Consider the following 242,704-nt stretch of genomic DNA (forward strand, 5'->3'; position numbering starts at 1 on the left):
CTGACATACAAGCCGACCCCCTACTGTGTTTTTCAATATTACCTATCCATTGAAGAGGGTAGATTAGTCATCAGAAGTCACACCATATTTTTTTGATATGTTTGTTTCTCTGGTTAGATGACCCGTGAAGAACTTGAGCATGACACTATGAGAGTATAAATCTTTAATCAAAGACCAGGACTGAGCTTATTCAAAGCTTGAGCGACAGCATAATTAGCCTGTTGCTAATTAGACTGGCCAATTATAGCTTTGTTTCAGCTCGCTGTGAGCAAACATTTGGCTCTGCTCCATTGACTCTCATGCAATCATTTTGAGTTTGTCTGGTTAAATGTTGTGTATTAGTGATACTAGTTACCGAGAGAGGTTGGAAGGAGATGTACATTTCTGAAATATTATGTGTTTATGTAAAAACCTGTGAAGCTAACATTAGCAGAGTATATTAGCACATGATTAACTAGTGTTAGCACTTTAATGTTACGCACGCAACGTAGGGTATACAGAATGTATACACATGCTGCTTTTGCTTTTTGATGATTGGGGTTAAGTGTCAAGGACACATCGACGTGGACTAGCGAAGCTGGGGTTCAAACCACCAATCCTCTGATTGAAAGAGGGACATGCTAACCAAAATAATAATAAATAATTACATTCAAACTTCACAGGTACAATATGTCCTCATAAATTGGAATTACATGACTCCCAAACAAACAGCCAAAAGTATTCTTCAATGGTGCCTACAAAATCCCCCCCAAACAAATCACAGGTTTTTTCAAGATGTGATTGTCTGTATAGACTTTCCCAAGCGAGATATGTGATGAGGAAATACAAAATGAAGACATCTCTCTTCCTGCCCTATGACCATTCAGACTTTGAATGTTGCCTCAGAGGATGTCTGGGCCACTCATTTTCTGAAAGACCTTGAGGTTGCCAGAACTCTGTGGAGAGACAAACAATAGACTCCATTCTCTCTGATACATGCTGTCGAGTTACTCGGATGCTATACGTATTATGCTTAGACTAAATATTTAGATTACAATCACATCATCCATCAATCATATAAACCTGCTGTCTTATTTTCATATATGCTTGAATAACAGTTAAGTGAAGTAAAATATCTTTAGTTATTTTTTTTTACAGAAGTTTAGGCGAATCTCCAAAATGGAGCATCTATGATTAGTGTGTGATATTGCCATTTTCTCATATAACACGCTATTTATTTCACTTTATATCACTAATGGTGTTCAATATATCTACATCAGCAGTAATATACACTAAAAGGGCTAACATTCCTCATCTTGTCTGATATGGGATATGTGCCCTCAAATCAAAAGTGGTTTAACTTCATTTTTCTATTTCAAACAGTATTCTCTAGTTCAGATCAAACACAACAAATACAACAAATGAGTCACTGTACTAATATGTTTCAAATATACTGTACATCTCGCCTAATATGTACCTCTCAACTTTGATAATGTCTCTCAAAAAATACTAAGGGGAGTTATCAGTTGGTATCAGCCGTTGCTCAAAGTCTAGTATCCCTGTGGAGTACAGAGTAATTCAGTTCATTTACTTTGAAGCACAGCAACGCTTAGCTTAGTCAAAAGCCCGAGCAAAGGCCCACACAGCATAGAAAGACAGCTATCGATCAGAGTGAGGCTTTCAGGTGTTTGAGGGAGAGGTTCCCTGGAAAGCACCCTTAACAAGCTCTGCTTTCGTCCATCTGCAGCTTTTGATTCATTGGCGTCGGGGACGTAGGGGAAGACGTAAGAGTATATACTACGGTATATGTGCGATTTAGAGTCACAATCAATAAAACAGCAGCAGTACTTCTTTCTTAGAGGCCAACACACACACACACCCCTTCCCCAAGCTAAATCACTTTTGGAGTGGAAGCAATAGAGAGGCCAGGGTATTGAGATCTAATCAAATATCCCAACACTGAGCCTGTGTATTGACCAGAATTTCAAGGCAGAATTAACCAGTGTTCCTCTCTTGTTAGTGCAATGCCTTAGAAGAAAATAGATATTTCGGATGAAGAGGGGTGGCGAGAGAAAGAGAGGAAAGGGAGATGGAGAAAGAAAAAATGCTAAACATGCACTCCACTCACACAGCCAAATTATTGTAAAGCAAGGCAAAACACATTCAACTTCACAATTATTAAATACAGCCTTTATCTTATAAGATATAGAAAGGCATACAGCATCAAACGCAATGAATCAACCTTGTTGTACCATGATTTGATTTAAAAAAAGAAAAAGTCCTCCGAAATAAAGTGTTTATTATGACCCAAATCCTACACGCGTTTCTTTCTTTTTCCAAAGGTTAAAAACACTTTACTGAAGTGAAGTCTTCTTGATATTAAGGTATATTTACTTTTCTCATGTCAACCAAAATGAAAAGAAAAATAGAACATTTTGAAGACTTTTTTTCTTTAATATCTTTAAGGAATAGTACGATACAGTGTGATGATTGTCTTCACTTTTAAAAATATAAAGAAAAAAACAGCTGCCAACCTGTCAACCAGTGTACTGCTCTATTGTTGTTTTCCCCTTTTTGGAACTCTTGATTGTCCTTCCCTTGCCACCACACCAAAGTCTAACCGAATAGGATTTCAGTTTTGGAAGAGTCTTATTTGACAGTATAATGGACAAAAGATTTGTATAAAGATTTTAAAGAACATTTGCTTTTCTTCTCATCTATGCCTAACAATGTAATCATTTTCACTAAGAAATGTAGCTATGCTTTACATTAATATTTCACAAGCCTGAGTTTATTTATGTAACATCAGTGAGCAAAATTGAAGTATTGTTCACAGTATTTTCGGTACTATCGTCATCACCTAATTGAGCTGCGTCTCCGGATACTTACTTGATTGGTTTGTAGACATTGATCTCCCGTCGTCGCGTATCCTCTCTCGCTTTCATTCTTTTGGAAAATAATAGAAATGTTAGTACATTTTTTCAAACTGACTTTATATATATGTTGTATTATTTTATAAATTGTTTTCCTTAAACATTCATGATTCAGCTTCCAGACGGTTGGGAAGAACAGGGTCGAAGTTGATGCTCACTTTACTTTACCCAGCAATTGGGAATCAGATCACAGGAATTTTACTTTGGGTGGAGCTGCTGCATTTATTCATGGACAAATTGATATCTCAACTGTACATTTACTACCACTTGACAACACCTGTCTGCTTTGAACTCAGCCACGCTCACTCTCTCATTTGCGCTTACTGAGTGACCACTTTCACATTTAAAATACTCCTTGTTGATATAAAAATAATAATTAGTGAAGCCTTAACGAAATCAACCATAGATAGCTCAGCTGTTGCACCAAACTATTGTATAAGCCTGCCATTAGCCATTATACCCCTAAATGTTAAATAAGTTAGCATTTAGTCAGCATTGATATTTCTAACTTTATTGATGTATACGTTAAACGGCATCTTACCTTTTCCACCATTTGTATTTGAAACCTCCTTCAATCCACTTATAAACTCTGCCACGTTGCAAGCTGAGTTACACTAATGAGTGGTTCAATGTGGTGCTCCAGAGGGGATGTGGATGTGTCAGGGAGGAGGACAGACCTCTAATTAGTTGCTTTCTATCTCTTGGGAAAGGAGGGGTTCTAAGATGCTGTCCCTGCTTCCTAATGAGCGCACTGGAGACCACCGAGATAAACCCTCTCCGGCTAGACCGGCGGTACACGTTTCTGCCCGTATACACTTCCTGAACCTAAAACTGTTCATCCCTAAAGGTCTTGCCTCTTTTTCCACCTGTGCCATTCTCTCTTTCCCTTCTGGTATTGTATTCTCTCACTCTAGCGGCTTGGTCCCCCACGCAACAACAAGTCACTCTTTGAGAGTTGGAGGCCTCTTTTTTCCCCTGGGTACTTTAACACACACACAAGCACACACAATCGCTGCCCAGGTTTTGGAGATAGCACCACTATAAAATGCCGCATTATTGCTCCAATGTGCCAAGCAAAGCATCAATACACAGTTCCTTAAGCTTCTATGGAGGAGGTTTTAATCTGAAGCAATAAGACCACTGAAGATAATAAGTTACTCAAATGTTTGATCCTACTTTTGCAGGCGATTATCTTCTCAGTTTGAAGGAGACCAGCAGGATCATCTGTTGATTTGTGCAGGGGAAGAAATCTGAAGAGAAAAATCATTCACCCCCTCCTGTACATGAGATAGCTTGGTGGGCTGTGTTATGTTGGGGTTTGATTAAAGAATGCCTCTCATTAAAATGTTCCCTCCAGTTACTAATCAAAGCAGTGTCGATATCTGGGAATTGGCTCGCCAAACACTCTTGCCCTGCTGTTTTTCAGTTTCCCTATAACTTATGCTTACCGTCTCCCTTTTTCTCCCTCATTCTTTCTTCCATTTGCTTCTCTCTCTCCTTCTGCCTGACTTTCACTCTGTACTTTCACTTATCCATTCTTTCAATCTGAGTCACCATGAAGAGATGGAGAAACAGGATTCGGGTTTGAGCGAACTATGAGGATCCGTTTATTGCTCGTTCAAGAATAGAATCTTCATACAATAACTTCAAACAATTCCAAAGAATCATAGTCCCTAAATTAGAATTACATATCTCCCTTCACGGTACTTTCCACCAATCAGATTCTAGCACGTCGTCCCGAAAACATCTGGACTTGTTTACTCGCGTATCGTGTACTTTCCCACATCCTTCTAAATATTTGTTCAGGTCAAGTTGACTTCCTGGCTGGTCATTGAATGTCTTTGGCAAGTCACATCATGATTGTACAATAGATCTGGATGACCTTCGGACAGGCCCTGTCTCCAGTTCCCTGAGAACTGTTTCAAATGACAGTTCCAATGTTTGGTTCTTAATGACTTATTATTGCACTGGCTGTACAAATTTCCTAAGGTCACATAACGCTTTTTCTTCAACATAATTTGCTGGCAAATTAACAGAGAGAAAGAAGTCCCATCGGTACAAGGCTGAGCTCAACTTATGCAACAGTCAGTCAGCTACACAGCCATCCTCAGAGACGAGAGGCCAACTGGTCATGGAGCTACAATTTCATTGGGGTTTTGTCTGTTTTATCTTGAAGTTATTAACCTTATATTGGGCTTGGTCAACTGGGGTGGCAGTGGTTAGTTGAATGTAATTCTAGCAGTGGCAGCTTACAGTATGAGCCATTTTTTTAAAGAAATGTCAGCCAGATTACAATATAAGCAAAGCCCTTTAGCTCCAATTAGGGGCCGCTTAATAATGTGACTAAAACAGTGTGCTTCTAACTTTGTGCCAACGGTTTGTTGAAGGCCCTTAACTGTTTCAATGTGACAATGCATGTATACACAAAGTGAGCTTCATTAAATGCTTTTCTGAAATGTGGAAGAACTTGACTGCCTTTACAGAACACTTCTAACATCCAACACTTTTGGGGTGAATTGGAGTGAGCCCAACAACATCACTGATGTTTTTGTTGCAGAATGGGAGGAAAATCCCAGAAGAAAGGAGGCTGCTAATGTAGCATCACCTAAAATGACCCTGTCAGAGGGCCGATGCCATTGAGGTTCAAGTAAAGCCTGCATCCTCTCTTGTTGTTAGAAACCACAGACATGCAGTCTATATGATGGCCTCCAAGTAGCTTGTACAGGTGAATTAAGTAATTAACATGAACATGTGCACGTCATTTGTAGCAAAACAATTTCATCAGCATCTCTGCATTATCTATTATATGACAAATCATAGTGTTTCATGTTTATATTGAAAATCTGCCAACAGGCTAAATAGATAGTTCAAATAAAAGATAATGCCACTGCTATGAACTTGAAGAGATATGCGTTCTAGTTTTACTGATATAAACACCATACCTTCTGTATCATATAATTAGAGGAGCATTGTAATTAGTTACCACCTTTAAGGATGATTTAATACTGTCTCATACAGACCCTCTGTCAAAATGAACAAAACCCAACATTTTATAAAAACTGAATTTAAACAGCACTCTTGTGGCTGCTCTCTTTATGTTTTATCTGTATCAATCCGTCTGTCGCTGCCTGACCTTTCTTGTGTATTCAATAGAACATTTTTAAAGGTTTCTACCTAAATCCATGCACTCTTCTTTGTGTGATCATGCACTCCACTAACCGCAGACAACAGGGCACCTTTGCTCCCATTAGAGCATGCCTTGTCCCTCCCGTCTCTTACCCAGTTTATATGAGTGTTAGATTCACTCTCAGTTTGTGACAGACACACAGGGGCTGGAGTGGCATCAACAAAGAGACTCGGCTCCTGTCGACTGATCTCTGCGTCCTTTTGTGTTGACACTGTTTTCACGCGCTGTGTAAAAAGCTACAAAGGTTTTCTGCATCACACTCTGTTGGCTAATTGCATCAAAGCATTTGGAGACTGTTGTCTCATCCCCTGTGTTTGTACAAGCATCAAAAGGAGAGCGCTCCAGCACATGGAACCTGTGCCAGATATCATCTCTCCAGCATGGAGGGCCGCAAGAATGTGGAACCGATGAGAGTGTGACGATGGCATTTGTTTGTCTCCTCCGTATAACAAACGCAACCTGACAGGAAATTTATGAATTCAACGTCACTCTTCTCTCTTTCTAAATAATTAAATAAATCTTGTGAAGCAGTTTGCCTATGATGGAAAGAGATGGAAGCTATGTGAAATGAGGACAGACAGAAGGAACGATATGGAGAGAATTAGACAGGGACGTAGAGCAGAGAGACTCTCTCTGACTTTGTTTTAGGTCAGACAGCCTCTGAGCATATCAAAGGGAAGACCTTCACACTGAGACTTTGACACATGGTTGTGTGTCCATGTGTGTATGTGTTAGTATGATCATGTACATACATACATCGTAATTGGTATGTCTGCACGAGTGTAAAATTAAACTGTGTTCTCAATTAAGATTCTCCCAGATTACATTCGCAGTTTTAAACGTGATTAACATTGAAAAACAAAAAGACAACAAAATTATTTTGTGAGCAAAACATCATGGTTTTGCTTTAAAACAAATTGCCTTCTTTTGTTACGTTATTGAAGTTATGGCTGTCAATAAAAATTAGTTGTTTAACTTTAGGTTCCGGGATACAATACGGACTAGGTTTTTTTTCTTTTTCTGACAAATAATGTGTATGCAGATACTGAATACTTCGCTCTGTATACTATACTACTAGGTGTGTATGTGTGAAAGCAGGGTGGGCCACACGGAGCAGGGCTTTGTTGGAGCTCAAATGCAGACAGTGTCTGTTCGTTCAGCCATGTGACATGATTTATGTGTGAGACACAGAGTGTAAATGTCCTGCCTGTGACCAGCAGACCAAACAACAGACCAACACATGAAGACCAACAAAACTGATTATACAGTGTTCTCCAACCATGCACCACTCTCCCCCATAGTTTTTTCCATCCTTTCCTCAACTCTCCTGTCTATTTATTTCTCTCTGTTTTGTCTTTTCTCTCCCTTCCTCCATGTTTTACTCTGGTTTTCCTCTTTCTGCACATTCTTTGATTTTGTTCACCTCGGCACCAAGAGTCTATGATAGATGTATTGACCTCCAGCCGCAGTCATCCACTGAACTGTTTTCAGCATCTAAAATACATCTTTGAGCTCTAACAAATGTATCAGAAGCATTTGCTAAACTGATTTTTTAAATAGGCTACCCATCCACAACCCCAACTTCCCAACCTTTCCACCACACTAAATCAAAGGAACACTACTTCCTGCATTGAAAAGTGCATTTTAAGTTGCCATAGTAAATGGACTACAATGGTTCTAAACACTCATCATCTAACATATTAAACCATTCACACGCACATGTCCACACACAAGCAAGCTACCATGCACTGCACTGGCTTAACCACCGCGTGCAACTTTGGTTTGAGGTCTCTTCAACATTCTGCCAAACGTGCGATTTAAGTGGAAAACCTGCGACAAGCTGAGCCACAGCTCAACTATCCTTGCGGTAAAGATAGATCAAGTGTGCTCTTTGTCAGCCTGTGCTCACAGACTGACAGTAAATGAACAATAATGTAACAACTAAATCATCTCTGTTACATCTGAGCATACCTCCCTCCATATGCTGAGAAAGGCCATGAAATGTGGTGAAAGCACCAGATACAACCAGTCGGTTGGACCTTGTATTGGCGTTTTTTTTTGTTCAACTGCTTTTGCCAAGGCCAATAACCTTGACACTTTGCACTGAAGCAAAGAATGCTATGGCGTGCCGTCAAGGCAGATATTGCGCCGCGCCCAGCTGTAAGCTGATCCACTGAATCGCGCAGGAAGAAAATCCACGGCCCGCCACTGCGTTTTAGGGACACAGTTAGATGGGATGCACGGTGTGAGGGTAGTAGAAGTGACAGGAGATGCAAGAAGTAGAAAGAAGATAAGAGTGGAGCCGTGGAGGAAGAGGAGAGAGATAAAGGACATGAAAGCAGATTAGGACAGAGAGGAATGTCAACGTCCATGTGTCCAAGCGTAGAAATGATGGGGAGTGGCAGATTGTGTGTGCAAATTACTGGTTGGCATACTGAATATTTATGAAGCAGACAGAGGCAAAGGGTGAATTCAAAGTCTAGGTGCAAAAGGGAGAGATGGACGCAGAGAGGAAATTGGAAGGGACAGAGTGTCTCCTCTGATGGATAATGACAGCCCCAAGTCACAGATTAAAGCTTGTACAACTGCTTCAATAATGTTAAAACCACCATGGGGCTTTTGTCAATAAAAGCAACAGAGGGAGAGAGAGAGAGGGCGGGAAACGGACTGAAAAAGAGGTAGAGAGATGAGATAAAGTAGAATATAATGAACATACGATAGCTGCAAGGTCCATAATATACAGTAGTCCTGACCCGGAATGTAATTGCAGTGTTACTGAGTTCTGCTTTTGTTGAAAGCAAAACTGAATTTTGTAGAAAAAAACCCTCACGTATGGTATCAGTGCTGTTATCAAAGAATTTTGAATAATACCCAGCACTAGTAATCAGATGAGATGTATTACATGTATTACATATTTCAGTTTCATTGGAATGCTGTACATCATAAAAAAGGACCTTTCCAAATAGATGCATTTTTTTTTATGTACATCTTCAATGTACAGAGTACTCAAACACATGATGATGGCACATATAGCGATGTAAAATTAGAGCAGCGAGTTCCCTCTGGCAGAAACCTCCTGGTTGGGAGAGAAGCATCTGGACAATACTGTCCCAGAGGCCTGAGTACTGGCAACTAACTGAGGAGTCCCCACTGTGTCTGAAGACAGAATACGGAGCACAGCAGAGCTCTCTGTCCAGAATAACACATCAGTCAGACAACTGGGGCCAACTCTCATGTCCAACGAAGCGACATAGATAGACTAGGATAGAATTAGGAGAGGAAGGCAAAACTTCATCAATTAAACTCTTTTGTGTTGACAAAGTTTACACAAATGCCCCGAACAAGGTTACTTATTTGCATCAGTTTGTGTAGTTTGGGTCAACATAGTCATATATTATATTTCTTCAGTAACTTATTACTATTATTATTATAAATGATGTTGCATTACCTACATACACAATGCTGGCATGTACCCATAATGAAGTACCTTTGTTAAGACTGCTCCTGCTGTATTCTTGCTTGCTTTTTCAGAGATGCACGGAAGAGACAGGGTAGACATCCAGTAGATAGAAACAAAGTCACATAAAGACAGATAGATAGAATGAGGACAGATTGGTCCGGACCAAGAGGAGAGCAGCAGCACCAGCTGTTCCTGTTTCCTGTTCTCTCTGAGCCTAGATACCAACTCAGCGTGGCAGCACACCCTGGGGACAAACCAGGAAAAGGCTCTTAAAACAAAACCCAATCACCACGCTGTATCACTAATAGGCTTTTCTCAGGTGTGTACTCTATTAAGTCTGCCATCTGTACTCTTGTCTAAAGCCCTGCACATTGTGTGTTTGAATCAGGATTCCACACACGAGAGAGTTATTTTTAATTTATTTTTAGGTTCATCTGTGGTGCTGTGTTTAAGCCAATTTACCACTGTTCATGTCATATCAAGTTTAATTTTCTCTATTTACTAATGAATGATGTACTCGTTGTTGTTGAAATTGTTTGCTTTACAAAAAAAACATTTTAAGGTTGTAAACTTTGTCCTGTGGGAGATTGACAGTGAGCAGAGGCTGACATAATGCATGCACAGATATGAAAACTCTCAACTCAGACACAATGAAACACAATAGAATAGACATTCTGACAAAACTAAATACTCATGAAATATCTACGGTAGCTGAGGCTTATCTTTATTCTCAATGTGCCATTTGTTTCAGTACTGTGCAAGAATGAAAATCTCTCTTTGTGGAAAACCACAACTTGAAGAAAAAATCAAGACCAAGACCTTTTAAACCATCTTTTACATAAATGGAGGAACCTACCTGGTGTTTTATTTCTTTCATTCTTCCCTAAATTTGCCAATTTACCTCTGAACTCTTTTGCAGTCTGTTCAGCTGTTTTGCTCCTCTCTGTACATTTATGAAGTATGGTAGTTTCATAAAGGCACCCAGTTGAAACATTTTCAATGTTTGCATCTTTTCTCACGATTCTCTCCATTTGTTTTGAATACAACTGTGCAACCTATAAAATGTGCCTCCATTTCTGTCTGAACACACCTTCATCCTCTCTCAAAAAAGGATAGATTTTTTGCATTCCAAGGAAAAATATTCAAAATACATTTGCCTTAACTGATTTCATTTACTCATGATCTGGCCACCTGGCAAATATATACGTCCAATATTCCCTCTTTTATCTCTGTACTTGGCCTCCCCTAACTCATAAAGTAAATATCTGGCTCTTTAGCTGCTAAATGCTCCACATTGTTCATAAGCTAACCACCAACTCTGTGTGCTGTTTGTTGATGAGCAGGTTGTGTAATTATTTTCTTCAGTTTTCTGAAAACAGTCAAAACTGTTGCTATGAGTGTGTTAACAGTAAAGTTTCTGGCCATAAAAAAATTAAAATGATGCATTGAAAGTTGCTATAAAGCTCCATAGAGCTGCAGAACTGCTGTGGCCGGCAATAATTGTCTGTGGGTTTATCACAGCGAGTGCTTATTTTCACATGCAAGTAGTCATGTGATCCATTGTTTGTATAAAACATTGGTCGTAGTCACTTTAATGTCTCATGTTTCACAATGAGTGAAGGAAGACAAGCCCGCATAACAAAACTGTCACTGTCAAATGTGCACTTAAGTATTCAGATTGTATGAATAATTTATCTAATTTATAATCCAGTTGTGGTTCATGTATTTAAATATTAAATATAGATAGCTGTTGCTGACAGCAGAGTGGTAAATAAATCAACTTTGTAACTATGGAACACCCTGTCGACAGTATATCCTTGTTATCAAGAGGAGCCATGTCAGCCTGTCAGTGTGCTTGGAGTGTCTTTCTATCTGTTGAAATGTGTTAAGTAGATGTTGATCCAATGCCCCCCTTTACAGCTCTTCACAGTTCCATAACATGCTTGCTTGGCAACCTAATAAACCAGTTTCACAATATAAAGCATGTTTCAACCAACATTGTATTATTTAGTTTCCAAAAATAACATGTAAGGCATTGTACAATGTATATTTATCATGGTTTTTGGTCATTCACTAGTCTATATATGTCGGCTGTGGTGGGTGATTCAGGCTGTCTCACTTTTACCTTGGCAGGTCTCAAGTTTGTTTTCAAACTGTGTTTTTCTTAGTCTAAAACTGCCTGAGCTGCAAAATATTTTAAATTGACAATGAAAATGCTGTCCATCAGCCACGTTGACAGAAAAAGTTTTATGCGCTGGTCTTTATATAACTAAGTTATTAACTACAGGTATTGCCGCCTTGATGCAGTCAGTGGGGCTGCCATAATGTGAAAAGCTATACAGCAAAATATGTTGCATCATATTTTACTTTAAAACAGAATTCCCTGTTAACAATTACTATAAAACAAGAACCTATACTAAACTCATGTGCACCCATGATGATACATATTTGGAGTATCTGTCAGCTTGTGAAACCTTTATTCCCAGAATGTATTGTTATGCAGCTAAACAGAGAGTCGGCTACTCGTGTTCAGCAACATTTGGCAAACTTTTCGTGTTGGTCTCAATTACTGTTAAGAGGTCGGGCCATGAACGACAAGAATAAGCCACTTACCATCTGGTTGAGAGATCCTTTACTATTCCAGTGGTTGCCCGTGCAGTGGATCTACAATATTATCCTTTCATATCACACTCAGTATGGTGGGACGATTTCCACAAGAAAAAAACATTTTCATCACAACTGTATGAAATATAAATGATAAGGAGCAGTGAGAGGCACGCACGAATAGTGAGATTTAACTTTATAATGTGCCATTTTTCTTCAATAATATGAAAACAAATTACTGAACCATTTCAAATTTAAACATTTCGGTTCAACTGGGTAAATGCCATTTCCACCTCCAGTAGTTAGTATGACTGGAGAGTTATCTAATAATCATTTGACAAGTTATTACCTCAACAGTGCGTTGGAGGTAGGTACCTCAAGTGTTTTACTTCAGGACTCAATAAAGCAGTTAAATTGCTATAAAACTGGATTACCCTTTGATACATAGTCAGTTACAGAGAAAACCATGAAAGACATTTTCTGCAATATCTACTAACACGTTTATAGATACCGATTGAGGACTCACTTGGTTGCATGTGCAGCTCTCTAATCTTTAGTTTGTCTCTCTGTGGGTGTGCTTCTTGTTTTATGATTTCCATCAATTCATTTGTAATCAAGTCAACTGTGGACCCGCAAACAACTGATGGGAGTTAATGATAACAGGAAGTTTAGTTGAGTTTTTAAGGCTGTCACATGGCATATGATGTTGTGATCTACTTTTCCTTTAATTGTCTGCAGAAAGCCAGTGTGTGCTGTGGTGTTTATTGTTATAGTGGATGATTAATTATCTTATAGTTTTCCCCCAAGTAATGACAATGGGTGTGTGATGCCAGAGTTTGTTGAAGAGACTTCTTTTTCTGTGCATTTCCGCTATCAGCTGTTGGCACTTTGTTAATTTCTTTTTTTGCATGCCATGAAAGCTAAAACACCACGAAAATACTTCTCTGAAATGGCTCTGTTCCGTTTCGCGATTAAGCTCCACCAATCTCTCAAAGGACTTACTGTACGAAGGCTGGTTCTTGTGATTATTGTCAGTGCTCATCAAACACTGTTACAAAGAAAAGGTTGAAAATGTAGTAAAATGTGTGCAGACGGGTGGGTTCTATTCTTTGAGGCTTTTCTGTTTCCCCTCTGATTTCATTAGAACAAGCTCGTCCCCTAGGGCCCTGGGTTGTTGACTGATTACAGATTCTGTCTGTCGACAAGCTTAGCATCAGTTTGAACTGTGTGCATGGTTGCATAAATACCCATTTCATTATACTCTGACAGGGACTCCGACACAATATTTGCCTCCATCAGAGAGAGACTTTTCAGCCTTCCTGGGTGGCAGTGTTGTCAGTAAGAATTAATAGTAAAGTCCTTTACAATGTTTGTATGATGCTTCTGCTACTCAACAAACAACACACACTGAATCAAGAAGTGTTTTAATGTTTTATTTCACACATTTTAGTTTGTTTTGTTGTCTGTCTACAAACTGTTTATTTAGCGCTAATATTCTCAAGGATTCGTTCTGTCAATTGTTTGTGGTATTGATCTGAAGTCTCTCTTGCATTTCATGCCTTTCGGTATAACTATCTTTGTGAACAGAATCAAAAGTTATTTATTTATTATTTGTTTGGCCCTATGGTTTAACCTGAACCCAAGCATTAGACTTATCACAAGAGTGAGAATGAACAGTTCCCTGCTCTAAGTCACAATGTTTTAACTCTTTTCAGAAATGGTCTAAATTGGTAGGCTATGTAAACAAACAGGCTAGATATGAAAGAAAGGTGAATATATTAACTTTGCCCATCAAAGAGAACAGTGGTCTAAACCAGCAGTCCCCAACCACCGGCCCGCGGCCCTGCACTGGTCCGTCGGTCCCTTGGTACCGGACCGCACAGAAAGAATGAATGAAAAAAATGTTGATTGATTATCAAGGTCGGAAAGATGTTTTATTTTGAAAAATGGCCAGATACATCCGTCTGTGCGTCTGAGCCTCTTGACACATCTCTCAAAAAAATGAAAACTTAAATTTAAAAGTACGTTTCAACTCTGCCGGTGTTCCGGATTAAAATCAAGGCAGAATATCTCGCTAAAAAAACACTGAAAACCCTGCTTCCATTTCCAACATCCTGTCTATGTGAAGCGGGTTTTCTGCAGTGACAGCGACCAAAACTAAGTTACGTAGTAGACTGGACATAAAGAACACACTTTGGGTGTCATTGTCTCCCATCCCCCCGAGATGGGACCGGCTCGTTGCAGAAAAACAAGCTCAGGGCTCATTAATTCGGCGTAATGGTGATTTGTATTTTTAGATTTGTTTTTATGCCGGTCGTATAATTTTATTACATCATATTTATTGCCCACACCCAGAAAGCCGGTCCGTGAAAATATTTTCTTACACAAAACCGTTCACGGCACAAAAAAGGTTGGGGACCGCTGGTCTAAACCACGTGTCACGATATTGGTTTTAGTTTATTTCCTGTTTTATTTTGAATTTCCCTGCCTCCTCTTTCCCGTGTTCACTTCCTGCCTTTATGTGTCTTTCTGCTTTTGTGATTGTTTCCTGCTTTGTTCCCTGTTATTCTCCCTGATTTGTTCCCTGATATGCTCTCTGCTTTGTTCCCTGCTCCATCCCTTGTGTTTTTTGTTCTGATTTCCCTGGAACATATGTATTATTGCCTGTTTATGGTTTTGGGATTTTTTTTGTTTTGTTTGTGTTAGAAATTTATTTTAAATTAACATTGCCAGTACATTATCCCTCTGTCCCCCCGTGTCTATCTGTGTTTGGTCCATCCCCTGTTGTCCTTTTGCTCCAGTCGTGACACGTAGCTATCTACATCATGTTACACTCACCGGTTGGAGACTATTATTGTTTCGCATCCCCAGCATGAAATACAACATACTTGACTCACGAAAAAGAGTTATTTAAATGTCTTAGATGTAGTGTACAGTGTCTTCTTTTTTGGATTTGATGATATCTTGTTCTTATATAAAAAAATCCACAAAGAAAACACATGATATACACATATAAATTATAGGGCCTCTCTTTCCCTGCTTCCTTTGAACATCAGTACCCCCAGAGTCTCCTAATATTAATGCCAGCATCCAGCTGTGTGAACCTAAGCTGTTTCAGTTGGAATTCAATAGCCTATATGAACCCATTGCTTTCCTGTTGCATCACATCCTGTGCTATCAAAGTTATGAAGTTATGGGGCTGAGAATTTGTTGGATGTTTTCTATGTCATGCGCATTCTGTTCTGCAAGTTAAAAAGGCACATCGCAACCGGGGTTTAACAGCCATTCATTGTATTGCAAAATATTCACATTGCCAATAATGTTGGAAAATGTTCACTGGAAACTAAAGTATTTTTGATGATGTAAACATTAATGTAAGATAGCGTTTGACTGCCGCACGGGGAGAGTGCTGCATGTTGCCAGATTTAGAGCTACAATATGTGGTTCAAGTGGATGATTTTAGAACAAACAGGCTTCCATCTAAAAATCCAACATCCCAAAACAGGCTTCCATTATTATTATGTTAAAGGAGTGAATTTCTTGAGCACTGCAATTTTTCAGGAACTCTCAGAAAAGTAAATGATTTACTCAGATCAAGAGTTTAAAGGGAAACATGCTCTTTCAACAAAAATTCCCTTTGAATTATAAGAACCAAGAATGTGTGTCCTACAGTGCACTGTGGGGTTGATGTGTGTGTGTGTGTGTGTGTGTGTGTGTGTGTGTGTGTGTGTGTGTGTGTGTGTGTGTGTGCGCACGTGCCTGCGTATGCTGTAAGGTTACAATTATAAGTAAGGTTACAATTATTTGGAAGCTCTTTCGATCCTATCCCTTCACACTGAGGCTTAGCCCTGTGGTATTTGCTAGATCTCTGGGATCCTATAGTGTCCCCTCCTTATTATGAAGTGGCCTAAATGATTTAAACCCTTCCTCCCTCTAATCAAATAATTGGTTGGTAGAGATAACCAGGCTTACTGATTGAGACTAGAGTAGAAGAACACCAGAGGGGCAAGAAATGAAGAAATTTGCCCTTGTCCTGACTTCTCAAAATCCTCTTTGTTCCAAATATTTTTCCTGATGATGTCTGGTCTGGAGCTAAATGGAAAGACGGCAAGTGCTAATACTCTAATCTGTTTGGTTTTGTTTGATTTAGTTCAAAGGGACAGGCGTTTTGACAACCCAGCAAGGGGGTTAATGAAGACCGACTGAAAGTCACTTGCTGCTTTGTTCTCTGCATCTGTATAGGGAGCTCACTCATAAACACTCTAACACACACACACACACACACACACACACACACACACACACACATGCTTGTGCCTAAGCATACTGTTAACACAAACATCTAGTGTTACTGCCAACCTCATTCATACACGTATGACTCTACAAAGCACACACATCTTCTCAAATGTTCTCTCCCAATTACTCTTTCCTTCTTTATCTTCTACTGCAAACACACACTAGTCTGTAATTAGAATGTTGCCACTTGGGGGACTTTGGACAGAGACAGTTGCGGTCGAGGAAACGTGTTTGTCCGAATTGTTGTCCGAATTCCATTTTTATTCTCAACAATACAGTAAATAAGCAACTCTTGTTAATCTCCACAGAACATCAAGTTCAGCTCTCATAGATTCTAAGTTTGACTTTTTCAGAGCTGCCACTCAAATTCGGATGTAAATCCTCTATAACCAGAGCACATTTGGAAGACATCAGGGCATAGTTGTCGTAAGTGTGACAAGCCCATAGCCCCCAAATCACGGTGTTAAAATTTTAGAGATTCAAAATTTCCACGATACAGCCATGTCATCAATCTTTCTAAAGAAACAATTTCAAGGGTTACAGTCCAGTGACAGATGTTGATGTTGATACACTTTAATTATGTAAAAGCATGTGTTTTAAAGTGTAGACAGGAAGGAAATTCCAATTGTATTTTATCTTATTCTGTAAACTCTTTCCTTCTCTATACTTTCCTCATTCCTCTCCGTCATTTCGCCCAAGAAAAAAATGCGGGAAGCGGGTGTCCCAGTGTCAAAAACTGCCACGCTCGTTGGCGAAACGGCTGACGGTGGCACGGTGTGTAATGAGGGACTGTCGCCGGAGCACTGAGGAGAGACGACGGTGACACACCAGCGTGGGAAACTCATCTAAATCACATTACCAAACCCTGCCCTGAAGGCTCGCATGGCTGGCAGATTAGCCTGCATGGGCTGTCGCTGTTGCCGCTGCTGCTTTCGCTGTATTCTCTGCTTTGTGTAGGCTGACGGGTAATAAACATTGTAATCAGGCCCCCAATGGTGAATGGTTTAACTAGGAACATGACACCAAAGGCAGAAGGTTCGGTATGAAAGAATACAACAGAATACAACAGCATAAAGATGATATGCATTAGGTTTGTGGGAAAAAGCTAAGGGATTACACTATATTTCGTGCAACGGAGTAAACCATATAACCACATTTATTACAATGAGTGAATGAGGCTGCCTGACATGAGACAGTTGTGGGTTAATGCTGACAGTAAATTGTATTTACCTCATCATCGCGATATGAACATGCTCGGTAAACAAATCACAAAAGACTGCTTGAAATGCGATGAATAAAAAAGATCATTTAATTTACATGCGCCACGCTTTCACAATCATTTGGCCAATCAGGTGAAGCCCGAGCTAGCCGTTAGCTACCCCTCAGATTACGTATCAATGTGGTGGCAACTGCGCAGTGGCTAAGGAAACTGAAGGAGGGGAATATGGTTGATGACAAATACCTCGTGGTGAAAAAGAACAGTTCTTCTGCTACTTGGAAATATTTTAGATTTAGACGAGACGTCTTACAAAGACAAGTACTGTGTAAAACGTCCAGAGGTAATACAACAAACCTCCATCATCACCTAAGGTGGTGGAATTGGAACAGGGTCAATTTGAACATTACGTCTGCACCGCGGATCTTTGGTCCAGTCGAACAACAGAGCCCTACATCAGCCCTACTCTGCACTAACTGGATCAAGACCCTTTGAACTGAAAACACAAAGTCGACAGACTGCCTGCTTCCAAGGATAACACACATGTGAAAACAATGCCTGTGGAACTGTGTCAGGCTTTGGCCAGCTGGCAATTGCGATGAAGAGAAGCTAGTTTGCATCACCACCAACGATTATTTTTTTTGCAAAGGATGAGTCAAACATTTTAAACCATAACAGAAGCTAAAGATGCTCTAACTTCTGTTTCACTGGGACTTTACATTGTTATGTAGTTTCTTTTCTTTGGTTTTGTGTATTTGCTACCTCACTACTTATATTTGTCTCATTTGTTGTGTGGCCCGAACTACATTGTTATTTGTACTCATTGTTACTAGCTTCTAAATAAGCACATCTCATGGTCATTTTATACATCCTCAGCATCCTTTCCATCACTACATAATGATAGTTATATAATATTATTGATACATTATAGTTTATCTTTTTAAAAGATAATAACATTTGACAACATATCTAACAAATGTAACAGTGTTGTCGTATTCAGCCACATCATGCCAATACCTTACTCAGGTTTATATGCATTTCAAACAATTTCCTTGTTTTTCTTTGGGTTGAAAAACATTTAAATTTGGGATTGTATTCCAGCCTCGTCTTCACTATTTCCTCTTCATCAAAAACCTCATAAATGAATAGCTATTGTAACAATTGTTCGAGTGCCCAAAGCGAATAGCTTTGAGCTCCAGTTCAGTGTGGCATTATTGTGTAATTTAGTCAGTGGGCTCTGACGCGGTGCGCAGTGAGTCAGAGTGGCAATTACAGCACTAGCGGGAGTCTGGAGTGGCATTTATATGACATTAGTGAGGCATATTTAGCTTTCATTGTCAAACTGAAGACACTCAGGCCAGAGACACACACTCAGCTCCTGAGGCCAACCCGTCATTATTCAAAAGCAGACCTGGAAATTCAAAGTACAGTATAAAAATGCCACCACACATGGATTTGATTGATTGAAAGAATAACTAAAGATGGCCCCACTGTTCTATTCTATATGGATATTTGTGTTCATGCAAGTTTATCAAACAAGTTTCATGCTGGCTCTTTTGCAACATCACAGAGACCCCACTGCACCCAACCAAGAAATGGAACTTAACTTCACAAAAACCACAACTTGTGAAGATATACCATGTGTTGAGCTTTAGAGGGTCTGGAAGGCATATAATGTGTGAGCAGCACATGTGCGTCGCAAAACCTTTTTTTATTTACGTTTTTTATTTCAGTGTTATTATTTGAAGGTTAAAGCAACCACGTGGGCACAGCCTGTGTGAGCAACGCGCCTGCCGCATCTAAGCAAAGCGGCTTAGATGCAGCTTGGCTGCGTATCTGCTGCGACTCGGCTGCATGTCTTTGAGAGATTCAAGGTCTCGCCTATATTTTCCGCATGCGGCGTGTTTCACAGTGATAATAAACAGTTAAAGTCACAGTGATGGAATTTTTTTTACAATCTTAAAGACACGTTAGTTAACATCTATTCAATGTGTTTTGTGGATAACCTAAAAAAGTCTACTTTATTAAGCTACAGGAGGAGCTGGACGCAGGTATTTTGAAACTGATCCAAACCCAAGTCAACCCTTAGGGACACTAGACCAACTCAAGTAACAAGTTCCCGCTCTGCAATATCATTCATCTAGTTATATATGCAGGTAAGGTTTGCTGACCACGCTCGCCCCTTTCCTGCAACCACCTGCTTCACATTCATTGGATCAGTTACACACATTCACACATGGGAGATAACCACAGCAACCACATAATATCTTGCTGTTTCTCTTACACTTGACAGCTCCACTGAAGCAGTTGGGGGTTAAGCACATTGCTCAACAGCACCTTGACAGAAATCACTACGGGAGGATCTGGGGTCATTTAGTTTACCCACCCAGACTCTGTGAGCTGCTGTGGAGCTTCTGGTGCTGTCTGTTAAATGCAATGCACAGTAGTAATGTTATGCAGGTATTAAAATATTTTGCAGAGTCTTCTTACATTCCACAACGTCACCTCCTAAGAGCATAATGGACAACTAATAACAAACATAATATAAATATTTCCTGATTTTTACCAACTTTTTAAACTGTAAAATGTAAACCATGCAAAAGTATGTGAAAATGAAGGCAGTTCTTGGATTTGAGTGATCCAATCCCATCCAAACACTGTCATATTAAGAACATTGCTCATCACCACAATATGTAAATGAGAGATATTCAGAATCGTCTTAGTTGGCCATGATGTTGACCTCTTCCTCAACCTCTTTTCACATAATTCCAATGATGGCCATGAAAGCCACTCAGGCTGAGTTAAATGTGATTTCCATTCAATATTGAGCCCCACACTTGGGAGCAACCTACCCCCTGACATTTAAGCTAGGCTTATGTACGCCGAGACATATATACCTAGTGACTGGTGTTAAGTGGAGTGAAGCCCACAGGATCTAGGCAGGTTTTGGCCCTTTGAAGCTGACAGGCCGGCTCCCTCCTGGCATGCTGTGACTCCACTTTCTGCTTTATAGGTAATTTATTCAGTTGAATAATTAAGGGCCAGTCTCCAGCAGAAAGCATGAATAGCAATAAGTGCAAAGAAATAGTTGATTTTCTGTCACTTTTAAAGTCATGCTGCCCAGCTAACCTGTGCCCAAAATAATACTACGTTAAATGGATTCTACTGTTTTCTTAGGCCTGGTTGATCCTGAATGGAGCAATAGAGCAACCAATATTTTTAGGTTGAATATGAACGTTGTACATTGCCTACATTAAAGCACTCTAAAGATGCTGAAAGTAATCAATACATTTTCAGCCAGATTATACCTGTTGTTAGTCAGTGTATTCTGTCAACAGTGTTTACTTCAGTAACATCAGTTTTCTGTCCCTCAATGTCACTTTGACCCTCCAATGCCCAAGAAGTAGGTGCTGCTACTGTAGCCAGTAAGAGGATTAAGCAGCAGCCGTCTTTGGTCTTTTTATAATTTCTAGCCAACATTTTTCAGATCTTCCCCACTGATTAGAGATACAAGTTTCCAAAAAATTAGGTTATTTAAGTTTTCAGTATCCCATGTGCAGTATGTTTTATTATTACTTAATGTACAATAAAGGATATACCTATTCTTATTCTTACAGTTTTTCTTTTATCACATCAACTTTTTATTGTATAGTATTGTTTGGGTAGAGGTTCAACACTTTGAATGTCTTCAATTGCCTTTTTTAAATTGTATTTATTGTATATCATAGTGTTTTAATTGTGTGAATTACTGCATAAATAATGTCCTCTTGTTTGATAAAGACCTGAACTGAGGTAACTATCCAAACATTGGCGACTGACACTGTACAGGTTGGAATATCGTGCGAACAACTGTTCATTTAATAAAGATAAGAAGAGAGCACTTCACACAAATCTGCACATCACAAAATGCATCAAACCGAGGAAAATGCAAATAGAAATGTACTTGCTGCTATATACAGGAAAAGTCAGAGAATCACTTAAGTGAGTAGAATTTGTCATGGCAATCCATCATATGGCCTTTTGAGATGTTTTAGATCATTTTAAAGGAAGTCTATGAACACAAATCTGATAATCCAAATCATTTCAAATTACTGCCATTACTGTCTGGCAGTAATTTGTCACTCAAGTCTGACAAACACGGACAGATACACACACATGCTCTCATGCTTCTGGCTCTGTTCTTTGTAATTGAGGCCAGGGTCAGCAAAATAATGGATCACTGAGTCCATTAAAACATGAGCACAATTAGGTGGGAGGCAAATACTGACGATGTCTTCTGACCCCACTTCATTATTGTGCAAATGGAATGATTGTACTCTTTCACACGGTCTCCAATACACAGCCACTTGTTCTGTCTGTTGTGCACCAATTGCACATAGCAGATAACCCACTCAGAGTAGCTGCTGAGCCAATAATGATTCAAATTGCTCTTACACAATAAACATACTCAGACATATAGTAACACGAACCGATTGCAATACCAGGTAACTACTTGTACAGAACAAGGACAAACTGACTCAGGCATTCTCTTATTAGCTGCTTTCACAGAACAACTGAGATTTACACTGATCGTCAAAAGGCCATTTAAATCCACACAATTGACAAATTGAAAGGATCACAGCTATCCAGCATAAATAATTACAGCCCAATAGCTTTGTTCCTTAATGGCTTAGTACAAGACACTTGTGGACTCTCTGTTTCTCTTCTCAGGCACCTTCACATCCTTAAAAGTTCTTAATTAGTTGTGTCTTCCCCTATTTGTTCTTTCACACAAGCATGCACACAGAAACACTTAAAACAGCTAGGAGATGTGAAACCTGTGATTTTGAAGGAGATCTCCTGCATGCGTAACGAGGCAGCTGTCCGTCTTCTCCTCTGGCCAGCCGCTGATTGAGTTGTCAGCTCAAGTGGGCCTTTGTGTGCAGTTGCATGTGTGTATACATGTTAGTCCTTGGAGTCTAACCTGTTGTCAATACAGAGACTGCCCGAGACTCATAGAGTAAACAACTCTATGCTTATTGAAAATGTAATACCATTTTAATATTTGGTGAAGTTTAAGTATGTAACTGGAATCCCACACAATTTAGAAGTAGCTAAGAGAAGCAATATATTTAGTCTTATATTGGATATCGGTCCGCAATATTGATTTTAAAATAGTACAAAAGATCACTTTGATTTCAACGGTCACATAATCTTGGCTGTTCTTTCGTCACATCTGTGATTTGAACACTCCCTGCGGTACTCCGGGTCATGACTCAAATCACAGGGTATCGTATTGGCATGCGAGGTTACAGGAATACAGTTCAGCTGTAGTGTCATTCTTCAATATAGGAGTTCACAAATAATTCACAGTTGTAGCACCCACACACACCCACCCACACCCACACGCACACACGCACACACACACACACACACACACACACATACACACACACACACACACACACACACACACACACACACACACACACATTAGAATAAAACAATTAAATAATACAGAACAAAGTATACAAAATCAAATTCTATTAACAAGGAAGCTATACAGTTAATTACACACACAAATATATATATATACATATATATATACATATATGTCTATATGTATATATGTGTATATATATATATATATACACATATATATATAGACATATATATATATATATATATATATATATGTCTATATATATATATATATATATATATATATATATATATATATATATATATTATATATGTATATATATTTGTGTGTGTAATTTACTGTATAGCTTATATATATATCCTTAAGGAACATTGAGAATGAGGTAGTTCAACGGTAGTGGTATGGTAATTTACAAAAGAAGACCAGTGTAACAGAATAGTTTAATATAAAACAGAAACATGTTTAACATGTATGCATGCATGTTGAAGCTGAGGTTTATGAGAAGAGTAAATTTGTTAAGGCGGTGAGCAGAAGATGTCATGGAGTTTGAGGAGGGAAGCTGCTTTGTAGCTCGGTGGTACAGAAGTGGATACTCCTGTATTGCTTGCCAGATGGCAGCAGGGTGAACAGGTTGTGGCAGGGGTGGGTGTTGTCTGAATACATAGTTTTCTATTCTGAAACCTTTTTTTATAGATTCTTTGGATCTGAATTTGTGAATTTTGGAAAATAAAATATTCAAATTTAGCTTTAGAAACTGCAAATAAAGACATTTAATAATTTAGTTAGGGGTGTTCAGTGACTGTTAAATTTAAAATACTCATATCTTGTATTGGCTTTATAAAATAGATGTAGTCTCTGAAGGAACTTGACTGCCACAGTTGTAGTAGTTGACATTTATCAATCAAGCAAACATGGCCAATCAACATACTTATTAAGACATATTATAAAATCTTCAATTAGGTTCTGTGCAAAAACAATTGCCTTTCTACTATAACAGGCAAAGATGTTGAAGGTTCTTTGTGCCAATAGGCAAGAAGAGCCACAGCTGTGATTACAGACAAACCAATACTTTTTCCACCCAGTGGAAAGATTCAAAGACAGGAGACGATAAAATGATTTGGTTCTCAGGTCTCATACACTACGACATGTTGGCATTTGAGACCAATGAGTTTCAGGGTAATTTACAGAATCTGAAATATATATTGAATTTACCCAGGACAGTAACATTCTTGTGATGGAATTTTCATTTGGCATGGATCTCTCTTCTCTGGTTTGTTCCTCAGTTTGAGTAATAACATTGTCTCTATGAATGATGTGTTATATCCTGTTTCTCATGCAAGATGACTACTTGGCTAATTGTACATTTTTAATTCATCTGTCTCTTTGTTCTGTTTTTCTCTCTGATTATCTCATTGACTGTCTTATTATTCCTTTTTACTGGCCTTCCTGTGTATCTGAATGAATGTCTATGTATGTTCCCATATATTAAATTGTATGCGTCCCCATGTGGCTCTAATAGTGAGTATTTTGTAATAAGTACATACATCTGATATACTTCCTTCACACTTAAAAAAAAGTATGTTGTTTGATCAACTAAACATAAGTCACTGACCTGTCAGGTGGATCTCTTCCGCCTCATAGAATGATGACAGCTATGATAATGACTTATTGTGCTGTTTCACACTTTCATTTGCTGAATACAATAGAAATGTTATCTTCCATGAAACACGGCAGAATTAAATGAAAAATCAATATGAAACAATGCAAATTGATCTGTGTCACTGATATTTATAACTATACTAATTAACCAAAAAGAACACATTGTGTATTTGACATTACAGTTATCAATTAGAGTAGAAACTAAATGTACTTGTACTAGTATATAATAGGTTATACACATAGCAAAGCCTGTCTGTATCATTTTTTCAATTAATATTAATATGTTAATTGCACCACCAAGATTCATACGATGTATTCATTACATTATCTGCAAAATAAATAGAGGTAATCATTTCCCATTACACTTCAATTTAGCATGGACATTTCTTTTTTTAATTTACACAATAGACCGATAACCCTTTTTTGGTATACAGAATCTTGACTCACATCTTCCAAGTATGTCATTGTGCATGTGGATGTGTAAATAAGGAACTAATTTGTGGCATATACAGATCTTCTTGCTTTGTTTGACTGATGGGAACACATTTATCTGAACATCCAAAGGCATCCGGTAGTGCTTTAAACCAATGTGGATCAATGCATTATTCTAGTCAAATATCGTGGAGACTTGCAGAGTTCCTGCAATCTTTATCATGCCCAATTTTCTATATAATATACAGCATTGATTTGATACAGGATAGCAACACATTCGATAATAGAGTTAGGGCTCTATCGGTGTCTAAACAATAGTCCCGGTGGTGCAAACAATTAGACTGTAGCGATAACAAAGCTCTGTTTTATAGTTACCATAACACATTTTGCCAGGCTGGGAATCAATCATGTAATATATCTGACTTCCTGCAGTCAAATGGTAATGCAGTTAGAATAATGTCTGCACTCTTATAGGCTTCACACTGCTGTGGATGATACGTATAATAGGTTTACATGAATAAACAAGCAGGAAGCAGTATAACCCACCTCATGGGTATACTATACATAAGTGGAATTAATGTTGTTGAAAGCTCGGGTGGTCTGATGGAAATGCTTCAGTACCATATGCACAGTCACTGTGGCATTTTAAAGATGCTCTGTGATGATACCATTAAGGCTGGGTGGGCTAAAGGTCAGACAAGCCAATGAAAATGAAAACTGCTGCTGCAAACTCCTCAATCCAGCTGGGATAATAGTAATTATAATATTCATATAATATCTGAAAATATATCATAAAAGGCTAAGAAATGCCGAGTACTGACACTTTGGTTTCAGGATTGCCATTAGAGATTTTATGAGCCAGCCAGAGGGCTCAGTCACAGCACTTCTTTGACACCTCCCTTTGCTTGTCTTCTATTTCCTTTCCCTCTTTGTAGTTTCGAACCAGAGGCCCTTAACAATCACAAAAGCAATATGAGGAAAACTAGGTGCTAATATGTAAAATGTGTGACTCAAAAATCAATGGGACAATGTGTACTTGCAGACAAATAAGGAAGGCTTTGCTCTATTCTGGCTCAATACAAGTCTAAATAAGTTGTCAATTTAGTGTTTGTAAAGTGGCTCTTTACTTTATCCAGCAAATAGAGCGGGTTGTTTAGAACAATGTGACCGTGTATTCGAGTGTTTGCAGTTAACCGCCCTATACTAAGATGGCGACACAAGACATAAAGAGTGAGACTTCAAAGCAACACAATAGGATAACCTCCGCTCTCCTCAGTTTGACACAGACCACAGAAGGTCTCATGATGGAATATTATCATTTAAGATAAGATGCTATTCACCCACAAGCTATCCAGCAGTCTACAAAGTAATTCAAAGCCACATCGGTACCAGATGCAGCTGCATTATAGTGATGTATATATTAATACATCAATAATTATAGTCCAATAATTATTATATTTTGATGCGCAACTTTTTGAAGATAAATTAACCAAATTAACCAAAAAAATCAGTAAGTTACGAGGAGATCTTGGTTTAAAACATCAAACTGACTTGAAGCATAAAAAGGACAAAACAAGATATTTCCTAAAACCGAACACAAACTTCACACTGTTGTGTTTGTAGCCTGCGAGAGGCAGAATGCAAACCCTGTTCCTGGTGTCAACACCCTGCTCTTCATGTGTTTCCTTACTAACAAAATCATTGCACATTGTCATAGTATATGAACATCTTTTTCAGGAGACATGGTTGATTTGAATGATAATCAATACAATCAGAAGACAGTAAAGCCAATACTATATATGTTTTCAGTATTTGGTCATAAGAACCAGTATAAGATGAATCACAGACATTTAATACATACATTTCAGCCTTTTAAAGTGTGTGAGTATGTCTCACTGCTCTCCCCTCCCTTTGAAGATTCTGTGATGCAGAGACATAATTCAAACATGCTGCCGTGAGGAATCACAGATGATAAAACACGTAGGGCCATGCGTTTAGTTTGATCCTCCAGCAGCAGGGTTATTGAGCCACTGTCGCTGCTCACACAGAGATCAGTGACTAACATGGCTTTGTGTCGGTGAGTTGTAACTGATATTGAATTTGTGCTTGCTTGTGTGTGTTTAGGTGTGTGTGCTAAAAAGTGAATGATGTACATTTTTTAGCTACATCCAAGACTGCATTGATTTTTAAATATGTCCTCGCGGGCACAGTTCTACTATGCCTCATAGCATGCATATTTTAGAAGGTCACTTTTTAGGTTTGCCAGTGGACCCACTGAGGGGGTTGATGTGTTGCCAGGTGACTTCATGTGAAGTCCATGCACCGTATTGATTTCACCAATAACAGGGATTCACTAGGGAGTGGATTTAATTACATGTAGTTCACCGCTCCCCAACACTGCATACAGCAGAGTATCTTCAGCAGAGCAATGGAAATTAATTCTATGACTGAATATTTTGTCCAACAGGTGAAATATATAGAGAGAAAAAGGTCAAGAACAGGTTGGAATGTTTCTGCAATGGTTCTCTCATATTAATGACAGTAATGTGAATGTTAACGTCATGAATGAAGCTTCAAACTATTAGGTACGGCCCTGCAGATTTCCCGGTTTGTTCCGTATTATTTTAGCTAGATCAGAAATTAGAGGTGGTTCACTCAATTCCTCTCGGCAAAAATAATAATCTTGATACACAGGCCAGTGCAAAAAAAACAATTCTGCTTTGTGATGAATTGCACTCTATGGGATGGTGTTCCTCTTTTCTGCTTTGCACACAACAATGGTGAAACCAAGTGAAAAAAAGAAGTCACTAACGTAGGCCACAACACTGACCCTCTATCTGTCCTGCGGCTCGCAGGTGTGTGGTGTCCACAGAGACAGCTGTGCTGCTGCAGTGTGAGATCTGGGTTCCCAAGTGTTGTAATGTGTGCGCACCTGCATAGTATATTGTTCCTTATAGTAAATGTGTTTTCAAATTGTAATCCGGCAAGTAATCCCCAATTTGTACCAAATGTATCGGTAATATAATTACGTCTTCTTTTTCTGGAACTGTAATGAAACACAGTTTCTTTTTTACCATTATCCTTATTGCATAATGCACCCATGTAAACTATAACTCTCAAAGCCTAAAGGTGGGAAGCTAGATTTGAAGCTAAACTAACAAGGCAGCAACAAAGGCTACCCACTAAATCTGTTTCGGTAAATAAAAAGTAGCACATCTAACATGATTTGGATTTAACACAGACAGAGTAGGAGAGTAGATTAGTAGAAGAGGGAGGGTTGAGGAGAGTGAAGAGATAAAAAAAAACTAAAAAAGGGGGTTGTTGTATTGTACGTACATGTTTCTCCTTCCCACGCATCCAGGGTGTTTCTTTCTCACTGTATTAAGCAGCCCAGTGGCTTCATTAATTAGTCGTGTCTACTCAGGTGCAATATTGCCTGTGTGAACAGAATCAATATGTTCTTTACCGTGTAAAGAACCTCCTGTAGTGGCCAATAACTTTGTCACAGAGTTACAAAAAGTAACACACACTTCCTCATAATTCACGCACAAGCACACATGCAACGACCACACACTGTGACGGTGTATCAACTATCAAGTTAAGTTCTTTATTATCAAATGTAAAAGAATTAACAGAGAAGCAGCCATTGGTAATACAAATCTTGGATATCAGGCTGCCTCTAACAATACTACTAAATATGTATAAAAAAGAAAGTAAAAGGACAATCTAAGACATAAGATAGTGCAAGTAAAAATATTAAATAAACAGTATTGCAAATGAATGAACTGAATGTAGTAAATGTAGATGCATAATGAGGCAATACATATATTTAAACAGAGGTGAAAACTATTTGTAAAACAGTAAGTAAAGTTTATAAAGGAAAGTGTCAGTACAATGAAAAACAGTATGATGTATAATGGTGGAGTGACAGACTAGTAAAGTGATGAGTGTGTACTGGTGTGGGTCTCAGTCCTTTACAATTCTGCCCCCTCTTGAGCTGAGTGCACATTGCGAGACAACCACAGCTATCTCTCTCTCTCTGGAGGACCCTTCACTGTGCAGTTCCATGTTTACTGTGTGTGTAGCTCAACACCATCGTTTTGTTACAATGGCAATAATATAATTAAATAAAAACACCTATTTTGATCTTCCTATGACATGCAGATTTACAGTTCCAGGGGGTGTGGACAGGATTGTGTAAACTGATATTTCCTGAAATGAATTGCAAAACTGAAAATTTCAAAAACTAAACCATGGTTTAAAATGATTATTACTAATTAAAGGTTGGCTACTATACAGATTACATGTATGTATTGGTATATATTGCCAATGTGTGAGCAGATTGTAGCATAACTTAAAACGTCCCTGACGGGTTGCCGAACAGCCTGTGGACTGATTTTTATGTCAAGGACTCGAAGCGGTTTTGCAGTGAAAAATCCAAAGGCTGTGACGTTTATACGTGCACCCGAGTGCCCTGCCTCTCTTCAACTCCCCTACAGCGCCAATCATTGTAGCTAACGTTGCAAAACACTGTCTTGAGTGGATGTCAGCTAAAACTCATGGTTGGGATCGTTTTCCGGTTCCGAGTCACGGATCAGCAGGAAAGAAAAGAGACCAAATATAACTTTTAAAGATGGTCGATTACAGATAGTCGATCGTCGCCATATCAGCTGGTATTGATTGTTTTTGTTGTTGATTGTTTTGATATAGCAGCTAGTATACAGGGCTCCAGACACAATCCCATGATGGTTCACATGTGTGCCGAACCATGTGGGGGGTCCCATACTGATCATGGATCAACTACTGTACATTATAATTCCTCCAGACTCCCGGGCTGATCTGGCTGGTTTGCAAATGATTTGATGAGCTAACAATATGAAGCAACCAGCACCAGATCCCTGCAGTGTTGCTAAATGACAGCTAGCTTGCTAATCTGCTGCAAATGTGCGTACAGATTTTCTAATATCATTATTATTCAGAGGGTTTTATGTTCCTTCAGATATTATGCATTATCAGTATTGTATTTCATGTTATTGTTTGTATCTTGTGTGTCAAGTGTGTTTAATTTTCCATCTAATTTTCTTTGCTTTTATGGTCATTCTGTTTCTATTTTCTCTCATTGTAAAGCACTTCTTTATTTATTGTATGGAAGGTGCTATACGGTGAAGGTTATTATTATTATTATTACAAGATCAGAAGTGGAGAAAGAGAGAGAAAGAAAACAAAGAATAAGAGAGCAGGATGTGCAGGATCTGCAAGAATCAATGTTGATTGGCTATTTACCAAGGCCCAATTCGACAGGAGGAGACCGGACCACACTAATGACCTGACATTTACACGGAACCCCCGATTTGATGTAATTAAAGTGTGTGTGTGCGTGTGAGAGGATCATGCATGTCGGAATCAAAGACAGAAAAGAGAAAATAGAGGGAAGCATAAAAGAGAGTGTGGGTACATCGTGTGTCCTCTGGGTTTGTGGACTGATCTCAGAAGTGTTGCATGTCAGTGTTGAAAGCAGTGGAGTAAAATGTCCTCTTGTGGAGCCTTTCAATTGGTAAAAAAGGCTGTTTTTCCATTAAAAACACTACGCCATTGAAATATATAATATCCCCTAAAATACAAAACAACAAAACAAGAAAAACACAGTCACTGCAGTATAAATCTAAAACAAGAGAGCTATATCAAGTTGAAGCTAACTGTATTCCTAGTCAGCCAAAGCCAACTTTACTAATTTGCTGAAAATATTCTATTTCATAAACCAGCAGCTTGGTATATATTTCTTATCCAACATTAATACATTAGATTGTCTAGTGTCTACATTGAGTCATTTAGCGTACCTTTAAGGTGTTTTTTTGGTTAAATAATAATACATTACATTGTAGATTAATTCATAATTCTATTCTGAATACTAATAGTAAATGATCACTTAATCCCTATAATTTAATAATAACCTTTGTTGTATTATGTGTGCATCAAGCAAATTGCCGACCAGACTGACAACTTTAAAACCTTCTCAACTTCCCTGTTTCAGTAATTACTGCTAGGCTGTGTAGGGCAGTGCTAGTAATAACCTGAATTATCATATTAACCCAAGCAGAGCCAGGAAAAACTCTTGCATTAAGAAAGTTAAATCTAGAAACTGCATCTTAAAGTACATACATGCTTGTGGTCTTCTGTATAATCATAATGAAAAATGTAGTCGCTCAATCATCAAGAATATCACTATTTCTTCTTTTAAATTGGACTTTTATCAATAGCATAGGTCATAAAAAGACCCAACCTGCCACCGCCTCGCCCCTATACCTCGAAAAATATGCCTCCATCTCCCATATCTCAGAATGCCTCGGCCGACCGCGTCCCAATCCATATCCTCAGGCCTGCACCTAGAGTAATCTCTCTCCCCTTCTTTTACCTCACTCCCTATCCTCATAGCCTCTGCCCATTTTCCAAGCCCTGTCCTCATTTCTCTACCAAGCTAGTGAACCATTGTTCTTGCCCCGCTCATTGACGGTGCTCCTAAATCACGTTGGATTCTTCCTCGCACAGAGCATTAGCTTCCCCAGCTCCGTTATTGCATGCTTTGGCCCACCGGCGTCTGGTTCCTGCATGGTTCTGTTTATGACTGTCCTCCTGCCACCACACACACACACAGACACACACCCATTCACAAGCACACACACACACATACACACACACACACACACACACACACACACACACACACACACACACACACACACACACACACATCCCAGATTATTCTCAGCATGCTGCAGAGGAGATAAATGGCTCCTCTGTTGCCCGGCCACAGGTTGGCAGAGCCTGGAGGGGAAAAGATCTATTTGAGAGCCCTGTGACACGGGGCAGGGTTTGGGGGGATAACTGACAATGGTAGAGGCAACCTAAAAATTGAATCATGACGATTTCCAGTCTACATGCTTCAGGATGTTTAGGAGGCTGGCTAATAATATGTGGGAAGAAGAATGTAATACTTTTACACCCAAACAATATGTGTTTCTGGAATTCAAAATAAAAAAAATATTGAAAATAAGATATCAAAGGTTATTTTCTTGAAACTAATTGTTATTTTTCCAACAATAGTGATATGTAAATGTAGGGGTTTATTATTGTTTATAAATATCTGATTAGGGAGCTGAGAAGAGGAGGGAGACAGCAACAGTATGTCCTGGTGAGAACCATCTGCTTCACAACAGGAGGAGGATCTATCTGTCTGGGAATTACCTACTGATGGGCAACACCTTGAGGGCAATGCATGACTTAGTCTGAGAAGTTTGAAAAGACTTGTCATAAATGATTTACTTGTAAAAGAGGCACCTCTGAATGAACATTTACAAAATGAAATTACATTTACATGAATATTGTAAATTGTGGTCTAGATTATTTCTACCACCAAAGCAAGCCGCTTGGAAACGCTCTATTGTATCGCTCTCTTTGCCCTCTTATTAAATTAAAGTTAATGTTTAAAAGCCTATTATTATGTTATAGATATTGAGGGTTGCTGAGAGTTTTGAAAGATCATTTGTCAACTGAACAACAGCAGCAGCCCATCTGTTTGCCATGGATTTACTGACAATTGATACAATAACAGGCAAAGATAGCAGTCAATATCATAATCTGTCTCTCATGTCTGCGCCTCTCTGTTTAGCCCAGATTACAGTCTGATGTAATCTGATGATAACACTTAAGTATCTAGTTACAGTATTACATTCAAAATGGCAGAGTGGGTACATTAAAAGAGTTATTGATTAATTCAATTAATGAGTGTGGCTTTTATAAACATGATTAAAATTGATAATTAGGCAGTCACTTTTCACCAAGTATTATTATTCGAATCTTCTTTATTCTTAAAACATTTAAACAGTGCAACATAGAAGAGACAATAAAGGTGCATACATAATCTCCAAGCATGCAACACTTAAGTAACATCAGCAGGATTAAAACACTGACAAGTATCCATAAATAGAGCTTTGTGTTTAAGTGTCATACAATACTGTTTAGGGAGTTAATGCACTTTATTGGTATTATGTGCTCTGCCTAGCGTTCTAAAAAACTAAATACCGGTAATCATTAGTGCTTGTGTTGCGCACTTGGACACAGGCGATCCAGGCGTGCATGGTTTTTTTAAGAATGTCTTTACTCACAGGAGCAACAGTACACGAACACACTGAAAAGTACAGAAACACACTGATCAGCTCCACACTACATACTATTCTAGACCAATCTGAATACAGTTTATTATACCTATACACATATCAACTTATATTATCACTAACAACTTCATTCACACTGGCGACATTCTACACTTCACGCAACTGTCACTCACAGGCTACAGATGGTTACTACGGTTACTAGCTAGCTAAGCAAAGTGATTCATTATATTCCGGACACGTCATGACATTCAACTTCCAAACAGACATACATTCATATTTGCCTTCCAAACAGTTATGCCCATGTGTCGCTACTTTTATACTATTTAATCACTTTCACCCACCTGAAAAGTACAGAAACACACTGATCAGCTCCACACTACATACTATTCTAGACCAATTTGAATAGCGCGAGCGCAGCTTTTCCCCTCGCTTTTCCCCAAAGGACCCCTGAGCTGACCCATGTCTTTGCCTGAACTTAAATCCATGTAACCGACATTAACCTCACATCATTCAAACCCCCGATAAACAGATAAATAAACAGATGCCAGGTGAACAAACAAAATAATTAACAATCAATAAAAATAATAAACAAATGAGAATATGGGGGGGGGTCCATGTCCAGTTCTTATTACAGGTGCAATGTTAATGTGGGCCCCACACTTGAATAGAGAATATGAGAAGAACAGGGATAAAATTGCTGACATATGTCAGTAGCACTAAACATAAGTTTTAGACAAAAGCAAAATCAGATTTTTTTTAAAAGTTTTTAGAGAATTATCACAAGGTTTGTGAGTGTTTATAGCTATATTTACCAATAGACTACTACTGCATATTCACATTTAGTTTTTGCAGTTTTATTATTTCAAATTAATATTAATATCTTCTGTTCATATATTTTGTAAAAGACAACATTGGGGGAGGGAAACACAAAAAGCAATAAAGGGAAATTGTCTGAGAATGTATTAATACTACCATATCATGACATAAATAATGCATGCTGTATCACTGTTGCAAAGGTTATATTAAAATAGTAAATTGTATCTTTTGGGATCTTTTATTTTTAGAGATATAACAAAACCCCATTAAGTCCAAACAACCGTCTGTCTATTTCATCTTCTAAACAGAAATAATAATAAAAGAGAACATTTCTGTTTCAAAGAATTGCCAAAAGGCTAGCCTTTTCATAGACAACTTAAGTATGTTGCTTGTTTGTTTAGTGTTAAATGTATCATGTTGTTCTCTACTATATGAAACTGTGTACACTGCCAGGACTCTCTTCAATAAGATATGTTTAATCTCAATGGGAAATATTCCTGGTAAAAGAAAGGTGGACAAAATAAAGTCTCTAACACAGTAATATTAGTTAAAAAACAATTCCAAAATCCAAAAAAAGAGGTTTTATGAATCTGATCTGTGTGAAGCACAATGTTTGAATCTTACATTTACATCTAAACCTTTAATACCTATTTTTATATATTTATATATATATATATATATATATATATATATATATATATATATATATATATATATATATTTGAGCTATGTTGTCCGGGGCGTCAGCCCCTGGTAGGGTCTCCCAAGGCAAACAGGTCTTGGGGGAGAGCCCAGACTAAGAGCGGTTCAAAAAACCCTGATGAATAGCAGCCCACGGTCTGAAGTTACCTCGCCCGGACAAGGGAAACCGGGGCACCCTCCCGGAGCCAGACCCAGGAGGGGAGCTCATCGACGAGCGTCTGGTTGCCGGGCTTTCGCCCATGGGCCCCGGTCGGGCTCACGAGCCCCCGGCTGAGCGCCGCTATGTTGGAGTTTTCCCCGGAGAATGAGAGGGTCGCCTCCCTGCGCCTACGGGTTGCAGGGAGTAAAGCTCTGACTGTTGTTTGTGCTTATGCACCGAACAGCAGTTCAGAGTATCCGGCCTTCTTGGAGTCGGTGGGAGGGGTCCTGGAAAGGGCGCCGCCTGCCGACTCCATAGTTCTCCTGGGAGACTTCAACGCTCACGTGGGCAATGACAGAGAAACCTGGCGGGGCGTGATTGGGAGGAACAGCTTGCCCGATCTGAACCCGAATGGTGTTTTGTTGTTGGACTTCTGTGCTAGCCACAGTTTGTCCATAACGAACACCATGTTCGAGCAAAAGGTGGCTCATAAGTGTACCTGGTACCAGAACACCTTAGGCCGGAGATTAATGATCGACTTTGTATTCGTATCATCTGATCTGCGGCCGTATGTCTTGGACACTCGGGTGAAGAGAGGAGCAGAGCTGTCAACTGATCACCACCTGGTGGTGAGTTGGATCAGATGGCGGGGGAGTCGGCTAGAAAGACCTGGCAAGCCCAAACGTGTAGTGAGGGTGAACTGGGAACATCTGGTGGAGGATCCTGTCCGGGAGGTCTTCAACTCCCACCTCCGGAAGAACTTCTCACAAATCCCGAGGGAGGCTGGGGACATGGAACCCGAGTGGACCATGTTCAAAGCCTCTATTGTGGACGCGGCTGCTCGGAGCTGTGGCCAGAAGGTCATCGGTGCCTGTCGTGGCGGCAACCCGAGAACCCGGTGGTGGACACGGGGGGTGAGGGAAGCCGTCAAACTGAAGAAGGAGGCCTTTCGGGCCTGGCTGGTCCAGGGGTCTCCTGAAGCAGCTGACGGGTACCGGCAGGCCAGAAGGGCTGCAGCTGCGATGGTCGCGAATGCTAAAACTCGGGCATGGGAGGAGTTCGGGGAGGCCATGGAGAAGGACTTTCGGTTGGCCTCAAGGAAGTTCTGGCAAACCATCCGACGGCTCAGGAAGGGAAAGCAGGGGCTACCCCAGGCTGTTCTCAGCAGGGGGGGAACTGCTGACCCGGGCTGGGGACATCGTCGGGCGGTGGAAAGAGCACTTTGAGGAACTCCTAAACCCGGCCAACATGTCCCCCGGAGAGGGGGCAGCGCCGGAAGACTTTGGGGTGGTTTCTCCCATATCCCTGGCAGAGGTCGCTAAGGTAGTCAAAAAGCTTCTTGGTGGCAAGGCGCCAGGGATGGACGAGATCCGCCCTGAGATGCTGAAAGCGCTGGACATTGTTGGGCTGTCTTGGTTGACACACCTTTTCAGTGTCGCATGGGGGTCGGGAACAGTGCCCATGGACTGGCAGACCGGGGTGGTGATTCCCATCTTCAAGAAGAGTGACCGGAGAGTGTGCTCAAACTATCGTGGCATCACACTGCTCAGCCTCCCGGGAAAAGCTTATGCCAGGGTGCTGGAAAGGAGGCTCCGACCGCTTGTCGAACCTCAGATTCAAGACGAGCAGTACGGATTCCGTCCCGGTCGTGGAACAGGGGGCCAGCTCTTTACCCTTGCAAGACTACTGGAGGGGTCCTGGGAGTTTGCCCAACCAGTCTACATGTGCTTTGTGGACTTGGAGAAGGCTTTCGACCGGGTCCCTCGGGGGTTTTTGTGGGGGGTGCTGCGGGAGTATGGGGTGCCGGACCCGTTGGCACGGGCTATCCGGTCTCTGTACGCCTGCAGTAGGAGCTGTGTCCGTATCCTCGGTAGTAAGTCAGACACGTTCCCGGTGGGTGTTGGCCTCCGCCAGGGCTGCCCTTTATCACCGGTCCTGTTCGTGACCTTCATGGACAGGATATCTAGGCGCAGCCAGGGGGCGGAGAGGATCCGGTTCGGGAGTCTCGGGATCGCCTCTCTGCTGTTCGCGGATGATGTGGTCCTGTTTGCCTCCTCGGACTGTGACCTCCAGCATTCACTAGGGCGTTTTGCAGCCGAGTGTGAAGCGGCAGGGATGAGAGTTAGCACCTCCAAATCCGAGGCCATGGTGCTCTGCCGGAAACCGGTGGATTGCTCCCTCCAGGTGGGGACAAACTGCCTACCCCAAGCGAAGGAGTTCAAGTATCTCGGGGTCTTGTTAACGAGTGAGGGTAAGGTGGAGCGGGAGATCGGCAGACGGATCGGTGCGGCTGCAGCAGTAAAACAGGCGCTGTACCGGTCCGTCTTGGTGAAGAGGGAGCTGAGCCGGAAGGCGAAGCTCTCCATTTACTGGTCGGTCTATGTTCCAACCCTCACCTATGGTCACGAACTCTGGGTCGTGACCGAAAGAACGAGATCTCGGATACAAGCGGCCGAAATGAGCTTCCTCCGCAGGGTGGCCGGGCTCACCCTTAGAGATAGGGTAAGGAGCTCGGACATCAGGGGGGAGCTTGGAGTCGAGTCGCTGCTCCTTCGTGTCAAAAGGAGTCAGCTGAGGTGGTTCGGGCATCTAGTCAGGATGCCTCCTGGACGCCTCCCATTAGAGGTTTTCCAGGCACGCCCAACTGGTAGGAGACCCCGGGGAAGACCGAGGACACGCTGGAGGGATTATATCTCCCGGCTGGCCTTGGAACGCCTCGGGATCCCCCAGAATGAGCTGGAAAGTGTTGCGGGTGAGAGGGAAGCCTGGGTCGGCCTGCTGAACCTGCTGCCACCGCGACCCGACCCCGGGTTAAGCGGCTGATAATGGATGGATGGATGGATGGATATATATCTTTTGTATTATGTTGTAAGTATTTGGTGATGATGAAGTGAGTTTATGAGTTTATGTTTGTCCTGTATTATTGTTATTCTACATCCATAGAAAATTCCTCATAAAAAAATTAGGATTTGATACCCGACTCCCCTGCTTGACTAACTTGAGCCGATGACACTAAATGCACACAGCAATAACTGCTGAACAAATATTTCCGACTGATCGATCATATTTGAATGTGACCAGTCAGAGAGCGTTAAGATCAAACTAAGAAGCAGAGATGTACAGAAGTAACAAATCAAACAGACGCATCATGGGGATTTTTGCAAAATTGCAGTTCAATTTTGATTATTGTCATCAAACTATTTGACAGATCCTTGTTTACATTATTTACTTGCTATATTAAATGCCTTGTTTTTACTATACAAAAAAAGATTATGGCCTTGAAAAACTTGCTTTTTGGCTTTCATATCACGTCTCTAAGACTTAAGATCTGCCCTCAAAAGACTTGACTTGAACTTGTAAATAACCATACAAACCCTCTCCAACAAAACTAAATCTCCTCGACCCAAGCTGTTATCTGAACTACCTGAATAACCCTGCATGTTTCTATTTTTTCCAAAGGCACATTTTCCCTGGATGATCCTTTGTTTATGCCTAAAGGATCCGTATTTAATAACATGGATTTGAGAAGCACATTCAGATCTTTAAGCGGCTGTATGTAGGCTGGCTGAGTTCATAATAAAGACAACATAATCTACAATAAAATTGTTTGTTTTAAAATACATTTTGAATCGTATAATGATTCAGTTTACAACAGTTTACAACAGTTTCCCCCCCTTATGAATGTCATCCAAAGAAGTTATTTTTAAACAAGTGAGTCAAGAAAGTGCTATTAAATGGTGACTTCAAATAAACCAAGTATGTCTAATTTGTTCTTGTTTTCCAAATCTCCAGACATCATTTAAATCCAAAGCAGACATTAATTATTTTCTAAACATAATACCAAGATTCTATTTATTTGAGTAAAGGGTGGAATTGAAATCCCCAGTCACATACTCATTATATTTACGTATAACTAAATAAAGCAGAATAATAATTTATTTTAATGAGTCTTATTGTACTGCAGATTATTACTTGAAATCTCAAAACATAGGTGTAATTTTATCAATCTGCACTTTTGCAACAGAGAATCACCATAAACAAAGCTGCAGTTGCAGATGGTAGGATATGGCTGAAATGTTAGTCGTTATTAATATTCTGCTGGAGTGTTTCTGCGTCTGCTCGAAGGCCAAACTCTCTCTCCCGCTCACCAACTGTCTGTTCTCTTAATTGGAGCTGGGAGTCTCGGGCCATTTCTCTGCCCACCGCACACACACCTGGTAGGCATGTAGGTGCAGCAGCCAACACAACAAAGTGTGTGTGTGTGTGTGTGTGTGTGTGTGTGTGTGTGTGTGTGTGTGTGTGTGTGTGTGTGTGTGTGTGTGTGCGTGTGTGTGTGTGTGTGTGTGTGTGTGCGTATGGTGTAGAATGGTAAAAAAAAAGAAGCTATAGAGAAACCAGACAAATAAAAGGCATTTTACATTACTGTCGTAGAAAATGCAGGTAATTGTTTTATTGTTCCCAGTTGTTTCCAGTCAAATACCGCACCTTTACAACTTTTAAAAATCCACCGTAACAAAATGGCGCCAGTCGCGGAGGGAATGGGCAAGTAAACACTGGCTTTCAGTGCTAGTCCTTTGGGAACTCTGGAGCGAAGCTCACGCCAGATTTTGTCTATCTTGATGACACCAAACCAAATTATCATCATGGGAGGATCATTTGCAGGCAGTCCTTAATGAATTGAGAGAGTCAAACTCACTGTGAACATGAAAAAGTTAAAACATTTTCAGAATTTCCTCAACTTCTGGAACACATGGTTTCGGCAACTAGAATGTAGGTTGACCCGAGAAAACCAAAGCCAGTGCCCGGTGTTAATCCACCTCAAAATCTTCCAGAAATTATTGGGCATTACTGGTTAGTCAAGTTTAGATAGACGTCTGAGTGCCAAGCTGCTTTTGAGCTGCGTTCTCCAAACGTCTTTGGACATCCATGCTTTGGTCTTTGCTTTGTGATATATGAATGCCGGTCATGCTGGGCCACCTGTCCAGGTTGAGTCTATTAGGGAATTAATTAATAATCTCTAATGAAATATATGGAAGGCCCAACAGGAGGTGTCAGAAATCCAGGAGCTGTGTTAGAAAGTAGTAGAGCATGGAGAGGTTACAATGAATGAGAACATCAAATCAGAATCAGAATCAGAAATCAGAAATCAGAAATCAGAAACCATTTAATTGCCAAGTATGTTTGCACATATAAGTCCTGGCGGAAGGTGCATGGCATTTAACATTTAACAATAAATATTTAACTATAAACATAAAACAGAGTGCAATAAAAGGGAGCATGAATATTTACAATTGGGTCTACTGAGTATTTACAAGAATTTACTAGAACTACGGAATATACAAATTAAAGTTAAAATTAAATAAGAATAAAGTGCACGGTATGAAGTGATTATGTGAAAGTGACAAGTGTAAAGTAAAGTGGCAAGTGTATTAAAATGAGGTTTGGAGGAATGTGCAGGGGAGTGAACGGTAGGAAATTGTCCGGGGGAGACAGAGTCAGTCAGTGGGGGACCCGGGCTCTGTTGATGAGCCCGACTGCTGATGGGAAAAAACTGTGTGTGTGACGGGAGGTCTTGGTCCTGATGGACCTAAGCCTCCTGCCAGAGGGGAGGGACTCAAACAAGTTATGTCCAGAATGAGAGGGGTCAGCTACAATCTGTCTAGCCTGCTTCAGAGTCCTTGAAGTTGTCTTTATCCTCCAAGCTTTATCCTCCAAGTTCACCATCTTGGAGGATAAAGCGTACAGAATAGTGCAACTGCCTCACAAAACCAACTACCTTGTCTGCATATCTGTCTCTACGGCATTAGCTATTGCAGTTATCACATAACAATCCCTTGGCTGGTCTCTTTGGTAGGTTTACAAACTGTAAGAGACTACAAGTTTTAGTTTTTAGTTTTAATCCTCTCTGACCAAGGGTCACAGTTTTGTCTCCAGGAACAGGAAACCTCTGGAATCTGAAACAGGATTACCACGGCATACCATCTCACCGAGAAAATCAACAGGTCACTAAAAACCATGATCACTCCATATGTTGGGGAAAATCATAAACACTGGGACAAACATCTACCAGAGTTTTGCTTTGCTCTCAATTCAACAGTCAGAGTCCACTGGAGTTACCCCGGCAGAACTGAATCTGGTTGGTCTGCTGCTACCGAGGTAATCCCCATCACACACAATTGCCTCCGCTAAAGATGCTTGAGTTGTCTTAAGAGAGTCTGAATTAAGTCAGGATTAGACCAAAACAAAATTGTGATAGCTATAGAGACATAAAGTTACAGGAAAATGCCAGAGTATAACTGTGCTCTCATCCTCTCTCCACAGCAGAAATGTTTTTTGTTGCCAAACTTTGTTTCCAAACATAATTAATTATTATTATTATTATTATTATTATTATTATTAATTATGTTGTGCTGCATGACACAGGAGAAAACAGGAAACGTATTCATTTTAAAGCCCTGCTACCCCACCGAAGACGAGGTCGTAGTATGGGATGTCATTTGCTGGAAATATTTGATGAAGTAAGTGATAAGAAGTTTATTTCTATCCTCCACACAAAATCTGACAAACAACACCAGTGTCCAACAAAAGTCCAAAAAAGCCCAAATGCAGTGATTTCAGGGGATTTCTATTCTTACATTTCACAATAAGCTTGTCTACTTTATTATGTTACCTTTATTGATGATTTTGACATCTACAATTGTCCTTGATGACTTACTGTAAAAAAGAGCAAGATTTGAATTTACAAGCAAGCCCTCTTGGAGACAGAGGAAAATTCACTGATATGTGCAATGGGAAAAAAAACTCTAAAAAAGATGCTAATATAAACAAGCTTCAAATTAATGATCTGAATGTTGTGTTAGATGTGAATAAATGAACTCAGTTTATACTTTGTGCGCTGTGTGGTTGCATGTGAATCAATCACTCGCTCACTATGAGGAGATCTACTGATTCTCTGTCTGTCAGTCAGCCTTTTCCTCAAGGAATTGCTTGTGTTTTGTCTCCGTCTTCCATTCTAACATCTCTCATCTCATCTGCAAATACACACTGCAGTTTTCCCTTTGCCAATGCGGGGTACCAAGGACAAAGGAAGTTGTAAACCCTCAATATTAGAGTCAATATTGGGCAAAACAAATAAATTGAACTGAAATTTGTGAATCGCATTTGTGGATATCAAGTCTACAGATAATTTACACACACAGAGTTCTGAAACAAAACTTCTGCCATATTTTTTTTAAATAATCAGCAAAAAGTAACCTGCTTTAATTGTATTATGTTAATGTCACACAGTGAGTAGACATTAGTGTAGGTTTATTTTGTATACGTATGGTTTCTAGCACACACTTGCAGGTCCCTATATCAGCAGTGAGCTTGCATTGTCACTTCATTGGGAGTAAAGTCAATTAACATAGCCCAAATTGGCCTCAGAGAGCTTTCCAATCTGTACAGTATACGAAATACTCAATTGAACGGAACAGGGATTTTAAATTGTAATTTATCAGTGCAAATATTCACTTTATATTTCATACAGCAGGATACGTTTGAATGTGTGCAACATGGTTCAACTTGAAATAAATGCAACTCAAAATTCTGATGAGTCTTCAGGTTTGTCCAAATCCAGCGTATCTTTGTCATTTGATGGATGAACATTATTCAATTCTTCACTCTCGAGTAGTAATGGTAAGCAGCAAACTAACCACAGGGAGGCTCATCAGAGGGTGCTTGACGACTTGGAGTGAGGAAACGCCGGTAAAGCAAAATATTGTCTTGGTACTTTGATAAATGTTTCAGTAAGAATAATATGCTTTACAATTTAATTTATTTCATAACAAATCTCATGAAAAATGTCATAGTAAGTATGCCGTAAAAGAGACATCAAAATATCAATAAAATATCCTTGTATAGTTAACTATGCACCAATAAAATTACTGATATTACATAACGGTCCGATACTGACTCAAATAGCTGGATTGAGTATATGTTAAAACTGTCCGATCTGGTATCGGATACTATTCATTAAAAATAAATGTCTGAGTATATAGTATGTCAGAAAATTGTCAATGTCATCAAAAAAGGAGTGCCATGAAAATGTCATAGTAAAGTATGCCATAAAATATCATAGATTAGACTTGCTGGGACAGTCGACGAATGAAAAACATTACACCTACCTCTTTAATTTGAGAAGGCCGCTTCAGCACTAACCAAGTTGGTGCTACCCCCAGCAATGCTACGGCCTCAAACCAGTTGGGACCTACAAACTGCTGACTCTTGCTTTTATGGTCCAGGATTAAGCACTGAGAGGAAACACACAGAGGTTACACAGGGTAGCACACGGTTACATTAGATCAGGGGTGCCCAATACGTCGATCGCGATCTACCAGTCGATCGCGATCTACCAGTCGATCGCGGAGGTAGTGCGGGTAGATCACATGCCATTTAAAAAATAGTAATAATTTAAAAAATTTTTAAAAACTTTAGCTACAAAACCCAGCTCCCAGTGTGCAAATTAATGTCAATCACTACGGAAGCTGCGCCCGCAATGGTTGGCCGCTTGAATGGATGTATTGCCAAGTACAGGGAGATGTTTTCCCCGACTTCCTTAATTACCACTGCATAATACACCAACAAGCATTATGCGCTACAACGCTAAACATGAAAGAGATCACGGATGTGGCAACAAAGATCGTCTAATCGAGCGAGAGCTCTTCAAAGACGGATGTTCTGTGCGCATCTGGAGAAGGACTGCAGCCACTCTGACTTCCTGCTGCACACTGATGTGAGATGGCTTATAGAGCTCTGTCCGGAGATACAGGAGTTTCTCCATGTTGTCAAACATGCAGAATACAACCAACTAAGAGTATGTCAATATGCTCACTTTTCTGAATTACAATTTAAAACGTGTGTCAATTGTGTGTTCCCCTGAAGGAGGGAGCAGCAAGACGTGGGACTGTAATGAGTCATTTTGATTTACTTTTAAACACTTGCGCTTTAATTATCGGGTAGGATGGACAATTTTTTTAAACTTTTGGACTTTGAATGGCACTTGCAGCCCAGTTATTCTTTAGTTATTTTGCACTTTCAGAGGCTTGATTGCTATGTTGAGTTACCTTTAAAGCTTTATTTGTACTTTTTCTTTACTTTTAAAGCATATTTGCACTTTAATTTGTATTACTATTTAATTTATTTGTTATGATGATGTTCTGATGTTCAGATCTTGTTACTCAAATACATTTGAAGTTCAAATTCCAACATGTTGAGTTACTATTCTTAATTTGCTATGGGAAATAGTCATTAGATTAGTAGATTAATCGAAAAAATAGTCGATAGATTAGTCGTTTATGAAAATAATCGTTAGTTGCAGCCCTAGAGTCAGCCTTTTCCCACATGAAAAAGATTAAGTCCAAACACCGTTCCACCATGACTGATGACCATTTGGTCTTCCTGACGCTGACTACCAGCAGCTACTGTCCGGACTATGCAACCCTGCTGGTTCCATGCAGTGAAGTCATCAGAGCAAAATGTAATGACCAAAAATGTACAAAATTGTATTGTGTCATAAGGGTTCATGCAGTTATGCAAGGTACGCCAATATTGTAAATATAAAGTATACTCTGTATATTTATACATTAATAATGCTTTATATAGATATAAGCATTATCAATGTAGGTAGATCTTTTTGACTTGGTCATTTTAAAAGTAGCTTGTGAGCCAAAAAAGTGTGGGCACCCCTGCATTAGATGATACTAATAGCTGAGGTGTGGGTTATAGTGATCAGCAGAAATCTTATTGGTGCTGTTGACAGCTCCAGTGTGCACAGTCTGGTCAGCGCATGTGACGCCTCACATTGTCTGCTTTTTTCCTCAATCAGTGTTGATTTAATTTGGTCATAGTCAAATTGGATAAAAAAATATGTATTTGTTTTAGAAAATGTTTGATCTTTTGATTTGTTAGTTTTAGTTATTATAAACCCTAAAACCATTTAGTCAAAATTTTCCTGCATTTTAAGATCAGTATTTTCATCTTGTAGGCATTTTGAGGCCACAGCTGTTGTCATCTTTTTTGCGTAAAGTAACCAATATTACAGGCGTTGTTTGTCTATCATGAAATAAATGAAAAAGGCACTACTTATATCGATAAATCTGTTAATTTGGGAATATTTTAGTCCATGTTTCTTCCAAGAACTGGTGCCATCCGATGATAACACTGATAGAGACACAGCATTACTGAATGCAAGATGCTTCCTATTAACAACAGTGCAACAGGTCAAGCGGCTGAATCAACATCTGAACATATTTTTGGGCCGTTGAGTAAATTGTTTTACTAATCAAGCCCAGCGGCAAGGCTGTACTGTATGATCCAGCAGAAGCCAGCAGGTCATTGAATATAACATTTGCATTAAAACAGTTAATTTTTCCCACATGCCTCTTTCACATTATCATTTAGGTTTTGCTCATGGACTTGAAATGTTGTTTTATATATATTGTCATAGTTCTCATTTCAGAGGTTATTTACGTTTTAGTCTTGTTTGTTGGGGGTTTTGATGAAAACCAGGTCGTATTCAGTGACAGTGTCCAGTCTCTTGTTTGGGCAAAATGTTGCTATATTATCAGACTCTTCTCAGCCTCTCAGCCCAAGGCTGCTTCATTGTTTGGCATCCACCCACACCACAAACTCCCCACATACTTACTCTTTTCAGCACAGGAGCATATGCCTTATTTCTTTATATCCATCCTTCTTACACACACACACACACACACACACACACACCCACACACACACACACACACACACACACACACACACACACACACACACACACACACGCACACCAGGGTGGGTGCCTGAAGCTTCTCAATGACAGAGGAAAAATAAGCCAAAGAGATCCACAGAAGGACAGATGAAGTACATTAGATGTTAAAGTCTTTAAAGTTCCATTTTGCATTATCAGATCTTTGACGCAGGAAATTATTACACTTGCCGAGTGAAGTGTTTTGTATTGTAGCAATCCTCAACTTCATATTTTCCTGTCTTATGCATAAATACTTATTTAACAACCTAACCCTATGTGCATGAGCAAGGTATTCTCATGTTATCTCAAGTTTACTTTAATAAAGTTTCTGTCTCAGACCACAAGTTTGACTTTGACATCTAAATGATCTTGCCTTCAGGAAGATACAGTGTATAATCTTGTTGTGCTGTTTTCTGTACAGTAAGACACACTGAAAAATGGTGCCCCTTGTATCCTCAGACCTTTGTTATGCAGGGTTGTTGGTGCAGGATTTGATAAACACACAAATACACACATTATCTTTCTCATTCTCTCAACTGAAAGTGAACACGTCTTCATTTAGTGCAGGAAGCTGGATGCAGCGCCGTCTCTGCTGTAATCTGCCTTCTCCTGACAACATTCAATTCAGATGTATCTGAGAGGCAACACCAATCTGTTCTGTCATACATCAATTTCACAATCTGTATCAACCAGCTCTCTCTCTCTCTCTCTCTCTCTCTCTCTCTCTCTCTCTCTCTCTCTCTCTCTCTCTCTCTCTCTCTCTCTCCACATGGTCATTATTGTAAACAGGATAACAAAGATCCCCTAACTTTAACAAAGTGCACATTTTTTACCCACATCATGATCTTTGTGCCGAATAAAACATTTACCATAGCATGTCTCGTGTCAAAAAACAGATTATTTTTCAACCGATGATGTCGTCCCACCAATAGAGGTGTCAGATCAGAAAACACTCTTGTCTGGACCAACAACACATTTTGAGGATGTGTTGATTAATCCACATCTTCCTGCTCAGGACTGAAACATGAATGAGTTACATGCCACAGTGGAGATGTCAGTGTGCAGAGTGTACTGTTACAAAGCAATACAAAAATATATGTGCTGCAAATCTTCTATGACAGCTTTTAAGAAAAACTCTTTTAAACAAATGCAACTATTACCATAAAATAAAAGAGAGGTTCACTTACATGGATTACTCTGCATGAGTGAGTTCAACTTGGTTAAAATGAATGGAACACCAATGATTGCCTGGAAGCTGTGGAAAAACATGACTGACTTTGAAAAGCGTTTGGCAGGAATGTAAAGAAAATCACGGGGCTTAACAACATTAAAAATAAACTGTTTGGTTTAAAAAAGAGAAAAGAAAACATTTGAAAATCCCTAACACACACACACACACACACGTGCAGAGAACAGTAACATTGCTCCCTGTGGTTTATGTTGGTTTATTCATAGCAGTAGTGCTCTGGTTCCAGCTTTTAATGGAATCCTGTACCTGAGGAATAAAACTTCTGACAGTACATGGGTGAGCAAAATTGAACGTGAGAGAGACAGAGACAAAAAGTGATTCTGCAAGAGAGAGTATGGCAGGGTGAGGTATGCAGAGGAGGAGATCAGAGATTCTTTAGTGTTTTCCACTCGTCCCATTAGCATCAGGCTGCGGATGCTTTTACTTTTTTTTCTTTTTTTTCAGTTTACACTAACCAAAGCTTTGGATAGCATTTCCTCTCTCTGGTTAGTGTGTGAGAGCTTAATGACAAGAAAAGGTGAGCAATGTATGAGAATAACAAAAAGACACGAAAGACAGAACCACCAGGCAGGGCAGCCCCTGTGATCTCTGCTAATGGCCTTAATGGGTTTATTGACTATGACTTAATATGCCCCTCCTTCAACTGGCTTCACGGTTCAGTTTGGCTGCTGAGCCGAAACACACGTGTATAGGATGATGAGGACGAGGTGAGTGGCTATTAGGTATTTTTATAAGGTTTCCTCTGGATTGATTAGCACTTGGTTGGATTTAGCAGCATTTACACTTCATCAATTTATAAAGTATGGAAAGTGTTTCTAAATGCCATAATTTCTAGTTTGTTTAATCCCTTTTACAAAATTATTTTTTTTGCGATGAAAGTCAATCCTCTTGAGCTGAGATGGAAGCCTCAAACAAAACATCTAAAACATGGATCAAATCTGTACACAGTATTGCTGTACAGTGATGTAAACTAGTTTATGGCCATATCATTTGTATACATGTGTCTGGTCTTTTCATGTCTGCAACATTACCCAACTAATTTACCAATTAATTTCCTGGTTTCCAAATCAGTAAGTTCTTAAAAGAAAATGTAATACACAGCAAGAAAACAAACTTAAAAATATTTTCTTCACGCAAAAACACAAATTAATTCCAAGAACTTGAGGGTATTATGTTGTAGTTTTACTGTGGTGATATATTCTCACATTTCCAAGAAAAGTCACAAAATGTTTAAAATGTACCAACCCTGAAAGCTTACTGTTGAGGGCCATAATATAAATATCAGAGGTCAAAATCTTCACTTGACCAGATCAGACACCAGCACTACAGTGTTACCTGTTCCTATTCATCCCACTCTTCCAGTTACTCAGGGCTTCCTTCAGGTCCTTATTATCTCATGTTCTGCCTGTCCTCTTTCAGGCCCTTACTACTGCACAGTAGTGTGTCTGTTCGTTGTGGCACTGGCTCTTAGTATTTGTAGTGGACTGCACTGCCTGGAGGAACTGCCACCTTATCCAAAAGAATTTCATCCCCTCCATGGTTCACTCAATTCGTTTTTTTCTTTTTATATAATCGCAAGTGAAAGGCTGGCTGGTCAGCTTTCCTCGGTCGTCACATCACGCTGTGGCATTATTCCCTGGAGGTATGTGACCTTTATCAGGGAGCAGAACCCAGTGTTGCTCCGGCTAACTGCTGACCCTCTGCCAGAGAGCTCATTAGCCAGACACACTCGCAACGGCCACTTTCTAGACTCTTGGGCAAATAGGGTCTTTCCAAATACCACCAATACCTGAGGACAGCCAGGGACAGACCAGGTTGGCATAACCTGTGTGTGTGTGTGTGTGTGTGTGTGTGTGTGTGTGTGTGTGTGTGTGTGTGTGTGTGTGTGTGTGTGTGTGTGTGTGTGTGTGTGTGTGTTGTGCTTGTCTCTCAATACATCTGTAACATTTCATAAATGGTCTAAAAAACATCAATGAATCTTCAACAATATGGATCCAGTTCTTGATAATCCCCTGGTGACAATTAACAACACTAGGCTGGACGCGAAACATTCGAGTGGTTGTGATCAGAGGTTTGAAAGAGAGATCACAGGATAGCACAGTGTCCTGTCTGCCTCTGACTGGCAGCCTTTTGGAGAAGTTGATGGCTCAGTGGACTGTGGCTCTTGATATGTGCTTCAATGTCTTTGAACTCAGCAGATAGTCATTGTGGAATGTCATACACCCGTTGTCTGAATTTCCATCGTTTGTCACTCACACTGGCCAAGACTGTCCAATTAATAAATATGTATATATATATATATATCTATATCTATATATATATATATATATATATATATATATATATATATATATATATATATATATATATATGTATATATATACATATATATATATATATATATATATATATATATATATATATATATATATATATATATATATATATATATGTTTAAAACTAATATTCTGCCAGTATGTTCTTTTGATCAAAGACTGCTGTTTAATTTGTGAACTTGAACATACTTTTACCAAAGCTAAAGAAATAACACAGACTCTAATTGATGGGGCATAAAAGAGGAAACAAACTAATGCTTTCAGAGAGCTGTCAAACTGTAAAAAGTTACACAATAAAAGCCAGCATTACTTCTCCTTTGCTGCCGGTTGACCAGTCAGACAAACTCTGCACCACTTCTTCAGTGCACACAAAGAGAGACGAGGGGTATAGCTCCTTAAAAACAACATTACACTCCAAGGTGAACTGAAAACCCAATCCAAGACTGGGGTGTCCCTCAAAGACAACCGCCCCAGTCTGTCAATGTTTACCGTTCAGATCCTCTTGGTGGTTTCATTAACAGCAGTGCTTTATGCATCTGATAATCCATCTGACACTTGCAGATATGCGCAGTGATGAAGAATACCTACTTATTCCTACACAATGAGCTTGGTTGATGGTTCACTCTTTGATTCCATTGCAGGTGGTGTTAGAGACTAATTATATCTACTCTGTTTAATGATCTAACAAAGCAACAAAGTTTTAATTGATTTTAAATCAACTTGGCTTTGGAGTGGAAGAAACAAACAGCACGTTTGTCTGTTATGAGACAGGAAGTATGAACAGAGTGGCAAAGAGTTTGAGCCTTTATATGTAAAAACACACATATATTTAGCCTTTTCAGCTCAGCTAGTGCTCCCAGTTTGATGTATGGGGGGCAAAAAAGAAAACAGCACTTCTAAGATCATCACCCCGCATTTGATAACAAGATTTTCTCGAAGACCTAGAATGTTTATGAATCCTGAGAGAAGGCTAATCAAGATGGCCATCTTTTAATCTGGGGCGCTCTGCTTCGGTCTACTTGCACAGACCATCATTTGATTGTAAAGGGGGGGAAAAGAGAAGAGATAAAGTGGACTGCCAATTCCCAAACTCCTCCGACCAGAGGAATGGGTGCTGCAATCTGGTGAGGGTCTCTCCTGCCCCCTGCTGGGAGAAAGGTGATTTTTACTTTAATGTTGTGGCACCCTGGGGTGAAAAAGCTTTCTGTGTAACTATACTTACACAATCCTCTACTTTAGGTGAGTGGAGGAAAAAAGAAGGGGGGGAAAAGTGTTTCGGCAGATTAAATGCGTAGATGTTCAGAGAAAGAGGCAACAGTGAAAGAAAAAAGAAAGCTGAGAAAGAGAGCTCACAATGATCATGAATACCACGCTCTTTAAACTCTTCTGTCCAGTTATTTGATCTGGCTCAAGCATTTTCTCCAAGTCCAACTTAGATCCTCACATACCTTTTGATTAGAAGACCGAGTTAGATAAGGAATATAAACAGCCTTTCTCTTTCTCTGTCTGTGTCACTGCTATGCTCTCTCTTTCGCTCTCTTCTCTCTCTCCCTCTGCTTCTTGCTTTGTCTTCATAGCCACGGGCGATGACTGAATAATTCTGTTTGAGATTTGTAAAATTGAGAGAGAGAAATCTTGAGAGGGATCTTGACGTGCTGAATGTGAAAACAGTGATCATTGAGAGGTTAGAAATATCTTGTCTGCCAGAGGTTGTGCAACAGATTCGCAGCTGAGAGTTGAGACATTATTTTGGAATAATTTGAATGACAGAAAAGAGCGTGAACTGTGACGTCTGTACTGAAGGATTTGTAGCCTACTGTTAAAAAAAACTGGGTCACCTAGTAATGAAGATGTTATGTGTGTGTCAATAAAATTAATAGTTGAGAAAAATTGCAGCATTTTACCCAATTAAAAATATCTGCATATATACTTCCAAGATTTTCTGATCACATTAAAACTTCAGCAAACTTCAGTTCTTTTCAGAAATTGTCGATAGGTAGATACCTACCAATTTCTGTTACACAAACATCAAAGGAGTAAAACCGAAACACATCAAGACATGAAGTGAACTGAGATATTTAAGTGCTGGAACACCACATCGCCCAACCGAGTTGCTTTCTACCTTCAAAGGCTGGTAAGAGTCAGGAAGCAGCCGTATATGAGGGGCATAATGCAGCGAAGAAGAGAAATTATATGTCATAACAATTCATAAATGAGGCCTCTGAGAAATGTTATTGGTGTATCACTTATTCCTGATTAACTGGTGTAGCTTAAAGTTATACCTTTACATTGCTATATACACTTAATATAGTCGTTGTCTTTATTAATGGCAGGTCAGATATTCAAAAGTGATTCGAAGGAACCAATGCAACTCCAACATTTCCTGTCCCTACCATAATAAAAGTGTTCATGTTGCAAAACACAGGGTGGCTTTCATTGTGAAGCAGTATGTATTCGTCACTGACGTAACCGTGAATGTGGTAATGTTCTGTGTTTGGCTGCTCTGTCAACAGATACAACAGTTGTTTTTCTATTCCGTTGTTATATTTTTGACAAAGTAGAAAGTTTTGTATAGATTCTGCCTCTTTCTCAACCCTTTCTCATCCCATTAGATATCTGTTAGCAGACTGGAAGCTACAGATGAAGACAGAAACACAGAAATGAGCAGGTGAGGAGGATTTGACTGGAATTGTGAAATAATTTAAGTTCCAGTGTTGGCTGTGTGGAGGGATGTGGTGGATCAGGGCACATCCTCATTATTCCTCCTCTCGCCTCTGATCCCTTGTTATCCCAAAACTCATCGCTCATCCGTCACCCTGGGGAATGACAGGAATATCTTTCACATTTCCTTAATTCCCCCAACGTGCCTCCCAGTGCACCTCAAGGCAATTCCTTTTTTTTAAACATGGTGCTGTGGTCCTCTGTAGCTCAGGGGAAAGACTGTGGCATGAATATTGCCAGGGTAGTTGGTTTCATACCGCCGGGGCCAACCATAATAATAAAAATGTCTGGTGTTCCTCAAGAGGCACTTTGAGTCTACTAAACACCATGTGTAAAGTACAGCATTGGAGCATGTCAAAGCTTTTGGGATTTTTCTATTTGTACATATTTTTGTGAAATAATTTGAAGTACTACGATCATAGATCTACATTTGTGTTCACTTGTTTTAAATAGAATCAATGTGACTCTTACACAAGAAAATTAAACAGTGTTAAAAAGGATGACAGTGTTTTTTTTATCTTTTACAGAACCATCAGATCAGAGACCAGCAGTGCCTGTGTTCCTATCTCTGTTATGCCGTTCATGGTGCTTGGCAATATTGACCACAGGAAATGTTGCACAGCAGGACCTGGGTCTGTAACCAAACCATCAACACAATGTTAAAACCAAATCCACAGCTGAGATACAACGTTTTCTTCTGCCAGCAACTGTATCATAATCACCAGTGTTGCTTCTCAAAACAGAAGCACTAAATGCTGCAATTACCGGGAACATCTGTTGGCGAAACCATTTGTGGTGCAACAGAGGCGTAAGAAGCTGCCAGAACTGTAAAAATGTTGTCAAACACAAGCTGAATGGTTTGTTTATGTAGCTTACATCTTTTTTTCTTCACTACTGATACTACCATCATCTAGGACATTCCATGTAAGAGTCATTACGATGTATGTCTTTATTGGCCACTTAAAACCCAACAGTTATCCAGTCATAGCTTAGCAACCATAACTGGGCATGATAGGCCTGCCAAGCTATGAATTTCCCCACAAAGTGGGGTACATGGGGCTGTAGCGCATACATGTGGATATGAGTTTGGAGGGTCTTGTCTTTAAGAGCAGGCACAGTCAAACATGGGAACAAACATTCATCAAATACACTGGTTAGTTCATCGTTAAAGGCCTTTACCATGTTAAACGTAAGACCAATGGTTTGAATATCAGAACAATAAAGCATAATCTAACAATAAGATGAGATAGGCTATGAGATAAAACAATGCTATTTCTGTAATGAATGTGTTCTACGTGCGTGTTTCAGAACGTTGTATCTCGCCATCAAGGTAATATTCAAAAAGACACCTTTTACTGAGTTCCCCTTTTAAAAATGAGTCGTTTGCACATTGGCGAACATACTGGCTTCCTCAATTTCATCCCAACTCTATCATGTTTATTTTCCTGATCCTATCGGCCTGGGTAGGGAGTAGACAGACGTGTACATAAGAGACTAGGTAGACCCTCATGTGTAGACTTAGAGACTCAGCTGACAAACATACTGACAGACAGGTAGGTGCAGGGACAGACATACAGGTGGAGAGGTGGAAATGAGCATACTTTTTTTTAATGCAAATGTATCCTGTCTATAAGGAATGTAAGATGTGATTATGCAACTCTTAACATTATGTGGAACATCTTCACTGCACTATATATTTCAGTGTCAGACCTTTTGAATGTTTTTTTAAGATGTAACTCTTCTAACACTGAAATAATGTTGTAAAGCTTGTATTGTGTCCCGACCGTAACATCTAATCTGTCCAGCAAACATAAGAAGGAAAACTGTCACGCCGGTCTTGTAATCTGATTGGTGGACTTAATCACCTTATTTCTGTCCCCAGCTTGCAAGCTGCTTCTCCGAGTTTGTGCTCACTTCACAAAATGTTATGAGTGTTGGAGCAGCAGACAAGACTGGTCTTGTTTTTGAAGCAGAGGCTTCAATGGTTCACTATGGTTCTTGTGCTGGATGCAGTTTCGTGTCACAGTCACAGTCAATACACACTGCTCTCCATCTCCATCATCACGGCTCCACAGGGACCCGGAAGGAAGAAGAGAGAGAGAGAGAGACATTGTTTGAGCCTGCATGTGTGAGCATCTATGAACGTCGCCACCTCAAAGACAGCTAGAATGAAAATGTGCCTATCTGTGCGTGCGTGCCTCCCAACCCTCTGTGGTATTCTCCTTCTCTCTAACCGTCATTCCTCTGTCTGCTATCTGTCCAAGCTTAAAGCACCAGTTGTTTTCTAAGGGCCTCTGGGAGAAAAAGAAACAACTGGGCGATTACACTTCTTCTTTTATCCTCACAAAGATGTTCTGCTCCTCCCCGTCTTGCTTTCCTTGCAGGAGGTCTTTGCTGTGAGACTTTTCCCTTTCTGCCTCTCTGAGATTTTATTTATCTATGTACTGCCTCTGTATTTCTCTCTCGTGCTCTCTGTCAACTAATGGTGTTGACTTTGCTTTCACTTTGCCTCTCAGTGAAGACACTCCCTCCATTTCCCTTTGTCTTTCTCTTTGTTCCTCATCTCCGTTTCTCTCTTTTTAATTTCTTTCGAGGCGATTAAAACCACACAAATATCTCTCCCGGTGTTTCTTGTCTGCGAGGCTGCCTAGACTTATTTGGCGCTCTGAAACCAGCTGGAGATTGAGGCAGGCTTTAAGGGGCCTTTAGAGCTACTAGCTGCAGGAATCCCCAACGTGCCCAGAAAAGGATATCTCACTGTTTGTCTAACTGTCTGGCTGGATATATATATATATATATATATATATATATATATATATATATATATATATATATATATATATATAAACTGAAACAGGCCATTTCAGTTTTCTGGAATCAGCAGTTTTGTTTCATCCATGTCTTCTTGTTTATCGTGTTGTCTCATGTATGCAGCCATCCGGCTCCACCACTGATACCATCACTACATAATTTAGCAAGAGTTTCCAACACCACATCATGCATATGTATTCCCAATCATATGTATTAATTCAATTGAGAGAGCATGCAAGCACAACCGAGTACCGACATCGTATATGCATGTATACTGATCATTGCTGCTCACCCTCATCAGTCAAGCTTACATTTCTACCCTGAGACAAGGCAAGTTTATTCATAAAGCACATTTCAGCATCAGCGCAAATCAAAGTGCTTTACATAAAACATCAAAAGCATTGAGACAAAGTGCAAAAAAAAAACACACCAGAGGCGACATTCAAATACAACTGAAACGGTCATTAACGAGCCATTGAGACCCTCACACACACACACACACACACACACACACACACACACACACACACACACACACACACACACAGACACCTTCATGTTCTCTTCCTGATTTACCCTGGTCATTACTACTTCTACTCAGATTTTACAACCGATGGCCTGCTGCGTTTTACATTTGGCTCTGATCATTCTGATTATGAATAAACAACACAGCCAATCACAACGCATTCATTTACACCAGAGTGTAATGCCTCACACATAAAGTCACCCTTCCTCTTGGACCGCACATGAATACTAACATGTTCACGTATTGTTGGACCGATTATGATTCAGTGTCATGACTGATTGGACCAAGTCTGTTACAGTCTGCTGAAGGAGTACAAAAACTAATATTAGCATCCAATCCTCAAGCTGAAATATATTAGCTTCACTTGTTTTTTGACCACAATAAATATAACAATACAGGAGTTCATTTTAGAGGTATCCGAGATCCTCCTCACCAGCAGTAAACAAACAGATCAATGAAAATAAATCGTCTCAGAGCAACATCAAGTTTTAAAGTTTGATTCTTCAATCCGGGCCAATAAACAAAGTTTCTGAAGAGCACAACTTGCTATATTGTTTGTCATTTCCTCGATTTGGGGAAATGAATAGATAAGCTATTATGGTACAGGTGCCCTCCTGCCACCTATTCAGCATAGAGGCCGTCAACTTTTCTGTTAGCATTAGTCTGAAAGCAGCATAAGCATGAAAAATCCAAATTAACTACACAGTCTTGGAGCTGAACTTAACCAAACAAACCAGCACTCACTTTCTCTCTAGTCTGGACTGTTGAGCGCAGAGGGTTGAAATTAGTGTCTGGTGTTAAAGGAATATAACCTCGAGGCCTGTCACTATTTTAAATATGTTTGCTCTCATTAACCCTCTCAGGATGGCAGGGAAAAGGAAAAATACAAATCTCTCTCCAGAGACAAACGTCCTTGTCACTTTTGCATGTTTTTGTTGTTTGCTATTTTTCACCTTGCATTGCAGAATAAATTAGCCATTATACTAAAAAGATGGATGTTTCTGTTTTATGTCACACATGCAAGTTGGCATTCTCACAGGAAATTGGAGGGTTACCTTGCAACTAATTTACCTGTTTTACTTCTTTAATGATGGTAGATTTTTCTCACTGCAAGGGCCTTTAAAGTTGTTATCAAGGGGTGCAGTTTCATGGCACATACTCTATCCACTTTTTCAAATGAATAGTTTAAACTACAGATGAGTGAAGTGTTTTGATGCGAAACTAAACCAAACAAGAATAGTGTGTCTGCAGCTTTGTTCTATGCCCAGCCAAGAGCAGACGTCAGACACAGCACCTGAAGTAGATCAGAGAAACAGCTCTGAACTTTAAAGCCAACAGTTTCACCAGGAAGCGAAACAACCAGCAGACCGTCTAATGGTGTGTGACTTGATTTATTTATATTGGCAACCCACTACAGAGAATATTGTAAAAACGTTCCAGTGAAGTGCCTTGTAGTATGCAAGTGAACTGGACTGATCCTCCATAAGCTCATCACACTAATTGATGAGCCGGACAAATAAAAGTAAGATTACAGAAGACAGTCACAGCTGCTGCAGGTGTAAGATGTAATTCACACTACCAAACGACCCACAAAAAAAATATACAAATAAAAAGAGATTTAGGATTAGTGACAGGTGTTTTTTCTTGCTGTCCAGGGATTTGGTGCTGGCGACAGACTGTTTGGGCAACATCATTGAGGTCGTATCACACTTGAGGAAAATCACCAAGTGCATGTCTGGGGAAATGAGTCGGAATGGAGGAAATCTTGTAAATAAATGAGGAAATAGCTGTATATACGGATGTCTTACAGTCTCACATATAGAAAACACGGCGGTTGCCATATGAGGATCAAAAGACACTCTTAGCCTCTCAGGTGTGATGCCGTCCCTCTTCCCGTCCCCTCTCTCTTCACATCTCTCTCAGCCCTTCTTTTTGTAAATGCAGTATTCTCACCTTGTATCAAGTGGAAGGTAGGGGAGATCCGGGTGTAAATTGCTCGGCTTGCTATGGCTGGACAAAAGCAGAAAGCAATTTCCACACCATTTCTTTGTAGGGTCCATCGCCACCATTGCCTAGCCCTGTAGGGACCTCAAACGAAAAAAGAAACCGCCACTTAACCGCCAGCCAGTCAGTAAGAAGGAGATTAGGAGAGAATAGAGCAGCAAGAGGGAAGGAGAGAGACGTTATCGCGACTCACACTTGACTAGCAGTCGGAGCCACCCAGATAACTGTTGCCACAGATTTAAACAGCTGCATCCACACTGTGACCTCTCTAAGGGTGGTTCCATGTCCTGGGGCAAATAATATGACTTGTATCCACCCAGTCCGATCAATGTGTCTGTGGCATTACAGGTGTTAGATACACACATGGTGTTTTCAATGAGAGATGTTGTGCACCCTAGCTCACATCAGATGAGAAGATTGATACAGATATGTTTAGTATCATGCCTAAGCATAATGTGGTCAGGAGATTAAAATGTAGATATCTTCTCAATTGATTTTTTAAAGAATATTTAGATGTCCGTAATGTTCAACAATAATCTTTACTATAATTCTGAAATGTGTTCTTGATCTAGTAAACCTATCTTAAGCAAGAACAACAATTTTGAACAATTGTGCAAAACCACACATTTTTAAGTTCTCATCTGCGCATGGCAACTAAAGTTTGGTTAAAGTGAGGGAAATGTCATAGTTAATAATAATGCAAATGTCCTGGTTGTCTAGGGTTTGAGGTGTAGAGCATAAACTACCACGCCATGGTTCACGTCAAGCTGGGGCCTTTTGTTATGTCATTGTATAAAAGGCATTAAATGCCCCCAAACATAATTCAAAAATGCATAATAATTTAAGTGCCCAATTTGTGTATGGACTTAATTCTTATAGATACAGGGCTGTGTCAAGAGGACTACAGATAGAGATTCATACTATTTATTTTGTATGGACCTATACTATTTCAGGTCTGGCCTCGGACATTTGTAGCATGGCATTTCCTTTTCTGTCTCTCCCAGTCTTAACTTATTTAATTTGATTTATTTTTTGTACTGTATCTTCTCCTGGCAAGTTGTTTTATGTTTAGGCAACTCAAAGACAGTGATTCAGGTTGGAGAAAGATTAAAATTTTGGCTAGATATACTGAGAATCAAAAGACAAATTGAGAGGTTTTGACAATGATACATCATGGGACGCAGAATACTAGAGTGAACGTAATCAATGAAGCAATTATATTCCCTCCAAAATCATATTTGGCAAAACAAAATAAACACATTTTGTAGGAAAACGGAGTTGCCCAGTATATACTGGATTCTGTTTCGGCTTGAAGCATTTGTCAGCTTTGTATAGAGGCTTTGTAGTTGCCTCACAAATCTTTTAGTAACCACAACTGTCAGCACTATGAAGCTCTATTGTAGGACAACAAGGCATTTACACTAGCAGTTCTCAGAGTAATTTGGGGTCCTGGTTTAACCTTCCTGTGGCCCACCTTTTCTTTTGATATAATCTTAGAGAAATACTGTTTTGACAGCAAAGAAACAGTTACACTATATCACACTGAAGGCTTTTAAATAAGGACAACCGGACTGAAAAAGACACAGTATTTTTTATTTATGATAGGAACTTTCTAGCAGAGCTGCTGGGTGGTTTAACAGACTAATAACTTCCCGTGGAGACTCAGCTAGTCCATTAGGCTCCTGCACCTATTTAAAAACATCCAGGCAGGCAGTCTATGGCTATAATTCAGTACCAGCCAAGCTGATCTATTAAGATGTATTACACCCACCAGAGACCTACGAAGAGATGGCGAGGTCAGAGAAAAGTGAAGGCCTCACCTCAAGCTGCTGCCTGCCATCCAAATCAGCATTTCAAAATCACTCAGCGAGATTAAAAAGGCAGGGAATGGAAAGGATGAGTGGGGTAGAGAGGTAGGCAGCCACGCTCTTTACAAGGAGAAGCAATCTAGGAGCTCCTTCTTGACTGTTGACTGTTGCCGTGATTAGATACATCTTGTTCCATCATGCATTTTCCATTGCATTTTCTCCAAGGAGATTTGAAACATTTCTAATAGCTTTTTAAACGGCTTGCTGTCTGGATCACTTACTGTAAGGGACTGAGACTGCAGTGCATGAAGAGGAATGCGTTGTCTGTCTCTTTCTCTTTGTCTTTTGATAGATTTTTTTTACCCCTCACCATCCTTTTTTTAACCTTTTTTCTCTCATTAATTAACATTCTCCCCATGTGGCTGCCTGTTTGTCAAGTTACCAAGGTGTGCCATTATTACAGTTTTTAAAAGAACATAGCCCTGAGTAATTGAAGAGGGAACGTATATATTCATGATTATGTGACCCCAGTTGCTCACAGTAAAGTGCAACTCTCTGTGCAACTCAACCCAACACATTATCGCATTATCTGTTCTTCCAAAGGCTTGGTGAGAAGTAGTATTGAAAGTGGCAAGATGTTGGAATCTAAAGAATGAAGTGCATGAGTAACATTTATTTAATTGGTTTTAATAATGAGCACTATATAGTATAAATATTAGGTATGTGACACACATACTCATTTGTTTGTACTTATAAAGTGGACTGTTTCTTATAGGCACTTTCCTGGAGGCGTCCTGACTAGATGCCTGAACCACCTCAGCTGACTCCTTTCCACACGAAGGAGCAGCGGCTCAACTCCAAGCTCCCTCCTGATGTCCGAGCTCCTTACCCTATCTCTGAGGCTGAGCCCGGCCACCCTGCGGAGGAAGCTCATTTCGGCCGCTTGTATCCAAGACCTCGTTCGGTCACGACCCAGAGTTTAACACTACATGACAGCATTCACCCATTCACATACTAATGAGAGGAGCGACCATGCAAGGTGCCACATCAGGATTATAAACCATTCATACACCGTAGGCGCATCAATGGAAGCAATTTAGGGTTAAGTTTCTTGCTCAAGGATACATCGACACTGGCTAGCAGAGCTAGGGATCGAGCCACCGATCCTCTGATTGAAGGACGACCCTGCTCACCACTAAGCCACAGTCGCCGGGGTAAAGAGCTGGTCCACTGTTCCACGACCGGGACGGAATCCACCATGCTCGTCTTGAATCTGAGGTTCGACAAGCGGCCGGGAGGCTGAACAGTGTGATACCACGATAGTTCGAGCACACTCTCCGGTCCCCTTTCTTGAAGATGGGAACCACCACCCCGGTCTGCCAGTCCATGGGCACTGTTCCCGACCCCCATGCGACACTGAAGAGGCGTGTCAGCCAAGACAGCCCAACAATGTCCAGCGCCCTCAGCATCTCTGGGTGGATCTTATCCACCCCCGGTGCCTTGGAGCTTTTTGACTACCTTAATGGCCTCTGCCAGGGATATGGGTGCAACCACCCCCAAGTCTTCAGGCGATGCACCCTCTCCAGGGGACATGTTGACCGGATTTAGGAGTTTGTCAAAGTGCTCTTTCCACCGCCGACGATATACCCCATATGTCAGCAGTTCTCCCCCCACCCCCACCCCCACCCACTGAGAACAGCTTGGGGTAGGCCCTGCTTTCCCTTCCTGAGCCGTCGGATGGTTTGCCAGAACCTCCTTGAGGCCAACCGAAAGTCCTTCTCCATGGCCTCCGGAAACCGATTTATGATACCCAATAGAGGCATAAAATATCTGGACAAAACAGCGATAACTGACCCTGACAAAACAGCGATAACTGACGATAACTGATGATACTGACAGTAACTGAGGCAGATGCGTCATATTTTTACCTTATAGTAGCACAGTCTCTACTCTGTAGAGGCCAGAGGTAATTGACAGTACATCTCTCACCCCTGAGAAGGGCACAGGATAGATGAACAAAAAGTAGCAGCATTGTTATACAAACCTCCAATTTCTTTAACAGATGAAGCCAAACCAGGAATGATGCACCAGTGTGAATACATAAATCCCCTAAAGAATGTTAACTAGAGTAAGGGTGCATTTTCTAGTGAGGGTGCAATTATGCATGTAAACATTTGCTTTGGTCAGACTGTGAATACATAGACATTGGCAAAATTGCTCAATACAATTCAACCGAAATATCTATTTTTGTTGTCATGCTTTTTGTATAGAAGGCTTGTGGTTTGTAAAGAAGTGTTGTGGTTTTCATGGTGAAAGATTGATGTGAAGAAACTCGAGTTTAACCAATATCTTTAGCCACACTAGCGGCGGTCCACCACTTTGGTCCAGACAGAAACAGAATTTGAATCTGTCCAATATTTTTGTTTATGGCCAAATACCTGCAAAACTAATGGCATTCTCATCAGGCTCCGCTCATTGTGTGTTTACTGCTAATTAGAAAATGTAAGAATGCTAACATGCTACATTTAGATTGCAAATGGCAAACCGTGTATCTGCTAAACATCAGCATGTTAGCATTGTCATCGTGATCATGTTAGCATGCTAAAGTTAGCATTTAGCTGAAAGCAGTGCTGTTCCTATTGCCATACAGAGTCGTTGGCGTGACTGCAAACTCGTATCTGGTTATATTAACAATGGCATACATGTATACTGCTAAAAGTGTCACCCACAGATAATCATTGCCGGACTGCAGTTCCCCTCAACTCTCTGGACCAGCTAAAGAAGATATATCTCTCAAGAGTTGAATGAGTTAAAAGATATTGATTTGGACTTCCATTCATCAGGTGGCCAGAGAAATGTCTTCAAAGAATGCTAATGTTGCTCAGTGCCAGCTGAATATGTAAATAGGACACTGTGTGCCTATACATTCACCATAACAACTTTATCAAAATGCTTTTATGGCTTCTTCCCTTGCCCATAAGTTGCTTTAAAAAAATGCAGGTTGAATGTAATTCTATCCTCTAAAATAGTTTTATACCATATGAATATGTGCTTTACAGTATGTGATGATAGTATCTGAAGATAGTAGCAGTGGACATGCAACCTTTCACCCTGAGTTATAAAGAACCTCCAGCCATCCATCAACCCTCCACTGCAATTATTTCCAGGAGGCAGTCTCAAGATGGGACACGCACAAGAATAGACACAATATATGAACTATTCATTTTTACATGTGCATATGCACATAAGGATATGCATGGACACACACAACTAATGTTTAAAAATGGTAAAATGCACTCACACACTTGTACAAATTCAAAAACGCAGCAATATGCTAGAGAGAAGCTGACATAACACAAGTCATGCCACGCAGTGATGGATGAGACCAGGCATCCCAAAGCGAGTCGAGACGTTCCACAACATTGACAGAGAGAGACAGAGATGGGCACTTTGTGTGTGCGAGAGGGGGAGTGTGACTGCAAGAGAAAGAGAAGAAGGATTTCTTGGCGTGTGTGCGAATAAGAGAGAAATAGCGTGCTCATACTGTGTGTGTGTGTGTGTGTGTGTGTGTGTGTGTGTGTGTGTGTGTGTGTGTGTGTGTGTGTGTGTTTGTGGTGTTGATGGCTGATGTCCAGCCAAGTAGAGCAGAGGGTGACAGTGATGGAGAGGTTCAAGGGAGGAGGGGAGCTGGAGATGAGTGGGGAGAGAAGAATGGTGAGGAGGACAACTTAGTGTATACGGTGGTTGATGACTTGAGGAAAAAAAGGGAGACATCATCAGGCAATAGGGAGAGAGAGTGAGAGAGGGGTCGTGACTGGCGAGAGAGGGAGAAAGATTGCATTACTAGAGAAAAGGAGTCGGTTGTCTTCTGCGTCCTCAAGGAACGCTTGAGAGAAGAAGTGGAGTCACAAGCTCAATGCCTGGAAAAGTTGAGCCTGACTAGAAATAAATTAGATTTCAAAAAGAGAATACAATCCAATGTGTGTGTGTGTGTGTGTGTGTGTGTGTGTGTGTGTGTGTGTGTGTGTGTGTGTGTGTGTGTGTGTGTGTGTGTGTGTGTGTGTGTGTGTGTGTATACAGGCATGGACAACATGTGGAGACAGGATAGAAAGGCTATTTTGATCAAATAGTGTCACTTTTGTCATTATGAACATCAACATCATTGTCCCAGCTCGCCTAAAAGAGAAATCAAATTTTAGATTTACACTTGCGAAAAGTTGACTGCGCGGAATTGGCTGGCTTGGTTAATAATCATGGAAGTAATCATGGAATAAGTAAGGAAGGAATGATGATCAAATAAGGTGAAAGTCCATGGTTTCACAAAATATTTTCAGAACATTGACATTGAAGAGTTTTGCAAAGCCGATAATATTTGTTTTGAACATTTCAGGCCAATGTTATTTTCGTTGTTGTTTAATCCTCCAACACTGTGCTGAACGCTTCACCCCATTAATTATGCTGAGAGTGTTTGCTGTTCTGACTGAAGGAGAATAGAATAGGTGGGGTTTGATATAAAGTGCTGTACAGTACAAAGAGCATTTTGTTTTACATCACTAACCTGTACCAGTTGGCAGAAAAGTAACAGAAAAATTTAAAGAATATACAATATTCCAAGCAAAGACTTGTGTAATTAATTTTGGAACCAAAGAAGACTCCGGAGACTGCTGCTGCTGCTTTGTGTGCTGCCTCTTTGTTCAAACTTTGTCTCCATTAAGTTGTTAACTCCAGGTATTTACTTATTATTTATTTATTTAAGAGTTACACAAAGATCACTCTTAGGAGTAGCACAAAGACTTGAAATTCTGTAACAATTTTGTTTTCTTCATATTATTACTTTCAGGTCATTGGCTCAGAATGCGCGAGGGGAATCTGTAAGCAGCGAAGCCGTTTCGACTTTCTTTTTCGCTCTGATTTTCAAAGAATAATTTTAATCACATCATGTTTTAGCAGCCTAAGAAGAGAGTAATGTTTCGTTACTGAGATTCCACTTGCCAGATCGAAACAAATGTCTGACCACATGAGACTTCAATGTGAACTCTGTCAGTATCTGGTCAGATCTATTTTTCTGACACAATATTCCAAATAATCCTTTGCTACGAATGAGGTCCGAGAGCCGTTGTAATCCTTATTATTTTCAGTTTGCCTGCAGCAGGCTTACATTAGAGAGCATAAACATGACCTTTATTTTGCTTTTGTCTTTTGGTTCTTCATCTAGAGATAAGTGCATCCAACAGTATGGATTTGTTATCTCTACAGCAGTGTGTCCCAGTTTTGCAGGAACCCAGAGACACTGAAACAGGAGACATTCAGCATCTCTGAAGTCCAAAGCTGACAGGATATTGATGTTTACATGACTAGTTATTGTCTAACAATATCCATATTGTGGACAATTTTAGATGCACACATTGTTTAGAGCAGACCTGCAGCTAAATTCACACCTCTAAGATTTCACCATGGCAGGTGGAATCAGTGTAAACAAACAAAAATCTCCATTTATATTCAATAGGGGCAGTTCAACATCAACGGCCTCAAAAACACCTCACTGACACCTTATTGCGGGGTCTATTGGATTGCAACAGACGATGTAGGTGTAACTGATAAACTAATAACTCCGTCTACATTTTATTACAGAACCAACTCCTGTCCCTGACAGTCCACAGAAGCTCTTTGTTATCAGCAGAAAAAGTATGTTCTCCCTTGATGTCAAAACTTCACTGTAATACAGAATGATGAACACTCAGCAGCATCCCTCAGCTTCCCTAAGTTGAGCAATTAACAATGCATTACATGTGTTAGGGTTTTATTTATGACTAACAAGCAGTTAACAAATCATGATTTCCTCCATGACTGAGTGTAATGTTGGGTCTCAGTGGAAATTCAGCTGAGTTACAGCAACTTGACAGCTGTATTTCATAACAACCCGGCCACGCAAGGCACAATAACACTGATTTAAGTCCCCACCTGAACCAGCCAACGCACACACTGCAGCGCTGTATCACTTTATCATACCCAGTATCCATCTCCCATAACAAAACAAGCTGCAGAATAAGCACAATATGAGTTAAGTGGTGCTAAAGTTAAAGAGATGTTGATTTGTTGCCTGTTTGGCAGTTTGTGTCGAGGGAAGTAATAACGAATGAAAACCATAGGAATGAGAAGTTTAGGGGGAAGATAGGGAGAGAACTAGATAGAGACAGGGTGTTAATAAAGTTTTTTTTAAAATACGGAGAGAGACAGGGAATTAATAAAGTTGTTGTTTTTTAAGTACAGAGAGAGACAGGTAATGAATAAAGCTTGAAGCACAAAGACAAAATAATAAAGAAAAATGTAAAAGAGCTAAAAGACAAGACGACAGAGATGGAAGTGGCAAGCAGAGAATGCAAATGAGAAGGGAAATGATTGCCGCTATTACAATTATCATTAGCATGTGTTGTTGGCAATAAATTGTCTCATTATGGTGGATCCTATCATCATGCTAATTGCGGAGGATGCCGTGTTTTAGCATGCGGGAGGCGCTCTGTTACGAGGAGAAGGGTTCACAAGAACACTTATGTTGAGCTTGGCTACATGGCTGACAGACACAAGCACTCTCCCGCACAAAGTTACAAATCATATGTTTCCCAGAATCTAAAGACCCCATCTGTAGGTCTCCTGCCAGTACTAATTATGGCATTAGAAGTGTACGTTTCATTGATTCATACACATTCAAACACTGCCTTAGTCTCTGTTATTTACTTCTCTTCACACCTAAAATGCAGCAGAGTTCATTAAGAGGACGGTATCTGGCGTGAAGCTGACATCTCATACACTTCCACATTTAGGCCGATTTGAAGGGTGCACGATTTACTTGCTGTCCTCTCGTCTAAAGCAAGCAAAAGCTTTTTGGAAACTTACTAATTTCAGCAATCTTGTTTGAGGACTGAAAGTTTAGAAAGTAATTTGCCTAGCACAATCTCCCCAAGGGAGTAACAGAGCGTACCTTAAATGTAGAATTTTCCAGTAGAAGATACAGTAAATGCTAAAGCAATGCTCACCAAGGGACCTCTGGATTTTACATCTTGATGAGTCTTAGCTCTTTAGCCTCTGGCTTTGGCTGAAAGTTCTTCATGTTCATTAATATTAATTGGACAAATAGACCAAAGAAATAACACATACACTTTCTTAAATGTGGTGGTATTGAACTTAAATTACTGCAGCTTAGTAGTAGAATGTTCATCCTGTACTTTTTCCTCTTTGCCAAAACAGCAAGAGCAAAGAAGAAGAAGAAAAAAGCACAGGATCAGCCAAGCTGAAGGCTTATTGTGATGGAATCTCGTCCGAATAGACGACCCGACTGTGAGGCTCATTCAACCTGACTGATCTTTTGTGTCAATTGTCTTTTGTTCAAGACCTCCACGTCTCTGTTCACTTGTGGTCCTAATCATATATTCTGATGGAAAATGTATTCTGCTGAGGATTTGATCAAACATTCACATTAATTAAGTTTAAGAAAAACACTTCAAATCGCAAATAAATTCAGAGCGAAAATTAGAGCTGTCAATAAATCAACAACTTGGCTTGCGTGAACATATTCAGTGCAGCAAGCTCCCATGCACATTTTGTTCAAATCTGACTCAGCAATGGCCTCAAAGTTCAAGGCACGCCTGAGAATTGTGAAGAGCTCTTCATCGAACAACAACACTGTCAGTCTGGGGAACAGCAACAGAGCCACGGAGCCTTTTCCTTCACCAGGCCTATCAATCTTCTCTGCCTAAAGTTTTGACTCCCCAACAGTCTGTCTGATGAGAACAATCAATCAAGCTAACGACGCCTTGAATCGTAGTTCAAGAAGGGATGTCAAAGTTCCAAAACCGGTCAGGAAGAATTGGAGATTTACAGTTACATTCCCATTATTCTGAAAAAGTACCATGTTGACATCTACAATTGCCATGCTACACGTAACCGACATCCTTTCCTGTTAGATACACTAAGAGCTTTTATCTGTTACTTTTTGACTCAAAGAATCAATCAAACATTTCAAACACAGAATCAATCAAACATTTCAAACATTTCTTGCGACTCCATGGAGAGATTTCCCATCGGGTTTTGTAAAACGGCTGGTTTAGGTAGTGGTGTTGAGTCATGTTATTTTAAGGTTTTTTAGCCAAACAATACACCAGTTGACTTCACTGATGCAGAGAAAAGAAAAGTATGCAGTAAAAGTCTCGGTTACTCAAATCTTCACACTCTTGACTTATTGAGGCCATCAAGACTAATTTTCCTTTCACAGTAAGATGTCTTTAGCAAAGACTGTTCCTGTGTACCACCTGTTTATATAATTCCATTTCTGTACAAGTCCACAGGTCCACAAGTGCTACAGTACAAAGATACGTGCCGTGTGCGCACACATGCTGAAGGCTACATTTAAACAGGCCCGTAGAGATTACCCCCGCAACCCCCGCACCACGGGGGGGCCTCGCGTGGCAATATTTTTATTTGATTTTTTTCAACTTTCCGCGACGCAAGTAACGTTTCACAAAATCGCTCGTAACTATCCTTTAAAACAACGGATTTCAATAATGAATACATCTCCGTGACCGTGCGGGCATGTAGGAGTCGAACGGCGCCATCTAGATCCTTACCAGCCACCTATAAGTAACTTTAAATTCCGTCAACCGTCGGAGATTTTTTTATTTTACATTTCTGGGTCCAGCATTTCCCCTGTCAAATGGACGATCTTTGATTCACCTCAGACGGCACATGCGCAGTCTACTGAAGAGAATGCACCCGGCTGGCTTCTGGAAAATGTAGTTTTCTTATAGAACTTTGACGTTTTTCATTTTTGAACCGATTTACACAGTTTTTCCCCTGAAAAGGTGTTATTAGTATGTGAGACCTTGGTAAGGGTCTGAAGCACACATTTTGAACATGTCTGAAAATGCTCGAAAAGCATTTTTCTGCCATTCTTAATTAGATCATGCTGGATGTTCATAGTTATGATAAAAATATGTTATAAAATTATTTTTTTTTAAATATATATTTTCGTCAATAGAAAATTCTGAAAAAAAATGATATGAAATAATACAAGTATTAGAACTCATTTGTGGTTCATACGACTATTTGAAAACCTAATCTTGAGACGCTCCCCCAGTACCGGGGGAATTGGGTCTTCACAGTTTGCTATTTGACAGTCGACTGTTGCTATGTGAACGATGCCTGGTTTGTGTACGTTCCAAACTTCCTTTGCTTCCCGATCTCTGTGGCCGTCAAAATAAAAGTCCCATTCACCGTTGACACTTAAATCATATTCTGTGACAGAGGATAAGGGAGAGCCAGGTGTGCGCCAAGGTTCTGCAAGTCCAGCGAAGTCAGGCTGCAGTGAAGAGCCAGGCTGCAGTGAAGAGCCAGGCTGCAGTGAAGAGCCAGGCAGCCGTGAGGAGGCCTCGGGTAGCCGTGCGACAGAGTCAGATGAAACTTCTAATACTACACTTTACCCTGGTGACCGGGCACATTTCCCGGTGGATATTACTGATGCTGACATGAAAAAGTTAATTTTAAGGCAGGGACCATGTAAATGTGAAGGTCCGTATCCTAAAGATAAAAAGGGGAGATGTTTTTCTAAAGATTTGTATTAGAGTGTCAAAAAAAGGAACCAAGATACAACGCAAATGGCTGTGTTACTCCCCCAAAATTGACAGAATATATTGTGAGCCCTGTTGGCTTTTTGATGAGAAAAGATCTGCATGCCAAAACAGTGCCTGGATTACGGGAATAAATGATTGGCAAGGACTGTCTAGAAAAATAAAAGAGCACAAACACACTCGCTCACATACCTGTTTGTTTATCTTTGGATAATGACCGCCGGACAATACATTATTCCTTACATATGGAGGGGGGGCCTCTCAGGGTTATTCTGCAGGGGGGCCTTATGTGTTTCCGTTACGGCACTGCATTTAAATGTACGATTAGTGTGTGAGTGGGCAGTTGGCGTGCCTCCGCCCTTTACAGAGTGAAAACAAAAATGAAAACAGAAACTCAGTAGCAAGTTTTGAAGCCCCTCGTTAGACAGGAGTCCTGTAGTGCATTTATACCTCTGATTACAACCACCAAGGTCATGTTGATGAGAGAAACCATTTCTGTAATGTCTGACACATTCATTCATTCATAATACACATGCACACATATAGGCATGCAAAACACAACAATAGACATGCACAGATGCTTCGTGTGCACCAATGAATGTATACCTGTATATGATACACCAGTGACAGGCCGTGGTTTTTCTACCTGCGCCTTCAGTCGGAGTCAGCTGTTTAACAGCTGGGTTCATAACGCTAGAAGGCATCGTCATATAGTTTGACCAGCTCTCGATTCTATAGAGAAACAGAGGTGAAATGTGATTGGATGAGCTCTTAACCAGATCCTTAAACAGCGGCCGCACCACGCAGCAGGCTGAAGGCAGAGCAACAGAGGAACACAGAAGCTTTGCATTGAGAAAATGAGCTAATAGGGGGAAATAATTATAATATGTGTTTGTGACAAAAACAATTAAATTATAAAATAGCTATAACTTTTAATTATAAAAAAAAACAGAGGGTGAAATTATCTTCAGCAACAGTATTGTGTGTGATTGTATGTTTGTCAGATGTCCATGCACTCCGTCTCTCACTCCATAGCTGAATATGCATGCATATCTGTGTGCATCTAGTTGTGAATAACTGTACACTTGTTTTGTGTGACAATACATTTTAAGGACCCAGGGGTGATGTGGATGCTACAAAGTTATGCCCTCATACCACAACACTGGCCTAATGAAAGCCAGAAAGTAATTGTGGGTCTGCAGCCCTCCTCCCATTTCTCATTTTCTTCTCCAATCTAACTGCAATCAAACAAATCTCAGGTGGCAGTGGACGGGTGGGCGCATGTAAATATGGCACCCCTTCTAATTAAGTCTTCAGGTTCCCCGACTTTATTGAGCTGCTTGGACTGCAAAGTGCCAGCAGTAATAATTAAAGCCAAGTCCTCTTCTATGGATGTGTTTCATTCCCTGGTTTAATTACCTTTATTAATCAGAAGAAAGATGCAGAAAAGGAAAGCCTACTTATTTGTTTTATCTTATAGCTCCAGTGATATTGCATTGTGCTTTTGGTAGCATACAAGGGGATGTGATGATGATGAATAATGAGATATTTCCAAAAGATAAAACATTACGCTGGCACTTATTCAGAGCTGGGGACCTTGTACATCACAATGAGAGCAGGGAAATAGACAATTAGCCGCTGGTGTTGGGAGGGCGGTTCTGGTGTTGCTGGTGAGCGACTCGGTGGCCTTTCACCATCAATTACTTTTATTCCCTTTGAGAAAAAACAAAACAATGGCAACAAACAAGTCAACAATACCTGCAGAAGAACAGATAAGCCTTATGGGTGGACTATGGTGCATAAAAGGATCACAGCGGCTTGCTGGGACATGGGGAGCGTGGGTTTGTGTTTGAAGCAGCCTCGCGGCTTTGAATTTCTTCTTTGCCTCTCTCCTTGCAAAACACACAGGACCACACAGCTCACATCTAAGCAAGTATTCAACTCTTTTAGGGCGTTAGACCTTTGTGGGTCATCTTTGTTGTGCTGCTCCAACTCCCAGCAATTTCAAGGAAAAATATCCGTGACAAGAAAGAGAGAAAAGACAGAGGCAACACGAGTGTGACCCTCAAACTCTGCTTGTCAGTCAAACATTGGGAGCAAACGCTTGGAGGAAGCCGCCTGTCAAATCCTGTTAATTATTCCCTACATCTCTACTTCTCTTCTCCTTCTGGCAGACTGATGGTCGGCCAAGCCAGGAGGAAAAATATGTTGTGAAATACAATAAGAAGCTAGCAGCCTGTTGATATCAAAGTCATGATAATATAAATCCTTATATTCTGCAGATATTCTCCATTACTCTTAATGTCTATTAAAGTTCAGGTTAGTGAGGTCAGTATAACACAGCTATGCAGCTGGAGTTGGTTGTGTCTATGAAATGTCCAGTTCTCAAGGGAAGTTAGTCAAACGCCTGCATACTTTAACACCCACAACTGTTTATCAGTATATTGACATTAGGGAAGCAGACTGGTCGTTGTACGTTCCAGTCTTGTGAGAAAAGATGAGAACACGGGATTCTTGCAATTGCAGCGCTTACTACTTTGCTTGTGAGCATTTAGTAAATAAATTTAGAGAACGAGAGAAGTTCTGTAATTGTAATTGTACACTTTGCCAAAAATCGACGGGAGCTGAAGTAAACAAGTGACTGATTAAAAAAATGTACACTTCTAAGAGGCCTAAAAAGACATAACATTCATGAGTTGAAGGACCAAACAGACGCTAACATGTTGAATGTTGGACATTACACCTGTGAAACACAGAACTAACAACGTTAATAATAATACAACCAAGGTCAAAAAATAGTTCACCATTTTGAGACACTCATATTTTCTTTCAAGAAGAGTCATGTGTGGAGCCAGGACACGGTTAGCTTAGATTGGAAACTGGAATATTCATGGGTCTATATCACCCTGGGTCTATCCAGCCAAGCAGCACCTCTAAAGCTCTCTAGTTGACACGTTATATCTTGTTTGTTTAATGAGAACAACATTTTCATAGCGATTGTGTCTGTGTTCTATTTAGTTATGCCAGGGCTCTGTGGCATAATGGCCAACCTTAAATGGAACGGCTTTATAATTAAAATAGCTGTGCTTTTCCTACTATTTTCTACAAAAGGTTGGCCATGGAACAATACTTCTGGCTAATGAGCAGGAAATTAGCAATCAGCAACTAGTAATTAGCTATTAGCATATGCGGCCAAACATAACAGTTAGACCATGATGGCTCTTAGTGCTACAATAACTAAGCAACATAAACAATCTGGCAAAAGCATGTGTAAATCTGGGGCCCTGATCACAAAGTTTAGTACAAGGAGTTGCTCTATAGCAGGGGTGGGCAAACTTTTTGGCTCAGGGGCCACATTGAATAAAAAAAATTGACAGACGGGCCGGGCCAGTATCAGATGGATGGAGAGTGTTTGTGTGAACCTGTCATGGGAGGACAATGTTTAGGACCCAAATGCAGACCACATGAGAGTATGAGTATCTGGTAAAACAGATTATTGGAGCCAAAGGGAAGGTGGGGAGCCTGTGGTCCGCCTCAGGGGGTGCTGGGCGGTGTGAGACCCGTGGCTCTACACTGGACGACGGCGAGGCCGGCAGGGGGCGGTGTGAGAATATAACGTAAATGACTCAGCTTTTTTGTTCAACTCGCTGGTTAAATCTTCATCAATTTGTTCTACACGCCGAGTCACTGTTCTGCGTGATGAACTGAATTTTTCAAATTTGTTTTTGCTCTCTGGACATAAGAGACCTGCTGTTTCTACCATACATTCTTTCAAAAACTCTCCTTCAGAGAAAGGCTTGCTGGCTTTTGCTAATTTGAATGCTAGCAAAAAACTTGCCTTGGTGCTTGATTCTTGTATAGCAGTTTGGCGGAGAAAAACATTTTGCTGACTCTTTAAATTGGCTGCCAACTTCTTAGCAGTAGCCGCCCGTTCTGTCGTTGACTGTTGGCTAGCATAGTTAGCATGCTTGGCGGAAAAGTGGCGGCTAAAATTGTATTCTTTGAATACTGAAATGGTTTCTTGGCAAATAAGACATACTGCCTCTGATCGTACTTTGGTGAAAAAATACATAGCAGTCCACTCATTAAAGACTCTGCACTCACTGTTGACTTGTCTTTTCTTGGGTCCAATCATTGTGACAGAAGGGATCACTGCAGGAGGACGGCAGGAGGCTGACAGACAGAACCCTATATGTCACGTGACATGAGCGCGCAGGGTGGCGCAGTTCCGTGGGTCGAATGTGGTTAGTTATGTTAGTTATACTGAGGAAAAATACTCTGCATGCAGCTGTCAGTTCATTTTACAACTCTAAAACTGTTGTAGTACAAACCCTGTCTCCGGCGACAGAAAGTGATTCATATTACCGTAATTCTTCTAAAGTAAACGCTTTACGACATAATTAAATAGGATTCTGACCGCTAAGAAGTGGAGCTTTTCAGTGTTTTGCGGTATATTACGGTAATAAAAAAAATTAAAAAGTGTCGCCCTTATCTGTGGGATCAGTGGGGGAGGGGGTGGAATTGACCAGCGCAGCACAGCAAGTGTTGTGTGTGCGCTCTAGTTCAGCAGAACACGGCAGGCAGCGGTCCGCACGGCGCGTACAAACTGCTCTCTCTGTTCTCGATTTGATTTTCCCAAAGCACGATGACCACAACAGACCAGCGTTGATGTTTCAACGCTGGTCTGTTGTGGTCATCGTGCTTCGGGAAACTGAACTTGGGAACGGAGAAGCGCGACAGCGGTCTTTACTATAACTTTTTTTTAAAAATTTTATGTTATAATAATTATAATACTCGGCGGGCCGGATTAAAATGCCCCACGGGCCGGATCCGTAGTTTGCCCACCTCTGCTCTATAGTGACATGTTTCTAAGAATTGTGACAGGTAAGTTCCTGGTAAAGATAAAAGTGATTCACAAAGCATCTTAGCCCTTAAGAGAGCTCTTAAGGTGAAGAACTGATAGGAAAGGGGAACTTTTAAGAGCATAAAGAGGAGAAAAATGGTGGATAGACAAAAGAGGTAGGAGAAATAATCTAAATGCTGAATGACAAAGGGTTAATGAATTGCTACAGATAAGATCATGGTGGGATAATGCTTGTGGCCAATCACATTAGAAATGTGCTCATATCTCCCACCCAGCGCCATAACGGCAGAAATGAAAGTGATCACAACTCTAAGATATTTGGAAACTGAAAAAAAATGCAAAAGTGTTTGCTAGTTCATAACTTAACATGCCGACCAACACTGGTACTCCAGCAATCACAGAAACTGATCAGAGCTGTTTTCTGTTAATATCAAATGAATGACTAAAAGTACTACATTTATCAGTATTGTAAATAAACTTCAACATGTCATCATGTGACTGTGCTACTTCATAGGTAGGGCTGTGGTTTGTAGGATACTTTTAAAGTATGGCTTTCATGTTCATTACATAAAATTGTATTCATAATTACACCATGTCTGAATGGAAACTAAATTCAATGATTCAGCCTATCGATTTCACTGACCATTCTTTATGAATAAGTGTGCATCTTTCTTCTCTCCCCCCACCCCCCAAATCCACCAATAACTCCCCTCCTTGCTTAGAGCTGCTCTGACAAGACTCCTAAATAACTCTAAAAAAAGGACTCCATGGTAGAAATTTCTAGGCTCTCTCTGAGAGAGTTCCCCCGAACGTTTGTGAATACGGCCCCTGCCCTCTTCACATTGACTAATTAGTCAATGAGCAGCAGCTGTGCAGCCAAGTGACTGATAACAAGGACATCAACAGAGGACTAACTAGGATGATGGGGCTGAGATCATTCGCACACACACACACACACACACACACACCTCCCAGATGTGTCTTGGATGTGTCTCTAAATGAGGTGGGGGACCACCCCCTTCATTCTTTGTGGGATGTGTAGCTTTCTCGAGCAGTGAAAAGTCATAAGACGAGTAGCTTTTTCTCTACTGTGGTTCTGGGATGTACACAGCCTTGCCACACAGAAATTGCCACTGCCATTTCAGCAGTTTTTCCTACATGGGTGATATTGATGTCTCATACTTTTTTTTTTATCAATGAAACAACATGCTTTTGGGTTTATGTGACAGTGGACTCCTGACGAGGTAGCATCATGTAAGACATATGAGCAAATATGTAAGAGAATGCAGTATTAACATGAATGTGAATATGATAACTGTTTGAAACCAAAGCGCACTTTACGGGCAGAAACCACTGTATTCCCTCGTCAAATCTGCAGTGAGACCAGAATCAAGCCAAACCCAGGATGAGCTGATGGCTTATTAATGCCCTGGGACCTGATGTGTACCCAACACATTCAGATTGTGCATTTAACTTTTTGCCCCATTACAGGCAATATTAAGCCGAGGGGTGCAGGGCCCATTTCCAAAGAGCCGGCCTGTAATGAGAGATCAGAGGCGAGGTTTTATCATAGGCAATAAAACATGAGAACTGTGTGTCTGTTAATAAGACCCCGAGAGAGTTGGAGGGGGGGTGAAAGGCGTGGGCTCTTAGGATCAAAGACATGTCTGCCTGGAGAGGAGAGGAGAAGGGAGGGGAGGGGACGAGAGGAGAGGAGAGGGGAAGGGAGGAGAAAAGAGCAGAGGAGAGGAGAAGAGAGGAGAGGAGAGGGGAGGGGAGGAGAAAAGAGCAGAGGAGAGGAGAGGAGAGAAGAGGAATGACAAAAAAGGAACAAAAGGCAGTGGAATGAATGAAGTTGGATACAAAGAAAAAAATCCTACAAAAATGTATGTGTTTTATTCTTTCTATCAGCTTCTCGTTTTTGTTGTGGCAGCATAGTGGTCTCTCTTATGCTTAATAAGTGTACTGCCTCTGTTTCCATTATTGACTGTTCTTATTGGACATCCTCCATGTATGTTCCTTTCATATACTGAAGAGCCCAAGAATGTGACATTTGCATGCTAGCCTAAGGCTTTTACAACTTTCTTTAGACCAGTGGTTCTCAAACTGTGGGGCGTGACCCTCTAGTGGGGCACGGAGGTATTACAGGTGGAGAAGATAAAGATTCTTACTTTTTTTTATAATCCTTTATTAATCCCACAGCGGGGAAATTATTCGCTGCCTTTTACCCATCCTTAGTAATTAAGGAGCAATGTGCTGCTGTGAAGCACTGGGGCTTCAGAGTCTTGCTCAAGGACACTTCAACATGCAAACAATGGTGAGAACAGGGATCGAACTGCCTACATGTGGTTTCAGGATGACCACTCTCCATGAGCTACAATGAGAACTTCACACAGTACAAAAATACAAAGTACACAGACATAAAACGTCATTAATAAATACATGGCAAAATGCCTGTGCTTTCGGGTAAATGTTTAAGTTACGCCGTTAACAGGTTACGCTTGCGCATGCGCGACTCGCCGATTCTTGGCGTTTTGCTAAAAGCCGACCTTTGTGAGCTCTCCCCGTGAGGTCGGCTTTTTTGCTGTTGCGTGTCTCAAAACAAAATATAGATCTAAGCTCAACATTGAGCATGAATTGAGAGTGGTCATATCAAATCTACGAACCCGTTTAAAAATATGTGTAGAGGAAAGCAGCTCACTGCAGCCACTAGTATTGATAAAACCCCATGGCTCACACATCTGCACTCATTTTGTTTTGCACAGGTTGAACGTTATTGTTATTATCTTGAAAATATATTCAGTGCAAAACAGGTTATTTGCAGCCACAATAGGTCATTATTTTGCCAAATATTAGTTATTTTTTGCACAGATAGAACTTTATTTGCATTGTTCTAACAAAGTGATTGCACAAGTTATTATTTTTTGTCTGATGGAGCAATCTGGATTACTTGAAAGGGATTTCAATTTTCTTTATTCTATTATTTGAAAAAGCACAGATGGAGGAGTCACAAAAAGTCGGACCATTTTGTTACAATTGTGTTGGGGCGGTGGGGCCCGAAAAAATCTTTTCCTCCAAAGTGGGGCGTGACAGAAAAAATTTGAGAACCACTGCTTTAGACTGTGACTTGTATCTGGACCTTTTATATAAATGTCAAATTTGATTATATTTGCATCTGTCATTAACACATACTGTATCTGCATTAAAGATGATATTTACTTCCATTGTCACAAAGCAAAAGCCTGCATATGTATTTCGAACTGACCAGAAACCCTCATTTGTTGGAACATATAAAAGTCTATTTCACGATGCAATTCAGTTCAACAACACTGCAGCCAGCCACACACATTACCAAAGATCACACATCAAATGCACTTAAAGTATCAAAAGGAAAAAATACTTGCTATGCACAAAAAAGGGCTCTTGTCAGTGTTATTATCTACATATTATATTCATAACAAATATGCATTAAATGCATTTTATGTTGCAGGTGGTTTAGGGAGAGTTCATTATATCTGATGTACTGTTAAGTAGATTTACCATTACATTAGATTAATAGCATTGCATTGTATTTTATAAACTCATTAAATGTTTTGTATATAAAGAACTTAATCCGCAAAGTATCAATGGCTGTTACATAAATGGAGTAAAAAGTTTCCTTTGAAATATAGTGGAGTAGAAGTATAACATCCCATCAAATCGAAATACTCAAGTAAAGTACGATAGAATTGTACACTTACAGTAAATGTACTTACCGTAGTTACTTTCCTTTCAAGTAGTGAATGAGAAACTGACTGACAGAATATATCACATAATAATTATGTCATGCTGAATATTGTGTTTCATTTCAACAGACTATGATGTATTTTTATCGTGGCTATATTTTCTCATACCAAATATTGCATGGACATATAGATCCCGAAAAAGATGCAGTGCCACTTAGGTAAGTGGAAGCCTTGTATAAAGTATTTTTCCATCTCCCTATAGGGAGGTCAGAAAGGAAACCATGACTGTGCTGCAGCTGCACTTGACGTGACAGGAACCCTTCCAATTTATTTTGATTGGCTTTACTTTATGCAAGCTTCGGGTAGATTTCCCATGGGCAACTATGCATTCGCGCTAAGACTGCGAAATTCAAAATGTGCAATACCCACAAGCAGAAACTAGAAATGTGTATAATATATAAATATTATCAGAGCAGACATGTACTAGGTTTGAGCCACTGTGTTATTTCAGGGCCAACTCTGATATCTTTATTTTAACCTGATGATTTCATTTTAATCATCCCGTTTTTACAACAATAAGGCCTCTGAATTCAGTTTGAAATAAAAAAAATCACTAAAATATTGTGAGGCCATTTAAAACACGTTAATAATCTATATATACTCCGCAGGATGTCATGAAGGACGGCAACCAGATAAATCAAGTGGAGTCTAACCAGAGTGTCAATAAGTACTTTTCTCAACAGCTGATATATTTGTAGTGCTTGTGTTAGCCTGGTGAGAACTTTATTAAAGATCTTACAAAATTCTTCAGCAGAAGCTAATTCAGACTGGGCTAATGGTTCAGACCTCAGTATGAACCTCGTTTGCAGCCACCCTTGCTGTTGCTGCACCAACTGTCTAAAATAGACACAGTAAAAACTGTGGTTTCCATGACAATCCTAATCACCTTTAAGTGTAATACATGTCCATGATTTATGATAGTCTCTGATGAAATAGGCTACCAGACTGTAGATATAGATTAGACATTAGAGGTAGATATAGTTCTGTGCTGTCCCTGTCGGATACAAAGTGTTCACTTCCCAAAAGGGAGTTTGCAGAATGAAAAAATCATTCATCAATCATCAGAGAGGAAGGATGGTCCAGAGTGATTAAAGAAACCACCCGTTTACCGGAAGATAAGATGAATCCATGTATACAAATGCTTTGACCTTTTCCTTTAAATGGACCACAGAAGGGTTATATACATACTCTCTTGAATAATCAGAATGAAATAAAGCAATGGTCTCCATACATAAACCAGGAAACACACAAATGAATCCTTTGTGCGAATACATGTAACACAATGGTCAGATTCATAATGCCAGGGGTTTATTTTGTGAATTAAGCACTAACTCAATCATGGACTTCTTTTGTCACAAGCAATGTCTACCAACAAAACTGTACTAGATGCATCTATGTTTCACCTCGGGAGGGCTTGTACAATTAAACATTGTGATAGGACAAGCATCCATCCTGAACTAGCTACTTTTTCAAAATATGAGTTATTTCGCAAAAGTTGAGCGTGCTTGTATCAACTCTGCAAGGGTCAAGATGTCACAAATAGTCTCCACTAGCCTCGACACTGATAGCAGAATAGCAGAATGAGGACCGTTCCCAAAAGATAATTTGGATATTTAGTTCATCTCAGATATGCAGCCTAGAATTTGCTCTATTAAGTAAAAAAGCTCAGAATCAGTTCTGATCTCTTTTTTTCCTGATTGCATTCTCCAAGCACCTCCAGTCAGCAAGAATTTGAAATTAATTTACAGGGCTGACTGCTCTGCCCACGTCAAGCTGGAAGGCTAACTCTGTGCTCTTCTCACTTCCCATCTTGTTTGTCCTTAATGAAGCAGGATTGATAGCCCGCCAGCGGAAACACAGCTCACCTCATCAGCGACCAGCCAGGGGAGGGACGCTCTCCAATAAATAGTGCTGTAAACACACAATTAAGGGCCTGCGTGTCACCGCTCTGTTATTACATCCTACCAATTAAGCATCGGGGGTAACCTCCTCATTTGTATCGCTTTGCGCCTGTAATCAGTAATTTTGTAATGATGTGCTGAGTCTCAGCTGCAGACTCAATAACCAGTGAGAGGGTGAACGTGGGTGGTGGTGATGGTGGAGCGTCTGTCTACTTCATGTGCAGTAAAATTGTACGGTAAAGAGTTTAGGATGAGCAAGTCTTCTGGCCTTTTCAATAAAGACAAAAAGTTGGAAGTATGTGGAAAACAAATGTATAAGATAACATGTATTTTTGTTCTAATTGTCTAAAACCTCTCCGTTAATTTGAAACAGCCATGAGTTAACAATACATTTAACTGATACTCTGCTATACAGGCCAACAAAAGCAAGCAGAGTCAGTGTGCTGATCTGCTATAATATTGATAATGTTTAGAGCTCTAGGCATTTTTTCATCAAACCAAACTCAAGAGCCCTTGGGCTGAAAAATAAATGTAAAGGCGTGCCAGAGCGTGTGAGCGTGCATTTATGATCTGTTTTCAACATCATGTCTCGAACAAAGAAATGTGCATATTCTCAAAAAACAAGCCTCCACAATCACCTGAAGTTCCAAACGATGGACGTGGACGTGCCTTGTTGGCTTGTACTTTGGCTTCTGAATGTTTATGTTTGACTGCCATCTAGTGTGAAGGATTTGCAAAGGCATGACTGATGCTTAGACTTGCATGCAAACATGCAACCTTTTCTGAATAGCACAAAGACTGTAGAAGCCTTTTTGTGTGTGCATAAAATGGGTTTTACGAGCACATTGGCATTATGGTACTTTTGAAGGATCTCTTGTCTTTGTATTTTTACAACAGTCAGGTTGGACTCCATCCATCCAGCTCTAATGTACTACATTGTTATTTGGAGATACTTCTGTTTGTGTGAGAAACATGAATATGTATAAGGACCCTTGATAAACTGGTCTACTCATAAGCATGCTTCTGTTTTTCCTCAGAGCATGAAGTTACTCCAACTTGGGTCTGATACTATCAAAACATATATGTTCTGTCTTGATCCATTCGTGGCCAACATGTATTCCCAAGGACATCATGGGAAATATCAGAAAGCTAATGCTGTCAGAATTATCCAGGATGACTTGAATAACAGTCAGTTAAAAGTGTATTAATGATCTTTCCACTGCAATCTCCTGATCCCAATCCTATTAAGTACATTTGGGATGAACTCGACTGCAGTATCCAACGGGACACCCATCCATTCACCTTAAGCAATTGCACTGATGAATGCATGATCAGCTTTAACACCGGGACACTAAAGTTTCCCAAGTAAGTAAAGTTTCTTTTTACTAACGCTGACGGCATTTAATAGCCGAAGAAGTAACATTTTTTGTGAAAAGGCTTTTATTATTCTCTAGGGATTAGATTTTTTGATATCATGGGCCATGAATGTGATTTATGGAAAATAATGCCACTCTCGGCCCCGTTGGGCACAGTGTGCGATGCTGTCCTCTATCTTACTCTCACCAAATTGCTGTAATGCATCCACTGCCTCCGTGGGCTCCATTCATCAAGTACAGTATCGCTGTCAAAGTTTTATTGACTGTAAAAGCATGATTCAGTAGATCTACCTTTGTAGATATGGGCAAATAAGAAAGGTACTATTGCTTTCCTGTTTGTATTAAAGTATTAAACACGCATCTGTTTTTCATCTGAAAGCTTCTACAAAAACAACCGACTTTTGATTGACTTGTCATGTCATTATTTTTTTATGTAGTTGCTTAACATTGCTTGAAGAAAAATTATAAAATGTCAACTGGAAAAATTCTTCAAATGTACTAAATATACAGTACTTATTACTTGCATTCTTTCCCATACTTCCCTTTTTACTGCCTACCTCCATTTGAATAATAGTAACTTCTGCTCTGGGTATTAGTTGTTAAAATACTTTAATATTTACTTCTTAAACATTGAGAACATTTGACAAAGTGGGTGCCTTAAATTCACAAATAATTAATGTTCCCCCTTTTAATTTTGGTCCCAATTATAGATTTACAAAAGCAGTGGCATCTACATTAGTGACCATCTGTTTCTCAATGAGTTAGGATCTCCCTTTTTGGGAAAGACCCTGCGGTCATGTTCACAATATGCCTCCTGGGAAACAAACTACAGTAAAGGAAAACCTGAGTTAAGGATTCAGTTTTGGGTCTAAAATCTTTGAGTAGCGTAATTGTACTAATACTGAGAGAACGACTTGTAATGCAGAAGCACTTCCCAAACATCAAAGCGTATTACTGCCTGTGTTGTTTGAGACTGAACCTGCAAGTGACTATCTAGGTTCAGATGTGATGGCTGTTATTTACTTTATGTATACTGTATGTACTTAAGATTTAATCAAGTTTAATTAAGAGATCCTCTCATTATCCTTCTTAATCAATTCATAAATCTCGTCATTTTCTACCGACAATGATTATGGCTCGTCTTTATATACGACAGCAGTCAAAAACAACGGAATTCTCGAAAGGGTCTCAGTTTCTGTGGAGACTTGATAAGTAGAGAGAAATAGATATTTCAACCATCCCATAAAAAGCTCTGATGATGAAAATGGATCCCATGCTTCTCAGCATTTCAGCTGCTTAAAGCGACACTGAGTTTTGTTTCACATAGAACCATTGTTTTTCTGCTGCTTGCAGATTAGCTTGTATTGCCACTACTGCGATGTGCAAAAACATGGCCAGATGTTGATGTTTCTGTCTGGAATATCTCACATTCAAATAGACAGGGATGTTTTATTCCACAGCAGGACTACGAGCTGGCAAGTGAGTTATACCCCAATCACCCTCGCTGCAGATATATTATGTATTATTACTCTTGTAATAATACATTTTATCAGCAGAAAAGACATTAAATCAACCTCTACAAGGCACACTACATTTCTTATTCAGTGCCCTATTAGATTCAAGTAACACTATGCTGTGCTTGTTGTGTTTGTCAATTAATCCCCAATAATGATATGTTGGAGAGTTAATGTGTTGTATACCGATTTGTCTGTAAAACTGTGTTTACTCTTTAATGATGACAATCAAGTTTTTTGTATTATTTTAACACAGTCACCATCAGCAGATTTTGTTTCAGAGCCAACCCATCTTTTTTAATGCACTTAATCTATTTAGCCCAATGGCTTTGTTAGACATTGCATAAGTAGTTAGTACACATTCACTTGGAGGGGTGTTGGAGATATGAATACATTATTATATTATCAAGTAAGAAGAAGTTATAATATGCTGTAGATGTCATGTATGTCATTCTTTGACCGTGTCAAGACTTGATTTGTGTGTCAGGTACTTTATGTGCTCTTTTCCTTTCTAAGTGGGAGTCACAGCACTATCTCCTCCACTTAAGGTTTAGCCTGACTTATCTCTGCTACAGATGGACCTAATTAGTATGGTAACCAATAAATGACTAAGTTATAGTATCATGGGTTTTTAGGTTTTTATTCGTTGGTTGATGTATTGTTGTTGGGTTCCCTGTCTGCTCGTGGGTCTCCACCCCCGGTTTCCGCCCACTGCCACGCCCCTCTCATTCATCCCAGCTGTTGTGCATTGCCTTGATCACCGGCAGGTGATTTAGGGACCACTGCGTACCTGGCTCATTTGTCGGGTTGTTCCAGTTCCAGTCTGGTTTGCTTCTTCAGGTGAGAGTGGATCACAAGAGCAGTTGAGTTGCCCTCCCGACTCTGGAGCGGAATCAGTCTGGCGTGCTTCAAGAGCATTGACCACGAGAGCGGTTGAGTTGCCCTCCCGACTCTGGAGCGTAATCCGTCCGGCGTGCTTCAAGAGCAGCCTTCACAAGAGCGGTTGAGTTGCCCTCCCGACTCTGGAGCAGGGGAGGTGGATCTCCTGTGTTCGCTGGACATTACCGTTGGTATTAGTCTGTCTATTCGTTGTGTTTTGTGTTATCGCAATAAAGTCCGCCCTTGGAACTTGAACTGCTGCGTCTGTGCATTTGGGTCCTCAACACCACACCCCATTCTAACAGAACAACCCGACCAATGATGACGGACCCAGCCGTCGCAGCAGCATCGCTTGCTGCAGATCAGCTGCAGGGGGCAGTTGCCTCGCAGGGCGCTCTCCTCGGCCAACACCAGCAGGTGTTGCAGGACTTACTGAACTCCCAGCGTACCATCGGTTCCCAGATGGAGGAGATCGGAGGCATGTTGCACAACCTCTCGTTGCGCCGCCCCGCCGCCGCGGAGCCGGTCCCGGAGGACGAGGAGTCCGCCTGCACCCGTGAGTCCTTTGTTCCCTCTCCTGTGCCTTATGGTGGCGCGTCTGGGGAGTACCGAGGGTTCATGCTCCAGTGTCGGTTTGTTTTCACCCAGCAGCCCCGCACGTACGCCTCGGACAATGCGAAGGTGGCATATACGGTGGGTTTGTTATGTGGTAAGGCGCTGGTCTGGGCTGAGGCATGGCTCCACAGACGCCCTGCTCGGGTCTCCTACGAGCGCTTCAAGGAGGCTTTCGAGAGCGTATTCGACCACCCGGTGTACACCCGGGACGTTGTACAGCGCCTGCTCGGTCTCCGCCAGGGGTCCACCAGCGCAGCAGAATACTCCGTGGATTTCCAGATTCTGGCGGCGGAGTCGGGTTGGGGGAATGAGGCGCTGAAGGGGATATACCGCTGCAGTCTGTCGGAGCTTCTGAGAGATGAACTGGCCGTCCGGGACGAACCGGATTCCTTAGAGGAGCTCATCGCTCTCACAGTCAGGCTGGACAGCCGTATTCGGGAACGCCGTCGGGAGAGGAACTACCGGCCTTCCAATCCGGTGCGCCAGTTTTCTTCCGCTCCCGGCTCTCAGCCTCCGAGCCCGGTCGGACGGTACAGCCAGGAGCGCGCCCGCTCTCCTTCCTCGGTCCCTCCCCCGTTGGAACCGGAGCCGATGCAGCTCGGGCGGATTCACCTCTCTCCGGAGGAGAGAGAGAGACGCCTCCGCACAGGAAGCTGCCTGTACTGCGGGGAGTCGGGACACCGCAGGGCCGTGTGCTCCGCTCGGCCAAAAGAGAGAGCAGTAGGAGTGGGGGTGCTGGCGAGTGGGTCAAGCAGAATTCCCCATTCTGAGTCTCGGTCATTATTTCCTGCCACCCTGAGGCTGTCATCGGGCCCTGTGCACCTGTCAGCCCTCATTGATTCCGGGGCTGAACAGAACTTTTTGGACACTGACTTTATTAGGAGCCAAGGGATTCCTGTGGAGGCGCTAGAGCGCACTCTGCTGGTAAGCGCATTGGATGGTAGTTCACTGGCGGAGATAACACACTGGACTCAGCCAATTTCCCTGCATGTGTCTGGCAATCACAGCCAGAGTACCCGGTTCTATGCGTTTCCGTCCCCCCAGACACCCTTGGTTCTGGGACTTCCCTGGCTCAGGGAGCACAATCCTCAGATTGATTGGGCTGGAGGTAGGATCACCGGTTGGAGTTCTGCCTGTCATTCTCGCTGCCTCAGGTCTGCGCTGCCCCGTCAGGTTATTCCTCCCAGCAGGCCTGACACCGGTCCTGGCCTCGTCGCAGTGCCTCAGGAGTATGTGGATTTGGGAGAGGCGTTCAGCAAGGAGCGGGCTCTTTCACTTCCCCCTCATCATCCATACGATTGTGCCATTGACCTGCTCCCGGGCGCTCCACTTCCCTCGAGCCGGTTATATAATCTCTCCCGGCCAGAACGTGAGTCTATGGAGAGGTACATCACGGACTCGGTCGCCGCTGAAATCATACGCCCCTCTTCATCACCTGTGGGAGCGGGTTTCTTCTTCGTCTCGAAGAAGGATAAGAGCCTCCGTCCCTGCATCGACTACAGAGGTTTGAATCAAATCACTATCAACAATAAATATCCGTTGCCGTTGATGTCCTCTGTTTTCGAATCCCTAGCTGGAGCCAAGATATTCACCAAGCTGGATCTCCGCAACGCTTACCACCTGGTCCGAATTCGCGAGGGGGACGAATGGAAGACGGCCTTCAACACACCCCTGGGACACTTTGAATATTTGGTGATGCCGTTTGGACTAACTAATGCCCCTGCCGTCTTTCAGGCCTTGGTGAACGATGTCCTCCGCGACTTCTTGAACCGTTTTGTGTTTGTGTATATTGATGACATTCTCATCTTCTCCCCGAACCCCGAGGAGCACACCAACCATGTTCGCCTGGTTTTGCAACGGCTGTTGGAGAATCAGCTCTTCGTGAAGGCTGAGAAGTGTGAGTTCCACGTTACATCTGTGCAGTTCCTGGGGGTCTTTATCGAGGAGGGTCAGGTGAGAAAGGACCCCGAGAAGGTTAAGGCAGTAACGGAGTGGCCGGTGCCCACTTCAAGAAGGAAGCTTCAGCAGTTTCTGGGGTTCGCCAATTTCTATCGTCGGTTCATCCGGAACTACAGCCGAACGGCAGAACCACTGACACGACTCACCTCTTCCAAGGTCCGTTTTTCATGGACCCCAGAGGCCGATGGGGCTTTTCGTACCCTCAAGGATCGGTTCGTCTCGGCCCCGATCCTGGTCCACCCAGACGAGACCCGCCAGTTTGTCGTCGAGGTGGACGCCTCGGACACCGGAGTCGGAGCTGTACTTTCCCAGCGGTCCGCTTCCGACTCCAAGCTCCATCCTTGTGCCTTCTTCTCCCGCAGATTGACCCCGGCGGAGAGGAATTATGACGTTGGCAACCGCGAACTGTTGGCGGTTAAGTTAGCCTTGGAGGAGTGGAGGCACTGGCTGGAGGGATCGGTGCTTCCCTTCATTGTATGGACCGACCACCATAATTTGGAATATATCCATTCGGCGAGACGCCTCAATTCTCGCCAGGCCCGCTGGGCTTTGTTCTTCACACGCTTCAACTTCACCATCACCTTCCGGCCAGGGCACAAGAACACCAAGCCGGACGCACTCTCCCGTCAGTTTGCTCCGGAGGAGGGAGGTTCTACTCTCGACACCATCCTGCCCGCCTCGTGCGTGCTGGGTGCAGTTACCTGGGAGATTGAGAGGGTGGTACGTGAGGCCCAGCACACCCAGCCTGATCCCAGAGGAGGTCCCCCGAACCGCCTGTTTGTTCCTGAGGCCGCCCGTTCCCAAGTCCTGCGGTGGGCCCACGAGTCCCATCTTTCGGGCCACCCGGGCATCCGCCGAACTATAAACTGGCTCCGCCGCATCTTTTGGTGGCCATCCCTCGAGGAGGATACGCGTTCGTATGTGCTGGCCTGCACTACGTGCGCCCGCAACAAGGCTTCGCATCGACCTTCCGTGGGGTTACTCAGACCACTTCCTGTGCCCCAACGCCCGTGGTCCCATATCGGTGTGGATTTCGTTACTGGTTTCCCTCCATCTGACACCAACACCGTCATTCTGACGGTTGTGGACCGGTTTTCAAAGGCTGCTCACTTAATTCCCCTGCCCAAGCTTCCATCGGCCCGTGAAACCGCCGATCTGCTAGTTCTACATGTGGTGAGGCTTCATGGCATCCCGGCGGACATAGTTTCGGACCGCGGTCCTCAGTTTTCATCCCAGTTGTGGAAGGCCTTCTGTCACACCCTCGGCGCCACGGCCAGCCTCTCCTCAGGATTCCACCCACAGACTAATGGCCAGACTGAGAGGATGAACCAGGAGCTTGAGGCCATCCTCAGGTGTGTGACCGCCACCAATCCCTCGTCATGGAGCCGTCACCTTCCGTGGGTCGAGTACGCCCACAATTCCCACACATCTACTGCCACCGGGCTGTCCCCATTTGAGGCCTCTTTGGGTTTTCAGCCTCCCCTGTTCCCCAGCCAGGAGGTTGAGGTTGCCGTACCTTCGGTCCAAAGCAATGCCCGTCGTTGTAGACGCGTGTGGAGAGAGACTCGGGCCGCTCTACTTCGCACAGCAGAACAGAACAGGAGATCGGCGAATCGACGGCGTGTTCCAGCCCCGGACTACCGTGTTGGTCAATTGGTGTGGCTTTCGACCAAGGACATCCCCCTCCGCACCGAGTGTAAGAAGCTCTCCCCCAGATATGTCGGCCCTTATCCCATCATCTCCATCGTCAACCCGGTGTCGGTCAAACTTCAGCTGCCTCGTTCCATGAGAATTCACCCAGTATTTCATGTCTCTCTCCTCAAGCCCGTTGTCTCCAGTCCCTTAAATCCTCCGTCTGTGCCCCCTCCACCCCCCCGTCTCATTGAGGGGGGCCTCGTCTACACAGTCAATCGCCTCCTGGATGTCCGCCGGCGGGGTAGGGGATATCAGTACCTGGTAGACTGGGAGGGGTATGGCCCAGAGGAACGGTGCTGGGTGCCCCGTTCTCGGATTCTTGATCCGGGGCTCATTAGAGACTACCATCGACAGAACCCTGGTAGATCCGGTGGTTCGCCAAGAGGCTCCCGTTAAGGGGGGGGTACTGTTGGGTTCCCTGTCTGCTCGTGGGTCTCCACCCCCGGTTTCCGCCCACTGCCACGCCCCTCTCATTCATCCCAGCTGTTGTGCATTGCCTTGATCACCGGCAGGTGATTTAGGGACCACTGCGTACCTGGCTCATTTGTCGGGTTGTTCCAGTTCCAGTCTGGTTTGCTTCTTCAGGTGAGAGTGGATCACAAGAGCGGTTGAGTTGCCCTCCCGACTCTGGAGCGGAATCAGTCTGGCGTGCTTCAAGAGCATTGACCACAAGAGCGGTTGAGTTGCCCTCCCGACTCTGGAGCGTAATCCGTCCGGCGTGCTTCAAGAGCAGCCTTCACAAGAGCGGTTGAGTTGCCCTCCCGACTCTGGAGCAGGGGAGGTGGATCTCCTGTGTTCGCTGGACATTACCGTTGGTATTAGTCTGTCTATTCGTTGTGTTTTGTGTTATCGCAATAAAGTCCGCCCTTGGAACTTGAACTGCTGCGTCTGTGCATTTGGGTCCTCAACACCACACCCCATTCTAACAATTGTGGCATTAATGGATTTTTTTAATCCTTTTTTGCATGGTTTAGAGGGTTATTTATGGATTATTAATGTGAAAAGACACATTCAAATTTAAGCAAAGTCTATTAAATGACCCAACTGATTACCTTAAATGACTCACTTTAAACATTAAAGGTGATCAATTTACTTTTAAAATAAATGAATGTAATTAAATGTAATCAATTTAATTTTTTTCTCAAGTGATGATCAAGCAACGACCATTAAATAATAAGGTTGCAGATATCCTATATTTGTTTCTAATGTCAACAAATCTCATGAGCAGACCAAGCCCATCTCCAACCTCCCTTTCCTGAGCAAAATTCTGGAAAGAGCAGTGGCCGCCCAACTCCATCAATATATGGCCAACCATGAGCTCTACGAAACATTTCAATCTGGTTTCAGACCACATCACAGCACAGAGACCACCCTCATCAAAATCACAAATGACCTCCTCATCGCTGCAGATTCTGGTCACATCAGCATCCTCGTCCTCCTGGACCTCTCAGCTGCCTTCGACACAGTCTCCCACACTATCCTCCTCACCCGCCTATCTGACTACCTTGGCCTCACCGGTTCAGCTCTCTCCTGGTTTCAGTCCTACCTCACAAACAGAAAACAGTTTGTCACCATCAGTGACTCCAGTTCCACCCCGGCCCTAGTCAACCATGGCGTACCTCAAGGCTCTGTGTTGGGACCCCTCCTCTTCACCATCTACATGCTTCCCCTTGGTCAGATCATCCGCCACCATGGTCTCAGCTTTCATTCTTATGCTGACGATACACAACTATATCTCAGCACCAAACCATCCACCCAGCTACCCGCACAGTCACTTGTAAACTGCCTACATGCAATAAAAATCTGGATGTCATCAAACTTCCTAAAACTCAACAGCAACAAAACTGAGCTCATGGTTGTGGCTCCCAAGGCCCTGCTCCGGAAGGTTGGAGATCTCCACCTGGACGTTGACGGCTGTTCCTTCTCCCCATCCTTGGAAGTCCGCAACCTGGGTGTCATCCTGGACCCAACACTATCATTCCAATCTCATATCAGGTCCATCACCAAATCCGCCTTCTTCCACCTCAAAAACATCTCACGTCTCCGGCAATCACTCTCTGACTCCGTGGCAGAAACCCTTATCCACGCTTTCGTCACCTCCCGTTTGGACTACTGCAATGGAGTTCTGTCCGGGGTTCCCAGCAAAGCCCTGAACAGGCTCCAGTATGTGCAAAACTCGGCTGCCAGGGTTCTCACCCGCACCAAGCCCTAGCAGCACATCACCCCCACCCTCATCCACCTCCACTGGCTTCCGGTCAAGTCCCGCATCACCTACAAGATCCTCTTCCTCACCTACAAATCCCTCAATGCCCTGGCTCCTCAGTATCTATCTAACCTCCTCCACCCTTACACACAGTCCCGGAACCTTCGATCCTCAGGCACGGGTCAGCTCTCCATCCCTCACACAAAAATGCAAACTTTTGGGGACAGAGCCTTCAGTGTGACAGCCCCCACACTTTGGAACTCTCTCCCCATAGAGCTCCGCAACACACCATCTCTGGACACCTTCAAAAAACTCCTCAAAACTCACCTCTTCACCAAAGCCTATGTCCTCTAGCTACTGTTGCATTTGTCATGTTTATTTATGTCTTTGTTAAGCGTCCTTGGGTTTCATGAAAGGCGCTATATAAATCCTAGCTATTATTATTATTAAGCTAAACAATGAATGGTCCATACGAACAAGTGGTATCTGTGTGGCCAAAGCCTGATACATTGTATTCTTCTGCGCTCTATTGTTGTCCAAACACTATCAAAAAGACATCACTGAGCCACGATGCTGCACTGTGTGACATGTTTATTCACAGGGCAATGAACACTGGCACTGTATTTTTTTTTTCCTTACATTCACCATTGTGGTTGAATTACTCCTTGGCACAATTCACCTGCAGCTGAAAATAGTCAGTCAAATAGGATTTGGATTTGCTCCCTGCACTCCAAAAGACCTCAGTCTCCTCAGCAGAAAGAGTCTGCTCTGTCCCTTTTTATAAAGTGCTTGTGTGTGGTCAGTCCAGCGTTTACCCAGGCGGAAGTCCACCACCAGCTTTTTGGTTTTACCAGAGTTGATCTGGACGTGGTTCCCCTGGCACCATCCTATAAAGTCCTGGTTTGGTTCCCTCTAATCCCTGTCGTAATCGGCGGAAATGAGGCCGATGATTGCAGAGTCAGATCATTTTCGTATGTGGCAGTTAGCAGAGTTGTGTTTGTAATATTATAGTATCTATATGTTTAGTACAGTAAACACACACACACACACACACCATTTGTGTTTACTCTCTCCCGCTCTTTGATCCCCTCTCAACATTTCTGCCAAAGGAATCTGACATTGCTGCTAATTTCTAATTCGACCTGAATCAACCGAATATCAAAGAGCTGTGATGTCAGCACTACAGGGATGCCCTCTCACATCTCACCATGTTGGGATATTTCTTTTTAGCAGCAAGATAAAGATGTGTCAAGGAGTTGAGGGAAGATATATGTGCATAGATATTAAGTGTTACACATTGAAGTGCATATATCTGCCACCGGCAGGCACTGCCAAGAAATGCTGACCAGTAGTGCTGCAAAGCTATCAGATGTTACTCAGACACACAAACATATGCACTCATAGAAAAACACACACACTCAAACCTTTGCCGACTGAAGCAGTTCTGCTGTGAGATTGCATCTCCTTCTGATCTGTGAAAAATGTGCCGTCCCCTCCCACGGGCCAGACGATAAACAAAGATCATGAAATGCTCCACTGTCACACAGCAATCGCTGGACTTCCTGGCTCTCACCAAGACTTGGATCACGCTAGACAACACATCTACCCCTGCTGCCCTCTCCTCTGCCTTCTCCTTCAGCCACACACCTCGGCCCACTGGCCGGGGTGGTGGCACAGGTCATCTCCCCCAAATGGAGTTTCTCTTCCTACCCGCTTCCACTGTTTACCCCACTGTCTTTTGAGTTTCATGCTGTGACGGTTACTCATCTGGTCCAACTAAACATTGTTGTTTTCTACCGTCCACCTGGTTCTTTCGGAGATTTCTTGGAAGAACTAGATGTCCTCCTATTGAACTTCCCAGAAAACGGCCCCCCGCTCATCCTTCTGGGTGACTTCAACATCCAGGCTGAGAAGTCATCTGACCTGTTACTCTTACTGTCTTCCTGTGCTTTCTCACTCAGTCCTTACCCTCCCACCCACAAAGCTGGCAACCACCTTGACTATATTTTTTACCAGAAACTGCTCTACATCTGACCTCACTGTAACTCCACTTCATGTCTCTGACCACTTATTCATCTTTTACTCTCTCCCACTCTTTGGAACTGACAACTCTCCCACATCAACAGACTCTGCACCTGTCCGTCGCAACATTCGATCCCTCTCTCCCTCCTCTCTGGCCTCGTCTGTTCTGTCAGCCCTTCCTTCAACTGACTCTTTCGTACTCATGCAGCTTAACTCTGCCACAGACATTGTCCACTCTACTCTGTCTTCCTCTCTTGATTCTCTCTGTCCTCTTACAACACGAAAGGTCTGCAAGTCCTCTCCGGCTCCGTGGCTGTCTGACTTGGTGCGTTCCCAGAGAGCCACGATGCGAGCATCGGAAAGGAAATGGCGAAAATCCAAACATGCAGCAAGAAACCCACTCTCAACCCGTCTGAACTCAACAACTACAGACCTGTCTCTCTCCTTCCCTTTCTTTCCAAAACTCGTGAGTTATCACAAGTGAGCTATCTTTAACCAAGTCTCCTCCTTCCTCCACCAGAACAACATTCTTGACCCTCACCAGTCTGGATTCAAGGCAGGCCACTCAACAGAGACTGCCCTCCTTGCTGTCTCTGAGCAGCTTCACACTGCTAGAGCAGCCTCTCTCTCCTCTGTCCTTATCCTTCTAGACGTTTCTGCTGCCTTTGACACAGTGAACCACCAGATCATTATCTCCTCCCTCCAGGATCTTGGTATCACAGGCACTGCGCTCTCCCTCTTCTCATCCTACCTCAACGACCGCACCTACCAGGTAACTTGTAGAGGATCTGTGTCTGAACCTTGTCCTCTCACTACTGGGGTCCCTCAGGGCTCCGTCCTGGGTCCTCTCCTCTTCTCTCTGTACACCAACTCTCTCGGCTCTGTCATCTGCTCGCATGGCTTCTCTTACCATAGCTATGCTGATGACACCCAACTGATCCTTTTGTTTCCCTAGTCGGAAACACGGGTAGCAGCACGAGTCTCTGCCTGTCTGACTGACATCTCTCAGTGGATGTCCGCACACCACCTGAAAATTAACAAAACGGAACTACTTTTCCTTCCAGGAAAAGGCTCTCCCACCCACGACCTCACTATTACCTTCAACAACTCACTGTTGGCACCGACCCCGACTGCCAGGAATCTCGGTGTAACACTCGACAGTCAACTCTCCCTGACTGCCAACATTACCGCAACAACACGTTCCTGTAGGTTCATGCTGTACAACATCAGGAGAATGCGTCCCCTTCTCACCCAGAAGGCGGCACAGGTTCTCGTACAGGCTCTGATCATCTCGCGCTTTGACTACTGTAACTCCCTCCTGGCAGGTCTACCTGCTAGTGCCATCCGACCTCTGCAGCTCATCCAGAATGCAGCAGCTCGACTGGTCTTTAACCTCCCAAAATTCACCCACACGACTCCACTCCTCCGCGACCTTCACTGGTTACCGGTGGTCGCCCACACCCGCTTCAAAACATTGGTACTTGCGTACCGTGCTACGAACAGATCGGGTCCTATCTACATCCAGGACATGGTAAAACCGTACACCCCAGCTCATTCGCTCTGCTCGGCTTCTGCCAATCGGCTTGTAGCTCAGTCACTGCGAGCTAAACACTCAACAAAGTCACGACTGTTTGCTGTCCTGGCTCCTCAATGGTGGAATGAGCTCCACATTCCCCATTGACATCAGGACAGCAGAAAGTCTCTACATTTTCCGTCGCAAACTAAAAACACACCTTCAATAAGGAAGGTAGCGCCGTAGTAGCACTTTAGTAGCACTTAGATGGCACTTACTGATAGCACTTTGTAGTTTAACTTTATCGAAATTGTATTTTCTTGATTCTTGTTGTTCTGAGTTTGTACTCATGATGGAATTGCACTTATTGTAAGTCGCTTTGGATAAAAGCGTCAGCTAAATGAAATGTAATGTAACAACAAAAAGATGATGACACAAATAAGAATCTAGTAATTATTCATGCACTCTGTTTTAGATCAGGGGTGTTTCTTATCTGATTATTAAGCAAGGATGGATGCTTGACAGGGGTGAGAGCAGAAAAATAAGAGATTTATGCAAGGGGAGAGATGCCGAATTATCTTAAAAGCTTGCATGCTTTACGCATTTAATGATACTGAGTTTACAAAATGATATCACGTCAAGGAGAGATAGAAAGGAGAGTAGAAATACAATGTAAAATAAAATAAGCATTTCTATTTCTACACAAAATAAGAGTGGACACAATAACACAAACATATAGATGTGGATTTATCATTATTTATATATTGTATTATGTATAACTCATCCAAATCAGTTATCCCAATATGATGTATTCTCATTCGTGACTTCACATGAAAAAAGTAATTTTTTCCGGAGTTACTATAATTTTTCTCTAAAGGGGTAATATATATAATATTGAATCATTTTGGAGTGTAATTACTGGCCGTAGCCAGTAGAGTACTAGGAGCAAATATTCAGAACAAAATCTATTGGAGTAAAACAGCGTGACCACGCCCACCACGGTTCCTCTATTTAGATTTGAATCCAATTATGTATACGAGTACATGAGTACAGTTATGAGTACATTCTTTTTCAATTTGAGTAAACTTACTTTACTTTGACAAATTCACTGTGTGGGACTATAAGTCTAAATAACAACAGTTATTGTTATATCCTTATTAGAAGAAGAAGAAGAAGAAGAAGAAGAAGAAGAAGAAGAAGAAGAAGAAGTGCGCTTCGTGAGTCGACCGCGGGACGTCGCCTTTGCTTTCTCGTCCTCCTTCCTACGAGTCTGTTTGCCGTGCGGTCACGTGACACATCTGTCAGGAGACAGCATGGCGGACATGCATGTGGAGCCTCAAAACAAATTGCACCGATTGTCCAGCTAACCCCGCCGCGAGAAGCATCGATACCGCGCGTGCAGCCGGGCCCGAACAGACAGCAGAATGGACGACGAGAACAAACTCCAGTTCCCGTCTCTGCCCGCGACCAAGGAGGACCTTCTGGTGAGTTAGCCTGTGGACTGAGTCTGTCGGGCTAACCGCAGCTAACCAGCACTCCAGGATTGTGGGCTAGCAGCTTAAATAGACGTTGGAAAGTATATGGTGGTGATTTTTTTGGGAATGCAACACATTAAAGTGGGTCTGTGAAACACGCTCAGGTCTTTCTTTTGGGTACGTCGACATGTCTTCTGGGCTTAACGCTGCCGAGCCCTGTGCAACACTTGAGTAGCATCGCCTCCAAACGTTAGCCACGTATGTCACGTTGCACGCAAAGTAAACCGGTGGTCGCTCCCCACTTTGTCAGCCACTGTCATGTGATCAACGCAACTTCCCTTCGTTTCTAACCTTGCTTGTAACTTCCCCTTTTTACAGGACTGGGCTTATCCAATGAGACGAGACATGCAGGTATGTAAGAGGAGTTTAAATGCACGTGGCCCTTTGCACCAAATATCTGCTTTTTCATCTCCCCCACATGTTATTGCACTTATGTTATGCACGCTGGTCACATTGTCCATAATGTCACCATCTCTACCAACAGTTATGTCAGTCAATTCCAAGAAAGTGTGTTCGTATTAACACGAGTTATCTATTTGAGGGTGTGGCCATATTTTGTGATTAACTTCTCTTGGCAAGCTATTGCTGTGATGATGGGATCTTGTTGTTGTTGTTTTTGGCAAAATTCTGCTGTCTGCTAATGGTTGACAAAATAAGTTACTGGAGATGTTATTTGACACAATTAAGAGTTTTGGGATGTAAAGCATAACAGTGGGGCACAGTTGGATGCATTCAACACAAACGTGATTATTATCAGAATCGGCTTTATTGGCCGTGTGTGTGTGTACACATACATGGAATTTGACTCTGGTTACACTTTGCTCTCTTCATACCGATGTACATATTATATACAAATAAACAAGAGCAATATTTAAAAAAAAGACATTAAAGACAACAATAATCCTGCGAGTGAGCTTGTTTTCAGGTTAGAGAACCAGTATTTAGAGGCTCACGTTACACACTGCATGTCATATTAATGGATAAACCGGCTGTGAGAACTTCGATCCAGATCCACTTTGGTTGTGGATGCTGAATGTAATGTTATAAGATATTCACATATAGTCGTAGTAAGACGTCATGTTTGTCAGGAAGCTTTGTGTTAAACGGAGTGAATAAACGTATCATAGGTTCTGGAAATGCTCGCTACCTGTATCATTAGTGACGTCTCGCTCTATCTTTATTTTCAGGAGATTTTACCGGGACTGTTTTTAGGTCCCTACTCTGCTGCAATGAAAAGCAAGGTATGTTTTACAGAATGTAACCTCAGGTACTTGGAGAGAAACGCAGAGAAACTAGCACATTCTCCGCTCATATTTTGCACGGCTCTTATTGCAGCTCTTCTTTCTCGTTGTCTAGCTGCCAATCCTTGAGAGACAGGGCATAACACACGTCGTGTGTGTCCGCCAAGACATTGAAGCCAATTTTATCAAACCTAATTTTGCTCATACATTTAGGTAAGTAAGAAATCACATGATTGCTCTACTTGATGTGAATTGCATTCTTGTTTTGCTCACCAATATACTAATGTTGTATCTTTGCAGATACCTTGTGTTAGATATTGCTGACAATCCAGTGGAAAATATAATAAGATTTTTCCCTTCAGTGAGTTACAATATGGGCTTTTTACTTCCTTCTTTGCAAGTGTTTCATTGACTGAAAGGTACGGCTCTTACCTTTTACCTGATCTACTGTCGCTTATTGTCCTCCTAACAGACTAAAGAATTTATTGATGGCTGCTTAGCAACAGGAGGTAAGGATGCATGCAGTTCGTGTCAAGTGTCAAGTAGGAAAAAAAACTTCTTTTATTGACAATCTTTTGTCTTGTTCCTATAGGAAAGGTCCTGGTTCATGGCAATGCAGGGATATCAAGAAGGTAAGGTTTGTTATCATTTCATAATATGATTTGTCTAATTTCACATTAATTGTATCTTATTATGCACTGAATTTCCATTACATGAAAGTGCTTTTAAACTGTCTTTATTTATTATTTCAGTGCTGCATTAGTGATCGCATACCTTATGGAAACATTTGGGATGAAATACAGGTCAGTGTTTCATTTGTTTGTTTTCTCACATTAAATCATGGCCTTTTATTTTATATCATTAGAATACATACTAACTTACTTCAAAGGATTTAGATGCACATTCCATTGCGTTTTGTACCAGTATGTGACAACCATGTACGCCTCACAAACATCTCAAGTTTAGTTTGTGCCTTCTTTCGGCATAAAGAAAGATAACTAGATTAAATAAACGGTCTAGTAGTGTGCCGGTATAATAAAGAAACATACTGAAGGCAGTACGGGGAATGAAAGTAGCATATTTGCTGTGGCAGATAAAACCTTTGTCGAAATATTTTTAGTAATTCCTAAATTGAAAATAGTTGGGGATGAAGCTTAAATTACATATTCCATATTTCCAGTGACTTAGTGTACAATTCTAAAGTGTCTTACAAAGATTTCAGAAGAAGGCAACCATAACAGATTGACATGTAGAAATATTCAGTCACCTGCCGCAGTGACTAAATACAAAAAAAAATGTAAGAAAAAGAAGCACAACCATTTTCACATTTGCCTCCAACCGGATATTATTGGTAATGTTGTACTGTGTTTACCGTTTGCAGTGGAATATGTCAGAGTTTCAGCGGCTGTGGTTGTAACCTTCTGCTACATTTGCTCTCTAGGGATGCATTCAGCCATGTCCAGGAGAGGAGGTTCTGCATCAACCCCAATGTGGGCTTTGTGCATCAGCTACAGGTGAGTCTTTACTTTCAGACCAAATGCTTCCAACTCTGATGAATCAACTTGACAGTCCAATCAACAAGTGAATGATTACAAGGCACTCCTTATTACTATAAATAAATGCACTACTAACTTATTTTACAGGATGTGCTGTTGTTTGTTCTGAGTCATCTGCTCCTGGTGTGACACTGCAGAAACGTATCCATTTCTGCCGTCTCCAATCTTTGTGGCCCACATTTATTGTTTTGTACATCTGGCTCTCAAGCAATATTAGAATGAGTTGTCTCTTTTTTTTAAGTGTAAATCTTGACCAGCATGTGTTTGTGCACAAGGCAAGGCATGTTATTTGTATTCTATGTGATATAAATATCTAATTTTAAAGTGTAAATGCTACATCATGTTAATCTTTCATTAAAGAGGCAAAAGATCAGACTGCCAGACTCTGAAGCATGTTCAGTGATGAACACACCATACCAATACCATACTCACTACTACAACAATAAGATTACTGTAATTAATGTTTGTTTCCTAGGAATATGAAGCGATCTACCTAGCCAGACTGACTATTAAAATGATGTCACCGATGCAGTTGGGCAGGTCGTTTTCCTTACAAGCTGGAATGCCAGGTTTGTACATAATGCACAGCTTAGCCACACCTGTCTGCTCAATTTCTTATTGTTTCTCAGCCAGACTTGTTCCAACTATGCATTAACATAGTGATGACGGACGGGCATCGGGTTATGTAGGCATGGAGTAGCACTAGTTGTATAATTGGTACATTGTCAAGTCTGACTCGCCAGATGGCTGACATCATTCATCAGCCAGCGTTTAGTGATGGTGCTCTAGAGGTGGTTACACAGGGGGACTTAATGCTGATAGTTTTTCTTCAAATCCACAAAAGAGCTCATTAATTGTTGAACTTCTTGTATTCTTCTTTTCTCATGCATTTTATAATGCATTGTTCTATTTACAAGACCAAAAGGGACAATAACATTCAAACACTTGGAGCCCTCAAGGACCTGCTAATTTTTTAAGCTATTTTTGTTCTTGCTGAATGGTGGTGATGTCTCCGATCACAGACTATGAAGTGTTCCAAGGTTTGAGAAGTTCTTTATTTCAGGCGGGGTTTACAGTTGTTTAACCAGGTGTGATGTCTGCAGTATGTTCCGTTGTTATGTTTCATCTCCACATTTCTGTCACAGGAAGCCGTAAACGCAGCCTGGAGGAAGATGAGGACTTTGGAGGAATGCAGGTCACAGCAGCGCAGAACGGATGAGCTTTGCTGATATTTAGCTGTGTGGCGCAGTGCAAATTTTTTTTCCACATTTTTAATGGGATTAAAAATGTAAATATTTGAACTTTTTCTAAGGGGGCGGGAGGGGGACCACTCGTGTCTGAGACATGGAGTGCTAAAGGGGATTGGGCCATTTTGATAACTCCTTTTTTTTCTTTTCTTGAGCTGTATGCACTGATGGGAGATTTTTTGCAGTTTTATAGTATTTAAAGCATTTTGCATTTGCAGCGGGACAGTATTGCAATAATGCACTTTCGATACTTGAATTTGTGTAGATGACCAGAATGGGGCAGTCGGCAAAAGAGAAGGTAGCCAAGACGTCGCCCAGTGGAGGACATGAGAAGAGGAATAGCTAATGCCTTTATTTTGGGAGTAATAGGATTATGGACTAATATCAGGCTTAATGTGGGATAGTAAGGAATGGGGGAAAATAACAACATGCTTAATAAAATCAAGTCTGACTGAGTCATTTTCAGCTGTTTTTTATTATTATCCCAGCCTAAAGCTGTGCTTCTCCACTTTGCATTTCAAGTTGTACTTTATTTCAGTAATCTTGCTGTGAATTTCAGTCACATTTATATAAAAAAAAAAAAAACGCCAACATGAATTCTTAGTTCACTCAGCTCTGGGAGCAGAATGCACCTACCCAAGAGGATGAAATCTATATAATTTATTTTGGAAACAATTTTGTGCCGAACCTGTTGTGAGGTGCCAGTGCTCACCACTACACCACCGTGCAGCCCTTCTTTTGATGTACCTTCAGTTGTGTGTTGTGCGTATCAGCATTGTAATACAAATGTAATGGATTTGTTTTACAACTAGAAAGTTGAAGAAACACAGATTGTAGAATATTTTATGTGTCTTACATAGTTGCAAATAAATTACATTAAATATGTTCCCGTTCTCCAGAATAATTATAAAACTTAATTTACAAAATAATTTGATCCATTTCCCCATCACAAAATGTTTCACTCGTTAATACAGCTGTTATCAAATTTCAAATACCGACCCAATACAAAACTTTAAAAGAACTTAGTTGTTCACCTCTGCCTCACAAAATATAAACTTTGTTTGTGATAAATATTATACAGTATAACAGTCTTGATAGTAATTCTTCATGTCGCAGTATTCAAACCTTCATTATATTCAGCAACCCTGCCGTCAAAGAAAGAAAAGCCTGCCGAGATGTAGAGCACTTCGTACCAAATAGGACACGTTAGAATTATGAAACCCCAGTAAAACCCAAAGTAATAATAACTTGTCACAATTAAAGAAACGACTTTTCTTTGGCGACTTGCCCCCGATGATCAATGAAACAGACCTGTGAGACTAAGATTGAATCATCAAAACTAATTTCCTACAGCATACTCTGATCTGTAGTGAACTTGAGAAGCCGTTAATTTGTTATTTAGCAGCTTCAAAAATAGTAAATACAATTGCTTGAATTCTAAAAGTTGCAAATCTAATTTAGTACACAGCTATTTACTCAAGTAATGTAACACACTAAGACATTACATTTACAGTCGCTGACATTTCTTTCTTCGGATGGTGGGTGAAGATGACAGAGCTCCAGTGGTGAGGTAGTCATGGTAACCAAACGGGAGGAGGTTCATTTTGGACTGAGCTAAAAGCGTCATTTATGTTTAATCAAGTGTGTTCAAATTCATTGAAGAGCATTCAGGAACGACTCACAACCTCATCCTTGGGCAGCTCTCCCAATTTCTTAAGACAATTTGTCCATGCAAGCTTTGACATCAGCAGGTATATAAAAAGGTGTAGATCATGACGCCCAAAATGAAGGTTCTGCTGTTGTCCTCAGTTGGAAAATCGACACTGCATGTAAGTCTCTTGTGAGGAGGTGTATCCAAACTTTTGGTAGAACGCCACATTGTTGGGTGCACATTCCAGCGTGATTTTGTAGCAATTCAGTTTTTTGCTGAGAAGAGTGAGAGCTGAAACTAACCTTAAGGGACAGAAAGAGATAGGAAAAGGAAAATAAAATCAGCAAGAATCACAAGATAACTCCTAAATAAGTCTCTCATATGAATCATTATTGTGGCTTTTGATTTGTGGGACAAAGACAACGACGTAAGTATCAGACCAATACAAAATGTCAGGCTCACACGGGTGTACTCACAGTTTGCCCAGCTGTTTCCCTCTGCACACGTCACTAACTACTACCTCCTCCACCCGGCCTCTCTACGAAAAAACAGAATCAAATAGAGAGGATCTTTATTTCGGTCATATAATTTCAATCATTTGCAAGATCTGTAAAAAAGCATGTTCACAATGCAACTTTTGCATAGATTTTAAGGAAATACACAGACAAATAATTTGGTTTATGGTAGTGAACTACGTTAATAATTTACACAATTCTAATAACCACTACATTAATAAGTAACTTCCTCAGGGGATTGGACTAGATGTATCCTATTCAAATACAGTTTAAGAATGCATTACTCAAGCAGCTGATCAATGGTCAAGTGTCAGTCATGTGTAGCGTGCTGTTCTAGTTGCCTGGTAATAATCCTTGAGGCTAATTTATAATTTTCAGACAAAATAATTAAAGACAACGTAATCTTATGGATATTATAATGAATGTTTGATAACATTTTAACAACCACTTTTCCTAATGTAACACAATTAGAGGTGCACATGTGATGAATATAGCATACTACAAATGTCTGTCGGTATTGAATACAGTAGGTTTATGATAAATATGATGTTTCAGACAACAGAAAAACGTGCTGGTACCATTGGCATCATCTAATGGGGATCCTTATAAATCAAAACAAATCAGCCATTAGCCTGCCGGGAGGTTATGTACCTGAGCACATGAGTGGATGAATTTGTGTTCTGTGATCAATGTGGCCGTAGCAACAATCTGTCCCAGGTTTGTGTCCTCCACCACAACTACGTAGTAGTCGCCGGTCTTCTTCATATGCTCAAACTTCTCTGGAAGCCAACAGAAAAAATGTTTTATGTTTTTTTTTATCTTCATTGATGTGTCATTAGAAACATTTGTATTTAAAGTTGGTTTTCAAGGATGAGTGTTATTTTTCTTCTCAAATGTGATTCATAAAGACAACCGTTTAAAGATGTGGAAACACTGAGATTTAAAACTAAAATTGTGTTGTTCTAAACTAAACTGTATAGTAACTTTTGTCTGTTATAAAAAAAAAGTGATTATGCTAAGCATGACTTACTCGTGAACTGCTCTGGTGTGACATCGCCGGTCTGAGTGAGTTGCGATAAAACCTTGAAGAATCCTGAACACAAAAAACAAGATCTACATTGGACACCAAAAAACATGCTTTTCACACCAACTTTCATGTTTTTATCTTCATATTCTCTTGAAAGTATAAGTACTGGACTATGTTGTCCCTGTAGTCTCTGTCTCACCCCTGTTGAAGTCCGCCGTACAAAGCGGCCTGAGCACCAGGCCTTCCCCCGGACTGGATGGGGAAATGGCAGGGGAGAAGGAGAGAGTGTTGCTACTCCAGTCTAGCTCCTGAAGCAGTGAGGGCTCAAACAGTGGAGTCTCGTTTAGCAGCATTTCACAATCTGCTTAGAAAACACACACGAAAACACACACACACACACACACACACACACACACACACACACACACACACACACACACACACACACACACACACACACACACACAAAAACCGGTAAGTCCACAGACACACACCCATAAATGTGTGTATGCAAAGTACAGAAAACTTGACACACTAAAGAGAGAGGCGCTTTCTAATCCATCCAAAATACTGTAATAGCACAATGAGTTAACATGATTGTGCTGTCAGCCTGGATTGGAAATAAGTTTGTTGTTCTCAGTTACACAGAACTTTGACCTGGCAAATAGTTTCACTTCATTACTTTACTGCTATGATTCAGTGGTTGATAAACCAGTTGGCAAATACGAATTATGATGCACATCCCGTTAAGAACATCCTCTTACGATACTCTGAGTTGGTGTGTGTTAGGGCGAGGGAGGGGAGGGGTATAATTCATTCATTAATTCTCGTTTCCATGGCAGCCAAACACAATTCTTCAGTGGCGTTATTGTTTCCTGATCACCAAATAACAGCACTTGTGTGTCAATGGTCTTGTTAAATAACATTGATATGTCTTAGATAACATTGACTAGCTAAATAATCTTACACCTTCTTGTGTTGCTAGCTAACGTTAGCATCAAATAATGTGTCTAATTAATGTAATTTCTATAGTCCACGTTAATTAACTTAAGTAGCGACCTGTAACACGTAATATATACATATAACCGCTTTATATATATGGTCTTTAGTCTATCGTGTCCTGTCTAATGACTAAATGAGGCCACCTTCACCCAAGCAAACGATCCAGCCCAGCTAACGTTAGCGTCGGCGCTGTAACTTCACATTTAACAATAACGTCACGCGCCAGGCTCAGCAGCTAGGTTAACTCGCTAGCTATATCGTTAGCAAGCTTAACTACTTACCAGTAAAAACAATTACACACCAGAAGCGGTAGTCCGGCTGAAGTCCCAAACTATGTGAACGAACAGTGACAACCAGGCAGTTGTACAAGTTGTGCAGGAGGTTGGGCTACATCCTTGAGGGGACCAGCGTGGGTGTTTTCAGCTGCTGACACGAGCCCTTCTGTGACGCGGCAGAGATTTTTGAGGTATTTGGCGCCGCCCAATGACGTCGGTGGGTTAGAAAAGTAAAGAAAGAGTGATGTATGACTCCGAAATGCTGTCCAGATTGTTTTCACAGATGAAGGCGGGGTTTAACATGCCAGCAGCTAAATACATCAATTCATGGCTCAGTCCCTCACACACACACACACACACACGTATTGGGCTCAAACTCAAAAGGTTCACTTCACACTAGGACAGCCTCACTTTGCATTTTAAACGCTGTCATCTTCACATAAGCAGACCTCTCTATAAATAGAGACAAAGCCGGTTTACATTGACAAAGCATCAACAAAAGCGGGTTAGTTTCAAGAAGAAAAATGACATCACTATATCTTGTTAAAAAGCTGTATAAGCTCCGTTTATTGAGTCTTTTGTATTAACATACTTTACAAAAACTAGATTTACAGAAATTATCCATAACTGAACCATTCCTGATTTAGGCACAACAATACAGGAAAGCTCAGTGCAAAAACATATTTCAGTTTGATTAAATAAAGTAATGGTTATGAGGAAACCCACGAAAAGGAAAATGTATCATGGATATTAAGAGCTGTTAAATAACTGATTGGAAAAACAAAAAATTAAAACAAACTGTCCAATGTGTCTTTAACATTTTTGACTAATGTTGAAATCTGAAATTGTAATCCTATATTGCTTACATTAACACCAAACCGGAGTTTGAGCAATTAAATAAACACAAAATAAAGATCACAACACTTCAGTCTTTAGTGGAAGTTTGTGGGCGGCTCTTTGGGATAAAGTGGAGGGAAACAAAAGCACTTGTCTAGATTCATGCATATCTCACCTCAAACTGCCGTTGCAACCATAACAAGAAATCAAACACTTATAATACAGTCTCCATCTTTGTGTCCACTGATATGTCTCAACCAGCTACAGACTCCAGAGAAAATACCGAAAACCTTTCAAGGGCCCAGTCCATGTTGTACATTCCTGTATAGTACTGAAATATAGATCTTTAATCCGCGGATGATTATGTTCCTCGCTGCTATGGATTTTGAATAAGTACTCCTCAATGTGAGTCTGCACAAATAAAACATCCAGAACATGCGTGCTTACCTATTCTCAATCATTCAGGTCATTGAATATCCAGAAGTGGCTTTGTTGTCAAGTCTTGAAAATGTTTTGCTGCTACTCATTTCTCCTGCCATAGCCTCTTGAATGAGTGGCGAAAACATATTCAAAAGATAGCCCAGCAAGTACAGTTGTCTCAGACCTAATACTTTCTACATACCATAAAACATTCTAAAGAATGGACACAGATGACCAAGGAACCCATCAATATATTCAGTGGAAAATAACAATTTCTTACTCAGCGAGAACTGCTTATTATCAGAGGGTACTTTTAGTAAGACTGAGAGGATGACACCCATTGTACTTGTACAAAATGTAATACATCCCCTTTGTGGCCTGTGCATCTCAGGGGAATATTATTAGAAAAACTAAGCTTTACATGCCCACTCCCCAGTGTTAAATAACACAACCAATGGCTGATATTACACACTAAATACAGAACAACCCATGTGGGTCAAAAACACTTTGTTTGCAGCATTATGTTGATAGGAACATTCATATTTGACAGAAAGGCTGAACAATACTAAAGTGACATTCTCTTACGCCAAGGTAAGAAATAAAACCATGTTATTTTGCCTACACTTAATTCACAGTTGAAACTCATAAAATAACACACAAATACATCAGGTGAGTTTCTGAAGATTCAGAATAGGTAGCTTTCTGTCATTTGCTAAACAAGTGAAAAGAAAGTCTGATAAAATAAAAACAAACTAAAGACCCAAACAGCTTTTCTATTGATGACACCTTCACACCTCTCCCCTAAAAGACTCTTCTGAATGCAAAGCATGCTCATTTTTGACAGCCAGTCCCAATTATGGTAGAAACTGACTGCCTACTAAAGTTGGTGGTTGCAATGTGTGGCACATGAATAAAGGGCAATGCAACCTTACATTTCTTGACTTGCACCCGTCAATTTATATAATATTCCAAATACTCTGGAATCAGTGATGCAGAAGCCATTCACAACAGTCCCACCTTTTTTGGCAGGCCAAACCAGTCCAAAGGCTATGTTTGCAATACTTTTTAACTATTGTTTTGAATAGGTGATGACCACTGACTGCAAACCAAATTGAAATAGGGTTGAAATAGCTCTGTCTGTGCCTGTTGGTAAGATGATGTGGTACTCTTCTCTGGAAGCCAATCTGTGTTTCAAGGTGCAGGGTCTTGTTGAGTTTGCATGCGTCTCTCTGCAGCTGCCGCCATGGTTCTACGCCTCAGCACAGTCAAGTTCAAGTCGGGAACAATGTCCTCCTCCAGTCCAGGCAAGTCCTCATCCGGGTCCTCCGTGCTATTGTTCATATATCTTCTGCAAGGACAAAATCAAAAACATACAGTATGATCATGGGAACAGGAAATAATAATGGGGAAAAGGCACGCAGAAAAGTCTACCATTAGTGAACAAATGTTCTATTTGTTAGTTCTCTGCAGCTTGGCCTTTAAGTTATTCTGGTCGCCAAGTAAAGGCCTTTTATTGTATTTGTTCACAGACCGAGACAAACACATCTCACAAGGAAGGATCCATTTTTGCAAAGCACAATTTATACAGTTGAGCTATGATGAAAAATGTTGTGTGATTACACGCCTGTTTTTACAAAAACAAGGGCATTTTCTTTACTTTGAATTGAGCTTCTTTTGAATATAAAACATAGCTTAGCACTACTTTCTGTGAGGTAGAAAACCAGCATTGTCCAAACCTGCGTGCATGCTGAATCAGCTCTTCTTTCCTCTGCTTTAACATCTTCTGCCTCTCCTCAGCCGACTTAGAGAAGCGACCTCCTCTGACCTCCATGCTCTCTGACTCACTGACGCCCTGCTCAGCTGCTCCACTGGACCCTACCTGGCCATCTGGCGCAGTGCTGGCCTGCGTGGGGGCACGTTCTATGGCCTGAGGAAGGAACACAGACAAAATATGTGACCGATTGTTGCATTCTGCCTTTCAAGTTAACCAAAGATTACACTGCTTTTAACATGTAACCCAAAGTTGACTGACCTGTGTTGGGAAAGGCACCTGGATGCGTCCCTCCAGGATGTTGTCAGTGGTGACCTCCACAGAGCGGGTCAACTGCAGATCCTGCATCACCAGGTATGAGGGTACCTGAGGGAACATCTCCTGGATCTGATGGGCCTGATGACGACAAGGTACATCAAAAGCGAAGACAGCGAAAGAGAAATTATTTCGAGAAAGATTGTTGGCGATTTAACACAAATAGGTGTTAAAACACACAGTATCAGTGATTTAAAAAAATAAAACCATTCAAAATACATGAACTCACCATGGCCATGAGCTGAGAGTTGTTGGCCTGAGCAATGCCCAAGATATTGGTGGTGTGCATTACCTCCACTGAGAAACTGGGCAGCCAGCTGGCAATGCGAGATCCTGTAAGAGAATGTATGGATTTCATAATTCATTATTATACACAGCATCTGATGTAAGGTGACTCCTGATTCCTCCTCAGATTTGTGTCTGACAGAGTTACCATCAAAGTGGAAGAAGTGATTGTGTTGGTTGATATGTGGTATAGCATCTGGAGCAGCCCCTGCCGGGCCAATGTTTTCTTCCAAGCCCCCGCCCTGCTGCTGGCCTCTCGCCTGGCCTCCATCAGCATTAATGTTCAGGGATGTCCGACACGTTGGACACGAGGTGTCCTGCTCAAGCCATGAACGCAAACATGAGCTGGAAACACACACACACACACACACACACACACACACACACACACACACACACACAAATATTATTATGGCATTTCTCTGCACAAAACTTGACATTAATAATTGTAGGTCTCAGGTCAGTGCAGAACTTCTTACTGTAGGTGTACACCTTCAAACTGCCACAACTCCAAAAGGTAGCAAGTAAATATCCACACAAAAAAAGTAATAGTACAAAAGCTAAGAATAGTTCTGCAGTCAGGTCTGCTACAAAAAATATAAAGGATACTGCATTCAAGGCTGGTTTATCTGATCATCTGCTATTTCTGCAGTCTTACCTTCAACCATCTATATGTAACCTTTTCTAGGCTATGTATTGAGCCACGAGTCAGTGGTACCAGTAAAATAACTGACAACATAATAATGTCTATGCAGGGATTGCTGATAAAAATAAAGAAAAACACTGTACTTGTGAAAGAGATGGCCACAGGGTAGTTTGCGTGCTGTCAACATGGCATCCCAGCAGATGGCACAATCATCATCATTAGCTGCCAGCTCCTCTGCAGTAGCAACTGCAAATCTGCAAAACATAAAGTTCCGAGTCCATACAAATAATGATGAACAATCAATAATCAATCATTTAATTAAACAAACAAAGAACCACAAGGTAAAAGGGGGAAAACAATTAAATAAAAATATATTTTCACCTGGCCTCCATGTTGTTGATGACACGAAGGTAATTCTTGTGTCGGCGGACGCGGCGCTGAACCTCATGGAAGAGATACCGCAGCTGCATGAAGATAACCAAGCTTGCCATGGACAGCCAGATGTTTCCAAAAAGCTAATTAGGGACAAATGAATCAAAAAGATTAAAGATTGGGGGTAGAAAAAGACTACATTTTCATATCACCACTGTTCATGTTCCCGTTAAATTTGTTTTTCTTTTTGTGGGGGGGGGTCTTTATCCGATGCGAGGGTCCAAGTACAGAGGGTGTTGTATGTTGTACAGATTGTAATGCCAAATTTGATATCACACTATACAAATGAAATGTAATTGAACCGTTTCCTCTGTGTCTTACCAGCATATGGATATGATGCATGAGGTCCAGGAAGAGCATAGTCAGCTCCATGATGAAGTCTGTGTAATAGACATATGTTCCTTTATTCTCCCAGGTCCCTGGATGATTCAGATCCCAAAGATGAATGGCATATCTGAGGGGACATGCAAAACTCTATCAGGCCATGAAAAATAGGTGATATTTAGACAGTATGGTCGATGATGTGGCACTTTACTCAGATGGGGATTGGAAAATTAAAATTCATGAAACAAAGATGGTGTAAAAGTATCGTGGTACAATTAAACAGGGAGCATTGCCATCAGAAGCAACACGTAAGGATAACAAACAAGAGAGAACACCAGTGTAATGACAGAATCAAAGTTTCATATCATTTTCCAATGTATAATAGCTTTAAGTCAATATGCTTGGTTAACAAACAGGAATAGAAATAGGCCAACACTGAAAACTCTTAATCTATTGTGGGTAGCAACATATGTTAAACACAAACCCAAAGTAACAACTTAAAATCAAGTAATGCACAGCCACAGTACTGTACCTGACAACAGTACAAGTTTTAATGTTAAACTAATATTTATATATAGTATATAGGAGTGCTTTGGCTGATTAGAGTTGTTTATACTGCTTGTGTAATCCAAATCACTCTCTTTGGGACAAAGAAGCCTATCACAGTGGTGTAATGGAACCAGACAAAAACAAATGGTGTTGCTAACATTATCCCCTGATTATAAATCAGCTCTGTCATCCGCAGTGCTGCAATGTACACACATTTATAAAGAAGGCTTTGCAAGAAACCTACCGCATGATGACATGCCCAGTGCGCACAGTCACCAGCAGACACTGAGGAGAAAAAAGATAACGGGTTAACACAATGTAATTCTCGTAGACTTTTTGTCATACATAGGTGTAATAGTCCAAAATATTAAGACATTTCCGTTCAGTTTTTTGTTTGTTGAGTAAATGGTGCAGAGAAAATACTTTTTTTTAATCAAGACTAAACCTTGATTTAAAATATCCCCTTATGGACATGCATGTAGTTTCTGTATCAAATAAGTAAGCTTTTTTCCCCCACAGTAGTCATTTTGACATGGAGCAGAATAAGCACTATCGTAACTGAAAAAAACCGGGAGGATGACAGAGCCCCAGTAAGCCATGCTTGTGAGCCATATGCACAATACTGGACCCTGGAACTGAAACACTGAAATGAAATGCAACCATTATTTATTACAACTGTACTTGTCCTGCTTTAATGTCTAATTGTCTGACAAGAAAAAGTTAGTAATGTTTACAATATGGCGAATGAAACACATTTACCCAGACCCATAAGCATGCTAAATAGAGAACAAAATAAAAATACATGGGCCCGACCAAAAGCTTAGAGTCCACAATCATCATGCCTTTGTCCACACATTGGGACCCATTGTATACCGTTGTAACTCCAGGTTCTTACCTCTGCTGCCATAAAGGAGAAGGTGTGCATGCCATGGGATGCTCCAAGCAGACCACCACAGCCCACAGCCAGTCCACAGCAATCCAACAGCAATGAGACCAGTAGACAAAGCACTCGTACATGGCTGTTCATGGGAGTGGAGGGTGAAAAGGACAGCTGTAGGGAAGAAAATGTGAAACATTAAGTGGATTGTTCCTCTCTAAAGGTTCAAAGGATCATGTTGGCATTTAAAGAATATAATTCATGAAATAATACAAAATCTCCATGTGTTTATGAAATATTCCTATATCAAAATAATTAATTCAGCCACCAAAGAACAAGGTTTTTTGTTAGTGTGCTCACAAAGATAGACAACATATCATCAGGCTCAGAACCATACCCAAAGGGCATTTATACTGTATATTGTATTATGAACTGAGAGGAACCATTTCCTTTCAACCTTTCCATTACAAATGTTACACAACCCATTTAAAATCAAAAGGGTCCTCAAACCACCCAGAAAGCATCTATGTACTGGCAAACAAGGCTTAGGACTGTAAACTGACACATTGTCTAGTGAATAGAATACAATGTAGGACTTATTTCCAAACATTAAAACGTCTGTTGAAAAAGGTTCAATCGATTCTGTAAAGCTTTAACAGCATAAGGTTTCCCTCGAACACTGACAACACCAAATACCAAGCATCTTTAGCAGTATGACCGACGTGCGCCCTGTTCACACAAAAGCTATTACACACAGAAAGAGGGAAACCGGAATAAAGGCAGTTGGGCTAAGACAACTGACAGACTTAAACCTTAAAAGAACATCCATAAATATCTATAGCCAAAGCTGATAGACAGAAACAAAGATTTGCAGTCAGCAAACAAACTGATACATTTTTACAGCATGGCAGGCAGAAATTACCCTCTGGTACACAATGCCAGTCAGCATTACATCACAGACAACATAATAATCTACCGCCCGTTTTAAATGTCATTGCCTTGAAGAACTCAGGGGGTTGATTAAATTTGATATTTTGTTTTCCCCAACATGCAGACCACAATCTGATACGGGGACGTGTCAATCAGCAGCCTCACATGCTAGTTCAAGGAACTATTAATAGATCATGGGCTGAGAAGAGTAAGGTTACTCTCAGACTGTTGAGGGACACTCCCCCAACACATTATAAAGTTGGAACTTGCAAGCAAGCGTCAATTGCCAGGCTTCTGCCTCAACTAAAGTGTCTGAACAAATAAGAGCTCTGTAGCTACCCAGTACAACAGTGTACTTTCCCATGACAAATCTACTTTAAAGATGGTTGTTTTAAAAGCAGAAACTAAACACTTTGTTAACGATCCTTAAGCTTATTATAAAACTACCAAAGTATGGAAAATACTTTTGTGGCCCATCCAAAAACATCAGGTGTTGGGCTTGTTTCTGATAGGTTTGTCTTGATAAGACTTCGATGTTGTATTGTAAACTAACTGGTTGGTTGAACATCTAGTACAATATCATAAGTTGTTGTAGCTATTTTCAGTTGAATTGTATTCGAGAATTATGATGAGTGTATATTTGGAACAATTAGAGATTCAGAATGTAAATAATTGAATAAATTACATAAGGCAGCCGTAAACCATAGATAGTGGTACTAGAATGTATTATTGGAAGAAAAAAAAAAGGGTGTAGCTTATAATACTTACATATTCAAATCGGTCTTTGCAAAGCTGCACCATAAGGTGGAGAAAGACTAAGGCAGAGAACCACAAACACCACATGACCACCTCTTCCACCGTCTGCACGTTCAATACCCCAAAGATGAAAATAAACTTGTAGAAGATGAAATTCCAGAATTTATCTTTCAGGTGCTGAGGAATAAACACAGAGCAAATCAGATGCATTTGTTTCTGATAGGTCTACACTTAAGCAGCGTAATACCCCGGGCATGAAAGTAGTTGAATTCATTTTTCAAGACACACACTCACCTGCTTCTCACTAACTCTGAGTGGGCCAAACACTACATACTGAATCATTTTAGCAATTAACATCAACAAGCAGCAGAATGTGTTGACTAATACCTAGAGGAGAACAGATAATAAAGAGACAATTAGTTTTCATAAGAACATAATCTTATCAAACAATGCAAATGATGGCACTGGATGACACTCACCCAAACAAAGAGACTGTCAGTGGCAATATACCACAGGACAGTGGTTGTCAATTCTGTGTTAATAATATCATTATTTAGATGTTCAAGATCCACTTCAGTTGGAGCTGGTATTTCATCAGTTTCCAAGACCCCAAACCCTGGATCAGTCACAGTGGTGTAGGCACTAAAGATGCTGCCAGCAAGCAACGCCACACTAAGTGCGGTGTACGTCTGCAGGCTGGGCCAAGGAAACCTCTCCAAAAAAAGCAGCGGCATTGCAGTGATTACGGTCCACTTCTCAACTTGTGAAAATGGTCTTTATCCCGATCCCCCAAAAAAAAGACCTGTGAGAGCGGAAGTGAGTTAGCTAATGTTTGCCCTTGGCACAGGAAACATACACACATGTTAGCCTATACAGGAAACATAAACAAGTGTTAGCCTATGTACAGGAAACTTACAAGTGTTAGCCTATGTACAGGAAACTTACAAGTGTTAGCCTATGTACAGGAAACATACACAAGTGTTGACCTATACAGGAAACATACAAAAGGGCTCGCAGGAAACAAAAACAAGTGTTAGCCTAGGTACAGGAAACATACGCATACACATACACATGTGTTAGACTATGTACAGGAAACATACACAAGTGGTAGCCTATGTACAGGAAACATACACAAGTGGTAGCCTATGTACAGGAAACATACACAAGTGGTAGCCGATGTACAGGAAACATACACAAGTGGTAGCCGATGTACAGGAAACATACACAAGTGGTAGCCTATGTACAGGAAACACACAAGTGGTAGCCTATGTACAGGAAACACACAAGTGGTAGCCTATGTACAGGAAACATACACAATTGGTAGCCTATGTACAGGAAACATACACAAGTGTTAGCCTAGTATCGTGAGTAAATATTGTTAATGTGTTGTGGGATTTAGTAATGATTTTTTTAAACGGGTGCAAGGTTTCCTTGCTAGTTTTCAATACGTTCGAATAATGACTTTAGCTTAGTGTATAATACATAGTACTATTTATTGTAAATAGTTAAAGTCAGCTAAAAGTTATGGATATATGACTGAAGCCAACTATTTGATCATGGTGTTAAGAGTTGGAACAAACATTGGTAACGTTACGTGAGTTAGGTTAACGTTAATCTGACAGGGCTGTGGGGAAACTCAACTTCAAGCCGAGGAGGGGTGAACCAGACTAACCTGCTCTCAATTCTCAAGCAAGGCTAACACGTTAGCTGAGTTAGTAAAGATGCAAAGCACTCGTGAATTGGACGGTCTTTGGTGAGATGTTAGAGGTTAAATCAGCCAAACAACGTGAACTCCCGTAGGCCAGGGGTCGACCTGGCTAACATCAACGTTAGCTAACGTCAATATCTATAGAGGTAACGCCAACTAGTACGAGTTCACGCCCCTAACGTTAGCTATTTACATTGCTAACGTTACCTCATACGAGCTTATTCGTTAGCGAACATGAACAACGCAGCGAGCAGCAGTTGAGCTCCAAACACAAAGCTTCTATTACTGTATCGTCACTTACAGTTTGTCACAAACTTAGATTTACACAATATCCAACGCTCCTTGTTGTAGTCAGTGCTGTACTTTTAGTGCTGCTGCACTAAGAAGATCGTAGTTGTCAACATCGTCATGTTTATTTCATCGCGAAGGCAGTTGAGCTGGCAGTTGAGCCTTCGCCTTCGCCTTCTTCTTCTTCTTCTTCTTCTTCTTCGTCTTCTTCTTCGTGGTGCTTATCGCGGTAGGTTAACAACGTTATGGCGCATTACCGCCACTAACTGGTACGGGTGTGGATTGGGATTACACTATTCACTCAGAAAACATATAAGAGTTTCTTCCTGATAATAAACACATCTTCCTGTATTATGGATATTTTTATAATATGGTATATTGTAGCATATACATTATTGTTTCCTCTTTTCAGGTTCTCTTTGGGCTTCTGATCATAACTACTTGTCTTTAAATGATGTATGCACCTTCCTGTTGTCTCTTCTCCCCACTGCTTGTATCACCTGTCTATCAAGTTATATGCTTAACTGCGGTTTAAGAACAAATCGTTTATATATTAATGAAATGAAACATTTGTCAACTGAGTTATTTAAATATATCAGAGTAGATATTGTATATATGTGTATGCAAAATAAACTCCTTATCTTTTTCCCAAGCAATGTGATATGTGAGTCAGGAAGTATGTAGTTTTACTGATAGTGGACTATAATGTTTATTTCAGTTATTTATTTACTTATCTTCTGACCCGAGAGCTATTGTCACAATTTAACAATATGGAATTTTAAATTAGGGTTAGGAACTGAAACAGCAGAACCCATATTACTTGTTGTTGGATAATAATGAACCATTCAAATGGTTGCCATTCATTCAATATCGAGTTGACAGAGAGTCCAAAGTTCTATGCCAATCAAATAAACGTGTGTATCCAATTTAAAGTCTACTTGACTTGTAATAAAAACGGTCACAGAACTGAAAGTTATTTGGAATAACAGTAGATCAGCTGTTGACACTGATGACTTTGTGTGCCTATAACCTCCTGTGACTCTCGAATGGTCCTGTGAGAAACCTGGTTCTGCTCAATTCATCCATAAAGGGAAGTGAAGACTTGCTTGGACAGCACTTTGTTTTTCTTTTCATGCAGACGCCACTGTCAGCACATACACTCTCAACATGAACGACTCAACTGAGCTGTCTTCTTCAGAGGAAATGGCCCCTGAGGAGTTTGACAGCGGGACAGCAGTGGCTTGTGTGATCCTGGGCCTGTCCTTCCTGGTGGGGGCTCCGGGGAACCTGCTGGTGATCTGGACTATCCTGAGGCACGTCAAGCAGCGCTCCCACACGGTGGTGCTCATCCTGCACCTGGCTATCGCTGACCTGCTGGTCCTCATCACCCTGCCTCTTTGGATCTACTCCCTGGTACACACCTGGCTGCTTGGAGAAGCCCTTTGCAAGGCGTTGGTGTACATTGTCAGTGTGTGCATGTTCAGCAGCATTTTCTTCATCACCCTTATGAGTGTGGAGCGCTATTTAGCAATCTGTCATCCATTTGTGATGATGCGCTGGAGGACTAAGAGTGTTATGGACAGATGTCTGGTACTTTTGTGGCTCCTTGCTTTGCTTATGGGAGTGCCTTCTTTACTGACCCAGCCTTTGGATGAAAGTGATGGAAGTGAGCAGTGTTTTATTTTTGAATTCACCTCTGTGACGCAAGCGATCATCTTGTTATGTCTGCAGACCTTGTGGGGCTTTGTAGTTCCTTTTATCGTTCTTAGTATCTGTTATTTTCTAGTAGCTGCGCAGCTCAGGAAAATGAGTTTCAACTCCAAACAGAAATCCATGGTTCTTGTTCACGCTGTGGTGATAGCTTTCACGCTGTGCTGGCTGCCTTACCACATCATCAACATTATTGATCTGGTTTGCATTCTAGGATCTGGCACAGAACATGAATGTGTGCCGGAGAGTGTTGTCTTTAGCTCCGGTGCCCTTGTTTTCATCAGCAGTTCAGTGAATCCTGTATTATATGCCTTCTTTGCAAGGAACTTGAAAGGGAGTCTGGAGCAGTCCCGTCTGGTCAGGCTGTTCCAGGAAATGGCAATGCACACCAACAAACTCAGGGATTTAGTAGTACAACAGCAGACTGGACAGAGGGCAGCAAATACACGGATAGAGCTGCTGTCTGATAGTGAAAAAAAAAACTGTGATGATGGGGAAATGTGACATTTGTCTTCTGTAGTTAATTAAGGGACTATACTTTATTATGAAGACCTATATACGATCTAAGGCTTTGAACGCCATGTACAATAGTGCTGACAATGGTCATGTGTAGTGATTCATATCATTAACACTCATTGTACTCTGCTTTTTTAAATATTTTCCCTCGGATGTCAATGCAAGCCAACACATGTTCGCAATCTTAGACGTTTCTCTTTTTCTATGATAATTTATGGCTGTATAGTTTAAAAATGTGAACACTTTACAACTATGATACACTCCTGTATTGTGCCATTTGTTTTGTTTACTACAATTAATGAGGCATCTGTTTACTGACTTGAAAAATTAAGTGGAATACATCGAGATCAATGAGTTTGGAAACTGCTACAATAATTTATTAAAATCATTCTCTCTTATTTTGATTTAATTTAGAACAACTTGACTAGATTCCCTGCTTCTTTGGGGAAAATATGCTCTCGTAATGCAGTTAAGTTAAATAAAAACTCTATGCTCAAATAAAATGTATACATCTGTCCTTTAAAACAATTTAGTGACATTAATTGTAAACATTATTCTTACATCTTATAGAAATGTATTGTAGATCATGGAAGTAACTTCAAATGAATTCTCAATAAATTGCCTCTGTTCATGTTAATTTATACATGGAGTTGCCACCACATTTACTCTCGATATGAGCATCATTTTCAAAGATTATTTCAGTTTGTCTTTGCAGATTCTTTAATTTATTTGATACTCTTTTACCTCCCCACTTTTAATCCATGACCAGAGGTAACAAATGGACAAATGGATTTATGACACACACATGAATCATCTCTCTATGTCTCAAATAGTGAGGAAACCCTTTCCGGTCTATTTTTAAAGGGAAGTGAAGACTTGCTTGGACAGCACTTTGTTTTTCTTGTCATGCAGACGCCACTGTCAGCACATACACTTTCAACATGAACGACTCAACTGAGCTGTCTTCTTCAGAGGAAATGGCCCCTGAGGAGTTTGACGGCGGGACAGCAGTGGCTTGTGTGATCCTGGGCCTGTCCTTCCTGGTGGGGGCTCCGGGGAACCTGCTGGTGATCTGGACTATCCTGAGGCACGTCAAGCAGCGCTCCCACACGGTGGTGCTCATCCTGCACCTGGCTATCGCTGACCTGCTGGTCCTCATCACCCTGCCTCTTTGGATCTACTCCCTGGCCCACTTCTGGGTGTTTGGAGAAGCCTCCTGCAAAGCCATGGTGTTCATGATCAACGCCTGTATGTACAGCAGTGTTTTCCTCATTACACTCATGAGCGTGGAGCGCTTTGTGGCTGTGCGCTATCCCTTTGCCTCGGCTGGCTGGAAGAGGAAAAAAGCTTTGAATAAAGTTCTGCTGGCTCTGTGGACGGCAGCGCTCTTGTTCAGCATACCTGTCATCCCAACTCAGGTTGTCGGGACGGATTCTGGCGAGGAGCACTGTCTGTACCGCTTTTACACTACTATGACCCAGGAGCTGGTGTGTGTGCTGCTGGAGACACTGGTGGGCTACATATTACCCTTCATCATCCTCGTGGTCTGCTATGGTTGCCTGTTCAGCCGGATTACTCAGATGACCTTCAAGTCAAAGCGCAAGTCCACAGTCCTTATTGCCAGTGTGGTGGTTGTGTTTGCTATTTGTTGGACTCCTCATCACATAGGAAACGTCCTCTCACTCGTCATCCTGGCCACTGAAGACTCCCTCCCTAAAGCAGCAGAGAATCTGGAGAGCGTCAGGAGCACCATGACCTTCATCGCTGGAGCCATGGTCTTCATCAGCAGCACTGCTAACCCCATTCTCTACATTTATGCGGCTCGCTCCTTCAGGAGTTCCTTGCGTGACACCGGGATCCAGAAGCTCTTCCGCCACATCTCCAGCACCTCCCCAGGTGAGGGCAATAAGGAGTTGTCCTTCGTGTCCCGGAGACAGAGCAATCACACCAACAGTTCTCAGTTTGTGTCGGAGTCAAAAGACCAAATGGACATATTAGTAAAAATGTGTGAAAATAATCCATCCTGATATTTAAATGATATCTAATGTTTGTGTTGTGTGTAGATATTCATGTGTATACTGTAAGTATATTTTTAAAGAATTTTGTATGAAATTACAACACAGAAAAACAGGATGTAAGAGTTTATCTGTGCAATACTTGACCAACTCCGTAAATTACCTATTTCACATGTTCTTTAAAAAAGGTTTTGTTGCTTCTTTTTTAAATGGTGACCATATATTTATAAATATGACATATATTATATATTTAGATAAATACCATATAGTACAATACACAACCTTATGACATGACTCAATGAAAGGTTTTCTATGTTATTTTATCATTTTGGTTGATTAGGTATAATTGATTCTGTGAAAGATTTTGTTTTAAATGCCCGTGGGAACACAACACAGTAGATTTTCATCTGATAATTGTGTGTTGTGTTGTGTCAGCACTTCTTATTTTTACACTTGTATTTCAGCATAGGCTGTCTTGGATACACTTTTAGGAACTTTCCTATTCTGTGTTGGGAAACATCTCTAAAACAGTCTTATTGTGAGATAATAAAAGTGTTGTTCAATTTACTCAATGTGTTTTCTTAATCATAGAATCCACAGGGTACAATATTGCTTTTTCACTCATAAGGAAAAAGCTAACAAATCCCATTAAAAACGACAGTCGTGCTTTCAACTTCTTCAAGATGAAAATATTGCAAAATGAAAAACTGCATGTTCCCTTTAATGAGCAGCAAAAAGCGGAATCATGTCTAAAGTTTGTCACAAGCTTATAGAACTGACAAACCCTTACTTTTATAAAGTAAATACACTCATAGCATATTAGGTTTGTCTTTTGCCATGTTGTCTCACCAACTGGCACAACCAGTAGATCGCTGTGTTTTTAATAATTGAGTTTTGACATAATTTCAGTGTGGCGTCATAATTATAGTCATATTTGTATTTTCTCGTGTGTTCATTTTATTTAGGTCAAGATGAGATTTGGTTTTTCAGAGCTGCCTTGCTTAATGCAGCTTAAAAGATGTGTAACCTGTGTTGACTACCAGCTGCTATGCTACAGCAGTTACAGTGGAAGGAACACTCTTGGTCAAATGGATGATTATAAATGAGTAAAATTCACTTTGCACCTGACCCCTAACATTGATTTTACCTAATGGACCCACAACTATTTCAGGGATACTATTGTAGATTTTGACTTAAAGGGGACAACAAATGTCAAGTTTGGGAGAAAGTTAAGAAGCCATACTGAAGTCATTGTTATGTGTCCGATTCTATGAGATGGCTCATTGGGATATAGATTTGAACTGAGGGTACAATATGTTGACTTCAACCGCCCCAGCCAGTCTAGACTTTAATCACTGTGACAGGGCTCTACGGTACTCGTCCCCTCTTTGGAGCCTTTGAATATTAGTAAGTCAAAATTACTTCAACTGTGACAGTGGAAAATATGTTCGATACAGAATCACACAAGAAAACATAGCTGACTCTGAGACAAGCTCAACCTTTTCTCACAGAATGAGGAAGTGGCACAAATGAGACATCAGCAATGTGGTATGTGTCTCATGTTGTCTTTCATTATGAGTTTATATAAGCAATTTGCACGTAGGCCTACTCTTTCTGGGACATTTTACTAAAGGACATTGTATCTTTTAAATGTATTTCCAGGCTTGGAGCCAATGGATCGAGTATCAGTGTTTACAGGACAGGCAAAACTATTTTGATTGAACTTGAATCAGCTGATGTTTCCGTCCAATGAACACAATATTTTATATTTTTGTCGTTTTGTAAAGTATGCTTTAAACTACTCAAAAAAAGTGACTTTTTCTTCCGATAATATTGTTTCAGTTGAAAAATATGTATTACACATTTAATTAAGCAATGGCAAAGAGAGAGAGAGGGTTTTCTGGTATAACATTTTTCTCAAAGACGAATGCAGGACTTGAACCCTAACAGTTGATTTGATACATTCCTTGTACCCTAGAATTAAAAAGACCCTTGGTGAAAGTTGATAAGCTTTGCTTGCAGATGAAGATATTCATTCTTATCTTTTTTTCAGTGTTGATTAAAGTGTGATTAATTATAAAAGGTGCTCAATAGGGAATTCAGAGCAAGTCTATTGCCTCCACATGGCTCTCAACATAGAGGTAGCTGAGCTGCTGACAGTGCTAACATGTTTACGATCACACTGTGCGTCACAGTGCAAAGAGCAGCTATTGAGGCTCAACAACTCACATGCAGGGAAATGCGAGCACGGCTGTGTACACAAAGCACAGTGAAGCGATGATTAGCGGGAGTGTGACTTGATTTTCAGTTCTGTTTTTCCTATTACTCACTATAGATTTACATTGTAAATAGTTGCTTGCTACAATATTAATATTCTTAATTTTGAATTGAGCACCTTTAATTCAATTGAATGTGGTATACAGTTTGCTTCAACGCCCATATTCTGCAATTGTAATGGGAAAAGGTTGGTGCCAAAAAATTTGATTTTTGAAATTTGTAATAATTATTTTTCAACTTAAACTGCAGCAATATTGTTTTCATAGTGTTGCTCAATCTGTTAAAACAAACAGATCAAATGTTACGCTCAGAATATGGCAGCAGCAGCTAATTTGAGTTTGATCAAAATGTCCTTTATTCAGTCAAAAAAGGGCACACCTTTCAGTTTTCTTTAAATTACAACCTATGGGTCAACATTTCAGTTGTGCACTTTTGTCACTCAAAGTATCTCACCGAGAGCTTTTATATGATATGTAATACTCATATTCTCCCTAAATGGCACTTGTCCCTTATGAATTCATTTCTTTAAATAAGACTAAATGAAACATGGACCATAGTCAACACTATTTATTGTTTGGTCTTATACACAGATCTAAATTCATACAAGTGTCAAACTTGCAACAAAAGAAACATATCTTCTCTGCCACCAGAGGTTGACCTAGCCTGGTGTGGGCCAGCATTGCACACTGGGTAATGTAAGCACAGCAAAGGAGGAACAAACCAAGACAGCTGTCAACAGGCCTGTCACAGAAAAAACTTAAGCAGCTTCTACACAGTACTCTGGTCATAAGCAGGAATTAAATCAGCTATAGACTGATTATAGTCTGGAAACCAAAACAGAAAAGATCTAGTAACTGCGTCGATCATTAGAAAAGACTTCAAGATATGACTTTGTCCTTACATTTCATAACATCTCCAAAAACATTGTACGGAGATGGGATTAATAAAAAATAGAATCAATTTGTCATGCTACTCTGTTAAAGACGCTCTGTCACTTAACTCTTTGGAACAAATATATCTGTAGTGCTTGGAAAATATCTAAATGGCATGACATACTGTATGTCACACAAATGCTTTTTACAGAAAAGAAATACAGTTACAAAAAGGTACAGATGGTACACTGGCACATCTGTGGTGTTGCTGTAGTTTTAATCAACAGTCGTTGCAGCTCAAAGTTAGTTCAAATGAATCCATGACAGTTGAGAAGTACAGTCTTTATGGCTTCTTTCTCTCTCTTTTAAACGGCACCACTACACCTTTGGAGGCTATCAACTCAAACATTGCGCATGCACATACACTTATCTGCGTTTGCATAGAGCTAACACAAAGGATCATAAACTCTGAAAAGTCAAAATGTTGTAGTGGTTAAGAGTGAAAATGTAGAAATATACAGAAAAGATTGTGTGCAGAAGTAGTTTGTACAGCCTCAAGCATTTCAGGATGAACATCTGTACAGTCGTATCAGGGTACACAGATAAAGCATTTAAATATACATGCATGTTTGTCCAGGCTCTACACCATCTAACCAGCTATTACAGTAAGCACACATACACAGAAATGATGTGCATGACATCCACAAAGTCATTAACCCAACATTAAGCTTTACTGACTTCAGCTGTTTCACCAGTGGATGTCCAAACTCAAACAGTAGCTTCAGGAATGTCACAGCCATCAGTGTCAGTTTTGGGTTAATAATCTCAGGTCATGGAAAGGGGAGGTTCAACAGCTGTTTTAAGTGGCACTGGGATCAACTGGAACAGCAGTTGGCGGCACTTTCAAGGAGAGTGCATTTCAATGTGAGCTTAAACCACGGGAGGAGGAGGAGAGAGATGAAGGGCTAGTGGTCAGTTACATAGGACCATGTGGACCTGCTGGCCGTAGAAGGAGTGGTTGGAGCGCTCGGCTACGGCCCGCCTGGCAAGTTCCTCACTATGGAAGGTGATCAAGGCCTCGCCGCTGCACTGGCCGCTGAAATTGTACAAGATGAGGACGGCGTCTGGCTGGAGCTGCAGAGAAATAAATAAGACGACACAAACACGTGAGACAATAAGCGTCACTTGTTTTGATGCAGCTTCAGTGTTAAAACACTAGGGGGAGCCCACAAAGCAGAGGATGAACAATGCCCTTTGAAAAGATCATCTCAGCAAACCGGTTCAGTTAGGTAGAAGAAGAAAAACAGATCAATGAGTAGAGCTTAAAGAGAAAAATCAGAGTACATGCCGTTTCCAGAGGACCTGAAACCCACAAGGCAGGTTGTGAGGCCACACGCAGTAATCATCCGTTAGTTTGCATGCATCCACATCTTGCATCAAAGTAAAGTTTGACGCATAGAAATAAAAATACATATAATCAGTTTCCTTTGGACATGCAGTATGAAACAACTCACTGATCACATTAGCAATGAGGTGAAAATCCCTTAAGTCAAGAAGTTAGAGGATGTAAGAGCAGGAGAGAGGGAGACGACGTCAGTGGGACAATGCATTCAGGACGTTCACTGGAAAAGAGTGGAGGGAGGGAGGGGGGCCCCGATTCAGAAACCACTTTCATGAGGCGGTTTACTGTCGGACGAGTGCTGAATCAAGACATACTGACAATTTGTATGTTCAGTGATCCTAAATCAATTATTCTGTTAGTGCTTGGTATATAAGCTATGTAGTTTGGTGAAATAGAACTAGCTTTCAACTAAATGCTTTAGCTGACAATGTTGAGAAAATTAAGACAAAGCCACTTCATCACTTTTAAGAAGCCCAATTGTTTGTGAAAGTCTTAAATTTCCCTCAGGAAGAGGAATACAAATAGTTTTCACATCACTGCAGGAAGTTTGCGGGGTCTCTATCCAGCACATGAAACCAGAGTAATATACTGGTTTAATTCCTCATCTGGGGCTCAGGTTGTGTTAGCGAGTGAAATCACATACGATAATGTTCCCTTTGAAGGAAAACCCTGCAATCAGATTATCTGCCTCTGCTGCAGAACAATGTCCACCATACACAGAAAGTACAAAATATTAAAGACATCTTTCCGATATCGCCTTACAACCTTTTTCACAATGATTTGAACATAAGATTTAGATTTTCTATTATCTTTTCATAAGATAACCCTTTTTCATCCCTAACGATAACTCCGAGCAACACTTTTAATAGCAAACTTCCTGCATAGAATATCATCTTCTGCTAATCATGCAACATGCAAATTAACTGCAGGAGACGAGGCTGCAAGACCAAGTTGTAAAACTGAACTGATAATCCACATTTATGAAAATGGCACTAGACAGACACAGAACCAGCCAGAAGTATTTACAATAATTCTTCTTTGTGGTAAAATGTATGACTGTGGGATAACAGTTATGGCCTGCAGTCACTATCAAACGGTTTAACAAATAAGCAAACAGCAATTAAATGTCCCTTATATTTCATACATTCTGTGTAATGTGTATTCACAACGACAAAGTATCCGCACTCAGCACTCCTAATAGTCCTACAGGAGAGACTTCAGTCATGAGGCAGATTGGTTTGGGAAGCAGCAGGGCGACATGCCGGGTCTGGAGCTCAGAACCTTCTTGGCTAGATCGGGCATTCCGTTTAGATTGGTATAATGTGTGTATTGGTATAATGTGTATATTGGCTCACATGTAGTGATTTGTCCTCATGGTCAGAACTTCCATGAGAGATTTCATGCTAGCCTTAATTAGGAAGCTGCAACGTTTCTGCAAGAGGTGTAGATTGCAACAACAAAAAAACAACCTCTGATCTGATTTCATTAGTGTGGCCAAACTCATAATAAAACACTGGTTTGGTGATTTGCAGGTTAAAAGATATACAGTCCTATAAATATGAAGTTATTCACACTTTTTGCCAGATGCATGCAAAAATGAATAAAATACACTTCATTTTCAACCAACCATAACCTTTTTCAGCAAATCACCAAGTTAGTGCTTATTGGGTAGTATAGTCATAGTGCTTATTGGGTAGTATAGTCAGTGTTTATTGGGTAGTATAGTCATTGCTGCATGTTATGTGTAAGCCTAAACATATAGATGTTATTGAAGTGCAGGAAATGCCCTCTCTTTCCACGCTGGTTCTCTGGTCTGGAGGCTCCTCTTACCTTGGGGCGAGTCCCTAAAGACAGAGCCATTCTTTGGGCTGAATCAGACTCCTGGCCTGTTCGCTCATCTGAACCATGCTGCTGTAGTCGTCAGGGGCGTACTACAGATAGCATAATAATGAACGGACAGTCAGGGTGGGAGGCCTCCACATTGTTTCACAAAAGGAACATTACACAGTTTTAGATACACACAAGATGCAGAGGTATATACTCTTAAAAATACTTTAAGGAAGACAAACACAGGCAAACCTAGAAACACAGACAGAATCCTGGCTGGACATGTAACGTTTGAACCAAACGGTGTAATTAAGCATGAGATTGTCTGGTAAAGGACACCAGCACTGGTGTGGGAACTGTTTTCTCACCCAGGGCCAGTGTGAGAGACACTGCTGCAGCCAGAAAAACACACACTCACTCCGTTAAGGATACAGTTTCGATAGTTCAGCCAACAGTCCCACACACACACACGATGCCAGGGGGAGGACATTTTTTTAACAATTAATAAACTCGTAAAATCCGGTGTTACCGATTACACTGGACATTTCATATGGAAAGATATTCGTTGATGAAGCTCAATATCTGTAGAGCGCTTACTTTGATATTTAATGTTCGATGGCTGAGCGTCTGGCCTCTCCAGTTAAGCTTTTGCTGCGGGGCCGCAGGTGTCCACCTGGAGCCGCCTTCCAGCTGCAACCCCTCGATTTCATTCCGTCCTCCACATTGCTTCACAACAAAAGTTTACAGATTGCCTCATTAACGTTATTAGGTTTCCTATTAACATTTGGTTTAAATACAAATTGCCGAATAGGCACCTTTGCTGTCACGTGATCAGTGACATCTGACTCCCGCTACTCCGTGCTGCTGTACAGAGCAGACGCTTATATATGTAGAGTTGAAGAATTGATTAGTATTTTATAAAGCAGAGTTGATTTCTTTTTTCTTTTCTTTCTTTCACAGAAATAAACCCAAACGACAATAATGTAACTAGTGTATGCCTGTACACCATGCAACGCCGAATTAGGCGGCAAGCCTAACATACTAACACACACAACTACTGTAAGGCTCTCAGACACACACACAACCAAAGTATAGGGGTTTAAACACTACAAAATGACATAAGCTGTAAATGCCAAAAGCAGCCCCAAGCTCTTTGCCACAACAACAGCTCAACCCCGCCACTTCAAACCCCACCCCTCTTCCCTCCCCGACGTGCCAAACCATCTGAAGCCACACCCTTCAGGGTTCATACCTGCTTCAGATGACGTCACCTAATTTGGACTGCCAGCGAAAAATATGCGCAGCACAGAGAAGGGAGGAGAGCACAAGTGCACACATGTCTCTTGGCAATTGAACGTTGTAATAAAATGCACCAATGTAACGGGTGAATCTTTCTAGCTGCAGGGTTGACAGCTGAGCAGTCAAACAGCTCTAGACTTTAAAATCTGGGGTTGTAGGCTGAGGGAAGAGTTCACAATAAACAAGATGACGCTAAACACACTGCTTCTTCGGGAAAGAAGGTACAGTTTAAATCCAAGTGTACAAGCATTTTACAAATTGGGTCAATATCACTCATACAGTTTAATACATATACCACTAAAAAAAAAAAATAATAATAATAATTAATTAATTAATTAATTAATTAAATATATATATATATATATATATATATATATATATATATATATATATATATTATATTATATGTTCCCTTACATCCCCACAAACGGAGCCTTTAGAGCTTTTATTTCAGTGCAACATGTGCTGACCTGGTATCCCTGGAAGAAGCTGAGAATGTCCTTGACACCAGTGTTATAGGGCAGGCCCTGCATCCTGACCAGTGCACCATGTTGCGGCATCACAGAAGAAGCAGTGGCTGCAGCAGGATGGGTTTGGGCTGCGACTGCAGCTGCCACTGCGCCCGGTGGGGCTGCAAAGTAGCCAACTGTGGAAGGAGAAACTGGGGGGCTGGAGAAGGAGGGGAGATGTTAGACAGAACCAAAGAGGAGAGAAGTAAGAGGAGAGCAGAAGGTACAAATGACCTAGTAGTTAGCTGTGGCTGATCTGATGATGTACTAACCTGGGGTAGTAGGCAGTGTAGTTCATGTTCATATTCATGTACATGTGCGGCTGAGGGGGGTAGTAGGCCAGAGTGTGAGCTGGGCTGTGTGTGACAGACGGATGAGGTCTGGGAGCAGCCAGTAGGGGGGCCTGGTAGAGGGCCTCAGAAAGCATAGCAGGCGGGGTGGGGAAGGCATAGGCTGTGGGAGGAGAGAGACCTGGGAAACAGACAAATAAATACAGAGTGGGGTCATTTACATGTGTTCAGTGCATGCAGAGTCCTGCCAGTCGTAAAGTATAGTACAAGGAAGTAAATGATTAGTTACAACATGCTGCATGGGTTGGCTACAAACAAACCATGTGCTTTGAGTTATACCACCAACATACTCCCAAACTTGACAGCACCATGAGTCAACTGTGTCCTTCAGGCTGTCTTACCTACAATGTAAACACATTCAAATGCCAGTATGGATGTGTTTACATACAAACAGCCACCATCGGTATGAGGCTGTGGTATAACTCAGTGCCAACACAGTGACACAACACTGCTGCGTTTCCAGATTAGTCAGGTTGAAACTATATGCAAAAAGAAATCACCATCACTCTAATTATAGTAAGTGAAAGACACATTTCTCAGGAAACTATTAATCTGAGGTAGAAAAAAAAAAAGAAAAAAAAGTAAAGATTAGTTTATCAATGACCATTAAAAATAAACACACACAAATATAAATTGAAGGTAGTCTCTCATGACTGACCATCCTAATCTAATCTCAAGCACCAAAGACAGATATGAGCCATAAACAGAGCAAAGTACACAGAGTTACATTCAGTCCAGCTTCAACTGCCATCATTGTTTCAAAGGACGGCAGAGACGTAACCGTGTAGTACAACTACAGATTTCAGGGATATGAAAGAGGAGAAATAAATGAGTTAAAACCTAATTTGACTGGAGGTCAGTGGCAGAATGCAGGTATAAAATATGTCTGCTGCTAGCTCAGACAGCATTTCTAAATTGACAAATGTCCCAACAAACATACATTATATAAAACAAGAAATTCAAATATTGACACAAATACTGCGACAAAAAGAGAGCGGGGTAATTGGTGGTCTGATAAACCATTTGGTGGCGTTTACTTACAGGGAAGCTTGCAGGGTGGAGGAGAGAGGCCGCTGCGGTTTAGGGTTCCTCCCATCAGCACAATGCTCATCTCCTCTGTGGAGCACTGGAACACCTCGACGTAACGGTCCTTCATGGTCTTTTTATGGCACTTCTGGGCCACCATAAACGACTTGTCAGGGGACCTCATTTGGATGAAAGCATCACCAGAAGGCCGACCCTGCAGAGACGACGGACAGAATAAATGAAAGACAACGAAAACAAGAATACAGCAAAAATTTACCAACAATTCAAATTCAGACGGAGGTGGAATCTTTACTGCCAAACCATCAAAAAAAAAGAAAAATCTGTTCAGAATTCTAAAACAGTCCACGTTTCTTTTTTTCTATTAGCTGTTGCTATACTTATACGGCAGTACTGGTTCGTCTTGTGATTTCTGATAAAGAGATGTGAAGGGGGATGACATTCATAATGGTTCTAAGACATGGCCTTTACAGCTCATGTGTCCCCACCAGTCTGACCTGTTGGTTGAGGACCATGTGGACTCCATGGGGTTTGATGTCAACGGTGTGCTCTCCCATGAACTCCAGGATATCTTCAATGCCGGCAGTGTAGGGCAGGCCACGGAGGCGGACACAGTCCCGGGTGCTGCTGGCCGCTGGAAGGTAGGGGGGCGTGGCGAGGACGGGGACCGGCATGATGGGTGAAGGGGGCAGTGTGGAGATCAGTGGTGCGGACATATAGCGGTTCAGGACCTGGCAAACAAAGAAGAGGATGTTGATGAATCAAAAGTCATTACTGCTGTGTCAATAGAAATCTTCAACACTGCAATCACTGAAAGCATTAGAAGAAAAAACAAAGAAATGTACACAAAAAACATTTTTTAGTTGTGCAAACTCAACAATCTGACTTGGATTGACGGTTTAGTCAAAACAATGTTTTCCCACTGGTCAGCCCATGTTGACTAGTACGGCAAATAAAAAAAGGGAAGTGTGGATTTGTCAAAATATTTATCATAATTATGTTTAAAAAAGTACTCAAAGCCAAAGAAAACATGTTTGACTGAAATAGAAAGCCAAAGCCACAGCCACAAGATCCCATCTTCATAATTTCAGCCTTAATGTTATTTTGAAACAGAAATTACACACAAATCTAAATGTATAAAGCATCTTGCACAGGGGAGCTGGAAACTAAACCTTTCCTTTACAGGACCACCTCCTGTTACATAAACACCACCAATAGTATTTCTTAAATTACATCTATTTCAGCACATTTTAAGAAGTCTTAAGAATTTCACATGTTTTTTGTTTTTCACATCATGACAAATTTATAGCTCAAAGACTTCTCCCACCCAAACAACAGAATTTACCTGTTGCACTTCAGCTGCAGTACTTCGAAACAGCTCGATATAACGCTTTCCCAGGATCTGCTTGTGCCTCTTTAGGGCGTTCTGTGCGTACTCTTCACAAGAAAAGAGGACAAAAGCATCGCCAGTGGGCCGTCCATCAGGGTACTTGACAAAGAGCAGCCCCTCAGCACCATCTGTAACTGGGCTCTCAGATCCAAGGAAGGACAGCACTTCCTGGGGTGTGGCAGTGAATGGCAACCCCCGCATCCGGATAATCACCTGGTTCTCTTTGGACAAGAACTGAGCCACCTCGTTAGACGTACCTAGGGTCAAGAGGAGAGCAATGAATAAACACCTGGCCATATTAGGATCATCCCAGTGGTCACGGTTCAGTAAAGCTTTCAAGATAACAACACATCACTCACTAGAAGGGGGCGAGATATGGCTAAAATCCTCCATCAGGATGTATCCTATTTTATACTGGACCACTTTTTTAATGAAACCAGACATAATCTACAGCCATGCTGGCAGCTCAGTGAGGCTGTAAATAAGTACAGTGGAGCTTTCAGCAACATGCTAACGTCAGCATGCTAACATCAATTTCAATGAATCCAATAAACATGCAAATTAGTTTGCAATATTGTCCACAATGGCCTTGAGATATTAAAGAGAGATATCGTGGTATATAAAAAAAAAAAGTGTGCAGACATTTCTTTTTTATACAGCTGTATTCACTGACCCATCACACAATCACCTGCATCTGTTCTCTAATCTTGTGAGACTTACAAAAAATAAAGAGGATACGTTCACTTGTAACGGGGACCAAAAAAAATAATTTGCAACTATCCTCCTTTGGTGTAGTGCTGTTAAACCAACTGACCTCAGGTCACAGAAATGTAAACAGACACTATGTTTGCCAAAAGTGCCATGATCCGTCAAGTGTTGCTTCACCTAAATGGCTTTCTTTGACCGCTTTATAACAATTGTAAAATACACAGTAGATTAGCAAGATCAGACAAGATCAGACAAATTAAGAGCATTTTGATGATCAACATATATGATTGACTTGTCATTTATTTATTTTTTTAAGAGTGCATTGTGTTGTTCCTTCTACTACTAGCCAAGAGACTCCAGCCCCTATTTATTGTTTGTATTATATTGTAAAAGGTCAAATTATACAGCTACAATAAACTAATGTACTTATCCAAAAACAGCAATGCTGTTGCCCGATACACTAATTGTTTTGGATTATACTTTCATTTACAAGTTTACTGTGAACTGCTTCATGTTTTGTATAAATGCAGCAGTCTTGTCTGCTTAAACTATTTGCTTAAAGTCCAATGTGCTGTCAATTTGTACTGATCTTAACGCATCTGAATGAAGTCCACAGTCAGACTGGCGGCCACTGTAAGTTATCTGCTCTGTGTGACTGTTTCTTTGTCTGCTATCTCTGTCCTGTGTTACTGGTGGCTGCTGCTCTGTGTTCCAGAGACCCCAGGCCCTGCTTTTGTCTCTTCACACCCCTTTTGTATCAACACTGAACAGGTCCTTTCACCGACCGGCAGCCGTCTCTCCCTGAGGGGGAGTGCAGCTTGAGGCTGAACTGAACAGGTGAGCTGCTGTTAGTCGAGAGTGAAATTTCTCTCCCACAGGCCTCCGAAAAGTTAGGCAGGGGATGAGGAGTTGAGGAAGGGATGAGGGGCAGTGGGAGGAGCTCCTCACAAAGAGTCTTTTATTAGTCCAACATAAGCTGCCGGAGAGTCACTGGGATGAGTCAATGACACAGGTAATAAGAGAGAGAGAGAGAGAGAGAGAGAGAGAGAGAGAGAGAGAGAGAGAGAGAGAGAGAGAGAGAGAGAGAGAGAGAGAGAGAGAGAGAGAGAGAGAGAGAGAGAGAGAGAGAGCAAATAAGAGCTCCAGTTTTACGGTCACTGAAGAGCTGCTCTTTTACAGATGTGGTACTTGTTTTTCCTCAAAGATGCGGGAAAGCCATGAAATCAAAGTCTACCTCACACTAACAGAAAGCCTTTCACAAGTCCTCACAAACGGGAGAGAAAGAGAAGAAAAAAGAGATTTGAAATCTGACCTCCAGCAATCTTGAGGAATTCCTCTCCTGTGGCCTTGTAGACCTATAAATACAAGAGGAAAACTGGGTTTAGCCATGAAGAGTATTATGTAATCGTCATTTAGTTTAGAAGACATTTTACAGACGCACATTAACTACCTTAGGACTTAAAGACGACTCTAGTGTTCAGCTACGCACACAAACAATTTACATTATGAACACAAGGTTAATGCTGAATCTAACCTCAATGTAGCGGCTGCCCATGTGGTGCTTGTGGCGCTCCAGGGCCAGGTCCCTGTGATCAGAGTTGATGAAACGAACTAAGGCCTCACCGTTCCTCCGGCCTTGAGCGTTAAGACACAGGGCCACGCCACCCCTGACACACGTGCACAGATACACTCACGATTAGGAATACAGTTAATGATAAAACTATAACAGAGCAGCGCTCCCTAAAGCTTTTTTTTTCTTTTTTTGGGGACTCCGACACACGTATACAATTTATTTAATTTCATATTAAATTAAAATACTTGTATTATCATACATTTTATTTAGCATATTTTAGCTAATAAAAGCAGCTCTAATCCTAGAGTGTCAATCATTTTCTAATATAGCCTATTGAGGTTTTGTGACGACTATTCTAGCCCAAAAATGATTAGAACCTTTAAACCAATGACATTAGCATTTCAATCTGATCTTGGAGGGTTCAATTTGACCTTTAAAAGAGTACTTTAAATGATCTACAAACACTTTGTCATATCTGCACCCTGACTAACAGGTTGAAAGCTCTGAAAATCACTTCGAAATATTTTGCTGGAGCAGAAGTTTGAATAAAAATAAGAAATATGGGGCTACTGGAAAATGTCTGTTAAGTCCAACATACTTGGCAATACTGAGGCCTTTAAAGAAGCGAGCAATGTCTTGGTCTGAGGACTGCCATGGGAGCCCTCGCGCTCTGATCACTGTCTCATTGTCCACCGGCTCCGTCTTGCTGCTGAAGAAGCATAAAAAAATAAACATTAACAATATTCTGACCATATTTAGAAAGGAAAAAGAAGAAGAAGAGATTGTTAAAAAAAGATCCCTACAGACGACTATAGCTTTTAGAAAAAGCCCTATCGCTTTTGTTCCATTTGAATAGATTGTCCACTGACTGCAGACACAGAGGCCACTCACAGTAAGTGCTTAACAGAGAAACGCACTCCTATGATTAAATGTCGGGCGGTTGTCAAGGTGACAGGCTTTTGACTGCAGGAGAGCAGCAGGATTTGGTGTTCTGCTACCAGATAAGCACTTGATGACAAAGTTGGGCAGCTTTAAAGACACACTTGTGGTTTCCTTGTTGCTGTAATCAATGCTAAGGGCCCGAGGTCTGAGAGACGAATGTGGCTGGAGGAGCGTTAACAGACAGGTGTGGTGGGAACAAAGCTGGAGTGAGATACATGTGCATCTATTGAAGAGTTCATACATACCATGTGCCGGAATCAAACTTGTACTTCACCGTTTCAACACAGGAGAACTTATGGTCTGAAAAATAAAAGAAGTGTATGATTGAGTGTCCAAAACAACATTATCTCTTTACTGTAATGAACAGGTTCAACCTGCCAAGCAGTGCATGTTGTAAGCCATGTGCATTTCTGTTACTTGTCACACCCAACGACATGCTTGGCTGTTCTTAAATGGGTAGAGTCAGAGGCAACTGCAACAGTCAAGATAGAAGATGTCTGATTAAAGTTTGATTTACACCCATCCCAATTGGGACATTTAGGCTAGCAATAATACAATCAAGATAGTCTTCCACAAACTAGTACATCCTCAAGTTAAAAGTGTTTTCTCTGTGAACATTTACGGTTTCCATACAACTAAAGAAAAAGGCAAGACGGGTTGTGGGACAATACGAAGACTCCAGTTTTGCAGTTGCAGTGCTGATTTTATAAACCAAAATCACCAGGTGCATGCTACTTCTTTAGTGGTCATATGCACTTCTTCGCTTTCTCCACACAGGCATTTCAGAATTTAAGTTCAGCTCAGATCATTTCAGGTAGAAAGTGTGGCGGTTTGCTTACTGTGGGGCTCAGCCAGGATTTGGAGTGTCAGCTGCACCATGCTGCTCACTTCCATCTCCCCCATTGACTGCTCTGAAGCAGCAGGAAGACCAACATCTACACACATAGTTAAGGACACTGACCTTTATAAGCGGCCTGTTATTTTTACTTCTCTGATGAGTCATGCTGCAAGGATCTTGTGCCAACTTCACATCAGTAAATCTAAATCTGCAAAGAAACACCTCTACACTCTGTAAATATAATTATGCTTACTAAACATTAACACTATCATTGCATTTCCCCTGACATATACAATAAAAAATAAATAAAAAGAGTATTTACAACATAGAGTATCGATACAATGTGACTAATTGTTAAGGATACATTCCAACATGGAGGCGAGTGTGAGCGTCTGCACAGGGCTGGCATTGGGGCAACATTTGTGGAACTCCTTCTTCACATCCACAAATGAAAAGAAACATTCAGGAAGGACAAAATTCTAAAAAGTAACAGACAAAATGACAAAGTATTCAGTATGATATAGTAGACACCAGGACAAGGGGACAAAGAGATGAAAGAGATATAATTCAGAAGAAAAACGTATGCACATGCCGACTATCTTGTGTTAAATGTGAGTCAATGCCTATATTCTTGACGGAAAGAAATCCTATCTTTGAAGCGTTTATATCCAGGACATTTCAAATAATTAACTAGTTATGTTAAATGTTTCCACATGGGACACTGTAATTGAACTTGAGCCATGAGCAGAGGAAGCCATAGCTGATTTATTTAGATGGATTACTGGTATTCTCAGGCAGCGCATGACATGCTAGTGCTCTGCAAAAATTATTATTATAAAAAGCGCATGGTGGAAAAACACTCATTTACTTTTCTGTTTTACAAAGTATCAACAGCAGTTTGAGCCGTTACCTTTTTGGAAGCTTCGGGGTGGAGGGCCTGCCGGATGATAAGGGGACTGTCAACACAAAGTGTGAAGGAGCTTCTGCCGAGGCATTTCACTTCTGATGACACCAACTGCTGGAACTGCACAAACAGAGAGGAAGGAGAAAAGAAAATTAAACATGGATTTTATCAGAAGAATACTTGTGCCCATCAAAGAAAAGGCACAACAGTCAACATTATATCTGAACATAACATATATAAAATTCTTTATTTGGGATTATTTTACTCTCATTAATTAAAATAAATGGTAAATGGGTCAAATATGGTTCAACTCTGTTGTGCAAACACCACGCACTATGTGAAAGTGAAAATTACACTTCGATCTATAGGCAGACAAGTAAAGGTGGTGTTGCGTTTGACATTTGGTTGTGTTGTTTCTTTCACATTAGCAACGAGGCTCGTCCAACAGGTTTTAGTGTTTGCCAAGTGAGGGAGGGAGCAGACAAAGGAGAGGAATGATCACCGCACTAAGCATCAGGATCACAGTTTTCTCTGTGCACAACCAACAGTCACAGCCAGACAAGAGGAAAAACATCCCATACAGGTTTAACCTGCCTGCCTCCATTTTACACTCCGATGGTTCCTAAAGACCAGAAACGCCCACATATGTACATGTTTATTTATAACTACCACATTTAATGAGGCCCAATCATTGTGTTGTGTCAACCTGCCATTGGCAGTTCAACTGTCAACAGAGGACATCGCCTCAATATCAACGCCCACTGATGAGTTCAGAGGACTGCCTTTTTGAGAATGTTTTACATCATTTTCTTATGATCTTAAATGACTAGTAAAACAGGTTATTTGGAGAGGATGTGTGGACCATAAAAGGGGAATGTAGCATCTCATCCCCGACAGATTGCTTTGCATAATTTCTGAAGGCGTATCGACTTCAATCTTGTTCGTATTAATTTGCTGCTCAATGTTCAAGACTGACTATTTTGCCTCCAAAAAGTTATCATAGTTTCTTCTTTGTTCATCCCTAAATCCTCAAGGTCACCTGTTTCAGAGCAAAATTAGACTGTCTGGGTGAGGCCAGCTAAAACCTAATGACCGACTTGTTTCACATGGCCACTGGCTATGTGTGACTGATCCCCAGACAGTGAGAAAGTATTAGAGGTGCGTGTTGAGGCCTGCTCCCTAACAGTCAGCGAGAAATGCAGGGCTATTTGGCAACGCTAACCAACTGCTGACAAGGGAACAAGTGCTACTGGGTCAGATTACGGTTGTTTTGGGGTTGGTGTTTATGGGCCCCCTGAAAATGGCCAGCTGTTTTTTTTTCTCACATCGATGATTCTTTCAGGTTTCTGTACAGCCACCTTGATAAAAGATCACTGGTCATTAATTTAGAAAAATGATCAATAAAAGTTATCCTGATGATGAGTTAAGGGTTTTTAAACATTTCAAACGTGAGCTGGACATTGTTTTTATTTTGTACTTGGCTGCTTTCCCAATCCTCAAAGAAACTTGATCAGGTGCTCTATCAAGTTTCTTGACCTAGTGCAGAACTCCCTATTTTGTCTTCAAGTTGTATATACAAGTTTTTTTAACACTATGCATTTTGTAACTTCTGCTCACTGTTGTGCAATAGTAAGTAAATAAAAGTGATGGACAGTCATTATCATTTTTCAACTAATCTGCTCCGCCTAAATCACTTGACACTGTAAATGTTTCTGCAGTTTTCCAGGTCAAGGCCTTTTGAAAACAGGAGAAGTAAAAAAAAAAATGAAGCAATATGCAAATTCAAATTTCCAAAAGTGCTCCCATTGCTCAGTTGAGAAGGAAAGCAGCAACATATGCAGATAAAACACCAGAAAGTTCTTGCATACCATGGTGGTTTACATGGAGCAAGTGAGTGGGCCACATGAAATGCAGGGTCAAAGTGTTGTGGTGGGAAGCTTTAAAATGCTAGCTGCCAGACGGCATTTACATGGATATACTATGTTGTTGGAAAATTACACATCCTACAATAAACACACATTTCAGAAGAGCTGTTAAATAAGTGAATGCTGGCGTGGTGACCGGGATCTAAAATGGGTGTTATTCATTGACATGACCGCCATTGGTACACAACAGTGTATATTTGGATAACAGATTTGCTGTGTTAGCCGTCACTCGATTCCCAGAGATAATTGGCTCCTTTATTAGGGCGGTTACGATAAACTGTACGCGAGAACAACGGGTACATTTTAGTAAAAGGATACACCACAATACTATGCTTCACTAAAAAGGTGGAACCCAGAATCTATTTTGGAAACAACGTAGACAGAGGACAGATCTAGTCCATCTGCTTTAATTATCATACTCACAATAAAAAAAATATTGAACTCTTCGGAAGTCTTGGCAACATCAAATATAGCCACCCCTTCATGTTTTGATCTAGTCCAATTCGCATTTTATACTGCTGATGTAACCAAACTTCCCTGAGTATTGACCACAGTATCAACAAACCACCGCACCAGCACACTTTTGTATTAAAGCCTTTGCAGCGATAGCCACTGATGTAGTTTTAAGAGTCGAAGCAAGTGGCAAACAAAAGGTCAATTAATGTCATTGAATTCCCTCATTCATTGAATGTGCACACAGTCTTTCTTTTTTTTTTCCTCAGCAAGTTGCATTGTTCTGAATGCTCACAATACCAATAAAACATATCGGGTATCTTCTTTCGTCCAATTTAACACTTGAAACTTTCATTGTTAAAACTGTAAAATTCTACATTATTATACTCCACTGTTGCATAGATTAATCGGGCAGCACATTTTAAGCACAGCCACACTGTACAATTTCATGTTTACAGTGATAACAGGACTAATGTTTGCTCATAGCCGTGCATGCAGCTCCACCTTCGCCAATTACTAAAGCCGGATTACTGAGAGAAAAGCAAATATTCTAAATGACGTAGCGGCACACCCAATCCTTTTCGCCACTGTCAAAGCCGCAGTGTAAATTGAGCAAACAAGCTGAACAGAAGACAAATCTCACAGTAACAAAAGATAGGTAAAGACAACAGGCCACATATAGAGCCCAAGTCATGAAGCGACCACAGAGAAAAAGGTCATCTACATTTAATTTTCAATGAGTATAATCTACTGTACAATAGTAGTAAATAAAGTCCTTTACATGGAAGGGTTAATGAGCAAAGTGTTCCACTTTTCCTCGAGGATTTTCTGTTATTGATTCTTTGTAACCTGTTGCTAAAAAAAGTGAGCAAATAAGGATTTTATTCCTATGATACAATCGCGTTATTCTGCCTTACTGGCATGTTGACTCTACGGTCAGAAACTGGCTGCCAATTTTAACACATTATACTTTCTCTATGATAATATAAGTTCAATCCAATAATCAACATCTGTTTTCCGTTTCAATATTTTAGGACTCACACATACTCTCTTAAACCAACTTTTGGCCTCACTATAGCCTCTGAAACAGATGAGGGGGAGGAAGTGGCCTTTGAACATTGTCCTATCAGAGTTTGCTCTCCTGTGTAGCCGGACTGTTTGCATGCTGAGGTGGGGTGGAGGTGGCTGAAGCAAATTCCGATAAGAGCAGCAGGGAGTGTCGGGGCAGTCCCTGTGGAAACTGTTTAAGGCACCTAAAGTCAACACGCACACGCACACACACACCCCTAATTGGGCAAAAATCAACACGGATCACAGATAAATGAGTAAATGACAAAAAGTATAACTTAGTACAAAGCATAACCCAATATAACATTCTTTACTTGTGTGAATGTAAACAGTCATTCTAGCAACTAGAGGTCAACCGATTCATCGGTTTGGCCAACCAATCTCCACCAATGGAACTTTTCATAAACTATCGCTCTCGGTGGAACTGGCACCATTCAACTTAAAAGGGTCCATACACATAATGGAGGCCACTATTTGCTGCAAACATCTGTGTGCATGCGATCAACTCCTAATAATAATAATAATAATAATAATAATAATAATAATAATCTAAACAACGTTTGAAGACTCCTTGTATTACGTTTTCAATATTATTTAGATAGTTTGAGATATATATATTTTTTTTGAGGAACTGCTCTTAGGAACAGCTGCTTTCATTAGCAAGCTGACCAGTAATATGTGAAACATTTTCATATTATTTCTCCCCACAAAGGGTATCTCTCAAATATATAACAACACTCTTGATAAGTATCGGTCGTTTAATTGGCTGTCTCCTCCTCCAAACTATCAACATTATATCAGCCTTTAAAAATCCACTATTGGTGTATTTCTAGTAGCAACAGGCTCAAAACATCAAACCTCTTCTATGAGCTTCTTTTCTTTTTATATATGACATCAACTTAGATTTTGGTCTTATGATTCTTTGGACACACCCAACAATAACTACATCATCACAGCTCAGGGTTCATTCTAAACAGAGTCAATAGTGTGTCATCTTTAAGCAGCTTTATCCAACTTATGTGAATCTCTTAGATGTGATTAGTCAGGTTTTCCATGTCACAATATGGTTCCCTTTGGCAAGCACCAAACCAGTAATTTAATGCAATGCTGAAGCCAGTATTTCTGACTGTGGTCTACAACAGTTGAAAACCAGTGTCACAACAACAACATCACATGCAGCTCCCAACAGGCTGCGACATGCTGTCAGTGTTCATGACTAAAGCCAAGTCAGTACAGTCAGCAGCAGCCTGACGACAGCTAAACCATCAATCAGCTCACGACCAGGAGCTGAACTGACACACCATAATGTGTCACAGCTATAGTCATAAACACAGATGCACAAGTACTAGCATGCCACCTATAGCCATCATCTAAAATCAGTATGTTCTGATAGAGCTCTGATACATGTGATTGGGTCTATTCACATGTATCATAATAGTTTCAGACAGATTAGATATTGTTCTAGTCAGTGGAGGCAGAACTGCCCGAGCTTGTGATCCCAAAAGTAAACCAGACATTAAACTGGCTTTTAAAAGTAATCAAAAATCATGAATTTTCCTTTAATAAAAAAATAATGATAATAAAAAAGTAATATCAAATGTGTTGTTCTTTATTGTGTTGCCTGCCATGTAGCAACTTTCATGCACTGGAACTAAGGATCTAGGAACAAACATTAATGTTTATTAAATTCATTCAAATAAAAGCTTTGGATCTTCTGGTATTCATCACTGCAGACATAGTATAGTGTATGATCTTTACGGTATTGTAAACTTGAGCTGGGAGGGAATGGGACTGACCATAGCTCAACATTGAAATTAGCAAACCAATGGGGACACCTTTCAAATAGGAAGGAGGGTAAGGAAAAAGCAAGAGGCAAAATATGTCAGTAAGACAATTGACCAAAGCATTTAAAAGATCCCAGTGTGCAACAGAATGGACTACCCCATATAAAAAAAACACACCCTTCTAGAAAAGTCTTGAACGATGTCCATTTCATTTACTTCTCTGTATCAACAAAGACAAAACTAATCTTAGAACAACCAACAGTGAGAGAAAGTAACTGATGACTCAAAGGTATGACCACAACGAACTGATTGCTTGGGTTAATATTTGAAGCTTCAGTACACAAACTAACCTACAGTGGAGCCGAAGTGTTAACAGGTCTGTATGAGGCATAAATGGCTTCAGCATTTGGATCAAACTCCAATGGGATGTAAATTGTGTTCGGTATTATTGAGTGTCATAACCCCAGCAGCATCATTTCAAAATAGCCCCAGAAAGATTTTTAAGAAAACAACCCCATTTTTAATTGATTATTCCAACCAAGCCGCGTGTATACGAGGTATTTAGACCACAGCAGCGCTACTATCAACCCAACCACACCAGTCCAGCATGATAATGAAATTAGAGGGATGGGAACGGTGCAACCAGTGCAAACAAACACTCTTGAGAAGGTGGTTGAAAAACATGTTTGGCAACAGCTCTGTTGAAACACACCGCCGCACAGGGAGGAACCAGAATGCAAATATAGCAAAAAAGAAGGATGAAGCTTAAGATCTGAAAAGCCTCCACTCCTGTCTGTCCTGCAGCCTAAAACAGAGGTGCGGTCCCAGGTAAACATTCCGCCTTCCAGATGTCTGCAGCATGCATCAGGCCGAAACAAGACTAGACCTGCTGCTACTCCTTCTTATCTGCAGATGCCCCAGGCTCTGCCTGGGTCCCCCCCCCCCACAGCTTCTGCAAACTGTCAGCAGAGTTTGACTGTCAGGGCCAAACCAATGACATATCTCAACCAGGTGGAAGACCATTTTTCTAAAGGGCATCAGGGAAATTTGACACACCTCACATTAACTTACAGCTCAAAACAGAGTTAGGCTTGTCACGTCTCATCTTGCTCTGGGCATTAACCGTCAGGCGGAAAGCTGCCTGAGTTTAATTAACTTCTGAATTTCTCGTCATGTTACTGAGGGATGAGAGATTTTATGAACTGTTGCTGCGATTTTCATTCTGTATGAATTCAGTACACCGGTTAGAGATTTCCAACATGACGTATGGCCTGCACGGCCTGTCAAGCACGGGAAAGGATTTTTGGGACAGCAGTAGCTCAGTCTTTGGGGATTTGAGGGTGGCTGGTTCAACGGCAGTTGACCTCCTGAGTAGGACTGGACGATATGGCCGAACTCCTCTAACCCGATGTAGGTAATTTCATAACGAGATAGATAGATAGATAGATAGATAGATAGATAGATAGATAGATAGATAGATAGATAGCAACTTGGTTTTGTATACTTTTGAAAAATTGAGTTTTTTTATTTAATCAAGAACTTTAGTGGAAAATAATCTGATTTAATGAAAAGGTTCGTTTTTGCTTGTTATTATCAATTTAGTCAACAAACTGTATCCATTGCAAGAAACTGAATTATTGCCCAGTCCTACACCTGGGAACTGCCAAGGGGCCCTTAAGTATGGCGCCTGACTCTGGCTATGGCCGCCCCATCACTCATCTCATCTCTCCACAACAAGAATGCAGGTCTACAAGCCCTGTGTGTTTATGTGTGACAATAGAGTGAATAGGTATTGATGGAGTAAAACCACCTTCTTAAATATCCCTGATGGAGAAATGCACCTCACATCTAGTTGACCTGGGGAGGCTCACCTGTTGCAGAACTGTGTCCAGGGGCTCAGCCTCGACGAGTTCTTCCGCAGTCAGCCCGGTGTCCTCTTTACACTGATCCGTCAGCTCCAAAGTGTCTGGCTTGACAAGACATCTATGGAGCTTCCCGACCTGTGAAGGGATTCAGCGGTTCATGGCGCAGAATACAGCGTGAAACACGTTTGAATTCATGGCAAAGTATAGATAGACTCATACACCCACATTCAGGAGATTAACTCTTACAAACGTCAAAAAATTGACAATAGTTGCAAAATATAAAATTAAAAATGTAAATAAAGCGGTGTTTATATCAATAAGCTGACATGCCAAACCAAAACGGTGTGTTTTTTCTGAAAATTAAAGTCCTCGCCTGCTCGACACATTTTTGGGCCGCACACCTGTAAAAAAGGTGAGCTAACGAGGCGGCTGGACGGAGAATTGAAGCAGCGTTAATTTAGCGTGAGGGGAAAGCGGGCTGCGGAGGGTTTCAGGGAGCACACCATGTTGGTTTAGATGTCAAACGAACTGTTCCACTACAGGTCGACACTAGGCCACACACACACACTCTCTCTGGATACACAAGAAATCGTAACAACGAACAGGTCAGAAAGGTCCGTACCTTTTTCTCATGTAGATCCACAATTTGCCACACCAAGAGAATTATTTCCCTCTCATCCGAACCCAGTTTACCCCCATTTGCACCAGCTGTTGCCCCAAAGAACACCACCAGAGTATCACTGTGCGAAGCCATCAGGGACCACAAGGGTAAAAACTACAATTAAAGCAAAGATTAAAATAAAAATAACACGAGGGTTCACCTTTTTCCAAGTGATAAGAAGAGCGAACAAAAGGGCTGGAAACTCAATTGAGGTAAACGTAGAGAGGAAAAAGGTCGGAGATTATTTTCAGAGGAGCCACGAAAGAGTTTGCGGTCAGAGACTCTACCTGTTGAAGTACTTGAGTGTGTTCTATCCAGAGATACTGGTTTGACTGGTAAAGAAGGGTGGAAATCCGTGCTTCTTTCACACGAACTCCATAACAAGCCCTGGAGTTTTTTTTTCTCCCTCCTTTCCTTTCTATTTTTTTCGCCTTGAGTTACCTGTGTGGCTCGTCCTCTACGCGAGGGAGCTCAACGGGCCTCTTCTATTGGCTGGTTTGGAAAGGTGAGGGTGGGAGGCTGTGGCGAGTGCTGTAATCTCATTGGTCAGAGCTATTGAATCCGGAAGTAGTCCAGCAAAACTGGGCTGTAGTGCAGTACCTCCATGAGGCACGCAGCCTACATATGACTCACACTGATAGGGGGAAATAAATGAACAGAACTCCTGCAAACATACACTTGCAACATTTTTTTATGTTTTGAGAGTGTTTGTGTTTTGAAAGGTTTGATTAGACTGGTTTTGTACTTCTTATTATTGATGTGTTAAAATAATAGGCTTAAAAAATGTGATCTTGAGTACATTTTTTTCTTCTTCTTTCTAAAGAACATGAAATGTCGTGGAACTATAGGCTGTTATACTGAGACGGAGACGTTACATTTGTGTAGCTTGTTAATAGTTTTCCTCTGTCCCATACTTCTTGACCCATCTTTTTGTCTGTTTTACCATTTTGGGATAAAAAATAGTACCACACACACACACACACACACACACACACACACACACACACACACACACACACACACACACACACACACACACACACACATCAGGAGTTTATTACATACTAGGTCTACATGTTGTGGGAGCAGCAGTGTTTTATTGCAACTAAGCTGCATTAAACATTACAATAGCATGTTGTACACTGATTCTATATACACTCTGACTTATTCAATGCGATGTTCTGCAACAGTCTAGAGTACTCATTGGTATAGAGGAGCTGGAAACGATCTATTTCTTTAAGTTTTCACTAATGTTATGTAGATTCCAAACTGTACACCTGCGGCACATCAGGCCAATATTCACCAAATGTTTGAAGTTGTGATTTCTGTAGTGTAATCATTGAGAAGATTTGCCTTACTAACATTTACTTGGTGAGTTAGTTTGAAGTAAAAGTTGACAAAAACGCTAAAACAGAAGGCAAGTGAAATGGTAGAAAAAGAGAAACAAACACACAGACACATAGTGAGACAGGGGCGACACATTAAGAATAGCGGAATCAGCCTGTATATGACGGAAAGTACCATCTAATTTATTGTTTCTTACATGTTTTCAACCTGCAATCCTTATTCATCCTTTAAAAAAATCCAAGGATTATAATTCACTGTCACTGTGCATTATTACTGTAATTTTGTTAATTTTTTTGGTTAGATATATGCAGTCTCACACTCTTTTGCGTGGCTATATTTTCATCTTTTAAACAGCTTTGATATTGACTTAAAATCGGGCGCGAGTAACACTATACAATCTCGAGTTTTGATTAACTTCACAGGTTCTTACTGGTCTTTGGCCTGGTTCCCAGAATGCAATGTTTTGTTACTCCTGACACTCCCATCTCTGCTCGCTATGGGCCAGTTGACTGGCTTCTTGTCTCATCACCTCCTTTCACTCATTTAAATCCCCAAAATCCTAAGAGTAATTATGAATGTCTCCATCCTCAAGTGAAATGATTCTTTCCAGCCGAACCAGTCTGATTAGTTGAGAGATACACTGGGAGACATTTCAGCTAAAATCACGCCTGTGACACCAACATTGCATGTTAAGTCTTTATTTCAGCAGGTGTAACTGCTAAAAAGGTTGTACAATTGAGAAGGCAATCTGTAGAAGCCATGACCGTACCCCAAAAAGGACTTAGATTCGGTGTCAGCTGTATTATGAGCCGTGTTTGCAACTCTTCTAACAAGCCAGGGACAAAAAGAGTCATGCCAACCAGCACTTCTCAGTGAACTTTAGGGATAACCAAGATCCAAAGCTCAGTCATTCCTTTTGGCAGGTCCCGTCCTGTGGTGTACTTTTAGCTGGTGGAAGTGTGGGTTACATTGAAAGGGATTACAGTAATCTGGTTGTAAAAAAAAGCAGAGGCAAGTTTTAAAGGCAAAAAGGGATCAATTTACAGTTAAGAGACAATACAACAGAATTTAATGAAAGTTCCATTGCTGTCTGCAGCTATTTGTCTTCTGATAGTACCACTAGAGGCCGTCTGAAAATCTGACGTTTTCATATTCTATACATATCTGCATAACACCCATTTTTATAGAAGCCAACTTTGCTTATGATGATCCAACTCAGAACTCACCTTTTAGTGACACAACTTTGCACCAAGCCAGTGTCCTCTACACACACCGTAGTGATACAAGAGTTCATGTTCGCAGCAAAGAAAACGCTGCCTTCGTATCAAAGATATGGAAAAAAGTGACATGAAGCCATAGCTGAGTTTTCTGTTTTATTGATATACACTACTTTAGAGCCTACAGTATGATGCAAGGTATCCCCTTTGAATAATTTCAAAAAGCACTGCAGTCTTAAAAATTACAAAAATTTGAACATACAAAATATACAAGAAATGACAATACAAGGCTCGGTAAACATCAGCTAAACCTGTATTTCCCTTTTATTTTACAAAACATATATGTATGTATATGTATATATGTATATATATATATATATATATATATATATATATATATATATATATATATATATATATATACATATATACACAATTATATTCTCAACACTCATACATGTCCCCAACCTTTTAGGAATGACATCCATTTCAAAGTATCAAAAATAGAGTTGTACAGTCTCTGTTTGCTTTACCATAATGTAAAATGGGAACATATTGTTCGGTCTTTGGTTGTGACAGACGAGGACGGCAGCCAGAGTTTACTGTCAATGCTGGTTTTGTTTTAGTTTTTTGTTGACTCAAGTCTTTCAAGCTACAGAAACAGCTTTATATGCAAAGCCATTTCACTCCTCCCACACAACCCTCAATGTCCACTATGTGCCCCCCGCCCCACCCCCCAAAAATGAAAACGGAAAATAATAATAATAGTTACCGACTTATGTCTTTAGTCACGGAACAAAAAAATCCACCCAGAACAGACACAATGACAAACTGGTTTTCAAACAAGAGTTAAGGCATCCTAATAGTTTACATAGTGACATGATACTCTCATCTGATTGTTTTTTGTTTTTTTTCATTTCCGCTCTTCATAAGCAACATTACAAATAGTAATCTTCTTTTTAATTTTCATGTCATTTCACATTTGCTGCTGTTAAAGATTGCATAGCCTCAATACGTGTGTTTGCGTCTGTTGTTGAAAATAGGACTCCTGTCTTCTGTACAGCATATTTGGTACAAACACCAACCATACATCCACTCACACAGACACACACACACACACACAGACACACACACGCGCACACACACACCTGAACCTATTAAGATGCTCGCACTGCGTCCTTAACAAGGCAGATTGGCTGATGGACACCTCCAGGATGCTAACAGAATTATTCAAGCATCTACAACACGTCTACACTCTACTTCTATAGGCATCAAGGTTTTTTTTCTTCTTCTTTTTTTTCTCCTCCACATTTTTAAAGGCATTAGGCAGAAATCGTAATGCATAGCAGAATCATTTTCACCTGGAAACTGACTTCAAACCGTCATAAGCGACACTCATCAGTTCTCACATGCAGGAGCGTCATTGTCAAGCTTAAGGCAAACAAAATAAAAAGCCAATGGAAATCTGTGTGTTCACAATGGAACCTGCCTGAAGACTCTTTCCTCGAGATGGTTTTATTGCTGCCGTACAGGCACTGCATATCCGAATACATCATTGTGAATAGACACCATTCTGGACACAATTAAGGAGAAGTGTTTGATTGTGGACAGAAAAAATTGATTGTTGCAAACAGGGGAAGTGCATCTAGATGTTCTTCTCTCGACTTTAGGATATTTTTAGTTTTACCTTGTTCATTAAAGGGGGGGTGGGTGGGGGTCAATACATATATGCAATATATAAACATCTTTATGTATAAAATACTTTCAAAACTTTAGTCAGATCATTTCCCTATTAAATGTCATACCATCACAGGTATGGTGGTTGCTAGGAATTCAAAGGCACACTAGGGCCCCTGAGAGATTTGGGGAGTTATTGCATGAAAATGTATTTCAGAGGCAGGGATGTCTGTGGATTAATAAAAACACTTCTTTGGAACGTGGAAATAACGGGCATCTTCAAATATCTTTGAATACAAATTAGAGGGCTAACTCAGTCCTGAAACCCACCCAACCCTCATCAGGATTCATAAAATGTTCTTTCTGAAACAATATTATCATCACGCTCCAAGCCAGCTGTGCAAAACAACAACAAAAGCTTTAGCTACCATTCAAAGCTGCTAAGTGTTAATAAGGCATTTGTTCAACTTGAAGGGAAAGAAATACCAGAGAGGGAGGATGTAAATGATGAAACAGAATAGACAGAAGAAGGAAAAGAGAGAGAAGTCGATTCATGTACAGATATCTACACAGCTGCAAGGTTACTAAAAGTTGTGGAATGTTACAGGTTGCAGATCTCAGACCAGTGTCGGAGGAGCACGACCTCCCTGCCGGGTCCCTGCTCTCCAGACCTGAATGATTGTATCATCTAAAAAGAGAAAGGATCCAGGAGTGGACAATGTTGTCATGAAGGAGCCAAAAGCAAAAAACTGGGATTGGAACGTTCAACCAGATATTCAATCCAAAATGTTGTTGTTGTTGTTTTTTGTACTGATAATAGAAATTCTGATCCTTCATTGTTGTTTGATCTGAATGTAGTAATACATATTTACAACTAGTAATTCATTTTTCATCTCCAACTTCCAAGTGTACCAATTTGTTTTTGCCACATCACACTTTTGCTGATGCTCGCTCAGAATGAAACCCAGAATGTTTTGTAGAGTTTTAGTAAAATTAATAAAATGTTGCCTCCTTCACTGCAGAGGACTCAAACAACCTTCAGAACAGTTTTGGATCTCAGCTCGGGATTGCTGTGAGAGCACTGCGGTTTTCTCATTCTTATATCTCTCAAGACGTCTTCTATCATGAACGTCTACGCTGGTGAGAGAGGGACGATAACAGACACTGTCCACTACAGAGAGTTATTTAGAAAGCCAGTGCTCCAAAGTCGTGGAGCTGATTGGTCAGGAAGACAGCGGTGCTTTGACCGGACAGGCCCACCCCTGATGAAGAGGGACGGGTCACATCTTATTCTCCAACTATTTCAACCTGGCAGTAACTTGCCATATTCTCCTGTACACCTTTCTAATCTGTGTGGGTTTTAGCTATATCTCTAAATAAGAGACATGGTTTCAAATGAAATCAGAGACAAATGAGAGTGTCTTCTTGTCAATCTGGTGTAGTAGCAGGTCCATGAGGCTTTAACTGAATCTGCAACCGTATTCTGTCTTTGCCCACGGCCTACCTGCCCTCTTCCTGCCTCTTGTCCCATTACAAACAGGACCAGGACCAGGACTGGGGTCCGGGGTCCGGGATTGGGTTTGAGAGCTTGAGGAGGTGTTTCTTGACCCAAAAGGCTGCGTCAGGGCCTGAGGGTGGGCTGGGCTATGACTGGTTGTGTGCTGATGGAGGACCATGAGTGCTGGGGGACTGAGACATGTCTCTGCCAATGATCTCATTCACTGCGAAGAGAGAGAGAAAAAACAGAGTAAACATCTTTTACATGAGTTAAAACGTCACTGGTGCTTAAGAAAGCATTTTTAACAGTTTTGAAGCTGAAAATGACAGGAAAGGCTGAAAATAATATGGAAATAAAAGTCATATTTTAATGAATACTAATCTCCAATCATTATATGAAATCAATGAGGTGTTGACTTGAAGGGCTGCTATTAGATTTTTGAAACCACGCCGTGTAAGTTGAGTTTCAAGCCCTGAAGCTTCACATCTGTTTGGCACAAATTGACAGAAAGCCCAGAAACCACTGGCTTCATCTGCCCATCACGAGAAATGAAGTTCAGCTGAAGTACATAATCCTGGTCAGCAGAGGGCGATGCTGTTCCTCACAAAACTGAAACGTCAAACTCAATCAGCAAAGTTCAAAGTGGAAAAACTCACACTAACTGGCGGACCCAAAGGTCACAAAATCACAGCTCTGACGTGATATATAATCACTCCTCACATATCAAATGAGAGAAACTATTCCATTCAATAAATGTGCCATTTCTGACCTTAGTCTGAGTCCAAGAAATGTTACCAGTTACCACAGCCCTCCTATAAACACAGCGCTGTACGGCCAGCCAACCAGCGGGGTGGTCCGTTATTAGAGCTTAAAAGGTGGTTCAGTACATTTCCTCAGGCTGAGTAAAACCAATCAATTGTTAAAAAACGCACTGTGGAGCCCGGGGTGGCACTTGGGCACAGTGAAGTTAATTACTCCACTGACTCAGTTAAAGCCTGATTTAAAAAAAAAAGACAGATAACTCTTTCTCTGCACTGCTGCCTGTTTTTCAGGCAGGTGATTGTTTTACATCTGCTGCCTCCATTCAGTATTCACACTGTTGACCACAGGAGACACAGCAGGGAGCTAGTATGAAGTGCAGCCGTGAAGTAAATCAACTTCAAATACTTAGTGGTGAGAAAGACGCAAGGACAGAGAGAATTGCTTTGGTAAAAATTCATGGAAAAAGTGAAGTGAAGGTTCTTTTTTTCCCCCTACTGTAACAAAACTATTTAATTTTTGTCCCGTGACTCCTTTGTTTGATTTGGCAAACTGGTTTGGGAAGGTGTAGCACAGACCTCTGGCCCAGTGTGACACTGGGAGAGTTTGACGACCTGTCTGTACATGACAGCTCTTCTCTCCTCCACCTACCTCGGTCCCCAAAACTGTGCTTTCAAAGCGCAGCCTGCCCGGGCCATGACAACCACATGTATTACTGTAAAAACTAGAAACAAGGGGGCCGGGGATGACTCAGTCAATGATGGGAAAGTGAATTAAGATACCATATTTAAATGAGATGACACACAAAGTGACATGAATGCTTTTCAATAAAATAAATTCAGTCAAATATAATAATCCTCATGTTGTGGTTACCTTCATATCTGTTTCACAATTCCATAATCTCCACAAACTACAGTGCGTTCTGAGTCTGTTTTTCTTGTGTATTAATTACAAATATTTCCTTTAAACACCGTGTGTCTTTTACAGTCTCTGTCACAGGACCAGCAGGTTTAATGTAGTGCCTTGGTGTACATTCTGTTATATTTGTGTTTTCTGCCGCTTGCTTCTGTGTCTGGCCACCATCACTCACATCATCCTGTTAGCGTGGGAGGCTCTTCCTTTCCCATGTCAACCATGTTCTCACACACACACACACACACACACACACACACACACACACACAAAAACACACACACACACACACACACACACACACACACACACACACACACACACACACACACACACACACAGCACCACCACGCACTTATGATATGAGACTACAATGTGAATTTCAAAACAAACATTTACCTTTGTATATATAACACTGAGGTACAATATACAACAAGTTGGCCGGTTTATCGATTTGGTCGGACTATTCCATTATTGAAATAAAACAGTGATGGAGGACTACAGATTTCCTTTAAAGGCCATGACCTTTCAAAAGACAAGTGGTGCAACTGTGCTCGAAACAAAGAGCATCTTACTGCTGTCAAAGGACCATCACAGCAGCTGTATACATACATCAAATTAAAAAGCTGGCACAGTAACTAACTGTGCTTCTTCTATCCAAGCTCCACAGCGATTTAGTGAAATGTATATCTGGGAAAAGTTATTTTTTTTATATCATAGATGGTAGACGCATCTATGATATAAAATATCATAGATGCGTCTACCATTATCTTTAAAAACTGATCATGTGTAAGGCTCCAATTTAAACACTAATAAATGAAACGAGTGGGTCAACCACAGAGTGATGTTTACAGGCCTGTCTTATACTCGTGCACAGCTAAAATGTTCTGTGGTAAACTGTGTAGCTCTGTTGATACATGGGAGTGAATCTGCTCTAACACCACAGGAATATGAACAGCACAGTGCGAAGTGCGACAGACCGACAGCAAGTGGGCGTCTGCCGAAAACACATCACTTTCCGCTGTTCTGTTTAGATTGTTGCAGAGGCAAACATGAACCTATGGTCTGATGAATCACGAGACACAGAGTGCATTTCGCATAAAACGATCTGAAAGCCGGTGACTTAATCAAGTGCGTTGTTATTTAAATTCCTCTCAATTTGATTCATTCGGTTTTCTCATTTAAAAAAGATGCCGAAAGAGGTTTCCCTACACAATCTGTCAGAAACATTTTCGCGAGGCTTCACTCTCGATATTACAGCTGCGCTCTATGTAAATATGGAAGACTTGATTTGGGGCCGTTTGAAGAAAGATTGTATCTTATTTTGTGAGTGAATTTCCATCTCAGTCTCAAAACAGTCAATAGAAAGGAGAATACCTTTTTATTTTCCTTAGGAGAAAAAATTATTGTCGCGTAAATAAGTGTAGTGTAATAAGTCTGGACTAAAGACAAAAAATATAAAACACAAAATACACTGGAGGAATCTACAAGCAATATTATACAAGTATTTTACGTAAAACAACGGTTTATTATTATCAGTGAGCAATAATCTATGTCCACACATCAATAATCCAGAAGTGAAAGAGAGGTTTGAGTCAAGCCCGGCCTATGAAGAGTTTCATATGCTGATAGTGTTTTATCAGATTTACTGGTATTGGTCATGACAGTGCAACAGAAAGTCGATGATTCAGCGCTGCCTGACATCGGTAGTGTGGCTCTGAATGGCTCAGCCGGAGGGAGATCCTCTGCATATGACTGGGAGGGGGGCTCCCTCATCAGAATATACATCTGCAGGCAGCCAACCTTCGCTACTGCTACTACTACTACTACTACTACCACTCTAACATAGGCTTACATCAGATGGATCCTTCCTTTCTGTGCTGATAGCTTTTAATGCTCCATGTGTGTACTTCTGTTCCCCCTGCAGTCATGTGTCAACACTGCTTCTTGTACTGGGCTTTAAATGTGTTATCTTAAATGTCCATACTAATCTGTAGGACCAGGCTTCTTCAGGTTTCAGAGGAAATACAAGGAAAACAAGGACAGGCTTAAATCACTGTAAACTAGATTAGTTACAGTCATCTGTTGAATTAAGCATCATTGTTCACTGGCAGTATACGCGTCAGTAAAATTAAAAAACAAGCATTTGGGTATAATGTTGCGCAAAATGCGCTCAAGAAAGATATAAGCAAAAAAAAATCCCAAAATGTGGCCAGAATATGTCACACGGTCACAGTTTTTGCAGCTTGTAAAAAAAGAAATCGTTGCTCGAGAAACAAATGTGTGGTAAAATCTACATATGCTGAATGAATTGTTATCAGGAGATTCTTTAATCTTCCCGAGATAAAGTTCAACATCTCACAGGAGACCACTGTGATTGGTTAATCTCACGCCTCCATTTCTAAAGTGCATGTCAAAGAAGGTATATTAAAAAGATTTCCATAATGCAAAACAGGAGTGAAATAAGCAGATGGGCCTTCAGCACAATAAACATGTCTGCTGTCGAAATGGAAAATGGGTAATTATCATAACCCTCTATGACACATTTAAAAAAAGTTCCCTGACCCAGGCTTAGAAAACATTACTCTGGCAGAGCAGATTAAGCAAACAACTCAAAGATTGACTGATCCTTGAGTCCAGCAAATGAAGACAACATGTCACAATGGAAAACATTTGCGCAAAAGGGAAGAAAAATAGGCAAGACTTGGTCTGCCTGCAAGAGGGAATATCAAAGCACACAGTTTCCATTTGCAGGTCCCTGTAATGACATGCACAGTCCACGTCTTCACGGAGCCCCAGGTAGGAGAGGAAACGTGAAGCGATCACACACACAGTGGAAAGAAATGGTCATTTGATGGAACTTGTATTGAAATCTCCCAGGTCGACTCAGCGGAGTGCTTTCTGGTTTACTCGTTTAACTCCGCCGCTGCTCTGTGATCTGTTTTATTTTAATTTCACTTTTGGAGTAAGTGAGGGAGTGGGTGGGTGAAGGCACATAGATCTTTAAAAAGTTTCTCAAAGTTCCTCATTCCTGTGAATCATCGCTGGATTTCCCATCTTGACCTAACGGTAAGTGATTCGAAAGACTCTCAGCCTTTTGATCCGGGACACAGAATAGTGGCTCCACTCAGCCGATGACCACAGGACCGGGTTTAGGAAGGAAACCACTGGATGGCCGCCCGGGGAGATCGGCAAAGCTCATTACAATAGTTCATAATGGGACCTACTGTAGGTCTTATCAGCAGAGGGCACGAAGCTGATGAATCTCTGGTGTCAGAACCATCAGAACTCAAAAGCTTTTCCAGCCATTTCATAGGTTGTGGTCAGAATCATCTAACCCATCGAAGTTAATAGATTTTTCATTTTTATTTTGGTTAAAGTTTCCTTTACTCCTGTTCTTTGAGGAAAATATACAGCAGTAAAGCTGCAACCACTGATTATTTTCATCCTTGAAATAACTGTTTGGCCAATAAAATGTCAGAAAGACAATTTCTTCAAATAGCTTGTTTTTTTTTGTCCAAACTGCAAACATATACAGTATAATTCACTATCACACAAGATAGAGTAAAGCAAAAAATCCTCATTTGAGAAGCTGAAATTAGATAATTATTTGTATTTCTGTTTCAAAAATAAATATAAATGACCTGTCGATCAACTAATCATTGGCTTCAGAGTAAAGTTTAAATAAAGGTATCTTTCTGTGTGTATAAAAGTAAACTTTTATTCACACATTTCAGCCTCTGTACATTTAGTAGGGAGAGTGAAATCTTCACAACAGTCAAGTCCTCACTAGCGCCATGAGAAATGTTGTGACTCGTATTTATTTTCCAGTCAAACACCGACACTCAATAGTTAGGCTGACGTGCACAAAATCAACTCAGGAGGAGCAGCCAACTATGTAACAAACAAAATCTTGGCTAAATTGAAGACTTTTTTTCATAATAATTTGGTACACGTAGAGTCAGACTCGTGAACTCAAAGTCAATAAGTTGCTCTCATCCCCACTGAGGGATATCCAGGCTTCCCCTCCTTCTGTCCAAAGAAAGAGGCAGCAGCGGCTCCAGCCTTTGCCAAGACCTCTGCATTACGCTCTAAGACCTTAATTGTATGGAAAGATGACACAGAAAGTCCGTTTCCACTTTTCAGGGGAAAAGACCAGCAAACGTTTGCCATTGTTTTTAACGAGCAGCAGACGCATTCGATGGAAACATATTTTCCTTCCATGGTTTTCATGCCATCGAATCATGAGCTCTGTGTTATTACTCTGTTATGGTTGGTTAATGGCAGCATGAAGTCTCCGAATGAGATGGTCCCATATACACATGTCTGTGTGCATAAACAACAACAATATGATTTATATCTGGTTGTTTCATACAAATAATCACAGTTAAATAAACTACAGACATGTTTACATTTCTTCCTGGTGCTGCACGCACGCACACGCACACACACACACACACACACACACACACACACACACACACACACACACACACACACACACACACAATATCAGAAGTTATGATTATGGAAAAAGTAGTTTGTCTATATTTGTCAATATCTCTCGTGATGTGATAAATTCATAGTTTCCAACCATCCAATGTGCTTTTACTGTAAATCCTTTTGCGTTACAATTTTGTTGAATGATGGTTGTTGATCTTCGCGATGGCAGCTATTTAATTACAATAAATGAGGCAGTTACACCTTTACAGTACAGAAACAATTGGGCCAGTTCAAATAAACTGTTCAGGCCTTCCCAGTATCATTTACAAAGGTAGCCAAAAACCAAAAGGTCATTTCCAAGTTTAATTTCATGTATAATTTCATTCGGAGTCGTATTTCTCAACACCTGTCAAAGGTAAATCCAATATTCACTGGCGTTTTCCCTGGTCTGGCCGGCCAACTCCGGAGAAATATATCCAAGTCTTTTTTGGATCGCTCGACATTGGCTTCTTCAGCACTCACTTGTTTTCCTCATTTACGGCTCTCTGCCATTTTGCAACATACAGGAAGCGTGCAGTCAGATTGTGGGCAGAAAGCAGCTGCCCATGAGCTGAAGACTCAGTGGGACCGGCAGTGCTGACAAGCCTTTGTCTTTACGAAGAGCTACTTCTTTGATGTTATAAAATAGTCAGACATAATCACTTTCTGGCAGAGAGTCATAGGAGTAGAGAATTACCACTCTCATATCTCTGCGATAAATATACAGCGAGCGTGACTCTCTCTGAAGGTAAAAAATCCACCTGCACCTCTAAAGTTCACTAATTAACATGCAGTGTACACATAACCACTGTATAATTATAACATGTTGTTTTCACATGATTTAAACAAACAAGATATACCATTGTGAGCATTACAGGTGCTGGTCGGAAGATTGTGTTCCCTTTAGTCAGAGCAAGACGAGCTGTTTTCCCATTACGTGGACTTAAGTAAGCTAGAACCAACCAACTTAAACCAATAATATCATGACAGCCATTCATCAATCTACAACTTTAGTGAAGAGAGGTTCTCAGTCCACTGTAGCTCCACATCACACTACATTCGAAGCCCATCCACCTTTAGGAAGTATTTGATTTAAATCCCTCTTGTAACTGCACAACATTTAAATACTCAGTTTCACTGGGGAATACGTCACAGCACAGAAGCTAAAGATGCTCTAACTTCTGTTCCACTAATACATTAACATGCAGAGAAGAATAGTCTTGATCTTCTCATCTAATTCTGGGCAATAAATCAAAATGTAGAATTCACCATTTTGATATAAAAAGTATGCTCAATTCGCCTTTAAATTTAGAAAAAGCAGAGGACATGTGTGCAACAGAACAGTAAAAACATGCATTAAAAATATGTGTTCACTGCATGTGAACTAACAGTGCTATTAGTTTATTTTATCATGATTCAATTTAATTTAATTTATTTTTTATAGCCTGAAAATCCCAAATTTGTCTCAGGGGGCTTTACAACCTGTAAACATATGTCATCCTCTTTCCCGGGACCCTCACATCGGCACAGGAAAAACTCACCCCCAAAAAAACGTTCTCCTGAGGGAGAACAACGGAGGAGGGATTCCTCTCCCAAGACAGACCGAAGTGCAATAGAGGTCATGTGTACAGAATGAACAACACATTCAATACATTCATATAATAAGAGTAGTATGCATGATGAAAAGGTTACGACGACCAATAATAATAGCAGCAGTGGATGTGGTAGAGTAATAATGGTAATACAATCAGTGATGGTTTCGGCAGTAGCAATGGCAATGCAACTAATACATCTTCAATGCTGTCACGCCCTGTGTGTATCTGTGTGTATTCATTTGTGCCATTACTGTACTGCGTCTGTGTCTCTCATAAGGAGTACTGGCGGCAGGGCTCGGATTATTATTAACCCTCCATGCCGTGCTCACAGTTTGAGGCAGCTGTGGATTTGGGCAGGGCCAACAAAAGACCAGCTTTTGTTGTGAACACACTGCGCACACTGCTGACATTCCAGCAACTGCTTAAACACGCACGCACACAAGCACACAAGCACACACACACACACACACACACACACACACACACACACACACACACACACACACACACACACACACACACAGACACACACGTGCTGTCACATCCCACCCATGCTCTGTAAACATGGAGATCGTCACATGCTGATTAATTGCTGAAATGCAGGGTTCGACAGCACAGGGGCTTCGTATTCTGTCACCATGCCGGCTGTAATCATTACAGGAGGGCCTATTGTTCAACTCCCGTGTTTATGAAGAAGCCAAACACACAATTTACAGAGCTTTGGATACCTGGTTGAGGATCTAGCTGGGGATTCATATTAATTCATATAACAGTAACAGTAATACTATTCTATAATAGGTCCACCAATCATCTCTAACTGTTGATTTTTAAGTCCTGTAATAAAGAATAAAGAGAAAAGAACCTGTATTTATTTTATTGATGTGCTCACACGCCACAGTCTCTTCACTGAATGTGCCCAACAGTGACCGTGAAAAACCTGTATTTAATAATATTTAATGATGGCACACCCAACTGTCCTCCTCTGTTTTCACATCTTAACAACATTCAGTTATGACTCATGCTGCTTTGTTGAAAAGTTCCTTATTTTCTTTTCCCATTCAATGCCTTTGTTAACATCTTCTTTTCCTTTTGTTCACTGCAGAATCTAATACGAAGTCTTGCCGTCTGTCTGCTCTGATTTCAATGAGACTATTTTATATTAAATATATATTCTATATCATTTTTATATTTGTAAAAGGGCATGTTTCATGGTAACTACACTACTTAATTTGGTCTATATGGACAAATCAAAATATACAGTTTATACTTTTTTCAAAAATTATTTAATTATCAAGTATCGACTTTAGTTTAATGTTAGATGCCAAGTACATTTCAGATTGAATCTCTCGGCTGAGTGACCCGGCAGTGGGGTTGGATTCTGACCTTGTCTGTCCATATGTCTGTCAGTCTGTCTTCCTACCTCCTGTGTCTCTTGCTTTGCACACACACACACACACACACACACACACACACACACACACACACACACACACACACACACACACACACACACACACACACACACAGCATACTCACACCTCCACAACATCAAACAGATAGAAACAAACACAATACCCCAGCTAACGCACACACACAGACACACATCTCAAGCATGCTCTGGTGTGCGTCACAAAGGCCATCTGCTTGCTAACCAGAGCAGTTTTCTACTCGCTCACATTTGTATTCCCTCTCAGGCCGTCTGTGATACTGCAGTAGTAGTAGTTTAATGTATAATGACGGTATGATAAAATATTGATTCAATCTCAGCTTTCTACAGGTCAGAAAACATGTCAGAAAACTGTTAAAAGCCACATTTTCCAAAACACATTGAATGTTTTAATAAAAGAGTAAAACTAAAGTGGATGACAGTAGAAATAATAAAGTAATAGTCAGTGAGTGAAAATCATGAGCTGAAGGGAGAAAAGTTGATGCCACATCATTCTCAAACGTCTAAAGGGTAACTTCTTCATGGCATTATCAACAGAGATAATCACAGTGATTAGCCTTAAAAAAGTGAATTATGCCTAATAGCTCTGTATTGTATTTGTGTGAGTTACATGTACTGATGTTATATGGCTCTCTCGTTATGCATTAATGCCCATCCTGGTCTGACAAACTGGGCTTAATATGGTCTACTTAAGAGAGTGTGACCTCCTAAAACTGGGAGCTGGGTGTAAGCTTCACGTTGCTACTTCAAAACATGGCCTACAGAGCCGGGCTGGCACAGAAAGCTATTTTTAGCCACTGGCTCAAAGGGGGAGCTTACATTCCCAGTTGAACCGTGTCATTTACAAACTTTTCTCACACTTTTTTTTGGTCAGAGCACAGCCAGCTACTTTCAGAGTGTCTGTCTCTGCATGTGTGATGGGGAGAGGCCGACTAAATCTGAGTTTCAGTTTTGTGTGAAACATTTCTGAGTAAACAGATTTCATGTGAGCCTGTAATAAGGAAAGACAGAAAAGAGACAGTGAAACAGTTTTTTTTTCTTCGGACATATGTTTAAATGTGTGTTAGCGTGTGTATGCATATGTGTTATGCACTGATAAACCTCCGTGGTTGTCGGCCTTTCACACTCGACTTATTAACAATGGCCCTGTGTTAATTAGGCTGACCCTTGCTAGCACACAATATCACACCTCCCTGACAGCCTTGTCAGGCTATTTATTAACCCTAAACCTTTAGGACCCTCATTTGATTATGGCACTGGGGTTAACAAACCCAAGCAAGTCCCTGAACGGCCGATAAGGAGGTAGATGATTGGTAATAGCTTGGACACACATATTTTAAGAAAATAAGTAGAATTCATGTGAGGGAGACAAAAGCTGCTGAATACATGTGCTGACTTCACGGCCATTTGTTAAGTCAACGAGTTCTCCTGAGTATGCTAATTAGAGTTGTTAATGCATGTACACACACGCTCACATACACACAAGCGCACACAGGATGAAGCGGCACACAACTGTAGTTTCTGTGTTTCAGCTACAGTCTTTGCAAGTAGCACAAAATGATGCAATCCTCTCCCCCTGCCTAGTACAAAGAAGCCAAACAAATGCAAAGTGTAATTAACCTTCAAAAACCACTGCCAGAGATACAGAAGCTTAGCAGTTTTACCATTATGCCTTTTAATATGATACTATAGTTATCAGTTCTCTTCTGTCTATGTTACCCAATACTAAGTCACAGGACCCCTCAGTAATGAGCCTGGCTATCACCATAATCAGGCATCAAGGTTTCAGCCACTTACAAAACTACTGGTATTGTTTTACATTATCAGACACACATTTATCTTGCATGTGACATTTTTTAGGTTAAATTGAACTCAGTGATCCATTGTTTTAGACTGGAAATGAGATTGATCACAGATGGGTGTGATGTGTATATATATATTGTGCAAAAGGACAGGGCGAAGTAAAATGTGATAATGAGTGCAGCAAGACTACTGACAGAAAAGTAGAGAATGAGTGTCCGAGCAAAAACTAAATAAATGTGTAATTACATAGACAAAGCAAAACAAAGTGAAAGATTGATGGAGTGAAGGTGTGTGTCTACTGGGTGTCTTTTTCTAAGGGAGAACTTCTCGTTTTAATTGGATCAAATATCTATTTCTGATGGCCTTGCTTTTTCTGACTGAGTTGAAAGTTAAATTAACTTGTCATAGACATCCTGTGCTCTTCTTTGTCTCTTTTCCCAAACTGACAAATGGCAGTAAAACGGCAGGTGACTCTCAGTACTTTTCTGCTTGTTAAAGCCATCAATTGTATACTGAACCCTCCAAGGAAAATTATTAAAAAAGAGAGATTAATATCGGGAATAAATATCTTACCATCATCCAGTGTGATGTCCTGCAGGCCGATGGAGCGGAAGGTGGGCTCCCTCTCTTCAGGCTCCTGCTTGATGGTCAGCCCCTCTTCGTCCGAGGGGAACGGCCCCTGAGGGCTTAGAGGGTGACCCAGAGGCCCTGCTGCCACCGGGGACAGGCTGGCCATGACCGGGCTTGTAGCCTGGGGAGAGGGCTGTCCTGAATGCTGCTGTAGCATGGGCCCCAGAGGACTGCCACCAGAGGTGGGGGAGGATGAGGTGGGAGACTGGTAGGGTAGCGAGTGGAGCTGAGGGGAGGAAGGCCCCGAGTGGGGAGAGGGGATCATCCTTGGAGGAGGGGCGCTGGACGGTGTGGGACACGAGGCCGACCTTTGACTTACTGGGTGGTAGCCCATAGCTCTATGCAGTTGGGAGGAGTGCTGTCCTACAAGGGGGTGGCCACCAGGAGAGGGCACCCGGGTGGGATTTGGGGAGCAGTGATAGCCTCCGAGTGTGTGCAGGTGTGGGGATGAGGGGGATAGCAGGGGTTGCTGGCTCTGGGGAGACCCAGCAATGGGGTGGGTGGTTGAAGAGGAGGGAGCTGATGGTGAGGAGCAAGGGGAGGAAGGGTACACCATTCCCATGCTTATTGGGTGTGACGCTGCACTGGGGCTGTGCTGAAAGGGCATCCTCTCGTAGCCCTGAGGAGGAAGGCTGGACTGGCCATTGAAGGGCAGGCTATGACTATGACTGTGGCTGTGCTGCATAGACTGGTAGGAGGGCCGGGGAGGAGCAGGAAGAGGATCAGGGGCAGAACTCGGGTGGAACGTCATGTGGCAGTCTGCAGGAGGGTGGTGCAAGCTGCGACCCTGGAGGTGAGGCAGGTGCTGGAAAGATGGGGAGCCCAGGGAGGAGCAGGGGGCCTGCATGGGTAGCAGGCCAGGTCCGGAGCCGGTGGCCAGGCCATGAGGGGAGCTGGACAGAAGGTTGTCCGATGGGTGGCACCGCTCAGGAGAAGGCAGCTGGGTGCGCACCAGACTGGCAGCATGTGCCAGGGGCATGGACATAGGGGGTACTGCAGAAAGGTCCAGCTCTTCTCTGTGCTCCTGTTTCACCATGACTAAAAGGAGAGAGGTTTACACATAGAGAGAGAGGAAGAGAGGTGTGACGAAAGATGAAAGACAGACAGGACGAGAGAAGAAAAAAAACACATTGTCAGTTACGTTTATTAATAAAATACTGAAGGAAAAAAAAAAGGAACTTACAGTGTCATTATTATTTTGGCACAGGTACAGAAGTCCAGTGACTTCAACCAGCTAAAAAAAGGCAGTAGTTGTTTCAAGTTTTTCCTCATTCTCAACCCCCAGTAATTCCCTGAATCTGTAGCTTTGAAGTTTAAATGTTTCAGTGAAACCGGAAAAACTAGGTCATAAGAATTTCAAAGCAGTAAAAAATAGTATCTGAAATGTATGAAATGGGTCTCCTTTCAGATGAAAAAAAAACACAAAAAAAACGAGTGACATTGTGATGGTAAATGGGGCCATTCCCGTTTACTGTGAAAGCTCACAGCACTGCTCTGCCAATCGGTAACCTATTTCCCAATCTGGTGCCTTGTGACAGAGTTTTATTTTTATCCAGCTCTGAATTAGAGGGAGAGCATATGTTGTCAGTCCGGGTGCCATCATGTGAAATGTTATGTGGGAAAAGGAGCTGATTGCCCCGCAGCCCAGATCAGACGGACAGCAAACAAGTTCACTGCTCATGCCCTCTACTCACCCCATCATGCCTCTGGGATTGAGAGGGAAGAGGGCACGAAAAGGCCAAACAGTGTTTAAGTCAAGTCAGTTCTGGCTAAAAATGGAGCCAGAGGGATATCAAGGGTAAGAGAATGGTATCATAATGAATATTAAAACATAGAACATAATTGAAGTCTGGATGTTTTTTTTTTTTTTTAGCCACAAAATTGAACATACGTACAATGTGTAATGTTCAACAAAGAACTGTTTAAAAAAGACAATTTACTCAGAATGCATCCTTAAATGGGGCCAGGGCCTCAACAGCCAAGCCCAAACTTTTTTTCGTTTGCCACAATAAAGCAGGCGGTGTCCGTGGTGACACTGGTGGTGTCAGCTTGACTGACAGAGCAGGGTTACTCTACTCTGCTCTGATTGGCTGCCCTAATCTGTCAACGCTGAAAACAGGAACTGTCAGTGCTGAGTGGGCGTGCTTGCAACAGAAAGGCTGGGTGGGTGTAGGGGCAAGGCTGCTTATGTGCATACACACACATAAACATACACACAGTTGTGGTAAGACTCAGGGGTTTGGATATGTTGCACGAAATGCTCACATTTCATTATATTCCGCCAACGGTGTTTTCAGTTTGACTGGCTTCATAAGGAAAATAACAAAACAATATCAAATAGCAGGAATGTGACTTTAATGAAAAACATTTTGGATAGAAACTTCCAAACTATCATGACCGCCGAGTTTCCTTACTGCTCAAGAGTGATATATAGTAAAACATTCTTGGATAGCAATAGATTTGCATCATAACACCCCAAGCAAGTACAGTACATGTGAGAAAGAAAAGGTTGGCTCGGAAGTTTGAGTAGGCTTAACAAAATAAACAGTTTGCAGGTGTTAATGTTATTGTTAGTGGAAGAGCCCCCTCTAAACCACAGCAATGCTTTCTTTGGAGAGAGAAAGAGAGAAACAGGGTTAGTGAAACCCCTGTGGAGAAGTGTGCAACATGAAGAACATGCTGCAACTGCCTCAGCTGTCAGTCAAACACTTGTCATTACCGCGGGAGATGAACTACAGCAGGAAGCGAAGTAAAGCTTGAGAGGATCTCTTTGTGTAAATGTTTGTAAAATGTGTAGCAGGAAAATTACGTAGGATCTCAAATACTTAATATAATAATACTAGCACCTAAAACAGCATAATATTAGCAACATTGTTCTCCCTTGCCTTACCGGTTTTGTACCCTATAGACTTTTTTTATTGGAGCAGTGGTAAGCCTGACCCCCATCCAACCACACCCCCCACACCAATCCAGCCTGCCACAAAAAAACTGTTATTGATGGTCAACGATAATTTCTAAACGTCATGACAACCTCTCATCTCACCTGAAAGGTAAGTGAAGCGTTGGGATTGGCTCCTTTTCCGCTTGCCATTGCAGACATAAAACTGCACCTGCACAGCTGAGCCCACAGACTTACTGTGGTAGGGAGGGACCTCCACCACGATGCACGACTACAAAAATACATTAAACATTTTTAATACACACTTATTGCCAACAAAATACAATACCATTCGCATATAATACAATGCAAATACGAGCACAAAAAATGTACAACAGACATGTTAATTAAGGTGCAAACAACTGTATTACAGACAGAATTATGAATAATTAGAATAAGTGACAACTTACTCCTTGAGTTTTCTCGTGTAATATTTTTGCCTCAACTTCCCATTGTGGCCGTCCATCTAGGGAGAATGGTAAAGAATAAAAAAGCTAATTGCATAAGCCAATGATAATCCTACTGCCATAAGCAGGCAGAAACATACTGCAAATTGCACAAAATAGTACAAGTTGAAATGTTTACTGTACATACTTAAGGAAATACTTTCATCCTTCCTGTCACTCTCAACTCTGTTTCTTTTCATTTAACATTAAACCTCCAAATCGCCACATTTGACAGATGAGGAGATCAGGACAGACTTCACAGTTCTTAATTTTGGCCAAAGACAGACAGAGTAATGCCTGGCTTTTCAATGAAGGATGAACTGAGGGCTCAGTGGGTGATGAAGCAGAATACAGGACCATTGTATCCCATCCTCACATAATGTATCTAGCCAGTTTTTTGGACAAACACAAAACCTGCTGTCATCATTCATACAAGCAACTTCAAAATACACCGTTAAAATAGAAATTAATGACTAACACAGAGGCAGTAATAAACCCAGGCCACACAGGATCACTGATGACTACAGTTTGACTGATGACTACAGTTTTATAATTTAGACCCCTTTTGAATTATAGTTTGGTATTTTTAAAAGTATCTTTCATCATCCGGAGTGACTCTCTTTCTCTATTTTCCTAAAGATGATGTCAGTCTACAGCGCTTTCTCAAACAGAAAGGGCTTAAGAACCACACGAGGCTCCAGTGAAGCACACAATTTAAATTTGTTCTGGGGAACCAAGAGACATCCAAATTATGTCGTTTTTAAAGAACTAGAAGCCGAATGGAGAAAATCCTTGCAGCTATTAAATAGTAATCAAATGTCCAAATATCCTGCTTTTTGTCTTAAAAAAATATGGAGAGAGCAGTGGAATAAGTGTATTTATTTTAAAATTCTTTTAGACACTTCCAGGTTTCTGGCTAGAAAACATCCTTTCCAGTTTTCCTATGAGGGATCTATTTATCTGGCCAGACATGTTAGAGGCAGCTGCTTGGAGCGAAGCAGTTGGGATGAAAACACCGACAGGATTGCCGTGTGGTTTGAAGAAATCACAGTCGTCTCAGCATCGAGAAGAATAAAAACTAACTTTGGACTCTATAGCCTCTCAGTGGAGTCTAACTCATTTGCAGTTGCCTGTATCATGGTGTGCACATGGTGCAAGTATACTCTGCACCTGCATGGCCTCTTCTTCAAAACCCAAAGGATTCCCCCAAATACCATTGTCAGGCATATTCAACACGTCTGCAGAGGACTGGCCTATTTGAGTAGATTCTAACAAGCACTCAACTGTAATCCTTGTAACATTTAGGCTATTAAGCATTCTACCAAGATCCACACTCTACTGTAGCTTTAAGTCTGTGATTTACCTGTTCTAATCTCACCCTAACATTACCCTTAGTCATAGTAATCCCCTGGCACATTAGCCAGTTATAACCATAAAGAGACACTCTCTATTGAGAAGATGACAGAGACATTTCTTTTTCTCCCAATGAGCAAATGACCTTGAATGTCTTTGCAGCTGACAGCAGTGTATTATTGCAGTGCAGCTTGTTGACATTCAACAGGCAGGAGCAAGGGCCCCACATGCCCCGTCAGACAACAAGCACCGACAGGAACCTCATACCGCGCAAAGACAAGGACTCGGATCACCAAGACACCCTGTGCACCCCAGTCAGATGATACAAGAACGGTGATTACTGTTTATCTTGTGACATCTTTGTAAAAGTCCACGGCCGTACAGATGCTGTATTCATCATTTTAGGGCAGTCGGTGTGACTGCCTTCAAATTCCACTCTTTATATCAACAATCATCCTTGTAAAAATACTTATACCAATTATGGACCTATTTTAATGTTTGATGCAGTGTAGTAACTCTGAAACACCAATCTTTGTTTCAAGTAAAGACTATGCTATACAGAAAGTGAGGAAAACAGACATCTAACACAGATTTTAAAATGGTATTTATTTTGTTAAAGGCCTTTCAGTTAGTAAGCTTTCAGCATATTATTCACTTACCATGAGTAAAATCCTGAAGACCTAAGTAAAGGTTACATTAATAAGGGAACAAAAAACTGAAATCCCACCAATGCTATGCACACCAAGAGATAGCAACCCTAAACTACTGCATTACAGTTTGAGTCATTTATAGTACCATCCAATAATCTCCGTGTACTAGCAACAATAGGCCAGTCTCCAGTTCCTTGTGAATCTACTGTTGTCTTTCAATTATGAGATGGTGGAAAGATATCTGTCATTGCCTCTCTTTCTTTCTTTTCTTCCATTCCTATACTTACTCCAATCAGGGCTTTATTGCACTAAAGCAGGCAGATTAGTCATGATGAGTGGGATCATTTACACAAACCCAATCAACGTCCTCTTCCCCTCTCCTTTAATATTCGTTCTGTCTCCTCCCACAGTCCGCTGCCCTCGTGCAGCATGAGGCCCAGCTTTCCTCCCTACCCAAGATGCACCTCAAAGCTTTCCACTTGCTGCTGCGCTGTAAAGACTTGACCGTCAGTGAGTTGTTTCACCCGTGCTGCTTTTCTATGCCATGCTTCACATGAAAGAGCTAAAGACATTCCTCTGCGCTGCTTTTTTCCTCTTACAAAATCCGAGAGAATGACTCGCACTCGCAAAAACCACACCACTCAACTTTTTGCCATGTGTGAACTTGATTCTGTTGCTCTCCATCACAAAGGTAGCTCAGGCAGGCAGAGACTGGCTCGACGAATGCTATCCATTTAAAATTTCCATCTCTGGGAATCTCTTGTGTTTTGATTACGGAGTGATGTACAAAAGAGAAAAAAGATAAGGCAGAGAAAGACAAGTGACTTAAATGAAACAGGATGACTAGCCCAGGGAGTTTAACTAAGTAATCTATTTAGCCTTGGCCTTTGTTAAACTGACACAAGCATCTTTTAAAGTCACAAATACTCAATTTAGTAGAACGCATGCATCTGTTTTGTGTATTTAATTTCATATTAGTCTCTCTTGTTAAGTGTGTCTGTGATTGTGTTTGTTGAATAGCAATGACATGAAAAATGTATTGCCTTCCTGCACTTTGTATATTGGATTTCTGTAAAGTTTCTTACTAGTTCAAACAAAAAAAAGGAATGTTCTTAATGACATTGTTGAGTAAGTAAACTAAGTGTGGATGAAAATAAAAAAAGTGGACCCTTTTTTTATTTCTCACTATACAGTATGTGCCTATTACTGCCTCATGCCTGCTTCATAGACAGTTTAACTAGGAGACATACATCTGTTCTGCATTCGACAAAATGCCCTGTGGCAAAAGGAGACTTGTTGAGGCTAAGATAATGATACATGTCTTTTTTATATCCCTGCAGACACGTATCAGCCATGACTACTATAAAATCTTCATAACCTTCTGCAGATCTCTGCAACATTTGCAACATCTGCAAATTTCTGATTCCACCCTCAAGTGTATGTAAATCCGCAACAACCCAAAGTTTGTTTGTTTCATTGCCTATGAAGAAAACAATTGTCCAATGAACCACATGAATGCCACGTGTCATGTTTAACGCATGGTGGCCTCTCTGAAGGAATCTGTCAGACAAACATGAAACATGATTTTTTACAATTGGCACAAGCTGGTTCTGCAGAGGAGGTTCAAGGGTAAGCTGCTGTGCAGACAAAACACTTACCAGGGCCTTTCTCCAGGAAGATGACCTTGGACTCTGGGAAGAAGTTGGAGCCGCTGATGACCATCTCTTCTCCCCCGCTGACCAGACAGCTGGTCAAGCTGGTTTTGTCAACCTGGGGCAGCTCTTGAGCCGAGCGCTGGGCTGGGAGAGACGCAGCAGGGGTTGAAGAGAAAAGGAGGAGGATCATTTGGTGAGCTACGTATATTCACACTGCAGTCTATTTGTTAAGGGTGGACTATGGATGTACTATAATATAAGCAGACACATTAACAAGAGCACTTTATGATACAAAATTGTCAAAAAATGTGACCTCAAAAATGACCACAGAGTACTCTCTCTCTGACAGGCTCAACACAAAAAGTAGTATTCTTGTAGTTATGGCACAGACAAAACTGAACGCAATATTATTATTAACATTTATCAGACGTTCTTATCTATAGTGACTTTCAATGAGAGCAAACAGTAGATTAAAACAACATATAAAATCGCCAGACTGAAAGCTTGCAAATAAAGAAGTGTGTGGAAAGGTGTGCGTGTGTGTGTGTGTGTGAGTGGTTTTCTGAATGAATATGTTTTTGTGTGATTGCATGTGTGCGAAGTTGACACTCACAGCACTCCACAGGAATAGAGGCTGCCTGCAGCGACAGCACCTTCCCGTTGGGTTGAGGGATGTGCACTCTGAACACCACGCGGACCCGTGTGTTCTTTCTTCCTATATCCGTCTCCCCCTTCCGCAGCTCTATGTCTGAGTTCCGCAGCTTAAGGATGCCAGCACAGTCGATACTGCAAGGTAGAGGGAAAATAGTTGGCCCCATAGTGCACCATTGGGAAGGCAATCACTAAGACATGCATAAGTAGTGAAGGCCTGGGAGTGATAAAATCAACCACAAGCTCAGCAGGGGATTGGCAATGAGAAGCAAATTAAGTGTTGAATTCACAAAATAAAAATGCTCGTGAATATAACTATAAATGAGAAAATCCCTACCGAATCCCTTCCTATGAATTAAAATGTAAATGAAACCAGATCTTATTTAAATATAAAATATAACATTCTGATGATTTATAAACTTAAATATTTCAATAAAGGTTGCTTCGTTGCTCCATGAGTGCCATTTTCCTCTGTGCCCGACTCTCCTGTTCGTTTAAATTTGGAAAATCTATTAAATCTCCTTTGGAAGATGTAACAGCCCTATATGACCATAAACGTTGTTATTTTTTCATTGGACAGGGCTTCCTTTATGGTGGTAAGCAAATAACTGAGTAACGTAACCGTGAAGTGCTTCCGACACCTACCCGGCTGTCATGTTGTTTTCAGGCAGGAGAGGAATTTCGAGAACTTTGGTGCTGGAGAGTATGATTTCTTGGCTGGCGGTGGCTACGGTTTTCCCGGTGATCCGGTGCACCTGGTAGAAGGCGTGCGGCCTCAAGTAACGGTCGTCTGCTGTTCCGATGAACATCTGCAGGTTGATGGGCTTCTCACTGTAGCCAATGAGCTGAGAAACGACAGAGAGAGAGAGATGGAAAAAAAACAAAACAAAAACAGATGTGAGTTCTTGGGGTCCAGATGAGAGGTGTGAACAAAGGAATACTCTCTTCATTTCTACTGCATTCAGAAGGCCACCTTTTTTTGAGGGAATCTAAATGTCAGGTTGAGGGTGTTGCAATATTTCTGGCAGGATCACTGGAGATTCATCTGGCGCTTTGGCCTCCAACCAGTTTGCCACTGATGTTTTCAACTAATAGACTTATAATTTTTTCCCCTTGCACGGCTGTCCCTTAACAGGATTCTGCGCAGGACAAGGTTACCCCCGCAAACCTCACCAGAGCCCTAAACCTTGTTGTTCTACAGTGGTTACCACAAAAAAAACTAACGAAGAGACCTGAGTTGACTTTAAGAGATTATGAGAAGAACAAATAGCTTGTGTACTAATTCATCATATCAATTAACAAAAACATGATGTTGAATTATACAAAAGCATAATTCACATGATATTCAACTAATTCCGTGAGGTCTCTTGCAAATAAAAGGCCTATACACTGTGGCTAAAAGTAAAAAAATCAAATAAAAGACAACAGTCTTTTCAAATCCAGTGGCTCATGCGGCACCTAGACTAGAAACTGCCCTCCCCAGTAGTCCCTGAGTGCTGGCACCACGGTTTCCACTCAGACAGGTGAGATGTTGGATGGAGGAAAAGTGTTGCGTGTCAGGTAGACAAGAGGAAGATGGAAAGGGGAGCAGAACTTTTCCTCCTCAGAGGGACAGAAAACACAGGCCACACAATCCCACCACTGTTATAATGTTGTACTTGGCAGACTGCCCCCCTTCACCTCTTTTTCCTCCCCCCGCAACCCACACCTTCAGCTCAAATGGAGGGCAGCCCATTGAGTTTAACAGAAAAGAACAAGGCCATTCATTGCTGTTTCGACCAAGAAACTGCCAAGCCTCAACCCTACCACAGCTGGCTACAGACCCTTTCCTCCCAGCAGGTTTGCGTCACACACCACTGTGTCAATGTTTGGTACAGAACTGTGGTGGGTGAGAAAGTGGGTGTAGCTTTGGATTTGTCATGTGCCGTTCCAAAACCAGCTAAATTAATTTGGTCACAATCAGGCCTTGGAAACATATGTACCTGAGAAAAACAGTGAGCCGAGGAAATGTGTGCTTGGTTTCAAAATATTTACTTTCTCTGAAGCCATTTATTAAACTCTCCTGGTTTGCAGCAGTATTATTAAATGCAACGTATTTCCAGCATTGGTAAAAGGTGTACTGAAATCAATGGTGGAGTTGCTGTACAAGGGAACATCTGTCATTGGATTTACTAGTAGCCTGTGGTCATGATTGTATCTCCCTGTTTTTCTCTCTTGCTTGCTACTTCTTTGAGGGCACCCCGCGGTGTAATAAGTTAAGGTATGAGGCACCTATGTTGAACTGAGCTGTGAAAAAAGTGAAATATGCTGTGTTTACAGCGGGTTATGTGAGAGGACGAGCCTCCAGAGGCAGATACTTAAATCTGAATAATGCTTCACTGTTCAGCTGAATAAAAACCTTGTATCTTAAGATGCTTGAGCTACTGAGCTCATTAAAGACCCATTGGTTCCCAAGAGAAGGTTGAATTGAAAAGAATACAAGGGGAAATATATTACTGGCGAGTAAACAAACTCCCACTTTGTTGTTACTACTTAACACCAAGCTAGTCAAGAGCACAATGGTTATCTTGACATAACTCATTTAATATGTAGCCAAATGATGATCAACTATTAACAAATAGTGAGGACATATTCCCAGTGTCTCAGGGTACAAGTCTGGACTGAGAAGTGCAGGTCCAGGGTTTCAAAAGTGTTGAGTTCCAACTTCTGCTTCACCAAAAATCTGTGGAAAGCATTCTTATATTTCCATAGGAAGTAGCAGTTATAATCATGTGTAATTATATAGGGAAAGGTTTGTTTATGTCTATAAATCAATTACTTTGCCAACTGTTGCTGCTTTTTATTTGGGGCTTTTAAAATTTAATTTCCAACCCCCAGGCTTTGTTTTGATGCAAAAACTTCCCTCCCCTGTGGTACATTGATCCTCTTCCAAAACCATGTATTTTACCTGCTCAGTGATGAAGACGTGACTGAATCAGAATGAAGGACAAAACAAATCAGTAATCCTTTATGTTTTTGGGTGTGTGTTTGCGTCTCTGTGCTTTGTACACTGCTGTTAGTTTTTGTAGTGCAGAGGCTGCTGTGAGGAGGAAGAATGAAATCTCCCACACTAACCCCAAAGATGGAGACCAATCGGAAGCTTCCTCTTTAGACAAAAGTACATACAAACGTACGTAGACAGCATGCTTCTGGAATGTAACTGCTGTATGTGGCACATGAAATGTATTCCAAAGGAAATTGCACCAAGAAGCAGCATGAGCCCCCCATAACAACCAGTAATGGGTTCATCTTTGAAAACCACATTAGATCTTAAGAGCCACATGAAAGTACAAATCTAGCAAGTAACAAGCTAACACGTAATTATGCACCCCAGTCTGAATGATCCATGGCTTTAAATGACCATTATTCTGCATTCAAAGACACACAGGGTCTCAGTCTTGTGGGTTGTGTTGCTTGTTTTATGATCATGTCTGCACACTGTGGAAGTTACACACACACACAAACACACACACAGTCTGTATGTGTGTGTGTGTGTGTGTGCACATGTGTGTGTGTCACATGTGGCTGTGTGCATGACTGTAGTGTGTATGTGTGTGTATGTCAATAAATCAGGGCATGTTTATTCACAGCACCATATGTGTTCCAGACAGCATAACATGAGTTAACAGTTTCTGGAGGAATGTATCTGTAACAGAGGAAGGACGCATGTAAAAAACTGAAAAGCCTTGGCCTGGGAACACAACAAACAGAAGCACGGAAAGGCGAGTGTCACCAGAAAAATGTCACGAAAGAAACTCCATAATGCCGAGCAGGAATTGTAATTAACTGTAAACTCATATTCATGGGTTACTTATACAGACCCAAGTATACAAGCCATGTAAAGAAATAAATCAAAGTATTACATTCATTATAATAAAAAGAAGGTGGAATGTCCTGTAGAGAATTTCTTTTAATCAAATTGTCCTTCATTGTAAAACCCTGTCTTCAAATAATTATTTCTGACAGTAACATCTGAAAAGCTCCAAATGCAGTGAGCTCCTCTTTACAAAAATTCAGAGGTGCACAAATCAGTGGAGCCTTGGCGCACGACGCGCAAGTTGTGATGAAGTCACTTTCTAGTGTGCGCACCTCGCACCGACTTCACTACGGCGAGTACAAACCCAGCTCTTCCCTTTTCATCTTTGACTCTCTCTCTTGGATTGTCTCTGTTTCTCCATCTCTGCTCATAAGGGATTTGGTGTGGAGCCAGAGTGTTGACAAACATACACTTAGCAGGCCAACAGTTATTTCCAAATCAAATAATCAAACAGGAAAACCTGATTAGAGGGCCAGAAAGAAAGCGCACAATTTAGCAGTCCCAGTGAATCAACAGTCCCGTTTCCAAACAAAAATATAACACACAGCCGGTCTAATTCAGTCGCTCTGCCACAGTCACAAATGTTACTAAAAACACAAATGTTTTCTGTTTGGTGTTCCCTCAGTTCCCTTTGATTTGTTCATTGTTCAACATTCAGTCAACAATAACTAAACTCATGTAAGCCTTACAACACGTGGCTGGTTCAAAGAAAACATTTACTTCAGCAACAAGGGCTCAACACCATGCTACTGGTACACAAGGGGTGGAAGTTGAACTGGAAAATAAATGTCAGAGCAGGTGGGAAGCTGCTACAACCAGTTTTTCGAAGAGCATATTACGACATTTATTGATCTCAGTTTATCCAAAAATTTCAAATCAATGTCATAGCTTTCTAGCCCGAACATTACACTTTACAAACCTGAGACTACATTAAAACAGGGGAACAAATGCAAATGATTCCACAAGCTCCTCAAATAGCAGTCCAAGCACACTTCAGGGGCCTATTTGCACCGTCAGTTCAGAAAATGGGTAAAGCACCATCTGCAAACGGCAGGACATGTAAACAAACACACATGGATAGTTCCATGGTCCTGGCAGAGGAGGCATCTCGGCAGTGAAACGCACACGGCACACACCCTTGACTCGTTTCACATTCCTGAGTCACCCCCTCGGCCAACCCCTAAATCAATGCTTGAGTGTGAAATACCACAGGAGGGTGGTCTTTGCACTTTTAACTCCTCACCTTTCTGCCTGTCCAGAGTTCAGCCCAGCTGGTCAGTCAGCAAGTAACTGAGGCCTGATAGAGATCAGTTCTTATATTAAACCACACTGACATTAAAGCCGGTCACATGTCCCAGGGCTCGTTGAAGCCTGTAACTGACTTCTGACTGTGGATCAAATTTAGGATGAACTCCCTCCCTTAAAATAAAACCACTGGATACGGTTACATACTCAGCTCCCACTAAATAAAGTCCCCACCTATTTTTGGCCTTCATCTGTTCCACTGATCCAGTAATAAGGATAGCAAGCCGAGGGGGGAAATATCTCCCATCACTGCACACACACACATAAACAGGCAACCATGCATACACACACACAACAGTGTTTTTAACATGTTTTTTACAACTAGAGTACAAAAATGACAGCGGTATTGAGAGCTGATCTGGGCTCTTTAAGGCTTTTGATAATGGGATATTTACAGGAGCAAAGCTAAAAGGGAGCACATCACTGCTCCCTGCAGCAAAACACTGCCTCTCCTCGCTGTGTTTCAGCAACAATTACCTGCTAGCATCGCCCCTCCCAATCATTTCATGTGTTTCTCTTTTTCTCATGTTATCCTCTCCTCGCTGCTTTTGATTTTTCATCTTTCTTTCTTCTCTCCTCATCACTACCCTTCCTATCCTGTTCCTTTCATCTTTCATCTCTTCCCACTGCTTTTCCCTTTGTCACTCTCTCCTCTCTGTCCCTGTCTTCGCCTCTCACCTACCTCAGCTCTAGCCCTCTGCCGTAACTCGACACTTTCTCACAGCGAGCGCCTGACTCTGCCAAGTTGTTTCCCTGTGTTGCTCCACTGTTGCCATGGTGAGACCCTCTGTGCGTATGCGAGAGTGTGTGTGTGTGTGTTTGTGTGTGTGTGTGTGTGTGTTTGTGTGTGTGTGTGTGTTTGTGTGTGTGTGTGTGTGTGTTTGTGTGTGTGTGTGTGTGTGTGTGTGTGTGTGTGTGTGTGTGTGTGTGTGTGTGTGTGTGTGTGTGTGTAATGAGCGAGCAGCTATGTACAATCACATTGATGTAAACTACAGTCCTGAAGCTTCTGTTGGATGGTGACTGTGAGAGAATGTGTGGTTTTAAGCACACTAACTTTAGGTTTTCTTTAGGTGTATTTGTGTGTGTGTGTGTGTGTGTGTGTGTGTGTGTGTGTGTGAGAGAGAGCGAGAGAGAGAGAGAGAGAGAGAGAGAGGGAAAGAGAGAGAGAGAGAGAGAGAGAGAGAGGGCGCAATGGTGGTCAAGGTCACGAGTGGGCCCATTTTAGCTGGCAGTGGTTTCCCACTGTGGCACCTCGACCTGGGATCTATGGACACACAGACACACACACACACACAGGATTGCTGTTTGCCCAGCACACTGGGGAGGGCAGGGAGAGCCAGGGGGGCCGGTTGACTGTTTGTTTAAACAAGGTCAATACATGCGCACACACACAGGAGCGTTTACTGTATACTGCATGAGGGCTGTATATGGCCTTGCTAGACTGGTCCAAACTCAATTCCTCTTATTCCAATTTCTTTCCTCCCCCACTCTCTCTCTCTCTCTCTCTCTCTCTCTCTCCCTCTCTTTCTCTCTCACACACTCTCTCACACACACACACACACCTCTGTCTCTCTCCTCCCCTCTCACTGCGCCTCGCTGTGCGCTAAGCCTGATTACAACAAATGAGAGCCAAGCTTCCAACATGTTTATATGAAATACAGCTCTGGGGCAAAGCAGCACTAGCTCCAGCCAGTTCACACAGTGCAAACATGCATCTGCATTGTTGTCTGTGTGTCTCCCCATTATGGCTGCCAGTCTACTGAGCGAGTCATGAGGCATGAGTGAGATAGAGACCTGTCAAGGCAAACGCAAGAGACAAGACAAGAGGTAGAGAGAGATGGGCATACAAAGGGAAAGGGTTAAAGACACTGAAAACGTAAGGGTTAACGACAGAGACAGACAACACTGGGGTCATGGACATGTATTAAAGCGCTGGGATTGAAAAAATGTAATGCATCCAAGCCAGTGGAAATCTTGGACAGCCTCTGTCATATTCTCTTTAAAATCCTGATTACCAACCATGCCTTCAGTTGTGTTTACAGGTTGGTGCATATTCATCTATTTGTGCGCTGTGTACTGCATGTGTTTATTCACTGTATCTGACAGCCTTTTTCTGTTGTGTCTGCCTGCCTCAATGTGTAGCAGCAGGTAATACCAGAGGGGCTCCTTATATTTGTGTGGGTGCAGCAGCACTCAATTAAGCTGTTTAAATACGCACAAGGATACCTCAGCACGCCAGAGAGGCTTTGGACTTACATGTCTCCTAGCAACAGGTGTACCGATTATGGTCTGCAGCTAGCCCCAGAGGAATGGCTAAAACAACTAGTCAGCCAGGCACAGACGTGGCTGGCAAATGTACAAATTGAAGAATTGTAGAATTAGAAATCTTTTATAAATAACTTCTAAAATGCTCTTTTCGTAAACGTCTTTCAACCATCAACATTTTTCCTATTTTGTTACGCTTTACAAAAGAAGGAGTAGCTATTGTTCGAACGGATAAAAGCCTCACCAACATCGCTGACTGGTGGGCTTCTACTCTGTGGCTAGTTACAATATGATTATCCCAGAGTGTCGGTCTTTGCATAGGAATACACAGCATTCCTCACAGAACCCCGAGCAATGAATCACGTTTGTCAAAACAATTCAATGTAAACACTGTCACGCTTTGTGACCTTTGTTTGTCTGGCTACCGTACATACAGACAGAAAAAGAGCTGGCTGCTCTAACAATTGCTAGCCCAGGCTTTATGACACACGTCTCTCTTTAGACCACTGATAAACTGCTGGCCAACACTCTCACGTCTTATTGGTATTAGAAGACAAACACTCAACACTATGCAGTCTCATCTCAGTACAAGTTACTGAGACATAGTAACTGCTTAGTAAGTTGCACGACATATTATCCTCTATTGCTTTCAATGTCACAAAACGATGGTGGTCCGGTACACACACTCACACAAAGTACCAGCTCACTTCATCAGCTTGTTGATTGGAGTATAACAATATGTTAAACTAAATCTATATAATTCTGACTTGAGCTCTACAATAGAATCTCCTCAGTGGCTCACTTGCCGCTTATTTTCTGAGGCTACACTTCTTAACAGCTCCTACATCCTGTGTCTGGGGCCCAAAACCGCAAGTTAGAAATCACTGACCCTAAAACTGCTCCTCGACTGAGCCATTAAATTCTACACAGACACGTTGCAAAATTCACAAGACCGTTCTTCCTGAGAAATCTGGATGAGAGCCACTGAGTGAGAGGTATATGAGTAACTAACTGCCTTGATACTGTAGTTGGTAGATGCCCAAACAGACACTAAAAGAAACGGTAATATGTCCTTCTCCCAGAAAAAGAGTAAAATGATATACCAATCTACAATTCTGTCAGAAAGCACTGAATCCCTCATGACTTTAAAACAACATATCAATTGAACATGTCCTAATGCACTGTTGTATTTCTAGTATTGGTTTCTTTCCATATAGGGAAACTGTTCACTGTGTGTATAGCATGTATGTGTGTGTGAGGGAAAACAATATTGTGAGTGTCTAATTGTCACTATTGAAGACCAGTTGAGGTAAACCCTTTTTTTGTTTTGAAGCTAATAGCACTGCTATTTAGTTTTCTTTTAAAGCCAAAACGTGGCCACGTGAGCCAGTAGCCTCACAGGTCGCGTGAACATAATCTGATCAGTGAAACACCTGTTGGGACTCCCACCTAAAGGGGATTGAGCAATAAAAGTAACCTTGAGTTAGTAAACAAAGCCTGGGCTCGTTTGCAGGAGTTTGCCAATGCCTTGTCATGTTCAGATTATGTTACTGTGAGACAGTACTTGAAGCCAGTACTCTCCCTGCTATAGGAGATTGGTATGAACTTCAAAGTAGAGTATACAGACCTCTCAAAAGAGAACTATTTAGATCACTCAAACCCAGGAACATTTTGCAGGCCAAGAAGCTGTTTTCTTTGACAAACATGCATTGATGCAATGCAACAGTAACGGCACAAAGTTGATTTTGACAGCGATGCGTGTGTCCATGAAGTAAACTTTCCAAAACAAAGTAAACTTGTGAAAAAAAATTTGAGCATTGCAGCTACCAGAGCACTTTCAGAGACGAGGAAACCTGGATACACGTCATAGAAGTGGCCTCAATCTCTCTAACCACCTGTGACATGTAGAGATGCACAGACAACTGTATGCAAACTGCTACTGAGGGCTCCACCTGCACTAAATGTGTACTTGTAGGCTATTGTACCAAAACACAAATGTCTCTGCCAAGAAATCCTTGTTTGCATACTTCAAAAAGGCCAGATGATGAATTCAAATGTATCCAGTGACAAACAACAGACACAGCCCTGTATTTGCCGGAAAACAAATCGTGTTTGAAAAATACAAGGCCAGCAGAATTTAGGATTAACACTACATGGAGAAGACATCGTAATAACTCACTCGTCTTCCTCATACACAAAAACTAAGGAACATAAACATTTTCAGTTCTTAACATATGTAAACTAGTTGTCTGTGCTGTTTTTCTGTTGACACAGAAGCTCAGTAGTGCAAGGATCTGGGCATGGCCACAAGAGGAAGTCATCACCATGTCCAGATGGCAGCTTAGCCATCATTTGGTGACATCACACTACCAGAGTCAAGACCCAAGGAGTTGTAGAGGTACAATCTGCAGCAATGGCAGTTGCTTGGGTATCGGCAGGTTTTCTGAACCTCTAACTATACATACCAGTGGTTAACATCATAACAAAGAAAAGCTTTTTCTTACAGTTAGATTGCCCGTCAAAATTGTTAATGAGCGGAATGTTGTAACGGAAATATAGTAAAATATGTACAAACTATGTATTAAAATTCCGCAGCAGGGAAGCTGTATTCACACATGTTGGCACCAGTGCCACTTGGCCTCCAGGGAAAAGCTTACTTCACACCTACAGTGCACCTGGGAAACATGATATGTGCAAGCTTGTCCACACTTTCAAGTGTTCTGACCCCCTTACGTCCAACAAAAAAGTGGCTGGAGAACTTTGACATTCCCTACAATAATATTCCATATTGTTGTTGTTGTTTATGCTTTTTTGTATGTGTTATTGCCATATATCCAGCATGTTGTTTACTGTATATTGTGCGTGTGTAAGTATGAAGAGCAAAGTGAAACCGGAGTCAAATTCCATGTATGTGCAAACTTACATGGCCATTAAAGCTGATTCTGATGGTAAATTGTGTTATTCTGATAACCTCAAACAATAAGACATCGCACAATGTGTGTGTTGGTTTTTGTGTTTCTGTAAAAACAATAATGACATCACAGGGTGAAGAAGTGACCTTTCAATATGGTTGGTTTGATGCATAGTGCATCACAAAAAGGCAAAGAAGACCAACAATAGAGGACTTGGTGCTTGGTAAACAAAAACGCAGAGCGTTAGACCTGCTGAACAAGTACTGATACTATCACATAGCACAAGCCAGCTGTTCATTTTATGTAGATTGTTTTTGAGTGTCTTGTGAAATTTTCAGCATGTCTGTGTAGAATGTAATGGCTCAGTTCAGGAGCAGTTTAGGGTCAGTGATTTCTAACTTGTGGTTTTGGGCCCCAGACACAGGATGTAGGAGCTGTTAAGAAGTGTAGCCACAGAAAATAGGCAGAAAATGAGCCACTGAGGAGATCCTATTGTAGAGCTCAAGTCACAATTATACAGATGTGTGTGTGTGTGTGTGTGTGTGTGTGTGTGTGTGTGTGTGTGTGTGTGTGTGTGTGTGTGTGTGTGTGTGTGTGCGTGTGTGTGTGTGTGTGTGTGTGTGTGTGTGTGTGTGTGTGTGTGTGCGTGTGTGTGTGTGTGCCAGACCATTTGAATCATTTTGTGACATATAAGACATATAAAAAGGACCTAAAAGCAGGTTGTGTAAGTGCATTCTAAAATTATTTTGTGGGCATAAAGTTTTCTGTAAAAGATAAGGGAGGTAAGCTCAATACAGAGGAAATATGTTGATATGTCTGTGTTAATTACCATCAAAATATTGAAGTATTAAAACGATTAACTGCCACCACGCCAAGAAGAGTGGTGTAATAAGTATATAGCTGAATACAGAATGGTGTAAAGATGTTTTTAGTTTAATATCATATATACTCTATAATCAAACTCAATCAAGCTCACTTGCTCTCTCTTCCCTCCCACACAAAAACTCATCGAGCCACATGTTTTCTTTCCACAAACCGCTGCTCATGACAAGCGAATGCTGTATGTGTGCTTCTCCCGCTCTGTCCGTGACAACACATTGCCGTTTGCGCTTAGATTTACACTTTCAACACTGGTAGTGGCACCCGGCCAAACTATTTTATGTGGGATTTATTGTCTGGCAATTTATCAACAGAAAACAATTATTCGTAAACCTTGCTCATCTAAAACAAGTACAGTATCTTCTCTTGTGGCTTATCATTGGTTTTGCCTCCTTGACCTAAAGATTAGCTGTTATTGGATTTATAATCTTGGTCAAGATTTATCCCAACAAAAATGTATAACTTGAAATGTTTGGAGTAAACAAACCAGAGTAAGCTGTCTTCACACTACAGTAGAACCGAATGCACTGCTATAACAACAAACAATTCCCTCTGGGGGTGGTGAATGAGGGCAAGCATGGCAAACGCTTGGTTGAAAACATTTGACAGCTAAATTATGCATCGTCACATATGGCAGGATAGAGTCTTGGTCTAACTGAGGTTGAAATGGTTAATGATTGGCCTGAGGGAGCCTGCATGACTAAATGCATGAGGACATAGGCTGTTTCTAAAGCAACAAATGGCAGAAATTCTGGCTTTGTGGCTCTTTCAGGAAATATTGTGTCCACAGCTGTTTGATTGTTGCATTTAAAAAATGTTTTTATATAATCTTGTGTATATTGTGCATGATGAGTGTTGACTGAATTTGCCTAAGGACAAACCTGTGTTTCCAATTCATTATCTTACCATGTAAGAATATATTGCATTTTCGATATAACTAACATTTTCAAGAATCTTTATTCCTACAGATTTCATGAAGGGTCATGGTGCACTTGGGAATAATAATAGACTCTATTTAAAGCCATGAACAAACAAAACTCAACAGTGGCAGCAAGTTGTAGGGGAAAAATGTTTCTACACATTAGTTTTTTTTAGACAAAACACTTATTAAGTTCTACAAGTCACTGCAATGCTAGTAGAGTAGATGGAGGTGTGAAAATACATAGGATGTTTGACAGTATGTGGCAATCCTATTAGGCTGATTGAACAGCTGACCGAACTGTCAGTCTAAAGTAGCCATTCTTGGGTTCCACAATATGGTCATGGTCTAGCTCTACGGCCCTATCCTAATCATACGCACAAAGGAAGCTTGTCACGGTCTTCTTGAAATATTAATGGGACTGAAATCTTCCACTATTGCTCTCTCTGTCTATCTTTCTCTCTCTCTCTCTTTCTCCCTCCCTCGCTTGCAGAGTAAATCAGCCACAGCTCTATGCAGGATCACCTCGTCTCTCACAGGTGCTATCGAATTACAAAGCAGCTGACTCGGCTATCGTGGCAACTCTCCTGGCTCCCTGCTTGTCTCCCTGCCTCAACAGGTTGACTGACAGTCTTGCTGTGGGAGAGGATCCATGTGACAATCCACACAGGCAAATCTGTAAAATGAAACCCTGATTGTAAAGCACATCACAACAACCAGTAATAAGGCTGACCAATCACCTATCTATAGTCCAATTAGTCATAGTAACAGCTATTAGTAGATGACAGGGGGGTGAACCTTTGAGGCGGTAGAAGATGTTTTCCTGTATAAACTGTGAGGATGGAATAAATGTCACTCACATGCAGAAAACATTGCCTGCAAACTGGAAAACAGTCTCAATCTCTCGAGAATCTGTTGCTTAATTCCGCATAAATTCAGTTTTAGCTTACTTCTCTTCTTTTCATGTTTGATTTCATCACTAAAGGCTAGACGAGTTGACGGCTTGGTTGTGTGGTTAATGCAGTGGGCGCTGAATGATATGCGCTCAGTGCACAGAGTCTCGCTTAACTAATGCATGGCTAGCATCATGTCAACACAGACAGTAAATCAGTCCTGACCTCAGAGAGAAAAGTAATCCTCAGTATGGCAGAGACATCAGTGCTCATATTTTGTTTAATGGAGCAGAAAACCAAAGTTAATATTCTGTAAAAAGAGATTTTAGTCATTTTTACGTGAAAGATGTCAGTGCAAAGGTTTTTCGCCACTCAGCTTTTTAGCATTTGGGTAATGGTCTTAACATTTTCAAGGTTAATGGTGGAGGTTTTTGGTGGAGCTGCTGTGAGTGCCCAAAAAGTTTGTTACCTTGACGATTGGGTGGCCTCCGGATGCTGCTTTGATGGCTCCTCGGCTGCCCTCAGTCTCATAGTGCGCTCGGTGGTGGGCTTTGGGTTGTACCTCAATCTTCAGGTCGTACTGGCCAAACTGGCTTGGCAGTGGCCAATCTAGTGGAGGCAGTGAAGAGGTCCTGATGAGAGAATACCACCCACCCACCCACACACACACACACACACACACACACACACACACACGCACACACACACACACACACACACACGGAGGAAGAGTTGATTAGAGCTTTGATATGAAATAATGATCACATACAGTGTTGTGTAAAAGATTAATTGAAAGCACAAAGTCGAAAGGTTTGTGGTTGTAGTAACTGGTACAAACTGCTGTGGCACTTAAGATTGAACACACAGACTTTTATCAATGATGAAGAAAGAACATTTTAGAGTAACACACAAAAAATCTGCTTGGGTACTCACACCTTCACATTAACCATATTTAAAATGTTCTGTACGTATGTTAATCTATGTGACATCACAGAGTAGGGTCAAGCAAGTCAACCTCTCTTTCCAAAAACAACCCCTCTATCTATGTTATGGGAGAAGACAACCTTAAGTCTGTCTGAAAACATCCAAAAGCTGAAAAATAAGCATTTCCCTTTCATGGTCTGAGACAGCATAGTAGGTGTAAAATGGGGGTATAACAGGGAGTTGTCTTAGCCCCACCAGACAGTGAATCACTGGAATGCCCACATGCATTAATCCTGTTCTTAAACACAACACTTGTTATAGGTCAGGTTCAGACTTAAGGGTTGAATCATCTTCTAAGGGATTTTTCGTTGTGAGTGTGGTGTGAATGGGTGGTAGGATGAGTGTGTCAGACAGTGAGTACATTACTGTGTGTGTGTGTGTGTGTGTGTGTGTGTGTGTGTGTGTGTGTGTGTGTGTGTGCACTACATTGTATGTGAAAAGCATCACAAGGGCTGGTATTTTTTCTCACTGCCTCTTTTTTTCTGTGTAGGCCACAATCATATTTGAACAGCTGCACTCACAAATAAAATGGCTCAATGGCTTTCTCCACAGAGAAACTGGGGCTGTCCATCTGAGTTCATTCCATACGTTTATCGCCAAAAAAATTTGTAAACACTAGCATCAACCATGAACAACAACCAAGCAGTAACCTTTTCCCAAATGTTGTTGAATCTATTGCTGTGAGGTTAGGAGTAAAGTGCCACATCTCGAAATGCCCAAAATGGGAGGTAATCTGGCCCAAGAATATATTTTCAAATCTTACAAAAACAAATTTCCCTAAAATGGTTCATCCATAGTTTGATTTATGTTTGTTAAGTTTTCTTTAGATTAATGGTTTACTCTGCTTATGTTATTGATTCATTTTTTGTATATACTTCTAGTCTGCAATATCTGTACTGAAATACTACAGTACAATTTAACTTGAAGAGGTACTTGAATTGTAGTCAAAGCCACAATGCCAACCTATGTCGCATCTTGACTGTGTACACAATGACTTATTCATGATACAAGAGGCAGCACAAGCTGCATGTATGTATGAATGCTGGATGTGTGTCATCCGGATGTTTTGTCTGGCAGCAGTTACAAAGTGACATTGTTTTCTTTAAGCACAACAGTCTACACAATCATAAATTAAACTGTGTCCATGCATGTGTGTCTCTATTTCAATGGCTGTGTATGTCAGGACTGAGACAGTGAATTGACTGAAGCTGCAAGTATATGCTGTGTCATGGGCCAGAAAGAAGACAACCTATGCAACACACTGATCTATACCATAGCGTCGGCCACTGTAGGCTCTTTGTGCACCCTGTCCCACGGTGGCATACACTTTTATTTGGCTCTACCCAAGACGATACAGGCTCCTAGCATGCAAACGCGCTGAGACTAAACTGCATGACAGATCTTTGATGGTACAAATAATTCTTAGGGGAAAGATTGTAAAGTTTTAGCCAACATGGCTGACTGACTCCCTTAATTCTTCCCTTTCCAAACGCCTGTCAAGAGCTGGCTACATGCAGACCCATCTGATCAGACTGAATTAAAGACATGTGAGTCAGGCTTTCAGTGGAGCCATTTCATTTCATAAACTGCCTTACAGACTGGCACTGATTCCAAAGGAGAGACTGCATTTTGGAATGAAACGGCATGTGTCTGACATTTTGTAGAGGTTTTGATCAACTAAATGCAGCCTTGTGGTTAAAAATCTAACTGAGCTACATTTTACAGATGTGACACACAAATGACATGGAAATGTCATCTAAAATCACCGTAGGTTGTAACTTGTTACCTAAAGACTAACTGGTCAGGATGAGAAAATCACATGGCATTATATATCTATACATATACCACCAATAGTTGTCATGATTGTTGACATCATTCTGCTTTAAAACCACTGTATGGTAATTTATTCTGAGCAAACTGTGATGATGAATGTATAGCTTGTTGTAGTACCTGTTGATTTTCGACTGACATTAGCTCTATCTCAGATCTTACACAGTGTAACAGATGCATCCTAACCCTTGTGTTTTCCTCCAAACAGCCATGACATAACCACCCAGGAAGTGTGGGTTTTCATGGCTGCTACGGTAACAGGAGTAGATTAGGACAGAGGACATATGAACTTTGTGACAGAGCAGAGCAGAAGCGGTGGCCTATGTCCTGACACAGAGCATAACCTTTCTCAAATGTCTACAGCATGGTGTAGGGGCTCCCAGTTTAATCACAGTCCCACAACTCATCTTGTCTTCTTTATAGTCTGCATCGTCCCACTAGCATCCTTTCCATCCTATGCATTAGGGAATCTTGCATCTACACATGTTGCATCATTGTGATGCCCGGTCACATATGAAGTCATGAAAGGACAACTTGTAAATATATTATATTGCAATAGATACTGAACCATAAATATATCATGCATAACATTTCTTACACCTTCAAATCGGAAGCCCATTACAATTATTTCCTGGAAACCAGCGCATCTTTACCGGTTGCATTATGGTATACATAAGCATACTTACTTCTACTGCTTACCAATAATACCATTACAATACCCCTAAAACTGCATTTCTTGTTCCAAAGGATCTCCCATTCAGTTCCATGTTTTTTTTTCTGTCTCTCCATCTCTTAAGGTCCAAGCACAAACAAATACAGCAAATTAGAGAAACCAGTGGTTAGTTGGTTACTTGCTGTATTTTGGCTAACACATTCTAGCCGAGGCTCAGCTCTGCTTTCTGACTGGAGTCGTACAGTATTTGCCACAGAGTAATGCTGGCCTTTTGTTTAAATAAAGCTTTTGATAGCCAACTCATAAGAGTCACATTAATATCTCATTGCAGATAGCTCAGGGAGAAAGGAGATAGAATAATCTAGGAATTGCCGACACTACAAATTCCACCTGGACCATCTGTTCAAAACACCACTAACACATATGCATGCAGACAGACAACTCAACAAGCAACTCAACAACCACCTAACTCTCGAGTAATGGAAACGTTATTGTGTCACTGTATTAGCCATGGCCAAGGGCAAGGATCCAAATATCAAATAGTGACTCATCATAAAGCTGACCCTGTTACCCTGGCCTGTTATTGTCTCAAGAATGTGAGGTATATGTGAGCAAGCATTTGTGTTATGTCTAAGCACGTGTTTGTGTATGTGTTTGTGTATGTGTGTGTGTGTGTGTGTGTGAGTGTGTGTGTGTGTGTGTCTGTGTGTCGTGGCCCCCTTGCCATATGTGCCCTGTGCTGATTTACAGTGCTAGGGGCCAGTGCACACAAACAAGGCCATGTCTTCATCTGCTGCACACATTGGAGAACAGACAGCAGACTCCTCGTTTAAAAAACTCCAATATGAGTTTCTGATAGCACCCATCACTCTTTAATGTGGAGATTGTGCCTGTGTGTTTGTGTGTGTGCTTGAAAAAGAAGGTAGTGTGCCCTCTGTGATCCTGTCCCCACACTAATAAACTTGTATTACGATACAATGTTTTTAAGTCAGATTTATACTGCTAATACAAAGCTCAAAGTTCCCCCGTTACTGAACATTGATCTGCAGCGCCCCATTTCATTCATCTAACGTCCTATTTGATACAAATTTACTGCCCTGCAATGATTTCACTTCTCTGCCACATCAAAAAGGGTTTCCAATCTTTATGACACTTCACAACACTATAAAAAAATATACCACTGAGGTCTATTGTTTAGCCTTGCCCTAGTGATTGCTTTTAAGATTGACGACAATTGATGTCTTGCCAAGCAGTGATTGCATTAATATTTCACAAAAATACAGACACATAGGCAGTTATCACCAGACCACCTTCTGTTTTTGACTATACGTTAAAAATGCTTTCAAGTTTAAGGATGTAATACATCAAAAATCTGTTCGAACACTACGACTGCTGTCCCGACTGTCGCCAAGTCTTTCTCAAATACAAACAGGAAGTAGAAAAGAACAAATGGATTGCAACAGAAGTTCTTTCAACCAGTTGAGAAAGTCCTCGCTGACTTGAACAGATAAAAACGTTGGAATTTTACAGTCACTTTCTCTCCTTTGAGTCCTCAACATCTGCATGCATATTTTGCTTAAACTAAATTAGGTGACTGCATCTGTGAGATGGAGCTGGATTTAGAAAAAATGATATTAGTATTCTCCTCAACAGCAGCAAATTTACCTGAATATTGGTGTATGACCAGGTTTGGGTTTATTCCATGAGAAGTGAGAGGGCACTGAAAGGAACTGTTCCCCGGGCCCATCTTTTTTCAGGCTGTGCAAGCCCTCGTCTGAAGGAGAGTCTAGATTAGGAGACATATTTCCTTGGTCATCTAGCCCCAGCTCCCCTTTCCCCGTTTTCATAGACGTTCTGTCTTGTGAGGTCTTCCTTGTCTTGGATGGGATGTCGGCCTCAGATGGGCAACACTGGAAGGGTGACATGCCTACAGAAGGACTGCCAATCCAGGTGTCCTCTGTCACACTGCCCCTAGGTGAAGGTCCTGGTGTGGGTGTGGGTGAGTGATGAGGAGACAATGAGCCGGGGTAGCAGATGTCGGCGCTTGAGTGGCGCCTCTTGCCGCAGGGTGAGGTGGGACGTGAGGAAGGCCTGGAAGGTGGCCGTGGGCTGAGCCAATTTTCGTCAGTGACACTGGTGCGTGGTGAGTGACAGGGGGACTGTCGAGGTGACAGGCTGATGGAGTGAGAGTGGTGCACAAAGGCGGGGTGGTGGTGCTGCCAGTGGGTCTGCTCCTCCAAAACCCCACCACTGGTTTGAGGGGAGACACAGCCTGGGGAAGTAAGAGGGGAGCCCAGGGTGAAGCGGGCAGCTGCTTCATTTAGCTCTGAGTCAACATCGTCATAGACGTGTGAGAATGACTCACAGGAGGAGGCGTCAGAGAACCAGCTCCTCGAGGAGAGGCTGCTGCATGGACTAGGGCTGAGCGAAGAGTCCCGGTATGAGTGGTCCAGGGGCAAATAAAGGTGGTCTCTGGACAGGGGCCTATCACCGTGGTAGTCCCCATCACGACCATTGGCCCTCAGATCCTCCTCATTGGCATCCATCTCCTGCTGGCAGCTGGGGGAGATGGAAGTGATCTGGATACTGGGGCACTCAAAGGCCTTTGGTGCCTCCACAGGAGCAGAGGGCAGCAGAGGGGAGGTGCCGTACTTGGAGTTCTGTGCCTCATAGCTCGGCGGTGCAGATCCTGGTTTGTGTGAGTGAAGGCGTTGGGAAGTGCTAATGATCTGGGAGTGGGACTGCATGCCATGACGAGGCAGGCCAAGAGACTGGTGGTTGGTGACCATAGACTGGGGCTGGCCCACATTTAGGATGTAAAACGACGTGTTGTCATCAGGCTCCAGATCTAGGAGAAGAAAACAAAGGGAAGATTATTTTCTTATTACTGTTACTTTTTCATTAATGTTCTTCGTTTGACTAAATTGTGTTAATGACAACACCCGGAGCAACTCTCATCAAGATGTTTAAAACATGTAATAATGAGGTAATTTAATCCAAGAGTAGAGCTTCTGTTTTCTCTTCAATCCAGCACACCAGATCCAAAAAGACAACTCAAAGGCAACCAAGATAATGAAAGCCTATTTAAGCATATTTGTATATTACTGTTTGGGTCGCTGTATATTTGTGCCTTGGCACTCCTGAAGCAGAACACAGTGGTCTGAAATCTCCTCCAGGCCTGTTAAACGTGGTTGTAAAGGGGATAAGGGGAGAAGATGTAATTCGTCATAATTATAAGTTAACCTGCTGATACTTTTATTCGTTCTCAACACGACTACCCTTGAGTCCAAAATTGCATAAAAATATTTGATCGCAGACCCATATACGGTTGCGCCTTGAGTTTGCGCTTGCGATTGAGCCCAGTTTCAGGAAATTAGAGGCCAGAGTGTTGCTGGGTAGCAGGCAGTCATACAGGCATTGTTCCAAGAGGGATAACCAATGAACAGCACTACTCAGGAAACAAATTCACACAACGGTGCGTGCTGTCCGCTGTCATCACAGCTAGCGCCGGCAGGCTATTTATACCAAAGGTCAACACACACACACACACACACTCACACACAAACAAATAGACAAGAGCCCACTGTCCGCATTGGCACTACCCTGTTAGAGGTTATTGATAAACCTACACTGGATACGCTCTGCTGCTCTCACTGGGAGTAACCCAATGTTTTACATGTGAACCTTCATTTCACTTGCATAGACATTTTTACATTATAAACTTTATGTATACATATATAACTCATTTTGAATAGAAACTAAGCTTAAACATACTAAAAGCAATGTAACATCAGGCTTCCTGTTATGTCCTGTCTTTGGCCTTTAAGCTATGATGAATACAACTTCTGCTTTGAAACTAAAACATTCAGAAAATTGCAAAATGACCAAGTACAAAATATAGGCCAAAAGAAATTGAGCATTCAATAAACAATTAGCTAGGCTAAAACCACAGTGTAGCCTGCACAGGAGAAGGTTGTGAAATCATTACACTTCCCCATATTCCTTAAATGTATCTACCTACCTCAAAATAAGAGACCATTTTTTACATTAAAAAACTAAAATATTTAACTCTCAAGCACAGTAAGATAAATAGACTTTAGCTTGGTAGGAAGTTAATTTAAATTCCCATATTTGTTTCCTTTGACTCTAAATGATAACCACATCCCAGTAGTTTGAAAGCTTTGTAAAATCAGATATTCAACAGCAGCAACAGAGGCAGTAGCAGCAGCTTTATTTATAGCTGCTCAGTTTCACACTGGCCCTGCCTGCCTGTCACAAGACCCGGCCATGGATCCTGACGACAACATCTGACTGACTGACTGGAGCCAGAGAAGGACAACAGAGTCGAGAGGAAAGGAAGTTGTGAGGAAAAGAAAGAAACTGTCATTGGGAAATAGCATGACGTGTCCCTACTTCTTTCTATACACTAATAAAAACGAAAAAAAAATATATATATATGAAAAAAATAAATCATGATTATTTTTTTTTTGTCAAAAAAGGACAACATTTACCACATGCACATCACATTCATTCTCCCTTCTACAGTAAAAGTCTCTATCCGAGAGACTAATTTAATTATCAAAACATTTTGGATTACAAAGACATAAATATCTCTGCATAGTTAACGATAAGATAAGGCATGAATTATTATTTGTAAATTAAATAAACACTGTAAATGTTTATAGTTATCTACACTTAACATATCATATTAGATACATTATTTGCATTTTGCACTCTCCTATTGTTTGTTGTTATTTTTATTTACACCTTATATGCACATACATACTTGCACTCCTACTGTTTAAGTTTAAGTTAATTTAATTCCTAAATTATTACTCTGTTATTCTTTCTTTCATCTAGCTATGTTATTGTTGTTGTTATTTGTATCTTTATTCTATTAGTATTATTATTGCATATATCTTTTATCCCTGTTGTTTTTATATCTTATCGTATCTTATTTTCTGTGTAAATGGCTGCTACGCGACACAAAATTTCCCCTTGGGGATTAATAAAGTATATATTCATTCATTCATTCATTCAAATACAAACATTCTGAATATGCTTTTCAGGGTTGCTGCTTCGCTAAAACACAACTTGTCAAGCGTGTTTTGGATCACGTTAAAAAATTGTATGGATAATTCAGGGCAGGTCAGTACCAGGCGCTGACTCCGTATTGAGCTGCTGCTTTAGTAAATTAAGTACTACTTACAGACTAATTACAAGCCCATTAAAGTTGCAAATTTTTCTCTGAACTTTTATGTTGGTAAATCTGGAACTGTAATTTTACATTAGATTTTCCTTTTTCTGAGGCTTGATTTGTGCATTTGATTGTTTTGTTAGGAAAGCTTACTCCGAGGGTAAGTTTGTTTATTACAACGGAATATTATAAAATCAAATTGTCACATTTAAAAGATAAAACTAAACAGTCACCATTTGTTTCATCTATTATTTCCTGCACGAGTAATGGAATAATCAATTAATATGCTCTGGCAATTCAAACTTCACACAGAGCCTCAAATCTATTGAAGCACCTGATCCCAACGCGTACAAGTACTTCATTAACTGATGCAAGTTTCATGAGGGCTGCACTAACCAACTGGCTACCAATCAACCAATGATCGATTTAGAAAGTCTATGAAGAAAAAACTAAACGAAAAGTTTCAGTTGCTGGATCAGGTGAGTTGTCAAATGTGCGACTTTGAAGTAGACATCTGCGTTGGCCGAGTGATTGTAATGAGAGCAGTAACTTGTCTCTGGACTGTCTGTTTCTCTGTCTCCTCAGATATCAGATTAGAAATATCTTTTGAGTTGTCCTTCAGTGTCAGTGTGGTATAACATTCATTTAATACTGAGTTCAAATTATTATTTGGTGAGTGCAAAACATTCTATCTGCTTTTCTATTTTTGCATTGTTTACACATCCTAAGCATTGTGAAAAGAAGTAAGTAGCAGTGTTGCACAGATAAGGGTCAGTCAGGGGACGGCCATGTTACCTGGCACATAGCCCTCTCCTCTCCCTGAGATAAGATTAGCCTGCTACCTAAAACCCTACAGTGGGAGGAAAGGGGTGGGGGGTGGGAAACCCCCCCAGTCAGAGCCAAACACCAGTCACCTTAGGACAGGAGGTCAGAGAGGAGTAGTGGTATTGTTTTTTTTTTTTTTTTTGTCAATGGCCTTGGCTGCAAAGCCCCTACACTGTTCCTGAAAGCCTGGTGCGTCACACACTCCTCAAGTATCCATACATCAGACAGCCAATCTGGTTAAATAAAGATCTGTAAGAGGCTTTGCTGTACCTAAGATAATAATAGCTCTGCCTCACTGGGAGATGTTTCAGCGAGGCCCGTCTTTGTGGATGTTTGTGACACTCCACAAAGACCGTTGTGTTCTTGCGATAACCAGAAGGTCTGGCGATGGTGGCATCCACGTTGGCTCCTTGACACAAAGTTCAACAAGCCTCTGGCTGACCGTCACACTGCCTGGGGATTCTCGCTTCAGGGATAATCCGCAGAGACTTTGTTCCTTCCTCCTCCTACTCTCACTGTACACAAAGTGTGTCAGGGTCCTGTGACTGGCAGTGACACAAAGGCCCACATTCTGAGAAAGCCCAGTGTATTAAGGATTTATCTCTCCCAGAGAAGATGACATGCTCATTGGTTCCTGCTGGTGCGCCCACGATCGGTCTACCTCTCTTTATGTGAATATGCGCATGTGTATGGGTGTAACAGTGTGGGTGGTGTTTGAATATGTGTATGTTCCTTTATGCCTGTGGTTGTGCCTCTGTGCCTTCCTGTGTATTTCTGCATTTACTGTATGGGTAATATATGAGAGTGTAGCCTCGTGTGTGTGAGTGTTTGTGTGTATATGTATGTGTGTACACCCCAACACATATTACTGTCTTATGTTACCCAGTAGCCCCAACGCCATGTGTTGCTGGAGCTAGAGGGTAACCTTAGTCAGGGTTCCCTTTGTGGTGGGCAAGCAGGTTGATTAGAGCAGGCTCTGCTTACATCCCCAGTACAGAAGGCTTTGTGTTCAGCCCAGTCTCCTCTTTCAGCCCTCCTCAAGAGCTGCTGACCAACAGACCAGCGCACAAGTGTGACAACACGTCATGGACAGTATGGGATCAAATGTATACACCTCAGATAAATAATCAAGTAACAGTCAAAAACAGTAAATCTGACGTTTTTCAATTATGTGGTCTGTATAAAAAGTGTCAAATCTAAATGTTCAATACTATTTTTTTACGTTTCTTGAGCATAAGATTCTGTTTCTACAAATGTATCAGTCCATCGACTCAGAGAGACACACGTTTTGCAGTGTCTCTCTGAGTTAGGGATGCACAGATCCAATTTTTTCTTTCAAATTGAAATGGCGCATACTTCACTGTGTGAAAGCGAAGCTCCAGAGTAAGTTCAGTCAGGAAGATTACACTTTTCCATGCCTGCTGTTTATTTCTCATACATCTGTCATTCACTTATCTCACAATTTCATTGGAATTTATCTTATTGCTGCTCAGGGCAAAGAATCCAAGCACCAAAGACTCTGTCAAGACTTTATCATCGCCTATTATCTGTTTCTAAATCTGTTGTATCTTCATCAATCTGTTTCGAAATTGATGAAGATACATTTTTAATTACCTTAATTAATACATTAAATAATCAATGATAATTCAACAATAACCCCGTTTCAAGCACAAGAGGTCTTAGAAAACTTTTTGAAAAATGTATTTCAATTGATATAGATATTTGCAGTGATTCCCAGGAGAGCTCACAAATTTAATTCCTTCCCCCTGCGTTTTCCAAGAACTGCGGCTGGCTAGTTGCCTACGTTTCTAAACACAGAGCCTGTGACGCACATGCACACACGTATTGTAAGGGTTGGCCTACACCTGTGGCTGTAAACCTTGCTGACTGGATTTGTGCCAAACCTTCGAATGATTCCTGTACAGTATGTGTAGGTGCTTGGGTCAGCGTACGAAAAGTGAGAGTGAGCTAAAGACAAATCCAAATGAAGGGAAGAAAGAGGCAGGCTTTGATTTCTCTAGAGTTGTGAAGTACATAGTCCTGAGACATGGGTCTCAGTATAACCTGACATCTCTAGAGCCTTGTGACTGTCTTATCCTAATGTTTTGTTAGGGTTACATCAAAAAGCCTTCCTGTGCCGTCACAGCAGACTCACCAGCCAGCAGAGGCTTAACAATGGCAGCCTAAGCCAATGTTAACATATGCCGGCAGCTAAATTAAGCTCCTAATTAACAATCTCATGCCGAGATAACATTATGGGATAAACATAGAGTGCCAAGTAACCACCTGAACTAAATACCCACCAACGCACGAAGATCCCTTTCAAACACATCACTAATTGCCATTAGAGTACATCAAATGTAATACTTAAAAAATATATCAGGAAATATTAGTAGTTATATTTTGATGCAAAAGATTTGCTGTATTTAAATGGCATTTATACTTTACAAATGATAATAGGGAAATGAAACAACATCAAATTAAAAGGCCATAAGATGAGAATGATATTTCAGCACAGATATAAAAGAGGGCCCTGACTGTGAATGCCTGATTTCCTCAGACACGGAGTTCCACTGCCCGGGGCTCTGAGCAACGAAGATGAATGAAAAATGCAGTTAAGAAACTTCCTGTAAGGGCAAGTCTTAAGTAACAACGCTATAATTGCAAGAGCTAGGACTAGTAATTCAAACAGGATCGCTGGATTGGAATCATTAGACGGAAGAAAATTCTCAGACATCCAGCACTTAATATAAGACAAACACCATATACTGCAGGACGCGTCTGTCAACCAAGTTTCTATCGTACAGCTGATTGTCGAAGGAAAATAAACTCAATGTGTTTTGGGATTATATTCCCCGTAAGGATCACACAATACATATATGACAGATATGTCCAAAACCAAACTAGAGCCACATCCCTGATGGTAACAAAGCTTTCCATAAGGCTGATAGAAATTAGGGCTGCCCCCTCTTAGTTGACTAATCTTTCAGTTTGATCTTAGTCGACTCTTTGTCGATTAGTCATTTTGTAAAGCTTTACATGGAGAATGACTTATTACCATGCAAGGTGCCACCTGCACATCAGAACAAAGTAGCATTCACACTCATTTATACACCGCAGGCACAGCCTACGGGAGCCATTTGGGGTTAAGTCTCTCGAACATGGACACATCGACATGGACCTGCAGAGCCGGGGATCGAACCGCAACGGAGGGGCGACCCGCTCTGTCACTGAACCGCAGTAAACAGAGTTAACGCAAAACACAAACAAAATGCATGCTGCAACCCCCCCTCCCCAACTTCTCTTAATAACCTGTGCATTTAAACAACAATGTCTCAGATGGTTCGGTTCTGTATTGATTGTCAGCAGAGCAGGAGAGCTACAGTGCATGACAATATTGGCTTAAAGGCGAACACGAGCTGCCTGATGGCCTGCAATAACCCAGAGCAGATAACATCAGAGGCTACTGCCAGCAGGGGTGACATTTAAACAATCTGTCAGGGCTGACTGTGCATGTGCCTGAAAAAAGTCAGACTGGGGGAGGGAGAGACAGAGCAAGGGAGTGGGACATTCAGGGAAACAGAGCTTTTTTCCTTTACGTGTGAGAGAAAACGAGAGCGGCCGAAGGTGTTTGAGAGAGAAATACAGAGCGGTGGGAGACAAGAGAGAGAGAGGAGTTGACATTTACACACGACGGGTCTTAGTAGTGAGACTACAGTATATACACACCACTGATAAATGCACAAGTGTGTCAACCAATATCCTCCAACCAAGTTCATAACAAATCATACAGATTATTATACTATATACTGTATATACTATGTTCCTGGAATATCCAAGCATCAACAAAGTATTGCTACTTATAGAAATAAGTGTATAAAGACCAGATTGTTTTAAATGTACCTGTATACCTTCCTAATCTCCGCATGCCAACAATGGCCACCCCAACCTCCTGGCCTTGACCCACCTTCACAAAGATTGATTAAACAACTGTACCAGCAGAACCACTCCACATCGTCTGTGTTGCTTGAGCAGAATGGATGATGAGGATATGGTGGGGTGGTAAAAAGAAATGCAGTGTCCTCAAGTAAAGGGTCAATTTGCTCTGCTTCTGCTTGGGGGAGAGCCTCAGAACAGTCATGCTACTCCTTATCATTCTTGAAGTCACTCAGCCACAACAGAAAAAAACTAGCAGGAAATAATAAATGGAAAAAACAGGAAGACAGCAATTTCCTCTCCAAAGACATAAATGGAAGTGAACAATGCCCAGAAAGAAAAACGTCACTTAAAGCAGGAAAACCCTTCCGTTGCATCTTGTTCGCACCTCTACAAGTTCATACATGTTGACTAGAACAAGATGCCTAGAATATCTTTACACAAGGCCCAATTCATGTTTGACCCTCTTGAGTGCATTAGGTGATCAGCAGTTCATATTGTTAAAACCTCTATCCACAATTAGTGTGCCCTTTCCACCCAGCTGTCAAAGTCCACATGGTCCACATTCCACTTTTGACCCATGCAGTAAGGGAAGTGTGTCGCATCATCTCCTTGAAAATCTAACTAATGCATCACAAGTTTAAAAGTGAAAACTAAAGTTGAATTTAAATATCTTTATGCGTATCCCATCTGAAACCTCCAATCATTCCTTCACCGCACCGGCCACCGAAACAATCACTGATGTGTCAAAACACCTGATCATTGGACACATGAAAAAACCACATGGGGTAGAGGTGCCAATCCAAAGCATTAGCATGACTGAAATAAGGCATTGAGAGGTAGCCTAAAATAAAATAGGACTCAAACCAAACTAATCCCTGCATAGGCCATGCCTCATAGTAAAAGGGGAGAGAGAAAGAAAAAAAGAAAACCAGATGCAGGCGTTCAACAGCTTTCTCTCTGGTGTAATGCAGCCTCTGACATGTTGATACAGCGCGGCCAGCGGTAGCTTCAGTTACACTAAATTTAAACTAGACAGATGCCACACATAGTTACTCATTCCTCGCCCCGGGAAACAAACGTCTCATTCATCACACTGGGTGCTAGGACCCCTTCAGTTCAGTAGAGTTAGGGGCACCCACATGTGGACCTCATGCATGACTGTCTGACTTTTGACCTCTCTGTCTTTCCCATTTTCAAGGAAGTATTAGTACCTGTAGGTCTATAAACTCTCTTTTTCCTGAAACATAAAGATCTCAATCTGAAACTATAACATTTACAAAGTCGATATCGACGTGTGCAACTGTCAAACTCCACTCTCCTTGCTGTACTTGTATGTTTTCCTCTCATCTGTTATTTTGCATTTGACAGTTTTTGGGATATCATTTGTGGGGACATATATAATATATATATATATATATAATATAATAACCTATTCATACCAACAAGCATCAATGTCCAACAGTACATGTCTGATATGCCTAACTTCATAATCAAGAGGACAAAAAAAGACCCAAGCTTACTGCACATTAGTAAAGTGGGAGCCAAGTGCAGTGAATACAACATGAAATAATATCAGCAAGAGTTTATCCGGAAATGTAAACTTTACACTGGCCCATATGTGTATCAATAAAAATATGTGTGTCGTTAATTTAAGGAAGATGTAATGTCATTTTTAACAGACTCTAGGACAGCCTATACTTTAATGACAGCTGCTTGTATGAGTAGTAGCTCCAACCCCTCAACATAAAAGTCCAAACAAAAACACAAACGCACACAAACACACCTGGCTAGAGTCCGGGAGTGCCGAGACACTCACCTGGCGATGTAGCGCACAGCATTCTTCCACTCCTCTCCTCGGTAAGATCACAAATTAACTGAGCAGTAAAAAGTTGAAGGCTGCAGACGTTCTGGGACAAGAGGGTTTCTCCTGCACTAAGTACAAACGAGTCTCTAGAACCTGCCGCCTGCCCTCTGCCACTCTCTTTGGGAGCTCAAAATAGTCCACCATGAGAGCGATGTAATTTCAGTCTTTCCCACGACAAGGACTGAGAGGATCGTGCTCTTGGTTTAGTTAAGCAGAGCAATGACAACAACATAGACATGGGGCACAATGTCTTTCTCCACTAGCTGCTCTCAGTTTGATCCTCTTCTTATGCTAAAATTGTTCCTTGACAAGTCTTAATTTTGACAAATGACAAAGAAAATCCTAATCCTAAAGGTACGAGAAATATCACAGCCTGTTAACAGAACAAAATCAAACCTGACTAATCACTAAGTGGATGTGGTGACTGCTGGCATCTGGAGATTTCATTAGCCTAGATCAGTCTCTCTGATGTCACTGGTGGTCTCTTTCACATCCTGAGAAAGCAGTCAGAAAAGAAAGAAGCCTCAGTCGTCCTGGTGGTGGGTCCACAATGTTCTGTGCTGGTATGGTGGCAACCGAAAACAACAAAAACAATAAAAAGCAAAGACTAAAAAGTCAATATCTATATGGGTTACATACAAAAAGAAAGGTCTCGACAATAAGAGCGGTTCATCTTCCCCTTACCAGCAGCTAGAGAGCGGTGTGCCCCCTCTCCTTTCATTCCACCCTGCCATCTGAACCCCACATGGCATGTATGGGCAGAGAGCCAGACACCTCCACTCTGGATCTACTACTCTGCCACCCATAAAGGGCACTTCTACCTCATACCACCTATAACGCCCAATGGGGCCACTGCTTCGGTCACCTGCATAATCCTCACTCCCCATGACTTATTTCTACCACTCACATAGCAAACACAAATGGAGTACTTTAATGGATAAACCCAACATATTATAAAATGGATTGTTTTATTTGTGTACATGAACTAGTACATGCTGCAAAAAATGACTGAAACAAGAGAACAAGCATTAGTGACATGTTATTAAAGCAAAATGGAAACATAACACAGTATGTTGCTGCTTTTCATGTCATTTTATTTAATTGTTAAATAGCCATGTAGTAGTAGTCTGTCTAGAAGTGTACCTTTATCTTTCGTTGATTAAGAGTTTCTAATTAAGTTTCTTAAAAGGGTGGGTTGACAAATTTATTTTATTAATCTACAAATTGTCAGAAAATAGTGAAATGTGACCATAGCAATTGCTCATGGCCCAGACGAAAATTTTCAAATTGCTTGTTTTGTGGTACAAACAGGGCAAACTATGTCAATGGAAAGACATAACTCACAACTGCCCAATTGGAAGAAAAAAATGTAACATTGTTTTTTGTCTAAATTGTACTGTTGTTCTACAGCTGTTCTGCACTTTGGCCAACGTTTGTTGTATTTAAATGTTCTCTATAAATAAACTTAATTTGAAACTTGAGCCGTCTCGCTCCTTCTCATCTCAGTTGCGAGTAGCACATGCCCAGTACCTATCGGGCACTCGTAAGAAAATCATTGCGGGTAAAGAGAGTTTAGCTGAAGCTCGAGCGAGAATTTTTATTAGCCTGGAAACAGGAGTTTAGTTGGGTGGTTTTGAGAGGATGTGGGTGAAATCCCATCAATGTATTACGCAGTTTGCTGCAAGTTTGAGAGCAAGGCGGATACAACATGACAATTAACTTTAGTCTTTGTTGTTATTTGATGACTACTAATAAATAAAAGGATTTGTACAGGAGGTAAGAATACCCGCTCAAGTTGAACATGATAAAACTCAAGTAAAAGTTCAACAAAGGGACTGCAGAAAAACTGGAGTTCCCGTTAAGTCTGGATCATTTCTGAGTTTTCAGGAGTCGCTACTTGTTGTCACAGTACACATGAGTCGGGGAACTTGTCCTTTGGCTGTTTGCTGCCAAAAGACAAGGATTAAAAAAGCATTGCGCATTGGTTAAAACTGATCATTTCACTTTTTTTGTTACATTTTTCCACTCGACTGAGAAGTTGCTCAGAAGAAGAAGACAGCACCACCTATTCTCTAACTTTAAAAATAGAAAATTGGGTAACACAGAAACTACCTTTATCTACCTTGCAAAATGTGGAAAATAACATTCAGTTTTAGCGACTCAGCTAACCACACAGCGATGAGCTGCCATCATTAACAATTCATCCGTTTTTTGTATCACACAATGTAGCGAACAGCAAACTAGAGCTGAACCGATTTATGCAACCAAAGACAATATTGATATTTGAGAATTTTAAATCCCAATGGCAATATATTGGCCAACCAGTCTTTTTTTACACAAACATATAAGATAAAGAAATATTTTGAGAACCCTGTAATTTTTATTGTCAATATATAATATAGTAAGAAGTACTGAATTTTCCTCTTATTTATTGGCCAACATATATGCAGCATATACAACCTATATATATATATATATATATATATATATATATATATATATATATATATATATATATATATATATATATATATATATATATATATTTATATATATATATATACACACATACAAATCACCTGTCATCTGAACTAGACCATAAATGCGAACAATAACGATGTATCTTTTAAGTGTAAACCTAAATAAATATGTTTTTAGGTAATTTCCCTGACCAAGAAAAAGTAGAAGACACTTTTAATAATCACTTTGGTTTTAAAGTCAGCTTTCAGATGTATCTCAGTGAATGTTAAAGGATCCAATCTAATTTTCTAGTTACACTGATTCACAGAGGGACTTGTTCTTCTATTCAGCTGGCACTGTACATAATCAGGGGGAAACCCTTACAGTAAGCTCGCCCAATGCCTCTGAATAGAACAGTGGAATATTTCACCTCAAAGAGATGTCTGTTTCCTGAGCAACAAGAAAACACTAAGAGAGAGCAAGAAAATGAAGACACAGACACTCAAAGGAACAGACAGAGAAGAGAAAAACACAAAAAAGACAGACAAGAGAGGCAGGGCATTACACTGTAGCACACCATTACACTGAGTTTTAATCACATTCACATAAGTAGAAACACTGAAAGACTGGGCTGAGAGAAAAAGTGTAGGAAGTTAACAGTCACTACTTAGCCCAGGTCCATTAAATAATAAAACATCTAAAACAAAGATGTAGAAGAGTTTTGTGGTAAACATAAGCAACCAGCTACCATAACATCACCATTTTGGAAAGTATTGTAACTTTCTTCTAAAGGGAGATATAGAAATGTGCCACTGATGTGAAGTTTTGTTTTAATGTTGAGACTTTCCCTTACCTTTTCACAACATCACAGCCCAGTTCAAGCAGCATTCAACAATAAGAATCTCAGTGGAGTGATATTCACCGTAGAAGTCCAGGTTGTTACAAAAAACAAGCCCTGACTTGATCCTTGTCTCCAGAGAAGGAGACCAACTCATGAGCGTGCAACTCACTGTTACTCTGGCTATGTGATCCTGTATTACATTCCCGTAATTAATTTGGACAGGTGTGCCCCTCTTGGGCCAATTCATACGGTCCGGACCAGATTAAAACTACTTGCACAGTGGTGCTTATATTCCGACACTTATTCCAACTGCAGTTTTTCCCCTCGTCCCATCTCCAAATCAAATTTCTCTTTAATCGAAGGAAAAATGTCCAAAACCTTCATGGAGTCATTACTTTTCCCAGAGTTTCATAAAAAGGACATAGCTGAAGAATTCACATGTTCCAATGGTCACGGCCCAAAGACAGAAACCAATGAAGAAGCACATATGCACTTAATCAATGAATTAGTGAGTTTCAATCGGCTCACAACCTTTGTTATATCATATATCACTCAGCCTTTGGACAATGTATATCTAAAAGACTCTTTTACACCTAGTATCACATTTTAAATGAATAAACAACCCAAACATGAAAAAGCAGCAGCTTCTGTCATTCACAGGAGTAACTCTGGATGTTGTACGATTGCTTAGCGATCAGATAACTAATACATGGTAAACCTCAGCCACTTCCAAAATGTTTAATTTGCCTGCAACACCACCTGAGTCTAGTTTCCACCGAGGAAGTTTTGTCTGCCTCTGGGATGTTTGGTGCAGGCCCATGCCTGTTTTAATTTATTAGACATTTCATCACAATGTTTTCTGGTAATTCAATGACTCAATAGTTAATATAAAGGTACCACATAGTGGTGTATACTCTTGTGTGAATAAAATACTTAACACATTTTATTTATTAAACAAAATATTAATATTAATTAAATTAAGAACTTATGTACAAAATAATAAAATGTTCTGAGAAATTTGAGTTTGTATGATTTCTTCACGATATGATTCCATTGAAAGACGATAATTATCGTATTACATTATCGTCCAATAAGACTATTTGTGAAGAACTGTTTATGAAGTGAATCCTTGTTTTTATTTGTTAAGACCTGTTTAATAAACTGATTGATTATTAAGATTTGGAGAACAAAATCATTACAACCATAAAAATGGTTGGCATGGATTTTAATATTTCACTCACTCAAAAGTGTGCGATGCCGTGAAGTGATGAAACAAGCAGGTATGAATATGAAAAGTTGTCAAACTTTGTCAAGAACATAATGCTTACTTTGTTTCTATGGATATATTAATACAATTATGATTGTATGTCATTAATACTTAATAACCCCAGGCATTGCTTAATCTGTGTCATGCTCTTTTTCTCTACTGACATTAGTTTCTGAGAAAGCCAAAAGAAAAAAACACTATCTTTGAGTTTTGTCCCTTTTGTTAGGCGTTGTCATCTTAGTTGGATAATTCATCCTGGAGGAGAGAGAGGGTAGTGTCATGCGGCAAAGATCCTCATCTTGATTCAAACCCAAGGCATCTCATTTAGCACGGTCTGAGATCACTGAGGACAAAGACTGTTTAAGTGTTTGGCATTGTCAAATAGTTTGACACACTTTGAATCACAGCAATGTATGACTTGTTTCTTTGAACTTGAATCACTTCAAGGATCCTGAGGGTGAGAAAAGATGGTTTATAACTGATTAAGTCACTAATGCAAAGTGTTTTAAGTCAAAGTTTCTCCCTATTTAAGGTGTTAAGCATAATTACAATTACCTGATGATTTTTACATATCCTTCTTTTGTGTATGTCCCTAACATTTGACAGTTAGCAGTCACAGTAAATAACGCATAATTTCAATGGCAAACCGATTATACAAATTCAAGGATCGTTGTAGTTAGAGTTAAAAGACTTGATAGCCTACTTGCTACCTGTTCAACTAGTGACAAAGTTGACACACTTTAACATCATTTTGCTTCAACTAGCTAGAGCCAATGTCAAAACATTTTAATCCCAGATATCACGCCAGTTAGAGTATCATCAATGCTAACTGTGCCTGATAGGAAAGTTGCCAATGTACAATTCAAGGCCATCTCACCTCCATTGTATGCCCACTCCTCTTAAAATGTACCTTAAAGGTCTTGTGTTGGTGTTGGGATGTATTTTTTAAGGTGGCACCCATAATAATAAGAATGCACACACGTATGAAATATACATTTGAAATGTAATTGTACTTTTATTTTGCCAATATTTATATTACCCTTTCCCTTTTTTCTTCATTGGATTAATTCAGTTCTGGACCATGTAGAAGCAAACAATTTGACCTTTTTGTTGTGCATAACTCTTAACAAATATTAAGATAAACAACTCTTACGTTTTGCAAAATTAATTCATGTTGTTATAAATTAATCTACAAAAATCTACAGGAAAGACTACGTTGACAAGGTTATTAAAATGTCGCAACAACGTCTGTCCTGCTTATTTTGTGAACAACTAGTGAATAAAGCTTTAGACAATATCAGCATGTGATACTCTGAGAAGCGTGCACCGGTGACATTGAAGCTCTTCTTCTTCCACCATAACCCCACTTACGTATCAAACTCCCTGTACCGCCACACGTACACACGGCGTCCACGTTTACAGTCGACAAGCTTTCTGTCGACAAGCTTTCTGTCGACAACCTTGCAGGAGGCTTTTACAAGTTTTAATTGAGTTCATAGTTATTAATTAGCATTATGGCAATACCTGCACTTGTGCTAACCTGCTAGCATGCCAAGCTAATGACAGCTGGGGTTGTGGACGGCAGCTCCACCACGATAAGAAAGCGTGATATTTTAATATCTTCGTTTCTCCAAAAAAAAAAAAAAAAAACTCGTATTAGGGTCGGTTCCTTTTTTTTTTTTTAACAGGAAGAGCACACACACACACACACACACACACACACACACACACACACACACACACACACACACACACACACACACACACACAACACACACACACAGTATCGAGATTGCGGTCTCAAGCTGCCGCTCTAAATTAAGCCAGCAGTAATATTAGCTCGGTTAGGTGAGTAACTTCAGCGTTTCTTAGTGTCGCAAGTTTACTACCAATTCACTGGGAAACCCACTGACCTGCGGGGCCTAGCGGCTGCTGCTGCCCGTCCTCTCCGAAGATCAGTCGGAAGTCCAGCTCCTCGTTCCCGGGGCAGTTCGCAGTCGTCATAGGGTTTGACAGCTCGGGCTTTTACCCCGCGACTCACCCGTCGACCGCTGGAGCAACGTATGCTCTCCTAAAAATGTCACAACATTTACCGACTGCTCACGACGCCGAACTTCAACTTTTAGTTATTTGAACTCATACGATGTTTTGGCCATGCACGAACTCGTGTTTTTCCCCTCCTTGGTTTGACAAAAAATACAAGTCGTTATAGCTCCTCTTCCTCTGGCAGTTGACTGGTGAGATTCTGGCTTCAACTTCAGAGAAAGTCGTCTGTCTCCTCTTCCCTCTCTGTTTCTGTCTGTCAGCCCAACGTGTAAACAACAAAGACGCGCTTTCTCTGCCAGTGTTTAATGTTCGCTATAAAGCGGATGAATTGTCCGTTTAATTGTCCCGTCCCCCTCTTTCACTCTATCTCTCCTCCTGTCGGTTTCCCTGTCGCTCTCTCTCCGGAGCTCCTATCCCAACTTTTACTAACCCCGCGTGACAAGGCTGTTCCAGCGGTGACGTCAGCAGACACAACACAACACGGGCACGCACACACACGCGCACACACGCGGCCCCTCGGCTATGGAGTTAATAATCAGTTTATGAAAGACAATTTACCTGCCTGAAATAGCCTTTACTAGTATTTGAAGGTGTTGTGCACATATAATAGGCTAGATAGGAAACAATGTTACCAACAAGTATCTGATCTGAAAAGTAATAAATATATATATATATATATATATATATATATATATATATATATATATATATATATATATATATATATATATATATATATATATATACAGGTAAAAAAAAAAGATATATATATATATAAATATATATATATATATATATTTTTTTCAGATCTTTGATAATGTCTTATCACTGTGTTAATAAGCTGTTTTGGCAAAAGAAAGTGTACTAACATTTGAAATTGCGTATGGCGAACCTTTTGACCTTGCAACAAGTAGGGAAGAACAGACATTTTTAACATAGGTTTTTTGATTATTTATGTTATGATGCAGCCTAAATAGCACATACATGATGGCCATTGGAAAGAAAAATGCTGTTTGTGTTCAGAGATAGAGTATTTCCTGGACACTACACTAACATATTGGCCAAAAGTGCAATAAGTTGAGGAGATGAACATGTTGTGATGCAACAATTTGAAAATGTGGACAGTAAATCTACATGGCCAAAGAGAGGTTTTTAGGATGCTCCTGAGACCTGCAATTGTCACTTACAAAATGTATATATATATATATATATATAACTCTGACATGGCAAGCTGTCAGAGTTTTGCTTTCACTCACATTGTGTATTCCTCATCTGAGGAATTCCTTTCTTCCATTGGTTTATTTATATCACAATGCAATTTATTAGAATTTCCACTGCCTTTAACCTCTGCAGCCCTATAAGCATCAATCTACTCAGGTCAATCTTTAGTAGGTAAGCAAGAGGCAGCTGCACTCTAAAGCTTTAATGTGTTTCTGCTTCAATGATATTCTTGACTGACAACATTTGTATTAGCTGAATCAATTATTATGGGAGATATTAGTCCAGAGTATAACATATGCACACTCTTTTTTAATCTATTGATGTTGAACAAAATGTACTTGCATTGTATGTATTGGGATGCCCCCTCCCTGTAATATGCACACACACACACACACACACATACACACACACACACACACACACACACACACACACACACACACACACACACACACACATATTTGCGGCTGATCAAGAATATCTGCCTCTATCAAGCAAGTTTTATTGTTTCACCAAAGGTTATTGCAACACTGATAAGTAAAGTCATAACATTGTAAACTTATATTATGTGTTTTACTGCTACTATTAATTATGTGCACAATAGAAAGCACCAAGTATCAAAAACAAAAAGGTTTTTGATACATTGGACTGATTTAAATCAGTCCATCCTCGACACAAATTGCATGCGCAGCCGACAACAGCCACATAGCATATACCTATGCTAGATGCATGTGGGCGTAGAAAGGCGCTCCACTCACAAATGCATTTGAAAGCATCAATATCACATTTCCTGTGGTCTTTATTTCTAAGCAAAAGCAAAAGGTATAACCCTTTTCATCTTCTTTGCCACCTTCTAAAGCATTTCTCTCCGAAAAGGTATATGTTCCTCTTACATAGTCCTGTGAGGACTGAGGACTAGTCTTATTCCAATCAAAGTCCTCTTGAGTTCCCAATATACACCAAGGCTGTTACATTTAATGTTTCCTTTATACCATTTACCATTATCCTGCCAGTTTAGACAGCACCAGGTATACAAATGTTCTATTAACATATGCAAAGTTACCTGACTTTAAGTAATAAATCAATGATGTTGCATGTTAGGAAAACTAAAATAAGAAACATAGTTATCTTTAAGGACTACTTTGAGCAACAGTAACTGTAATTTAGTCACACATGATTATTGCATAAATGTCACACCAACCAATTCCAGTCTGTATTTAGTTGTACTTTTGAAAGAGGTGACAAATTGTTATAGCCAAGGTTGCTACGAGATATACTTTCAATGAAACAGAGAAGTAAAACAAATTTAACTTGGATTATCTTAAAAATGGTAATCGCATTAAAGATTGATATTTTTCAAAGATAATAACCATTGCGCCACATGCATCTAAACAATTCTTAATTCCATGTCTGTATTCAGATTTGTCACAAATATATTCTTATTAAATTGAATTATAAAGGGACCCTCATGCTATTATCTGGCAGTCACATGACTTGACTGCACTTTCTCCTGCAGCAAACATGTCTCCAGACCCACCCGAGTCTAATTCAGGTTACCGGAGTGTCTTATCTTCGCAGATGACCTTTGAAGGGAGAAGATAAAGAGAACAAATTGTGTGGGAGGCTGTAAATGTGGTTTGTGATATTATGTTCTTGTAGAGAAAGTTATGAAGGAAAAAACAGCATCTGCCCCCACACTGGTCCTGTTTGAAAGGTATCAGTCTTTCAAGGATTGGGGTTTACATACACTGCAGAAATGCAACGCAACACCTTGCAACAGACGTGATGTTCACTAAATGTCAACAAATATCAAATTGCTAGCAGTCCTGTCTCAGTTTGTTGGATGATAAGGAATTGAAGGATCACTGAGGCTATTAGGCTGTTTTGTAAAATAAATATTTTAAGTAAAAAAAGAAGAAAAAAAATCTTAATTTCTGTAAATGATTTACCATTTTATGTCTTAATTGATCTGTCTATGGTATATGTGCTACAGTAATGTTATACTAATGCAGCAGAGTAAAATTCGTGAATAAAAATGATGAATATATTTGGTAGAATAATTATTCTTAGAGAAACAATGTGTTTTATTTATTTTGAAACAATGCAAAGAAATATAGTGAACTTGCCATTATAGGTCTGAGATGGATTTCAGGTTACTTGAAATCTTCGTTGTTGATTAATGCTGCCCTCTTTTGTTCAGTCTGTAAACTGAGTATTGACTTGATGCGATTGAGTCAGACCTCCTGTCAGGCAATCACAAGCCCAGAGTCTGGACATACAAAAAAACAGTACACAGTGTGACCGTGGGAACTAATTTTAATCTTTACTTTGCCTCGATAAGATTCATGAAATAAATAATTGTATTTATATGGAAATAAACGCCCAGCTTAGTTCTTTCTTCCTTTACAAGAAGACCCCCTGCAGTTCATAGGGGTTTCACAGCATTGTTTTGTCCAACACGTGACAGATGATCTATTACTGATGTGTGTGATGTTCTAAAGCTGCAGGAAATCAATCAACGAGCCAATTCATTCAGCACATGGAAAGGGTTGCTGATGTACAATCAATGCTACATGTGACAGCAGTGTTGATGCATACAGTTGTTTCCTGTGCTGGCTACACAGTAAATTTGTCAAAGTAAATTTTACTCAAATTGAAAAAAAGTATTGTATCCCAGTCTAAATAGAGTAAACTCTACCTCTAAATAGAATTATATATAAAATGGATCCAATTCTATGTAGAATTCTATACAGAATTAGATTCCAATTCTCTATAGAATTAGATTACAATTCTTTATAGAATTATATTCCAATTATATATAGAATTAGATTCCAATTCTCCATAGAATTAGATTCCAATTATATATAGAATTATATATAGAATTAGATTCAACTCTAAATATAATTAGAATTGGATCATATTCTATAGAGAATCCAGCAGGCAAGAGTGACAGGGCCTCTTTTACAAATTGCTCATTTAAATAAATGAAGGAGAAAAAAATGTGAATGTTGACTTTGAAGTTCAAGCATTTTTTCACAAGAAAACGGCATCGGTTTATTAAACATATTGCAATAAGCATATTATGTCTAAATAAGCAACTGCTGAGGAGATTAATCTGCACACACATTTTCATCAGGAAAGGCTATACAAATATTTTGTGACAATAAAGCACAAATTAAACCAGTGGTTCCCTAACTGGGGGGGGGGGGGGGGGGGCGCCCCCTAGGGGAGGCACAGTGTAACTACACCCCGGGGAACTACACTCAGTGGAACTACACTCAGTGGAACTACACTCAGGGGAACTACAACTCAGTGGAACTACACTCCTATATCATCAAAGGGGGATTGATAGAACAAGTTTGGGAACCGCTGCATTAAACCACGCTTTTGAAGTATTAGAAGTAAGAGGTTTACAATTTAAAACTACTTATTTTTACGAATTTTTGAATGCTAGAAGATCTGAATATACATTAATTATTATACATTGGTGAACTCAACAGTAATATTAACAAAGTATATGTGAATATATTATTAAACAAAAACCTTTGTGAACAAAAAGTCTTTCGAAACTTAAAATTGTTGTGGCATTTACATTAGGTTTATTTAGTTAATATTAATTGTAATTAATTAATTATCCGGCTTTTATACTTTTCTCAATTTCTGTTTGTATAATGAAAACTGCTATGTTGCGTTTCGAAATACGTCATCACTCCCCGCCGACTTGACATCATCAACGTTCGTCAAGAAAGCATGGCGACACCTCTGTCAAATTGAACAGGATGCTACATGGTTTTTGAGCATGTAAAGGGACTTTTGAGATTCCCAGTTCACTAAACTGGTGTCGTCTTCATCCTTTAGTCGTTTATTTGCGGGTGTATTCTTGTCGGCTGACCTTTGGCTGTTAACGAGCGAGCCAAACAACAAAATGCACTCTGTGAAGGTCGGCTATTTGGCTTCGCCTGTGTCGCGAGCTCTCTGCTCAAGTGGAATTTACTGTCGTGAGTTTTTCAAAGTTTCGGCTTGCTGTCGTGTTCATTGTTCTGTTATTCAGACTCGTTCTTGTCGTACAGCAGCCACAGAGGAGACGGTTATTCGTATTCCGCGCTACATGCAGAGGCGCGTTGAAAATGTAAAACAGACTCGAGGCCAACATAAAATCAACACCATCAAAGCTGGCAAGCTCCTGATCCAGGGCAAGAACCCAGATCTGAACCAATCTGCGGGATACACTCTTGGAAAGTTCGAGCCACTCATTCTTTGCTCGAAGGGATGGAAGCATAACAAGTCATTTGGTGACTATTTCACCATCAACAACATCAAGACGGTTGCACCCTTTGTTGCTGAAAATCAGAATGAGGGTGTTGAACAGAAGGTACCTGTGACTTTTAATAACCTCCGCCTCTGCAAGGGGCTGGTGGAAGCTTTGGACAATATCAACATTACCCATCCCACCACTGTACAGCTGCAGACCATCCCAAAGGTCATGAAAGGTTACAACATACTCTGTGCTGCGGAGACGGGCAGTGGAAAAACACTGAGTTACCTCCTGCCTATTGTTCACAGACTGCAGGCTGATAAGGAATCAGATGTCTATACTGGGAGCACACACAAGATCCGTGCTGTGGTTCTCGTGCCTTCCAGAGAGCTAGCTGAGCAAGTGGCGGCTGTGTCCAGGACTTTGTGTGCACCATTAGGCTTGATGACAAGTACTGTGGGTGGGGGACAGGGTGTGGGACACATCAAAATGGTCTTTAAGAGGGATCATCCAGATGTTTTAGTGGCCACACCAGGTGCTTTGGCCAAGGCCCTGCGTAGACGCTGTGTGGACTTGAGCGAGCTGAGCTTCTTTGTGGTCGATGAGGCGGACACCATGTTCGACCCCAGCTTTTCTGACATGCTGGAGAACATCCTGCGCCACACAAACATTGCCAGGGATCCTAAGGAAACACAAGGCCCCGGCCATAAGGCCCAGCTGCTGGTGGTGGGGGCCACATTCCCTGGTGGTGTCGGGGAAGTGCTCAGCCAGGTGACGGACCTTGGCAGCATGGTGGTTATCAAGAGCAAGATGCTGCACTTCCTCATGCCACATGTTAAACAGACGTTCCTGAAGGTAAAGGGAGCTGACAAGATCCTGGAGCTCCACCAAGCCCTGAAACTGCTCCAACAGAAAAAAGAAGGGGCTGCTGCTCTGGTGTTCTGCAACAAGTCTGCCACCGTCAACTGGCTGGGGTACTCGCTGGAAGAGATGGGAGTGCCGCATGCACGTCTGCAAGGGGAGATGCCCGCTGCTGTGCGCGCAGGAATCTTCCGATCGTTTCAGAAGCCCGGCCAGGCAGATGTGTTGGTCTGCACAGACATTGCTTCGCGTGGCCTGGACACATCCAGAGTGGGCCTGGTTGTCAACTACGACTCCCCAGAATCCCACACAGACTACATCCACAGGGCAGGGAGAGTGGGAAGGGCGGGAGGGGTGCAGGACGGGGAGGTGCTCAGCTTTGTCACTCATCCGTGGGATGTGGAGCTTGTGCAGAAGATTGAGATTGCTGCACGTAGGAGAACTAGTTTGCCAGGGATGGAATCTGATATACGTGAGCCAAAACCCAAAGAAGTAGAAGTAGAAGCAGAGGAGTAGAAGTGTTTTAAAAAATATATATTATGTTTGCAAGGTGACGTGTTGGGATGACAAACTTTAAATGTACAAAATGTTGTCAGCAGAAACGGTGAGACAGATTTGTTCAAAACTGAATTACAGTGGGTGTTTTTTCTTTGGCCACTTTGACCTAAAAATATTTTTTTTTTTGATTAAAGTGACACATTTTGTTGTTTTGCCAAGCTGAGGCCCGAGACTGCTTGGTTAGTGTGTAATCTATTAATTCTAATACTTCAAAAGCGCTAAAACAAAGCATTGTTTAATGAGAATGTGGAAGATATCCAACATGTGCTTTTATAAAAATGTTTTATAGCCCATCTTTCCTGGTGAAAATGTGTGTGCAGATGGATCTCCTATGCAGTTGCTTATTTAGACTGAATATACCTTTTTTTTTTTTCTTCTTTTTTTTTTAAAAGAGCAATTTGGAAAAGAGTGATCTTTGAACAATCTACTCGCCATTTTCTTTGTCACAAGAACATGATTTTCTCCCAAATACTGACAAACTAAATTGATTTGCTTGGTGAGTATGAAGTAGTTATCAGTGAAACGGTGTAACAAAGTAATGTGATAACTGTGGAAATCTTGTCATTCAAGGAGCCATTGCTGTATACTTTTAATTTAAGTTTAATAAAACCTGTTTGCTTCTTCACCACATTTAATCAAGTGTCATACACAGAATGGTATTGAAATGTCACCAACGTTGCAACAAAGCATGCAAAAATACATCATATTTGGTCTGAGCCATCTCCTAAAACTTTTAAGACTTGTAAAAAAAATGCCAATAAAAATATTTATATTGTCAGGTAGGAAAGTCCAGAATTTCTTGGAGATTGTCTCTTACCACAATTTCATGTTTTTTTGTGTACTGTTTGTGTTTAGCCACCAGGCGGAGGCATTTGACTGATTTCAGTTTATGTAAATTGCCTGCACAGTTCATAGGTCAAAACATGGATTTGATTTTTTTTGTGCTCAATACAATTGATGTTACCTTTCATTTGTTTAGTCCAGAAAATCCTCCAAGTTACAGCAATAATCTTTAGTCAAGTTGAACACGGTCCAAAACCTGACGTCTCTTCTGTTGATGTGGAAGGTCTGCGTGACTTGAAAAGGTTTTTTTTTCCCTCTTCCATGCCTGCGTGAGGTTGAAAGGAAACCGCTAAAGTGTCAACATGAAAATCTTTGGGACGTTATTTCAAAGGTAATAACTTTTCCTTTGACCACGATTTTATGGTTTTGGTAGGTGGTGTTTTGGGCAACTCTTTTTAGTTTTCACATGAATTGACAGATGGCAAGTTGATGTTTCTGCCTAGAAACCATGCTCTTAATTTGAAAGGGCTGTTTGTCACATTGCATACCTGATGATGGAGTGTTTCTGGAAGTATAGATTATAGAAGCAGACAGAAGGACAGACGTGTTAATGGCTCTGACGGTAACAAGGGGCTTCTATCAGAATGTCTGGAATCTGGCTAAGATTGTCCTGCTCCGACTCGGGTCAACAATTTAAGCGTTGCTCCACCTTAGGTTCAAATTTCAGCCAACTGTACCCTCACAACAAGGACCCAGTATCCATTTATAGCATGTGGAGCAAATGCCTCCTATCCCTCAGTTTATATTTTTGTCCTGCTTCACCTCAACCGACCCCTGCAAAAGAAATAATCTCTATCAAATGTCCTCCATCCAGGGAGTTGCTGGGCCCAGCATTAAGTATTTTATGGCTGAAATAATTTTAGCGCTTCGTCTTAAAGGGCCACTCCACCCATTTCCCTCATGATCGGTTAACACAAAACAGAGAATACTTTGCAGCCTGGGACAACTGTTGTTACGTGTAATCTGTGGCTCTGGAGGTGCTTTTCCTCTACTGTGCTTATTGAAGTATGTGTATTTAACACCTGTATGTATGAGCACAACTTTGTTACATCAAAACTAATTAAGCAGCCAACCATGGTCCAATATGCAACTAAGGATTAAGACTGAGAATGTCTAAGTAATTAAACTAGCATATATTCAAAGCAGGTATTTTTTATATGCACTAAAACATGACAGGATGTCTTTGATCAATCCCCCAATTTTGTTTGCGTTCAATACTAATTTGTAGAAGTATTCCTAAAGATACTCTTGGATAATGGGATCCTGGTTTGTTGGACAAAGCGAGGGAGAAGCATAAAGCTGGCTGGTTTGTGGTCACTGGTTCTCACTACTCAGACTACAGTAAAACAAGCAATGAAGGCCTATATTTGAGCAGGTGGTGTATTTGGATGACTTTCACAGGGAATTCTCATTTCTTTCTTCCTTTTGGCTTCAAACCAATAACTAAGGGCATTTACTTATTACCCAGACACAACATGATACTCTGGAGCCAACCAATAATAATACAAATACAAAAAGCCCCATTACCACAAAAGAAAAACATGTACACGTGATGTAGTTGGTCTCAAAATGATCCTACATCACACAATATATACATATTTTTTGTATATAAACAAAGATAACTTAATTCCCCCCATTTGTAGTCTGGACAATGGGGGTGTATGGACGGACTACAAAGCGTTCGGGCCATTAATAATGACGCATTTCCTCTTTGCCCCACCGAAGGATTATCTCCCCCCTCCTCGTTTACACACACACACACAGTGCCGCTGCCGCTGCTCGCACACTGTCCAGCCACTTGGAAATTTCCCTGAACGCAGAGGAAATTGTGCTGCCGAGGAGCGGGACTGTCGGCCAACGTGCATCTTCTCGGGGCTGACTTGCTTGAAATGCCCCAGTTGTGGATCTGAAGGTAGGTTTACAACCCTGTAATCGGCTTATTCTGCTGCCCATCTCGCCCGCAGCAGCAGCCGTAGCGATCTGTCTGACCTTCCCTCCGACCAAAGCTTTTAGAATTAAATAACCCCGCACGCGCGTGTGTGTTTGTGTGCGTGTGCGTGCGCGACACCAGCGTGAGTCCTAGCCCGCCGGATGGGAGCCTCTCTGTGACCGCTTCACGTTTCGGCTCCTCCGGCGTGTGAACGGTTTGCTGCTGAAGCCCAAGTTGCGTTTCAGAGGCTGCGATGCTCGTTTGAATCGGCAAAACTTGTGGAGCCTTTAATTGTCGACTTCTACAGGGGCATTGCTTTGGGCTTCGGCGACTTTACAGACTACGGGGGCTGCTGCTGCAGGGGGGGAGGGATTTCTTTTTTTGTGTGTCAACGGCGTTGTTTTTGAAGCCGCAAGATTCCGCGTGTGGACACCGGGAGGGCTGGCCGTGTGGTGGGTGTGCAGAGTCAGAGAGGCACGCGGAGTTCACGTAGGGGCTGGCGGCTTACACTGCCAGGGGGGGGGGGGAAACCAGCCTCCGCCATGTTACGTTGCCGTGTCACGTAATATGCCACAGGGAATTGTTTCCAACTTTTTTAGTGTTTTAATAATGTATGTGTCGTCAACAATGCCGTGTGTGACGCGCGCACATTAAAGGGCGGCCACCTGTGTAAAGCGCGTGGCTGCTGTGCTTTAAAGAAACCAGCTCGTGAAAGGAAAATCCACGCGCCGTCGCGTCACAGAACCGTTAAAATTCATACACCGTGCGGGGAAACCTATGTTATCAGCTGTGCGCGCTAATTACGGCGTGTTTATTTATTTATTTCCCGTGCATGTGGTTACCGTCAAGGTGACGATGAGCAGAGCAGCATGGGGGGATAAATGTAAAGTACGACATGTAGAATAATGTAGGTCTTCTCTGCAGCAGCAGCTATCCCTCCAGGTTGCATTGCATGCATTGTGGGGATGGCTGCTGCCCGTCTGCTGCTGCCACACCCCTTCATAGAAGGACAAGGCTCTGATTAGCCTGCTATTCACATGCTATATCTGTTGCTATTACTGCAGGAAATCTCATGATATTTTTCGGAAATTGAGTTGAATGATCACTTAGTTACGTGCCAAGTTTGTTGTCCTTAAGGATCAATAGATTCCATTCTATAAAGGAGCTGGGTTTCAGCAAAGCAGTGAGCGCCCTGTGTGGGACTGTGAGCTGGTTAGGTGACGGGTCATATGAGATGGGGTGGTGGTGGCGGGGAGGCAATGGTGCTGGAGCCAGAGATGTTGCAGCGATGTTTGATGGGCAAGTGAGTTTCTTTGGCAGTTTAATGGACAAAAGTAAATCGTCCCCTGAAACCTCCCATCGGGTGCACACTCACTCCCCACTCCCCCTCTGGCTGCATAGACCTTGGCTTGTCAGAAAAAGACGTGTGTGTGTGTGTGTGTGTGTGTGTGTGTGTGTGTGTGTGTGTGTGTGTGTGTGTGTGTGTGTGTGTGTGTGTGTGTGTGTGTGTGTGTGTGTGTGTGTGTGTGTGTGTGTGTGTGTGAGTGTGTGAGAGAGAGATATGTCTCAGGAACGAGAGCGCTCCTCTGACTGGTCTGTTACACATCCTCTAGGTATGTCTAACGGCCGTCTGTGTGCTGGGGTCCGTTTTGGTGTCAGGACGAAATTTCTTGTGGGAGCGGTTGGCAGTTATTAAATAGATTTTCTCCAAAAAATCTATACTTAATAAAGATGTGAAGAAAATTGCAGCAGCATGAAAATGTCATCCCATCCCCTCAAGTTGCCCTATGTTAAAATGTGTCCTTTCAAAATGGCAGCTCTCGTCTAATGAGCCCGGCGTCTGTTTCATGAGGAAATGTCATTTTCAAGTCTCATAGTTAACTGTTACCACCACCATCAGCTGCTGCTGCTTGGTATGCGGCTCTGCCACCAGCGACGGCACCAATCATTTATTAGACTGACCAAACTCTATCTGGCTTTCTTGACAGAAAAGCAGCAACCAAAAGCTTTTGCTTTATATTAGCAACTGCACTGACATTTTTTTTTGTAGAATGTGTTTATGGTGTCCATTATGCTAATGGTGGTTTGAAACCAATCTTCTTGAAGCAGAGTGAACAACAATTACACTCCTTTCTGAGTAGCTGTTCAGTTATTTAGTGCTGAAATGAAGGGCAGTAAAGTAAAGGCCGTGTGAATCTTGAGCAAATGATACCCGAGTCCGCACAACTCTCAAAACAACTATGCCTTGCATCAGTGGAAGGACTTAAAATAAATCCGTAAATTACTGTTCCAGCTAAACCTACAGCTCCTTGCCCTGTTGCCATCAAAGGCTCTGACATGAATATGCTAACACAAGCAATTTACTCATTTCCAAAGTCCTGCAGCTTGATCTACAGCCTTGGGCGACTTTCGATGGCCATGTCCTGCTGGCTTGTAAAGGTCTACAAGCCCCATCCGGCAGGGGAGGGATCACTCATCAGCAGGGGATGGCAAATTCATTGATCTGTCCCTTTTTTGTTCTGCATGAAAACAGGCCTTTGCTGTCAACCGTGACCACAGAGATGAAGAAATAAGCAAAATAATGACACTTAAGTCTCAAGAGGGAGCCGATCGTTTGCTGCTCATGCTCAGCCAGGTATCTCTGCTACGTACAGGAGGAGTCGATCAGAGCTGTGGGGTACAGTCAGCAAGCACATATTACACATATTATCTGTCAGAGACTGTGGGGTCTGGTGGAAGAGAAAAGAAACAATGAGCTTGTGGTCTGTGTGCCTTTTTTTTTTTTTATGCAAAACCTGTGATTACAAGGCTTCTTTTTCTTGCAGGTAGAAGGTTGCTGGAGTGTAGGGGACAGATTTTAAACTGTACAGACAAACATCTGGTTAAATTAAATCTCTAGCCATCTGCATCCCTTGACAATTGTTCCATAGTTGTTCTGAAATAAACATTATGTGCTGTTGATACAGCAGTAAACGGGTGAAGAATCAGTGTCTGCTCTGCTAGTTTCTCAGTGCAGCTCCCAGTTAGTCACCTGGAACTCATTCCTTGTTTTCTTTATGGATCTCGGAGCCTGAAACAAGTGTTTGGAAGTGGTTGCCAGGTTTGTGGCGAGGCATCAGCTGCCAAATTGGCAACCAAAGAGCAAATGTAATTGCCATAGGTTAGTTTATTTGACTGATATTGGTTATATGCAATGAGAGAAAAACGATCCTTAGAACATTTAGACTGCATGTTTGTCAGGTGTTGTAAATATATGGGCAGTGTACGTTTTTAAATGGCTGAATGATGACCTCATGCAAGCGTGACCTCAACTGTAGTATGTCAGATTGGAGCTGCTCTTGATTTTGGGTTGGAGATTGAAGTTTCCTTGAATCTAGTGAACCGGTTTAGCCAGGCTGGCCTGATTTGCAGCTTTCATGTTTGAAAGCATAATATCTATTAGCTTTGGTGTCTGGCACCTGGTGATTTACATTCTGTAAATGCATTATTTTAGCCTGCGGTAGTTTTCAATGTGGATGGCGGCGTCCGCCATACATGCTCTGATTTTAATTTGCCTAGCTACACATGCTTCCAATGTGAGTTTGTTTGGTTACACTGTAAACCAATAAACCAGTTGCTCTTCTGTGGTTTTTGTGATAAAGTAGCTGCTGTAGTATTAAACACCAATTGCTGTTACTACGGTAACCATGCTTGTTTCCAAATCAACTGGGACTTAAATCTCAAACGAGCTGTATTTAACATTGTGAAGATTAATACAGCAGTGAACAACCATTTCAGATGTAAAGATATATTGGAGTAATGTTCACCTGAGCAGAGAATGAAGTCGCTCTCCCTCTGTGTGCACGTTAGCGTGCCCCACCAGTTGGCCCACGGCCGATGTGCTGCACTGCTCTCAGACGACAGGGTCGGTGTAGCACCCACCCTCAGATAAACAGCGCCGTTATCGCCGTTGGCTATGAGCCGTGGGCTCGCTGACGACATGTTGAGAGCCGATCAAAATGCTTCCAATCCCAGCTCTCGCATCTTTTTAAGGAGTATAACTTTAAAGTGTCATTTTCTAGTTGAGTGGCAGTAGTTCTAGCTAACTGCAGTTTGCATAGTGTAATGTCTTACAAATCGTAGCTAACACACATTTTGGGAATGCTGTGTTGAGGGGATGAGCTTATTGCGTGGAGTTCTGCAGTGTTGAGGGTGAGGGGGGGATAAAAAGGTCTGACTGGAGGCGTAGGAATGTCTGCTCTAGTTCAAGTTAACAATATCACAGAATTTCACACTTCGTTGTGACCAAGCCAAGGCATGCGTAACCTTAAACAGTCAAACCACAAGATTCCAAGCAGGTCTTCCTGTGAGAAAGAGGGCCCCTGTGCTTGACCCTTCCAAATTTATAGTGCTTTTTTAGTTTCAGTTTCCATGCTCCTTTTTTGTCAAACTTTATTTTTGTAAAAAATCTAATGAGACAGGGATTGCAAACATAAATTACTGTCAATTTAGAGATCAGTGCATTGGTTTTAAAATATTGTAGACATTTATGAGATTTTGTCCATCCCGGCCATATAGTGAAGCATGCAACCAATGTCTTGTTTTAATGGTAATGTTGTGAAGTGTATCTTCTGAAGGCTGGTCATTGTTGGATGGATGCAGCTCAGGCTGTCTTTTTTGGCACAGCCAATCTTCTTCCTGTTTTTTCCCACCTCCCACTAAATTCTGGTATAAGCCTGCACCATCCAACAACGTGCATTGCATCACGCATGTAAGCCATTACAGTGGTTGACTGTCAGTAACACCAAGAACTATTTCTGCCTTTGCTAATTGATTGGTTTTAAATACACTCTATGATTCAAAGATAAAAAAAAATTGGCTGTTTTTTCTTTTTTGGTCTATAATTAAACATGGAGTGCATTTCAGGAGAAGCAATCTGCCTGAGCAACCCTTGCCCTGAAGCATTCTGCATATGTGGTCCTGTGTGTGCTGTGACGTAAGTCACTGGACCCCCCCATCTGGTTTAAAAACACAACATTTTTGGTCCTGCTGAGCAGTCTGGAGCAGCAGGAACCAGTTTGGTTGTCATAGTGATGAGGGATAAAAAACTCAAGCTGCCCACCACTTAGTAGGCATTTCGAATGGAGTTGTTCATTTGAACCGTTGCCTCAGTGGAAGAGCGTGGCCATTTTTATGACCGCATTATGTTCATCTATTGTAATGGATTGACTTTGGTGGACAATTTTGCAGAATGTTTAATAGCAGGATGGAGCTTGTTTCGCGCCGCGATCAACTGTTAAACTAAACAGACAGAGCAGGCGTAGGTACCAAATCCACGGCCCGCCACTGTGTTAGATGGTCAAGCTCCAGAAGATAACACCAGGTATAATATGAGATGCAACTTGAAAGATCCCTGTGGTGAAAAGAGGTGAAGTCTTCCAGGTTATGTTTGGACCTTTGAAATGTATACTAGCTATTCCTGAACTAAGTGTCTTTATTAGCTTCCCAGAACTGTTCTTTGTGGGATCTGTTCTAGCGGGATCTGTGTTGACTGTGTTGCTTTTCCGTTCCTTACTATTATTCTAATATCGCACTAGTTTGCTAAAATACCATTTGTGGATTTTGTCTTTTTGATGAAAGATTATATATGATGAAACTGTCCATTTTGTTTTTCTCCTGTGGGACCACTGTAAAATGTGGCTTAGGTTAGTTGTGGTATGAGCTTATTGTTTACATCATTTCATAGAGAAATCCGGACATTAAATCGTTTGGCCAAATCCATGTTCACTTCCAAACCCCAGTTAGTAATTCCAGAAGTTTTCAACCAAAGTGTGCCGTCATCTCGACCCCTGGCTGAAAGTGGACCTGCTCCAAAATGGGTTTAAGGTTGCAGCTGAGCTCTTCAGCTATTACTGGAGTGCATCTCTGGCAGAAATCCCTGCTGCCATGGTTGCCACCTCCAAGGCTCATGCTTCTTAGTCACCAGGGCAGAAATGTAACCTAATCAGGTGTCTGCTGCTCCCTGTACATAAGCACTGCGAACAGAGTGTAGAATGACTGCTTTGTATGAAACATTGTGCTGCCACGCACCCATGTGCACTATTTTACTCCGCGAGACCCAGTCATTTTCACATTTCACTTCCTTATTAATATGTCACTTTGAGCAGTAACATATTTCTTCTTCTGATTGGGATCCTTCGATCTTGCCAACGTAACCAGTAGATGCAGTAGTTGCCTAAAGATTACAGAAGCATGCCTATTGCATAGAGATTGCTATTTGGCCTCGCTAGGCCAAGTGAGAGTCTGCAGCTTGGAAATGAGCAATGTAACACTCTCTCCACCACAACAAGTGCTCCTGAGCAAAGTGCTTTCTTTTGGATTCACTCAGTGGACTACTTGATGACAAATGCTACTTGTTGTGGTTATTTTTTAGTTTGCATGCGTCATTCCCACTTACTGCAGATGAGTCAAAAAACATTAAACATGCGAGTTGCTTTTTTGGCCAAAAAGTGTGCAGTGTAAACTCATATCTGTACTGTAGATATTGTGGGAGGGTAAAAAAAACAAGGCGTGGCATTTGAACAAGACTGAATATCAATAGGAACTGCAACCAAAATTAAAATAAGGGGATGAGCGCATGCAGCTTTGATTCTGCCAATGAAAAATTTGGCCCCAGCCTTGTATTTTAAAGATGAGCTGCTTTGACGATCACTCAGCAGTTGGGTGAAACTGTATATATTACGTCACTTACAAATTGTGTTCTCATTACTCAACATGTTTGCGTTTTGTTGACAACTTCCACATTTGTATCATCAAATTATTTTTGTCTGTGACACTGGTTTGGGAAAATAATCCTGTGCTGGAATTCTCTAGGAAGTGACTGTGGCACAGAGCGTAGATTCGTTGAGCGTGGCTAATTGAACATTCTGGGAGTGCTGGAAATGTATCCCACCCTTTCGCTCCTCCTCAGCCCTCCTGCAGCCTGGGGCATCTATTCTTGGTTTTCTCATAAGGATAAATTCTTGCTACAAATGTTTGGTAGCTACTGCATGGAGTTACCCTGCTGTATAAGGCCATGCTGCTGGTGGAGGGGCTGAAATGGCCCCAGTGTTGTAGAATAGAAAGGAAAAAATAATTCTGGGTATCCGAGAGCGATAAACAGATTGTTGTAATTCTGGGTATTTGGCAGAATGTATGTGTGTGTTCTGTATGAAACTGTCCTTCAGTCAAGTAAAAAAACAAAACAAGTACCACACAGGTTTTATGTAATTTGACCATGGAGTCAAAGTCAATGCAATGTGTCACGATGCTCCATATCCATGATTTTGATTTTCTACTTTAAGGTCACAATTCGATTTTTGCCTTAAACTTATTTTTTTCCATCACTGATGAATGTTAGTGTTCGACCATGGAGTCTTGATATGCAAAGATCTCCATCGGTTGCTGCAGTCTTTACATCTTCTGCAGCCTACTAACTGTAGTTTTTCTTTTGTTCCAACTCATGGAAAAGACCTCCTCCCCAAAAAAAATTCATAAAAAAGCACTACCCTTTTTTTTTTTTTTTTTTTTTTTTTTTTTAGTGCTTTCTGCTATTTATTTTATTAGCAGAGATTAACATCATGTTCTTTCTTTTGTCAAACATTGTATTAGGGTGCAAAGTGCATGTTGACAAATATGGCACACGACCACAAACGGCTAAAAAAGGTTTAATACACACTTTGAACTGGCAGCACGAACCTCTACAATTCGGAAATGATCATAGTTGACATACTAATGGTTTTCACTTTAGTTTCACTACAAGAAAATGTGATTTGTCAGTTTAATGTTCTTGATGTGTGAGACTTATTTTTGTAATATACATGTGAATGTGTCTCACTCTGCAACCCTCTCAAGCCTCTCCAACCTGGATGGCCCCAGAAAGAACACTTAAAGTGGCTCTTAATATATGACTGTTACACAATCATACCTTCGGTGCTCCTTGCCCTTGGCCAAAATCTCTCCGCCTGGAAGAGACTTGCTTGCACTTCCCACCTCCCTGCAAGCCTCTGATGTTGAGGTTGTGTAGTTTGAATAGAGCTATATAAGGGAAACCATTCTTTGTTTATTAGTTAAGGGAGAGTACACGAGAGTGCTGCCAGGCCTCTCGGAGAAGAAAATGGGGACAGAAATAATAAGACGAAACACCACTCAAACATGGTGTACTCTGATATGTAGAGCTGTAAACATTGCTCCTTTTTTTTTTCTTCAGGGCAGCGTCATGACTGACAGCTGGCTTACATTACATGTGGAAAGCTCAGTGTTAATCAAGGGGCTGAAAATAGACTTTTATCTGTGTGCCGTGCTATGGGCAGTGTGTGCTAATGCAGCTAACCTCAAGGATACAGTGGTTACATTGACTCCCTCCCACTGACTTTGTCTGGTGGACATAGTCAGTGGAGATTTTGGGAAAGAGGTCATCCCAAGCTGATATTGACTTGTAATAAAGCAATAGTAGTAGGTGTGCATTGTATTTTCAGTGTACTTTAGGTAATGAAACTTACAAATAAGGCCTGCCAACATGACATTATACAATTTAGATTTCATGTTTTTCTTATTCCCTACCTCAAATGAAAAAGAAAGAGCTGATATGACATCGGAGCCTCTTATTTAAGATGTTTACTTTGTTGTAAGATGTCTCCAATGGATTTGGTGTGAAGGTGGTGAGGAGATAATTTGTTATATTAGCTTCTTTTACCATGGGGCTTCATCTAGCCAAGGTCTCTCCACGTGTAAAAATGGAAATGACATCACCTGTCTCTAGAAAAACACTTTTATATGAATTAATTAACGAGGCTTAGTTTTATTACAGTTGTCGTTTGGGCGGTTGACACCAATAGTGGTCCTAAATTACAATGCTCAGATTCAGTTGCCGGCTTTGTATATTTAGACTGGCTACTGCCTTGGATTGTTAATTTAATGCACTCCGCAGGAATTGCATGCTGCTGAACAAGGCCTTGCCTTCAACTTGTTGGTGATTTTCTTTGTTAAGGATTAATGAAAAGCATGCGCTTTGATGCTTCATAAGTACGTTTCGCTTATTTGCTCAGGCTGCTGTCAGCGAACCTTTGCATAATCAGTTCTGTCTCGGTTTGAATTTAATTGAGATAATCCAATATCAGTCTTTTCTGCTTTGTCAATTTCAAATTAGATTGTTTATAGTAATCTTCTGAGTTTAAAGTTGGTGCGCACAGTGTTTCATATCAACGTGTCTATGGGGAGCTTGTTCTCCAACTGGCTATGAGACAAATGCTGCATTGTCAGATTCCTCTCTTCAGAAAGATTCCGGTGTTTTTGTCTTTTGGACTTGGGGTAGAATGCCAGCCTTGTGTTCAGTTGGGTTACTTATCTCCCTGGTGCAGTGCATAGCCTCGGGGAAATTACTTGGGAGGGCATCCCCACCCACCCCTTCACCACCTCGACAATATGATTGAATGATGTCTCTCCTTTTGAGGACTAAGTTCCCCATTTGTTACTTGCACTGTTAAAGTCGGGCATCCTTTCAATGTGCTACAAGATTATCTGTGTTTGTAAGGCTGGTAGGCAAACACCAGGTGGGACATTTATTGCTGGCTTCTCTTCAGGGAATGTTCATGCAGAGACTCTGAGCTGATTTTGAATTGGCAACATGCGTCGGTAGGATGGTGGATTTAAATGCCATTTGCAAGTGGCAGATGGGAAATGGGATTTCTGTTTTTGATCTATTTTCCCTGATGTCAAGTGCAGCTTGTTCCCTGATTTGGAGTTCTGTTAACTGTGCTGCCAAGCCTTTTACTTTCATGCAGCTGTGGGATCAGACCTGGGCAACCTGGCATCCCCCTGTGCTTTGGACCTCCACGCATTCCACAACTTCCCTTGACCCCACAGAGCAGTTCTAAAGCAGGCTACGCTTTGAAGCAGCAGACACACACTTGCTTTCTGTTTACATGGCAGTGGATGCAAAGGTGGCACTTGACTTATGTTGTGCTTATGGGTGTAAAGAGCTTTACGGATCTCAAAGGTGAAAGTTGGATAAGAATATCAATATCTGTCTATATTTCTTTATTCATTATAAATCACTACTTAAATGTGAAAGGGATTGCTCTGCTGAACCAGGCAGCTGTATTGTTTTTTTTTTTTTTTAGGTCCATCATCTTCACTGTAGTAATCCCAGCATTCTGCAGCATGCGAGGAATTCATAGTGCTGGCCGCCTCCTTCCCTCCTGTCCCTGCCTTTGGTGCAATTGTGGTATTCCTGATGAAAGATAAGCCGTTCTGGAATCAGCCCCAGTCTGCTGACCTAGCAAGAAACAGTAGCAGCCTTGCCCCCCCCACCCACCCCCACCCCAAATATAAACTACCACGTGTTCCATCTTTATCCCACTCACTTTTTTCTGCCACCCAATTCTACCTCACTCTTAGTTTCTCTCACAACTATCTCTCTTTCACCACCCAGCTAGTTCTTACCTAAACCCCTCGGCGACCAAGCATGTCAACACCTCAGCTGCAACCCAATCGCAGGAATGAAATGCACAGGTTGCCTTGCTCCTGGCTGTAAATCAGCACACACACATCTGGTAAATGGATGAAGGGGGGTACATTGATGGACAGATTATACACACTACTGCTTGACATTTTGAATTTTTCTCATTGCGTTCGTCTGGGTATCTTAAAAATGTACTTCTCTTGCATGATTTGTGATGACAGGGTCACCTGACCTTCATTTAGCTGGAGTTTAAAATCTGTCACTTGCCTGCAGGGACGCATGATTAGAAAATAATTGGCTTGCACTTGTTTATGTGCAGTTAAAATGGCTTAGTACAAGGAACTAGGAGGAAAATCAACGAGAGTATTTTCACTTTAATTCCCTCACACTGAGTACTGTAACTTACATTTTGTTTCTCTCAATCACACCTAGGTAGGCAGGCTACATTACATGATTAGACTAATCAGATAATGACATTTTACAGTTGTGAAAAGGTGGTTTTGACTCAGATAATTTGCCATGTAATCAAGCCCATTAACCAGTTTTAAGTCATTAAAATCTCCAACTAAGAAGTGATTTCAGGACGGAGTTTCCAGAAATGCAAAGTGTGTATTTATGTGACATGACCAGTCAGGATTTAAATCAGAATGATTGCATTTATGTTTGAGGCTATAAACTGAGGAGGGGTTAAGCAGATATAATGGTTTGACAGACGACAATATAGAACATGTTGAACATTAATTTGACAACATGCATTATGGCCGCACAAATTAGGCATTTTGATTCTCGAAAAACACCCGCCGATGGGCCTCCACTGTGTCACATTGGCTCCTTTACTAAGGAGCTGCGCTGTGTTTTTACACCGTTTATTTAGATGCAGAAGTAAAGTAATTTCCTTCTGCATCCAAAAATTGGAGTGTGTGTGTACGCACGCACGCACACACACACACACACACACACACACACGCACGCACACATTCTCAAGGCATGTGTGCCTGCTATTTGACTCTCCAAACAATGCGGAGTATTTCATGTGTATGAGGTGAATGGGGAGCGGCTCCTAACAATAGAATTGACAAGCAAGAGGCCAGGCTTTCACTTTGCAGACAGCATGAAAAAAAGCAAGCTTGGAGTCGCTGGATTGTTCTCTTACAATAGGCAGCTGCAGCCCTGGAAGGCAGCTTACCTCCCGTGTCGTGCTTTTCTTCTTCTTTGGTGTCTTGGAGCCTCTGCCCAGCCACGAGTAGGCTTTTAATTGGTTCTCCTGCCTGCCGGTTGGCTACCTTTTTTGAATTGTTTTCCCTGGAATTGCAGTTGACTTTTCAACAGGGTTAGGAAAGTGTCACAGTTTAAAAAGGCACTCATTCATTAAAGAAACTGTGACTTCAAAAGCTGCTAATGGAAAAGATAAGGAATGGCAGAGCAGTGCTTATCCTAATTAAAATGTATGTCAATCCATATAGCTGTTGACTAAATTGAGTTTTGGAGGCCAAAGCGGCTGGAGCTACAGTAGCAGACAGTTAAACGTCTGCTCGCACCTGTCCACCCAATGAGCGGATTAGAGGACTCCTATACCTCTGCAGATGAGATGCAAAAGGAGATTAGGTTGGTAGCTCATGAAGACGGCCGGGCCGGCCTAATCTGCAGGGCCGCCAGAGTGAGACTGGGCTTTGATGATTTATTGTATCTTGTAAATGACTCGCCACTGTGACTGCCTATGTGGTTTTATTGCTTGCTGTTTGCTAGGATGACTTTAAGAGTGAAGACATCAGCAGCCCATATGTGGTGTCCAGCATAACAGGAAACTCATTGTGTTTTAAAATGTGGCTAAAAATGTACAGAATAGTTCCCTTAACTGTGTTGCACTGTAACATTATTAGCACATACAGGCTACAATAGGAACATTGAAGCCAACTCTAGTTACACTGTCATTTTGATTTCTCAGTTCTCTGTGTTTTTTTGGGTTCATACAAAGTGACCAGGCGGTGTAACCAGAGCACAGTTTTTATTATAATCATGAAGCGTGAAAGTGGGATTTGATTCAAGCTGCTCTTCTATGCCTCGACTCCTTGGCAGCTGGTGTCTCCACGACCAGTACAGCCCAACTGAAACATTGGATGATGTCCTAACCTCTGTATGCTTTCCTGGAAAATTTGATGGATTTGTTTAAAAAATAAAGTCCGACAATTAAGAGGGAATTGGCTTGAACCTGTTTGAGTGTGCAATGGAATGCTGTGGTGTTGGGTGTCATTTAACCTGGTCCTTACATGTGTTACACCCTCGCCCTTGATGACAGTTACATATTAGCCTCTTTTGCCCTTAGCTCTCTGTTTCTGTGGAGGGTGCTCTATTCAGCTTTTAAGATGGTGGAAAAGCGACGGAGCATTCTGACATGACCTGCCTTTCAGGGTCAAACGTTTGAAGGGAATTCTCCAGGGAAGCATTTCTCCAGTGCTGATTACTAAGTAACAAAAAGGAAATGGATGATGTGCAAAAGTAAAACATTTAGACTGGAAGTGCTGGCCTTAATATAATTGTCAATTGCCTCAAAATCTTCCTTTTATGTATTCTGAAAACAGTGTTCATAGTAACATTATACTATTACAATAGTTAATGAATTGTTTTACGATCAGTACATTTCCATTTCCTCCATAAATGCAGCCTTTTCATTACAATTTAATTGTCAGCTAGAAATATGCTATTGAATTCTCAGTTTTTATTGTGGCTGCTGGTTGGTACGCGGGGCAGACTTGCCATCACTTCATTTACTGCTACAGAGGAGAAGGACATTGTGAATGCTATTTCCTTGGGCTATTACTGCAGAATGTAGGCTTCAGAAAGCTATCACTTGAAATGGTGTGGGAATTCATTTTAAGGCTATAAGGAACAGCTCAGAATTCCAGTGCTGATGTTCTGCTCTAATGTCACTTGACAGCAGACTCTTCCAGCAAACTTAAAAAAAAACCTTTTATGTTTGTCAGCGAGCCTATGGAATACTTTCAATTAATTTAGTCTCGCATTCGTTTACAGTGTTCAGCCAAAGGGCAATAGGACACACATACCAGGGCCCTCTCACATGCTAAAAAAACTAGTGTAACCAAAATGTAAACACATTGTTGCCTCTCAACTCCCACCCCCAACTTTGCTGGATGGGTTTGATTCCATTCATGGAACTGGGAGTCGGCCTGATGAGGGACGAAGGTCTGTGTAATTGAATTAGTAGCTGTGCCCCCCCCCCCCCCCCTCAGGGAGGGCAGGACTAATCATTGGGAATCCCTGCCCTCCCAAGAGAGGGTCGAATAGTTGCCTTGTATAGAAGAGAGATCTGTCTGCAGTGTGTGTCTGTTTGTGTGTGTGTGTGCCTATTTTTGTGTGTAAATGTGGCTGCGGGGTGTTTGATTTCCATAGATTGTCTATACCTAGACCAGATAAAATGTGTGTGTGTGTGCTCGCATGTGAAGGCAAGGCAACAGCTGTTCTCCAGATGTCCTCAACCCCCCCCAAAAGGGAAAAAATAACTCCATGAAAGAGAATCCAAACCCCCAAAGAGGTATAGATAATATTTACTGTAGTTATTCATTCATTTGTAAGTTGTTAGTCTTCATTCTATGACCTATGCATTGTTATGTGTATGCTTACGGGTAAATGTATATTGTGAGTGTACATGCAATGATTAATTGATTAGTCAATGATCAGAAAAATATCGGCAACTATTTTTCCTAAAGTCCCTATAATAATCATTTACGTAATTTTTCAAGCAGATGGCAAATATTCACTTGTTGCAGCTTCTCAAATCTCTTGTGTGCAACTAAAGCAAATATACTGGTGTTGGACAAATAAGTAGAGATGGGTATCGTTTGGGTTTTTTCCGATACCGGTGCTAAACCGATACTTTTAAAACAATACCGGTGCCTAAACGGTGCCTGAACCGATACTTTTTTAATGCCAAGGCAATTTTTTTTCTTCAAATTGAACAATATTATTAACTGTTTAAAGTATACTATAGATATAAATAAATACATACAAAACACGCTTCAAACTACAGCTTCAAACCTTTTAACTTCAAACTATAAAAATATATATTTAAAAAAAGAACAGACACAAGCATCAGGTGGCCTGATGGGACCGTGTGCAACAGAACTCAGACTCTGTTGGATCCTAAAACTGCTGCTTTACTGGACTACACGTCATCATTAATATCAACTGGAGAGATTTGTTCCATCAAGCCGAGGACGGACGTTCAAAAGCTCGTGCTCGTGTCTCCAGCGATCTCTGTGTGCGCGCGCTGTGTGTGTGAGCGCTGGAAGCCCCGCCCCCTCCAGCCCCGCTCTGCATGCAGGCAGACAGAGAGCAGAGCAGCGAGTGTGCTCTGATCCGCGCTATTTTAATAATCGTTTTTAGCGTGCGGGCACCGCGCTACCTTTTTAGTATCTATATACCGTGCAACTTTACAGAGTATTGTTAAAAAAAAAAATTATTTAAATCGGCTCAGGCACCGGAAGGAAGCACCGAAATCTGCATTGCTTTTCGGTCCGGTAGGTACCGGACGTGTTGGTTCTCGGTACCCAACCCTACAAATAAGAGATTTGATAACATCAGTTATCAAATATTGGGTTTTAAGTTTCTTGGAAATAAGTCATTAATTTTTTTAAAGTTACCTCATCCACAAAAAAATGTTTCACCCTTTTTATTCAATTACGCTGTAGCAATAGTTGTCTCAAGCCTTTCCAACATCAAATGTTTTCCTGCCAATTTATAGTCTTTTAAAATGTTCTGATCACTTTTGGTCAGCAGCTACTGCTCTCATTCATAACATCACTGTATGTGTGATACTATCTTGGTAAATCATACAGTATAAAAAATGTTTTGATATTTGATTGGGAATGCACAATTAGACCATTTTCTGTTGCATACAGTTACTATTTCTTCTGTACAAAATACTTTATGTTAAAGATGTTGGTGCTGTTGTTTGAGACAAGATCTGTGGATAATGCAGAGTGTTCAGGACATTTCTTCTGGATAGACATGTTGCTCTTGAGCTTTGCAAATCTTTATGTTTTCAGCAGCTCAAACTAAACTTCATTGCATCTGATTGGTAGCAGAGCTGGATATCTCAAAACAACAACACTATCTGCATGGGTTGTTGCCTGGAAAATTTTTACCATTCCTTTTTCCACAACAACCATTAGGTATTGATCAAATTAAATAGTTTTTCTTTTGTAATGGGAAAGCATAAATATTATAAAGATCAGTGAAAGACGAGTTTTTGATTTCCTTTCGTGTTGAAAGCCCTTGTTCTGGACGATAGCAGGATGGCATCATTGCAAGACTCCCCACAGTCTGCATTGCTATTGAAAGTATATTGCTTACTCATATGCACACAAACACAGCAAGAGCAGATGGTTTGTGTTTATAAAGATGGAGTTTATAAAGCTTGTTATTGTGAGTGGAGCACTGCTGGATTCTGCAGAAAACTGGGGTCATTAACTTTCTCTTTCTGTGGCCTCAGTGCAATTCTAGCGGATATTTGCACTGAATGGTTATCTGCTTCACACAGGTGGTAGAAAATAGGAATGTTTGCTTACTTATAATATAAGTATTTTTAATTAGCATTTTCCCAGGGTGTTTTGCACATTAATTAGTAGTGTTGCATGGGTGCTTTTTCTACAGCCTAATAAGCTCAATATGAGTGCAATTCTAGACAGGTGGCTCCCAGTGAGAGGGCGGTGGACTTCCTACCCCCGCCCCCACCCTGTATGTTTAAGCCCAGATCCCATGGATCTATTTAGCTAATTGCATATCTGGGTCTGCTACTTATCCAAGAGATTGTTGTAAGACGCCAGGCAATTAGTACGTGGGCTTTGGTCAGCTTGCACTGCAAGGCGGAGCTGTGATATTTGCCATGATTAAGTACTTTTAATCCCAAAGCAAAAAGCTATTGGAACGCAGCAGCATAACATTTTCACTTTGTTTTCCACTTTTGTTATTGGTCCTCAAATTTCACCCCGCATCTCTGTAAGAGCTGAATTTCTCAGTCGCTCTTGTGGTTTAGAGAAGTTGTTTATGGCACAGAAAGGGTCTCTCTCTTTGCATTTTTGGGGTTTTCAGACTTCACTGTTGAGTTCCATTCAGTGAAGTGACGCTGATGGAGGTAAGATCTGTAGATGATGAATGTAATGCCCTCGACGCTAATGTTGAATGTTTCTGATCATAAGCTTCCATGTACTTGAAAACAGAATGTAATGTGAGCGACTCAGGAGGTAGAGCGGCTCGTACTTTCATCACAAGGTTGGGGGTTTCATCCTCGGCTCCTCTTGTCCACATGATGAAGTGTCATTGAGCAAAGCAGGCCAGTGTCTTGCATGGCAGCTCTGCATCTATTGGTGTATGAATGTGTACGGAATGGCTGAATAGGATAAATGTGTAAAGCTCTTTGTCCCGTAAGATCGAGGCGCTATAGTATATATGCTGTCTATTAGCCACAAGATCCAGGATTGCCTCATGTAGTGCATGAGTATGAATCTTATATTTTTTTGTCATAACAAACAATGTGGTCCTGAAGAGACTTGCTGTTTTGCGAACAAATTTGTTTTTTCAGAACTTTGCAAGGTGTTATTTTATGTCTTTGGACAGAGTTTGTCACTGTGATGGCGACACAACCGCGCAAAATGCAGTCACGAAACATTGCAGGTGTGTAGTTGAGATCAAACTGAAGGCGGAGATCGAAAATTGATGTGGTCTGAGCAAGGGTGCCTAAAGTAGGGGAGTAGGAAGTGGGGAAGGGTTGAGTTTGACGCTGCGATCGGAAAGATGAAAAAATCTGGGTAATATCCTGTTCATGATTTAGCTTTTTGGCTACACTTTGTTTTATTCTCCTATGCACACGCACACGCGCACACACACACACATTTGCTCAATAACAACAAGTTGCTGCTTTGACCTGTGTGAAATCCAGCTGTGTTGATGGTGCAAGATGTTGAGAAGTCATAGTGGGCAGCTTTATTAAAGCCTCATTTTTGGAGCTGGAGGGAGGTGTTTCTCAGGAGGCACCATATTGTCTGACCTGTCCCCACCCTGTCCTCCTCTGCAGTGTGTGTGATTAATGAAACTGCAGGACGGACAGAACAATGAAGTCTCTAGTGGCATATTGTGCTTCTTAAGACTGCCAGTGGCGATGTGCCTCTGCCCACCTCTGGAAACTCCAGGGGACCAGAGGAGTTCTCCCTCTCATTCAAATTTTCACCAGGCTTACTTCCTGGCATTTTTTTTTTTTTGGTGTTGACACGTTTCACAATAGTTAATCTAACAAGATATACTGAAAGTTAATTTAAACATTTTAAGGACTTAGTCACTACTGGTGTCTGAGATGCCTCAGACCCATAGTTGGTGTTTTTCTAAATGTTGAATTTTCCTCAAAGCAATCTCCCTTGGGCTCAGAGGAGACAATTACAGGAATGCAAATTTCTCTTAAGTTGTGCGAGATAAGGTTTCTCTCTTCTCGGGCGTGTTTTGTTTAATTTGGGTGCTCACATTTATTTTCCTCGAAGCAAAAGGCTTTGCATATCTCCTTTTTGTCACATTATTGTCAGCTCTTCGCAGCAGAGATTCCTTTCCAATTCGTTGTTTGATCTGTGAAAGTTTTAATTTGTTTAGCTTATAAGGTCGGCTACTTGGCATCTTTCATAACCACTTATCATTATGGAGTATAAACATTACAGTACAGTTTCAGTAACATTTGACATAGCAGTAACAGTTAATCTAAACTCCTGTTACTTTGCCAGTTTGAGCAAACGGATTACTTGAAATCTCAGTTCCAGTTTTCTTTCCACATAAAGGATAACTCCACCATTTTCATCATTACACATCAAACTGTAACTGCATTGCGTGCAAACAAATCCAGAGGGAGAGGGGGCCTGCACGACAGTGAGAGCCTGCAGTGTGTTGCTTTACCCTCCTATGATCCACCTTGAGTGTCTCTCACTTGTCTCACATCAGTCTCTGGTCAGTGGAGCGGCTGCAACAAGGGCATTAAACTGCACAGCCTGGACAGGTGTAATAATAATCCACACTACATATTGTGAAATATTCTAGTAGTCCTGTTTTCTATTATGCTAGTCCAAAACCTTTAGAAGCCGCAGTAAAATACCACATATAGGGAACTGACTGCATTGAAAGTGGCGTTATCACTGTTGTGATACTACTGTTTTCATTGCGTAGATGGATTTTACTTTTTACTATCTTGTAGAAGTAGAAGATGGTGAGGCAGATTTAGAGAACAGAATGATGAAAACAAAATAAATATTTGAAAGATGGCAAGTGCCGTGTTTTTAAATAGCTACAACACACATTAAGAATGTCTTAACAAATAACACGTGAAATATTTTATTTGGTGCCCATTTTGTTGACTTACGATCCTTTTTATGGCAGCTGTTTTGGCTCGTTAAATTAGGAAAAGCACAGGTGGAATTAATAGCGTGAGTGAGGGCTATACATTCCATTAAGGTGAGTTGGTTCACGCTCTCTGGTATTGTGTATGCGCCGTCAATGATATAACATTGTTAATAACATAATTTACACCAGTGCGTTGACGCGTCAAAATGTCTGCCATGAAAAGAATCCATAATGACAATACTCCTGCAAATAGGTAGCTAAGTAGTGTTGATTCTTGGAGCTAACCGAACTACAAAATATAACTCTGACTTGTTAATATTTCTTGACAGCCAAAGATGGTTTTGTAAAGAAAGAATATGCCACTGTGTTATTTTCATTGAAAAGATAAGAATTGACTGTTGGTCTTTTAGAAAAGCATAAAAGACAGTGGTGGGTCTCTCTATATAAATGAGCAAAATGATAACAGCTATCTTGCAGCTCGTTATACTAACGAGCTGCAGCTGTCAGTTAATGGAGTCAAAAGCTCAAAGCGCTTAGTCTCATTGTTAAAATTGTTAAATGCTATCAAAACCGATGTTAAATAATAAGAGTATGTTTTTAAAAGGTTTAAACTATTTTCCATAATGATGACTACTGTAACCGTTAGTGCAATGTGACATTGACAGTTTCCAAAACATTACTTGAGTTTTTTTTGCATTTTCAAGACACATGCTCCACAATACGAACTGATTTAAGCTGCAAGGTTCAACGAGGGCCATCGAGGGAAAGCAGTGCTCTTGCTGCAGCTGCTGTCATGCGGTCTGCTTAGCTGTTTCTCCAGGTTTGTGAGTACATTTTCTTCAATGAAAACGGTGCTTGGAGAACGAGCAGTTGCTTCCAATTTGTCTGATAATATGAAGCAACCAGCAGCAGCCCTTTCAATGTGTGATGCGAAAGATCTTTGACTTCATATCACTCCCTGGTGAATGGCATCATTGGATATCATTTTATAAAATTCATATTACACAATCATAATAATACACAATCATATTAATACACTTTAATTATTTAATAATTTGTGTTCCTACTGATTTCCTAAACTGTATGTACGAGAAGCTGTGGTTTGATCCCCGACACCTACTGTCAGCAAGCAAGTGTCCTTGAGTGAGACACTAAACCCAAAGTGGCTTCCCGGGCGCTTTCCAGCAGCCCACTGCTCCTAAATGCACGAGAATAGGTTCAAGGTCAAATTAAATTTATGAATGTATGTGACAATGAAGATGTAGTGTAAGATTTTATATATCTTATAGTCTTGCAAACTTATATAGGTACTATTCATATATACTACCAGTATTGCTGACACAGAGAAAATGAAGTATAAATGCATTTTTATGCTAATTTACACTTCAGACTGAAGCTCTACAGCAGCTGTCTCTTCTCATCAAATTGAAGGCTGTTGGGATTATTTGCCCCCCCTCTTCCCATCTATCTTTGTTTAGGCAATTTCATTGGCTGTCCGAAACGCCTGTCATCTGACCTGTACGACGCAACAGACGTGAGCCACGTAAGAAAATAGAGGCTGAGCCTAAACTTCAACGTAGCTTCTGGTTGGGTAATGTAGCTTGTCAGTCAGGACATGAAGCTCCTATTGCTTCAAGTGGGGTCTCCATGGAACCGTTAGATTTCGGCGGACATTTTGATAGCGAGTTTGTAGCTGTGCTCCCATGCAAACATAACTTTCTGCTAAAAACAACACTACTTTCGTTCATAACTTTAACGCCAGTTGGTGGATATTTATGGATGTAATCACGTGTTTTGGACTAAATCTTTTATGGGATTTATTTTTATTGGACCTTTACGATGTAACAACGCCGTTTTTGGTGGGATATTATGGATTTATGGATCAATATGAGGCGTCATCGGTGAGTTGTCTTGATTTTCAAATCGCTCGTTTGTTTGTTGTTATCTGACAAAAGTATTGATTGTAGCTGCTGTGGTGGTCTGATCTTGAAACGGAGTGGACAGCTGGAATCACAAGAATCGTAGGTTTCCAGAAATATATGGCACTCGTACCGAACTATAAATAGATGTACAGTGTACAACGGAATGTACAGTGTATAGTTGAAATGGGCGCCCGCGCGACAGCAGAACGTTAAGAGGTTAAGGGGGTGGTTGGTCCCGGAGCCAGACCAGTTGAGAACCACTGATATAGCTTATATTACAAATATCTAAACATATAGTGCTGAGCATTTTGTGCTTAAAGGGATTATCAATGTAGTAGGAATACTTCCCTGTGGGATCATTGTCTTACATTTATATTTAGAGGAAGGGTTGTAATTCTCTAATCTGTATTTATTCTATACATTTGTCTTACTGAAGGCCACTGTTTTTCTTTCCAGCTGTGAAGATCAGCAGACGTCCAAGGCTGCATTTTCCTTAGCAATAAGGTAAGAAGCTGATAAAAGAGGATGGTGCAACATAGTGCATGTATGTGTGTTTTCTCAGCACTACAGATGATGTGCAGCACCACTTACGCATGAAAGAGAAGGCGCTCAAAATATGTAATTTAATTAAACCGTGTAAGCACACTAGTAAGCACAATTGTAATGGAAACATTGCACTTTGAATAGTATGTGTTGACAGACTGGGAACCAATTCAATCTTTCCACACCTGTTCTTGTAGAGATGCTATGTTACTGTGGGACCTCATAGAGATTCTTATACACACATCCTGGTGTACAGTTCCATGTGACTGCTGTTTGTTTGTCATGGCAAGACTCAGGATCAGGAGAAGTGTCCCGCTGATACTATTAAAGAGAAAAAGCCTGCAATCTTTCTTCATCATGTTTTTTTTGTCCTGCAGGCTCTTTTCTGCTGCAGTTAAGAGCAGCAGAGAAAAATCTGCTACAGTTTCTCTGTATCTTCTCGCACTTCTAGTTTGATATTTTGTTTGTCTGTTTCCTTTTTTTGGTCTTTTATGATTCACTCTCTTTGCTTACACAATCACACAAAAGCCAGATGTTGAATCATGCTTTATGTACTTGTAACACAGTTGAAATGTTTTATTGATATTGATACAAGCATCGTCTTTTCCTGGTTTTGAAGGCTCCATTACAGTAAAGATATGACATTTTGCCAAGTGCAAGATTGATTGGATTAATATGTGATCTCTTTTGTAGACACAAAATAATGTTCTAATTACTTTTAGATAATTAATGGAAGTCAAAGGAATTCCATGACGGTATACAATATGTACATTTTCAAGCTGACTCAATGAACTGCTTACAGTAGGCAATTAGAGTAACTGGCAGCATCTGGTTCCCAGCCTCTCTGTAACCACGCTCCGCTCCACAAATGAGGTTTACAGTTTCTGTGCATTTTAGTTTTCCAACTATTAATGAGCTCTAATGTTGCTTTATCTCATGCCATGCCTCAATAAACAGTCAGATCTCAACTTAATCATGTGTTAAATCCAAAACTGAAATACAATACAGACTACAGGTTAGATATTTTTCTTTGGAAGTGGTGAAATTGTGATCTTCTGGTTTATCCTTCGGTGTGTGTGTGTGTGTGTGTGTGTGTGTGTGTGTGTGTGTGTGTGTGTGTGTGTGTGTGTGTGTGTGTGTGTGTGTGTGTGTGTGTGTGTGTGTGTGTGTGTGTGTGTGTGTGTGTGTGTGTGTGTGTGTGTGAAAAACAAGCAGCTTTTTCCATTTTAACTTTGTCAACATTGCTGCAGGTGGTCTGAAAGGCACAGGGTGGAAAACGAATGTGTCCAAATCGGCGTGTTTGACACCAAGGCCACTGTGTTTTTATCATTCTTGTTTCTCAAAGCATACTTCAGCAAAAATGTTTGGTTTGAAATACACATTTTCCTGTTCTGTAGACATTTCCCATATTTCATACGTATCTATCCTGGATTACTTTGAAATGCTCAGAAGACATCTGCCACCTTTCCATCTGCTTTTGTTCGTCAATGAATTATCTATAGAGTGCTCCATAGCACATTGGGACGTCGCTTTTACTTTTTAGTGGAGATTTTTGCATTTGGTAGACGTGCAAGCAAGCAGTCTGACCTGGCAGTACATCGGCTTTCTATAATCTATCCATTTTGGAAGAAATAAGATTAGTCACACATGCTGTAGCGCCTCATTTGATTTTTTTGACATTTATAAATGACTAAGAGCTCTGCTATTGATTGGGCAGCTGCAAACCTAATTTTGTTACTAATACACAAATGTATTTATTTGTTGTTATTGTTGCAGGCTGAATTATTGGTTTATTTCCTTAACCAAGTGGAATAAAACATTTAATTGGAACTGGCACATGTGTGTTCCTCTATTTATGGCAAGTATAATTACTATGTAAGTAGGTTTATTACATTTTAAACAACTGAACTTTTCCACATGGTACTGTCGTGATTGGATGTTTTTTCTCTGGGCAGGAATGTACTGTCAGCTGCTTTCTTGCAAACTCGATCAATTAATTGTATAGACCTTTTTAAGTGCAACTAAACTGCATGGGCATCTTCACTCTAACGAGAGAAATGTCAGTGCTGAAGATGGCTAAAGAGGTCCATTCCCAGCCTGGCCGATCTTATGTTTAGACGTTCCTCACAGAGTATTCCTCTGGCCCCTGGCCAGTGGGCCCCAGCCAGGATCGACTCTGCAGTAATTCTCTGCAGACTGGGACTGCACCCAGATTCTAACTCAGGAGACTGCAAGTAGATAACGATCAGTGTAACAGATCATTGCACATTTTCATCATGAATATGTTGTATTATGTCGTCTTAACTGTTGTCACAGGCAACCTTTTTAAAGCTGTATATCAAACCAGAACCTTAACTCTGCATAGCTGCAGGGCGCTGAACTGTGACTTTAACCTCTCTATTAATAAGAAATCATCTGTGTAGATATTTAAAAGCGTGGTAGCTTACAGACTTTATTCACTATGGTGACGGTAAAGGCTTACTATGACCAGATGTTGTGGAGTCATTGAGTCAACACAGCAGCAGCATCATTTGTCAGCCCTGTTACCTGCAGTTTTATAAAGGTCCATTTATCAGAACTGATGACAGCTTGATCCGTTTGTCAGCTCTACGTGCTGACTGTTTATGGTCTTAGAGGATGTTGTTAGTCTGCAAAGTGTTCCCTAAACGAGCTCTGCTGTGCTGTACTCGGTAAACGAGGAGATGATGTCGCACTCGGCAGAACAGGCAGGTTTGTAATAAAACCTACTTGCTTAGCACCATTATACATTCCCTTTCAAGCTCCTAGAAAATGAATGATTCTGAGTTTTGGGTCAAATATCAGTTGAAGAATATAGAGATCCATTATCTAATCATAAGAAACTTGTTTTATTCGGTTTTTACTTGGCAAAACAATGATTCAGTGAAGATACTCTATGTGAAATATCAATGATTGCATGAGAAGTGAGCCTCAGTGCTGCGATGTGACGGATCATTCAGTCAACTTGCCGTTGGATCATTTAATGAGAACTGGTCTCGGTGTCTCTTACCAAGCCTGGAACGTGACTAGCTCTTGACCACATCTTACACCCTGACTCTTCCACGGCATCACGGCATTCCTTTCTCTGGCGGACATTTTACATTTTACTGGTAAGCTGCGAACATGCCTCCTGGTGGGGGTGACCAAGGCCATTGACCGAGGCCATCTCCACAGCAGCTGGCTGGCACCATCGCAGTTAATCAGTTTTTTCAGGCAGGTGAGCCTTCTCATTGAGAGGGTTGTGTAATCCCAGCTGCATCACTGCCAAATAGATCAGGCCTTAATGTCCAGAAACCCATTGGCCTCCCTGGCATTCACATTTAACCGGCTACCATGGGGCACCCCTTTTGATTTATTAATTTGAGCGTTTGTTTGATTTAAACAATCTGGCCTTCATGTTTTTTTTGGCAATGATGCCTCTAAAATTTCGTGATTGTTCAATATATGTGACTATGCGTATTAGTCGCTACCGCTGCGGTTATAAAGTAGAGCATTGATTTAGTTAGTGGAGGTATTTTGCTGGATGTAAAGTCATACACAGTCTGAAATACAGTCTGATTCAGAGGGGAAAAATGCATCCAAGTCATAGCGGTGAAATTCAGTCTTGTTTGATTGTGCTTGCAGTGGCTATCTGCTTGTGTTGACTTTAGGGAAGTGAAGCAGAGACGGTTGTAACGTTCGTATACTCAGCATCCAAGAGCAAAAGTGAGCGTCTTGCTCAAGTACATAGAGCCAAAGTTTAATAGTATTTAACGTGTTGCTTGTCACAATTGCACACATTTAAAACTGCACTCCCTTGGGTCCCCATCAATGTACCCAAAGATGGGATTTACAGTTGAGGAGATATGTGAAAGACAATACCCATTGAGATGGAGAATCCTTGCTTTATAGTTAGATTGGCCAAATATGGATTGAACCACAATAATTGTCTTATTCCTTTTTTCATACCATCACGTTTCATACTCATTGTACCTGCAACAATACTTCACTGACTCCAGCTAATGGCAATAGTCTCCCTACCTGCCACCAAACCAATTTTTATTGCAAATATAATTAATTGTCTTTATACCACAGAATGCTGTTGAGTTATAATTGAGGGAACTCCTCAGACTAATTTTGGTCTGACGTCCAGAATTATACATGGCCTTTAACTACACCACAAAGAAACTTCAGGATTATGGGGTGTTTATGTGACATTGGTATAGATGCTTAAAAATGCCACAAGTCCTGCCTAAGTTAACCTTACAAACATCTCTGCGTCAGCCCCTTTTGATCAATCATATAAGATACAAAAACAGACACACATGCTAGTCATGCTGAAGGACAGCGAGCTCCCTAATTGTATAACGGATCAGATATTAGTCAGGCCACAACCATCCTCTGTATCCATGGCAACCAGTTTTTGAACACATCCTCAAGTGGCAAGAGTAGTCGGAGCCATGTTAAAGCCTGGATCTATACTCTAAATGGAAAACAAAAGCTATTATCTTTTTAAAAAAATACTGAAATTTGAGAGGGAGTTTTAATAAAAGATGAACTCTTGAGCGGTGGCTCATAGACGCGTCATCTCGTACAGTCGCTCTTGTTTTCAAGTACCAATCACAGTTGATATTTGGTATGTTCCAAAATATGGGAACATACCCAATATCAGATTTCAAATGCATTCTTTGAGAGGCTGATCTGATCTCAGGTCCATCCTTCTCATGGTTTAATTTCACATAGGAAACTGAGGCAGTACGGAGGATGTGCTGAGCCCAAAAGAATAAAAGTTTTCTACCACTTTAGTATCGCATCGAAAATAGGTCCAGCAAAGAGGCAAATTGAGGGTGGACAAGTTACCTTTTTAGTATCAGATAAAAACACAAACTACAAATAATTTTGTTAATAGTCTTGTCACATTTTCATTATTAAGCTGACTTTTAACTGCATAGTATCCTAATGATTTAAAATAATAAGGTGACTGCTTTTAATGGCAACCATAGTTTCACTTTTGGCAACCAAAAGCTGAAGCCTACTTGCCAGCCTGGCAACCACTGTTAAAAGTTATGTTTGATCCCTGACTATTATTTGTTGAATGAGGCTATGTTGGATGCTATGATGCTATGTTGGATTTGTGGGCAGCTGTTTGCCTCTCCTCTCCATGAAATGCGACACCTGCGTTGGTGCTGCTGCCGACAGAGAGGCATCACCTGCCTGCCCGAAACATTTGCCAAGCGCTTTCTCTCTCTCTCTCTCTGTCTCTCTCTCTCTCATACACAGGCAGGCATGTAATGTCTGTCACTCAGGAGGTATGCAGTCAGTCACCTGACACCACCACCAACTAGGTGGATAATTATGCGAACAGGCTTATTGCTCACATCTAGCTCCCTCTTCACATAGAGGGGTGTAGAGGTCTTTGTATCCCTGTGAATTGGCGTACATGTGTGAACTGTCTGATGCCATATAGTGAAGCAATTCAACTGGAGTTTTTAGGTTTAAATATATTTGATTCCTTCTGGCATGTCAGTGAAACCTATTCATTCATTTTGTTCTCAACATTTCTGATTCTGTAGAAAAAAGGTATATACAAGAAGGTAGTTTTTATTGTCTTCAATATCTTTTATATTGTTTTATTCTACTAACTAACTCCGACCTCATGCCAATATAGGAAATGGATACAATTTGTATTTATAAACACATTTTTTTCCACCCTGCCCCTCCCTCACTCTCGCTCGCTCCCAGCAAGCAATTATCAAAACCATCCTGCTGGCTGAAGCGGTGGAATATTTCTTGAATGATCAGCAGGTTTTAAATCAACATATCATAAATATTAGAGTAATATTTGAGTTTAAAACCTTGCATGCGTTTACTTCCAAATGAACTCCTGTACGTTGTCTGCGTAATATACTCTAAAAAGACCTCAAAGACTTTCAAAATTCAATCAGCCTAAATATCAGGCGGAGCAATATTTACCCAGTGTACTCTTTTCAACTCCTGGCCACCGCCGCCCCATTCAGCCAGCTGGATGGCGATGACCTCATTCTGAACTGTGTGTGTGTGTGTGTGTGTGTGTGTGTGTGTGTGTGTGTGTGTGTGTGTGTGTGTGTGTGTGTGACTAAGACTGTATGCTTTAGATCAGCTTCATTTCTGCTTAATGAGTAGTCTATAATGTTTTGTTCACACTGTGATGCTGTGTTTGCATGGAAAGGGAGAAATTTGTTTAACAAATCTGGTTTATTTGCAGTTTGGAGGTTATGATAAAGAAAAGGTTGGCTTGCTCTGGAAAACAGTTTTGAAACTGATTAACCATGGAATAAAAGTCAAGAATTCCAACCCTGTCTGTATATGGCAGGGTGTCTGTGAAGCTTAGACGACACTGATTATTGATATTTAAAATAAATAATGATGAGTAGAAATAGAACAGGTTAGCACACTTTTGGCTGTGACTGGGGTTCTAATAAGAGCGATACTGTATTTAAAACGTTTGGAGCGTAGTGACTTTTTTTAAATTGTAAACATAAACTTCAACAAAAGAACACTGGTGTAAGGAATTAATTAAACTGTGTGTTTGTCTGTAATGTACGCTGCTGTCGTTTGCATGTCCATTTATGCTACTGTACCTGCAGTTAGTAACCGGTCTTTACTTCTGAAGCCATGAGACTATCACTAGCTAACTTTCCCCACATTATTCTTCATCCTTTTACCATTGAAACAGTTTTTAGCCTGTGTGCATGACGTATGATGTGACGCTAGCCATCTAAACCTGAGAAAATCTGGAAGCAACAGTTGTCATTTCAGGCGTCAAAATCTGGAATTCGTGGGATGCAAGACACTTTATTCATCCCACCCACATAATTGAAGGTTTCATTGCAGCAAAGTGGAGGTCCAAAACGGATGCATGACATCGATAAACTGCTATGTCCAGAAGGGTTTCTAGTGGTGCATTTAAGTATGTCAACTGTCAAAAGCATCTGACAGATTTATTCAATTTACACTGATTGTGAGGATGTTGTATGTATTAATTGGATTTGCTGAAACCGGGTCTTTTTACACAGACACCTCAACTAACACTTGTTAGCCAGGAATCAGTTTTTAGTAAATGTTTCATCCAGCACTATCATGTGTTATAGCTTTTGAAATGCGGTTTCTCTACAGTCAGATGTATTTTTGAAAACCACACGATTGATTTTCCATCAGCCGTCGTCTTCGCTGCATCTCCTGAGGCCATGTGTAGCGTCAGATGGAATGCCACTGTCATATGATAAGGTTGTATTGTGCTGTGCTTGTCATATTCCATTGCAGGGCCAAGTTGACATTGCTTTAGGTCAGGAACAATATGCTGTTAACCATCCATTCAAAAATACATCTCTGGATGCAACAAGTTGCTAAATTAAAGTCCAACAGCATTCACATGAATTCATCCCTTTTGTGTAGTCAAAAATAATGTCAATGTGTTTTTTATTTATTTTTTTAAGTTTATAGGTAATAGTTTGTTACTCTTAAATGGAAGGAAAAAGGTCTTTGCTGTATATAATTTAAATGTCTCTATTTTGGTGTTGCATTTGTTGTTAAAGGCGAACACAGGATATGTGATTTACAGAGCAGATACTATGTGCATGTTGCAGCAGACAAAATCAGAAAAGCTAATCAGCGTTAAACCAAAGAAAACAGATGGACTAATTACGGTGCCTGTGTTAGCCCAGTTTGGGCCTGGTGTCGAAACTAGGCAACCAACATACTCTGGACGAATATTTAATATGTTCCCTGGTTCAGAACTCCTCTAGGATTGGTCTGTTTCACTCGTGGGCTGTTCTATTATTGGATTAGAGGCCATGTTACTGTAATAGAGCCTGGGCATTCCCAGCAGGCGCTGCTCTGCCTCATTGATCATTGATCTTGAACAATAGCTATATGTTCCACTGCTCCGTCTCATTTTCCTTTTATCTCATGAGCCACTGTCTGACTTTTAAGCTGGCTGTTTTCGCCAAATTCATTAGAATTTTGTGATTGCACAGGGGCAAAATGTAACGCCCTTTTTTCAATCTTTGGAGTTCTCCGTGTACCGACTCTGTCCTCCTCTGGTGTGTTGTCTGTATTTACGGCATCTTTGTCCCAAAACTACAATGCTGAACACAAAGTATACCAGCAGCTCACATTGTTTAAAATCTGTCAACAGTTCAGCTCTAGTAAAAGCCTCAGACTTGCTCGGAAAACAAACTCGTCTCACTGTCACCATCTTCAAACCGTCATTGAAGATGGTGAAATTTATCAATCCATTCCAATTAATGTTTTGTCCGACCTTTTCCAAAACGACACCTCCACAGTCCTCCACTTCTGCCCCAGGCCACTCTGTTGTATCACGTTTCCTAGTGGCCTCACCAGCACAATGTCTTTGGCAAATAGATGTACATCTGCAATGTGTGCCTTTGTTGTGGGATCAATACGATACAAGGCTAAAAAGCACCTCCAGGGCCTGGCGGCTTGAGTGCAGCTGACTCTTTCCATGATCGCTATTAGGGCTGTAACAAATTGCGTATTCATACCGAACCGTAACATTACATCACAGCCAGGTGCCCGCTGCTGTGTGTAGATGGAAGTTTACAAGTGTGAGTACTGCTCGGAAACTTCTAGCTGTACGGCGTTCGCAATATGTTGAGTTTAGCGAGACTACAGCCATGCTAGTAGCTCTGTGAGGCGTTACTTAGGCACAGTAGTGCTTTGATGTCATAATGTCCCAATGCAACCATGCTCACAAGCATGTTGATGCTGTTTAGCAGGTATAATGTTCATTATTTTCAGTTTGGCATGTTAGCAAGCTCATTTTTGTTAATTATCAGATGGTCATAAATCAAAGTATTGGACAGAGAGGGATTTTGAACAGATGATGCCGCTAGATGAAAAGTCTATGGATCAATGTTATTACAAGTCACTCTCTGGTGACTATCATGGTGTTTCCTCAGTTGTCATGGAGATGTCTCAGTTGTCACAATGTGACCTAAGTGATGAATGTGTATACATATTGTTTCGATGGCTGGACACCATGCACAATTTATAATATTCCTGAAAATCGCTGTAAATTATTGAACAAAAGCCCAGTCCACTAGGATTTAATTGGGCCTGAATGAGCTTCGGCTGTCAGTGGTGTAAACAACATGAAAAATGTTGCTTACAGCAAAGTGGTGCTGTTGAATATTCTTTGTTATGTGAGCCTGCAGTAGATCAAAGGTATGTAGGTGTAACTAGTGCAGTTGGCTTTAAAGTCAGGAGGGGGAGATATGCTTTGTGCGTATGTATTACAGTGTGGGAGTACACAGCGTATTAACGATTATAGATTTGTGTGTGTTTTTCCATGCATTGGTGGCCTAGTATGCAAGGTCAGCGAGTCCTTTTTCTCTTCTCAAAAGGTTAACGTTTGTTGAACCTTTCAATTTTGGACTTCAATATTGTATTGATTTCTTATCAACTGACTGCAAAAGGTTCTTGATGTTGTTCATTACATCACCTCTCTTGTTTGGCATTGATAGATGGCCATTTTATTGATATAGCATTTTTCATTACACATGCTTTAAATTAAAAATCTATCTATCTATCCCTAAAATATCAGCATAATCAACACAAATATAAGTATTGATAGTAAGGAGCAAAGCTGGCAGGTATGCGAGTAAAGTAGATGAATAAAGCTGCAGACTGATGGCGCCCTGGTGAATGGGTTATGCAGTCAGATACAGCAGGCAGGTAAATAAAGCATATAGGCAAACGGATGGGCCTGCATCCAGATGGATATACCAGCATGGAGGGAGATGGAAGCAGGAACAATGGAGCAGGTTGCTGGAGGTGAAAATCCACGGCTGTGCTCATTTCTGAAAATGCTGCTCTGCTGGTTCTCGTTTAGAAATACTTATCGTGTAGTATTTCTACTTGCTTTTTGTCCCTTGCAGTATTCAATTGTAAAGTCTACTGCTAAAACGTCATGTGCTCTTGCATCTGTAATTTTATGAACTTATAAATTAAACTGACCTAAATAGGTTGTCTAGCCCATAAAATGCAAGAGCAGCCTTTTGCATTGCTCAGTCCACTTCTTTTTAAATTTACCAGATTTATATCATTACTCCAGTTTCCAGCTAAGTGATGATAATTGTACAGCAATGTTAGATAGTGCTAGTGTATGCCAAAAATAAATATATAAACAGAATTCATAGGGATAAACATGTATAAAGATAATTGATCAGTTTCTGTCTCTGTTGGAATCTAAAACCAATCTAGACATTTTTCATTTGAACATTTACCCCATGATAGGATTTAAGTATGACTCACAATATGTCCTTTTACATTTTTAACCACTTTGGTCCAGATTGATTGTGTGTAT

At 41.0% G+C, this 242,704-nt stretch overlaps 8 protein-coding genes across 10 annotated transcripts; 4 read left to right on the top strand and 4 right to left on the bottom strand.

Annotated features, from left to right (window-relative positions):
• The first annotated feature begins 94,579 nt into the window (after positions 1 to 94,579).
• styx (serine/threonine/tyrosine interacting protein) lies at positions 94,580 to 99,148 on the top strand. The gene is made up of 11 exons (XM_079217167.1): positions 94,580 to 94,687; positions 95,057 to 95,089; positions 95,926 to 95,979; positions 96,095 to 96,192; positions 96,280 to 96,340; positions 96,452 to 96,488; positions 96,572 to 96,611; positions 96,732 to 96,782; positions 97,421 to 97,493; positions 98,011 to 98,104; positions 98,681 to 99,148. Exons 1-11 carry the CDS (start codon positions 94,628 to 94,630, stop codon positions 98,752 to 98,754), a joined length of 675 nt encoding a protein of 224 aa, XP_079073293.1. The 5' UTR covers positions 94,580 to 94,627; the 3' UTR covers positions 98,755 to 99,148.
• Positions 99,149 to 99,238: 90 nt separating this feature from the next.
• On the bottom strand, positions 99,239 to 103,319 carry gnpnat1 (glucosamine-phosphate N-acetyltransferase 1). Of its 2 annotated transcripts, none has more exons than XM_079217168.1 (6): positions 103,259 to 103,319; positions 102,175 to 102,339; positions 101,979 to 102,041; positions 101,600 to 101,727; positions 100,910 to 100,971; positions 99,239 to 100,735 (listed from the first exon to the last, which is right to left on the bottom strand). In XM_079217168.1, the coding sequence occupies exons 2-6, from the start codon at positions 102,326 to 102,328 to the stop codon at positions 100,588 to 100,590; spliced, it is 555 nt and encodes a 184-aa protein (XP_079073294.1). In that variant the 5' UTR covers positions 102,329 to 102,339; positions 103,259 to 103,319; the 3' UTR covers positions 99,239 to 100,587. The 2 variants fall into 2 exon arrangements, with proteins under 2 accessions (XP_079073294.1, XP_079073295.1); XM_079217169.1 differs by having other exon boundaries at positions 102,175 to 102,336; positions 103,259 to 103,295.
• Positions 103,320 to 103,790: 471 nt separating this feature from the next.
• LOC306735671 (E3 ubiquitin-protein ligase AMFR-like) lies at positions 103,791 to 113,577 on the bottom strand. The gene is made up of 14 exons (XM_079217171.1): positions 113,404 to 113,577; positions 111,874 to 112,196; positions 111,689 to 111,781; positions 111,407 to 111,571; positions 109,727 to 109,882; positions 109,076 to 109,116; positions 108,280 to 108,412; positions 107,908 to 108,041; positions 107,670 to 107,780; positions 107,029 to 107,225; positions 106,825 to 106,928; positions 106,542 to 106,676; positions 106,246 to 106,436; positions 103,791 to 105,857 (listed from the first exon to the last, which is right to left on the bottom strand). The coding sequence occupies exons 2-14, from the start codon at positions 112,126 to 112,128 to the stop codon at positions 105,701 to 105,703; spliced, it is 1,872 nt and encodes a 623-aa protein (XP_079073297.1). The 5' UTR covers positions 112,129 to 112,196; positions 113,404 to 113,577; the 3' UTR covers positions 103,791 to 105,700.
• Positions 113,578 to 114,557: 980 nt separating this feature from the next.
• Positions 114,558 to 115,604, top strand: LOC306735319 (leukotriene B4 receptor 1-like; the record flags this gene model as incomplete). The annotated part of the gene is made up of 1 exon (XM_079216781.1): positions 114,558 to 115,604. The coding sequence occupies one exon, from the start codon at positions 114,558 to 114,560 to the stop codon at positions 115,602 to 115,604; it is 1,047 nt and encodes a 348-aa protein (XP_079072907.1).
• Positions 115,605 to 116,557: 953 nt separating this feature from the next.
• On the top strand, positions 116,558 to 117,643 carry LOC306735553 (leukotriene B4 receptor 1-like; the record flags this gene model as incomplete). Its single annotated transcript, XM_079217037.1, has 1 exon — positions 116,558 to 117,643. The coding sequence occupies one exon, from the start codon at positions 116,558 to 116,560 to the stop codon at positions 117,641 to 117,643; it is 1,086 nt and encodes a 361-aa protein (XP_079073163.1).
• Positions 117,644 to 121,784: 4,141 nt separating this feature from the next.
• Positions 121,785 to 141,424, bottom strand: esrp2 (epithelial splicing regulatory protein 2; the record flags this gene model as incomplete). Of its 2 annotated transcripts, XM_079216605.1 has the most annotated exons (17): positions 121,785 to 121,914; positions 124,013 to 124,113; positions 124,607 to 124,735; positions 125,779 to 125,977; positions 126,090 to 126,288; positions 127,209 to 127,407; positions 127,709 to 127,942; positions 128,557 to 128,858; positions 130,622 to 130,664; positions 130,844 to 130,976; positions 131,481 to 131,591; positions 132,070 to 132,124; positions 132,664 to 132,759; positions 133,027 to 133,141; positions 133,573 to 133,686; positions 140,668 to 140,796; positions 141,284 to 141,424. In XM_079216605.1, the coding sequence occupies 16 exons, from the start codon at positions 141,413 to 141,415 to the stop codon at positions 124,027 to 124,029; spliced, it is 2,277 nt and encodes a 758-aa protein (XP_079072731.1). In that variant the 3' UTR covers positions 121,785 to 121,914; positions 124,013 to 124,026. The 2 variants fall into 2 exon arrangements, with proteins under 2 accessions (XP_079072731.1, XP_079072730.1); XM_079216604.1 differs by lacking the exon at positions 124,607 to 124,735 and having other exon boundaries at positions 141,284 to 141,415.
• A 5,783-nt stretch (positions 141,425 to 147,207) lies between these two features.
• Positions 147,208 to 201,295, bottom strand: nfatc3a (nuclear factor of activated T cells 3a; the record flags this gene model as incomplete). Its single annotated transcript, XM_079216608.1, has 10 exons — positions 147,208 to 147,284; positions 158,633 to 159,727; positions 161,733 to 161,859; positions 162,038 to 162,093; positions 165,735 to 165,875; positions 166,345 to 166,517; positions 167,028 to 167,227; positions 179,881 to 180,043; positions 184,564 to 185,746; positions 201,205 to 201,295. The coding sequence occupies 10 exons, from the start codon at positions 201,293 to 201,295 to the stop codon at positions 147,208 to 147,210; spliced, it is 3,306 nt and encodes a 1,101-aa protein (XP_079072734.1).
• A 5,188-nt stretch (positions 201,296 to 206,483) lies between these two features.
• ddx28 (DEAD (Asp-Glu-Ala-Asp) box polypeptide 28) lies at positions 206,484 to 208,899 on the top strand (the record flags this gene model as incomplete). Its single annotated transcript, XM_079216579.1, has 1 exon — positions 206,484 to 208,899. One exon carries the CDS (start codon positions 206,484 to 206,486, stop codon positions 208,188 to 208,190), a length of 1,707 nt encoding a protein of 568 aa, XP_079072705.1. The 3' UTR covers positions 208,191 to 208,899.
• Positions 208,900 to 242,704: the final 33,805 nt, after the last annotated feature.

The sequence above is a fragment of the Taurulus bubalis genome (genome assembly GCF_910589615.1).
Source record: "Taurulus bubalis genome assembly, chromosome: 4".
In the NCBI taxonomy this organism is placed as follows: Eukaryota; Metazoa; Chordata; class Actinopteri; order Perciformes; family Cottidae; genus Taurulus; species Taurulus bubalis.

Excerpts from the sequence above, each read along its gene's own strand:
- LOC306735671 (XM_079217171.1), bottom strand. The coding sequence starts at position 112,128 with ATGCCGCTGCTTTTTTTGGAGAGGTTTCCTTGGCCCAGCCTGCAGACG. Across the intron at positions 108,413-109,075 it reads ACTGGGCATGTCATCATGCG|ATATGCCATTCATCTTTGGG; the intron begins GTAGGTTTCTTG and ends ATGTCCCCTCAG. Across the intron at positions 107,781-107,907 it reads ATCAACAACATGGAGGCCAG|ATTTGCAGTTGCTACTGCAG; the intron begins GTGAAAATATAT and ends TATGTTTTGCAG.
- gnpnat1 (XM_079217168.1), bottom strand. The coding sequence starts at position 102,328 with ATGCTGCTAAACGAGACTCCACTGTTTGAGCCCTCACTGCTTCAGGAG. Across the intron at positions 102,042-102,174 it reads TACGGCGGACTTCAACAGGG|GATTCTTCAAGGTTTTATCG; the intron begins GTGAGACAGAGA and ends TTTTGTGTTCAG. Across the intron at positions 100,972-101,599 it reads TCATCCACTCATGTGCTCAG|AGAGGCCGGGTGGAGGAGGT; the intron begins GTACATAACCTC and ends GTTTTTTCGTAG.
- styx (XM_079217167.1), top strand. The coding sequence starts at position 94,628 with ATGGACGACGAGAACAAACTCCAGTTCCCGTCTCTGCCCGCGACCAAG. Across the intron at positions 95,980-96,094 it reads CTGCTGCAATGAAAAGCAAG|CTGCCAATCCTTGAGAGACA; the intron begins GTATGTTTTACA and ends CTCGTTGTCTAG. Across the intron at positions 96,489-96,571 it reads TGGCTGCTTAGCAACAGGAG|GAAAGGTCCTGGTTCATGGC; the intron begins GTAAGGATGCAT and ends TTGTTCCTATAG.